The sequence below is a fragment of the Aulonocara stuartgranti genome, assembly GCF_965226115.1.
Source record: "Aulonocara stuartgranti genome assembly, chromosome: 8".
Taxonomy (NCBI): Eukaryota; Metazoa; Chordata; class Actinopteri; order Cichliformes; family Cichlidae; genus Aulonocara; species Aulonocara stuartgranti.
Window position 1 is genome coordinate 31,390,682 of NC_138959.1, and position 230,684 is coordinate 31,621,365.

General features: G+C 42.9%; 2 protein-coding genes and 2 long non-coding RNA genes across 9 annotated transcripts; 3 read left to right on the forward strand and 1 right to left on the reverse strand.

Moving 5' to 3' along the window:
* The first annotated feature begins 3,558 nt into the window (after positions 1-3,558).
* rbfox3a (RNA binding fox-1 homolog 3a) lies at positions 3,559-187,873 on the forward strand. Of its 6 annotated transcripts, none has more exons than XM_082545386.1 (12): positions 3,559-3,996; positions 74,255-74,503; positions 103,820-103,966; positions 131,326-131,379; positions 136,677-136,769; positions 138,200-138,260; positions 141,728-141,781; positions 152,898-153,030; positions 154,573-154,612; positions 154,800-154,864; positions 161,489-161,567; positions 183,135-187,873. In XM_082545386.1, exons 1-12 carry the CDS (start codon positions 3,871-3,873, stop codon positions 183,135-183,137), a joined length of 1,104 nt encoding a protein of 367 aa, XP_082401512.1. In that variant the 5' UTR covers positions 3,559-3,870; the 3' UTR covers positions 183,138-187,873. The 6 variants fall into 6 exon arrangements, with proteins under 6 accessions (XP_082401512.1, XP_082401513.1, XP_082401511.1 ...); XM_082545387.1 differs by lacking the exons at positions 136,677-136,769; positions 183,135-187,873 and adding exons at positions 131,479-131,526; positions 169,961-173,487; XM_082545385.1 differs by lacking the exon at positions 183,135-187,873 and adding an exon at positions 169,961-173,487.
* LOC309713627 lies at positions 26,685-129,608 on the reverse strand. Its single transcript, XR_014278626.1, has 2 exons — positions 129,173-129,608; positions 26,685-26,761 (listed from the first exon to the last, which is right to left on the reverse strand). It is a non-coding gene; the product is annotated as an uncharacterized lncRNA (long non-coding RNA).
* On the forward strand, positions 95,586-96,929 carry LOC309713622. The gene is made up of 2 exons (XR_014278619.1): positions 95,586-95,971; positions 96,050-96,929. It is a non-coding gene; the product is annotated as an uncharacterized lncRNA (long non-coding RNA).
* A 26,487-nt stretch (positions 187,874-214,360) lies between the features above and the next one.
* On the forward strand, positions 214,361-229,808 carry LOC309712931 (casein kinase I). The gene is made up of 10 exons (XM_082544145.1): positions 214,361-215,006; positions 222,329-222,439; positions 223,838-223,986; positions 224,277-224,505; positions 224,631-224,801; positions 224,896-225,044; positions 226,190-226,355; positions 227,062-227,201; positions 228,138-228,208; positions 228,351-229,808. The coding sequence occupies exons 1-9, from the start codon at positions 214,931-214,933 to the stop codon at positions 228,168-228,170; spliced, it is 1,224 nt and encodes a 407-aa protein (XP_082400271.1). The 5' UTR covers positions 214,361-214,930; the 3' UTR covers positions 228,171-228,208; positions 228,351-229,808.
* The last annotated feature ends 876 nt before the right edge of the window (positions 229,809-230,684 follow it).

Consider the following 230,684-nt stretch of genomic DNA (forward strand, 5'->3'; position numbering starts at 1 on the left):
ATATATATGCCACCTGGCTGTAGCTCAGGTGGCAGAGCAGGTCAGCCACTAATCAGAAGGTCGGTGGTTCGATCCCAGGCTGCCTCCTGGCTGCATGCCAAATATCCTTGGGCAAGATACTAGCCCCGTGTTTGCCTACTGGTGGTGGTCAGAGGGCCCAGTGGCGCCAGTGTCCGGCAGCCTCGCCTCTGTCAGTGCGCCCCAGGGCAGCTGTGGCTACAACGTAGCTTGCCATCGCCAGTGTGTGAATGTGTGTGTGAATGGGTGAATGACTGAATGTAGTGTGAAGCGCTTTGGGGTCCTTAGGGACTAGAAAAGCGCTATTGCATACACATTGTAGCTCTCAATGGTTAACTGGTAAAATGATGGGAGGAGGGCGACTGGCTTTATTCAGTTTCCTAAGTGAAGATGTTGTTGGGCTTTCTTCATGGTGGTGGTGGTGTTCAGGTTCCAGGAGAGGTTAGCTGATATGTGCACACCCAGGAACTTCACACTGTTGACCATCTCAGCAGCAGATCCGTTGATGTGCAGTGGGCTGTGGGTCGTTGAGCTCTACCTGACGTTAACAACCATCTCTCTAGAGACAGGTTGTTGTTCTCACTCCAGTCCACCAGGAGTTCACCTCCTCTCTGTATTGATCATTGTTGGTGATGAGACCAACAACCACTGTTGTGTCATCTGCAAACTTGATGATGTGATTTGAGCTGTACTGTGCAGTACGTCATGTGTTAGCAGGGTGAACAGCAGTGGACAGCATCACTCCTGTTTTTTCTCTCTGCCATTCCTCCGAGCGGATTAGATCTAAAATTATGACTTACCTTCACTTTTTTTATTTAACTTAATAACTTTGTTATTTGGTGAGTTTTGTAGTGGATGAAAAATAAATATAGCAGCAAAATATGAAGAAACTGCTGTTTGCTGTCCCTCTCTGAGGGCCCATAAATTAGGAAGATAGAGAGGGAACAGAGTGGGGCATATACATATTTTAGTGTTGCTCATTATTCATCCATTAGCTCTTTTTTTTCAGGGAAAGACTGCGTTTAAACCAAATATCCTCCTCACAGCTGAGCTATAAATTACATGCAGTCAGCTCTATGACTCGTATACGGGTGTTAACGACATGCTTGTTTTCATCTGTAACTGAAGGATTATTCCACCGTACACTGATGTCTTCTTTTCATCCAACCCATTAAACTGTTAGATATATGTGGGTACAAGACAATGTTTTCTCAGCCCATAGTTTGTTACAGCAGTTTAAACCACGATGAAATACTAATAACAGCATGCTGCATATGAACATTATACTAACAACACTAGTACTAATAGTAATACATAAAATAATAATAGTGAGACTAAAAATCTACTTTCTAATACACATAATAGTGTTAATACTAAATAATGCCAGATCAGGACAGATCAGCCTTGTAGAGCTGTGGGTGACCCAGACCTGTACTGAAAGCCCGCAGCACAGCGGTGGCTGTAGCTCAGCAGGTAGAGCAGCTCATCTACTGATCAGAACGCTGGTGGTTTGATCCCACATTGTTATCCTTAGAGAGATGCTAAGTTGCTCTACAATGCATCCATTGGAGCATTCAACTTCATTTATACAGCATTAAAGGCGCTTTATGATTTAAGGTAGACCCTTCAATAAAACATATGAATGCTGGAATGAGTATCATTGTCGTGTTTTAAGCTTCTTACAGTGTCAAAACAGGCTCCTTACTTTAACAGTATCATTTATAGCTTTTATACTGAGGGGTTAAAGTGGGCCAGGATGTAAGTTTGCATCTAACCTGTGAGAAACGAGCATGAAGGGAGTTAGATTTTTAATTTCAAATGCAGCGTTTCTATCAGCTCAACAACCATCAACAGTCACACAAACTGTTTGTGTGCAGTTTGTCTCACAGTGTGTTGCAGAGCTAACTTCACTCAGAGAAAGATGAGAAAGACAGGAGAGCAAGAAGAGAGCTTCGATTTAAAGGGAAGGATGCTCACTTTCATCAAGTGCAGACTTAAAGATTACATGCAGTACAATCATCTTTGACTTATGATTATTTTCCCAACAGCTGAAACACTCTGGTAGTATTCATGTTTACCTTTCTATCTAAGCTTCAGTGACCAGGAAGTAACTCAAGTCCTTCATTGGGCCATAGTGTAAATGACTGCATAGACCTGTGTTGTATTGTTTGTTGTGGTATGTGTGGTAGTAATTGCTGTGCTGGTTTTTAGTTACCTGGCTGCTGCTCTGGTTTGAGTAAGAGGAGGCTGAGGGTGGAGCTGCTGTGACCACACAGGAGGGAATGCAGTTCATCCTTTATTACACTGAGCTGTTGTCTCTATGGTTTTCCCCTTTAAAGTATACGATGGTTCATTCCCTTACTTTATAAGTCGAGCTGGCTCTCCTTTGGTCAGTTTGCAGAGTTATTTTCTTAAGTGATTGTTTGAGTAGAACTTTGTTGAGGAGGCCTCCTGTATGTTCTCGGCTGCCCTGACTGGACTCATTTTCCTGTTTAGGTGTGGAGGCAAAGCCACGATACCTCTGTACTTTAACTTTTACAGGAGTATTTTTTAACAAAAGTATTTGTACTTGTACTAAAGAAAGTCTGTACTTTGCCACCTCTGACCGTGACAGACAGACCACTGCAGCATGTTTGTCAGGCAGTAATCCGTCAGCAGTGACATTTCCTGAAGACTCTCAGTAGAAACAGCCAGACTTCAGTAAGTAAAGACGCTGATCCTCACTGGGCAGCCATGTCTGTAATATACAGACGACTGCATCGTCCTCTGTCAGATTCAGTCTGTACGCAGTCTCAGAAGGAGATGTTTCATCAATGCTGTTAGGTGGACTCTCTGGTATGTTTGAGGACAGCTGGCCAGTAGTTGTTCAGCTCAGCTGGTACGGAGGTGCTGAGGCTGTGTGGTGAAGGAGGCAGCAGGAGGCCTCTGAACTAAACCTGTTGGAGACACTGTTCAGCAGCTTCACAGCCTCATCAGTCCTAACAGCTCTGTTTGTACTTTGGTGTTAGCACCACTCACAGTACGGTTTGTTCTGCCAGCGTGTGGGCAGAACATGCAGATCCACTGTTCATGCATGCAGGAGGCGCAGTGCTGCATTGAGTGGTCTTACTGCTGAGATACTGTGTTGTTCAATGAGATACTGATGGTAGAGGTGTGTGAGTGTGTGTGTGTGTCTGTGTGTGAGGAGAGCAGATCTGCGTTAACGCAGAGCTGGTCATGGCAGAGCTGTCTATAGTAAGTGTTAATGACGTGGACCAGCTTCTGTTGTTATGTGTGTGTGAGTGTGCACACACAGAGAGATGCACAGTCTCTTATCCTCGCGCGTTTGATGTCAGGATACTCCAGAGCCTCCTCTCTCCTCCTCCCCATCCTCTCCTTCCTTGTTCTTTTCCAGCCGCTCCTCTTCCATCCAATCCGTCCCTCCTAGTCCCTCTTTTTTTCCTCCAATCACTCCCTTCCTTTCCTTAAGGACCTCCCAGATCTTTTTAGTCCTGCCTTGCCGCCACCTCCTTCTCTACTCTCCTTTCTCTCTCCCTCCTGCATCCCTCCTCTCTCCCTCCCTCTGTAGCTGCTCGTGTGCCTTGGTTTCTGCACCTCGTTCTCAAAGTAAACAGAGAAGAAGAGAAGCAGAGGCTTCACGTTCCTACACACACACACGGGATTTTCTTGAGCTTCAGCTGCTGAGAGTGTGTGCTGGCATCCTCAGTGGTGTGTGTGCATCAGCTGTATTAACTCTGACTGCTCATCGCTGCCACTGAAAGAAGTAAAGAAGCAAGAAGGGAGGGGACAGGAAGTGAAGGCAGAGAGCGAGGATAGTGAGAGTGAAGTAAACAGAAGTGTGAGTGACTCTCCATGAGTAAGCTGTCCCGCCTCCACATGCTGTGCTCTATGGCGAACTCTGGCTGTGTACTGCTGTCCGGGTCGGGGATGTTGGCCCACTCTCTGCAGTGCCCGCCTGCTTTTCTCTATCTGCCCCAGGTAAGACATTACACAACACCAGCAAACAAGCTTCTCTTCATTCTCCTCCTCTTCTTCTTTATTATTCTGCATCTGTTGTTTCTATTATTACTTCAGTGGCACTGTGACCCAGCTCTGTGTGTCTTATTGATACAAACATGTTCACAGGTTGGCACTTTGGAAAAACTTTAATGATCCGTGCACACTTCACTACTTCCATGTCTTCTGCTCTGGTATGCATGCACTCATGAACATGGACTCAAAACTGTTAGCTAAGCTGTGTGCCTATGTGCGCGCCCGTGTGTGCGCCCGTGTGTGCGCCCGTGTGTGTTCAGCGGGCAGCAGCACAGAGACAGATGTCAGCTCAGACCTGAATTTGAGAGCAGCAGTGAGTAAGTGCTGGCTCACTCCTTGACGTGGCTCCATGCCTGTCCCTCCGATGGCTGTGTTTCTGTTAATCGTGCTGTTTTGCTTCAGTTATTACTCTGCACCTCACTCTGTTTGTTTACTGTAAAAGTACTCAGCAGATCGGTCAGCTGCCGTGTTACGTGCCAGCACATTGCATGGCTCTGCGCGAGCATGCGCCTGCCTGGTTTTACTGCTGGCACCATGTGCGGTGGCAGGCGGTCCCTTTTTCTCTAGACAGTCTGTTATTGCGGCCGTATAAAATATGATAAGACTGGAGAGAGCTGCCACATAAAATACGAGCATGCTGCAGTGAGCTAACCTGCCACGTCCTGACTCCAAATAGTCAGCACACATCACCTTTACAGGGCAGCCCAGACCACCTGGCTGCTGTCCGCACACACAAACATGCAGACACACGCATGCACAGAGAGAACGCAGCAGCTGGGATTGACAAACACACACACTTTGTTTCATGTGGCTACACAAACGCCACGACTCCTCGGGGAAGCAGTCTGTTAGAAGCTAATGGTGTGTGTGTGTGTGTGTGTGTGTGTGTCTGTGTGTGTGTGTTCATTGCCTCTGGTACACATGGGCAGATCTTGTCGCATCATTTTGCTGTTTTTCCTGCGCAGACTTTTTTCATCTGTGGAAAACACAAATGTTGGTCATAAAAAGTGAAACTATTGTTGCTGAAGTGCAGCGATGAGCTTCAACCCTCCTGGTGTTTTCTTTGGCATGTGAATCTTCTGCTCAACAGACTTTTTAGTTTTCACGTCTTTATGTCATCAGGTTCAAACTTTTTGTCACAGTACAAACCTCCACATCCTTCACCGAGCGCAGCAGATTCCACAACTGCTGTTTATGCAAAGCTTTGTACCAATTCCTGCCAGGAAATAGACACGTACGCAGTGAGCAGCTCGTCATTGTAACACAGCAATATTTAAAAAAGCAAAAAATACAGCATTACAGTATCAGTACTGTACTTCATCTGTTTTGATGTTCTGTGGGCCAAAGTATTTTATCCAGTGTGTGTTGGACATACCCGAGCACACATGCAAACTGATGCTCGGTGTGTGCTGATGTGGATCAGGTACATTGGACGTGTTCTGATGATTGCCTTAGAAACTGAGAGAAAGAAACGTGTAACTCAGTATCTGAACAGCTGGCAGTGGTCAAGCCTCTGTGTGCTGTGTTGAAACCCTCTGTAGGATCCATCCGTCTGCCCGTCCTCTGTTTATCCATATGAACAGACAGCGGTGACTGCAGCTAAGCATACCCCCCATATATTTCTCTCTTCCATCATTGTATATTGGATTTCCTTTCCCTTGCTCCTCTTCAATCCTCCTTTGTCTCTCTCTCCCTTTTTTCTGAGGCATTGCCTTGGAAAATGCAGTCCTCTTAAGTCAATAGCATGTGCTAAATTTGCTTGTGCAAGCTCCTTTGCACTCCCCAGGGTGGAAGGGTTGGACTGAGGAGGTATGAATCTTTACCAAACCACACGGATACTTAAACACTTCCTGTCTATTGCACCTACCGTTGGAATTACACTGAGGAGTGTGGAGAAATAAACCGTTCATGTTCCTTTCACTCTCTGCTTGTCTTTACAACGGTAATAGTGAAACATTGTGTGGATAGTACAGCTGAGAGTACTACATGAGCTTTACTGTGGAGCAAAAACAGTGTTATGCAAACACGTGTGATTTATCTCTGCTTAAGCAACAACAACTGATTTAATAATTACACACATTCTGAGTTTTGTGCATGTCTGTTATCTCAGGGCCATGATCTCACTGTGATCCACGGCCAATTGTCTTTCCACATAAAATTAATTAATGGCTGTTTATTATATAACCTACAGTCTCCATGTGAGTGTGTTTGAAGCACCTGATGACATCTCAAACACAATATACATGCTTAAACACGCAGACGGCCCAGGCTGGGAGGCTGAGTTTGTTGATCACCTGTTCAGGCTGGCCTGCCTCAGGACAGCTGAGACAGCTGCTGAGGTGTTAAGAAGATGAGTGAATGTATTTACAGCACGATCCCAAACAGTCTGTGGCTTTGGAAACCCTCGTTTGTGTGTCCTCTTGTTCTCTGTGCTTGATGTGTAAGAATAAAGTGAAGTGGTTGTTACTGCTGGAGGAAACTCTTTCTATCTGAGCTTCAAAGGTCTCAGTACACAGAACCATCAGCATCCTGTACCACAGCAGTTTTACTGCCTTCATGAGTTTCTCGGCATGCACAAGCACACAAACACACACACACGCACAGAGCACCACCACCACACTCCTTTCAAATGTAGTTTGTTTGAACCATCGCGTTGTTGCTGATGCTACAAAACACAGACATGTTCAGTTCAGCTCAGAGAAAAGAGAAAGGCAGGAACAAAGAGCTGAAAATAAAAAAAATAAAATAAAAATGGAGACAATATTTAGAAAAAGGCAAATACACTGTAAAAAAAAAACTGTCAAATTTACGGTAAAATACCGGCAGCTGTGGTTGCCAGGAACATACCGTGTAAAAAATGTGGAATCTGTAAAAGACAATACGGTATATTGGTTTTGTAACCCTAATTTTTAAGGTAGACAACGTATTATTTTACCAAAATCATGATAGAAAAAAAAACAAATATATTTGTCAATTATACAGCAATTTAATGTAAAAAATGCAACTTTCCATAGCTTTTTACGGATATTTGCAGTAAAGAAAAAGTTATAATATAATAATATTTACAGTAATTTGTTGTTAACTTAACAGTAATAGGATAGACCCTATTATTGTAAATAACTGTAAAAATAACAGAAATATGTTAAACCTTATTAAAACCTTTGACAGTAAAAAACAGTGAAATTGTATAACAAATTACAGCATTTTATTTTGACCAGATACATTTTACGGTAAATTCCTGGCAACCACAGCTGCCGGTATTTTACCGCTAAAAATACAGTACAATATGAGGAACATAAATGGTTTACCGTACATTTTACATTTGCAACCGCTAAATATAGAAAAATCTAAAGATGCTCATATACAACCAAGGTAGAGAATATTACTGATAAACAATGAGAAAATTTGACATACCATTTGAAAACAGACTAAACATATCATTTTCTCTATTCCTACAAAACAGCATAGATCTTGAGAATACAGCATGTGTCCATATATATGGCTGGTAATCCATGGAGGAATGAATAAACATGAAACAAAATATTACCTGCCCCTGACCTATCAACAGTAATGAGTCACTGGGTCCTGCCTTGGTGAAGGAAAGAACTCAGTGGAGTTTCTAATGCGCATGGTGTCGAAGATACAAGCTCTGCAGGAGTACTTCAATGTCCATCAGGAGTTCACTTTGGACTGGCAGGATCCCCTCTGCAGCAAAAAAAAATGGACAAAGTTTGATCAGTGCTTGAGCAAAATGCACAGAAATGAACAAAACGTGCTGCCAAAAACAGATCTAATGATAAATTATTTCTTAAGTGTAAAATATACAGTTCTTAAAGGATAACTATTGCCAAAACGCAACATGGGCTGTTTTTTTTTTTTTGTTTTTTGTTTTTTTTACTGTAAACAAGACAAACATATATCTAAAAGCATAATTACGACAAACGAGCCGTTTTTGAGATTGACCGTGATTTTGTTTTGTGGTCAATAGCCAGGCATAAATTTGAGCGCATCAAAATCGATACAGTAAAAAAAAAAAAAAAAAAAACAGCCCAGGTTGCGTTTTGGCAATAGTTATCCTTTAAATCTACTTATGTAAAAGTGATACATAGACAACGCAGCCCTAATCACAATCATAATTTGTTGGAAAACGTATTTAAGTTTCCTATTGATTTATCATAGAACTTGAAGTTAATAGCTGAATGCATGGTGATGAGACCTATCATTCAATCGACATTTTATAGCGTGTGAAATTGCTCACCTGGACATGAACCTGAGCTCGGCTGATTAAGATTAGTGTCTCTTGTCCATCTTTCTTTAGCAAAACTTGAATAATACCACTGCTTACCTCTTATTGAATCTTTGGGTGCAGACTTAATTGAAGAGCCTCGTATAAACAGGCAGGGTGTGATGTGTAGGGAAACCAAAGAATACAGCCGCCATCATTTCTGCCAGAATAGAATAGAATAGAATAGAATAGAATAGAATAGAATAGCCTTTATTGTCATTGTACAGAGTACAACGAAATTGGAGTGCCACTCCCTTGGTGCAAGTTTCAGTAATAAATATAAATGTAAAATATAAAAAGTACAAAAAAACAATCGTAAGTACTCAAACAATATCAAATCAAATCAAATCAAATCACTTTTATTGTCACATCACATGTGCAGGTACATTGGTACAGCACATGTGAGTGAAATTCTTGTGTGCGAGCTTCACAAGCAACAGAGTTGTGCAAAATACAATAATGTAACAAGCAAAATACAAGAATGGCTACATCTGAAACTAATAAATATATGTACAATATATAATAGTATATGCATTTCTGGATATATACAGGATAGCAGCACGGATATAATGAAAGTATGAATAGCAGCATAATATAATGACAGTATGAATAGCAGCATAATATAATGACAGTGACGGTATGGAATAGGTTCAATTGTTTTTGTGCTTATTTACTACGGTGATAGCTCTGGGAAAGAAGCTATCCCTGAATCTGTTTGTCCTGGTTTTATGTGGCCTGTACCGTCGGCCTGACGGTAATAGTTCAAACAGTTGGTTGCTGGGGTGAGAGTGGTCCTTGATGATATTGCCAGCCCTGCTGAGGTACCGAGAGTTTGCAGTGACCTCCAGGCTGGGCAGAGAGCAGCCAGTGATCTTCTGGGCTGTGTTGATGACCCTCTGCAGTGCTTTCCTGTCTGCAGCTGAGCACCCTGCATACCATGTTGTTATGCCGTACGTTAGGATGCTCTCTATGGTGGCTCTGTAAAATGTCACCAGCAGCCTCTCCTCCAGGTTGTTCCTCCTGAGCACTCTCAGAAAGTGGAGACGCTGCTGGGCCTTTTTAACCACCACTGTAGTATTTGCAGTCCAGGAGAGGTCATCAGATATCTCACGCCCAGAAACCTCATGGAGTGTACCCTCTCCACACAGCTCCCGTGTATGTAAAGTGGGGCCGGGTCTGCTCTGCCCTTCCTGAAGTCCAAGATAAGTTCTTTAGTTTTCGTGGTGTTCAGTTGGAGGTTGTTAACTGAACACCACTCAGTCAGTCTGTTGACCTCATCTCTATAGTCCGACTCATCCCCCCTTGAGATGAGTCCAACCACTGTGGTGTCATCCGCGAACTTTATGACTTTATGGGTCTAAACTCCGCTGCAGGTCCATATATCAAACGATCACTGTGGCATTACTGAGAGTTGAAAAACTGTCTAAAGTCTTTCATCTTTAATAAAATGATCAGCGTTCTGCTCTACCAGGTGTAACAATTGAGTTTAACATCCAGGCATCCATGAAAACGGAATTTATGACATTTAACAGAGTTAGAAGTTAGAAGCTAGCGAGCTAACTCCCTGCTATCTAAATACCATATAGCATGTCCTGACTGCGGGGTTTTGGAAACAAATTAAAATGTACAGCTCTGCTATCACTTCCAACATAAATGAAGACAGAAAACTAAACAGCAGTGACGTTTGTAGGGTTACTGAAGTTGGGCTAGCTGGTATATAATGATGTGCTACGTGACCGCTAGCTAACACAGCTATGTTAGCATAATATAAACAAGCTAACTTTTTTTCCACTGGATAAAAGTTAACGTGAGTGTTCTCGGTGGTCAGGAACAAATGTAATCGCATGGCAGGATGCTGTAAAAGGACCAAACTTCAGCCAGGAGAACAACTGAGATAATCCATCCACAATACGAGGTTAGTCATTCATATACTGCTGCATGGGCTGGGCTGTAGTTACATCCTAAGGTTTTAAAAACTGAGCTTAAATAAATGATTAGCGGTAATAAAAGCCGAGGGAGGTCAACAGTGATCACTGACTGTTTTAGGAGCTTTTTGAGATCAAATAGAAGAAAATACAAAACATTAAACATGTTAACAACACAAAAGCCATATTAAACGCAGACTACTTTAGACCCGGAAGTAGGATTCGTCGCGTCATCACTGAACAACCGGATACTTACTGGTTTGTTTCTCAGATGTCTCCACTCCTAATGATTGTAGTGCCTCCAGTACAATTTCAAGGATTGAGGCAGACAGGTCCGGCAGCACCTTAGTAATGGAACTCCTTATGCTGTCCCCCATTTCCAAGATGTCTGATAAAAGAATGTGAATAATGGTCAATTTACACCAAGTGGTACCTTTGGTCTTAAAATATGAAGCTGATCTTGCTTGATACTACACTTTTATACAGTGTTTCGTAAGTACCAAACTAACAGCACCATTATTGTGACAGCACACTGTGTTTTAATGGAACCATTTGGTACCCATACTTCATGTAAGATGTTAATGGATAGAAATCAATTAAGTCAATGATGTTCACACACTGCATCTTTTCTTTTTCCTTTCTCACTGAGTGCAGATGATACTGAGAATGGTATTCTGTCACGTGCACCGACACCAGAAAATAAACACTGTCATTCTTAATCAAAATGAGAACTACTTCACCAAACTCAACAGAGTCAGAGCCCCCTGTGACAAGGAAGTGTCCTTTCTTGTACTGTGTTCCCTTGTACATCATTTCTACTGTGACCTTTGTATTGGTTTCAGTAAAGTCAAACATTTGAACTGCTTCTTGAATGGCTTTACTGTACAGCACTGAGTAAAATGGAGAACCATCTTTGACTTTCAAGACAGATTGACACAATGACCCTGCTGCAAGTTAGGCTTGAAACATCTGATGTCTTTCAGAGAGTGTATGGCAGAGGTTTTTGAAATTTTTCAGATTTATGGCACACCTCTTGAAATAACTGTGCTTACTTTCAAAGTGCATTGTCCATAATCTTATCAGTGGGCCAAATTTCAGAATCAGTGCTGGGTAATGGCGTAGAAAATGGTGTTTTGGTCTCAGGTTGCATTCTGGGAACAGAGCTTTTCTTGACTCTAAATATTCTTGAATAAGAATATCAAGATATGCTACCTGAGCCACTGAAATTTTCTGAGCACACACCATGTCTACAATATCTTTCAGCTGCAGAGTTAAGTTCCACACATCATCTGTGGGGTCTGTCACTATGTCACCAACTATGAGAGGCAGCAGTCGGAGGAAGTTCCAGTTCTGTATAGCCTGTCCTGAGAGTTTAGCTGCTTGAGGACTGACCTCAGATGGCTTTGTAGAAGCATCAGAGGCATGGTAACTAAACTGTTTGATGCGTCGGTTCAGAGTTGAGTAAGTGAACCATGCTTTTTTCTTTATGAAGTATTTCAGATACAGTGCCACATCATAAGCCAAAACTCCCTCAAAGATATCATGACCTAGACATGGTGGCAAGCCTGGCATACAAACGTTGAAGTATTTCAGTGAATTGAACACTGACCTGAACTTCACTCCTTCGACGTCTGGTGTATTGTCAATCTGGAGGCGATCAACAGCAGAGTTGTAGTTCTCTTTGGTACGTTCTGGTCCACACAGATTTGGGTCAGCACCCTGAAATTCAGATTTCGTTATCAGGTAGTACCTGCAGAAGTACGTTGAAGAACTAAAGTTTTCAGTGAAGCCACCAATACAGTGAGAACCCAGATTATCACCAGCAATGCAATACAAAGTTCCTTTGACTCTAGTTTCATCTGATGCAACAATCCCACTGTCCTCCAATTCTTTCAAGTCTGCCAGTAATTCAGAGAACCCATTAGCATGAACAAACTCTTTAAAATCTTTCTCCCTGCACAGTAAGACAATCAGAATCAGAATCAGAATACTTTATTCATCCCGAGGGAAATTAGGGTTACAGCAGGCAGCACGCTAATGGCGCATGCGCACTTACAAAGGAACCTTCTGACCAACTTTACACAAACATCACATTGGGCAGACATGTCAGAAAGGTAGGCTGATAGGAAAAAACAACGAAAATACACTACATTAGGTAAGAGGAGGAGAAAAAAAACTCCACTCAGACTGAGCTCCTAGTGGGAGAACAGTTTGATAACAGAAAAAACACCTCAGCACAAAAGCACATGACTATCAATGCACCATAGAAACACAAGACAAGCAACAGGGGCGGGTAAAGGGTAAGAGAGAGCCGGTGTAGACAGCGCATCCGGTCCTGCAGCATCTGTGCTGGTCCAGTTGACTGCTATCTTCCCCAGTAGGGCACAAGCATCGAAGGCGTTGGAAAGGGAGGGGGGATGAGTGAGTGCTTATCAGTGTAAGTGTGTGTGTGTGCGTGTCCATAGTTTAGCTGAGACAGTGTCCTTCGGCCTATCAGCCTAAGTAAACAGTCCTCCAGCCAATCCAGGTGTCCTTGCATGGGACGGGAAGAATAGCCGTAACACAATCGTTATCAGGGAGTGATTGTTCGGCTCCAGCCTTGGGCCTGCAGCTGGCGCCGTGATGGGGATCCGCAATGTTTATGTTGGTTTTGTTAATTTCCATGCGAGCAGCCCAGGAGAACTTTTCAGGCTGCTCTTTAACACTCCGACACTGGCCTCTCGATCTCCCGTTGGAGAGTCGCGAGCCTCCCCATGATGGTATCAAACTTCTGTTCCATGGTGTTATCGTTCTTTTGATTCTGAGACCTCACAACTGCAGTGATCCGTTCCGCGATGTTTTCCAACTGTCGCTCAAGGGTCTCATTTTGAGCAGGCCTCTCTCTGATGTTTCCCCTCATACGCTCAATGGTGTTGTTTTGAGCCTTCACAGCAGCTGCAAGCGTCTCCAAGGTGTTGACCATATTACGTTCGTTGTGATAGGTTGCGCCTCGTTCCATTTCGATTCCAGCGGGCAGCCTTGGGGGGGTTTGAACAGCCGGTTCCGCTCTCTTATTTCTCCGATAAACCAGGGCTAAGCCAACTCCGATCAGCATGAACCCTGTTATCATGGTTCCGAATAGATAGATATCTTCAGCGTCCTCGATCGACAGTCCCGCCAGGCACATGATCCTCCAGTTCTGCCACCCGTCCATCGTGTATCCGGCTGGGAAAGTCCCTCCAGGGCACTCAGGCTCTCCCGAGCCCAGATTTCTCGTTGAGAAAAGGGTGTCAATAGCATTCAGAGACCATCCATCCATCCATCCATTCGCTTCCGCTTATCCTTTTCAGGGTCGTGGGGGGCGCTGGAGCCTATCCCAGCTGTCATAGGGCGAGAGCATTCAGAGACCAGTTGATCAAATCCATAATTCTCTTTTAGGTTTTAGAGAACGACAGTGTGAGTCTATTCCAGGGAAAGTAATGCACACAAGACAAGACAAGGACATAGAGGCTAAGCAGGGAAGATAAGGGTGAGGAGGAGAGGAGAAAAGTGTGACCGCCTTCGCTGAGAGCTAAAGAAGACAAAAAAAAAAAAAGAGACATGTGATCTGTGTCTGAGCGTACATGAAGTGGCAAGTTTGCCACTGATGCATATACAGCTAATACCTTGTGTTTTGTCCTTGCAGAGCCTAAAGGGTTAACGACTTCAAAGGCATCCTGGTAGAGTACTAGCTTGAGACATGATGGGTTTTGACCAAAAAAATCATTTTATTTAAAACAGCTTACTATCAGTTATGTCACACAGAACATCAGCAGGAGGCTCAGTAGAGGGCTCTTCTGATTTCTGCCACAGATCAGACTCTAGCAGACATCTCAAAGTCTCTCTTAAAGGCACATAATAGGCAAACCTATCTTTTCTGTTTTCATCTCTCCCTAAAAATATTTTCTTTGGTTCCACATAGTTGAAGGCTTTTTTAAAGATCTGAGCTCTGGAGTGCACTGTCCTCAATGGCCCGGTATGACATGCAGAAAAAAGATCATAGCTTTTGACAGACTCGCAGACTTTGTTGATGTCCTCCTCTGATAATGATGTGTCATCTTTTAACAGTGATGCAAGTTTACCCAAACTGTATGTCTGTCCCAACTCATGCATGTTCTGCATTGCCTCCACAATGTTCTCTATGGTTGAAGGAGGCAGTAGAAACTGACCCTGCAATTTTAAGTAGAATAGTGAAACGTTTCTCAGAAAAAGATCACAGAATTGAGGGGGCATTTCCATGTTATCTTCATCTGTAATAGACTGTGCAGCAGGCTCGGAAATCAAGGGTACAAAGTCATCTGATGTGGTTGGAACAGATGATGATTGACATGTAGACTCTCTATATAAATCACCAATGCTGCTGTCTGAAAACTCTGTGTTTACGTGACATGTGAGCAGTAAAAGATGATTTAACTCTAAAGGTATTTGTGCATCCTCTTACTGGACAAGTGACCACGTGTCCTTCCACAATATGGCTCTTCAGATGCGCTATTAACTCTTTAGAGTTCTGACACTGACGTTCACACATCGCCATTGCACATGTAAACGAAGAAACCACCGCCACACCAGTGACATGGGTGGGGGCAGAGTGTCTTCGGTAAAAATGAGCCTTAAACGCGCCATACCTGGTGTATGTCTGCTTGCAGCCTGCTTCAATACACCGAAAGAAACAACGTGGCTCATTCCGATGCAGTTTACAATGAAGCACGTAGCCCCTTGATGACTGAACTACCTTACCACAGAAATTACAGGTTAACATAACTCCATGTACTTTGGTAATTCCTCCCTAGCGAATTAAGCACGCCAAATACAGAAACTAATCCAGAGCAATGCTTCCCTCGCGACAGTAATGCTAACTCAACTCACAAATGCTAACTAAATTCACAACCTCACTCATAAAAAACGAACTGCTAAAATTATCTATAAACGCTGGGCTGGTGGATTTTTATAACAGAGATAACTTGAAGTTGCATGTACTCACCTCACCTCGAACTAATTGTAAGCTGCCAGGATGTCTACAAATTCCGAAGATGCTGTGGTCCAAGCAGCAATAAATGGCGCTAATATACGAGTTCAAAACTGTGTCCGTTAGCGAAGCCAACTTGAGTGTCCTGCATGAAAAAAAGAGCGGTTGGCACACAGCTCAGCAGCGCGCCACGCTATTGGTCATTTTCAGGTGACGTCATCCCGCAATGTAACGTCGCTCTTTGTTTCTTTAGGAGGTTCGAATTTGATCAGAAGTCACGTCTGCAGACCGCTGCAGCCATGTCTTGCCTTGCTCCCCCTTTTTTTGGTGAAATGGTTCGCTCATACTGCACAATGTTGCTACCAGATTTTTTTTTCTCTGCAATTCGAACGTAAAACGTCTGTACACAGTTTACCAGCAGTTTAGCTACCAATCAACAGCGATCACACAAATTCAAAATTTAAGGCCGACCCACTTAAGGTGGTCTGATAATATGGCGTGAAACACAACAACATAAAGTTGTTTTAAAATAATAATTAAAAAAGATTATTGAAATCAATTTTATTCACAACCATAAACTTTATTTTTAACATCTTCTTTTGCTGTTGATTTTTTTTATCAGAAGGTTAACAATGATATACTGCAGGCCTAACTTTTAATCTGTATATCAGTATCTGAATTTTAAAATAAAATAAAAATACTATCAGTTTTATTGTCTTTCACTGCTGATATTTGCTTTTTTTTTAATGGTATGTACTGGTTGTATTATTACGGTGGACCCTATTTTTTAACATCTTGTTTCTGTAAAAATGAATGTTTTTGTTTGCTTAAAAATCTACAGCTTTATACTGTGAATTCCAATGTGCACAACCCCAAAAGATGTAGTTTTACTCAAATAATACCGTAAAATCTAAGTTTTTCAGACATTTTCAACATTACAATATGTAATTATAAAATGTATGCATATTTATTTGTTTTCACAGAAAATATTTATAATTTCAACATTTTATTACAGTAAAAAACAAAGTTTTATCCAGTCTCACAATTAACGGTTATTCAATCTATTTAATACAGTAAAAGGAAGTTTTTGGTTTTACGCTCCATTACCGTTGGAATTTGACAGTGTTTTGCTGTATATTTTACTGACTTTTTTTTTTACAGTGTATTAAAGAATGATAAGGAGCATTTCCTGGAATAAAAAGACCAAACAGTGAGCTGGGGTTAGGGCTGTTCAGATGGCTTAGTCCTGAGTTAACTGTGCAAAAAACACAACAAATTCAAAATAGTTTTTCTCTTAGATTTTAGGAGCCGACACACCCACTGTCACAGTGAAATCGTCTGTTACAAGTTCAAGCTCAAGTTCAAATTTTATTCGCCACATGCAGTGGCAGGTTGCCCTGCAGTGGAATGAACTCGCCCCCTGACCTTACACACACACAACACAGACATCACATGGGGATACAGTCAGAGAACGGTTGCATTACAGAAAAAACACTGAAATGTACACTACAATGGGAAAGTACAAGAGGAAAAAAAGAAACTTAGAAACAGCATGAGAACAGGAAACAAAAAAACTCCTCTGCACATAAATGTCCACAGTACAACATTATAGAGCACGTGACCAGCAACAGGGTTGGGTAGGGGGTGAGGAGTAATCCCAGGCAACACAGCAGCCATCCTGCCACTGCGCCGACTCTCCAGCGCGGGCCCAGACCCGCCTCGTGTTCCCAGGAGGCAACAAGCATCGAAGGCATTGGAAGGGGACGGGGGATGTATGAGTGCTTATCAGTGTATGTGTGTGAGTGTCCAGAGTTCAGCTGAGACAGTGTCCTTCGCCCTGCAAGGCTAAGTAGTCTAACTGTCATGAATCGCTGTGCGGCAGGCAGGAGTTGGACCCAAAATGCAGGACTCACAGACTCGGGGAGGTGAACTCAAAACACAGCTTTATTTGCTGGTAGAACAACCATACAAACTAGACTAAACTGGGAAACCATAAACTAAGAACTCACAGGGAGACACAGGGAGATCCACACACAGCATGAGGGACGACGTCACGCCGAACAGAGGGAGACGCAGACAGAAATACACAGAGGGTTAACGAGGAAAGTGGGAACACACGGGGAACACAGGTGACACTGATAATCATAACGAGACAGGGCGGGGTGAACTGAACATGACATGTACGGGCGTGAGAGTCACAAAGTAAACAGGAAGTGCACAGAGGTTCAGACAGGAGGAGAGAGAGCACGGGGAAAACACAGACATAACGGGCTGGGGAAACATGAAACAACCACAAAGGGAGACGAGGGCTCATAAATACACAGGGCACACGGGGGGGGGGGGGGGGGAGAGAGCACGGGGAGAACTTGGACATAATGGGCAGGGGAAAGATGGAATAAAACATAAGGAGAGACGAGGGCTCACAGATACACAGAGGGGCACACAGGGGGTAAAAGCCATGAAGGGAAAACACTTAGGGAACAACACAACAGGGCAACTCAGAAAACATGGCCTAAATAAGGAACAAAATACAAACATACAAGAAAACTAAGAACACTGGGCCAACATGGCCCAGGACCATGACAGTACCCCCCCCCCCCCCCCCCCCCTCAAGGGCTGGCTCCCGACAGCCCAAACCCGAAAAAACAAAAACAGAAAACAACCCACCCAGGGCGGGAGGCGGGGGACCAGGACGGAGGGACCAGAACGGGAAACAAAAACAAACAACAGAAAACACAGGAGCACATGACTATAGTCCAAATAAGGTTCAGGGGGCCGACCCAGAGCCCACAGGCACAAGAGTTCACGGGTCACACGGTCGGGGGGCCGACCAGGTGGGTGGCACAGGTGACAGAGCTGGTCCGGAGGCCGACCGTGCGGAAGGCAGCGGCGATGGCGAAGGGGGGGACGACGACGGAGCAGTTCAGGGGGCCGACCGCGCGGAAGGGAGCGGCGGCGGCGAAGGAGACGACGGAGCAGTTCAGGGGGCTGACCGCGCGGAAGGCAGCGGCGGCCCTCCAGTCTCAGGCATGCTGGCCATGGCCTGGTGGGCACAGGACCAGTCGAGGCAGGACCAGACGAGGCAAGACCAGACGAGGCAGGACCAGACGAGGCAGGACCAGACGAGGCAGGACCAGACGGTGGCGATGCGGGGGCCGGACCAGACGAGGTTGCAGAGGCTGAGGCCGGACCAGGCGGAGCTGCAGAGGCTGAGGCCGGACCAGGCGGAGCTGCAGAGGCTGAGGCCGGACCAGGCGGAACTGCAGAGGCTGAGGCTGGACCAGGCGGAGCTGCAGAGGCTGAGGCTGGACCAGGGGGAGCACAGGCTGAAGCCGAAGCTGGGCCAGAAGCAGAGGCTGAGACCGGACCAGGCGTAGCAGAAGCAGAGGCTGAGACCGGACCAGGCGTAGCAGAAGCACAGGCAGAGGCTGGCCCAGGCGTAGCAGAAGCACAGGCAGAGGCTGGCCCAGGCGTAACAGAAGCACAGGCAGAGGCTGGACCAGGCGTAGCAGAAGCACAGGCGGATGCAGCCGGACCAGGCGACGACGAGGCGGTCGCAGGTGGCGGCTGGACAGGCTCCTCGGGCCCTCCAGCTGAGACAGGAGGCTGAACGGGCCCCTCGGACCCTCCAGCGGAGACAGGAGGCTGAACGGGCCCCTCGGACCCTCCAGCTGACGAGGCGTGAGGCTGGACGGGCCCCTCGGACCCTCCAGCGGAGACAGGAGGCTGAACGGGCCCCTCGGACCCTCCAGCGGAGACAGGTGGCTGAACGGGCCCCTCGGACCCTCCAGCGGAGACAGGAGGCGCTGGCTGGGCTCACTGGAACCCCCAGCGGACGAGGTAAATGGCGACACGGGAGCCGCGGAGTGCTGGATGAGCTCATCCAAGCTTCCAGCAGGAGCCGATGTAGAGCCAGAGAGAATTGGGACCCCGGGCTCAACGTTAAGCTGGCTAGAAAACTGCACTGCTACGGGGAACTGGGCCAAAGGTTCAGGTGCGAGCTGAGCTGCTGGACACACGGGGACCTGAGCTGCTGGACACACGGGGACCTGAGCTGCTGGACACACGGGGACCTGAGCTGCTGGACACACGGGGACCTGAGCTGCTAACGGTGGAGAAGTAAATGACTGCACAGGGGACTGAACTGATGTCTGTAGTAACGGTGGTGGTGAGAGTGGAGTAGGTGGTGGAGTTAACGACTTCACAGGGGAATGAACTAGAGGTAGTGACGGTTGTGGTGCTGGTGGTTGAGTGGGTGACTGTGCTAAAGGAGGCTGCACTGGGGACACTGGAGACTGCACTGGGGAAAGCAGGGCTGCAGGAGGCTGCACTGGGGACACTGGAGACTGCACTGGGGACACTGGAGACTGCACTGGGGACACTGGAGACTGCACTGGGGACTGCAGTGATGGTTGTAGTGGAGGTGTGACGGGTGGAGGAGTGGCTGAAGTGGCTGCAGGTCGGGCGGCTAGTGGCTCAGCTACAGAGCATATTAACGGCAGGGCTATGGGTTGAATGTCTGACTGAGTAGCAGCCTGAATGGCTGGGTGTAGTGATGGTGGTGGTGGAAGGGAAACAGGTGGTAGTGTGGATGACGGAACTAAGGGCGACTGAGTGGCAGACCGAACCGATGACTGAAGCGATGGTAGAGGTGAAAATGGAGCGTGTGGTGGAGTTAATGGCTGTGCTAGCGGGGACACAGGAGACGCAGCTTGTAGCTGGGCAGCTAAGAGAGCTTCAGGAGGCTGGACAGCTAAGAGAGCTTCAGGAGGCTGGGCAGCTAAGAAAGCTTCAGGAGGCTGGGCAGCTAAGAGAGCTTCAGGAGGCTGGGCAGCTAAGAGAGCTTCAGGAGGCTGGGCAGCTAATAAACTGTTCACATAACCATCCGTAGCACAAAACACAACCCCTGAACGAATAGTCCCACGGTTCGACACAGAAAAAGAGTCCTTATTCACCACAGCCGGCGATGTAAAAGTCCGAACGTCCGGCTGTGGGGTGGCGCGCCCGCGGCGTGATCGACGCTTCTTCCCCGCAGATGGCTCCAAAGGGCCGGGCAAAACCACATCCGGCCGGTGAAACTGATGCGGCTGCTCCAGGGTGGCTGTTGTCTGTTGCTGCTGGGCCAAGTCTGATATTTCCCAAGTTCGCGCCGCCTCCCGGGCTTCATTCAAATTGGCCAATAAGTCCAAACATCCTCTGACCTGGCGGAGATGAGAATTTCCTTTGAGGATTGCTTCGATAGCATTTATCCCCACAATCTTTGCCCTTGTATTGGAAGTGTGGGTTATCCACTCGACTAGGCGTTGGACACGTGTCAGATCGCTCTCCCTGGGTAAGTCTGCTGGGTCCATGTTGTGGTGACGTCGTACTGTCATGAATCACTGTGCGGCAGGTAGGAGTTGGACCCAAAATGCAGGACTCACAGACTCGGGGAGGTGAACTCAAAACACAGCTTTATTTGCTGGTAGAACAAACATACAAACTAGACTAAACTGGGAAACCATAAACTAAGAACTCACAGGGAGACACAGGGAGATCCACACACAGCATGAGGGACGACGTCACGCCGAACAGAGGGAGACGCAGACAGAAATACACAGAGGGTTAACGAGGAAAGTGGGAACACACGGGGAACACAGGTGACACTGATAATCATAACGAGACAGGGCGGGGTGAACTGAACATGACATGTACGGGCGTGAGAGTCACAAAGTAAACAGGAAGTGCACAGAGGTTCAGACAGGAGGAGAGAGAGCACGGGGAAAACACAGACATAACGGGCTGGGGAAACATGAAACAACCACAAAGGGAGACGAGGGCTCATAAATACACAGGGCACACAGGGGGGGGAGAGAGAGCACGGGGAGAACTTGGACATAATGGGCAGGGGAAAGATGGAATAAAACATAAGGAGAGACGAGGGCTCACAGATACACAGAGGGGCACACAGGGGGTAAAAGCCATGAAGGGAAAACACTTAGGGAACAACACAACAGGGCAACTCAGAAAACATGGCCTAAATAAGGAACAAAATACAAACATACAAGAAAACTAAGAACACTGGGCCAACATGGCCCAGGACCATGACACTAACAGTCTTCCAGCCAACCCAGGTGGCCTTGCATGGAGTGGGAGGAACAGTCTAAAAACAGTCGTTATCAGGGTGTTGTTGTTCGGCGCCAGCCTTGAGCCCACAGCTGGGGCCGAAGGGATAGCCGCATTATGATGGTGGTTTTTCTTTAGTGCAAACAGCTCATGAGAATTTCAAAGCTGTTCTAACAGTCCAACACTGGTCTCTCAATCTCCCGTTGGTGAGCCGTGAGCTTCTCCATGATGTTATCAAACTTGCGCTCAGAGATGTTATTCTGAGTATTCACGGCAGCCGTAAGCTTCTCCAAGATCTTATCCATGCTGCACTCAATGTGCCCTTTCTGAGAAGTCACACCTTGTCCCATCGTTTGAATCCCAGCGGGCAGCCTTGTGGGGTTTTGAACAGCCGATTCCGCTTTCTTAATTCTCCGATAAGCCAGGGCCAAGCCAGCTCCAATCAGCAAGAACCCTGTTATCATGGTTCCGAACAGGTAGATATCTTCAGCGTCCTCAATCGACAGTCCGCCAGGCACACGACCCTCCATTTCTGCCACCCGTCCATCGTGTATCCGGCAGGGAAAGTACCACCCGGACACTCAGGCTCACCCGAGCCCAGACTTCTCGTTGAGAAAAGGGTGTCAATAGCATTGACCCGTTGATCAAATCCATAATTCTCTTTTAGGTTTTAGAGAACAGACTGTGAGAGACTGTTCCAGGGAAAAGTAACACAAAAAAACACGAGACTAGACAAGGACACAAGAGGCTAAGCAGGGAAGCTAAGGGAGAGGAGGAGAGGAGAAAAGTGCGACCGCCTTCGCCGAGAGCCAAACGAGAAATCAGAGCAGGACAAAGTTTTCCTTAAAGTTTCAAATTCAAATTCAAATTTTATTTGTCACGTACACAGTCATACACAGTACGATATGTAGTGAAATGCTTGGACAACTGCTCGTGACCTAAAGAAAACAAAAAAGGAAAGGCTATGAATAAGATAGGAAATAAATATGAAAAATTAAAAAGGGTAAATTTAACTAGGAAGGAATAAAATATAAATTAAGGTTAAAAATGAAATAACTGTACAACACAAATTAGAATGAAGGGTAAAAAGTGAGAACATGCTTGTTAAAGTCAGAGCCGGCCTGTGCAGCAGGGTCAGGCTGGATGTTACCACACAGTCTCCAAACATCAGTGACCTGCTCCTTCATGACTTAAATCACTGCTGTATTACTTTTGAACTTCAGGCTTTCATTCCCTCATTTTAAATAATATTAATTACTGTGTTCAGAAATAGATTGTTCCTTTGACATTTTTATAGAAAGTGTAAAGAAACTGATCATATTCAAAACATGAGCAAGTTAGTGGCTCATGTTCGAGTGAAAGTTTCCACAGTATGTGCTGATGTGGTTTCTCTGCTCCACCTTCTCCACCTGTAACATCCTCCCTGAGCCTGGATAAGTCCAGCTGCTCTGAGCATGTTTTACATCCCATGAATTCAGTGGATACATGGGATGTAATGTTGTTAAGCACACGCACACACACACACACACACACACACCTCTGGGTCAGCCAGTCTGTTCTATTCTCTTATTAGCTTGTCTCACGAATGTCCCAATTTATAAAACACGAACAGTGGACAGCAGGGACGTGCTTCTTTCTTTCACGCTTCACTTTCATTTTATTTTCCTTCATGTATTCAGACAGTGTTGAATAAGAACATGCATCACCTTCTTCTTCTTCTGGTCAATGTCTTGCATGTGTAAGGTCATCAAACAGTAAATTGTTTTTTGCAGTTTTTAAGTTGTTTTTGAGACAGGACTATGATCAGACCACCCTGAACTTTTATTTGTTGTTCTGGTGGACGTGCTGGTGTATTCTGGATCATTTTCCTGATCAAGCTAAGTGTGCCTGAGCCTCAGCACGTGGACTTTCTGGATTTTAGAAGAAATTAAAATGAGTTTGATGATCTGAAACTTGCAAATATGCAAACACAGCTTCTTTCACTATTTAACAATGAGACAATATAAACCGATCAGGTTAAAATGTAATTATTTATGCAGCTTTGTGAAATCTGCATGGACATCTTCACCTCTCTGCTCTCCGTCTTGGCTGAAGACTTGTAAAATCCAGTGATTTCTATTTAAATCAAAATTTACTGTAATTACAAAAAACATTTACATATTATTTATTAATCATCAGGGGTTTTTTTATAAACCTACAGTGACAAGAATTTGTTAACATAAAACATTCATTGAACATAAAACAATATTTTTGGAAAATTGTATAGTTATTAAAAGTAAAAATATATAAATACTCTGCAGAAAAATGTTCCTCACGAGTGTTAAATGGATTCATTTTACTGCTGCATATCTTAAAGACCGAGCTCATTTTAAATACTTTATATTCTGCTTGATGTCCACCATCTGCGTGTTTCTAACAAACAAAGCAAAAAAAAGAAAGCTAAAGAGTTGTTCATGAGTGTGACTGATGGTTAACTGTCAATATTTACAGGTGGGATTAAAATATTGATTTTAAATTAAGCTTTAGTGTTGGCAAAAACAGCTGGTTACAATGATATTCCAGCAAATTTGGGAATCTCTGCACCTGATCCCACCTGGTCACCTGTTTGATTAGATCAGACGTGGTCAGAGCTGCCGTCTCCTCCATTGTCTCTACATCACACATGTTGGTCAAAGTTAACCAAAGGAAACTGATCTGTTATGATGACAAATCACTGAAGTTAATTTACTTGCCAACACGAGCTGTGTTTTCACACAAAGCACAGATCATGTGAGCTGCTGGCCTCTCAGCTCGCCCAGCTGAAGCCTGTATAACAGAGAGAGCTACAGTTTCTTATGAGCATGAAACAAGTTCCAGCGACAATAGCTGACTGTGACCACAAGATGGCAGTAATATAAAGGATGGTGGCAAACGTGAGGAACCTTATGACAGTGCCGTCAGAGAGAAGGGGGGACATCATCACTTTTTAGATTTGACAAGGCATGCACTGTTTTTATCATTTGTAGTTGCAGTGCTTGCAGTTTGTTTTCACCACCCTGTGGAAGGTGTATTCCACAGCTGCCTTCAATTTTTAGTGATGGTATTATTATGTATCTGTAATGGTTAATACATCACTGTGGGGAAGCTCAAAATGTAATTTTAATGCTCTCCATAAATTTAAGTTCCAGCCCAAATCTGGGTATAAAACAATGATATGTTATTTTCCTAATATATATATATATATTAGGGGTGCAACGATATTCGTATCGATATTGAACCGTTCGATACAGTGCTTTCGGTTCGGTACGCATATGTATCGAGCAATACAATTTTTTTCAATTTTTTTTTTTTCAATTTTTTTTTTTTTTTTTTTTTTGTTTTTGTGTCCCGTTTGGATCTATAGCCATCAGAATTGTTGTCTTGAGGCCAAGAAAGATGCCAAGAGGATTTATTTTAAGTGGATCATCATATTGGTCCATTTGATTGACCTTTATTATAATTATGAATTTATTTTATTTTCAGTTGCAAACGGGACAGACATGACTGTGGGATAGGACAGGGGGAAAGAATGAAAGAAAGAGGGGGAGAGAAAGAAAGAAAACCAAAGGGGAGAAAAAAAAAAGAACAATACAAAATTTGTAATTTATTTTATCAACTTTCCTTCTGACGATGCTGTCTGTGTTGAGCGCTCAGTGAATCTGCATTTGACTACTCCGCCTAGGCTCGAGAGTGCAGCCTAGGCGGAGTAGTCGAACGCAGATTCACTGAGCACTCAACACAGACAGGATGGTCAGAAGGAAGAGCGCAGGGCAAGCTAGCGAGACAGAAGTGGACCTCCCCACCCTCATTCAGATCTGGCGTTTGGAATTATTTTGGTTTTCATGTGACGTATGACCCTGAAGGTAAGCGAGTCATGGACTAAAGTAAAACAGTATGTTGGATGTGCCATGCAATGCTCAATTACATGGGTGGGAGCTAGTGTGTTAGCGCAGTTAGCTCGTTAACGTGTTGGCCGTCTAGCCCCTCTGTATAGGGTAGCTCGTTAACGGAGATTTGCCGTGTTGTGGCGTTAAGGTTATTTCAACGAGATTAACCTGAAAGCACTAGTGGGAACACAACGAATATGACTGCACATTTACACCGACATCATCCTAGTGCAAAGACAAAAACAACAAGCATGCATGCTACAAACTTTAGCCGAGTCATTTAGACAGCTGTTGGCACAGGATTCTCCTTATGGAGACCTGATATGTTTAATATGCTGCTGAGAATATAGCCCAGAAGAAGCGGATAGTATAGCTTTTATTTTGGAAAGAGACATTTCTCTGTAATAAACTCTCTTTTCCAAAGATGAGTGATTCCTCAATCAGATACAGGGCTCACAATATCGCTAGCCCGACGTCCCGGGGCTATCTCTCCCCTGCCTGTCGGGCTATTGTAGGAAGGAAAAATATATGTCAATGCTTTTGCATTCTTTCAGAAATGTAGCTGGGTAATTATGTCATTGGGTGAGCCACTGTCAATATGTGACATATTGAAATCGTGTTTGAATTTGCGCTTGTTTTTTTGCTTTCACTTTGCAATCGCGCGAACTGTGTATAGAGAGCGACAGCACTGATCTGTGAGTGATGATAATTTGTGCACCAATTCCTCTGACATCGTCTTATTAATTGTTAGCTTACTATGCAAACATGACAAGTGAAATCTCCCGCAGCTTAAACATGTGAGAGGTTGATCGCGCAGAGAATCGCTGAGCTTATGTGAGTGCGGCAGGATATATATTTCACTACGATGACCTGGATGATTGAGAACCTTCACAGACAGATATATATTTTAGTTCTGCTGAGCCAAATAAGACAGGTCAGGGTGAAGAAGTGACAGCCAAAGAAAAGCTTACCACAAAACGGAGAAGTTATGACAAATCAGACTATAAGGCAAAAAGAAAGTGCAGCTTTATGGTTTCATGGACAAAAGAATTTCTGTGGCTGCAATATGGCGAGCTAAAAAACAACACGCACAAGGGTTAGGGTTAAATTTAAAAACTGTACTTTTGTGTTAAAATATATATTTATAATTTTAATAAATGACAAATTAAAAAGGCATGAACATTTTTTTTTTGTATCGAAAAAATATCGAACCGTGACACCAAAGTATCGAACCGAACCGAACCGTGAATTTTGTGTATCGTTGCACCCCTAATATATATATATATAGTGGGGCCAAAAAGTATTTAGTCAGCCACCGATTGTGCAAGTTCCCCCACTTCAAATGATGACAGAGGTCAGTAATTTGCACCAGAGGTACACTTCAACTGTGAGAGACAGAATGTGAAAAAAAAATCCATGAATCCACATGGTAGGATTTGTAAAGAATTTATTCGTAAATCAGGGTGGAAAATAAGTATTTGGTCAGTAACAAAAATACAACTCAATACTTTGTAACATAACCTTTGTTGGCAATAACAGAGGTCAAACGTTTACTATAGGTCTTTACCAGGTTTGCACACACAGTAGCTGGTATTTTGGCCCATTCCTCCATGCAGATCTTCTCGAGAGCAGTGATGTTTTGGGGCTGTCGCCGAGCAACACGGACTTTCAACTCCCGCCACAGATTTTCTATGGGGTTGAGGTCTGGAGACTGGCTAGGCCACTCCAGGACTTTCAAATGCTTCTTACGGAGCCACTCCTTTGTTGCCCGGGCGGTGTGTTTTGGATCATTGTCATGTTGGAAGACCCAGCCTCATTTCATCTTCAAAGTTCTCACTGATGGAAGGAGGTTTTGGCTCAAAATCTCACGATACATGGCCCCATTCATTCTGTCCTTAACACGGATCAGTCGTCCTGTCCCCTTGGCAGAAAAACAGCCCCATAGCATGATGTTTCCACCCCCATGCTTCACAGTAGGTATGGTGTTCTTGGGATGCAACTCAGTATTCTTCTTCCTCCAAACACGACGAGTTGAGTTTATACCAAAAAGTTCTACTTTGGTTTCATCTGACCACATGACATTCTCCCAATCCTCTGCTGTATCATCCATGTGCTCTCTGGCAAACTTCAGACGGGCCTGGACATGCACTGGCTTCAGCAGCGGAACACGTCTGGCACTGCGGGATTTGATTCCCTGCCGTTGTAGTGTGTTACTGATGGTGACCTTTGTTACTTTGGTCCCAGCTCTCTGCAGGTCATTCACCAGGTCCCCCCGTGTGGTTCTGGGATCTTTGCTCACCGTTCTCATGATCATTTTGACCCCACGGGATGAGATCTTGCGTGGAGCCCCAGATCGAGGGAGATTATCAGTGGTCTTGTATGTCTTCCATTTTCTGATGATTGCTCCCACAGTTGATTTTTTCACACCAAGCTGCTTGCCTATTGTAGATTCACTCTTCCCAGTCTGGTGCAGGTCTACAATACTTTTCCTGGTGTCCTTCGAAAGCTCTTTGGTCTTGGCCATGGCGGAGTTTGGAGTCTGACTGTTTGAGGCTGTGGACAGGTGTCTTTTATACAGATGATGAGTTCAAACAGGTGCCATTCATACAGGTAACGAGTGGGGGACAGAAAAGCTTCTTACAGAAGACGTTACAGGTCTGTGAGAGCCAGAGATTTTCCTTGTTTGAGGTGACCAAATACTTATTTTCCACCCTGATTTACGAATAAATTCTTTACAAATCCTACCATGTGGATTCATGGATTTTTTTTTCACATTCTGTCTCTCACAGTTGAAGTGTACCTCTGGTGCAAATTACTGACCTCTGTCATCATTTTAGGTGGGGGAACTTGCACAATCGGTGGCTGACTAAATACTTTTTTGCCCCACTGTATATATACATATATATATATATATATATATATATATGTGTGTGTGTGTGTGTGTGTGTGTGTGTGTGTGTTAGGGGTGCAACGATACACAAAATTCACAGTTTTAGATATATACATATTTATTTATATAATTGTAATGATAAATCGTAAAAAATACTGTGACTGAAAAGCTAAACTGCTAAAGCTCAACTTGAAATCTTTTTCATCTACCTTGTATCGATTGGTTATAACACTTGTAATTACTCAAGGCAAGAATATATTTATATTAGGGCTGGAGCCGAACCTGAATATGGTATTCGGATAGGCACGAATAGTGTTTTTTACGAATGCTTATTTTGAACAAATACTTTAAAAAATATTTGTATTCGAGAACAAGAAAAACTTTTTATCAAAAAGCTGAGTTTCCTTATGACCGGATGAGTGAGTAACACAGACTGCTCCAAACAGCAACAGAGAGGCTCGGCTGAGCAATAAAAGGCTGAACTGCATCACTATTTTTTGTACCTTAACTGGGTACAGGCAGTTTATAACTTTTGCAAAGATCGGGAGATTAATCAATTACACTGCATTATTGACATCTGCAGTCGGGTGCTCTCATAATCGCTCTGTTTACGTAGCTCTGTTAGCTCGGTAATTAAGACCAGCGGTCCCCAACCCCCGGGCCATGGACCGGTAGTGGTCCATAAGTCGTTTCAGGGTTTTTATTGGTATTCTGCCCCTTTGTTGTTGCTTCATTGGGTTTCTTTGGCTGGTGCATTTCTCATTTTTCCCACTAGAGGGCATTATTATCCCCTGAGTTTTGTGGCTTCTTCTTTAGTTATTTTGCCCCCTTTCGTGATGTGTTGTAAGCAGCAGGAAAAGTTCACACAGGCAGTGTGAGAAAATGCCTGGAGGAGAAAACAAGCTGCACAACTTTAAGCCCAGTTTACATCATTGGGGAGTTTGTTGAGCCATAATCTACGGTGGCCCTGAGAGGCCAAACGGACTGCAACTTCAGAAAACACTTGCAAAAAGAAAAATGCTGCAAAAAGAAAAACACTTGCAAAAAGAAAAATGCTCCAAAAAGAAAAACGCTGCAAAAGCACACACAACACAACGGAAATAGGAAAAAAGACAACGGAAATGTTTCTGGGGAGACAATAACCGGACAGACCAGTTGCACGACCCAAAACATGCTAACAAGTGCACTGGGACTGGGAGACACTTCAAAGAAGTGGAGCGGCCAAAGAGTAAACTTTCAAAAGTAAGTTCTGAATATTATGTCACTTATTTATGTGCAAATGTTTAATAATGAGGAACATTAAAACATTGCTGTTGGCCAAATGCCGGCAAAGTTATGTGACATTAGCGATGTTTGTACTTTCTTTGTTTTAAAGCCTTTACTTTATACGCCGTTGGATAGTCGACCATAATCTTACAGAGAATCTGATGATTTCATGGATAATTAAAGTCAGTCATATATCCACAAACACAACAGGCTGAAAGTCAGTGATGCTGCTCGGTTTGCAGTCCTGAATATCACAGCACAAGCAGGAGCCACTGCACTGTTAATGTTAGCTATGTTATATTGCTGCCTCTGTTCGGTGGTGTCGAGCCAAACGGACTTTAATGTGTGTTTGAACGAGCTGACGGTTCACTCGTTAAGCTGAAAGAAAGATGCTTTAATCACAGCAGTCACACGTGTCCACTGCACCATCTGGGACTCTTCTTGTTTACACTCGTAATAACACAAACACTAAATCCTGCTTCTCTGTGCTGTTGTGTAGCAGTGTGTACACCTGAGACTGTCACCTGTCTGTCTGTCCTGCACTCTCTCTCTGTTTCTTTCGCTCTGATTGTGGAATAAAAGTATGAACATGTGTTTATAAGTTACACTTGTGTTAGAATCCTGTAGCTTATCACACATTTGATTTCCATGTGTGACAACTGCAAGTGTCCAGAGTGAGGACAGACTGAGGGACCCACTGCTGCACATCATCTGTGAGGCTTTGCACCCCTGATGAGCCACCAGGACAAACTCAGCAGTGTGTGAGGAAGAGGAGGAGGAAGGAAGAGCCAGCAGCAGCTGACAGATGGAGAGAATAGACAGACTGTTCCCTGTTTGTGAAGGACTGCTAGGAAAGTTTAACATAACTGTCTGTGCTGAATCAGTCTTATTAGGTAATGTTCAAATAATTTGATCATCCCAGTGTTTTCAGTGTGGGAGAAAGTACTCAGGGCCTTCAAGTTACACACTATGAAAGGCAGCAACAAGTTTAATGTTCAGAAACCTAAAGTCTGTATCAGCAGCAGAATGGAGCTAAAATAAACGTTTGTTTCAGTTCTATGAAGCTTTGAGTATTTTGGATCAGTAGCTGCTGTGTGTGTTGCATCATATTGCTGTAACTGTTTATATGCTTTATATATTCTGAGCTAAGTTGATCTATAGTGTTACATCATATTCTATAAGGATGTTATGTGTTTGTAGACTTCCTGCCCAGTTTGACCCATTTAGCAGACGTCAGCCTGTTTAAGGCTCTGATGTCTATTCTGTGTGACTTACAGCAGTTATGACATGGTCTGATTTTCTTACCCAATAAAGGAATATTTCATATATCAGTCTACTCTTCATTCTATCAGAAACAGTAATCACAGCTCGTACATTTTCTTTTTACACATATATGTAAGCATTGAGCCAAATTTAGTAATGACAACATAATGAAGGAACAACATTTGTCTCTTATATATAATACATCTATAGATACACTGTCAAAGATACTTGAGTGTCTTTGAGTGAAGATTTAAGGTGATAGGACATATAAATAGCTGCAACTTGAATCTTTACTGAAGCTCAGTGTTTGGCACAGAGTTCATGAGGCTGCGTACTTTAAAGCTGCAGACCCTGAATTGGGATACAGCCTATCCAATTCAGGGGCTGTGTCCCAATTTAGGGTCTGCACGCTTGAAGTACGCGCACTACGCATACTACGTACGGTGTGTACTATAAGTACAAGAAGTGCGGAAGTGAGAGGCTTGTGAAATGGGACGGTATACGCTTCGTCGCGCTGTTCAGGTTGCCTAGCAACCATGATACTAACCGCTGGAAACGTGTCATACAACTTTGTTTGACAGAAATGAAGGAGAAAAATGTTTTGTTGGTCATTCATTTTTGTCATGACATCACTTTGATTGAGTATCTGAGGCTGAGACCACAGGACTGTAAAACATGATTGTTGGGCTTCATTTCTGTGCTGAACAGTCATTTAAGATTAGCTAGTAAATAACAATTAGTTAATGTTGTTCATGAGACTAAAGTCATCCCACCGTGGTAATGTAAATATAATATGGCCAATATTATAGTATGTACTTTTACTGTATGTTTACAGTCTTACAAATTAAAGAGAAAAAAAGGTCTTCAGTTAAAGACACAAAGACAAAGCGTGGTGTCCTGTCGTTCCTGGAACCATCTCCTCTTATGTTAAGCTCTCTGCATAGGGTGAATAGGGTTAGGGTTACATTCACCTGAGGGCAGCAGAATTGTTTTTTATCGTTAATATGTATTGTTTTTTATCGTTACCTCAGTTTCCCTGTGTCTTTTCCCGTGTGTTATGAATACATTTTATTTGGTACCAGTACTGGTTTTATTTTGTTGTATTTATCCGCAACACCTTAAAGGCCGGTCCGTAAAAATATTGTCGGATATAAATTGGATCATGGCGCAAAAAAGGTTGGGGACTGGATTTTGATAATAGGCTGCTGACAGAGTAACGTTAAAGTTCGGTTAAAAGGGATAAAACAATGCTTGTGTAGTTGTGTCGAATTGTATGCACTTGTGGGAGTTATATGTACGTTTAAATTACTCTGTCTTTTGCAGACAGCAAGATGTAGGCTATAGGGTAGTTAACCTTAGCAGAGCTTCCCGTTGTCCCTCATAAACTCATTAACTTAGCTGAAACTCCCCACATGGTCAACCAAATGGAAAAGTTGTGTGAAACTCGCAACACAGATGGGGCCATGGCTTTATTGGGAATTAAAATGTATTTTATATTAATTTTATTAATATATTATTTTTAATGACTATATGTTCTTTATAATTTAACATTTTGATGCAGCAGAATGTAATTACAATTAATTAAATGTAATTACAATCTCAACTCAATCAATGTGATTATAGATCACTTACAAGATATTTCTTTACTTAAGTATCTAAGTGTAGACTACTTATACTGCACTTATTTTATTCAACTTTGTTCATTAAAATATTTATGGACATGTAAGAAGCATCACATAAATATCTTTGTAAAACCACTAACATGGACAAGAGCACCAGGAAGCGAGCCTGCTACGGGCAAAGGGAAGAACATCAACCTTTTGGGATTTACTTACCTGGATGATTGAGCACGCATTGAGACATCTACCTTATATCTTCAAAAATAGATAAAACAAACAAGAATATCAGTCCTAAAGGCATCTTCCACAAAATGCAAATGAAACTCAAATATGAAAAAAAAGAAACAAATAATTTTCTTTTAAAACAAAATGGTATTTATTAGCTTTCAAATAACCAAAACTTGCAAGATAAGAAATTGAGGTAAACTGCTGTGGTCCAAAGCATCACAGAGTGTGTCTGTGGACATGTAGTACCAAACATACACTTACATTATCTAACTTTCACAGTAGCTTTTTGGACAAAGGTAAATGTGTGAATTAGTTTCCTGGGGTGCTTTAAATGCAGAGCAAACAATTATGCAAATGCATCAGCAAATCTGGGAATATCACCAAGTCACCTTCCACCACAACAGCCATGCGCAGGACTGGTCTGGACAGGTCTGCCAGTAACCACTGGGAGAAGGGCAACTGGAGCAGCGGTCCCCAACCCCCGGGCCTCGGACCGGTACCGGTCCGTGAGTCGTTTGGTACCGGGCCGTGAGAGTTGAGGCTCAGGTGTGAAATGTATGATTTTCAGGGTTTTTATTGGTTTTCAGCGTTATTTTGTTATCGTTTTTATCGTTAACTCGGTTTTCCTGGGTCTTTTCACGTGTGTTATGAATAAATCTTCTTTTTTTTTGGTACCGGTACTTTATTTTGTTGTATTTATCCGCGACACCTTAAAGGCCGGTCTGTGAAAATATTGTCGGGCATAAACCGGTCCGTGGTACAAAAAAGGTTGGGGACCGCTGAACTGGAGTGTCAGTCATGTTTGTCTCATCCCACTTGGAATAGACACAGTATCAATAAGTAACATGGCCTTGAGGTAATTTGACAGTGTAGCAAAATATTCAGCAACAAAGTATTTACTCGATGGTCAGTAGGGTCGGATGCATTTTTTCCTAAAAGGGAAGAGAAAAGAAGAAGAGTTGATTCAGTGTATCAAGTTTACAGGTGTCATCATGACCTTTCTGTCACTCCCATACAAAAGAGCCTGTTTCTTAGTCACGTGACAAAAATCAGCTCAAGTTATTTACAACACTGTGGTTTGGATCAAAGCTTTGATCTGGATAGAAACCGATGTTCTCAGCATTAAAGACACAAGTCTTAAACAAAGAAACGTGAGTGATCAGTGAAACTTAGTGGTAACAAATGTATCTTTATCTTTATTCACCTGATGATCACAAACATTCAGGATATTCTGGACTGCCTCTGATGTCTTACCGCTGCCTTCTGTCTGTGTCGGGTCGTGGTGTGTGTCTGTGTCCAGCGCATGTTTGTGACTCGGTGAAACTCAGCACAAACCTACAAACACCAGGAACACAGAACATCAAACATGAAGACAAGTAACTGACTTAGCTGTCAAATCCAACCTTCAAAGAGGAATTTCACAGTTTGTGTGCAGCCTATTTTTAGATGTTGTCCTAATTTCATTTTTAAGAATGGGCACTGAACCTCTTTGTATCACAAAGCTATTTTTCAGCCTTGTGAGAAAATGAATAGAGTACATTAGACTGCTTCTTTTGTAAATCAAGAAAACATATATTTATCTTTTCAACATGATTCAGTTTGATTAAAAAAACAATATATTTATTGGGCTCACAGACCTTGAGTCTGGGTATTCGTTTTAATCACTGTGGACAGAAGCTGCTGCTGTTGCTACCTAAGTCATCAGAAAAGTTGTTAAATTTTAAGATGAAAAACACATGTGACTGTGAGGCTGCTGTAAAAAAAGCAGTCACACTTTTCTCAGGTGTGTCGTTGACACATTATGTACACAATCAGTTAAAACTGAAAAATCGACGATGTGTGTTCAGAAACGAGCGCGAACATCAGCTGACTGACCTTCATGTGCGCTGTCTCACAGCACATTCAAACGCACATTTTCTTTGCTGCCACACAATATCCACATTTACAACAAGCTAAAACATCACATGGCGGCCATATTGAACAGATTTTCTGTCAGCGTCATTCAGGGTAGAGCGGAAATGTTGACGTGTGTATACGGAGCTCAGAAAAAACATTTACTCAAACATAGGCTACGTCCACAGTGGCCCTGATAGATTTGAAAACGCCGTTTTCGTCTGAAAACGCTCCGCATCCACACTAGTGTTTTCAGTTGTTTTCACAGAGTTGTGCGTCCACACTGAAATGTCCGAAAACGCTTACGTTCCAGTCCTGCGCATGCGTGAAATGCAAGAAGACCCGACCTGCCTCAGTTCTGTCTGCTGCTTATTTACTTTCCGGCTCTTTGAAACGTCGTGGCAAAATGTCGAGGAAAAGAGTTTGTTAAATGGACTAACAATGGGGTGGATTGGTTGCTGTGAGTAACACAAAAGTACAAAGTTGCAAACGCGAGTGAGAATTAAAGAATTTGAAGAAAAGCTCTCTGGAGCGCGTACAGACTGATATTAACCTTTAACAGGGCTGTCAAACAGAATAACTGCTGTGTAATGCCCTCCACTATCTTTGGTCACATGACTGCATCACATGACTAACATGCGTCATCGTTTTAGAAAGTCTCTGTTCTCACTGTCCACACTGCGACGCGAAAGCACCGTCTTTAAATGAAATGTATTCGTTTTCGAGAGCGTTTTCAAAACGCTGCGTTTTCCATGAGTAAAATGCCATCTCAGTGTGGACGGGAGGCCAAAACGGAGAGAAAACGATGCATTTTCAAACAAATTAGTGTGGACGTAGCCTTAATAATGAAGAAGGCAGTGTTTAGTCTGTTCCTGTATATAAGCTCTAAGGTGTTTAAACACTGTGAGAGATTTAGATGGATATCCCCACAGTCGTTATCAGTCAGGTCACCTGTCGGGGTTTACAGTGGATACCAACAGTGAGAGTGAACAATCAGAGCGTGTCTCTTCCTCTGAGTCAAATCTGGTGAGCCCACCGTTCACTACCGGCAGGATTTTAGGAGGTACAAGAAAAAGTCATAAAAATCTCCCTTACATCCTTGACTGTGGAAAGCTGCACAGACCACCTCTTTGCAAGCACATTACGCTCGCATACTGACTTCAGTGTCAGCGTTATTTAAAAGATCACGTACTGTCTGTGGCACCAACACAGAAACAAAGTCAGTCCCTTTTATAAATTACTCAGTGTTGGTCATAGCAGCTTTGATGTCGCTGCTGGACAGAAGCACTGGGCACTACATGGGGACTTACATTCACTATAAATCATCACTTTGTGTAGGTGTCCAGTGGGGAGTGAGATAATGCTGCCAGGCTTCCACACCATATCCTGCGTTGGCTGACCACGCAGCGTGCAGCATGCAGCACACAGCGTGCAGCATGCATGTGTGCGACAGCAGCTGGTGGTGGAGTCCTATATGTAGCAAAGCCCCCTTTATCATAGAAAAATCATAAATGTGACAAAGACCCCTCGGGTGAAAAGTTCACCAACACAGACTCGCTCACACAGCTAACTTGCACATTATGCAGTGGAAATGCTGTTCTCCAGTGTGAACGAGGCCACTCTGAGCCATTTTCATTAATTCCACACCATTAATGAGCGAGAAAACGAAATGGAGAAAGAAAATATGGCCATCAATCGCTGGTGTTGTTGGCAGGTGTATAATGAAGTATCAGAGTCCAATTGAATTGGCCCTAATTATACCAGCCTCCAGATATTTCTTCATCTTTACCACTTCTGTTAATGTGTGAGCGTGTCTGTGATTGTGCGCAAGCCTTACACACACGTGGATTAACACAAACACACACACAGTTAGGCTGAGTGTGTTTGCATTGCTGCCGTACAGACTCACACACGCTGTGATGCTTTGTTAACCAGTGGGAGGTCTGCTCTCCATACTTAATTAGAGAAGCAGCACTTAAGAGAAATGACATTATATATTAATTGAATTCATCTGATAATATTACGCAGCAGCTTTGCTGGTGGTCTGTCCCACAACTGCAGTCAGACCACAGAGCTCTGCGACAGATGTGCCCCCATCCACAGCCAGCAGTGTTCGATCTGCACAGTCACCTTTTCTTCTCTTCAAATGACGCAGACGGACAGACGGATCGATGTTCATGCCTAAAATGCAGTGCGTGCTGATGTGTCTGTGGCACACTTCAAACACATGACTGTGGGATCGGAGCCGGACTTTTACATTTGGAAATCGTCTTTGTTTCGTTTTGTGCTTTGGTATTTTCACTAGCTGGGCCCACGTCCTCATTTTAGGTTTGACAGTGTCTTAGTAGATAAAGGTGAACGCTTGGACATGAATTAAGCTGTGGTTTGGGGAAAGACTTGAAGGGACTGGCGGCGGCTCCCGGGCAGATCAACATGAATAGAAGTGAAGAAGTTAAAGAATTGAAAAGGGGAGGGAGGGGCACGTAAACGAGAACTAACAGCTAACTGGGGGAACATATATGGATAAGAACCGGAAGCAGCGTGTTTGGAGGCGTCGTCCCGCTCCAGAAACTCTGATACTTTATCTCCAATTATTTTATTTGCGGTCACTGTTTGACTCCTTTGTTAGGTTTTGGGATAGTTTAGTTTAGTTTAGTAGTTTAGTTCCATTACCAATCATATTGTGAGGTTGTTGAGTATTTGTTGATGTTCAGAATCTGTGCTATAATTACTGTAGTGACATCACTATGAGACAGAAATGTTTAATAATGGACAAGCCTTTAAAGAAAAAAATATGTTTCCTCAATGTCATCAAAAAAAGTGGATTTCACATTAAATTCAAGTTTCTAAACCCGGTACTGCAGCAGGATGAGCCAGCCAGAGTACACCCTGACAGGAACCAGCACTCCACAGGACTACAACACAGGGATGGACAGTCACACACTGTCGCATCCATGGATTTATTTAGAACTAGCATTCGTGTTTTCAGCCTATAAGGCAGCAGGAGCAGCTGGAGGAAGCCCACACAGGCACAGGAACATCCAGGCCAACCCAGACACTGGTCAGGCTTTCGGGCTGACCACTGCACCACAGAGTTGTTAGTGCTAGTTCACAACAGTCAAGGCGATACAGGAGAAGGAACCCCAACAATCCCAGAGGTACTTGGTCAGGAAGACGGAGCAAAGAAGAAACAACATTCAACATTCAGATCTTTGGAGCAGTAACCACAGAGCAGCAGAACTGCATGCAGACAAAGCACAGAGAGAAGACACAAGGTTAATGTAAAAGCACAGAGAGTGAAACAGAGGAGAATAAAGGCAACTCGCCCAACTCACCACAGGAGCTCCCCCAGCAGCCTGTGTGCGTAGCAGCACAACAGTGTGATGGTTCAAGGTCACATTAAGCTAAACTGTAAGCTGTAACAACAAAGACAGTTTAGGCTGCTAAAGTTCACCGTGTCCCAAACTGGTAGCTTGTTACTCTGTAGTGAGGAAAATCTGACACAGAAATAATAATCAAGTATTTGTAATGCCAACAAATATAAACAAATGCAATGCTGTAAATGTTTTAAGTTTACAGTAAAAAGCCCATTCATCCCTTATACGTGAAAATATTACAGAAGTCAATTCATTTTATTTATTTGCATTTTTAAAAGCATGTTTTCATCCTTATTTCTGCCTCAGAGTGTATTTCACTCATAAATGGAGGAGCTGTGTGGAGGTGTGGAGCACACACATAGCGTGTGTACTTTAAACAGGGTGGTGTACTTCAGTCGTACACACAGGAAGTTCATGTGTGTGGCAGATAAAGCAGAGCATGCATAGAATAACTGCACAGGAGGTGAATATGAGTTGGAATTTATAAACATTTTGACTCATTAACAAGATGAAAAGAAGGACTTTGTGATTTTCAGCTTGTTTAATTCAATTTACTGGGTGCTGAGTCTGTTTTGTGTAAGAAATAACAGGTTCATAACAACACACACTTTAACAGTCACACTGCAGGACTCTGAAACACGTCCCATACACACAGGCATGGTCAGGTACTTCCTGTATTCAAAATAAAAGCACGAGCTCTTTTCAACAGTTTGGTTCTCACATCTGCTCTTGACATTTTCCAGCACCAATTACCTACCTCACACACACACACACACACACACACACACATAGCTTCTCATGCAGCAACTATTTTTTTCAGGCGTCATGGCATGGCATGCAGAAAATTAATTTGATTGGGCAGAGTGCTTGCCTTTCAATATTTTCATCCTGGGAGCAGAGTTGTGGGTAACTCTCTAGGCAAGTCCCGGGCCTCCATCCAAGCTTCCACCCTCTCCTCCCACTCTGCAGTGTCAACATTAACCATGGCATTATTCGATCTGGTGGGAAACATACAGCTCAGGACAATGCTCCATCCAGTATTTCCACTTCTAGACCTAAGATCCAAACTATTTGGACGTATTTGCTGTTTTTCTTTGAATAAACAAAATGCATTTTTCCATATGGTCACATTTCTATAAGACCCAAAATATTATGTTTCTATTTAAATTTGAGCAGTTTTAGTCACATGATTAATCTCTGTGGCGCAAATTGGATAGAATGTGGGTTCAGTGGTGTCTGACATTTTTGGGCGAATTTGATAAAAACTGAAATTAATGTAAACCACCACTGCACCACTGCAAACTGGAATTCACTGTAAGGGCATTGCTGTACTACAGGAAGAAGAGCATTAAATGTATAACACCTAAAATGTTAGCTACAAGGTGGTTGCATTTTCAACTGCTTCACTGAGACTGACTGTAAATCAACTCCAAAACAAACCAATCAGCAACCAGCAGCATGTCAAGAATGGTAACACTGGTGAAACTGGTGAATAAGGTCTTGTTGTCAAAGGAATGGGATGCCCTGCACGGCTGCCAACACGGTTCAGCCTGGACAGACAAACATGGCGGTTACTCTTCTGTAGGACATCAAATCTGGTTTCATTTCAGGAAGTGTTTCCTCTGTAGATCCAGCAGCAACAAAAAGAAGAGCTGGATCCTGTGTGGGTCCGAGCTGGACAGGAAGGGTATATTTCATGTTGACTCATTTTTACTTACAAAGCAAGTAAAAATGCTTTGTAAGTATTTTTACTTGCCAACAACAATTACTTATAAATACGTCTGAAGCTCAGGTCCTCTGCCTGGTAGTTTCAAGTTTCTGCCGTATTCCTAAGAGCACACTCAGATGCTGTGCCTGGAATCTGCTGGAATAACAGCTCCCAATGCTCCTGCTACCACTGGAACCACTTTGGATTTTTACCTCCCACATCTGCACAAGTTGTTCCTTCAGCCTTCAGGTACTTTTCTGTTTTCTCATACTCCTTCGTGATGTCGATGTCCACTGGGATCTCTGACATCTATCACAATTGCGGTCTCCTGTTCCTTGTCTACCTCCACTATGTCTGGGTGGTTGACCAGCAGTTGCTTGTCTGTCTGGATCTTAAAGTCTCACAGGACCAAGTCCCGTTGTTGCAACCTCTTTTTGGTGCAGAGCTTCCTCTTCCCCGAATCACTGTTGGTCCTCCAGTTCAGTGTGTCATTCAGGTGAACACCCAAGTAACTGTGCACTGTTTCCACCTCCTCCTTCATAATGTTGATGGCTTTCTTCTTCCAGAGGTCAACCACCATCTGTTTTGTCTTACTGGCATTCATGGTAAACGGACTGGTTCTTCTATGGCACGTTTCCACACTCCTGGAGCACTTAAAGCACTTTTTACAACATGCCTCACTCACCCATTTACACCAGCACTTCTTTCTGTGTAAGTGCTTTCTATCTAACATTCACACATCACAGGGATTGAACTACCAACCTTCAGATTAGTAGATGCCCTGCTCTAACTCCTGACAGAGACGTTCCCTCACCAGCTCCCTGTACTCTGACTCCTGCACCTTTAGCACACCCAACCACTGCAGTGTCCTCAGAGAACTTCTGCATTTGACGTTTTGCTGTTGTACTGCAAACCACCGCATCACCCAGGGTGGCCCCCAGCCGTACGTAACCGTGTTCAAAGTGAAACGGGGTATAATATATAGCAGAGGAAAAGACTCCTTGAAAAACCGTTTTAAAAATATCTCATAAACAGATGTAGGGAACGAGAGAAAGACGGAGGTGCACGGCACAGGAAAAGTGAGGCTGATGGGAGCGGGCAGAGAGTGCTGAGCTGTGAGAGACAGGAAAAGGGAGAAGAAAGGCAAAGAAACAAACGAGTGATAGAGCTGAAGATGAATGAGGTGAGACAGAGTGCTGATTTTAGGGGAATGGTACATACAGCCCCTCCTCCCTCCTGGTGTTAGTGGTTCCTCCCCACGGACCGGTGGTGACATGCTATTTAATTGACTCCCTGCTGTGAAACAAAGTGCCTCAATTAATTCCTCTGACTGGGCCCTGGCCCTTCATGAACTCTCACACCCTCGGGTGTGTGTGAGCGTGTATTTTTGCACTCCTGGTAGTTGTAAAGCTGAACGTGCTACCTGTTCCAGAATGATCTACTCCTTTTCATGATGTCATTCATTTCCATGTCAGTGCTTATATTCCCTCAGCAGCATTACTTGTGATCATTTTCCACAACCTTCCTCTGCCAACTGATATACAGGCTCAGTGTGGCACGTTGGTATCAGGCAGGAACAACACACATGAAGAGTACAGAGTGAAGTTGAGCAAACGGGTTCTGAAAATCAAATGGAAGTGATGTGTTTAACCTCCTAGGACCTGCGTCCACATATGTGGACATCACATTTTGGGTTATTTAGACCAAAATACTGAATTTTGCTCTACAAGGGCCTGATATCTACTCACGAGATATCTGTTCTATTGATATTTTAAACGAATATCCTCATATGTGGCTCTCATTTTTCTTATAAACAAAAATCAAGGGCCCTGCGACAGCATGGCGACCTGTCCAGGGTACACCCCGCCTTTCGCCCTATGACAGCTGGGATAGGCTCCAGCGCCCCCCGCGACCCTGAAAAGGATAAGTGGAAGCGAATGGATGGATGGACAAAAATCAAGTAAAAAATAAAAATCTGGTAATTCTTTGTTTTTACATTGATCGGGCCCCAATGTGACCAAATATCAAAGAGAAATTAAAAATGCTCCTGTGGAAGAGTTCGGGTCTTAGGAGGTTAAGGAGAAAGATGTTTGTTATTCAGTGTTTTCAGGTGCAGGTGTGTGTGTGTGTGTGCTTCTCCTCTGTCGCTTTGTCCATAGCTGAAGTCCAGCTAAAGCTCCAGGAAACGGATCTGCAGGTACAGGTTGTGCTTTCACAATAATCTCGGTCTTGTTATCAGTGCTTACTGTATATTACTCCCACCTCTAAGCCCCATCCTCTGCTGCGCCTCATATACAGTATGGCAGTGTTTGCTGAACTATATACTCATGAGAACTGAATTTGGGTCACACACATCCACTGTGGTGTGGAACTTCTACATGAGACGTGGCTAACAGACTATTAAAGGTGTGTGACGTTCGGTGACTTCAAACAACAGACAGTGACACGGGGGCAAGTGGGCAAGCTCGACTTGCGTGAAGTGTTTCCAACTGCGCGTCATGTAGCTGGAGTCGAGTGTTTTAACAGATGTATGAAACGATACATTTTTAGACATAAGTTGTAACGGACGCTGTTTTCTTTGTGAGAATTTATTAGACGGCGTGCTGCTGGGGAAAAGCCTGTTCTAACGTTTGAGTCTAAGGTTTATTTTTTAGCACCTGGCGGCTCTTTTTTACTTCTCATCTGTAAATAATCTGCATCTTTCATGTGATTCAGTTTATTTTGCAGTCTCAACAGATCTTGAGCTTTATTGGTTTATGTGGAACAAGCGGACACGCAAAGCTGTTACAGTCATTGTTGCTAACGACAACGCACAAAAACAGGCGCTTGTCCGTCTGTAGTGTGGTTATATTAAATATAAAAGAAAGAGAGAACTTTAACAAATTAATATGACCACTACAGTGACCATCAAAATAATGAAAAAATATTGCCGTAAACAGTTTATTTTGCGACACCACAAAACAAACGATAACATAAAATGAAACAATAGACATTTTTATATCGTCATCAGATATATATCGTTATATCGAGCAGCCCTACCGGGCTGAGAGTTGAGGCTCAGGTGTGAAATTTATGGTTTTCAGGGTTCCTCTCGTTATTTTTTTAATCGTTTTTATCGTTAGGTTTCCCTGGGACTTTTCCTGTGTGTTATGAATAAATCGTTTTCCTGGTACCAGTACTGATTTTATTTTGTTGTATTTATCTGCGACACATTAAAGGCCTTTCCATGAAAATATTGTCGGACATAAATCGGTCTGTGGCACAAAAAAGGTTGTGGACCGCTGCATTAGAAGGCAACGAAGCTTACACAGCTGGGGGGTAGAGCAGGTCATCTACTGATCAGAGGGTTGGTGGTTCAATCCCTGGCTCCGTCTAGTCTGCATGCCAAATATCCTTGGGCAACATCCTAATCCTAAACTGCTCTCCGATGCATCGATGTGAATGTTAGTGAGCACTTAAATCATAGAAGAAAGTAACTGTTGTTTAAACATGGACAAATCAAGTGTGTGAGCATGTATAAGTTGTATAGTTTTAATGTTTTATTTGGGAACAGAATGTATGTGTAAGTTTGGTGATGGAGTTTTTATTATGAATGAATGATGAATTTTTATGAATTATGTCTATTTTTTTATGTTTAAGGACAACAGATGGAAATTAGCCTTTGGCTATAATCTGGTATGTTTACATTCATGTAATTTTTTTTTTACATTTATGTTCATTAACATGCACTGTCCTAAATAAATAAATAAATAAATAAAGTGCTTTGAAGTCTGTATAAGAGTCAGACCTTTTATCGAGGCTTCTGTTTCTCAGGCTCCATCATCATTTGTCTTTATTTATTTTCATAGCCACATTTTCACTTTCTACTGAACATTTACTGGCTTCTTTTTTCTTTCATCTGTGCTGTGTTTGTGGTGCTGTCACTCTGTGAGCCTTACAGAAGTGCAATCCTTTGATTGGTTAGTTAAATGTTCACACATTTACACTCAGGGTAAAAATCTCACAGTTATTTTATAAAGAGAACGCGTCAAAAATACATCACTTCCCAAATGCCAGTGAACTAGAACCTGGCGTTATATCATCACTCTGACAGTTTAACTACACCTATAGCTACGTCTCCACATATTCCCTCAGTGTGGTTGATGTGTGGACTGCTGTAGCTGTAAATCAGGCAGGTCCAGTTGGGCTGACTGGCTGTATTTCTCTCACTCTCACCATGCCGTGATGGCTTCATTAAGGGGAAACTGCCTGACAGTGTTAGCCTCTGGCGCTTAGTGCTAATCAAGCAGCTGACCTTGGGATCCTGGACAGTGAACTACTTTCCACTGGTGTGTGTGGATGTGTGTGTGAGGGAGACAGGGGTTGCTTAGGGGCGAGAGGCTGGCTTACTGAAGAAACTTGGCTGCACATATGTTGGTAAATGAATGTGGCTGTGATGGCTGTGAGCACCAGACAGCAGTCATGTGTCGCGGTTAGATCTTACCATCAACCACACAGATGATGTCAGGATGAGATACATTATTTTTCTGAAAATGGTATTTATTCAGTAATGTATGAAAAGATCACATCTTCTGACATTAATGCAGCTGCAGAAGAGCTGAGAACCACATGAGCAGCTAAGATGAAGAGGTCAGTCACCCAACAACAGACGAGCAGGATGGATGGTCTGTTTAATGTGAGCCAGCTGCTTTGACAATCTTCCAAAACCAGCGACCGCTTTAATAAGGTTTTCTTCTCATCCATCATCTTTAAAAAATCTATTAATCACACTCAGAACAAACCATCTGTAAGCAAACAGTTATACTTTCACTGCACAAATTGTGTACATTTGTGTGCATTACCAAGTTTATTTATGAATAATTTCTACAAATGACAACCTTGATTGGAAGAAGGTTTTTCCATCGCTCTGACAAAAGCAGCTTTGTGCTGTGGTGCTTGCAAACATCAGTGTTCTGATAAATGATGTTTGTATGATGGATACGAGCTTGGAGCAGGCAGAGACTGAAGTTAGAGAAACGTGATGTTGGTTTCATGACAGCAGTGAAACCAGATGTCACATATCAGTGATGTCTTCAGAAGGTCCTGCAGTGATCGGGCTGGCTGTGGCTGTTGAAATGGAGCTTTCCAATAATGAGGTTAATCACAGTTAATTCATGAATTAACATTATTTCATTTTTCACACCTGAGCTGGTAGGTTTGGATAGTTTTTTCCCTAATAATGAAGTCCTAATTTAAAAACGGCATTTTTGAATATACTCCTGTTACCTTTGATTAATATTGAATCAGCTGTTGGTCAGTGCAAGTGGAACTGATAAACAGAATCGATCGGCAAGCAGACAATTCCAAGTAGCTGAACTATGGTAAATGGTAAATGGTAAATGGCCTGTATTTATATAGCGCTTTACTAGTCCCTAAGGACCCCAAAGCGCTTTACATATCCAGTCATCCACCCATTCACGCATACATTCACACACTGGTGATGGCAAGCTACATTGTAGCCACAGCCACCCTGGGGCGCACTGACAGAGGCGAGGCTGCCGGACACTGGCGCCACCGGGCCCTCTGACCACCACCAGTAGGCAACGGGTGAAGTGTCTTGCCCAAGGACACAACGACCGAGACTGTCCAAGTCGGGGCTCGAACCGGCAACCTTCCGATTACAGTACTAGTGGGAACTGGTTGTCTATCCGGTCTTTAAGTGATGACATAATGAATCCTGCTTCCAGGTCCAAACTACTCTGTGTTTATTAAGGCTTTTGTGTTTTCAAATTCAAATTCAAATTCAAATTTTATTTGTCACGTACACAGTCATACACAGTACGATATGCAGTGAAATGCTTGGACAACTGCTCGTGACCTAAAGAAAACAAAAAAGGAAAAGGCTATGAATAAGATAGGAAATAAATATGAAAAATTAAAAAGGGTAAATTTAACTAGGAAGGAATAAAATATAAATTAAGGTTAAAAATGAAATAACTGTACAACACAAATTAGAATGAAGTGTAAATTTAACTGGGAAAGAATAAGATAAAATATATAAATTAAAGTTGAAAATAAAATAACTGTACAACAAAATACACAATATAGAACTATATAAGAATGTATGAATAAATATAAATAAATATATACACAATAACAGCAGCTGTACAAGTATTAACTGGAAATGAAGAATATAGTGACCAGTGTTGTGCAAAACCAAAGTCCAGAAAGTCCAGTGTGTGTGTAAGAACCATATGTGTGGGTCAGTACTGTGTGGTGGTGTGATTGAGAGACCGTATCGCCTGCGGGAAGAAGCTCCTCCTCAGTCTCTCTGTGTTGGTCTTCAGGGAGCGGAATCGCTTTCCTGACCTCAGCAGAGAGAACAGTCCGTTGTTGGGATGGCTGAGGTCCTTCACCATCTTCCTGGCCTTGGTCCGGCACCGCCTGCTGTAGATTGAGTGCAGGTCAGGGAGCTCGGAGCGGATGGTGCGCTCAGCTGACCGCACAACCCTCTGTAGAGCTCGTCTGTCCTGCATGGTGCTGTTCCCGAACCAGGTTAAGATGTTTCCCGCCAGGATGCTCTCTATGGTGCAGGAGTAAAAGTTCCTGAGCACCTTGGAGCACCGCCTGCTGTAGATTGAGTGCAACATGTTTTTTAACATGTTTTAATGTTTTGTATCTTGTTCTATTTAATTCAAACAAGCCCCTAAAAACAGTCAGTGATCACTGTCTGCTTTTCTAGGTTTTTATTACCACTGTTAATTTGCTTTTAAAACCTTCCGCTGTAACTGCAGCCCGGCCCATGCAGCAGTATATGAATGACTAACCTGGTATTGTGGATGGATTATCTCAATTGTTCTCATGACTGAAGTTTGATTGCATTTGTCCCTAACAATCAGGAACCCTCACGTTAACTTTTATCGAGTGGAAAAAAGTTAGCGTTCATCCTCCAGCTTCACTGTTTATGCTAGCATAGCTGTGTTGCTAGCCACCACATTTGCACATCATTATATACCAGCTAGCCCAACTTCAGTAACCCTACAAACGTCACTGTTGTTTAGTTTTCTGTCTTCATTTACGTTGGAAGTGATAGCAGAGCTGTCGTTTGAAGTTCTGGGCCAGCACAGGGCCAGTAGTGTGTCTGCAACTGGCCTTGTACTGGCCCATGTGTGGGCCACCTCTGGCAAACCTGATCTGGCCACCAAAGGGCCGTTATTCTTTGTGGAATTTGGGCCATGTGTAAGCACATTGTGTGGTCCAGATCCAGGCCATACCAATTTTGCTATGTGGGAGACTGTTTATCTTAATACCAGATTGTCAGAAATGAGCAGTATACCTTGAGGAAGCTGACTGGGATTATTCTTATGTCAGTCTATTAATGATCTTCTATTAATATTCAATGAATGCTCAGATTGCCATGTTTGCTGATGATCAGTATATGCAGCTGACTCATTCATTGATATGTCTCATTGAGAGAAATCCTTAATAAACAGCTGCAGATTCAGTGTTAATAATAGTGAACAACTGTTGGGTACAATGATCACAAACATTATCTGCACATAATATCGACTCCAGGTGAGTCAGATGTGTCACAATGAATGACAGCAGATGTTATAAAGCTAATTGTAAATGCATTTGCTTCCTCACAGCATGATTATTGTTGTGTAATCTGGTCCAGTGCATCAACAAAATACATGAATAAAAGTTACAAGTAGCTCAAATAAAGCTGCGCACTGTGCAGTGCAGTTCAACCAGAAGCCGTGGGTGGATAAAACCATCCGCGACGCTCTGAGATCCCGCACCGCTGCCTACAACACGGGACTCATGACGGGGGACATGGACCCGTACAAAGCCGCGTCATATAACGTGCGGAGGGCGGTGAAAGAGGCGAAGCAGTGCTACGGGAGGAAACTAGAGTCACAACTCCAACAGAGTGACTCTAGGAGCCTGTGGCGGGGACTAAGGACAATAACGGACTATAAAGCACCAACAACCGGTATGACGAACGCGGCCGTGACTCTGGCAGACGAGCTGAACACTTTCTATGCTCGCTTCGAGGCTGCAGCTAAGGACTCCAACAATGCTAGTGTTAGCGGCGCTAACGGCTGCAGACAGGAAGATACTGCCAGCACCGGAAACGTGCTCGTCATCTCCGAGCATGAAGTAAGGAGAGCCTTCAAGAGAGTGAACACCAGGAAAGCAGCAGGACCAGACGGCATCCCAGGTCGTATCCTAAGAGACTGCGCATACCAGCTAGCTCCTGTGTTCACTGAGATATTCAACATCTCTTTATCTCAGTCGGTGATCCCCACATGCTTCAAAGAGTCCATCATTGTTCCTGTCCCGAAGAAACCCCACCCTGCTTCTCTCAATGACTATCGCCCTGTAGCCCTCACCTCAGTAGTGATGAAGTGCTTTGAACGCCTGGTCAGAGACTTCATCATTTCTTCACTACCAGACACACTGGACCCACTACAGTTCGCTTACCGTCCAAATCGTTCCACAGACGATGCCATCTCTCATCTCCTCCACACATCACTCACTCACTTGGACACTAGAAGGGGGAATTATGTTAAAATGCTCTTCATAGACTACAGCTCTGCATTTAACACCATAATTCCCTCCACACTCACCACCAAGCTGGAGCATCTGGGACTCAGCTCATCTATGTGTCAGTGGATCTCCAACTTCCTAACTGGCAGACCACAGGCAGTAAGGATGGGCGGACATGTCTCAGCCTCCACCACTCTCAGCACTGGAGCCCCCCAGGGGTGTGTTCTGAGCCCCCTGCTGTACTCTTTGTACACATATGACTGTGTGGCCACTACCAGCTCCACCACCATCATCAAGTTTGCTGACGACACCGTCGTGGTGGGCCTGATCTCTGATAACAACGAGACGGCCTACCTGAAGGAGATTAGGAATCTGGAGAACTGGTGCCAGAGGAACAACCTCCTTCTAAACGTCAGTAAGACAAAGGAGCTGATAGTGGACTTCAGCACTAAGCAGGAGAGGAACTACCAGACCCCCGTCATCAACGAGTGCCCAGTGGAGAGAGTGGACAGCTTCAAATACCTCGGAGTTCACATCACGCAGGACCTGTCATGGTCCTGTCACATCAACACCGTGGTGAAAAAGGCCCGTCAGCGTCTCTACCACCTCAGACGCTTGAGAGACTTCCAACTGCCCTCCAAGGTGCTCAGGAACTTTTACTCGTGCACCATAGAGAGCATCCTGACGGGAAACATCTTAACCTGGTTCGGGAACAGCACCATGCAGGACAGACGAGCTCTACAGAGGGTTGTGCGGTCAGCTGAGCGCACCATCCGCTCTGAGCTCCCTGACCTGCACTCAATCTACAGCAGGCGGTGCTGGACCAAGGCCAGGAAGATGGTGAAGGACCTCAGCCATCCCAACAACGGACTGTTCTCTCTGCTGAGGTCAGGAAAGCGATTCCGCTCCCTGAAGACCAACACAGAGAGACTGAGGAGGAGCTTCTTCCCGCAGGCGATACGGTCTCTCAATCACACCACCACACAGTACTGACCCACACATACAGTTCTTACACACACACTGGACTTTCTGAACATTGTTTCACTTCATTACTTAAATCACGCTGCTGTTATTGTGTATATATTTATTTAGATTTCTTCATACATTCTTATATAGTTCTATATTGTGTATTTTGTTGTACAGTTATTTTATTTTCAACTTTAATTTATATATTTTATCTTATTCTTCCCAGTTAAATTTACCCTTCATTCTAATTTGTGTTGTACAGTTATTTCATTTTTAACCTTAATTTATATTTTATTCCTTCCTAGTTAAATTTACCCTTTTTAATTTTTCATATTTATTTCCTATCTTATTCATAGCCTTTTCCTTTTTTGTTTTCTTTAGGTCACAAGCAGTTGTCCAAGCATTTCACTACATATCGTACTGTGTATGACTGTGTACGTGACAAATAAAATTTGAATTTGAATTTGAATTCATTCAGAACTAATGTAATTTCGATGTACGGTCGCCTGGGCAGAGATCGGTCTGTGCTCTGCTAAGTTTAATCCAAAATGTACCAGGGACAAAATTACAAAATGTTTTATATGGAAGGCTGTTTTCTCAGTTCTGTCAAGATAATTATCAAAAACGATGTGATTTGCAGCAGAACACTCAGAGCAGTGAGTTTAAATACCTGCTGTGAACCATCCAGAGTAATGAGCAGTACAGCGCAAGAGAGGTGAAGAAGAGAGAGTGCAGAAAGGGTGGAGTGGGTGGAGAGGTGATTTGTGACAGAAGGATAGCAGCGAGAGTGAAAGGGCTTGTGAGAGCTGCTGTGATGTATGGTTTGGAGTCGGTGACACTGACAGAAAGACGGCTGGGTAGCTGGAGGTTCACAAAGATGTTTTCATTGAGAGTTAGCAGGATTAGAAATGAGAATCTGAGGCTATGATAGTTTGGACATGCAGAGTACGGACAGTAAATAGTGGTTTATTGTAGGGTCTTTACTAGAGCTGGGCGATAGAACGATAACGATATGTATCGCGATATAACTTTTTCTCGATAGAAAAATTAAACTATCGCGATAGACCTCGCCGCTCTTGTCCTCTTAAAAAAAAAAGAGCAGCCAATCCAAATTACGTACCGCAGAGCCAAACCAATCACAGCCGCAGCGTCACATCACGTGACTTGTTACGTACAGCACAAGTGCCAAGCCGCACATGTGTATTTGTTTGGGAAGCAGCCATAGAAGTTCCGTAGTGTGAAGGTATTTCGGCTATTTCAAGTCTGACTAAAAACAGAGTAGCATCCACTGTAAATTGTGCCGAAAGCAAGTCTGGAAATACAATAAACTGGTGCATGCTCAGGCTACGTCCACACGTACCCGGGTATTTTTGAAAACGCAGATTTTTCTATGCGTTTGCACCTTTCGTCCACACGTAAACGGCGTTTTTGGTCACTGAAAATGAAGATTTTTGAAAACTCCGTTTTTGGATTTACGTGTGGACTAGAAAAACGGAGAAAACGCAGCGTCAAAGGTGTGCGCATTTTTTGACGTCACACTGTGCGCCACGTTATTGTTTCGGTGAAATGAATTTCTACAATACTGTTACTGTTAATTCTACTCTCTGCAGTGTTTAAATGCTCACATATACACACAGTTACTGTCCGTCCACACATACGACTCGGTTCTGCTTCTATGCCCCAGCTTTGTTTACTTTTTCCCACCGAGGCTTCTAGACTTCTGATTGGCCAACATTTCTGCACGGTTAGGAATCTAGCTCCACCTGCTGCTTTGGCATGTTCATAGCAGCGTTTTCCTTCATTTCTGCCTTTATGTGTGGACGGGATTATTTTTTAAAACGACAACGGAAAATCTCCGTTTTCAAAAATACCCGTGTACGTGTGGACGTAGCCTCAGTCTCTGACTGGAAGCGCTAATTCGTCATTCGGCTTTTGTCAAACTAAAGTAACTGTTAAAACTGTTTGAAAAGCTCAGCTATACAACAAGGAGAGATTGAGAATTTCCTTTTAGTTCTCAGTTTATTTGATATTGACAAAAGTTAGTCAATTTTGTCTGTTCTTCTGTAAAACAAACTAAGATTTATTTTTAGAATTAATATTTTGTTTCTAAGTGGAATTGACAATTTAGTCTGTTTCGTTTGTTCTATTTTGAAACTTAAACGCTTTAGCGGCTGCCTTTTGTGTAGTTTGCAATATTTGCCTTTATCTATCTGAAAAAGTCTCATGTTCCTTAAGTACATCTACTAGTGATGGGATTTCCGGCTCTTTTTAGAGATCCGGCTCTTTCGGTTCGGCTCACTAAAAAGAGCCGGCTCTTTCGGCTCCGAACCGGCTCTTCAGGTTGTTTTGTTGCTTTAATTAATTTATTAATAACAATAATATAAAATTATGCACAAAAGGAATTACTAACGTAAAAAAAAAAGTGGTTTTATTTATATGTTTATATATAAATATATGTGGTGGGCCCTAGAGACAAAACACGTACAAATTCCAAAACACATTTCTAGCATGAACTGAACTTCCAAAGCAGAGCTACTAGATCACTTAAATTACACAATTGAAAGCATGTGTGTATTGTTTGTGTATTTATACACAGGCACTCATATACACTCAACAAAAATATAAACGCAACACCTTTGTTACTGCTCCCATTCCCCATGGGATGGACGTAGAGACCTAAAATTCATTCCAGATACACAATATAACCATCCCTCCCAAACAGTGGTCACAAATCAGTCCAAATGTGTGGTAGTGGGCACATCTGCCATATTGAGATAATCCATCCCACCTCACAGGTGTGCCACATCAGGATGCTGATCTGACATCATGAGTAGTGCACAGGTGTACCTCAGACTGCCCACAACAAAAGGCCACCCTGGAATGTGCAGTTTTTTGCGCTATTGGGGGTCTGGGGACCCAGAACCGGTCAGTATCTGGTGTGACCACCATTTGCCTCATGCAGTGCAACACATCGTCACATGGAGTCTATCAGATTGTCAATTGTGGCCTGTGGAATGTTGGTCCACTCCACTTCAATGGCTGTGCGAGGTTGTTGGATATTCGTGGGAACTGGTACACGCTGTCGTATACGCCGGTGAAGCACATCCCGAACATGCTCAATGGGTGACATGTCCGGTGAGTATGCTGGCCATGCAAGAACTGGGACATTCTCAGCTGCCATCTGCCCTGAACAATGTGAACCATGATTCATCCGTGAAGCGCACACCTCTCCAACGTGCCAGACGCCATCGAATGTGAGCATTTGCCCACACAAGTCTGTTACGGCGACGAGCTGGAGTCAGGTCAAGACCCCGATGAGGACGACGGGCATGCAGTTGAGCGTCCCTGAGACGGTTTCTGACAGTTTGTGCAGAAATTGTTTGGTTGTGCAAACCAATTGTTCCAGCAGCTGTCTGGGTGGCTGGTCTCAGACGATCTTGGAGGTGAACCTGCTGGATGTGGAGGTCCTGGGCTGGTGTGGTTACACGAGCTCTGCGGTTGTGAGGCCGGTTGGATGTGCTGCCATATTCTCTGAAACGCCTGTGGAGACGGCTTATGGTTGAGAAATGAACATTCAATGCACGGGCGACAGATCTGGTTGACATTCCTGCTGTCAGCATGCCAATTGCACGCTCCCTCATTGCTTGTGGCATCTGTGGCATTTTGCTGTGAGACAAAACTGCACATTCCAGGGTGGCCTTTTGTTGTGGGCAGTCTGAGGTACACCTGTGCACTACTCATGATGTCAGATCAGCATCCTGATGTGGCACACCTGTGAGGTGGGATGGATTATCTCAATATGGCAGATGTGCCCACTACCACACATTTGGACTGATTTGTGACCACTGTTTGGGAGGGATGGTTATATTGTGTATCTGGAATGAATTTTAGGTCTCTACGTCCATCCAATGGGGAATGGGAGCAGTAACAAAGGTGTTGCGTTTATATTTTTGTTCAGTGTATATTCAAATCATTAAAAAAAAAAAAGTTCATTTACCTGTTACTACCACTGTTATCTTGTGGCTTGTGTAGCCACAAGATAACAAAAGCTCAACACTGCGCCCAGCATCCTGGAGCACTTCTGTTGTCTTTTGTACGTGTTTTGAGTTTTTATGTGCTTCTGAGTTTTTACGTGCTTCGGAGTTTGTACGTGTTTGTACGTGTTTGTACGTGTTTGTACGTGTTTTTACGTGTTTTGGAGTTTTTACGTGTTTTGGAGTTTGTATGTGCTTTGTCTCTAGGGGCCACCGTAAATATACTTTTATTTATTCACTCCACATAAAATGTAATAAATAAATAAATCATATAATACAAAAATCAACTATTCACATTTCAACTTTTAACTATTTAAATTTTCAGCTTTTTCCTTTTACAAATTTAAAGTGAAAACAACACAAAACACTGCAATCCACAATACAATTAAATATAAATTATAATATGAAAACAAAAAGAACATGCATATTCTCTGTCATATGGGCCTGCGTGAATAAACTTTCTGAATCCTTTATCATCTGCAACTGAAAATAGTTGTGGATGATTACTATACCTTTCTAATGTGACGTTGTTGTCCCTGGCTCTCTTTCTCTTTCTCTCTCTCTGGCTCTGTTCGTGTGCTACTGAGTGTAACTACCGCCCCTCCCCCCTCTGCCCAGCGTAAAGCACAAGGCTTGCGTGCAGAGTGAAGTGGAAAAAAAGAAAAAAGTGCGAGAGAGGGTGAGAGAAAGAAAAAAAAAACACGTGACGGCTCGCGATAAGGAGCCGGCTCGCGTCGTTCACGTCAAAGAGTCGGCTCTAAGAGCCATTTCGTTCGCGAACGACCCATCACTAACATCTACCCTGTTGAACTTATTATGGGAAATAAATATTTCAATAAAAACAAGCTGCTGATTATTTCACATTTTACTTGTGAGCAACGGCACATTTAAATCTTACAAATATAGTTATTTGGCTTATATCGTGATAGATATCGTTATCGCCTGAAATGAAAAAAACATATCGTGATATGAAAAAATCTTATATCGCCCAGCTCTAGTCTTTACTAGTGCTGGGCGATATGACGATATATATCAATAGAAAAGTGTCAATCGTGACATTTGTCTTCTATCGTTTCTATTGTTTCTAACCCAAATTTTATAAATTATTACATAAAATATATAATTAACCCTTTACAACCGGTCAGAGCAGGCACACTCCGTTTTACCTAACTATTTTTAAATCCCTGTAGAACTACAACCACATAAGGTAGCGCAATAATTTATTTTGCATGTGAAACCAGAGGAGTTGTATTTATATCTAATGACATTAGCTTGCCCTAGGTCATGGTTTCCTTCCACATATAGCTTTTGCAAAAATTCCATAAGAAGCACTTGCAGCAACAAAAACATAATATTCCAGAAACACGCTTTGCCGATGTTCATAACACTTCCTACATTGGTATATACCTCAGCGTGAACTATCGCATGTCTGCCATTTCCTGCTCGAAACTGGAAGTGACGTCATTTTCGCGAAAGCCTATGTTGGTGTTTTTAAAAGTCATGTTTGACTTTATGCTTTTCTGTATCGTTTCTGGGATGCTTAGAACTCAAATTACACTCTTGGAATTAGTTTATTTTGATGAATTATAATATTTATTTTCATTTTTCCTGTAGTATATAAAAATTAGTGTATCTCAAAAATAAAACTATGAAGACACTCAAAATAAATTTCTTGTGGTTGGAAACTATTTTGTGCAACTTTTTTGTATTTACAGTTTTGAGGGATAAGCCTCTTAAATTTCTCTAACTAGAAATATATGTTAAAAAAAAAATTTTCAATTTTTTTGGAGTTTACTGCACTACAATTTTTTGCAATTTATGTAGTTACTATGGACTTAATGCATACATATTATTAAAATTTGGCCTATAACGGCTGTATTGATATATGGAAACTTGAAATGCTCCCACAAATGGCACTACAGCGTGTAAAAACATAAAGATAAGCTCTGGCGGACTTGGTTCTATGGTAGGTCTTGTCTCGTCTCTCCCTCCAGACATTCAGAGCCCTGGCACCCCACGCAGAGGCAGCTCCGACCCCAGTTCCTCCATTTTCAGCCACGACGTTCGAGATCTAAACCCCAGCATCGCAGAACTCATCAGCGTCTCCCAAGAAGCGATTATAAATAGCCTTGCAGCAAGCACATTGTCCTCCTATTGGGCCGCTTGGAACACATTCCGTTCATTCCATCATAACTTCAACCTGCCCTTCCTGTCATTCAACATCGTAACAGTTTCCAGCTTCATATCTCGTGCCTTCCGGTTCCTGAGCTGAGCATCTGCCTCTGCAAAGGAATCCCCGACCACTTAAGCTCCTGGGTCGATGGTCATCACAAGCCTACCTGTTATACATTCACAAAAATCACCAAGACCTCCGTAATGCCCAATCTTCGCTCCTGTAGGGGATGCCTTCTTCGGGGTTCTGCCCGACCCGAGAGTCGTTGCCAGTCCCCTTCAAGGCCTTCCCCAAACCGCAGCACTATTCACACTCCTCATCCCTCATCGCCCATCATTACCAAGGATGTGGTCCCTGCTAGTGAAGTGGAGATATCATCTGAATTTCAGGAGCGGGACCACTCCTCCTTCACGCCCCTCCAGCCTCGGGCTATAAAAAAACCCCTTCCCCAATTCCTGATGCCCCCCCCCCTTTTCTTTCCTCTCTTCTCCTCTCCTCTCTTCCTTTCCTCCATTTATTTCTCGTTAGTACATGGGGTTTTGCCCGGCCCGAGAGCCGTCGCCAGTCCCCTTCAAGGCCTTCCCCAAACCGCAGCACCATTCACACTCCTCATCCCTCATCACCCATCGTTACCAAGGATGTGGTCCCTGCTAGTGAAAGCAGTGTTAAAGACACTGTGGTACCATACCCTCGTGAGCTTCAGTTGAACAGTATCGTACTGCAGAAAGTAGTGTGTTGGTACAGAAATGGTGAGAAAAGGCAATTAACAATGGAAGAGATGCACTGCCTGTGGGAATGTTCAGAAAAAGGTTTTTGAAAGAAGTTTCAGATGTACTGTAATTGTACATGTTACAAGAGTTAAGCTGAATCCCTGTCCTAAACTATGTATCCTGGGGATTTACTAACTGAAAGACAGCCCGGCAAAGTTCTCCAAAAAAACACAATTTACTGCTTGTTACAGGTGAAATACAGCATAACCAAGTTATGGAAATTAGACCACATGTGAAAAGCTGGCTGTCTGGGTTGGCAGCACAGCAAGAAGGTCCTGAGTTCAATTCCACCATCAGGCCGGGGTCTTTCTGTGTGGAGTTTGCATGTTCTCCCCGTGTTTGCGTGGGTTCTCTCTGGGTACTCCGGCTTCCTCCCACCGTCCAAAGACATGCAGCTTGTGGGGATAGGTTAACTGGATAATCCAAATTGTCACTAGGTGTGAATGTGCGAGTGAATGTGAGTGCGAATGGTTGTCTGTCCCTATGTGTTGGCCCTGCGACAGACTGGCGACCTGTCCAGGGTGTACCCTGCCTCTCGCCCTATGACAGCTGGGATAGGCTCCAGCGCCCCCCGTGACCCTGAAAAGGATAAGCGGAAGCGAATGGATGGATGGATGATGAGCAAATATAACTGTACTTGTCTGGTTCGTAAGGCAGATATACTTTGTCATTTTTAAAGAACTGTTCAATAAAGGGTAAGAAATGGCGATGTGCATGTTAAACACCCTAAAACAGAAGAGGGCACAGCTCATTACTACTGTCATATAATCTGATGCTGCTCTAACTGACTTCTACTTGGAATCTTTGGACTACACTCCAGCCTGCAGCCCTGGTGTAATGAACTTAAACTTACAAGATTCCTTGGTCATTGACCCAGCTTTTTCAATTCATGTGCTGTTCAAGTTCAGGCAGGTTTCTGAAAATGAAATGAAACATTATTGAAACTCCAAAGCCTGACAGAGTCCGCCTGACTGCGTAGGTATGCACCAGACGCTGCTTAGAGGGCTGAGACGCATTTCCCAAATGAAACTCTGGTCCTTTATCTGAACAATGGACAGAGAAAGAAATGCACTCAAGAAACGCACTTGAGATGGATTTTGCAGATAGACAGAGATAAAAATTAAATCTGATCATTTTATCTGGTATTTAATGAGACAGATTCTCAGATTTCTCAGCATTTTCATAATTGGATCAATCGAGTGACTAAGAAGTAAGCACAACATGTAGAAAGTAGGACTCTTGGGTGATGTCAGTGACTGACTTCATATTTCATGTGTAATTAAACAAACAGCTGTACGGGCTGTAGGTGTGTAAGAAGAGCATTGGTGGGCTGAGATGTTTGTGTGAGGTGGATGTTACACACATGCACTTATTTGCATTTTCCTTTCTCATGAATGAGCACACTGTCGTGATTGACTGGGCAATGTAGGACGGCAGGTACACACCATGGAAACCACTGTGTTCAGAAATAATCAATCACTGCCTTTCAGTGTGATTCAATTTCATTCACAAAGAGCTGGGGAGCAATTTCAAATTGGAAATGCCACTTGACTTCAAGTAGGGGAGAAAGAGGGTGAAGGAAGAGATGGAGGACTGAACTGATTCATTTCAGGCTTTGTTAAGGTAGATATTTTTTTCCAACACAGTGTGGTTAAACTGAGGTCTATGGAGCTTCAGTAATCATGTCTGTGTGTGTGTGTGTGTGTGTGTGTGTGTGTGTGTGTGAGGGTGCGTGGATGGTGGGTATCGCAGGGTCATGCATTTAGGTTGTTAGTTTTGAATTATAAGACATTTAGCAGAGATATAAGTTTGGCTGGCAGCATCTGTGCCTCTGTTTTGTCTCATTGTCATTGTTATGTAAAGTTTGAATGCGAGTCTGTGAACATTCAAACTTTAATGTAAATGTATTTTATTTACTGAATTCTGAATCTCACACTTTTACATCCATGTGAATGTGGCACACATGTTTTATACAAGGTCTTAAATAATCAGGCCCCATCTTATCTTAATGACCTTGTAGTACCATATCACCCTATTAGAGCACTTCGCTCTCGCTCTGCAGGCCTACTTGTTGTTCCTAGAGTATTTAAAAGTAGAATGGGAGGCAGAGCCTTCAGTTTTCAGGCCCCTCTTCTGTGGAACCAGCTTCCAGTTTGGATTCAGGAGACAGACACTATCTCTACTTTCAAGATTAGGCTTCAAACTTTCCTTTTTGCTAAAGCATATAGTTAGGGCTGGACCAGGTGACCCTGAATCCTCCCTTAGTTATGCTGCAATAGATGTAGGCTGCCGGAGATTCCCATGATGCACTGGGTGTTTCCTCTTCACTAAATACGTGATTATACACCACTCTGCATTGAATCATTAGTCATTATTAATCTGTCTCTCTTCCACAGCGTGTCTTTGGCCTGTCTTCCTCCCCTCACCCCTACCACTCGTGTAGATGAGCTTCATTTTGCTGGAGGCTTCTTCCTATTTAAAGGGGGGGTTTCCTTCCCACTGTCTCCAAAGGTTTTGCTCAAAGGGGGTTTTGTTTTTTTTATTATGGTCGGGTCTTTATCTTACAATATGAAGCGACTTGAGGCAACAGTTGTTTTGATTTGGCACTAAATAAATAAAATTGGATTCAATTAAAGCTTTTTGCAGCTGGACTAAAGCTGCTGTGCTGATCAGGTTTAAATAGAAAAAACAGAAAAACATCTGAAATCTATCTGAAAATTGGGGGTGTGTGGGGAGGCAAATTTCTCATGACACACACAGTATATACACAGAGTGTGAATGACAATGAAACACGCTCCTTTGCATCGAGCCCACATCAGCATTCCTGAGCCCGGAGTCCTATTAGTCCCACTGTGATAGACAGCTGCCCCTCCTAATCCCCCATCACTCTCACACACACTCACTAGCACTGCACACACTGCAACATGCTCACTCAATTAAAGTCTGGCCTTCCACCCTTTCTGGAAACTGTCAGAGGGTGTTGCACCACCATATCTGCGTGAGCACGCGTCTGTCTGTGTGCGTCGTGTGGTGTGTCAGTAAGTGACAGTGACACACGATGAAAATGTATGTGTGCGTACCAGGAAGCACCGTCAGCTAAAAGAAAAACCCGAGGACACATTAAAATACCGAAATCTGTTCCACACTTGAGCATTTCCTAAAACTAGTTTCAAACAACTAAATCCAGAGTTATGGTAAAAAATATGTATTAGTGCTGTCAATAAATTGAAAAATTAAGTAATTAATCTCACAATTTTCTGTAATCAATTGCGAGGAAGTTAAGCTTGTAACTGACATTTATGCAATATAATGAAGTAAATGTAGAATAAACACAAAGAATGTGTTTTGTACGTGCTTTGTCTCTAGGGGCCACCGTAAATATACTTTTATTTATTCACATAAAATGTAATAAATAAATTATAAAATACAAAAACCAACTATTCACATTTCAACTTTTAACTATTTAAATTTTCAGCTTTTTCCTTTTAAACAAATTTAAAGTGAAACAACACAAAACACTGCAAACCACAACACAATTAAATATAAATTAAGACATGCAAAAGAAAAAGAAGATGCATATTCTCTGTCATATGGACCTGGGATGATTTTTTTGGGAGAGTGTTTTCCTGCTTGGAATTGCATAGATAGGATTCACTGCATGAATAAACTTTCTGAATCCTTTATCGTCCACAACTGAAAATAATTGTGGATGATTACTATAATAATAATAATGATAATAACTATACCTTTCTGATGTGACGATGTTGTCTGTTGTTGTTGTCCCTGGCTCTCTTTCTCTCTCTCTCCCTCCCGCTCAGTTCCTGTGCTACTGTGAGTGTAACTACTCCCCACCCCCCACCCCACCCCGCTCAGTGCAAGCACACAGCTCACGTGCGGCGTGAAGTGAAAAAAAGGGCGTAAAGACATGTAGTTGTAAAAAGAGAGAGGGTGAGAGAAAAAACAAACAAAAAAAACCGGCTCGTGTCGTTCACTTCAAAGAGTCGGTTCTAAGAGCCGTTGGAGCAGCCTTTCAACGCCTCTCTCTGTCTCTCGCTAGCAAAGTTGACCCAGACAACAAAGTAAAGCTAGTTTTCAGCTACGAGCCCGACACGAACCCGACGTATCAGCCAGAGGTCCCTTTACTACGGTTCGGAGCCGCGGACCTGTTTTATATACGCGAGGAATAGTTTTCTATACGAGATCGCTGCAAAAAGTGCAGCCTTACCTAATGTCCACCTGCTGTTACTCATTTATATTAAAATTTAAACATCTGGTTGGTGTTGGTGTGGAGAGTAACCTTCAGTAATAGTAATAAATCACACAGCAATAGGACATTCATGAAGTTGTAAAATTCATGATAATATATTAAGTAATCCAAAGTATTCAGAATACGTTACTCTCATTGAGTAACGTAACAGAATATGTTACAAAATACATTTCGGGTAATGTAATCTGTAATCTGTAGTGGAATACATTTTAACAGTAACCTTCCCAACACTGTGCACACTCAGTTGTCATATTCAGCAGAATATTTCACTGAATTTCACACATATGTAACAAAGTAAATACAATCTGAAATTTTGTTAAAATTGCGTACTTGAAGTATGTGCAACAGAATAATTAGCAACAAACTCTGTAAAGGAAAAGGATTGTGATGTTATTTCTCATCAAAGTCTGTGCTTCCATAAACTGGACACCTTTGGGAACAATCAGGGATTTTCATAAAAGTCTGTGTTTTCCTTCTTCTTTGTACGACTGGATCCAGTCCATCCACCGCTGCTTCCACAACACCTGATCAGCCTGAGCAGATAAAGTGCTTTCTACTAGTCCTGTTCACTCAGTCACACACCTTCATTTATTCATGCATCTCTTTGAGTCGTTCTCCAGCTGTCCTTCGTGCTTCTCTGTAGAGCCTGAGTGAGGCAGAAGCTGGGTTCAGTGTTTTGACTGTGCTACAAAGGCCCTTGTTTTCAGTACTGTTGTATGGACACAGGTCAGCCATGCATTGTTTGCTATCCCACTCTGAGCTGGGAGGTAGCTTTGTTAAACTACATATGTCCAGTTTTGGTTGGTTTCCACCTTTTATTGTTTCTTTTTCAGAGTAAAGTCAATCCATTCAATAAGACGCTCTTATCTGTGATTGATGGCACAGAGAGCCGAGGAAAGTCTGTGTGTGAAAAGTCAGCGCTGCTGTGTTCTTGATCGGTTACAGAGGTGGTCTGTTTTTTAACACATGTAAATGTTGTTGAAGATCTCCGTGCATCTTCCCGTGTCGGGGTTGAACTGAGACTGCCTTGATCCAAACCAGCCCAGCTCAGCCGTGTGTGACATGCGCAGTGATGAAGGAGACCAAATTCAAACACTGATAAAGTGAAATTCTAGGTTCCCTGGTGGCACTTTGACCCATATAGTCTAATATGTATGCTAAGCCCCTCACTCCTTACACCCTGATTGGAATTTGATTAGCAGCACATCCAGAGGAAGCCTGTGGGCCGGTCTCATCGAGCAGCACTTTGACTGGTGGAAACCACTGGGTGGAATCCAGATGTGGGCCGGTGGATCCAATCATCAAAGTCCCACCAGGTGAAGGAGACAAGATCCTTTTACCTGTGCTGGCAGGATGTTGCACTAGCTAGCAAGTTAGTGTTCAGGGTCAGCTGAGTATAATGCTGGACTGTCACATGTATGCACTTCCAGCTCACTGACCACTTCAAAGCTTTTCAGTCGTCAGTGAACATAGTTTGTTAACTGCTATGTTTTCCATCTGTGATGGTGAGAAGCCAATCAATGTGCTTTGATCTTCAATGGAAATTTGTGGACTGGATACACTGAAAAAAAGGGATTGGCCAACTCTTGGATTTACGTAAGCATCTTGCGTGTATTTAACATAAGTGCCTCATGCTTTAAAGTTAAGTGTAACTATATAGTGTAGAAACTACATGATATGCAGAGAGGCTAGATTAAATTGTTCATATCATGTTCGAGTGAAGTAAGTCAATAACTTTCAGTCCCGTATGCTTTGGATCGTGGTTTTAGAAAGGCATCCATCTCAGTCAAATCGAGTTGCCTCCACTACTTTTTTTGGTATACTGAAAAAAGTAAATTGGGTGTTTGTTACCTTAAAAAAGTCTAACTTGTAATTTAAACACAATAATTTCATGCTTCTATGAACGTAATTAAATCATGAAGGATCTGTACGAAATTCAACAACTTAATTTGTCCTTGTTGAGATGACATGATACAATCTAGTAAGAGTGGTTAGTTGCTAAACGCATGAAATTCACAAGATTGCACGAGATGTCAAACTTTAGGAAAATCACAAAACGTACAAAAAAATTCTGCATCAAGCCTTGAAATCATAGCTTTCCTTTGTTAAGTCTGGATTGGTGGCATGGTGGTTGGTGCTGTTGCGTCACAGTAGAAGATCCTGGGTTCAAATCCACAATCTGGCTAGTTTGCACTGGTTTCTCTCTGGGTATTCTGGTTTCTTCCCACAGTTAAAAGTCGTGCAGTTGTTAGAGTTAGGTTAATTGATGATTCTAAATTACCTCTCAATGTAAGTGCAAATGGTTGTTTGTGACAGACTTGTGAGTTGTCTAGGGTGTACCCTGCCTAACAATTCAGGGTTATTTCCCAGCCCCCCTGCAACCGCTTCAATCGTGTTTTATGAACACAAAATGCACATGTTTATTGAATATGAAAAAGTTGTGTTGATTGAACACAATTGTTTAAGTTTCTGCCAAAGCAAAACATTTGTGTGCAACCAATGTCCACTATTGAATCAAGTAAATCCAACATGGCCTTTTTTTCAGTGTACAAAGATAAGAAACAAAGTCCTTTTGGAGCATCAGTGATGCTGATGTGTTCTGATTTGTACGTCAGAGGGGAACGTGGACTGTGACAGAGGTCCTCTGTAATTCTGTAGTGTTGCCGTCAGTCTGCTCTGGTCCTTTAAATGATCTTAAAACAGAAAACTTGTAAAGACAAAGGCTCCTAAAGGCACCAAAGTTTCTCTTTAAATGGTTTGTGGAAAAAGCAGCAGTCACAAAATTCAGGTTTTATTTCTCTGTTACAAACAAACTTAATTATTTATCACCACCATTGAATGAGTCTGGTCTATAATAACTTTAACCACTATTTAAATCACAGAAACCTCATGTTCACAAGTGTAAACTACATATTTGAACAGTTTTAACAACAGGAAGCAGATCTACATAGTAAAATTAGGGACTACATTTATCATCCTTTTATGAATCAGTGTTTCACTGAAATATTTGGTGAATGGTTTCAGCTCCTTTAAATGAGATACCAAAAAGTAGAGTGATGCTACTGGTTCATGTTAGATGTTACATCTCCAGGTGTGTGAGCCGTTAATGACTGCACGGTGACTAAATACACGTGTTTAACAAGTGTCAGAACTATTATCACCCAGTTTGTCTCCCAGTTTCCCATATGGAAAAGAAATAGTAAAAACTTATATGTGATTACTCATGAAAGTGGCCACTTTCTCATTACTTTCATACATTGTTTTAGTAAGTTTCCAAAACATACAAGTTTCATTATATAATTTTTCAAGGGATCTTATATCTGTTTTCACTCTTATATGCTTTTCATACAAGTTTCACACAAGTTTGAAACACTGTAGAAATAGTCAACTGGTGAAGAGCTCAAATCTGCTACAACTCAAATTCAAGAAAGTTGGAAAAGAGTAACAGTGCTGTAGAAAATGTAAATAAAACCAAAATGACTTGTAACAGTTGTCACATAAAGAATATTAATTAAATCTTACAAAGAGAAAACTCAGTTTTTTAAAAAGTTTATTGACCCTTCCGATGAAATAACACAAAGAAATATTCATTTGCATATATTCATTTTCATTTGCTACATCTAGAATTTTTGGGGGGTAACTTATTTCCTAAAAATATATTATGTAATTTATTTAGAGAAATGCAGACGTATTGTTTTGTTTGTTGATGTTTTAATGGACTGAAGCAAACTCTGACATTCCCCACATAGCAGACAGGTCTGGCCCGGATCTGGCATCAAGCCGGCACTGCTGACTGACTGGTGTCATGGTTTATGTCAACCAGATGTGGGCCAGGTCTGGCAATGATGCACTATTTATGTTCCTGTTTTCCCATTTTAGTTAGAAGACCCAAATGCCATGTTGCAATACTATACTGCTATGGTAGCCAACGTTTCAAATTCAGGTTTGAACAGAGTTTCTCGTTATGAGCACTGAGTACACCTGTGCAATCAGCAGCTGGTCCATCCAGATCCCATCCATGCAGAAACGTACATACATGTTTCACAGCGACAGAGGTTTGATGTGTGTGAATGACTAAATGTAGTGTTTGGGGTCCTTAGGGACTAAGTAAAGCGCTATTCAAATACAGGCCATCTCAGGCTCGCCTCCACAGTGTCCCGTTCTCCCGTCTTCCTCCCCTCGTTGACAGCCAGTCGCAGCAGATGGCCCCGCCCCTCCCTGAGCCTGGTCCTGCCGGAGGTTTCTTCCTGTTTAAAGGGAGTTTTTCCTTCCCACCCTGACCAAGTGTTAGCTCATAGCGGCTCATCTGATTGTTGAGGTACTCTCTGTATTATTTTAGGGTTACAATATAGATATAAATACTAGTCACCTTGAAGATTTTAATTTTAAATAAATCTAAAAACTGAACGTGGGGTTTGGTGTGTGTCCCTTATTACGGTTATTTCAACAATTCAACAATTTATTCAACAACATGTAAAGTCACAGTGCTGACTGGTAACTAAAACAGGATCTGCCAGTTACAGGAAATGACATCGTGTCATTTTATTGTAATTATTTTATTTATAAGATCTTGAAACATTACATCTGTTTTTTGTTTTTTTTGTTTCCACAAAATACCTGGTGCTGAGGCCAAACGATATATAATTCAGTGTCTATCAGATATATTTTAATTTGCATAGAGTTATTATAAAAATTGCACAAAAAGTCTATAAAATATAAAAGATTTCTCTTTTATAGACTTTTTTGCCTCCAAGCAGCAGTGCTGACATCTTTGCAGCTTTAGCCAAAGTAACAATAAGACAGAGGAAAGTTTTCTTATCATTTAGGAAAATATTTCTGTTGAAGAATGAACTCACATGTCTCAATGCACATTTTACATTGGCATGAATAAGGCTACGTTCACACTGCAGGTGAAAGCGCATCAAATCCGACTTCTTTGACCCTCTGCGACACATATCCGATCATGGTGACAGTGTGAACGGCACAAATCCGATATTTTCAAATCCGATCTGGGTCACTTTCGTATGTGGTCCTGAATCAGATACATATCTGATGTTTTAGAAAGCGACTGCTGTTTGATGGTCACGTCGCATTAAATCCGTCTTTTACGTCACTGACACAAGACAGACGCCAACTATCAGCGCCCGATAAGACATTGTGAACGCTTCCTGGCCCTCCAGTGAAACTGTTGGGAAGACAACGTTTCACTGGTGAACATTTTATTTGTTCTGTATAATCTGCAGATTCTGACAGAAATCTGCAGCTATCCTTTGAAGCACCGCTCCTCTAAAACAGCAACAAGGATCATTATTAGGTTATCTACATTATTATGTCAATAACAAAATAACTTAAAGCAAAAAATTGGGAAACGTAAAGTCCGAAGTCTTTATATTAACGTCCATCAGTCAAACATACTGTTGCTCTGGGTCTAAACAGAGCGCGTTGTGTGTGACGTCTTCTTTTGCGCATGCGGCCGCTTTGAGCGTTCACACTAGAGCGCGTTTGCTGTCACATTTTATTTGTAGTGTGAACGAGCAGACAAAAACATCGGATTTGATCAAAAAATCGGAATTGAGCATTAAGACCTGCAGTGTGAACGTAGCCTAAGACAATGAAAGAAGGAAATATGACCTACACTGGCACTTCTCATTGCACCTTTAACCAACACAAATGAATTACAGTTTGTACCTGGATGCTTGTGGGAGACCTCTGAATCTGCTAATGCTAGTTCTTCCAGTTTGGGGTCACAGCCTTTAACACTTATACTGTTTAACCTGCTTCCCATGGCTCCATCAGACCTCGGTACCTGTAGATCTCCTACATATGTGTTTCTGGCTTTTAAATAACTTTGTCTTCAGTCCTGATTGAAGGCGCATCATACATGTGGTATTTGTTCAAAGTGGCATGGGGATGTTCCTGGTAGGGACGCTGCAGGTCACTGATGCATGTTCACTGGAACACTTGGTGCACTGTAGATGGCTTTGAAGTTGACTTGTGATGTTTTTCCCACCAACACTGGATTCAAGCACTCCTGCAGCCATGTGTGTGCCACTGTGTCACTGACTTGGAGCTTGGCTGCTGTGAGTGGGCTGTAGCTCAGCAGGTGGAGGTGATCCAGTCCTGGCTGCTCCGGTCTGGGTATCCTTGAGCAAGAACCCCAAGCTGCTCTGTGATGCAGAAGGACCGACACGGCTCTGAATGCTCACTTTCAGCTTTTTTACTTATTCACACAGCCGTGCTGTCAGCTCTCGCTGCTCCAGCTCTCTGCCGCTCAGACCTCCTCTCGCATCCAGCCGCTACTGAAGCAGGGAAGGCACGATTAGATGATGTTTGCCCTCCCTGACACCACACCCCGAACCCGCTGCTTCGAGCCACCAACCACACCCCCCAACAGTGAATATTACATGGAAGCTCCTGGGTGTATAAAGAAGTGCGAGGCCACACAACTCCTATAAAGGATGAAAATGGTAAAATTGTGCTTTAACTTAGATTGCATTTAAATGTCAAATATATAAGTAGACTTTTTGTGTATTAGCAATATTAATTTGAAATATCTTCTACAAGACAGAACCAAGACTTGTTTATACACACAAAGCCTCCCTGTGTGTGTGTCTGCACTGAGCTTGTCATAGTCAGCCGGGTGTACCTGCAGTGTCACAAGCTTTGTGTAGGGTCTGATTGAATTGGGCACAAAGGCAGATTTACATATGTTTGCAACTGTTACAGGGGTTAGTGAATATCATGTAGCAGATCTACGGGGAGCTGGCAGCCAGTGGACTTGCATCACACTCTGAATCCTAAACAGTCTCCTCTCTGCACTGGACTCACTGCTCTATTCTCCTCTGAATGAACACGGCTTCTGTCTTGCTTGCTCTGCCTGTGCCTCTCTCCTGCCGACGTTTTTGTTCTGTAACTATCGTCGCACACACACTCATTGACACACATACGGCTCGGGTCGTGGAGTATCCCCGCACGGCCGGTGAGGGACTGGGAGTGTCGGGCAATCTCTGCTCAGCCGAGTGTTAAATTAGATTCTGTTGCTTCTGTGTGTGTGTGTGTGTGTGTGTGTGTGTGTGTGTGTGTGTGTGTGTGTGTGTGTGTGTGAGACACACTCGTTCATAACTCACTTACAGGGACTGGGTCACTGTCACACACACTGGTACTCACATCAGGAAAATGATCAGTAGTGTAAAGTCGTGCAGCTTTCCTCACGATGATGCTGATGCAGAGTCGTCCTGATCTCTTCTTCTTTCTTTAAACCCGTCTTGTCATCAGACAGAGGTGTTTCCTGACGATGTCACTGAGCCTACTTTATTCGACATAACAGATAAGAAGATATTTCCATGTAACGCTGATACTAAATAATTATGTTATTGGCTCCCTTGATCATAGCTTACTGTTACATGTGTGACTTGATGTGTGTCACTGACGCTTCACGTGTTTTTGTTATATTTCTGCAGCACATTTTTAAAACAGACTCATAAGGTGTTAAACAAAAAAGCAACATTTAAAAAAAAGCTCCAACAGAATTCAAATATTATTTAAAAAATTCAATGAAAACACAATTTTGTCTTAACTAGCAAAAAACAGCCAAACAATGCAAACAGGTTTGAAAAAAGATTTAACACAGGAGCCTTCAAAGGGCCATTTTGACTATAAATACTGTAAATCTGTTGAAAATACCCTCAGCTCATATTTTATGACCTAAAAAACTGAAGAAGGAGTTTGTTCATAAACAAGCAGCATGACTGCACGCTGGTTAGCACAGTGAAGCCATCCGGGGTTGGACTCCTCCACCTGTCTGGAGTTTGTGTTTCTTCCACATGAGCTTCCTCCCTGCAGCTGCTCGGGGTAACTGCTGTTTTAAATCATGTGAAGGGCTCTCTGTCTCTCTATGCTCGTCCGGGCGACCTGTCCAGGGTGTAGCTGACTTCTCACCCCACCACAGCTCGCTGGCTGACCTGAGCAGCCCTGACTGTGAAGAATAATCTAAGAAAATAAAGAGTGAAATGTGCAGACTGAAGAGGAGGCGTGTGGATAGCTCTGATGAAGAAGAGTCAGGTTTAGTTTCAAAATTTTATTATTGTAAAATCTATCGTACAATATAAAGCACCTTGAGGCAACTGTTGTTGTGACTTGGTGTAAATAAAACTGAAACAAACTGAAAATTCTCTGGACTCTACATGTCCTCACTTCTTACAGACAGGAACAAGTTTATGTATAAATCTTGACCAGAGAACCTTAAAATTGGATTTTTTAATTAATTGCATCTTTAATCATTTCCAACAGCTATAGAAACTGTCACGAGATTTATTCTAAAAGAAACTTCTTCAGCTGAGAGTCAGAGAGTAGAAACACACATGCTGCAGTTTTTACTTGCAAGGGCGCTCACACCAGAGTGGCCGCCCTGTGACGTGCGCGCTATGTTCTTGCACTTGTCTTTATTTATACACAAGAAGAGTAATACAACAATGAATACATTTGTTTAGTGGAATGTTGATACGTGAGCATGTGCATATGTGGTTGTGTATGTGTGTGCGTGTGCGGTTTGTAGGGGGTGAAACTGCTCGTTCAGCTCTTACTATCGCTGTGGGAAGAAACTGATCTGAAAAGAACAGAACAAGTTTCGTGGTGAACAACAACCTAAGTCATCAAAAGGTTATTATGCAGTATTCTATCAAACTTATATCATTAAAAAGCTTATACTGACTACTAAATACAATTTTATATTGACAGGAATGCTTACAATCATCATATTTCCAATTTTCCACCTGTGTTTGAATGAAACATTTGTACTTTGTACAGGGTGGGCCATTTATATGGATACACGTAATAACAGGGGAATGGTTGGTGATATGAGGGTGGCTGTAGCTCAGGTGGCAGAGCAGGTCAGCCACTAATCAGAAGGTCGGTGGTTCGATCCCAGGCTCCCCCCTGGCTGCATGCCAAATATCCTTGGTCAAGATACTAACCCCATGTTTGCCTACTGGTGATGGTCAGAGGGCCCGGTGGCGCCAGTGTCCGGCAGCCTCGCCTCTGTCAGTGCGCCCCAGGGCAGCTGTGGCTAAATCACCAACCATTCCCCTGTTATTACGTGTATGTAGCTGCCATCACCAGTGTGTGAATGGGTGACTGACTGAATGTAGTGTGAAGCGCTTTGGGGTCCTTAGGGACTAGAATAGCGCTTTACAAATGCAGGCCATTTACCATTAAAGTCCTGTTTGTGGCACATTAGTATATGTGAGGGGGCAAACTCCTCAAGATGGGTGGTGACCATGGTGGCCATTTAGAAGTCAGCCATCTTGGACACAACTGTTTTTTCAATAGGAAGAGGGCCATGTGACACATCAGACTTATTGGTAATGTCACAAGAAAAACAATGGTGTGCTTGGTTTCAGGGTAACTTTAAATAAATAAATAAATAAATGGTTTTTTTTGGTTTGTTTGTTTGTTTTTTGTTTCTTGCTCACAAAATTGTAAAAACAAGAACAAAAAAGAAGACTTTGCATTCATCAGATCCTGTACAACGTTTAAAAAATAATTAGCACCAATTTCACTTATTTACACAGATTTTTAGTCATATACTGTAACATAGATTGTAAACTTTGACACCGATGCACTCTGTAGTGCATCGGTGTCAAACTCTGGCCCATGGGCCAAATTTGCCCCGCAGCCTAATTACATTTGGCCCGCTAAGCCATACCAAATTCCTATTAGAGCTGGCCTACTGGTATTATACAGCTAATATATATATTGTTTAGTATTAAGCTTTGTTTATTCAGTTTTTCAGCAAAACATGTCCATAAGAAAAGATTCATTCTTATATCTGAAGGAATAAATATATTTCAATAAATATTAACGTTAGCCCGCGACTTTGTTCCAGTTTTGAATTTTGGCCCACTGTGTATTTGAGTTTGACACCCCTGCTGTAGTGCATAAAATTTAGGTGGATTCTTCAAACAAATCAATAATAAATATTTTAATAAAAGTAAATAATTTTGTAATTCTTTATGCCACAGTCGACGCAGCTATTACCAAAATCAAAGACAACAATCATGATACAGTGTTGATGCAGGGACAGTAAATGAAACACACACACACACACTCTGAGCCATTTCTAAACTGTTATTTTAACATTAATGTTTGTAAACCCTTCATGCATTTAAAATCATGTTTATTTAAATTTGCTGTAAAATGTAACCAGACAGTGAGAGAGGGAGAAATATGTGAATGATGCAGAGACAGATGAATGGATGAAGGAAAAGAGCGACGGATGTATGATTGCACTGATAAGAGGAATCATTTACCAGGGCAATTTGTCGACAAGGATCTGGGGATGTGTCAGTGCGTCAGCGCCTCGGTCGCTTTGATGGATGATGGAAGCTCACTGACTCAAGCAGCCTTTCTCTCTCCCTTTGCCTCACCCTTTGCTTCTCCCTCAGACTACGTCCCTACTCCTCCATTATTACAGCAGCACAGCAAAGTGTGTGTGTGTGTGTGTGTGTGTGTGTGTGTGTGTGTGTGTGTGTGTGTGTGTGTGTGTGTGTGTGTGCATCACTCGTGTTGTGAGCTACTGTCAAATAGGCCCCACCTCTTTATTAAAAACTGTATTTTGTGTGGCACAATGTGTGGAACAAGGGAAGATACTTTGACACAGTATACTGACCTTAAATTAAAGCTGCTGTTACTGGTTTAGGGATCGATGGTAACAGTACGGTTAAGGTTTAGACAAGTAGACATTACAGTTGTTTAGGGTTAAAAGTAAAACACATAACCAACAATATCCAAGGTCTTTCTTTCATTACTATATAACTGCAGGCTAAAATTTAAAGGTGAAAAGAAGTGTGTGTGCAGATTTAACCTCAACATAAGAAAAGGGAGGAAAAAAATCGCATGTCTCCAAATAGAAGAAGCAAACTCAAATCTATTGTAATGGTAACCTGATGCCTTTGCAGCAGTTTTTATCTTCATCTGTGTATGAAAAGAATCAAAGGAAACTCTGAAACCAAACACAGGCATCTTCCAGAATGATGCCTGTGTCTGGTTTTGCCGCTGCCACCTGCAGTTTGTCCTGCAGTGTCATAGTCCTGTTTTCACTCTGTGTAAATAACGTTTTGACTGCCTTGGTTTATGATCACCTGACACTCTTATCTGTCCGATTTTGATGGGTCAGCGTTTTCTACCCTGTATTGCTGGTGCTCCTCGTCTCCTCGGGCGTCCTCAGCTGTGTCCTCCTGGGTGTGCACAGACCAGGGAGCAGAAGAAGGAGAAGAGCAGGTGTCAGGTGAAGCTCAGCTTGTTGTGGAAGTGGGGTCTCGCTGGTAAGCCATGCTGAGTGTTTCTGATTCCCTGTGCTCAGACAGCTTCCATGGAGGGGATGTTTTCTGCCAAACCCCTTCTTGGACATGCGAGGCCTGATTCTCTGAGACCGTGCTACCTCACGAGGGTCCATCCAGTTTCCCAGTGTTTGGCCCTCCACCAGGATTTAGGTCCTGAAGCTGGAGGATCTTCCCCCTCGCTTAGCATGGTGGTGTTTTATCTAAGGCTAATAAATTATTATTGCTGAACGATTTTATACTTTCCAAATATTAATTTTTTATTTCTTACTGAAATCTGAGCTGTGAGGCAGACTATTCATCCCTCATTGAACTTTTCCCGGATGGTTATTCCTTCATCACATGTGTGGTCATGGAGGAGGCCTCGCTGTGGTGTTTCGGGGCCAGGTCTCCTTTTTTTACCTTTGAACAGTGAACTACAATTCACTAGTCAACACAAGGGTTCCCAGAAGGATTTAGCAGAATTGAGCAGTTGGTGTTTGTCTCCTCCTTTGTTTAATGTCTAAATAGATTTTTCTTATCAAAGCTATTTTTTGATTGTGTAACAGGATGTATATGGTGATACCATAGTGAACCATCTGATGTATGCAGATGATTTAGTGATCTTCTCTCCATACAGTGCCGGCCTTAAACAGTTACTGAGGGTCTGCTCTCGATATGTTTTAGAGTTTGAAGAGTAATATTTTGATTGCCAGAAGTAGGGAAGACTTGTGTCTGTGTGGTACGGTTCTTAAAGTTATGAAATCTTAGGACATTATATATCTGATGATCTGTCTAATGATATGGACTCTTATAGACAATGCCACTTACTGTATGCACAGAGTAACATGCTGAGTCGTAAATGTGGTATGAGCCCCGCTCCACATGCAGACTGGGCTACACTGAATATCTGTGGAGAAGGCAGCATGTGGAGAGCCTTCATGTATATTTGTGATATTTTGGATTTTATTTCATTTGTTTTTCCCCTTCGTCTCTTGCTTTATTGAAGACATCTTTAATGCAGCTTTAATAAAGTGAACTAACTAAATGGTAAATTGACTGGTTCTTATATAGCGCTTTTCTATCCAGAGCAATCAAAGCACTTTACACAACTTGCATTATTCACCCATTACATGATTTTCAATCATATATCTCTTTTAACCCCCAATATGCTTCTCAGCTTCCTGAATAGGTGACTGGACTCATTAAAATTTGGATCGCTGACAGCTTTCTCTGAATGAAGATTAAACAGAAGTACATCTGTGTGCCTCGGACAGATTTGTGTAGTGAGAGTCCCCTCAGGTTGTTTGTTGAGTCGTCTGTCAGGAATCTCGGGGTAACTCTCAACTCTCACTATGGATCAAATCTCTGGTTCACTGTTGTCTTATCATCTAAGTTAACTACCATTGTGTCGTGCTCTGAACTGAACATGCTCTGAATCATTATTCATGCACTTCTTTCATCACATCATTGTTTACTCGTGTAACCAAAACTGCTGAGAACATCTGTAGGTTGACCACACCGCTGCTGCGAGGCTTCTGACCAAATCAGTGGTCAAATGTCAGTGTTGAAGAAAATACACTACTGTTCAAAGGTTTTAGAACAGCCCAGTTTTTCCAGTTATTTATCGCAATTCAAGTCGTTCAAGTGATGAACAGCTTGAAATGGTACAAAGGTAAGTGGTGAACTGCCAGAGGTTAAAAAAGAAGTAAGTTTGCCCAAAACTGAAACATAATGTACATTTCAGAATTACACAAAAAGGCCTTTTTCAGGGACAACATGGGTTAACAATTTAATCTGTTCTGCAGCAATGGAGGTTGCTCAAGCCTTGAAAGCTGGTGCTACTAATTCCTACAGGTGTTCCAACTTTTCTGGATTAATTGCAGCCCCGTCTGTCTGCATAAAGCAGTGTTGAACACACTGTGGTACCAGACCCTCGTCAGCATCAGCTGAACAGTATCGTACTGCAGAAAGTAGTGTTGTTGCAGAAATGGTGAGAAAAAGGCAATTAACAATGGAAGAGAGACCGACCATCATAACACTTATAAATGTGGGTCTGTCCTACAGAGAGACTGCAAAGAAAGTCAAGGTGTCAGTGAGGCCAGTTTCCTTCTGCACTCAGAAACAAACTGTGACAGGAAGAGGTCTGCAAGCCTGAAACTGAATCAGAGGACAAGTTTCTGAGAGTTAACAGCTTGTGTGATGGCGGCTCACAGGACAACAGCTTCAAGCAGCTCAGTCGTGGTCGTAGTGAGAAAGTCTCAGTTTCAGCTGTGAAGAGAAGACTTCAAGCTGCAGGTTTGACAGTATGAGCTGCAGCAAGAAAGCTCGATGTCAGAATAAGACGAAGAGGCTTGGCCCTAGTCGTGGCACATACCAGACCAACTGACATGGATTGCCTGAGTTTAAGAATTTGATTGGACAGTTTAACATCACACATCGTCACAACACTAATAAACTGAAAATAAACTGGCATTTCTACAGCGCTTTTCTAATCTTAGTCAAAGTGCTTTAGATAACCTGTACATTCATCGAGCACATCGTCCTCTGGACTTGAGGACACTTCAAGGCTCCTGTACAAATCTTTTGACCATTGTTGACACTTTGGATACCTTTCAATGACGCCACCATGACTCAAAAATGAGTATGTTAAAAAACATCCACTCTTAATAATGTCTTTTCTGCCCTTATCCACACAGGGTAACCAAGAGGCCCCGGCTCCCCCTGAAGCTATGGCTCAACCTTTCCCACAAGCCCAGTATCCACCTCCTTCACAGAACGGGATTCCTGCTGAGTATGCTACACCCCACACCCACCCACCGGCTGACTACACGGGAACAAGCACAGTGGGCGAGCATACCCTAACACTATACACGGCGACACACACACAGAGTGAGCAGCCAGGAAACGACAGCAGCACTCCAGCTCTTACTACTAACACAGTATCGGTGAGTCTGTATTCACACATTCCTGTGCATTAGTTATCTTTTCTATCACAATGAGCTTCAGCTCGCGTATAAGACTTCATTCATTTCTGGTTAACATAACACTTGAAGCGTGGATTGTTCTTCTGCCTCGTAATCCATCATCACAGAGGTGCTCTTAGAGGCAGGACTTCAACACACAACACTGTAAAAACCTACAGTTATGAACAATGTTCCCTTTAAGCTACGCAGGTGCGCAATTGCGCACTGCTGGCACGGTCTCTGCACACAGAAAATCTGTGTTGCGCACACAAAAAAAAATCTAACCTGAAATTAAAATTAAAACTTTAACGATCCTGTTTTGCAGTGTGAGTCAGTGACTGGCTGCTCCTGTATGGGATTAGAACGAGGCCACCTTATCCCACAGTCCAGCCAATTATGCGATTCACATTCGTATATACGCAGCTAATCAACGTCGTTGTCTGGCTATGACAGCGTCCTTATGTGCCGACATCGATGTTTTAGCGAGCAAAGCGGAACAACTGACGGACAAAGTGTGGACTTTATACCAGTTTTTAAATTGTTGATCGGCCGCGTAAAACCAGAGTTATGATAAAATATCTGCAATGTTTGTTTTTCTTCCTGAATACTGTCGTTGTTTATATTTACTGCAGGAAGAAACGGTAAAAACGAAAGCCTGTGAGCAAAAACAAACTCGGCGGTGCTTTGAGATGTGAGAGATTTGCGACGTTTAGCACAAATCTTGTGTAGTTAGTTCTCTGTTGTTCTCCTTCATCTCATAGTGGACAGAAATTATTCTTTGGAGTGAAACAAATAATTTGTGTGGCATCAGATTTGATGCAGAACAGCTGATTGTTCTGTAAATAGTTTAAAAAAAACGCTGCTGGTTGCATTTTAAAAAAATAGCTGCAAAAAACTTTGTTTGCATAACTCAGTTACTTTTTTGAAGAAGTAACTATATAATTAATTGCCCAACATTGGTCATTATATCCTGTATTTTGCAGACAAAGTTACAGACTCTCTCCCAGACCACAGACTCATAATACAAGTCAGAGCTTTATAAAAAAAGAAAAAATAAAGTTGTGTTTTCAAAATTGGAGTTCAAGTTATTTTTACTTCGAACAATGTTAACGTGCTACACAGGCCAATGACTAGATTTTTTTTTCACTGCAAGTGGGATAAAGCAGTTAATTAAAAGCAGTCTAACATAAATGCTGTAATTTGATTATTTTAATAAACCGTAACTTGGATGGATTTGATGCTGGCGTGACCACAGTGCACACGTCTGATGTTGCTCACAGTGGTCCAAGGGACGCTCAGGGAGTTTGTGTGTGAAAAATTAGAGGGAACATTGGTTATGAACTCTAGGCAGAGTGATCGTTTGTATATAAAAGTGAATGACAGTCTCATCTCCTGAACAGGAAATAAAGAATTTCATTAGTTAAGAAGCAATGCTTTTGTCCATGGAGTCAACCTGAAGGCAAAGCCAGCTAGCCAATGATGTAACCATTAACAGTCAACACAACCAAGTGAAGCTGATAACCAAGGTACATGAGAATGGACGTAAGGTTTAGACATCTGTAGTACGCTGTCTGGTATACACCCCATGGTTCAATGGCTTGTAACTGTAATAAATGTTTAGATCTCACATTGTTGTGGAGGTATTTGGTCCACGCTCCTTAATATCACTGAATTCAAACAGGAGGATTTCTGGACTTGGCCATTGCAACCCTTTGTTTCTTTTCTTTATCATTGTGAAGAGCTGCTGCTGTTCTTTAGATCATTGTCTTGTTGCATGATCGAATTTGGAAAAAGTTTTAGCTGTCAGCTTCACATTTGGCTCTAGAATACTTTGGTATACAGTTGAATTCATGGCCAGGATCATAAGCCCCAAGGCTCTGATACTGTAATTGGTTGGAACGACCTGTTATAATCATTAAAAAGATTCATCTTTATAAATGAAAAATCTAAAGTATCGAGCAGCACGGTGGCACGGTGGTTAGCACTGTTGCCTCACAGCAAGAAGGTCCTGAGTTCAATTCCACCATCAGGCCGGGGTCTTTCTGTGTGGAGTTTGCATGTTCTCCCCGTGTTTGCGTGGGTTCTCTCCGGGTACTCCAGCTTCCTCCCACCGTCCAAAGACATGCAGCTCATGGGGATAGGTTAATTGGATAATCCAAATTGCCACTAGGTGTGAATGTGCGAGTGAGTGTGAATGGTTGTCTGTCCCTGTGTGTTAGCCCTGCGACAGACTGGCGACCTGTCCAGGGTGTACCCTTCCTCTCGCCCTATGACAGCTGGGATAGGCTCCAGCGCCCCCCGCGACCCTGAAAAGGATAAGCGGAAGCGAATTGATGGATGGATAAAGTATTGATTTCCACAACCGGGTCTTTAGATGCAAGTTTGATATTTATTTAAGCAGAGCCAAAGCATGTGCTAAAGAAGATATTAAAAACGTCTTGACACTGCACTTTTCTCTCCACTACATAATACGGACTGGCATAGCTAGACAAACATATCTTTTTAGATGATAAATCCCAGAGTGCTTATGTACTTATTTATGCTAGGTGTATTTCCCTAAATGTATCACCACTTATCTCAGAGCAGTGAAAGCAAAGCCAGTGGCAACTTGTCTAGCATACTAGTTTCCCATCACAGACCAAACACTCACATTGATGCAAACAGCCAGAAAAGGCTGCTGAGAGCTTTTGTTAGTGGAACAAACATCCACATGAAATGTGCTCTATCCTACAAATTCTGGTGGAATAAAGAGGAGAGTCGAGCACACTGCTAGAGGCACCAGCCAACTGAGACCACAAGATGGTAGTAATTCAAGAATACGGTAAACGAGCAGCGAGAGAAGCTACTGGACAATATGTCGTTTGAGATGGAATGAGAGAGATGACTGTCACTTTGGATTTAACCGATATCTGTTTTTAGATCTCACTGAACTAGCACTGCTTGCCATTAAACCCTGATGTGAAAAAAAGTCAACATAAAACGTAAAGATGACTTCAATTTTGCTGTTTTCACAACATATGTAAATATATGTAATGTAAAAGTAAATGCATGCAAAACAATAGCTAGTCACACATAAACACACACACAGATAGACTGGTGTCTCTATAAGCCATGTGCTGCATTTCAGCACAGACCTCCAAACATACACACATTCATGCAGTACTAAGGAAGTCCACACTATAGTTATGCACCACCACTTCCCACTGGTTACACAAGCAAATATTCAGGCCACTAAGCCTGGAGCATGGTGAGAAATGGTGTTAATATAAGGACAGTGCTGGCAGGATTGGGAAGAAATACACTCAAGGTTAGACATAGAAATACCAACCTTATACCAAAACTTTGCTACCTTTATTGTCAAAGATGTATTACAATGACTTACATTTTTGAAAAATGTAATGAAATGTTTTTGTTAAACCCGTTAAACAAAAGGTGGAAGTCTGCTCTCTATTGATTGTTTTACTTTTGCGAAAGAACATTGGACGAGGTGTTTAGGTATTGGTGTGTGTTTGGATGAATGAGGCTTGTAGTTAAAAGCACTTTGACTGCTCAGAGTAGAAAAACCATATATAAATATTAACTGAAACATAACAGATAATGTACACACTTGATATTTTTGAATTGGCATATTCCAGGTGACAAGGTTCTGAAAGACTCAGGCATCCTCTCATTCTCCAAGATTGTGTTAAACAATCTGGTCAAAAAGTCCACTGCCTCTCTCCTAGACATCTCCATAACTCCACAGGTATGTCATCTGGACCGACTACCTTTCCACACTTCCTGATTCACTCCATTCATTCTCCTCTCCATCTCGTTTTACTCATTCATCATCTCCTCAAAGGATGTGTTCTGTCTTCTCAACTCACTCTTGTCATTTTTTCACTATCTAGTGTCTTTAGTAGGGATGGGTATCGTTTAGGTTTTATCCGATACCGGTGCCAAACCGGTACTTTTGAAACGGTGCCGGTGCTTAAACGGTGCTCAAACCGGTGCTTAAAGAATGGAGAACACAAAATTGGTCCAAAAACCTCTCATGTTCAGCTGTTTTTTTGTAAAAAGATAACAATGTTAGCCTTTTCTGCAGCTATGGGGCATATATGGTATCACTCTTGGCTGGAAGCAGTGCTTAATCAATGGAAAAAACACTAACTTTGTCCAAACACCTCTCATGTTTAGCTGTTTCCCTCTTTTTCTTTGGCCATTTTAGCCTTTTTGGCCAGGGTGAAGGGAACATCTGTTCTATTGGTGGGTGAAGGGAACATGTTCTTGTTCTATTGTTTATGGTTACGTTACTTTTAACTGTTATCTTGAATGTTGTGTTTACGCCGTGGTGCAGCGTCACTGACAGTTGTTGTTTTGTAGAGAGAGTGCTGTACCATGAGTGACTTCTGTTGTGCTGTTGTTGAACCTTGAGGCATATTGTAGCACGGCAAGTGTTTTAATAAGGAGCTCCCCCTACCAGCTTGGGGTTAAATAACAAGCTCAATCTCTCTCTGTGAGCTTTTTTGATAAGATTTCTCTGCATGCCACAATGTAAAACATTGCAATTATATATTTTGAAAAAGAAATGTAGAGGTAGGAATTGCAATTAATATAAATAACATGACGCTAAGCATCGGCCAATGAATGTGAACTAACAACAAGGTCACGGGTAATGCTGCGACCGTAGGAAAAAACCCCTAATATGAAGGTATTTTACTGTGCATTTTACAGTAATGTTCTGTTCGTCTAGAATATCATTAAAGTTACATAAATAGACTTTGGCTTCACATTTTGAATGTAAATTAACGTTAAATCACTGTAATGTAATACAACATAATTGTCATGATTACTAAATGTATCTGTCTGTACATATGCATATTTAGATTGTTAAAATACATTCACAAATGTATCATGATCTCACAAATATCTGTCCGTTATTTGAAAGATCGAATTCAAATGTAATGCTATGGAAAAGTATATAACATGATCCCTATAAGCTTGTGTTACATCACATAAGTATTATTATCGCTGCTAGTTAGGCCGTTCGTGGCTCAAGAGTTGGCAGTTCGCCTTGTGATCAGAAGACTGCCGGTTCAAGCCCCGGCTCGGACACTCTCCGTCGTTGTGTCCGTGGTCAGGACTCTTCACCTACCGACTACTAGTGATGGCCAAAGGGGCCGATGGTGTGATATGGCAGCCTCGCCTCTGTCAGTCTGTCTCAGGGCATGCAATCAATTATTATTCAAACCAACTGTTAACTGTATATTTCTGTACATTTACGTATTATGATTCATATTTCCACATTCATTGACCTTGTTTATAGGTAATTTCATTGTTTGATCGCGTAAAAATGTTCCTAATTTAATGTCTAAAAGCACTTGGAAAAGGCACAATCCCATGTCAAATTAGCACAACAAACTCTATTTTCATTACTGAAAATAACCGTATTTTTATGGGACAGTTATTTTCTGTTATTTCACGGTCGTATTTTGGCGCCCCAGCTGCCAGAAGATTGCCATTGTTTTACGATGTTTTTTGTAACAGTGTAATTCACCTTACATACATTAATGTAATAACGTGGTTAGCCTACTCAACGTAAATTACTCAAGAACAACATTAAGCTACTCACGCAGAGAAGAACGGCTGCTGCTGCATCATCATCCGTCATCATGTCTGCTAGACTGGCAGGGCTAGGGGCCAGGACTCTCCTCTTCGGGTTTTTGGGGGATGTTGCTAACTCCGGGTCCGATAACAGGCACCACACACTATCAAATACGGCGCATTTCTCGGCTTTAAAAAAAAAAACGCTATGCGTCGCCAGGTGTTTCATCGGATTTGAGGTGTTACCTCCTTTGACAGTATCACAGTATCAGCTTAAAGCACTTGTTGCTGCTGAGTTTGCATCTTTTGCTGTGAAGTACAGCCAGACTTTGACCGCTTCGCCTTGGGCATTTTTAATCTGTAGCTCTGCTCTAAAAGAACATAGGTACCTGGGCCCGCCTACTACGCTTGCAAAGGTATAATGATTGGCTAGATCCAAAGTGTATGACATCTCAGGAAAAAAAAGCACCGAAATAAAGCACCGAAATGTGCGCTGCTTTTCAGTCTGGTTACTACCGTTTATGATAGAACTGGTGCCATCATGGTACCCATCCCTAGTCTTTAGCATTTCTTCCTTAACCACCCTGACCTTCACATCCCCTACAGCTTGGTCTTTCTGTCAAGCCAATCATTAAAAGCCTTTTTGTCCTTCCTTTTGTGAGTGTGGGCGCTTCCTCTCTTTGCTCTTTAAATGCTTTGCTTCTTTTATTGATTTTTATAGATTTTTATTCTGATTTTTTTCCCTTTTTTCCGTATGAGCTTACCTGCGATAGCTTCTGGACACTTATAGATCATTAGGACTAAAGTGTTCTTAACAGAAACAGCAACATTTTTATAGTTACCTTATCCTCAGCGCTCCGTGTGTCTGTGACCTACACAAAGCTGAAGCCTGATTATAGCATCTGGGCACCGAGCTAACCGCTAGGCTAACTAGCAACAAGACCCCCCCCCTCCACTGATGACTACCACAGCCTCCTGCAGAAGATTGCAGTACTGGAGACAAAAATTCATCACTTAGAAGTAAACGTGGAGGTAAATGGACTGTGTGGAAATGAAACAACCTTGCCTTTGACTCAAAACAATGGCGATGAGCAAGCTAGTACACAGCTAAGGAGCACAGATAACATGACCAAGAAAGTAGACTCTGTGCATTATTATAAATCCTCAAGCGATAATCCCCCCTTGGACTGTCTTGGTGCAAAACCAAGACATAAATCATGTCTCCTGGAAGGGGGAGGACGTATCACAGGCAGGGCACAGCGAGCTGAAATCTCTGAAACCGACTGGCCTTCACTTCCTACGAGACAGAGAAGCTCTTCTAGAGGAAACAGGACTGGACAACCGTGAATAGGAAGGTTAACAACAAACCTCCAAATCAACTGAATGTGAAACTGCAGAACAGATTTGCTCCACTATCAAAGGACAATGGATCTATATCGGACAACCATCCATCTAAAAGCAGCGAAGTAAGGTCTGAAAATCTGTTGAAAAGTAAAAGGCCACAGGGAACGCTAAAGGCTAGGCCTGAAACTCTGATTGTGGGTGACTCTGCCGTAAAGGATGCAAACGATGTGTCCGAACAACAGTCGGAGGTTCTGAAACGGGACTTTACTGGATTACTAAATACTGTAAACTCTCTGAATGCAGCTGTATTCATCAGTGGGCCTGTACCGCCCATCAGAGGAGGAGACGAGAGATTCAGCAGGTTGTTTACACTGAATAAATGGCTCATATCAGCATGTGCTGACCACTCAGTGCATTTTATCAGCAACTTTAATATTTTTTGGGAATGCAGGCAGCTGGGGAATCAGGGCGGCTGGGTCACGGTGAGGAGGAAGCATAGTCCTAAACAGAAGCCCCAGGTACACCACCAACCCGTTCATGTGTCTAACCGTTTTTCCCCACTCGGCGACACACCCGCCGGGGGTCAAACTCTGGTAATTGGCGATTCTGTTCTCAGACATGTGAAGCTAGAGACACCGGCAACCATAGTCAATTGTCTTCCAGGGGCCAGAGCAGGCGACATTGAAGGAAATTTAAAACTGCTGGCTAAGGGTAAACGTAAATTCAGTAAAATCATAATTCACGTCGGCAGTAATGACACCCGGTTACGCCAATCGGAGGTCACTAAAATCAATATTGAATCGGTGTGCAACTTTGCCAAAACAATGTCGGACTCTGTAGTTTTCTCTGGTCCCCTCCCCAATCAGACCAGGAGTGACATGTTTAGCCGCATGTTCTCCTTAAATTGCTGGCTGTCTGAGTGGTGTCCCAGAAACGATGTGGGCTTCATAGATAATTGGCAAACCTTCTGGAGGAAACCTGGTCTTGTTAGGAGAGACGGCATCCATCCCACTTTGGATGGAGCAGCTCTCATTTCTAGAAATATGGACAAATTTATTAAACCCCCCAAAATATGACTATCCAGAGTTGGGACCAGGAAGCAGAGTTGCAGTCTTACACGCTTCTCTGCAGCTTCTCTCCTCCTGCTACCCCCCCAAAAACCCATCTCCATAGAGACTGTGTCAGCTTCCAAAAAGACAAAAAACAAACTAAAAACCAGCAACAAACAACTTAAACATAAACAATCACAAAGAAAGAACAATACAGTATCCACATCTGAACCAAAGAGTAAAACAGTGAAATGTGGATTATTAAATATTAGGTCTCTCTCCTCCAAGTCTCTGTTAGTACATGACTTAATAATTGATCAACAAATTGATTTACTCTGCCTTACAGAAACCTGGTTGCAGCAGGATGATTATGTTAGTTTAAATGAATCAACACCCTCGAGTCATTCTAACTACCAGAAATCTCGAAGCACAGGCCGAGGGGGCGGTGTGGCAGCAATTTTTCACACCAGCCTATTAATTAATGAAAGACCAAGACAGACTTTTAATTCATTTGAAAGCCTGATGCTTAACATTGTCCACCCCAGCTGTGAAACTCAGAAACCAGTCTTACTTGTTATCATCTATCGTCCACCTGGGCCTTACACAGAGTTTCTGTCTGATTTCTCAGAGTTTTTATCTGATTTAGTTCTGAGCTCAGATAAAATAATTATTGTGGGTGATTTTAACATCCATGTAGATGCTAAAAATGACAGCCTCAACATGGCATTTAATCTGTTATTAGACTCAATTGGTTTCTCTCAAAATGTAAAAGAACCCACCCACCACTTTAATCACACTCTAGATCTTGTTTTAACATATGGCATCGAACCTGAACATTTAACAGTGTTTCCTGAAAACCCTCTCCTGTCTGATCATTTCCTGATAACATTTACTTTTACAATAATTGATTACACAGCGGTGAAGAGTAGACTTTATCAAAGTAGATGTCTTTCTGAAAGCACTGTAACTAAGTTTAAGAATATAATCCACCCACTGTTATCATCTCCAATGCCCTGTACCAACACAGAGCAAAGCAGCTATCTGAACGCTACCCCAACAGAGGTCGATTATCTTGTTAATAATTTCACCTCCTCACTACGTACGACTCTGGATACTGTAGCTCCTGTGAAAACTAAGGCCTCAAATCAGAAGTACCTGACTCCGTGGTATAATTCTGAAACACGTACCCTAAAGCAGATGACTCGTAATCTAGAGAGGAAATGGCGTGTCACAAATCTAGAGGATCATCATTTAGCCTGGAGAAATAGTTTGCTGCTTTATAAGAAAGCCCTCCGCAAAGCCAGAACATCTTACTATTCATCACTGATTGAAGAAAATAAGAACAACCCCAGGTTTCTCTTCAGCACTGTAGCCAGGCTGACAAAAAGTCAGAGCTCTTTTGAGCCAACCATCCCTTTAACGTTAACTAGTAATGACTTCATGAACTTCTTCACAAATAAAATTTTTATCATTAGAGAAAAAATTACCAATAATCATCCCACAGATGTAATATTATCTACAGCTACTCTTAGTACCATTGATATTAAGTTAGACTCTTTTTCTCCAATTGATCTTTCTGAGTTAACTTCAATAATTACTTCCTCCAAACCATCAACGTGTCTTTTAGACCCCATTCCTACAAAACTGCTCAAAGAAGTCCTGCCATTAATTAATTCTTCGATCTTAAATATGATCAACCTATCTCTAATAATCGGCTATGTACCACAGGCCTTCAAGCTGGCTGTAGTTAAACCTTTACTCAAAAAGCCATCTCTAGACCCAGCAGTCTTAGCTAATTATAGGCCAATCTCCAACCTTCCTTTCATATCAAAAATCCTTGAAAGAGTAGTTGTCAAACAGCTAACAGATCATCTGCAGAGGAATGGTTTATTTGAAGAGTTTCAGTCAGGTTTCAGAGCTCAGCACAGCACAGAAACAGCTTTAGTGAAGGTTACAAATGATCTTCTTATGGCCTCTGACAGTGGACTCATCTCTGTGCTTGTCCTGCTAGACCTCAGTGCAGCGTTCGATACTGTTGATCATAATATCCTATTAGAGCGATTAGAACATGCTGTAGGTATTACAAGTACTGCGCTGCAGTGGTTTGTATCATATCTATCTAATAGACTCCAATTCGTGCATGTAAATGGAGAGTCCTCTTCACACACTGAGGTTAATTATGGAGTTCCACAGGGTTCAGTGCTAGGACCAATTCTGTTTACATTATACATGCTTCCCTTAGGCAGTATCATTAGAAGACATAGCATACATTTTCACTGCTATGCAGATGACACCCAGCTCTATCTGTCCATGAAGCCAGATAACACACACCAATTAGTTAAACTGCAGGAATGTCTTAAAGACATAAAGACCTGGATGGCCGCTAACTTTCTGCTTCTTAATTCAGATAAAACTGAGGTTATTGTACTCGGCCCTGAAAATCTTAGAAATATGGTATCTAATCAGATTCTTACTCTGGATGGCATTACCTTGGCCTCCAGTAACGCGGTGAGGAACCTTGGAGTCATTTTTGACCAGGATATGTCCTTCAACGCACATATTAAACAAATATGTAAGACTGCTTTCTTCCATTTGCGCAACATCTCTAAAATTAGAAATATCCTGTCTCAGAGTGACGCTGAAAAACTAGTTCATGCATTTATTACTTCCAGGCTGGACTACTGTAATTCATTATTATCAGGATGTCCAAAAAACTCACTGAAAAGCCTTCAGCTGATCCAAAATGCTGCAGCAAGAGTCCTGACAGGGACTAGAAAGAGAGAGCATATTTCTCCTGTTTTGGCTTCCCTTCATTGGCTTCCTGTTAAATCCAGAATTGAATTCAAAATCCTGCTCCTCACATACAAGGTCTTAAATAATCAGGCCCCATCTTATCTTAATGACCTTGTAGTACCATATCACCCTATTAGAGCGCTCCGCTCTCGCTCTGCAGGCCTACTTGTTGTTCCTAGAGTATTTAAAAGTAGAATGGGAGGGAGAGCCTTCAGTTTTCAGGCCCCTCTTCTGTGGAACCAGCTTCCAGTTTGGATTCGGGAAACAGACACTATCTCTACTTTTAAGATTAGGCTTAAAACTTTCCTTTTTTCTAAAGCATATAGTTAGGGCTGGACCAGGTGACCCTGAATCCTCCCTTAGTTATGCTGCAATAGATGTAGGCTGCCGGGGGATTCCCATGATGCATTGAGTTTTTCCTTTCCAGTCACCTTTCTCACTCACTATGTATTAATAGACCTCTCTGCATTGAATCATATCTGTTATTAACCTCTGTCTCTCTTCCACAGCATGTCTTTATCCTGTCTTCCTTCTCTCACCCCAACCGGTCGCAGCAGATGGCCGCCCCTCCCTGAGCCTGGTTCTGCCGGAGGTTTCTTCCTGTTAAAAGGGAGTTTTTCCTTCCCACTGTCGCCAAAGTGCTTGCTCATAGGGGGTCATATGATTGTTGGGTTTTTCTCTGTATCTATGAAGCGCCTTGAGGCGACTTTTGTTGTGATTTGGCGCTATATAAATAAAATTGAATTGAATTGAATTGAATTGTTTAAAGCAAATGGATTTAATTTTAACAAGTCAGGGGTGAAACTGTTCACCTCCAACTTGTTTTATTCCATACGTCATCCATCTGTGCTTGGTGCCAAGGCTGAGATAAACGAGGAGTTATCTCATAAGGAGGAACAAACAGTACTCCAAGAACAGACAAAGCCCAGCAGAAACCTTGAGGAGGAGCTCCATCTGCCCCCACAGAAAGGAGAGACATCTGAGGCAAGAAGATGGGTCCCTATTTGCCTCCAACTCTCTCAACAACACCAACGACCAGCACCAGGGACCACGACCTTCCCCAGTCCCCCAAACCCCTGAGAGGCCATCAGGCAGAAGCTGAAACAGGAAGCTCCAACCCGGAGGGCGGTGCACTGTTGGACGGACCAATCGGAGTCTGCGCTGCGGGACTGTTTTGATCACGCGGAATGGGAAATGTTTCACGTGGCTGCTAGGGACATTGATGAATACACAGACTCAGTCTGCGGATTTATCAGGAAATGCGTGGAAGATGTCGTCCCATCCAGAACAGTTAAATCCTTCCCAAATCAAAAACCCTGGATTAACGGAGATGTTCGCGCGGCACTGGCAGCACGGAGCACCGCCTTTGCCTCCGCGAACACATTGGACTACAGACACGCACATTACCAACTCCGGAAGACGATCAAAGCAGCCAAACGTGAGTACAGGGACAGGGTGGAGCAACAGTTTGACAACCCTCGGAGTATGTGGCAGGGACTAAACACGATCACAGACTTTAGAGGGAAAACCAGCACACCGCAGACCACGGCCTCTCTGTGTGAGGATCTAAACGTATTCTACGCTAGATTCGACACAGCGAACACCATGAGACCGGACAGTGTGTGCACCGCGGATGACGTCAGTGCGCACACTGTGTCTGAGGAGGATGTGCGGAAGTGCTTCAGGAAGGTGAACGCACGCAAAGCTACTGGTCCGGACGGGATTCCCGGCCGCGTCCTCAAGTCATGCGCGGCTCAGCTGGCTGGAGTGTTCACGCACATCTTCAACCTTTCCCTCTCTCTGTCTGTAGTCCCAGCCTGCTTCAAAATGGCCACCATCATCCCTGTACCCAAATCCTCCACCATCTCCTCATTGAACGACTGACGACCTGTAGCCCTGACCCCCATCGTAAGCAAATGCTTCGAGAAGCTGGTCAGGGACTTCATCTGCTCTGCACTACCCGACTCACTGGACCCTCTACAGTTCGCATACCGCCACAACAGGTCCACTGATGATGCCATAGCCCTGACACTACACACTGCCCTGTCACACCTGGAGAAGAGAGACACGTATGTGAGAATGCTGTTTGTAGATTACAGCTCAGCATTCAATACCATCGTTCCCTCGAAGCTGGACAGGAAACTGCAGGATCTAGGACTGAGCAGCTCCCTCTGCAGCTGGATCCTTAGCTTCCTGTCTGACAGACGCCAGGTGGTCAGACTGGGCAGCATCACCTCATCCCCCATCACACTGAACACTGGTGCTCCACAGGGGTGTGTACTGAGCCCTCTCCTGTACTCACTCTATACCTACGACTGCACAGCCACTAACAACTCCAACATCATTGTGAAGTTTGCGGACGACACTACAGTGGTGGGTCTTATCACCAACAGTGATGAGACGGCTTACAGGGAGGAGGTCAGCGCCCTGACCCACTGGTGTCAAGACAACCATCTCACCCTCAACGTCGCAAAGACAAAGGAGTTGATAGTGGACTTCCGGAGGTGCAGAGAAGTACACACCCCCATCACCATCAACGGCGCTGCTGTGGAGAGAGTGAGCAGCTTCCGGTTCCTTGGTGTACATCTGGCTGAGGATCTTACGTGGTCAGTACACACAAACAAAACAGTGAAGAAGGCGCAGCAGCGCCTCTTCCTTCTCAGGAGACTGAAAAGATTCGGCATGAGCCCCCGCATCCTCAGGACCTTCTATCGCTGTGCCATTGAGAGCATCCTCACTGGATGCATCACCACCTGGTATGGCAACAGCACCACCTACAACTGCAAAGCTCTCCAGCGAGTAGTGCGGTGCTCTGAACGGATAATTGGAGGTGAGCTTCCCTCCCTCCAAGACATCTACAGGAAGCGGTGCCTGAGGAAAGCGGGGAGGATCATCAAGGACTCCAGTCACCCCAGCCATAAACTGTTCAGACTGCTTCCATCAGGAAGGAGGTTCTGCAGCATCCGGTCCCGTACCAGCAGACTGAGAGACAGCTTCTTCCACCAGGCCATCAGACTGCTGAACACTTCATAGACACCTCAGCTTCACTACTGGAACTTTAACATTATGCACTCCATACTGTACAGTAATGCCACTGTTTTGCACATGTCTCACTCTGTATATTTTATTTTATTTATTTTATATATTCTATTCATTGTTTACTCTATTTAATTTGTAAAATATGTGTACACACACACACACACACACACACACACGTAGAAAAATATTTAGTATACACATCCAGAAATGCATATACTATTATATATTGTACATATATTTATTAGTTTCAGATGTAGCCATTCTTGTATTTTGCTTGTTTACATTATTGTATTTTGCACAACTCTGTTGCTTGTGAAGCTCGCACACAAGAATTTCACTCACATGTGCTGTACCAATGTACCTGCACATGTGATGTGACAATAAAAGTGATTTGATTTGATTTGATTTGATTTGACCCTCCTCCCCCTCCCTTTCTCCCTCCTCCCCACACCTGAAATTCACTGAGGAGATGATGGAGCGGGTCAGTGCTGGGCTCAGATCTACCCCCTGGCCCAATCCCTTTTTGTCCCCCATAAACCCCCCCACCAGAGCGGCCAAAGGTTCGCCATCAAGCCCCACCCTCAACAGAGCAATCGAAGTCACATTGCCCAGCCTCGCCCCCCTTAGTTCCTCTTCATGCCCTGTCTCCGCAGTCTGATGTGTGATGTGTGAAGGGTCCGGGCTGCGAGGATTATGGCAGTGGTGACTTTTCCCAGGAGAAGCTGGGACCCTGTTTACTAGAAGGTTTTAAAATTTCTGTACTTTTAGGTGACAGGAGACATGTGGCCTGGTCAAAACACAGAGAGCTGCACTCTAAAAGATCTTTAAACATAGTAAACATACCTTGTGTGCCACAGACTGCTCCCAAACAAGAGGGGGCAAATAATACCTCTAAAACACTTAAGTTGGCTTTATTAAATGTTAGATCTCTAGCTGGGAAAACATTTTTAATTAATGATTTAATCACTGAGCACAGCCTTGATTTTATGTTTTTAACTGAAACTTGGTTGGACCAAAGTAACAGTGGAGCTGTTCTCATCGAGACGACCCCTCCTAACTACAGTTTTATCAGTGAGGTCAGGGCGAGCAGGAGAGGAGGAGGGGTTGCTGTCTTATTTAATGAATCATTTCAATGTAAGCAGCTATCTCCTGGAAGTTTTCAGGCTTTTGAATATGTGGCTTTACAGCTGAAGGCCCCATCCAAAGTTGTGTTTCTTAATGTTTACAGGCCTCCCAAATAATGCACAGACTTTTTTAATGACCTCAGTGAACTGCTGTCTGTGATCTGTGTTGATTTCGACTGTGTAATTATTGTTGGGGATTTTAACATCCATGTGGACAACCCTCAGGACAAAGGGACTAAAGACCTGAGTAACACTCTGGGCAACTTTGGGCTGACTCAGCATGTAACAGAGGCCACACATAATAGAGGACACACTCTTGACCTACTGATCTCCAAAGGCCTGAGCATTTCAAAGGTTACTGTGTCTGATGTGGGCCTGTCTGATCATTACTGTGTTTTCTTTGAAAGTAAAATCTCAGCCCACACAAATATATCAACAGCAGTGATCACAAAACGGTGTATAACTGAAGACAGTAGTGAGATCTTTAACCAGGTCTTCCCATTAACACCTGACCTGCCCAGAGGGTCAGTCAATGAGCTCGTCAATAGCTTCAATGCTAACATGTTAAATGTAATGGACACTATTGCTCCCATTAAGGTGAAGGTTATCTCTGGAAGGAAAAAGTCTCCATGGAGAAACTCCACACTGGTGAAAAATGAAAAAAGAGAGTGTAGGAAAGCTGAGCGCAGATGGAGAAAAACAAACCTCCAGGTTCATTATGACATCTATAAAGAGAAACTTCACAATTATAATTTACAGCTGAGGAGTGCAAGGAGGTCCTACTTCTCTGACATCATCACTAAAAACAGCCATAATGCTCGGGTCTTATTTTCTACAGTTGACAGGCTAACAAACCCTCCTGTGTCAGTGGCAGCTGAACTTCATTCAACCATGGCCTGCAATGACTTTGCCAAATTCTTCACAGACAAAATCCAGAAGATTAGACAAGCAATTGGTACATCAACAGCAGATCCAGGATATGTACTGTGTCCACCAAAAAACTGTTTAAACACCATGAAACAGTTTCAACCTATTAACAGCAAAGACCTGGAGGACATCTTAGGTCAACTGAACTCCTCCTCTTGCTGTTTAGATGTCCTGCCAACAAGTTTTTTCAAAAAGGTCTCAAAGACTTTAGAGTCAGACCTGTTACAGATCGTCAACTTTTCTTTATTATCAGGTGTGTTTCCAGAACCACTAAAAACTGCTGTAATAAAACCTGTACTGAAAAAGGACAATCTTGACAAGACACAAATGAACAACTACAGGCCGATCTCAAATCTCCCATTTTTAAGTAAGATCATTGAAAAAGCAGTTTCTCAACAGCTCAGTTACTTCTTAAAACAGAATAACTGCTATGATGCCTTCCAGTCAGGTTTTAGACAGAACCACAGCACTGAAACTGCTCTGACAAAAGTGTTTAATGACATATGTCTGAATACAGACAGTGGAAAAATGTCAGTCTTAGTTTTACTGGATCTCAGTGCAGCATTTGATAATGTTGACCACAACATATTACTCAAACGACTGGAGAACTGGGCAGGTCTTTCAGGAACTGTACTAAACTGGTTCAAATCATACTTAGAAAACAGGAAATACTTTGTATCAATAGGTAACTTCACATCTGAGCAGACAAGTATCACATGTGGAGTTCCCCAAGGTTCCATCTTGGGACCCCTTCTGTTTAACATTTACATGCTCCCACTAGCACAGATTATAAAGAACAACATAAACTATCGCAGCTATGCAGATGACACACAAATATATATCACAATGTCACCAGGAGACCGAGGCCCTGGTGACATTGACTGTCACAAACTAGCTGTGTGGAGGTGGATGAGGACCCAAACACAAAACTCACGGAGACAGGAGCTGAACTCAAAATAACTGCTTTATTTCAGGCTTCACAAAGAAACAGAACTAAACTGGCAAAACTAAACTAAGGACCGAGGGAACACAGAAAGGCACACAGGTTCGGGGAGGAGACATTGACAGGGCAACACTGAACTGAGGGAGACATGCACATAAATACCAAAACAAACCAAACAAAACACAAGGAGCAAGAGTCCAAAACTGAGCCCAGAAATACACAAAAACAGTGAAAAACAAAAACAGCTCGAATGCAGGGAAGCAGTGTCCATAGAGAACAGAAGGTCGGCACCACAAAAGTTCAGTTCAGCTGTTCCGGGTGCTGGCCACGTGAAAAGTGGCAGTGGCGGCAGAGCGGGTCCGGAGGCCAGCCGCGTGGAAGATGGCGGCGGCTCTCAAGCGTCGGGTGTACTGGTCGAGGCTTGGTGGGCACAGAACCAGGAAAGGCAGGACCAAGCGAGGCAGGACCAGATGGAGGCAGGACCAGATGGAGGCAGGACCAGGCTTACACCCTCCAGCAGAGACGAGGAGGTGCTGGCCGGGCTGACCCGAGCCGCCAGCAGAGACGAGGAGGTGCTGGCGCGGTTCTCTTGAACCCCCAGCAGAGACGAGGAGCGGCTGGAGCGGTTCTCCTGAACCCCCAGAGGAGACGAGGAGCGGCTGGAGAGGTTCTCCTGAACCCCCAGAGGAGACGAGGAGCGGCTGGAGCGGTTCTCCTGAACCCCGAGCAGAGACGTGGAGCGGCTGGAGCAGTTCTCCTGAACCCCCAGAGGAGACGTGGAGCGGCTGGAGAGGTTCTCCTGAACCCCCAGCGAGAACAGATGCAGAGCAAGCAGGTGCGGAGACCTCTGGCTCAGCGGACGCTAACTGTAGCTGCACAGGGCACGCAGCTGGCTTGAGACGCAACTGTTGGGGTTGTGCAGTGCAAACAGTCTGTCCAAGCTTTATCAGCACAACGCTGTCCTCAACTGGCTGAGGCTGGGTGTCCATCAACCCCACCCGAGGAGCAGGTACGGGTGCCGGGATGAACGGAGCCTCTGCCAGGCTGGGGACAGAAGCAGGGACCAGCTGGACCTCAGCCACCCTCACCCGAGGAACTGATACGGGTGCAAGGGAAAGCTGGGCCCGTGCTGCCCTGGGAACAGGTACTGGAGTTGGAGAGCTGAGCTCAGGAGCAGTAACGGACACTGGGAAAACCAAGTTAGTGGAGCCAAACACAGTTTTAGCAAACAAAGACTTTTGGCGGACTGGTTTTAGCAACTCTGCTGTACTTAAGTTGCTCAAGTTAGAATTAGCAGTTTTTAAAACAGTGATTGTACAGATGGATCCAGGCATAGCAAACTCGGAGTCTGTAATTCTTGGCTCAGAAGGAGCGGTTACAGAGATAGGAGCATTTTCATAGACTGTTTCTAAATATGCAGGCTGGTGAGCAACACAGTCCAGGAGTGAAGAAACACCATCCACAGTCTCATACTCAGCAGGTACAGGGGTAGGGGAGTTAACACAGGTGGTGTCTGGAGTAACTGGGTGCAAAACTAACTCTGGAATATTCAATCTGAGCTCCCCTATCAGTTTACTCATGACGGACGGTAACTTGTTTCCCTTAACAACCGTGATTGAATGCACAGTCTTAGTGTTTTCAAAACCGCGGCCCAATCGAGTCCCATAAAAGGCAGACTCGCGCTCCCGGGCATGCCGAGCCTCCTGCCTTCTCTTCTCGTTAGGAAAGGTGGAGTCTGCACCCTGCCGATTCCATAGGGAGTTTGCTGGGTCCATGACTTTTTGCGTCGTACTGTCACTAACTAGCTGTGTGGAGGCAGATGAGGACCCAAACGCAAAACTCACAGCGACAGGAGCTGAACTCAAAATAACTGCTTTATTGCAGGCTTTACAAAGAAACAGAACTAAACTGGCAAAACTAAACTAAGGCCGGAGGGAACACAGAAAGGCACACAGGTTCGGGGAGGAGACATTGACAGGGCAACACTGAACTGAGGGAGACATGCACATAAATACACAGAGGGTTAACGAGAGAAGTGGGAGCACACAGGAAACACAGCTGACACAGATAATCATAACGAGACACGGCAGGAGTAACGCAACACTGACAGGAGACTGTCAAAGTAAAACAGGAAGTACACAGAGGTCCAAAGTAACAGTGGAGCTGTTCTCATCGAGACAGGAGAGCACTGGCATAGCGGGCTGGGGAAACATGGAATAAACCACATCAGTCCAGCTCTGAGGTCTTTACACTGGCTGCCTGTCCGTCAGAGGATAGACTTTAAAGTTCTGATGCTGGTCTATAAAGCTCTGAATGGTTTAGTGACCCAGTATGAACCTTTCAGATCCCTCAGGTCATCTGGATCTGGTTTTTTATCAGTTCTCAGAGCCAGAACCAGACATGGAGAAGCTGCATTCAGCTTTTATGCTCCTTATATCTGGCACAAACTCCCAGAAAGCCTCAGATCAGCTGAAACACTCAGTTTATTTAAATCCAGGTTGAAGACTCACCTGTTCTCAGCTGCATTTGAATAAAACACCAAATCTGCACTGTTTTACTTTTAAGCTAAATTTCAAAACTTACATTTTAACTACTGATTTTATCTACTGTTCCTTTTTTTCCATTTTAAATCATCCATCCATCCATCCATCATCAATTCGCTACCGCTTATCCTTTTCAGGGTCGCGGGGGGTGCTGGAGCCAATCCCAGCTGTCATAGGGCGAGAGGCGGGGTACACCCTGGAGAGGTCGCCAGTCTGTCGCAGGGCTAACACACAAGGACAGACAACCATTCACACTCACATTCACTTGTTACATCCTTTGCAGGAGGTCTCTGCTCTCCAGGAGTTCACTATGCAGGTGGGGGAGAAATCTAGCAGAGGTGGGTGTCTATTGTCTTATGTAGTATGGAGTTGACTGAATGCTGGTGTGGTTGTAGTTTCCTCTGCGGTGGGGTCGGGTGGGCCACCCCGGGCTCTGTGGGGCTTGGCGGTGCTGCTACTGTGGGCCCCGGTCCGGATGGGCCCAGGCCCTCTGCCCTTGATGGATTCCAGGGAATTGGGGTGCCTACTGGAGTCAGCGGGGGAGCTGGCCCCAGGGAGCGGGCACTTTGCCCCCACCCCCCCCCCTCGGTGATCACAGTGGCGGACACAGGAAAAAAGGTTCCGCTGGTCCCTGAGAGCCTTTTGAAAAGGCGAAAGGCCTGGGTGACCAGGGCTGAGAAGTACCACAACGAAAACAGGCAGATGTACAGGCGTGAGATATGAATGGGCCATATGGCTCGCAAAGTGGGAATCTTCTATGTGCCAGCTGAGCCCAAACTGGCCTTTGTCATCAGAGGCATCAATGGCGTGAGCCCCAAGTTCTGTACCAGATCTAAAATGGTGTCTTTGTCAAGCTGAACAAGGCTTCAATCAACATGCTCAGAATTGCAGAGCCTCACATTGCTTGGGGAAGTCTGTGCGCGAGCTCGTCCACAAACGTGGCTACAGCAAGATCAGGAAACAGCACATTGCCCTCACAGACAACGCTGTCTGTCTTGTCTGTGAGGGCTGCTACTGGAGGACCAGGGTTTGGTGTTCCTTCCCTCCCCATCCCCAACTGCCTCCCTCTTCCTGCTCCATCACACCCCCACACATGCAGGACCTTGAGGTACAGGTTTGTCACTGAGGTGCAGGGTTGGCATTCCTCCTCTGTCCCCTTCTGGCCACCTGTGCCTCAACTTAGCCATCCCCATTACTCAAACTCTCAAGACACATACATATAGGGCCTTGGGGTTGGGCACACTAAACAGCGTCCAGAGGACAATCTGTGTATTTAACCTCACCTCTGGACCCACTTTTAAATGCATGTAGACATTGAGGGTTTTCGGGAGGCGCTGTGCTGACACCTGCTGCTCTTTAGCAGAAAGCACCATGCCCTCCAGCACGCAGCAGCACCACCACATCTGAACGGGCAGAGGAAAGGATGGGGTCTTCCCACCTCCATTCTCTGTTTGCCATTGGGGGGAGGGGGCCAGGATGAGGAGTTGGCCGTCTGGTTGGGGATGCGGGCCCTCCCTGCTGCTGCAGGACCAGGGTCGGTCTGCTTGTCTCCAACCCAAGGGAAAAGGGCAGCATCTCCTGGGTCTGGGGGTTGATCCCCCCCCCCCCCCCCCCGGGCGCGAGGGTACCTGGACCCCGGGTATAGAGTATGTTTGGGGAGTGTGAGTGTGTGTACAGTGTCCATTTCTGTGTGTCTCCATGATGGGCGAGTAGGGATGGGTATCGAAAACCGGTTCTTGTTGAGAACCGGTTCCCACTGTTTCAATTCCTTGGAATTGTTTGCCATTTTTGCAAACGATTCCCTTATCGATTCCAGTCGCCCCGAATGACGTCACCACGTTGCGGAGCGTCATTTACCTGGCAGGAAACACGGCGCCTAAGCGGCTCAAACGCTCAAAAGTTTGATTATACTTTATGAGAACCGATGACAACAGGGCAACTTGCAAAGTAGATATTTCATTTAAGGGAGGAAACACTACGAATATGCAAAAGCATTTGCTCACAAAACACGCGATGACACGCGTTTTTAATTCCGCTCCGGACTCGTGACTCTCAACCCAGCAGCAGCGCTAACGTTTGCACGTCCTCTCCCGTTAATGCGGCAGGTAAATAATCAACTAACAGTGCATATTATGTTAGCGCAATCTGCCTTATTACAAGACCTGCCATTACTGTACATGTAGGTGACCATGATGAGAGAGACAGACAGAGTCTGGCTCAGATGCTGGCAGTTCTCACTGCAGTCTACCGGTAGCGTCTCCTTTCAGGCCAGGATAGACTAATGTCACCGAGCAGTGTCTAAGTTTGTGGTCAAAGGCTTGCACCCATTTGCCACAGCAGATGCCCCCGATTTTTGGTAAGTGAATGTGTTTAATTGTGGGCAGGGACATTACTGGATATTCTTGTGTAATTGCCACAGAACAATTTATGTTATACTTTGTTATTGCTACAGAAGAATGTTGCAGCTTTAAGGCAGGGATGACTCCTGGAGTTGCTTTCTCACTGCATATGCTTTATTTCACAATCAGATCGATTCGATAACAAAAACATACAGCAGCTCCTCTCCTACTCCTAGCCCTTCGCTGCGGTGGAAAAAAGAACGACTTCAATCCCCTTCAAGGAACATACGTACAAAATAGTTTTCCTGATACACCAATGGGGCGTTCAATGCCATCTTGTAAATATGAGTACTCTGGCAGAGTAACAGTTCAAATGAAAAATACACAAGAACAAACAAGCAAACAAAAAAAGAAGTGTGGGGTACCTTTGAACCAATGAACAAAGTATAACAATTTATACTTTTTAACATAACCCGACCCCGTCAATATGTGATATGTCTCACAAGAATATTTATTTTATTATTTTACATTTACAATTTTTTTTCCTGGGGACCCTGTGACACCCCATTGAAGAGCCGTAGGCTGGATCTCTCAAGATCTCACTGTTGGGTTTGTAAGGCCATGTTACTCCTAAATTTCTATCTTGTTCAAAGAGAAGATATAAAACAAAGCTCTGAGCTAATCGACCTTAGTGTTCTCCTTTTTTAAAAAAAAAAAAAAAGAATCGATAAGAGAATCGATAAAGAATCGAATCGTTAAACAGAATCGAAAATGGAATCGGAATCGTTAAAATCTTATCAATACCCATCCCTATGGGCGAGTGCTGGATATTTGTATATGTGTGCATGAGGTGGGAATGCATGTCTGTGTCTGTGTATCAGGTCAGTCTTAGACTGCATCTCTTTGGGAACATCTCAGGCACCCCCCCCCCCCCCAGGTGTGGGGGCCTATCTCCCCCCACCACACTCCCTGCCAGTGGCTGATGCCTTCAACTGTCGGTGCGTTGGTGGCTCTCGGTGTCCGGGGCTGGGCGCTCAGGTGCTCACTCCTGGTGGCTGCCTGGTGGGGCTTGGCTTGGCACCCCCCCTTGAACCTCAGGCTTCTGGGTCTGGAGCTCGTTCCACTCTGGCCCAGCTGGCTGCCAGCAGAGCCTGCGGGCACGTCACCGCCTGTGGGCACGTTGCTGCAGCCGCCTGCACTTTTGCACTTCTGCACTGTGGCTGCTGGGTGATCCCGATCTGGGGCTCTCCTTAACTCTTTTCTAGGTGGGTGGTGTGGCTGCCCCTTCGGTGGTCCTCCGTGGGCTCTCGGGCCTGGATCTCCTGCATGCCTGCTTCATTTCTTGGGAGGCAGGGCTATGGCTCCCCACAAAGCAGGCTCATGTTCCAAATAGATGTTGAAGAGGTTGTTAAGACTCTGTGACCCATCATCCATGTTTGCTGAAGCTGTTCAAATTTAGCTGCATTACTGGGTGTAGTTTAGTCAAAAGTGAGGTGTAATTGAAGATATTTAACAGGATATTTTTCAATGAGCCAACGTAAGTGTTTAATTTCTATGACAAATGGATTAGTGTTTGTGTTTACCATGTTTCACTCTTAACAGTACAGACTTGAAATTCACTTGCTGAATTTCAGGGGAAAAAAAATCCATATATTTGACATATTTCATTGTTATCCCAGAATTATCTTGTTGTAATATCAGGATCTTTGTCAGTCATTAACTGCTCCCATAAACAGTTGTGCTGTTAACAGCCATCACTTGACCCGGCTGTGTTACCTAATTATATGTAGCGAGTAAAAGCCACCGAGTAGCCACTAAGGGCCTCTATACTACTTGTGCAAACTTTCAGGCCCAAAGCTCTTACAGGAACGAGCCCAGAATAAACGGGACAAGAGGGTCAATATCAGTCAGATACGTTAAAATTTATTATTTTAAAATAACACAAAGCGTTTGCAAAAGGCCTAAAACATCAAAATGGGAAAGGTCACTAACGACCACAAGATAGTCTTATTGGTGCAACCTGCAAGCAATGCAGCCATCACCTGTGGGCTTGCTCTACCCCGGTGGTCCCAGATGCTCGTTGCTTTAAAAGAAACAAATCCACCCCAAATAAATACGAGCCCAACAGAACACTTATTGCATGCACTAAGTGTTTTCGTTCAGGCAATAATCGATGGCACTAAAATCACTCTTAATAAAACTTATTCACCGCAAATCCACACGGAGCACCTCTAAAAAGACCTACTTCCCCTAAGGTAAGAGCCCAGCTCTGGGATTGCACATTTCCCGACTAATATTGCACCAGCCCAGTAGAAATAAAAACAAACCCGGCATAAAAAACTGTTTTAAAAGGTGACCCTACTAAAACCAAAAACGCAACAAAAAGGAGGAGGAAAAAACAGTGACAAATTCACATGTGCAGCCTGCCCTCCAGCAGACAACTGTGTTTGCTGCACACCTGTCTTATCTTGGCTTATCTTCTAAAATCACTACTCGAACCTCTGCTGTAGAGGTTTAAAACAACTGTTTGTGTAGAAGACAATTAAAACTTCTCAGGCTCTTCACCTACTCACACAACCATTGTTTATAGCCGCTTGTCAGTGCAAATGAAGAGCACCTGCTGCTACTTCCTCTTTTATACCCTCCATTGGGTCCCCTGGGTCCTAAAGCCTTCCCATTACATATAGACCACCTTCAGAGTTTTTCCTTCTCTCCCCCCTTTTCGCTTATCATGTCTGTACATCACTCTGTATTTAATTATTAGTTACTTTTCATCTCTGGCTCTCTTGCAGAGTAAGTCCTTTGTCCTGTCTCCCTCCCCTGATCCCCAACTGGTCACAGCCTTCCTGAGGTCTGCTCAAAGTTTTTTCCTGTTAAAGGAAGTTTTTCCCACAAATGTTGCCAAGAGCTTGTTCATATAGAGTAGCCTGCTTGTTGGTGTTTTCTCTGTATTAGTGTAGGGCTTTTACCTTAACATTTAAAGTGCTTTGAGGCGACTGTTGTTATGATTTGGCACTATGTAAATAAAACTGATTTGAACTGAACTGAAATGAACAATAAATACAAACCTGGCAAAAAAGCATTTCTTTAATACACTTTGTATAAAATATTAGCCCGTTTCTTTGATCTGTTTCATATAGATAAACAAAACATTATCACCAAAGGGTGCTCTACATATCCAACACTCTAAGCTAAGCTAAGCTCCTCTTTATTGATGATCATCTGTAAAATTGAGAGTTTGACCACAGTGTCCAATGTGGTCAAAAGAACAATACTGCCATAAACTTGCCAAGTTATTGCTACCACTGTGAGCCCAGGACACACACACAAAAGAGATTCTTAATGTTCTGCCCTCACTTCACTCAGCACTTGGCCTTCATGCATCTTTAAACTCCACCCCGCACACACACACACACACACACACACCCTCTCTCCTTTTCTCTCTGCTACCTTCAGCACTTCTCTTTCATTGTTTCATTGATCGCTCAGGTTTAGCTGACATCATTGTTCCATCTCTTTCTTTTTATTTCTTTCATTGTGCATCAAATCATTATATTCTTGTTTGTGTTTTGCCCACCAAAAGAATTTGAAAGGAAATTATAATCCAGCACAACAAAACACGAGAGGAGAAGTCTAACTGCAGGATGCTTCCAGTTACCAGAACCATTTCCAATGTAACCTAATAAAAATATGAGTAACAGATGCATCTATAAACTGGACAGAGAGGGCGTCTTTGGAGTGTCACACGTTAACCAGCTGCTGCTTGCAAAAGAAACAAAAAAAAGAACATCTATGTATTTTTTCTGTTTTTCACCAATAAAATGATTGAAATAATTATTTTGCCACCCTGACCACCCGATGCCTTGTTTACCTCTTGACCACTTGCAGCAGGGACACTCTTAGATTGCTCCTTTTGGTCCCACGGTCCTTCTTGTGGACTCAGTGTCTTCAATGTCAAACTGACACAACTTTAAGAATTATGGTATTATGAGAAATACCAGTTTTCACTGAAAGAGTCAGTGTCAACACTTTGACAGAGCTATGCTAGGCAGCCTAGACCTCATGAGGACATCAGAGGGTGAGATGGAGCTGGAGGACTATGCATCTACTGCCTAATCTCCAAAGGTGTGCATGATGTCATCACACATAAGAAGCTAACCATCTACCCAAACCAGAAACCCTGGCTGAGGTCAGCTCTCTGCTGAAAGATAGGGAAGCTTCATTCGGGTGATGCACTGGCCTCGGCCAACTGGAATGCAATCTGCATTGGAGATTTTGTTGCATCTTTGTGAGCTGCATGGATACTCAGAGAGTACATGAGTTACTATATGCACCATGTGTCAGCAGCAGTGTTGGGTAATGCGTTACTGTAATTAAATTACTTTTCCACTGAAAAAGTAGAGTAACTAATTACTGTTCATTTTTAGGTATTTTAATTACAGTTACTTACATTACATTGTAAAATAATTAAACTCGCTGAATATCATTATTTAATTTCATTAATTTGTCTTCTAAACGTAGAAGTAAACTCTGCTGCTTTAACATCGTTGCAGTGCAGGTGCGCGTCATTTCTGAAACAAGCAGACAAGAATATTAAAGTAATATGTAAGCTATGTCCTGGGGAGAAAAAACTATTGCTATTAATAGCACGAGTAATCTACTGAAGCGCCTGACACAGAGCATAGACGAACACTTCTGAGCGATCCTTGTTCATCATCCATGGATAACACCGCGGCAACTCCCGCTAAGCAGCAAAACCTGGTTTTACTTCAGCAGCACAGAAAGCGTCTGAAGGTGAGCTTAAAAAATGACTGCAGGCTACATTGTGGAAGAGATGCTACCGCTGCGTACTGAGTCTCTGTCTTTTAAAAAAATTATTTATTATTTAAAGAGTTTAATTTCTATTGTTCGCCCACTCAAGGTTTATAGGAATTTGAAGTATTTAGTTAAATTACTTATTTAGTAATTAAGTTACTTTTCTGACACAGTAATTAGATAAGTATTTTAAATACAATATTGAGTAAGTAATATGTAATTAGGAATTAATTACTTTTTTAAAGTAACTTACCCAACACTGGTCAGCAGTTTGAGAGACATCTTCACTGTTGTGTAAGATTGGGTGATTTCTGTTTTTTATTTATGTTTGTATCTTTTTTTCTAAATTTCTAATCTACACATAACACTACAAGTTTTGAACTTCGTATATTATCAGTTTGGAGACGCCAAAGCTTAAGTTTATAATTACTTATGGAAATGTCATCCATGTCCACATTCTTCATATGAAAAAATACATCATGGGGAAAAAAGAAAAGACGGTTCAAATGAGGATAATGTTATTTTGTCATGGTCCTGGGCCATGTGGGCCCAGTATTCTTAGTTTCTTGTATTTTTGTATTTCGTTCCTTATTTAGGCCATGTTTCCTAAGTTGTCCTGTTGTGGTGTTCCTTATTTGACTTCCCCTTGTGACTTTTATCCCCTGTGTGCCCCTCTATGTATCTGTGAGCCCTCATCTCCCCTCCTTGTTTCATTCCATGTTTCCCCAGCCCACTATGCCCGTGCTCTCTCTCTCCTCCTGTTTGCACCTGTGTACTTCCTGTTTTACTTTGACAGTCTCCCGTCAGTGTTGTTTACTCCTGCCATGTCTTGTTATGTTTATCTGTGTCAGCTGTGTTCCCATGTGTGGCCACTTCCCCTGATCATCCCTCTTGTGTATTTAGTCTCTGTGCTTCATGTAGTCTGTGTCGCGTCGTCTGTGTTACCACCCCCTGTGTTCCGTATCTCCAGCCATAGCTTTTTCTTAGTTTATGTCCAGTTTAGGTTTTCTGTTTGAACTATTACCCTTATACTGCCCTCGCTCTGGTTTGTTCTGTTATCAGCCATAATAAAAGGCTCGCTTTTGTTTAATCCACTCCTGCATCTTCGCTTGTGTTCGCGTCTGGGTCCAACACACACATTCCCACACGGTCTATCTCCACGGACCGTGACATATTTAGGATGAAGCTTATGTGTATGCATGTAAAACATGTAGTCACTGTCTGTTTCCCAAGTGTCTGTTGGCTAATCAAAACTTGCTTCCACTTTCCCATGCTCGCTGTGACATGACTGGTCTAGTCCGGTCATCTTCTTCTCTTCTCCATGTGCTCGTCTAACATTCTCCATCACAGATGCTTTTGTGCCTCCTCCCCATCTCCGCCATGTTACTCAGGGCTCCTGCTGTTGTTAGAAAGAATGTTTAATTCCTTCTAATGATCTCTCCTTATTGAACTGATAACAGCTCTTTACATTAAGTTGAATATAAATTTCCAAATTAATGTTAATCTGTCTAATGCTTGTGATACAGTTTAATGTAGTTTCGTTTTTAGCAGCATCCTCTTGTTCAGTGTGGTGCAGGCACTCGGGATTTTTTGTGTGTGACTTTTTTGCCCTGCTGACCTGCAGAAATGCACCTTGTTAGTGGTCTGGAGCTTTTGTTTTACAAATATAACACTGCATTTTCCTGTCTGTTCCTCTCCAAAACTAACACACACTGACAGAGAGCTGGTGTTGTCTCACCCTCCGTGTAACTAGATAATATGGAACTTGTCCTCTGTAGTGGAAATGCAGTCTGAGTGCTCAGTGACAGCAGATAAATACTACATAATCCCATTCAGTTATTTACATAGTGCCAAATCACAACAACAGTTGCATCAAGGTGCTTTATACTTTATACGCTTGAGTTCATTGTGAAACCTGGCCCCACCTTATCATGCGAATTCCTGCGGTCAGATGGCCCAGGATGTGAGTGGGCGTTAAGGCGTCTGGGAAGGGATCTCAAAACTGGATTATAGATGGCAGAGAGTTGGTGTCGTAAACCCCGCCTCTGTTCAAAGATGGTCGCTCACAGTGGACGTAGATGCTTCTTTCACTCCTCTTTCAAACCATCTGTCCTCTCTGTCCAAAATGTGAACATTGGCATCCTCGAAAGAGTGTCCTTTATCCTTAAGATGCAGATGGACTGCTGAGTCTTGTCCTGTGGAGGTGGCTCTTCTGTGTTGTGCCATGCGCTTGTGAAGTGGCTGTTTAGTCTCTCCAATGTAGAGGTCTGGGCATTCCTCGCTGCACTGTACAGCATACACCACATTGTTAAGTCTGTGTTTTGGCGTTTTGTCTTTCGGGTGAACCAGTTTTTGTCTGAGCGTGTTGCTGGGTCTGAAATGCACTAGGATGTCGTGCTTGGGACTCTCCACCATTTGACCTTAGAACTGAAGAAGCTTCTCGGATGAGAGGTGAAACGTCTTCAAGTAACTTAAAGAAGTCCAGACGCTTTTCTTTGCAAGCTCCTTTGACTACGATGACCTGGATGACTGAGAACCTTCACAGACATCCTTTGAAATTCTTTTTAAAAGTCATTTTAAAGACCTTCCTTCAACGTCCCAGAGCATCTCAAGCTGTCACTGCATATTAGAAAGGATCTGTTTGTTTTAATGCAGATTGTTGAGTCTACAAAGGTTTAGCAGTCTTACCTCTAACATCAGTCCTATTTTTTAATTTAATTACATTTTGTTTATATAGCAGTATATTTACTGGCAAACAAATGTGGCTAATTTGTGGAATGTTGTGTGTTTTCTTTGCAGCATCCAGAGGACGTGGCACAGACCGAGGGTTCGCAGCAGCTCCACCTGCAGCCCAGCGATTCATTAGAGAAGCAGCAACCCAAGAGGTTACACGTCTCTAACATCCCTTTCCGCTTCCGGGACCCTGACCTCCGGCAAATGTTTGGGGTGAGATGAGACACAATGACACGCAATAATTTATGTGCCACTGTGCACTTAAAAGCAGTCACTGCTTTTAAAGAACATCAGCAAATACAGTCAGGAAAAGATAAATCTATGTGTCTGTTTATGTATAGCTATAATTAAAAAACAGAAGTTAACCGTAGTCTACAGACTGAATTTTAATAGAAATTTACAATGCATTATTTACATTGGGTAAACATGAACATTTTCATGTGGCTTGTTGAATAATTTAAACACCCAGCTGCCTACCTCTGAATATTTGGTACGAGAGCGTTGCATCTATTTCCATTCCAAAGGCCACTGACAACAGAATAGGTACACTATAACCATCAGCATGGTCTTACACTGGAAACACACAAAGAAAACAATGTGCTTGCATTAGCATTAGCATCACACACACCTTAGAATAGAATAGCATAGAATAGCTTTTTTATTGTCACTGTTACTAGAACAATGAAAGGCAGTTTTGGCATTTCTCCATGTGTGTGAAGTACACAATAGCACAAGTATTTACACATCTTAGTATTTCATATCAAGCAAAGAACTGGTTTCTATGAACGTTTAGAACACTGAGGACATCAGCATAAGCACACAGTCATACAAAAAACTAATCAAAGGCAACAGGTCATTAAAAACAGTCAGTGGCACGCTAACGCTTCATTGTGTTGTGTGTATTCAGTTACTACAGTCATGGAGTGTGTCCCTGCTGTGTTCCTGGCAAAGATGTTGTGAGTGGGCTACGATCATTTGTACTGCAGGTTTTTCCATCAGTTAAGCAAATTCTGATGATCCACTTTTTTGTTCGTAGATCTACTATAAAGTCCACCAGGGGGCGCCCTACTGTAAGGTCTTGGTTGAAGTGCACTCTCTGTATTGAGCTTTCCTTCCTGCTGTCTTCCCTCAGTTCACATGACACGTTTAGAAAATATCGCTCACTATTATCAATTATTAATATTTGTTCTCCTTGGATAAACTCCTGTGTGTGGCATCACGCTGACTGCCTCATCAAAGGCTGTGCCTTTTTCAAATAAAAAAGCGACGTCATGAGAAGTGAAACATGCGGTGTTCTAACATTGTAGCACGCAGCAGTAACAATGGTTGTGCATTGGGTATGTCTTTGGTGTTCTGGGTTTAACAATAAAAATTAATATTCTCTTATGTCCTCTGGTGCCAAATACAAAGTTCTCTCAAGCAATGGAATTACAACTGAGGTTTTACTAAGAGTCAAGTCAATTCACAGACTATAGATTTACTGATATAAATCCACCATTACCATTAAATATCGTATGATTTCCCCTCTCTGACACATCTACTAACTTCCACATTTCTCTGGTGGAGTTCAATATCTGCTCAAAGTCGGTACAGCCCACAGGCCTCGTCATGTACAAGGCTTTTGTGGGCTGATGAAGAGTTGATGAAAGGGTCCATCAGTTGATATAAATAATGGGATTCCTCAACTAGGGAATTTATCCTCATTAGGTGTATAAAGTGTGACATCTTCATTTTGTGTGCGTCTAAAAGAGTGTAATCTTGAAAAGAAGTGGCACTGTGAACTTTCTCCCACTCACTTAGTGAGGTCTCCAAGGCACTAAACACTTCAACATAATTAAGTAGTGACAGCATCTGATAGAGGCAAAGAAGGAATTGTGAGAAAGAAAGAAACACGAATGTGGAAGCCGAAGAGGGGGATTAGAAGAGACAGACAATTTGTTAGTTCCCACTACAATCAGTGATGCTCAGAGGTCATCCAGCCTCGTTAAGAGCAGGACAGGAAGCACAGCAACAACTGTTTCCAAGTGCCTCCTTCTTCTTCTGGAAGTAGGTTTCGCTGAAAAATTCTCTTCTACAAAATATAATGCAAAGTGTATGACATACAATTTTATACAAGTACTGGGAAGGTACATATTAAAAAGAAATAAATTCAAGCAGGTACATACATCTTATGGGGCGGGGACGGGGAGGGGGACTACAAAGTAATGTCTCTGCATACGTTTGATGTATTTGTTTTGTTTTTTTAGGTCATGACAGAAATTTTTTATAGCTGTATAGTTGGTTAAAATGATGTACAGCAGGAAAGTGTGATGCACCTTCTGGTACTAATGTAACCGTATATCTTAACAGCTATGTGAACTAAATTACAGATGATTCACAAATTGACGAGTCAGACTTTGCTGAGATCATTTCAGCTAATTTTACTCCTTTTTTGTCTTTGTGAAATGGAAACATTGTCAGTAATGCAGAAATACAATTTCCAAATAACTTGTTTTGCTACTTCAGAATGTCTGTTTTGATGAATGATGTTTTCTGCATTAAGGATGTAACGAGTTGTCAGGGAACCATCCCAGCACTGACAACAGACTCTCTTACACATGGTCACACCATTTCTTTATTTTTAGTGTCAATGTTTTAGCTTCAGGGGTTGTTGGTTATAAAGCAGTGTCACTGCAGTAGGAGTAACTCAGGTTTCACTTCAGTGGGTTCCTCCATTCACTTTAATGGAAATCACAAACAACTGGTTCAGTCTTTCATTACGGTCTTCTAGTCTAACACCAAAATGCAAACAAATACGATAGTTGGAGCATTACACCAAATGAAATTGCATCTGTGTAAAACCCGTTAGAGGAAAGTCATACGAGAACATTACACAGAGGCTTATAAACGAGTTCAAACAGAGGTGAGACAGACACAAGCTGAATCTCTGCATATGTGAATAACACAATACTAAAGAACAACACGCCTTCCTCTGGTTGTTGTGTATAGTTTCAGCAATATAGTCAGAGTCAAGGAGAAAAAACTTTGGTTTTAGAAAAGGACAAACTGGGTTCATTACCCTGGCTTATTTGAGTTGAATTCATAATTAGAAAAACACATTGAAGGGAAATTACCAGGCTGGGTTTTTTTAATGGTAGAATGATAATTGGCATTCACAGCGCCACTTTTTTTTTCAGTTCTCTCATTCTCAAGATGTGAGTGAAATCTGTATTCCAGGACTGCACCTCTATTGATTTCCTGCACTCAAAACTTACAACAAACATTTACCTACGCAGCTATTAGAAGGAAGCCGTCCTGTATTTACCACATGTCAGTATCTGTTGTTATTGGGCATCCAAGAATTTGTCATAATTTCAGATGCATGGAACCAAAAAGCATGCAGGCTGTGCAGCACTTGCAGGAGGATACTGTTCATTTACCCACATGTAGAATGAAACTTGACAAGCTGATGCAGCATTGCTGTTACCCCCTGAGCCTCAGCTGTGTTTAATTAATAAGCAGGCACTTAGTGAGCCAGCCGCAAGAGGGTCCTTACTGTCACGTTTCCCAGGGGTAGGGGTCCTAAATGAGTCATTAGATACTCAGCAGACACACACAGGCTTTTTATACACACAAACACTTATGATCTGCATTACCAGTGTGTGTCTGCGGTTGCAGTGAGCACTGGGGGCTGGGTTTTGTGCTAATGGAGTTTTAATGACATCTACTCCTGTCTAATCACCTGTTCTGAAGGCTTTCAACATCCAGGTAGCACAGAGCCCCCGGCAAGGGAATTCTTTTTAATGCCTCTTGTTCATGGCTACAGTCTCATTTGCCTATCCAATTATTCCATAAAGCTCCTCTCAAACCGGCTCTGCCTCTGAGGAAACGTGGTGTGATTATAATCTGCAAATCTGCTAATTCCCATCAACATATCAGTGTAGCAGTGGAGTCATTTGATCTGAGTGGGTAGTTAGAAAGCCTGGGCTTTACTATTGCTGGGCCTAACAGTGGAGAGAGTGTGTTTATGTTGATTAAGACAATTAGAGTGATTAGAAAGAAGGGGGCACTGATATACACCATTTCATTTACTACAGAGACTTGACTCATCAGATATGTTACATTTTTGGTGCCATACGCAGGATGTTCTTAGCATTTTTTTTCGGGGCTAAAGAGCTTACAGATAAAAGGTTTTCTAAATTAGTTTCCACTGATGCTGTTCACAATATTTCAGAGTTAAGAATAATGCCAAGAATAATGTTGGGTGTAATGCGTTACTAAGTAACGTGTTACTGTAGTTAAATTACTTTTCCACTGAAAAAGTAGAGTAACTAATTACTGTTCATTTTTAGGTATTTTAATTACAGTTACTTACAATGTACTTGCGTTACATTTTAAAATAATAAACTCGCTGAATATCATTATTTAATTTCAATAATTTATCTTCTAAATCAGGGGTCGGCAACCCTAGGCACGCGAAGCGTTAACTGATGGCACGACCATAGCTGGACTGGCCATCGGGCATTTGCTCGGTGGGCCGATGATTTTTTATTTATTTTTTGTAACGGTATAAACAATCAAAGGTGGTGGATTGGCCAGATGCTGGCCAGTGTATAAAAATAACTCAGTTGTTTGGTGGTGGCTGTGGCGGAGCTTCCACAGATTCAGTAACATTAGCAAGTGGTGGAGGCCAGTGGGTGGATGAGAGAAAGAGGAGGCAAGAGGGGAGGCAAGAGGAGAGACCCGAGGCAGCTACCGGTCCGAGTGTCAGGTGAACTGAACTTCAGGTAAGAAGTTATGACCTGCAGTCTATCTGGGCCAGATATAAAGTTTAGGTGTAGTTTTATTTTTGTTGTGCTGACTATTTACAGTCAGTTACAATAACTCGTACTGCGTGCTAGCTAGCATGAACTTTATTTTATTCATAAGTTAGTAGAGTTGCCAACCGTCCCCTAAAAAACGGAATGGTCTCGTATTCAGAGAAAATATTACGCGTTTCGTATTGAGGTGAAAAGGAACAGTTTGTCCCAGACTTCAGCTACAACGAAAAAGACACAAAGCTGGATTTATTCTGTGTTTGCTGCACAGCTGTTCTTCTCCTCTCATTCTCTCCTGTTTCTCCTTCAATCATGAAACTGATCAATGATCAGCTGATCGGCTCTCTTGTTTGTTTATCGCCCACTTTGCGCCAGAAAGAGGAAACCAGCGGATGTCGCGCTAAACAACAGCAGCACGTTTAAGCTTGATCAGCTGTTGTTAGACTTTATTTAATATTAGTTTCTAGTATCAGCTGATGTTTGCTGGAGCCACAGCTGTAAAGCTGCTGGTCATGATGTCGGTTTGGATATGTGGTGAGAGGGAAACATGAAGATGAAACCAGGAGATGTTCTTACTGAATCATCAGAGCTGAACAGGTGATGGAGAAACAGGTTTACCTTTTAGGTGACATGGATGAGTTGAAGTTATGAACTGTTTCTGAGAGACAAATAACACCAGGATCCTTTTCTAAGCAGCTGACAGCTGGTAACTGTGCAGGGGCGGATCTAGCAAAGTTTTGCTAGGGGGGCAGGTAGGGCATTAAAAGGGAGAGGGGGGCACAAAGAAATACTTTCTTATTCTCATTTAAAATGTCTCGCTGTTATTAAATAATTATCTGAATCTTACAACCAAAGTTTTTATCTGATGTAAAATGTATAGATATCATACATATATACCAACAAGACAGTGTACATCCCTGTCACCACAGCGTTTTCATTCAAAGGCTTTGTGGCTTTAATACCTGGTGGGCCGGTCTCTAGTCAAAATGAGAAGGTGCATTAAAAAATAAATGGCCGGGCCAGCGGTGCACATCGCAAATTAGCTCGCATAGACACATTAGTTGTGCCACTTCTTAATGATGGTATCTTAGCTAACAACCCCAACTACCAGATTCAACTTGTAATTGGCTAAAAATAACTTCACCTACTGGTGAGAGGGACGTTGCTAGCTGGCAGTTTTTTCAAGCGATGTTGAAATTTCCACATTCAGACACTTCAAATGCTTCAGGAGCTGTCCGCTCAGCACAGCATCAGTACCGCATTTCATTCAAAAACTTGAGATAGAATTCACAATGTGTTTTCAGGACTTTCAGGTGTTTGAACCAATGTTTTCTTTTCTGATCGCTGATAGCTGCCAACATCTGCGAACAAATATAATTCTATAAAGTTCTTCTATATAGTGTGTAACTGTTAATATAGAGCGTTATTAAATTTATTGCTAATGCAGTCATATGGCACACTGACTTCTGAGGAAATTTTAGATGGCACTCGTCATCAGAAAGGTTGCCGACACCTGCTCTAAATGTAGAAGTAAACTCTACCGCTTTAACATCGCTGTAGTGCAGATGCGCGTCATTTCGCGCCAGTTTGCTGCATAGTCGTATTCTAAAGCGGAAGATGTCGGACTCGCCTGGTGCATGTGGCTGTTTTATGAAATGGACATATTCCCGTCTCTTCACTTTTCTGAAACAAGCAGACAAGAATATTAAAGTAATATCTAAGATATGTCCTGGGGAGAAAAAACTAACTGCTGTTAATAGCACGAGTAATCTACTGAAGCGCCTGACACAGAGCATAGACGAACACTTCTGAGTGATCCTTGTTCATCATCCATCCAAGTAAGATGGCGCGGCCACATCCAGACACCTTCCTGACCGCTCCGCTCCGACTATCCACTTTTCTTGTTTTTTACTTATTTTTTGCTCTGGTTTACATTCCAAAATCCTCTAGTCTTATAGTCTACGACCGCAGATCACTTGTAAACATCGTTGACAAGGTTGCACATCTAATCTTGGACACTTTTAAACCTGACCCTTCCTGGCCACCAGAGATTCTACGCGGCGCGGAGAACAACAAAGGACGGGCCGCTCATCCGAGGCGTAGAACAAAGAAGCGCCTGGGGAAACGCACTGGCATTAGGAACAGACTAAGACAGCAGGCGCATCGCGCACCACTTCCCAGTATCCTACTGGCCAACATACAATCCATGGAGAACAAGCTCGATGACCTAAGAGCAAGAGTCACCTTCCAACGTGACATGAGGGACTGCAACATTCTGTGCTTCACGGAGACATGGCTGACCCCCACCGTGCCGGACCAGGCCGTAACTCTGTCAGATTCATTTTTTGTACTCCGCACGGACAGAACGGCAGAGTCAAAACCAAAGGTGGAGGAGTGTGTTTCATGGTAAACAGAAAGTGCTGTGATGCCAGGAGCATTTCTGCTCTCTGCAGCGGCTGCTCGCCACATCTTGAGTTCCTGAGCATTAAGTGCCGCCCTTTCTATCTGCCCCATGAGTTCACCTCGGTCATCGCCACGGCGGTCTACATCCCACCCCAAGCGGACACAGGTATGGCTTTGTCCGAACTACATGATGTCCTGAGTTCGTTTCAAAACAAGGACCCAGGCGCAGCCCTCATTGTAGCAGGAGACTTTAATAAAGCGAACCTCGGACAAGTCATGCCAAAATTTTACCAGCATGTCTCGTGTCCGCTGAGGGGGGATCGAATTTTGGACCACTGCTACACGCCATACAAGCAGGGCTACAAAGCTGTCTCACACCCGGCTTTTGGGAAGTCTGACCACAACGCCATCTTCCTCATTCCCCAGTATAAACAAAACATATGGAGGGAAGAAGTAACCACGAGGGACGTGAAACGGTGGACTGCCCAATCAGAAGCTACCTTACAGGACGCACTCAACGACGTCGACTGGGACATGTTCAGAGCATGTGCAGTCAACATCAACGAGTTTACGGAAGTAGCAGTATGCTTCGTCAATATGCTAGCGGAGGAGATTATCCCCACTGCGAGAGTCACCACATTCCCAAACCAGAAACAGTGGATGGACAGATCGATCCGCACTGCAGTGAACGCCAGGACCCCCACCTACAACGCGGGTCTCTCCACTGGCGATATGAGGACCTACAAAGCGGCCTCATACGGCGTGCGACACGCGGTGAGAGATGCCAAACGTCTGTACCGGGAGCGTGTGGAGTCCCGCTTCCACCAGGGCAACACAGGGAGTATGTGGCACGGACTACGCACCATTACGGACTACAAAGCCAGGGACACTGCGCCGATCAACGCCGACTCTGCATTCACCAACGAGCTGAATCAGTTGAGAGATGAGATAGCCTTTATTTGTCAGTTGCAGGTCTTTTGCCCACAACCGAGATGACAGACCTTGCCGACCGTGCATACAATACAAACATCACATTGGGGAGACAGGTCAGGCTAGGTAGCAAGGAAAAAAACATCGAAATGTGCAACACAAAAGGATAATACAGGAATGCACAGGTATCAACACACCATAACACAATAAACACAGACAAGCAACATGGGAAAGTGTTCCAGTGTGTACATCTGATCTGGGACCGCTGCAATCTTTCGACTGCGCCTCCAGCTGACCCGATGTCCACATCAGAGGGGAGGTGGAGGGCCCAGACTTCTCGTTAAGGGGTGACAAGCAGCCACCAGGAGTGAGCCGGTGTGTACTCGGGCGCCCACCCCCGGACACAAAGAACCACCAACGCACCGATGTCTGAGGGCGTCTGACACTGGCAGGGGGAGTGGTGGGGGAGATAGGCCTCCATACCTTGGAGGACCTGAGATGTCCCCAGAGAGGTGGCGTCTGATACCCAACCTGACATATAGACACAGACATATAGGCACACACAGATACAAACATCCATTCCCACCCTCATACTCTCATATGCACTTACTCAACACTCACCCAACGTGGAGACAGACATAAAGAGACATTGTACACACAATCACACTCCCCAAGTGTACTCTAAGCCCCGGGACAAAGGGCTGGTCCGGACGGGCCTAATCTGAGAAACATTTTGTAGAAGACGTTTTGTACCTTCGTAGCAGACGGAAGGGCCAGCCGGACCATCACTGGGTTCAGGACCTCCTGGATGGCGAAGGGGCCAAGAGACCGAGGGGTCAGTTTCTTTGGGAATGTGTCTGCTGGAGAGCAACACCTGCTGGCCGACCTGATAGTCCAGGGCAGGAGTGCGACGGCGATCTGCCAATGCCTTGTTCCGCTCAGCTGTTCTCAGGAGCGCCGCTCGGGCAGCCCGCCAGACCCAACGACAGCATCTCAGATGGCGCTGGAGAGAGGGGACAGCCAGCTCTCCCTCAGAGATGGAGAGGAGGGGGGGTTGGTTCCCCCGGCAGGCGCGACAACGCATCGGGCTTAGTATTCCTAGAACCGGGCCTGTAAGTAATGGAGAAGTGGAAACGAGTAAAAAATAAGGCTCACCTGGCTTGTCGTACGTTGAAGCGCTTGGCCGCCCAGAGATACGCCAGGTTTTTATGGTCCGTCCACACCACGAAAGGCTGCTCAGTGCCCTCCAGCCAATGCCGCCATTCCTTGAGAGACAACTTGATGGCGAGCAACTCCCGGTCACCCACATCATAATTTCTCTCAGCTGGCGACAACCTACGGGAGAAGAAGGCACAGGGATGTAGCTTGCCTTCGACCTGTTGGGTGAGAACCGCCCCCATGCCTGAATCGGACGCGTCCACCTGCACGATGAATGGCCGACTGAGGTCCGCCTGGACGAGGACCAGAGCCGAGGAAAACAGGTGCTTGAGTCGATCAAATGCTTGCTGGGCTGCGGAGGACCACTGGAAGGACAACTTAGGAGAAGTGAGGTTGGTTAGAAGAAGGGCTACCTTGCTGAAATCCCCGATAAAGTGGCAGTAGAACTTGGCGAAGCCCAAGAACCTCTGCAACTGCCCATGAACCTCTGCAACTCCCTGCGGGTCTTGGGAATGGGCCATTCCACGACAGCTTTGACCTTGGCCGGGTCAGCCCGTAAGCGCCCCTGTTCCACAATGAAACACAGCAAAACAGTGTGATTATTTACAGTGAAATAGACAGATAAGCCCGACAATCCACTCCAAAGTGCAATTTTCCAATAGTGCCCGTCCTTTGCTCCCAGTGTGTTCAGTGCGGTAACTCCGTTAGTGTGTGCTCCCCAACTCGCTTCTCCGCTCGACTCTCCTAGAGGAAGAAGGAAACATCCACAATTAGCCACATGCTAGCCGAATGCCACAATCACACGTCTCGCACAGACTATACCAGTTAGGAGTAATAATCCCAAGTCGACTGTCGCTGCGAGCCCTGGTTAAATACCTCTGTCTGGCCAGGTTGACGATTACCGACAGCTGGTCAGGTAATCAGCTGCAGGTGGGCCGGCAACAGCGAGGAGGGACTCCTGATGACGACAGTCGCCAGATCACGCCTTTCCCATGGCGCGCACTTCCGTAAACAGCCCCGAGAACCGGGGGGAGAGAGAGAGAAGCAAGACAGAAACACGCAAAAATAAAAACAAGCAAGGTCGTCCGGAAAGGACCGTCCAACCGTGACAGATCCTTACATTTGACCATTTTTCCTGCATCTATGCATCAAAAATTTTACCTTATCCCTGTATATATCCCACCCACTAAGGTGCCATGATGAAGACATAAACAGTGTTATTCATTTCAACTGTCAGTGTTTATAATGTTATGTTGGCTTCTTTCACTACAGTTCATCATTTCATTTTATTTATATAGCACCAAATTGCAACAATTTTATATTTTAAGGTAAATGTAAAGATCCTAAAGGCAGTACCCCAGTAATCAAATGATTCTCTGGCGAGCCTTTTGTGACAGTGAAAAGAACAAACTCCCTTTTGTTAGGAAAAAACCTCTGGCAGATCCATGGTCCAGTTCCATGGTCAAGGAGGGGCAGCCATGCCGTGATCAGCTGGGGATAACCAGTGTACTTCTGGTTATCCCTATACATTTTGAACTAATAAATAACATATTTTATGTGCTTACCATCTCATTCACTATGCCAATTTTAATAGTTTATCACTTCACATTGCATTACTACTTAACTTGGTCTCATGACCTCTGGTTGTTGCATGGAATTTATTGCATCTCATGTGAAGTATTTATTTTGTATCAAAGACCACAGGTCAGACAGTTCAGTGCACTTATTTACATTCCAAACACATTTCAAATACAAGACTAACACTTGTGAAGATCCTGGGCTTCCACACGACAGGTAGTCCACAAACCCACACAAAAAACAGCTGACCACTCTTCGGTCTGGGTTTCATCAATCAGCTAACAAGGAACCAACAGGAAAGTTTTTCATGTGACAGCAAGAAGCAAAACAGAAGGAAGCAGAAGGTGGGAACCAGAGGAAGGCCCCATGCACACACATACACACAATACAATAGAAGAGAAAGAGACTGCTAAGAGGAGTGAGACAGACAGAAAATAGTGAGCCACCACAGTGACAACAGAGGGACCATGTTATTGGAAAAGATTCTGCATCTATAAGTAAATTTAAAAAATGTTCAAAATTAGAATTCTTTACCATCTTGCCATGTTTTATTTCTGAGCAACACAAACCTCAAGAAAGGGTTACTTTAGAGATGAAAATGGTTAAAGGGTGATTTATTGAATGCACAAAAGGAAATCTTCCTAAAGGAAATCCAAAAATACTGCACAACAAGCTAAAGATACCACAAAATAGGACAATTTTTCACTCAGCTTACTTTAATAATTAACCAAAACAATAATATATCTAAAAAAAAACTTTGTATCATCTTAAAGATAAAGTAAGAAACATTTTATTGTTTAGTTTTAATAACATAATTACAGTCAGCTTTCTCAAATAGTATTTATATAAGAAGGCTTCATTCACACGATCATTTACAAGCTTCCTGGGTTTAACACATCTGCCTTCCCTCCAAAACAACTCTAATTTGAACTAATGGAGACTGCTTTTTTAGCTGAGCAAAGTAATGCAGTTATTCGCTTTAATTCTTGATGATTTCATCTGAAGGATCGTATTGAAAAAATCCCTACACACAGGAAAACACAAATATATGCAAGCATGTACACACATAGGACATACGATTGATTGTATGTAAGTATAGATGTAGTTTCAAAAGTGACGCCTAATGGCTTAAAACTTCATTCTTCTAGTTTCAAAAACTAGAATTGAATAGACTTAACTCAACATTTTTTCACTCTCTGTGTTTATACAGCATTTAACCATTAGTTATCTCCCTGGTATAACTCTGCTAAAGAAGAAACGGCATCTCACTAATTTGGAAGATCAACATTTAGCCTGGAAAAAAACAGCCATTTTACTATTCATCACTGATTGAAGAAAATAAGAACAACCCCAGGTTTCTCTTCAGCACTGTAGCCAGGCTGACAAACAGTCAGAGCTCTGATCAACCTATCTCTAATAATCAGTTATGTACCACAGGCCTTCAAGCTGGCTGTAGTCAAAAAGCATCTCTAGACCCAGCAGTCTTAGCTAATTATAGGCCAATCTCCAACCTTCCTTTCATATCAAACATCCTTGAAAGAGTAGTTGTCAAACAGCTAACAGATCATCTGCAGAGGCTTATTTGAAGAGTTTCAGTCAGGTTTCAGAGCTCATCACAGCACAGACTACATCTGTTTCTGTGTGGACAATGTAACAACTTGGAAACGATTCCGTGTGTTCCCTAATAATCCACCCTGGATGACACACGGAGTTCAACAACTTATTCGAACAAGGAACAACGCTTTCAAATCCGGGGACCAGGAGGCATACAGTGCTGCCAGGGCCAACCTGAGAAGAGGCATCAAGACTGCCAAGCAGCAGCACAGGAGGCGTATCGAGGCCAGGTTTGAGAACAACACAAACCCAAGGCAGGTCTGGGAGGGCATCAGGGCTATCACGGACTACAAAAGAAGAACACCATCACCCTCAGCCGACAGTTCTACTCTGGCTGAGGATCTAAATCTCTTTTATGCCCGTTTTGATAGGGAGAACACCGACCCTGTCCTGTCCCCTCTCCCCTCAACTGACCCTGCTCCGGTCCTGAGCACTCATGAGCTGAGGCGTGTGTTCCGGAGCATTAACACCAGGAAGGCGGCCGGGCCGGATGGAGTGCTGGGCCGGGTGCTAAAAGACTGTGCTGCGGACCTGGCGGACGTCTTCACCTCTATATATAACACCTCGTTGTCCTGTTCACTGGTACCATCCTGTTTCAAAGCAGCAACCATCGTTCCCATCCCAAAACAGTCAAATGTCACATGTCTGAACGATTTCAGACCTGTGGCACTCACCCCCATTCCCGCCAAATGCCTGGAGAGACTGGTCATTAAACACATCAGAGCTGCTTTTCCACCATCCCTGGACTCGCACCAGTTTGCATACAGGGAGAACCGGTCAACCGAGGATGCGATCGCCACAGTGCTGCACACATTACTGAAGCACTTGGAACACAGGAACACCTATGCACGGCTCCTCTTTGTAGACTACAGCTCGGCTTTTAATACCATCCGGCCATACAAACTCCGTCCCAAACTCCACCAACTGGGACTTAACTCCTCTCTGTGCAACTGGATTGTGGACTTCCTCACTAACCGTAGACAGAGTGTCAGAGTGGGTAAGAACACCTCTTCCACCCTTGTGGTCAACACCGGTGCCCCTCAGGGGTGTGTTCTGAGCCCTCTGCTATACACTCTCTTCACCCATGACTGTATTTCCTCCTGCGCGTCCAATCTCATTGTTAAGTTTGCAGATGACACTACAGTGCTCGGACTTATATCCAACAATGATGAGACAAACTATAGGACAGAGGTGCAACAACTAGAGTCATGGTGCCACGACAATAACTTGGTCTTAAACACCAAAAAGACCAAGGAGATCATTGTAGATTTCCGGAAGAGGGGTCATAACAACCATCTGCCTCTCTTCATTGGCAGTGAGGCGGTGGAGAGGGTGAGCAGTTTTAAATTCTTGGGGGTAACTGTGACCGAGGACCTGTCCTGGGGCAACCATATCACCTCAGTTGTACGGAAGGCCCAACAGCGCCTCTACTACCTGAGGAGACTGCGGAGCGCACACATTCCCAGATCTCTGATGTTGAACTTCTACAACTGTGCCATCAGCAGCGTTCTGACGTATGGATTTCTAGTGTGGTTCCCCAGCTGCACCAAGGCCGATCAGCAAGCACTCCAGCGGGTGGTGAAAGAAGCTGGCAGAATTATTGGAACAAGTCTGCCAGAGATCAGTAATATCTTCCCCACTCGCTGTCTGAGGAGGGTGCACAGTATCCTGCGGGACCAACATCACCCTGCGCGCCACCTTTTCCATCTGCTGCCCTCAGGGAGAAGGTACAGGTCTATACAGGCCAGAACATCCAGACTGGCCAACAGCCTGTATCCACAGGCTGTGAGGCTCCTGAACTCTCTGCCCCCCTCTCACGGACAATAACCATATCCAACTTCTTAATAGCAATGAACTGGTCTGCATTGGTGCATCATATCTTTATTCTCTTCCCCCTCCTGCCCCCCCCCTCTTTCTTAAATAGATAACTATCATATCTGATATCATATCTCACAGTACAATAATATTGAATGGGTTGCATTGTTGTATTTTGTCATGTTTCTCAGGTCTTTGTCTGAATTTCTACGAACATTATTGCTAAGGATTGTCTTATTGCATTGGAGTCACACTGGGTTAAATATGTACACTTGGGTTTTAAGGGGTATTTATTATTTTCTTCTTTTTTTTTGGGTTGTATGGAAGCCCCAAACGCAATTTCATTGTTCTTGACAATGACAATAAATAAATAAATACTAAATACTAAACAGCTTTAGTGAAAGTTACAAATGATCTTCTTATGGCCTCTGACAGTGGACTCATCTCTGTGCTTGTCCTGCTAGACCTCAGTGCAGCGTTCGATACTGTTGACCATAATATCCTATTAGAGCGATTAGAACATGCTGTAGGTATTACAGGTACTGTGCTGCAGTGGTTTGTATCATATCTATCTAACAGACTCCAGTTTGTGCATGTAAATGGAGAGTCCTCTTCACACACTGAGGTTAATTATGGAGTTCCACAGGGTTCAGTGCTAGGACCAATTCTGTTTACATTATACATGCTTCCCTTAGGCAGCATCATTAGAAGACATAGCATACATTTACACTGCTATGCAGATGACACCCAGCTCTATCTGTCCATGAAGCCAGATAACACACACCAACGAGTTAAACTGCAGGAATGTCTTAAAGACATAAAGACCTGGATGTCAAGACAGTAAGAAGTTACTTGTTGTTTTTGTAGAAAAGGACATGAATGTTTAAACATAGTGGGGTTAAGGTGGAACAGGTGAACCTATTTAGGTAAATTCATCACATTCCAAATTTTTATACAATATGCACATCCCAAAAAAAAGCCCTGTAGCACATAATTAAAACTGCACAGAGTAAGTTTTGATACAAAAAATAAGGTTAACACTAAGACTGTACATGTATATACAAACATAAAAGAAAGAAAGAAGCAGTTAATTATTCTATTAATTCATAAGTCAGAACAAAGTCAAAGCTTTATGTCTTGTACTGGAAAAATAATAGCAATATTTTATAAATATTTTTTTCCTTTTTAATTTGCTCAATATGCTCATCTAAACCAAAAAATAAAATTTTAATATGTATTCAAATTGTGTATGACCTGACATGGATTTTGCTGGTGAACTTCTTTCATCTTCAGGGCTGGTGCTGTAGCCTTGCCTTTGCTATGCTGTCTTTTATGTTTATTTATTTATTGAAATAACTACTTGATTCAAGGTCTAGTTATGGAGAGTAGAAGGCTAAAGATTACCATATTGCCTGAAAAAAGTTAGTGCTGCCTTAGTTCACAAAGCCATGAGTTCATCCCAGCTGCTCCTAAAGCAAAGAGCGCCATCTCTGAATATGTTTTATGTTAAATTGATTTATACCAACATCTAGTATCTGAGTAATGCTGAAAATAAAAAGTGAAGTGTTGGCCAGTAGGCGCCCCAGGGCAGCTGTGGCTACAACCGTAGCTGCCTCCACCAGTGTGTGAATGTGAGAGTGACTGAATAGTGGAATTGTAAAGCGCTTTGAGGGCCTCGAGAAGCACTATATAGATGCAATCCATTATTATTATTATTGCTTGGCCTCCTGAGGGTGCTGGATTTGGGATGGAATCCTCCAAGCATGATAAGGAGCTTTCTTGTCTTGTCAGTGGCTTCTATCTCCTTTGTTGACCAGCTTATTATCCCAGCAGGGTATCTAATGGCGTAGGGCATCTATGGGCGTGATCTTGTTCTTCCAATTTAGCTGACTCCGCAGGACTTGGCTCACCCTCTGACTTTGAAGTTTGGCTTTTGGCAATTGGCTTGAAGTTGTCCTCTAGTGTTGCTCATCACATCCCCATTGAATCCCCGATAAGAGATCTTAAGGTCCTGAAAATATTCTCCTTAATTCCATTGCATACTAAATATTCATTGGAGTGCATGTCTTAGTGTGACTGCTTCCATCCACATATTCCCAGGAATTTCCAGGAATGCTCACTCTTTGTTAAAGTTTTGCCCCAGTTTTTTTTTTCTTCATCTGTTTATGTTAATTCACAGCTCTCTTAAGGTCCTGCTGCAACATTTCAATCAGGTTGAGATCTGCATTTGACTGGGCCATAGTAGCATTGATTCTTCTCTCTTTTTTAACCATTCTGTAGTAGATTTGCTGCTGTGATTTGGCTAATTTTCCTGTTTCATGAGCCAATCTGGGCCAAGCTTTAGCTGTTGGAAAGATAGTCTCACATTTGACTCTAGAATACTTCAGTATACAGAAAGACCACATTTGACTCAGTGACTTCAAAGTGCTGAGGTCCTGTGGCTAAAATCAAGCTCAGATCATCACCCTTCCACCACTGTGCTCAATCGTTGGTATGAAGTGTTTGTGCTAATATCCTCTGTTCAGTTTGCTCCAAAGGTGGCACTTTTCAGCTTTGCAAACCTAAGCAATTCCACCATTACCTTCTTTATAGTGAAGTCTTGTCTTTATAACCTTTCCAAACAATATGTCGAACATTAAATTTTTATTTTTTAAGCCTATCAAAACTGAGAGCTATTGCAATGAGAATCATGATTTGAATGCACTGCTAACTCAAAAATATTCACGTTTATAATATAGATTATACATTTAATTAACTGTTATTGCACAGTGTGAACCTGGAGAAAATTGCGTGTGACCTAACTGAATGCTCCAGACTTCTGTTGTTATAGAGGTGCTCACACTTGCTGAGGATCAGTTAATGAAGTGTATTTGATTAGCGGGACTTGGTTGCTACTTACCTCCTCACCTTAAGTCTTACATGTACTACAACAAAGTGCAATTGATTGGGAATAACAATGGGGATTGGCAACTTAAAATCACATAGCCGGGTCAGCAAATGCTGAGGTGTGTGCAATGGGAAAGTTGGCAGAGGTCACAGACCTCCAAACTGAGGTTAGATTAGCTCAGAAACAGAGCACAGAGAGCTTCATGGAATGGGCTTCCATCAGGGAGCAGCTGCATCCAAGTCTTGCATCACCGAGTGCAAAGAAAAGTGTCTAATGCAGTGTAAAGCACCCCTCCACTGGAGTAGAGAAATCTGGAGTAGCAAATTACGTTTCTCCATCTGGGTTTGGCATTGCCAGGAGAACTGTCTGATTTGTCTGCCAAGTGCACATTTTGGTGGAGGGGGGTTATGGTGTGGGGCTGTTGTACAGGAATTGAGCTCAGCTCCTAGTTCTGGTGGAAGGAACTCCTAATTCTTCTGCATACCACAACAAGAGACTGTGGAGACTGTGAGCCAAGCCTTCCTAGAAGAGTTGAAGCATTTATAGCTGCAAAGGGTGGTCTAACGTCACATTAAACCCTATAGAATGGGATGTAACTCAAGTTCCGGTTCAGAGCAAGGATGCGCGCTGGACGGACCAATCAGTGGCCGCGTTACAGGATGCACTCGATGACGCAGACTGGGACATGTTCAGAAGCAGCTCCGATGATGACGTCAATGTGTTTACGGAAGCGGTTGTGGGATTCATCGGGAACCTAGCGGATGATACCGCGGAGAAAAAGACTATCAGAACCACACCCAGTTTCACACCTTGGCTCAGGCGATTAGAGGATCATCAGGGGGTCTGTCCCTCTGTGAGGGGATACTCCCACTAGGTTTAAATCTGGGACTCCCCACCATTTGACCTTAGAACTGAAGAAGCTTCTCGGATGAGAGGTGAAACGTCTTCAAGCAACTTAAAGAAGTCCAGACGCTTTTCTTTGAAAGCTCCTTTGACTATCAGAACGTTTCCCAACCAGAAGCCGTGGGTGGATAAAACCATCCGCGATGCTCTGAGATCCCTCACCGCTGCCTACAACACCGGACTCGCGACGGGGGACATGGACCCGTACAAAGCCGCGTCATATGACGTGCGGAAGGCATGAAAGAGGTGAAGCAGCAGTACGGGAAGAAACTAGAGTCACAACTCCAACAGAGTGACTCTAGGAGCCTGTGGCGGGGACTAAAGACAATAACGGATTATATAGGGAGTGCAGAATTATTAGGCAAGTTGTATTTTTGAGGAATAATTTTATTATTGAACAACAACCATGTTCTCAATGAACCCAAAAAACTCATTAATATCAAAGCTGAATGTTTTTGGAAGTAGTTTTTAGTTTGTTTTTAGTTTTAGCTATTTTAGGGGGATATCTGTGTGTGCAGGTGACTATTACTGTGCATAATTATTAGGCAACTTAACAAAAAACAAATATATACCCATTTCAATTATTTATTTTTACCAGTGAAACCAATATAACATCTCCACATTCACAAATATACATTTCTGACATTCAAAAACAAAACAAAAACAAATCAGCGACCAATATAGCCACCTTTCTTTGCAAGGACACTCAAAAGCCTGCCATCCATGGATTCTGTCAGTGTTTTGATCTGTTCACCATCAACATTGCGTGCAGCAGCAACCACAGCCTCCCAGACACTGTTCAGAGAGGTGTACTGTTTTCCCTCCTTGTAAATCTCACATTTGATGATGGACCACAGGTTCTCAATGGGGTTCAGATCAGGTGAACAAGGTGGCCATGTCATTAGTTTTTCTTCTTTTATACACTTTCTTGCCAGCCACGCTGTGGAGTACTTGGACGCGTGTGATGGAGCATTGTCCTGCATGAAAATCATGTTTTGCTTGAAGGATGCAGACTTCTTCCTGTACCACTGCTTGAAGAAGGTGTCTTCCAGAAACTGGCAGTAGGACTGGGAGTTGAGCTTGACTCCATCCTCAACCCGAAAAGGCCCCACAAGCTCATCTTTGATGATACCAGCCCAAACCAGTACTCCACCTCCACCTTGCTGGCGTCTGAGTGGGACTGGAGCTCTCTGCCCTTTACCAATCCAGCCACGGGCCCATCCATCTGGCCCATCAAGACTCACTCTCATTTCATCAGTCCATAAAACCTTAGAAAAACCAGTCTTGAGACATTTCTTGGCCCAGTCTTGACGTTTCAGCTTGTGTGTCTTGTTCAGTGGTGGTCGTCTTTCAGCCTTTCTTACCTTGGCCATGTCTCTGAGTATTGCACACCTTGTGCTTTTGGGCACTCCAGTGATGTTGCAGCTCTGAAATATGGCCAAACTGGTGGCAAGTGGCATCTTGGCAGCTGCACGCTTGACTTTTCTCAGTTCATGGGCAGTTATTTTGCGCCTTGGTTTTTCCACACGCTTCTTGCGACCCTGTTGACTATTTTGAATGAAACGCTTGATTGTTCGATGATCACACTTCAGAAGCTTTGCAATTTTGAGACTGCTGCATCCCTCTGCAAGATATCTCACTATTTTTGACTTTTCTGAGCCTGTCAAGTCCTTCTTTTGACCCATTTTGCCAAAGGAAAGGACGTTGCCTAATAATTATGCACACCTGATATAGGGTGTTGATGTCATTAGACCACACCCCTTCTCATTACAGAGATGCACATCACGTAATATGCTTAATTGGTAGTAGGCTTTCGAGCCTATACAGCTTGGAGTAAGACAACATGCATGAAGAGGATGAAGTGGACAAAATACTCATTTGCCTAATAGTTCTGCACTCCCTGTATAGCACCAACGAACGCGGCCGCGCGGAAGGCAACGGCGGCCACTCAGGCGAAGAGGGTCCGGGGGCCGGCCGTGCGGAAGGCAACGGCGGCCACTCAGGCGATGGCGGTCCGGGGGCCGGCCGCGCGGAAGGCAACGGCGGCCACTCAGGCGATGGTGGCCGGCCAGTAGCCTAGCCAGCGGTCTAGAAAACGGCCGCTTAGCTCCAGACCCAAACGAGGCCGGGCCAGGCGAGGCTGAGGCCACAGCAGGCGGAGATGATGAAGCCGGGCCAGGCGGAGATGATGAAGCCGGGCCAGGCGAGGACGAAGCTGAAGCCGGGCCAGGCGAGGACGAAGCTGAAGCCGAACCAGGCAAGGACGAAGCTGAAGCTGAACCAGGCGAGGATGAAATTGGACCAGTCGAAGCTGGAGCTGAAGCTGAAGCTAGACCAGGCGAGGATGAAACTGGACCAGGCGAGGCTGGAGCTGAAGCTGAAGCTAGACCAGGTGAGGATGAAACTGGACCAGGCGAGGCTGGAGCTGAAGCTGAAGCTGGACCAAGCGAAGCACAGGCAGAAGCTGGACCAGGCGAAGCACAGGCAGAAGCTGGGCCAGGCGAAGCACAGGCAGAAGCTGGGCCAGGCGAAGCACAGGCAGAAGCTGGACCAGGCGAGGATGAAGACTCTGATGAAGCTGGACCAGGCGAGGATGAAGACTCGGATGAAGCTGGACCAGGCGAGGATGAAGGCTCTGAGGCTGGACCAGACGAGGCTGAAGGCTCTGAGGCTGGACCAGACGAGGCTGATGATGAAGCTGCAGCCGGCGAGGAGGATGATGAAGCTGCAGCAGGTGGCTGGACGGGCTCCTCGGGCCCCCCAGCTGATGAGGTAGGAAGCTGGACGGGCTCCTCGGGCCCTCCAGCGGAGACATGAGACGAAAACCGGAGCGGTCCTTCGGACCCTCCGGCGGAGACAGGAGACGAAGGCCGGAGCGGTCCCTCGGACCCTCCAGCGGAGACTAGAGACAAAGGCCGGAGCGGTCCCTCGGACCCTCCAGCGGAGACTAGAGACAAAGGCCGGAGCGGTCCCTCGGACCCTCCAGCAGAAGTCAACACTAAGCCAGCAGTCATGGAGTCTTCTGGCAAACACAAAGGCAACTGGCAATGCACTGAGCACTGGCTCTGCCCAGGCAACGCTGACATGGTGCAGTTCTCAGGTGGCTGCATAGACTTCAGGGGTCCAGAATCAGCTGGGGACTGAGACCTAGCCTCTGGGGAAGCCCTGGAGCGGCAAACTGTGCCAATGGCGGCTGAACCGCGAAAAGCCCCTTGAGGTGATATTAGACTTTCTCCCTGCATGGAGTGAATGAGTGAAACCGGGGATACTGGAGCCGGAGCTACTGGGGCCTGCGCTACAGGCGGCACTGGAGCTACTGGGGCCTGCGCTACAGGCGGCACTGGAGCTACTGGGGCCTGCGCTACAGGCGGCACTGGAAGGGACACGGGTGGCTCTGGGGCCTGCGCTACAGGCGGCACTGGAAGGGACACGGGTGGCTCTGGGGCCTGCGCTACAGGTGGCACTGGAAGGGACACGGGTGGCTCTGGGGCCTGAACTGGAAGGGACACGGGTGGCTCTGGGGCCTGAACTGAAAGGGACACGGGTGGCTCTGGAGCCTGAACTGAAAGGGACACGGGAGCCTGAACTGAAAGGGACACGGGAGACTGAACTGAAAGGGACACGGGAGACTGAGCTGAGGGGGACACGGGAGACTGAGCTGAGGGGGACACGGGAGACTGAGCTGAGGGGGACACGGGAAACTGAGCTGAGGGGGACACTGGAAACTGAGCTGAGGGTGGCTGCGAGGGAGCTAACTGAGCTGAGGGTGGCTGCGAGGGAGCTAACTGAGCTGAGGGTGGCTGCGAGGGAGCTAACTGAACTGAGGGTGGCTGCGAGGGAGCTAACTGAACTGAGGGTGGCTGCGAGGGAGCTAACTGAACTGAGGGTAGCTGCGGGGGAGCTAACTGAACTGAGGGTAGCTGCGGGGGAGCTAACTGAACTGAGGGTGGCTGCGAGGGAGCTAACTGAACTGAGGGTAGCTGCGGGGGAGCTAACTGAGCTGGGAGTAGCTGCACAGGCGATACGCAGCTCGCGTTGACATCCGCCACACAAAACACAGCCCCTGAATGAACAGTCACGTTGTCTGGAAAAGACACAGAGTCCTCACTCACCACAGCCGGTAAATTAGAAGTCCGAACGTCCGGCTGTGGGGTGGCGCGTCGGCGGCGCGATCGGCGTTTCCTCCCCGCAGACGGCTCCGACGGGCCGGGCAAGATCACATCCGGCGAGTCGGGCAGCGAGGCAGGAGTGGCTGAGAGAAGGTGAGGTGTGTGCTGGAGAAAAGCCTGCATGGTCGGAGGAAGCGATTTTAGAAGCCATGGCAGGCCGGAAAAGAGCCGTTGTAGCCGGCTTTCGACGGTGCGGCGAAGCTCCTCTGGAGGGTTTTCAAGCCACAGCCCGAGGAGAATCTCCACGTTATATGTAACGTCGTCCTGGAGCTCCTCGGACGGATTTACTGCTGCTGGGTCCATGGTGGCTGGTTCGTACTGTCACGGATTGCCGAGGCAAGCCGTGTGGAATGTAGGAAGGACCCAAAAGGCAGCAGCTCTGGTGCAGGTGAGTGTTTATTAACAGGGGTGGGTAAGTACAAACAGCGGTGGCGACAAAACATGAAACTGGAAACCTAAACTGGGTAAACTAATAAGACAAACCAGAACGAGGATGCAGGGAGGTCCGGAGAAATACATATGGGAAGACGCAGGGAGACCAAGGGGAAACAACACAGACGAACCAGCAATTACTAAGACAGAAAATACAACTTAAATACACTCAGAGAACACAGGGAGATTACACACAGGTGGGAAACACAGCTGGGAGTGATTAACATAACGAGACTAGGGAGGCAAACTGAAAACACTCACATAAGACGCAGACCTTCACAATAAAACAGGAACACACGGGCAGAACAGAGTGAACACTAAACAAAGGAAGAACAGAACCAAAATCGAAGAGAAAACAAAAAATGCTGGGTCAAAAGGACCCAGGATCATGACAAAGACTGTGTATTCAGGTCCAGTGGTGTCTGTGTCAATCCTCTATTTGACCTGGCTCCTACTGTTAAACCCACAGTAACTCACATTTGTGACTGTGATTTTATACTAGATAAGCAGATACATTCTGTAATTAAGTAAGCGTCTCTTTGCGTCTGGAATACTGGAATGCACTTCATGTTGGCCTTAGCAACTATTTCCTTGCTCGCATGCAATTGGTCCAAAATACTACTGCTGGCCTTTTAAATGGTACTTGCAAACATGAGCACATTGCCTCTCCTAGCCTCCTCCTTCTTTCAGGATCCCTTTTAAGATTTTATTATTTATTTTAAAATCTCTTAATGGATGAGTACCACGCTATATATCTTCCTGACTCCATACGATCCACGGACCAGCTGTTCCTGGCAGTCCCAAAACCTTAACTAAAAAGCAGAGACAGTTGATCTTTTTTAGCTATAGCCCCTAAACGTTGGAGTTACCTTCCTCCCCATGTTAAGACAGCCCCCTTGTGGCCTATTTTTAAATCTTAGGAACGAGTGGTGTGATCTTACCTTGTGTCTGTGAAGGTTCTCAGTCATCCAGGTCATCGTAGTCAAAGGAGCTTGCAAAGAAAAGCGTCTTGACTTCTTTAAGTTGCTTGAAGACGTTTCACCTCTCATCCGAGAAGCTTCTTCAGTTCTAAGGTCAAATGGTGGAGAGTCCCAGATATAAACCTAGTGGGAGAAGCCATCTATGTCCACTGTGAGCGACCATCTTTGAACAGAGGCGGGGGTTTACGACGCCAACTCTCTGCCATCTATAATCCAGTTTTGAGATCCCTTCCCAGACGCCTTAACGCCCACTCACATCCTGGGCCATCTGACCTCAGGAATTCGCATGATAAGGTGGGGCCAGGTTTCACAATGAACACACCCGAAACTCTGGCTGATTGGGACCCACGCCCAGTTTCACACCTTGGCTCAGGCGATTAGAGGATCATCAGGGGGTCCTTTGGTCCCTCTGTGGGGGGTTACTCCCACTAGGTTTACAGTGGGCCAAAAAAGTATTTAGTCAGCCACCGATTGTGCAAGTTCCCCCACTTAAAATGATGACAGAGGTCAGTAATTTGCACCAGAGGTACACTTCAACTGTGAGAGACAGAATGTGAAAAAAAAATCCATGAATTCACATGTTAGGATTTGTAAAGAATTTATTCGTAAATTAGGGTGGAAAATAAGTATTTGGTCACCTCAAACAAGGAAAATCTCTGGCTCTCACAGACCTGTAACGTCTTCTGTAAGAAGCTTTTCTGTCCCCCACTCGTTACCTGTATGAATGGCACCTGTTTGAACTCATCATCTGTATAAAAGACACCTGTCCACAGCCTCAAACAGTCAGACTCCAAACTCCGCCATGGCCAAGACCAAAGAGCTTCGAAGGACACCAGGAAAAGTATTGTAGACCTGCACCAGACTGGGAAGAGTGAATCTACAATAGGCAAGCAGCTTGGTGTGAAAAAATCAACTGTGGGAGCAATCATCAGAAAATGGAAGACATACAAGACCACTGATAATCTCCCTCGATCTGGGGCTCCACGCAAGATCTCATCCCGTGGGGTCAAAATGATCATGAGAACGGTGAGCAAAGATCCCAGAACCACACGGGGGGACCTGGTGAATGACCTGCAGAGAGCTGGGACCAAAGTAACAAAGGTCACCATCAGTAACACACTACAACGGCAGGGAATCAAATCCCGCAGTGCCAGACGTGTTCCGCTGCTGAAGCCAGTGCATGTCCAGGCCCGTCTGAAGTTTGCCAGAGAGCACATGGATGATACAGCAGAGGATTGGGAGAATGTCATGTGTCAGATGAAACCAAAGTAGAACTTTTTGGTATAAACTCAACTCGTCGTGTTTGGAGGAAGAAGAATACTGAGTTGCATCCCAAGAACACCATACCTACTGTGAAGCATGGAGGTGGAAACATCATGCTATGGGGCTGTTTTTCTGCCAAGGGGACAGGACGACTGATCCGTGTTAAGGACAGAATGAATGGGGCCATGTATCGTGAGATTTTGAGCCGAAAACTCCTTCCATCAGTGAGAACTTTGAAGATGAAACGAGGCTGGGTCTTCCAACATGACAATGATCCAAAACACACCGCCCGGGCAACAAAGGAGTGGCTCCGTAAGAAGCATTTGAAAGTCCTGGAGTGGCCTAGCCAGTCTCCAGACCTCAACCCCATAGAAAATCTGTGGCGGGAGTTGAAAGTCCGTGTTGCTCGGCGACAGCCCCAAAACATCACTGCTCTCGAGAAGATCTGCATGGAGGAATGGGCCAAAATACCAGCTACTGTGTGTGCAAACCTGGTAAAGACCTATAGTAAACGTTTGACCTCTGTTATTGCCAACAAAGGTTATGTTACAAAGTATTGAGTTGTATTTTTGTTATTGACCAAATACTTATTTTCCACCCTGATTTACGAATAAATTCTTTACAAATCCTACCATGTGGATTCATGGATTTTTTTTTTTCACATTCTGTCTCTCACAGTTGAAGTGTACCTCTGGTGCAAATTACTGACCTCTGTCATCATTTTAGGTGGGGAACTTGCACAATCGGTGGCTGACTAAATACTTTTTTGCCCCACTGTATATCTGGGACTCTCCACCATTTGACCTTAGAACTGAAGAAGCTTCTCGGATGAGAGGTGAAACGTCTTCAAGCAACTTAAAGAAGTCCAGACGCTTTTCTTTGCAAGCTCCTTTGACGATCTTACCTTGTATTTATTATTGTTTGTGTTGCTTTGTCTTGTGTTCTTTTGGTGATTTGTACAGTATTTTGTCCACTGTTGTTTTTAAAAAGTTCTTTAGAATTCTATTGTATTGGATGGGTCCATAAATCAGCCCCAAATACTTTACAGTTCAAATTAATTGCATGTTTTCCTAACTCGCTTTTGTATAACCTAGCCAAGAATAGCTCAAATTACAGTTGTTCCTGCTGCAGATACTGGTGTGTTTACATGTTTAGTGTATTTATATTTTTGACAGTCTCACACTCACCACAGACATCAGTCTGTCGGAGTGTGTAGCACTCAGTTCACAGCAATTAGCCAAATAAAATGAAACATGGAGCTAATTAAAACTATTACTTAGATCTAAAGATAGCCCACATAGCAGACAGGTCTGACCCGAACCTGGTGTCAAGCCTGCACTGCTGGCTGACTTCTGGCATGGGTAAGTGATATGTCATCCAGATATGGGCCAGGCCTGGCGTAGATGACACTGTTTATGTGATGGCATGCCACATCTGGCCTGATTGTGGTTGGTTGATGTGGCCCAGGCTCATAGCATTCTGACTGACTGGTGTCATGGCAGGGTGTATGTCACCCAGATGTGGGCCAGGTCTGGCAATGATGGCACTATTTATGTTCCTATTTTCCTATTTTAGTAAGAAGACCCAAATGCCATGTTGCAATACTATACTGCTATGGTAGCCAACGTTTCAAATGCAGGTTTATCAGGTTTGTGAGTGTACACTTTATCCAAAACCTAGCGAGGGTTTACTCATGTTTACTACTGGGTAGCTGTAGCTCAGGAGGTAGAGCAGGTCACCGACTGATTGGATGGTTAGTGGTTCGATCCCTGGCTCCTCCAGTCTGCATGTCAAGAGTATGAATGTGTATGAATGTAGTCGTGAAGCACTCAGTTTAGAAAAAGTGTGTGTTTGGGTGAATGTGGCATGTTGTATAGAGCACTTTGAGTAATCTGTGAGAGTAGAAAAGCGCTATATAAGAATCAGTCCATTCACTGTCTGAACAGAGTTTTGTCATGTTGCTTTTGCACTATTATGTTCTGGCACATGTTGTTATTACATGGCTTGATTAAGGTACACATTAGGCTGACATCTGGGGCCAGAGCTGAAACTGTTCTGAGCCAGCACAGGGCTAGCAGTGTGTCTGCACCTGGCCTTGTGCTGGCCCATGTGTGGGTCACCACTGGCCACCAGATGTGGGCCACCAAAGGGCCATCATTCTTTGCGATATTTGGGCCATGTGTAAGCACATTGTGTGGGCCAGATCCATTTTGCTATGTGGGAAGCTGTAGAAGCCAAATGCATGATTAGGTGAGATCTGGCAGGCAGTTGCAGTGGTGGTATGCATACTAAGAAAACAAATAGCCATGATGGGGTGTTGCTACTCAACTGCCTACTACCTTCCCACGGTGCTCATTTTTCTCGAGTGCAGACATATTCACTCAAACCTCTTTATTACTATGATCAGCCAAACACATGATTAAACAGCACTAAGAGTGAATGGATAATTTCCTAATGCTACTATTGGTACAGACTACTTGTCTTTTTTTAAAGATGGTTTTAAAATACTTCATTTTCCAGCTGGAGAAAGCAGTAGGGGATTTTCCTAAACATAAATAAAGTATTTCTTGTGTTATAGTCTAATTATTTTCTCCGTCTTTCTTTCTCTGTCTTTATGCCCCACCCACCTTCTTCCCTTCTTCAGCAATTTGGAAAGATTTTAGACGTGGAGATTATTTTTAATGAACGAGGCTCCAAGGTAAGTGCAATGTAATAAAACGTTCACGAACACACCTCAAACAAACATAAAATGTTCCTGCTGATTGTATTTGTCCCGTTTCCTGTGTTTCTCTTGCAGTCCTTCACTTCTCTCATTGTCATCACAGCTCATTCCTGCTGCCTAACAGTAATTACTGTCCTATCAGTGACATGTTCCTCCGGGCGGCTTCGGCACTTTACTTACCTGCTGTACATTTGGACAAACAATGAATCTTTGCTATTTTTTAAGATGACAGTAGGATTCTAGTATTCTTCGTGTCATGGCAGAACTGGACTGGTAATCTTGTATACTGCGCATTTGCCCAGTATGCTGACGCATTTGTTAGCCGATGGGTTAATATGATTTTTTATTCTTTTCTCGATTTAATTGTACAGACTACAGACCAGTCACTGCACACTGAAAGCAGCCTATTAGTCCATATGTATTCCTAACACTGGATTGTCCAACCCAACCTCCTCCCATACTTCCCCTGTGTGCTCGTGCACCTTGTTGAACAGAATTTAATGTACCAGCACCAGTTGTGGAGAAGTGCAGGATCGTCCCAATAAGCAAGTGAGGAAGAGACCACTTGAAGCAATTTTTATTCTTAACCTGTTTGGTTTGCTGCTAATCACAAACAAGCACAAGCATGTGTTTTGGACTTTTAACTGTATTTTCAAGTTTTACAGCTTTTCCTACTGATAAAAACCTCCCATGACCATTCATACTACACACAGTAATTAGGCAATAAACAATTAACTTGTTGGAACCCAATGCCACCGATAGCGAGGCGAAAGCGAGAACATGTGGTTTAACAGGATGAACCATCAGATCTGTTATTCCAATATAGAAGTGTGATATCCACAGAAGCATCAGAATCTCAGCTAAAAGCCCACAAAACCATGTCAACAACCACCAAACAGCTAAAACAGCAAATGATTAAAGAGCAGGTACAGATTCCGCAAGAAGATGTAAACACAAAGCGCGGCAAAACACATATGGACATGCAGTCAGGTGCTGACATTTTACTGATTCTGAAACTGCAGGTTTCACTGAACCAGCAGCAAAGAAGATCAAAACTACACTTCATCTTTGAGTAACATTGTAATGAATTCATTCTTACTTTTGCTTTCTTCCTTTCCCCTCAATAAATTCCTGCACAGCTCTATCTCTCAGTTTAATTCCCGCCAAAAATCTTTATTTTCTGCATTATTTGCTTGCTTAATACACCCCAATCCACTGCTGTGTGCAGTGTTGTCAGTCGCTCTTTTTGTCCCCCAGAAATTACATCTGACAAGAAAGACTCATTTCTGCTATTAAACACCAAAGAAATTTCAACTTTTGCAAATTATGCCAAATTAAAAAACACTTAGCTCTGTCTCTAATAAAAACTCTGTAACTTTGTGCAAAAACAGAAAAGTTTCTGTTGAAATGTCTCTTTTTTTTTACAACTACAAAAAAAATAAAAATAAAAACAAAAAACTGTATAGTTCCGCGTAATGAGCTACCAAAACTTTTTCTGTAATTTTACACATTTATTTTGTTAAAGTTCAAAGAGTTCTTTGTCATAGCAAATTTTCCTTCATCATGTAGAAAAACTGTTAAATATGTATCTTTTTTGCACTGACAGAAAGAGATCAAAGGGGCTAAATGTGACTCGCAATGTAAAATGAGTTTGACACCCCTGGTCTAAACCTAAAGGTGGAGCTACAGGTTCACTTCGGTTTTATTTATGTTGCACTTTTTGACAACAAAAGTTTTCTCAAGGTGCTTTTGATTGCAAGAGAAAGATCCTACACTATTGGAGAGAGAATCTCAATTATCATTGGAACACCTATGAGCAAGTACAATTTCAAGTACCATTGATCGGTTTGTCTTGTAGCCAGACTGACACAAAAATCGGGGCTCTGTTGAGCCAAGCATTCCTTTAATGTGGTGGTATGGTACAAGGTGTTCGCAGGCCCGCCGAGAGATATAATCTCTCCGGCATGTCCTGGGTCTGCCCCGGGGCCTCCCCCCAGTGAGACTTGCCCTGAACACCTTACACGAGAGGTGCCCAGGAGGCATCCCTGTCACATGAGAGATTCACTTTTACACTCAGCTCTCTCTACAACACGACGGACATCACTGCAGCCACAGCACCAATCTGTCTATCAATCTCCTGTTCTCCTGTTACTTGTGAACAAGACCCCAAGATCCTTAAACTCCTCCACTTGGAGCAGGAACTTGTCCCTGACCTGAAGTGGGCACTCCACCCTTTTCCAGCTGAGGACCATGGCCTCAGAGTTGGAGGTGCTGATTCTCATTCCTACTGCTTCGCAGTCGGCTGTGAATGGCCATCGCCTGATGAAGCCAACAGAATCATATCGTCTGCAAAAAGCAGAGATGAGATTCTGAAACCACCCAAGTGGAAGCCTTTCTTGGCTACACCTAGAAATTCTGTCCATAAAAGTTATGAACACAAATACAACAAAATAAAACTAGTACCGGTACCGAAAAAAAGAAGATTTATTCATAACACACGTGAAAAGACCCAGGAAAACCGAGTTAACGATAAAAACGATAACAAAATAATGCTGAAAACTGATAAAAAACCCTGAAAACTATACATTTCACACCTGAGCCTCAACTCTCGCGGCCCGGTACCAAACGACTCACGGACCGGTACCGGTCCGAAGCCCGGGGGTTGGGGACCGCTGGCCTAGAGTGTCCTGTTGCCACATGTAACCCTCATGCTCAAACATGGTGTTTGTGATGGACAAACTGTGGTTTGTGCAGAAGTAACAAAACACCGCTCAGGTTCAGATCTGGCAGGCCGATTGTCCCAGTCATGTCCCTCCAGGACTCACTGTTATTGCCCACATGAGCTTTGAACTCTCACAGTGGGATAACAGACTCCTCATGTTCAGCCTCCAGCACCCTGCCGAGGGACTCCAAGAAGGACGGGTACTCTGAACCATCATTCGCTGATAAGCACAGACGACCGTCATAACCCGTTCCCCAACCCAAAGGCGCAGAGAAATAACCCTCTCTTCTACCAGGAAGATTTGAATTGCTCTTTTCTTCTTCACAAACAAAATTTAAATGTTTCTGAGTTAACTTCACTAATTAGTTCCACTAATCCATCAACATGTCTTTTAGACCCCAATCCTGCCAGATTGCTCAAAGAAGTCCTGCCGTTACTGGCAGTATTGAAACCTTTACTCAAAAAGCATCTCTAGACCCAGCAGTCTTAGCTAATTATAGGCCAATCTCCAACCTTCCTTTCATATCAAACATCCTTGAAAGAGTAGTTGTCAAACAGCTAACAGATCATCTGCAGAGGTTTATTTGAAGAGTTTCAGTCAGGTTTCAGAGCTCATCACAGCACAGAAACAGCTTTAGTGAAGGTTACAAATGATCTTCTTATGGCCTCTGACAGTGGACTCATCTCTGTGCTTGTCCTGCTAGACCTCAGTGCAGCGTTCGATACTGTTGTCTATATTTTATTTCTGCAATTATAGCACGCTGTAGGTATTACAGGTACTGTGTCGTGGTGGTTTGAATCATATCTGTCTAATAGACATCAGTTGATCCAAAATGTTACAGAAAGAATACTGACAGCATATTTCTCCTATACTGACGTATCTTCATTGGCTCACTTATAAATCCAGAATTGAATTTGAAATTCTTCTCATCGCATTGACCTCATAATAACATATCACCCGAACAGAGCACTTCGCTTCAGACTGTGGTCTTATTTGTGGTTCCAGGAGTGTTTAAAAGTAGAACGGGAGGCAGAGCCTTCAGTTTTCAGTGTCACAGTACTGTGTCTGTGACCCAGTGTTGTGTTTTTTGATTAATTTATATTCTTTGATTTAGATTTAGATTTGATTCATGGGTTTGGTTCTTATTGTTCTTCGTGTATGTTAGCTTCTAGTCTTTAGCTTTCTGTTACTATGCCTTTCCATGTTGCACGTTTTATGTCCCGTCACGCTTGTCTCCATGTGTCCCCAGTCTGTCATGTCTCCATGTCTCAATGTCACGTCTGCGTCTTTATGCTTTCTCATGTTTCCTGGTTTACTTTGACAGTCTGGCTCCATACTCACTGTTTTCACTTTTGCTTCCCCTCCTTCTCGTTATGTGTGATTACCAGCTGTGCTCTTCACCTGTGTCTCATTCCCTCATTACTCCCTTGTGTATTTAAGCCCTGTGTTTTCCTCTGCCCGTTGTCGCATCATTACCTCACAGTGCTCCTGTTTTCCATTGTTGTTTCTCGTCAACTCCTAATCTCTAGTTTCTTTGTTTCTAGTTTCCTGGGTTCTTGGTTTCCTAGTTTCTAGGTGTTATGCTTTGTTTCTTGTATTTAGTATTTGAGTTTTTCACAGCGCCATAAAGCTGCCTCCTTTAGTTCATCCCCACGTGTCTCGAGTCCTGCATTTGGGTCCTACATCCTGCCTGCCACAAGACTAAGCATGACACTGAGACCCCTGTTCTGTGATAGCAGCTCGCACTTTGGACATCTTCTCCACTTTTACGATTGGGTTTAAACCTTTCATTTTTGATAAAACTTTAGGTTAGGCCTTGATTAGGTGACCTTGAGCTCTCCTTTAGTTACACTGCATTAGGCCTATGCTGTTAGGGGCATCCTATGATGCACTGTTTCTTTTTAATTCATCATTTTACTCACTGTGTGCTTACACATCACTCTGAATGTAATCATTAGTTATTATTAATCTCTGGCTCTTTTCCACACCATGTTTTGGTTCTGTCTTTCTCCCCTCACAACCAAGCAGTCGTGCCAGATGGCCGCCCCTCCCTGACTCTGGTTCTGCTGGAGGTTTCTTCCTGTGCAAAGGGAGTTTTTCCTTCTCACTGCCGCCAAAGCTCTTGCTCATGGGGGGTCGTATGATTGTTGGGGTTTTCTCTGTTTTATCTCTATTTGTGGACACCTCAAGGCAATGGTTGTGGTGATTTAACACTATATAAATAAAACTGAAATGAAGTGAACAGAACTATGCGCACGTACGCGTGTACACACAAACACACACACACAACAACACACGTATATATAATGACATGAACATCTAAGTCCTGTGTTTCCACCTTTCTTCAGTGTGACTCCAGCTGTTTCCCATATTTGTGTGATCAGTGTGACATCTCTCTGGCTTTTCTGCATGATTCAGACCTGAAGCTCTCTCATCTGTCCTTTATGTCTTTTTCTTCTCTCTATCTTCCCCTGTTTGTTTCATCATCTTACTTCTGGACGTCCTTCTTTTGTTGCTTGATTTTTCAACCCCACCTCCTGGCCACTGCAGGGTTTTGGGTTTGTAACATTTGAAACCAGTGCAGATGCTGACCATGCACGGGAGAAACTAAATGGTACAATCGTAGAGGGACGAAAAATAGAGGTGCTTCCTGTCTCCCTTTACTCCTTTCCCCCTCTTCTGCTGTTCCCCTTCTCCTCCCCTTGAATCTCTTTCCCTTTTTCGCTTGCCTAATATTTCCTGACATACTCCCCACTTTCCTCACTTACTCCACCCCTTTCTTCTTTTCTTTCATCATTTCCTCCACCTCTCTCCCTGCCTGCTGCACCTTGAACGCTGCATGCTGAACCTGATCCGTAAGTGTGCGTGTGTGAGAAAGACACCGATTCAGCACTGTGGTAGTGTTTTTGATACATTTTGCCTCCTCTCACGTATACTTGTGCCTGTGCCATGTGCATGAGATTTGTTTTCTTTTTTTCTTTGTGTTATGTGTTTGTGTTTTATTTAAGTTAGAAATATGTATTTTACAGTATTTTCCCACTGCTAGTCCTTTGCTCCTTGTTAAAACTATTCTCCGGTAGTTCCTTATCCTTGGCACCTCAAGTTTAAGTTTCGCAGTCTTTTCACGCTTCATAATTTTCAGTTTTAAAATATTTAAGACTAATGTCTAAACGCGAAGTTCTTCTACTTTGAAAATACTGACTTGGAAAATCTATCAATTTACATCCAGTTTGTCGCAAATACTTGTAACTGATATTCGGGCAGTTGCATGAAGGGTGTACGAGGGTGAGTTCAACTTGTTATGCTCTTAGATAGAAATGGGACCAGGTAAAAATAAATCACAGGTGATATTCAGGCTTTAATCTTGTTACCCGTCATTACAGTTTTTTCTGAACTAGAAGATACATAATGAAACAGCTAACAACCACAGATTAGTGTAATGTGTATAATGCCAGCCCTGAGTCATAAACATCCGTTTTCCTCTTCAGAATCAGTTTTCAGGGCTGAACTTGTCCAGAATTACAGGTTTTGTTGTGTGGAGCAGCCTAATACTGTTGAGACAGTCAGATGCATGTGATCAGTTGACAGGTTAGTGGGGATAGAACAGGGGACTAATTTCCGTATTCATAAGTGCGCTCTTCATTAACGCGAGTTATATCCTTCTGAAGGAATATAAGTCAGATGTTGTTTAGTATTACAAAGCAGTGGAATTAGCAGCATGCATATCAGAGAAACAGGAACACTAACATTATTATGGAAACTGCATTTTGAAACATAAATAACCCCAAAATATTTTAAAATATGACATTGAAACAACAATTTGTTTTATAAATTTTTCTCCCTGTTGTATTTTTTCTTTTTCTTTATCTGATGTTGAATGTTATGATTGATTCTTTCAATTAGACTGAGTGCATGTACCCTCACTTGTTGAATTGACAAAATACCAGCATTGCATGGAGAGTGGTTTTATTAGCAGTTATTAATTGCAAGCTCAGTTTTTGCTTTTTTGTGTATGTTTAATTTTGTATATCTTACACTGTCTTGTTATACACCTTTTTTTTGTCTGCTGACAGGTGAACAATGCCACCGCCAGAGTAATGACGAACAAAAAGATGGCTAACCCTTACACAAACGGTAAAGTTTCCATTCATGTTTTTACCACTCTCATGTCTTCTTCTCCTGAGTTCTCTGCATTTTCTTCACTGTTTTTAACAAGAACCTTTTTGAGCTGTTTAAGAGGAGAAGTAAACAATTAGCCTTTCATAGACTAAGCTTGAGTGGAATGAAGGTTAAAATATACAAATATGCACCAGATTGTGCCTTAATGCCAAACCAATTAACATTTGATTAATGAAACCAATATTTGTCAAGAGGCATTACATTTTGCATTAAACCAAACACAAATAGCAAACTGAAATCTAAAGCACGTATGGACGGTAAAAAGGTAAAAGAAAAGAGCAGCAAAGAGAAAGGGCCATCAGAGCTGAGAGGAGCGATTTCAAGTAGATGGAGAATGTGGTACACAGCATGATGCTGTGATAGATGACACAGTGAATGGATAAAGGAATAGAGCCAATAAAAAGAGCCAGGACTCATTCATAAACAGAGAGAGAAGGGCCTTTAGAGTACATGCTTCTCTCCTCCATCCCTTACACACACTTTTGTGATGATGGAAGGAGAAAGCACTGAAAAGAAAGCAGATAATGGGGGGGAGTGGTCAGACGTGTTAGTACCTCTACAGATACACCACACCTCTGTCCTATTTGTGCAGAGCCATAGTGAGCCCTGACATCACACATCTTTATTGGTAGTCTCTTCAGTCTGTCACCTCAAAGTCTTTTACTATCAAGCCCACTTCACATTTACCATCAATATGTGTGGCTTTGGATCACCGTGTGTCGCAGAACACCTCCAGCATGTATGCTGGGGCGGCGGTGAGGGAGGTGGGGTTTGCACAGTGTTTGTCTAGATCACAGGCGTCAAACTCCAGTGCTCGAGGGCCGGGGTCCTGAAACTTCTCCATGTGTCCCTGCAGCAGTACATCTAATTAAATTAGTAGGTCATTTACAAGACTGTATAGACTCTGCATGCTGAGGTGACAGTTCAGCCATTTGATCCATGTTACAGCAGCTCATGACTGAATGAACATGGTGCAATAAAAGTACTTTTAGAAGTACATTTTCCAAACACTTAACATTTACTTAAATGTATTTAAATTTACTTGAGTAGGGTTAGGGGTTGCTACTGCAGCATGCATGACCTACTAATATTGATCGAAGATTGGAGTTTGACACCTTTGCTCTAGAGGACCATCCACTGTTTGTAAAGTCTACAGTTCACTCAGATGCATCAGAGGGGTTACTATCTTATTCAAGGATATTTGGCATGCAGGCTGGGGGCAGCCAGGGTTTGAACCAGCAACCTCATCTACTTCCTGCGCTACAGTCAGTCACCCTCAATGTCTTTTTTTTAGCAAATTAACTTTGTGTACAATAATTACTTTTTCTTTTTTCATTCAGAACATGAAAGAAAGATGACATTTGTGATAAAGAAAAATAAAGAAGAGAAAAATTTACCAAGAGTTAGGATTACCGAGTTAACTGATTGTTTATTACCTTAAACCATATAAAGAATGCTTAAAATGCTTCCATCTGGAGGCAGAGTGATAATGTTTATGACAGTCCAGATAAGAAAGTTCACTATACAATCCATCCATCCATTTTCTACTCCATGTTTGGATCACAGGGACAGCAAACAGGGAAGTCCATCTCCCTCTCACCAACTACCTCCTCCAGCTCAAACGGGAAGCTGCTGATTCCGAAGCCAGCGAGAGTTATGGTAGTCCCACTAGGACATGGCACTTAGGAGGTGCCGAGGAAGATTGTCTGGTCAGATCCCCAAACAGCTGTACTGTTTAAGTCCCTCCAAAATGACTGACTCATCACACTCTTGCTAAGAAAGAGCTCAGCCACTCTTCAGAGAAAATTAATTTTCTCCACTTTAATCTGAAATCTAATTTTTTCGGCCACTTTCCAAAGCTGTCATGGTCTGTGGATCACTGACTCAGATTTTTGAGTTTTTGGGATGTTTTAGGGTTTTTCTCATTTTTGGTTGTTTTTGTAGTGCTCCTGTTCTATTGGTTCGTTTTATGTTTGAGCTCCACAGTCTTCGGTTCATGGTCTTTATTAATGGTGCCTCTCAGTTGTATTATCCATTTACCTGCTGTGTATACAGCATGTTGTCTGAGTCTTCCTTTGCTCTCCCTCTTGTATCCCTGTGTCCTCCAAGTTTTCCCTCAGAGTTTCCACCTTTTTCTAGTTCCAGGTTCCGAGTTTCTTCCTTTTCTGAGTATTGTATTTTGTATTTCTTTTAGAGTTTCTAAATAACAATAAAGCTGTCTCTCTAAGTTAGTCTGTTGTCTCGGAGTCCTGCAATTGGGTCCTACAGTGCCTGCCACGCAGCTGAACAGCTTGTAGTCATTGTTGGCAGTTGGAATGTAGCTTGACCAGTAAATCAGCAGCTTCACTTTCATGCTCAGCTTTCTCTTCTCCACTACAGACCAATGCAGTGGCTTCAGGTGTGGCACAATCAGTCTGTCATTCTCCCGCTCCCCTTTTCCCTCCCTCATGAAAGAAATGCAAAATACTTAAACTCCACTTGGGGTATTGGCTCCTCTCTGGCCTGGAGTGATGCCTCCGCTCAGACACTCAGCTATGAAGCACTCAGGTGTGAGAGCAGAGAGGCCTCCACCTGGAGAAGGCAACAGAACCTCAGTCCTGGCAGAGTGTTCGCAGAAAGGATTTAACTTATTGCTTGCAATCCGAACGAAGCTTTCACTGTGATTGGAAAAAGACTGAATAGTTCATATCAACGGAGCAAAAAATGGTAAATAGACTGCTTCTTAAATAGTGCTTTTCTAGTCTGCATTAGCACTCAAAGCACTTTATACAACTTGCCTCATTCACCGAAGCACTTTTTATTTCTATGGAGGTGCATTCTAGCTAAAAGTCACACTCCAGTGGATACAAAGAACACCGTGAGGTTAGTACCAGGGATTGAACCACCAACTTTCCACCTAACAGGCAACCTGCTCTACCCCCTGTGCTACAGCCAGGTTCCTTCTATGCAGTACTGCTGTTCACATGTTTGACCTCATCACCATCCCAGGACTGCCCCGCCAGACATTCTTATTTGTCTTTGGTAAACAAAAGGCTAGGACACACACATAAACATTCGCATCACCACCACACAAGACGAGTGCAATATTTCAGAGCAACACATTTGTATAAACGTTGCACATCTGCATAGTTGGTTTGTTTAGATTTGTTTTTATTGTCAGCAATTATTTGTTTTTTATTGTTTTTTATTCTAAATGCTGCGACCAGAGAGTTGCTTCTAATTTTGTTGAACATCCGATGTTTAATGACAATTAAAGGGTTGTGATTCTGTTTCTAATTAATGATGCATTTGCAAAAGATAAGAGCAAAGTGATTCAAAGGAAAAGGTTTGTTATATAGCCGCAGAGAGGTGCAGCTTCATGCAGCAATGCTAACGTTTATCCTGTGTGTGCGGTTTTGCTTGCATGTGTGTCTCCTGTGCAGGCTGGAAGCTGAATCCAATGGTTGGAGCCGTATATGGTCCTGAATTTTATGCAGGTAAAAGAAAAAAAATCACACAGAGATCAAGCATATATAGCACCAGCCACCCTTTTTTAATGTACTTCCTTATGTGTTTTTTTAATGAATAGCATATGTGACCATCTACCTTGTCCGCTAAATCCAATCTAAAGAGAATACAAAGTTTTGTGTCCATATATGCATGCCTAGCTGCACTTAGTGTTGGTTTGGGTGTGTTTTGTATCTTGCATGTGCAATCTGGTGTGTGTGTGTGTGCACCTGTGTTTCACTCTTCCTTTAAGTTTTGGCTAACATATATATAAACCAGGGTTGGCTAGCAGCGTGCTGTTTTTGATTCAGATACACAACCGGTCAAATGTTTTAGAACACCCCAGTTTTTCCATTTATGGTATAAAGGTAGTGATGTGGTTTCTGCAAAGAAAGTCAAAGTGTCAGTGAGTACAGTTCCCTTCACCATCGAGCGCACTGAGGTCTGCAGACCCAAAGACACGACTGAATCAGAGGACAAGTTTCTGAGAGTTAACAGCTTGTGTGATGGCGGCTCACGGGACAACAGCTTCAAGCACAGCTTAATAGTGGTCGTAGTGAGCAAGTCTCAGTTTCAGCTGTGAAGAGAAAACTTCAGGTTTGACAGGACGAGCTGCACCAAGAAAGCCATCTCTAAGACGTCAAAATAAGACAAAGAGGCTTGTCTGGGCCATGAAACACCACCAATGGACTACTGAAGACTGGAAGAAGGTTTTATGGATCTCCAAAAGTTGCTTCTGTTCATCTGGACGTTCGTCATCATCCAGGTGACGTCTTCAGTCTCAGCTGACTGCAGGTTCCAATCTTATAAACAGGACATGTGCATAATGACTGAAACCAGCCCACTGATGGAACAATGGGCTGGGAGGTCAGTTCCTTAATCATAATTATGCAAATTCTCATGACCACTGATCAACAACCACTGATCAATGTCCATGAGTCCCATTCACAGAGAGCTGGGGAATGGCTGCAATCACAGCATTGTAAGATGGTGACAGATGTACCCTTAGGCCCTCCTCAGCTGAGACTGAAGACGTCACCTGGATGATGACGAAACGTTTCTCCCACAAAACGCTACGTCCAGATGAAAAGAATCAACTTTTGGAGATTTGTTTTCCTGGATGATTGAGAATGCATCAAGAAGGTTTTATGGACTGATGAATCAAAATTTGAAATCTTTGGTACATCACACAGGATCTTTGTACGCCATCGTGTAGGTGAAAGGATGGTTCCACAGTGTGTGTCTGAATTTTGGCATCAATTCTTCAAAACAATTTCAGATATATGAGGTATAAATTTAACTCCGACTCCACATATTGCTATTTTTGGCAAACCACCAAATAACCTTCGTATCACAGCTATCCAAAATAACCTTATTGCCTTTGCTTCTCTTGTTGCCCTTAAAGAATTTGTTGTGTAAATCATCTCAGCCATCATTAATCAAAGTCTGGTTACATGACATCCTAGGACTTCAAAAACTGGAGAAGATAAAATTCTCCCTCAGATGACATCGCCCTGCTGGGCTCGATTCAGGAAGACCTCCAAAAGTTGACCGCGGCCCTGCAGAGGGAGGCAACGAAAGTTGGATTAAGAATCAGCGCCAAAAAAACCAAGGTACTCCGAGTTGACTATGCACATGCCCGCATTCCTGTCATGATCAACCAACAACGTGCTGAAGAGGTGGAGAATTTTACATATCTTGGCAGCATCATCTCGAATGACGGGGTCTCTGATCGGGATGTCGACGCCAGAATAGGGAAGGCAGTTGGTGTCCTGCGACGTCTCCAACCTATTTGGAACTCGACCTCCCTGAATGTAAGGGTCAAGATCAGACTACTGAACTCTATCGTCTTCCCTACTGCACTTTACGCTAGTGAAACCTGGCGCTCAACAAGTGCAATTATTCAACACCTGAACGTGCTTCAACAACATGGCTTGCGGCGAATCCTGAGAATTTCCTACCGGGACCGAATAACAAATGAGGAGGTCCTACGAAGAGCAGGCACCCGCCCATTAGCCGATGTTGTTGCAGAAAGGCGCTTTCGCTTTGCGGGACATATTTTACGCCTACCCCCTCATTGCCCAGCTAAGATTGCCATGACATGGCGTCCACGCACTGGCAAGCGAAAGCAAGGCCGACCAAAGACCACATGGCGTCGAACATTTATGGACGATCTGAGAACTGTCGACATTGCCTGGGACGAAGCTGAAGCAGTCGCTGCTGACCAACATCGATGGAGATCACTAGCTGCCCGATGCGCCGCTCGGCGTAGGAGGAACTAAGTCTAAGTCTAAGTCAGAGGCTCGTCAGATAGATTTTTTACTTACTGGAAACCGTTACTTAAATACTTAGAAAAGTTACCAGCGCGAGAAATCTCTTTGTAGTCCACCATATGACCGTGCACAAATTCTCCTGCTATTGCCAGCAGGGGCTGCTCCACCTCATAAGACTTTGTTTAAGATACTCCAGCATTATTAATTTACTTCAACCGAGGAGCAAGTAGTCATTAATAGCAATATTAACTAATGTTGATTAATGTTAATATTAATCTACAAGGATGAGCGCTAGCACTTTATTGTTGATTTTTTTTTTGGTTTTTTCTTTGGTTTTTGTTTGTTTTGGGGGGTTTTTGGTTTTTTTCTCTTTTTTTGTATGGGTTAATCCAAGCCTATTCAAATGGCGGCCCGCGGGCCAAATGCGGCCCAGAAGCAACCTGCGAGGGGCCCTGCCTGTGGTCCTGGCAGAAACACAGAGAAAACGCAAAAAATGAATTCATTAATTAATTTTAAAAAAATTAAAAATTCCTACAGCGTAGTGTAGACTGTGAATGCAACACTCCTAGTAGCCTAGCAATATTTAACCCACAATGCACCGTGATGTAAACATATTAAACAATCATCGTAATATATGATGCGACAACAGCATGTCTTTCTCACTTCAAAAGCGCAAAATTGACAATGAAAACTGTCGGTTTAACCCTGCCTGGACTGACAAATACTTATTCATTTTACCGAGTTTAATAATCTTACAACCGGAGTTGTACTACCATGGTGAGGGTCCTGTACAGCCCAAGAGAGAGCTGCAGCATCTTCCCTTCGTGTTTGCTTCTTGGCGAAGAAGAAAAGGCCTTTCACAGATTCTGAAACAATGAAATACTGCATGCTGGCCGTGGTGGATACGGTGAAAAGTGAGTGTGACATCTGCTATTAAAAACGTACCCCTGTAGGACAGTTCAAATATTCGTAGAGTTGAAGTTCTGGCGTCAGACGAGTTTGAAATGCTGTTAGATGACCTGAAGAAAACTGATGTAATGTCTATAGCAGGAGATCACAGACAGAACTGATAATGCACAGTTGTGCGTATATGTCCGTTTTTTGGATGGGAAATTGCTCGGTTTACTACCGTTAGAGGGACACACAGCTGGCGAAATAATGTTTGAGAAGATTTCAGCTCTTTTTGAGGAAAATGGTCTGGATATGAAGCGTGTCTGTATACTTGTGAACGATGGGGCTCCATCCATGGCAGGAAAAGTGAGTGGTCAGCGAAATATTTATTTTAATTTGAAAGGGAATTATCAAAATGTTTTTTTGTTATTATTATTATTATTATTTCAAATGTGCAAAAAATAGTTTAGTTATAGCTCCCTTTTTTTTAAATGGACCTTTTGGTGTGCATTTGTGAGAGGTCACCACCAGATTTATAGGGGGAAAGGAATAAAAAAAAAAACTTGTTTTTCAGTACAGTTGTGTGGGTTTGAAATTGATCATGATCTGCTGCTTACTGGCTTCAAAAAAAATATCTGGCCCAGATAAATTCCTCGGTTTGAAAATCTGGCCCAACTAACTTCGTAGTTGAATAGGCATGGGTTAATCCATCTTTCTGTAACATATTTACCTTCAAATTATTGGGAGGGAGTGGGGGGGTATTCATGCCATCTATGTTATTTATGTTTATTGAATGTTATAAAAACGAAAAAGAAGAGACTATCATTTCTACCTGTACCTATGTGCTTTATGACTGTCTGGCATTTGATAAATTTAAAAAAAGAAATTCTAAAGTGATAAAAGAGTAGAATAGAATAGTTTTATTATTATCCATGTACAGCAAAATTGGAGGTGATCCTCACTGTGTGTTTCCTAGGGCTGCAACTATCGATACATTTAGTAACTATTGAGTGTTCTATTAATTTTTCGATTGAGAAATCAGATGACAAATTATTATTAATGAGAATAATAAATATTCAAAACAGGAAAAAAATGCAGGTCTTTACAGTAGATCGCAGCAGATGGCCCCGCCCCTCCCTGAGCCTGGTTCTGCTGGAGGTTTCTTCCTGTTAAAAGGGAATTTTTCCTTCCCACTGTCGCCAAAGTGCTTGTTCATAGGGGGTCACATGATTGTTGGGTTTTTCTCTGTATTATTGTAGGGTCTACTGTACAATATAAAGTGCCTTGAGGCGACTGTTGTTGTGATTTGGTGCTGTATAAATAAAAATTGAATAGAAATACGTTTTCTTTCACTTTACATGATGTGATCATCGCGGTAACAGCTCCACCTCTTTTCTTTGAAAAAACTTGTGGCCACATGAGCTTAATGCTTTTTATTCATAGTTGTGTTTCTATTGCAAGTCTGTTGTCAGTTGCAAATGTGAGAGAAATTCTCGAATTTACGTGGTGAACACTCGGCACTACAGAGCCGTGTGTAAAAAGGAAGCATCACAGCAAAAAAATGTGGGATTTTTTATAATCGAGTTTTTCAGGATACATGATGAATCGTTGCAGCCCTAGTGTTTATGCAGAGATTGCTCTGCAGATCTGCACTCGTTTTTTAAGTCTAAATTGATCTTTGTGTAAAATGCATTCATCAACAGAACACATTTGCATTTTGTTCTGCTAAATAAATTTAGAGAAAGGCCACCTCCCACCTCTGTCTGTTTAGAGGCAATGGGACAACGATGGGCAGGAGTGGGGAGTTTAAATGCTGCCGGTCAGGAAGCAAAGAGAATGGTCACTGAAAAGGTTCATGGATGTAGTGAAGGAGGGCGTGCATGCTTGCACTAGAGTGAGGTAGAGATGAAGGCAGATGATGCTGCTACCACAGCCCCTAGTTGAAGCAGCTATAAGCAGAAGAAGGACAAAAAGATCAGATCTCCTCTAATAACAATTACAGGATATTTTTTATATATTTGTTTTTTTCAGTGAGAATTTCCAGGACTGAAAAATCTAACCATCAAGGAAATGTCCAAATTTGCAGTTCATCTACCTGGTAAAGACCTATAGACTAAATGCACAAGTGATAAAAATAACAACCTGGTAAAACAACAACAATAATAATAAAAATAATAAACATTTTGAGTTAACAGCTGTCTAACAGGTATGTTAGGTAGGTTTTAGTTCTGAAGTGGATCCAGGCTGAATTCAGAATGGGAGAACGCAGCACATGTGTAGAGAATCGAAACTATCACTGGGGGAAGCAAAATTCAAAGCAAGACACAAGAGACGACTGTCAAAGTAAAACAGGAAATGACTCAGAAGATACCTACGAACTGCAGAGACCACAAAGTCACAAAAAATGTCAAAAAGGGAAGTCTGGGAAAAGAAAGAATAACCTCAAGAGAAAAACAAAAACACTGGGAAATACAAAACTAGCAGTCTGTGCTCGAATAATCATGACATAGAGAGAGGAGCCCAAAACTCAACGAAACCAGAGTGAAGCTTAATTCTAGTCTACTGCAAACATGGACACAGATCCAACACCTTCTGTCCTCTTAAACTTCTTTGAAGTCTCCCTCCTGGGTGCATAGTTGGTGAAGTGAAATTTAAATCTTCTGTTGACAAATCTACAAATCTAATAACACACAGGCAGGTACTCAAACATCCATCTGGAACCAAACATTCAATGCAACTCAGGTCAATTTTATTTATATAAAACTGATTTGAATCAAATGACAACAACAGTCACCTCGAGGTGCTTTATATCATAAGATAAAGAAACTACAACAACAGAGAGAAAACCCCAACAATCGAACGACCTCCTGTGAGCAAGCATGGGAAGAACCTCCAGCAGAACCAGGCTCGAGGAGGTGCAGCCATCTGCTGTGACTAGTTGGGGGTGATGGAAATTCAAACTAGTAATAATTATAAAGCTTAAGGGCAACACTGAAGCAGAAAGCACTTAATAATAAACATGGACCAACATTATGAAGCAACGCCTGAGACCAGGAGGATGCTTTTACAACTCATATATTTATTTACTATATAGGCTTAAAATAAAGGGCTGCAGACAGGTGTCCGCACATTTGACTAGAACAGGTGTGTCAAACACAAGGCCTGGGGCCCAGAATCGGCCCGGCAGAGACATTTTAAGTGAATTTTACAACATTTCCTGTTGATAAAGACCTCCACCATTGCATGTATTACATATCACATCATTAAATAAAAACTAAACAACAGCAATGGTCTAACATAGTGTAAAAATGGAAACATTCCTATCTGCCACAGAAGCTTCTAGTTTGTTTTACCGTTATAGGGGGTGAAGGACTTTTAATGGGGAGTGAACTACCAGAACGTTTTCTGTAATTTTATATTTATTTATTTGTGTTGACAGATTTCCTGCATTTACTACAGCAGCATATTTTCCTTAAACTGAATTAAATCTTTACACTAAAGTGGGCTGTATGTGGCCCACAATGTAAACGACTTTGACATCACTGCTCTATAATACTTTGGCATACAGAAGAGCAGACAAACATGTGTACCAATCGTGTTTGTATACCCTGTGTATGTTAGTAAGTCGAGATAATTCACAGCCAACAATCGTTTTGAAGCTCCATATAATCTGCATATTACACCACCCTTTTCTCTATATAAGGAAACATGTTTTCCTCCAGGTGAAGCACAGAGAGTGTTGACTATGTTGCACCTTTAAGACAAGAAATAAGGAGAAAGTCTGACTAGAGAATTAAATAATAGTCTGCAGTCCAAAGAAGAGGCTGAAATAATGGAAATGCTAAATATGATGTCCCAGAGACACTGACTGTGTCTCTGGGACAGTAACATAGATGCAAACACTCTTAGTGACGACATCCAGCAATGACAGAACGTTTAAATTGATAAAATTAGGTCAGTGGACACAGAGCACCAGTCTGTCATGGTGAAGAGAGAACTGAGCCTAACAGCAAGGTTTTTGGTGTCTCTCAGATAAGCTGGAGGATGTTACTGCAGCCGAAGAGAAGTGGTTAAAAGAGAAGCTTTTCAAAAACTGCTCCCAGAGAGCTCTGACACCAAATCTAAAAGCAGGCCAGTTTCTAAAAGGAGCTGTACTTCAGTTTCTTGAAGACTAACTGAAACCGACCTCACGGCCCTTTGTTAGTCAGTGGTGCCAGTTTCAGTCATGATGCAAAGGTACTGTTTTTATAAGGTTGTGTTAGGCCTTTTCCAACATGACTGCACACAAAACATCCATAGAGACATGGATGATCAAGTTTAGTATGGAAGAACTTGACTGACCCGGACAACCTAATAGACCTTTGGCATGAAGGTTGCCAGGCCGTCGTCTCCACCGTCACTGTCTGACCTCAGAAATGCGCTTCTGGAAAAATGATTAGAAATTCCCATAAACACAGTCTCGACTCTTTTCATAGAAGAGTTGAAGCTGTCATAGCTCCAGAGGGTGGTCCACATCATAGCAAACCCTGTGGCTTATGAATGGGATCTCACTTGAGTTCATATGTGTGTGAGGGATACAACATGAATGCCTAGAAGAAATGAAACCACAGAACACAGAAGAATTACAGAAAGCATTAACCCTGTTTAAAAGCAAAGCGGTCCCTCCTACGGATGCACACCACGAGGTTTGAATTCAGCTTTACTGCACACCACCTTACCTGGTTCAAGACTATATTTGTCTACCTGTTGGGTAACATTTGTGACTAAGTTAAGATAATTGCATTAATGTTATGTACAGTAAATTACCAGATTACTTTGAGAAAAAGTTTATGGCTCTCCATATAAATTCAGTTTAGAGAGAGAAACTCTAAGTACTCTTGTCTCAGCCGTGAATTGTTCCGCCTTTGGCCCAAAAGGTTAGACAAGACTCTCCAACTTTATGTATCTATTTATGCTTATGTCAGTTAGATATATCATGGACTAGCACTGTATGAAGGGTTGTCATAGTGGCAGCCATAAATGCATCCCGTGTGTTTGCACTGACATCTTGTGGTCTCACAGATAAATGATGGAGTATGCTGAAGGGCCTGTGTGTGCTTAACTCTGCTGGACTACACACACTGCTTCTTTTATTTATTAATTTTAATAACATTTGTCCCACATGTCCAATCCTTTACCTTTTTATAAAAAAAACAATCACTTTGTGCTTTAGTTGATGGATTCTGCAGATGTTTTTGTAATACATTAAAAATAAAACAAAAGGCAAAAGGGGAACTAATATTAAAGGGAAAGTGGGAAACACAAAGATCCACTGGCTTACAGAATTGTCACTTCCTCGGCCCTTTCCCTTTCCTAACACATATTTTAGCACTTTGTAAAAGAGAATCCCCAAAACAGGCATCCTCTCAATCTTGAACTCCTTCACATTTGTAATCTAAGGATCTTGGAAAGAAAAGCATCAGGAGAGTCTTCTCCAAGCACAACATCTCAGTGCACTTCAGACCTAGCTACACCCTCAGATAAAAAGACAAAACTCTCAAACACAAACTTAGCAACAAAGTGCATGTGGTGCAGTGCACTGACGAGTGCTTACACCTCCACATTGGAGAAACCAAACAGCCACTCCATAAACACATGGCACAACATCGAAGAGCCACCTCATCAGGACAAGACTTGGCTGTACATCTGCATCTAAAGGTGGTTTGAAAATGGAGTGAAAGAAGCATCTATATACACTGTGAACGACCATCTTTGTACTGAGGCGGGGCTTACGACATCAAATATACCACCTAAAATGCAGTTTTTAAAAGCCCTTCAACCTCCACTCACATCTTGCATCATCTGCTGCAACCTGTTGGGGTGGGAGAAGGAAGACAGGATAAAGACATGCTGTGGAAGAGAGACAGAGATTAATAACAGATATGATTCAATGCAGAGAGGTCTGTTAACACATAGTGAGTGAGAAAGGTGACTGGAAAGGAAAAACTCAATGCATCATGGGAATCCCCGGCAGCCTACGTCTATTGCAGAATAACTAAGGGAGGATTCAGGGTCACCTGGTCCAGCCCTAACTATATGCTTTAGCAAAAAGGAAAGTTTGAAGCCTAATCTTGAAAGTAGAGATAGTGTCTGTCTCCTGAATCCAAACTGGAAGCTGGTTCCACAGAAGAGGGGCCTGAAAACTGAAGGCTCTGCCTCCCATTCTACTTTTAAATACTCTAGGAACAACAAGTAGGCCTGCAGAGCGAGAGCCAAGTGCTCTAATAGGGTGATATGGTACTACAAGGTCATTAAGATAAGATGGGGCCTGATTATTTAAGACCTTGTATGTGAGGAGCAGGATTTTGAGTTCTGGATTTAACAGGAAGCCAAAACAGGAGAAATCTGCTCTCTTTCTAGTCCCTGTCAGGACTCTTGCTGCAGCATTTTGGATCAGCTGAAGGCTTTTCAGGGAGTTTTTAGGACATCCTGATAATAATGAATTACAGTCGTCCAGCCTGGAAGTAATAAATGCATGAACTAGCGTCACTCTGAGACAGGATATTTCTGACTTTAGAGATGTTGCGCACATGGAAGAAAGCAGTCTTACATATTTGTTTAATATGTGCGTTGAAGGACATGTCCTGGTCAAAAATGACTCCAAGGTTCCTCACAGTGTTACTGGAGACCAAGGTAATGCCATCCAGAGGAAGAGTCTGGTTAAAAACTGCATTTCTAGTATTTTTAGAGCCGAGTACAATAACCTTAGTTTTAAGTAACGCTTTATCTTCTGCCACCTTAAAGGCCTGTGGTATGTAGGCAATTAATAGGGACTGAATGTTTAAGATTGAAGCAGATCTCTTCGTAGGAATGGGGTCTAAAAGTCACGTTGATGGTTTGGAGGAAGTAATTGGTGAAGTTAACTCAGAAAGATCAATTGGAGAAAAAGAGTTAAATAAATAAAGTGGTAGTGAAGCAGCTGTAGAAAATGTTACATCTCTCCTTTTCTCCTTGCAGTGTGAGCGCTCCTCACAAACACACATCTGCAGATGATCAGCCAGCTGTTTTACATCTACTCTAACCAGAGAATTTTCCAGCTAAAAGGAAGGTTGGCTTGTTGTGCATAGTCCACTAGCAGATATAGAGTAAAGCATTAACAAATCGTAGGACTTCTCGGAACAGTGTCTGAGAAATAAGGTCTGATGGACACAGAGAGGGTCAAAGTAAATGTCAAAAGTACTAAAACTAGCTTTATGTAATGATACATCTTTGAGATTCTTATAAGTAAAGTTTTCTTTAATGGTTAAAACTTCATTTTTTAAGTAGTTCAGAAAGTCTTTACTACTTAAGGTTAAAGGAATACTTGGTTAAACCGACCTCTAAGTCTTTGTTCTTATTTTCTCCAGTTAAGGCTGAATAGTAAGATGTGTTAGCTTTATGAAAAGCTTTTTATAGAACAGCAAACTCTTTCTCTAGGCTAAATAAACATCTTTTAAATTAGTGAGATTCAATTTCCTCTTTAAGTTCTGTGTTTGTGAGTTTTACCGGGGACACAAGCATTTCTGATTTCTTGCTTTCTTCTGCAGAGGAGCCAAAGTCCAGGGCCGTACACAGTGAGGAAGCAAAACTATTATAGAGATATTCAACCTTTCTGGAAGTAGATTAGTAGCTGCTCTGTACTGTGTTGGCACGTGGCCTTGAAGAAGTTAACAGCAGAGGAATTACACTCTTAAAATCCGTTACAGCACTTTTCCAAAAGACATCTTCAGTAATGACATTTATTCCTCACTGTGTACCCCTTTATGCTAAATTTAAATGTTATTGATCCGACAAAAGGTTTTCAGGGAATACTGTAAGATGTTCAAATTGTATGCCATATTTCAGATCAAGATCCAGGATGTAATAAAGTGGTTGTGTGTTCAGTGAAGCCGACTGAGTCTATGATTTTATGTATCTTTGTCAGTGGCAGGTTTTCCATACCCCAGTGCAGGAGCAGCTGTTGCCTATAGAGGGGCTCATTTGAGAGGCAGGGGCCGTGCCATCTACAACACGTTCCGTGCTGCACCTCCACCTCCACCTATCCCCACCTATGGAACGTGAGTTTTTGCTAACATACAAAGACATTGATGTGATAACAGGGAGTGGAAAACAAAAACACCTTCTAATAGAGCAGGAAATTGCTAGACTGTTTTTGTGTGTGTTTCAGGACATGAAGGCACTGAAGAAGAAAAATAATAAATTAATAGTGTAAAATAAAGGAGTCATAAGAAGAAATAAAGGTCAAGAAGGCAGCAGGAGAGGAATGGTGCAGGCTGGTCATATCCACTGAATAAATAATTTAACCTGTGTGGTACATGCACTGCTCCAAAAATTGTAGTTTTAATCAGAGTCAGTTCTGCCAGTGTGGGTTGTTAATCCCCAAACAGGAGTGGTTTTACAGGTGCAGGCCCTCGATATTTGTTCCTTTCTCATCGTTTCTGTTTTTTACTAGTTTGTATTTGGCTCGGTCAGTGTCGATACTGGGAGCATAAGGCGATACCTGGACCATGTAGAGGTTCTACAGGTAATCCACTCCTTCAGGATGACACATGGTGTCCATGGTGGCCAGAAGGTTTGCTGTGTGTGGCCCGGTTTGCTATCCTTGGCATCTCTGTGGGGGGTGGTATGCTATGTTGGGGTGGGACCTATGTTGTTTGCTATGTTGAGATAAGGGGACTCTTCTTCATGTGTTGATCTAGAGAGATCCTGCCAGTTCTTTCCAAGTTGGCTCTCTGGCTCCTTCTCTTTTCCTTCTTTTCTCTTTTCCATGCATCGTGCTGGCTGCTGCGGTCCTGGGGTGTCCTCCCTGCCTTCAGGTTGGCACCTTTTGCGGCTGGTCCTCTTGCGCCTTAGGGGGTGGGCCAAGGTGCCTGGTTTGTGCTGCGTTCTGGGCCCTTCTCTCTGGGTGCCCTTTCTACATCTGTGGGGCCAGGATGTGTTGCTTGTGCTGCACTGCACAATGTCTTAAAGACATAAAGACCAGGATGGTCTTTATGTAAGACTGCTTTCTTCCATTTGTGCAACATCTCTTAACTTAGAAATATCCTGCCTCTGAGTGACGCTGAAAAACTAGTTCATGCATTTATTACTTCAGCCTTCAGTTAATCCAAACCCTGTGATTGTTGTTGATGATGTGCATACATCTCTTCATCAAAGTTTAATCACAACAATGCATATTTGACAAGTTCAATGGACTTCATTGGCTTCCATCCTATTTGAATCCAGTAATCAACTTTGGGATGTACTGTAATGTGATTTTCAGAGGATGAATATCTGCACAAGTTATGTGAAGCAATCAGAAAGTGGAATCTCAAAAGAAGGCTCTTTGTAAGCCCATGCCACCAAAATGAGGCTGTTTAGAGCCCAACAGGCGGTCGTGTCCTGTACGGTCATCCTAATGAAGTCCTTGCAGGTATTGTTTGCTCGAGGAGAATATCAGGAAATCTAATTACCTTTAATGTCAGTTTACCAGATGTTGTCAGATCATCTATGATGTCATTTAGTTAGGACATTTTTCAGTATGAAAACCCGTCACCCTGTCAGTTCTGTATATTTCAATGTTAAATATATGCTTAATATTTGATATTCTATGTCAACAGTGTGGTCTACCAGGATGGATTTTATGGGGCAGAAATATATGTAAGTCAAAGCCCAATGATATGCATTTATATTTCATTTCTGTGTAGTTGCAAGATTGATTTTTAAGCATTTCTTCTAATAATGACCAACTGGCCAAGACAGTAGTCTGGATTTGATGTTGAATTTTGAAGATAATCTCTTCTAATCTGTAATGAGAGCGATTTGAAATTGTTCTGTTTCTCTTCAGGGAGGATATGCAGCCTACAGATATGCACAGCCAGCTGGTACTGCTGCAGCTGCTTATAGTGACAGGTACGATATTTTCTCTTCCATGTCTGAAGCCTTCTTGAAAAAACGTTCTCACAGAACAAAACTGGTCGCATCATCTTATCCTGTTTCTTACTTTATCTGGTATGCTTTCATACCATCATCTGTATGCTCATATGAAAAAGAACATTTTCATACAATTCAAATCAAATCAAATCACTTTTATTGTCACATCACATGTGCAGGTACATTGGTACAGTACATGTGAGTGAAATTCTTGTGTGCGAGCTTCACAAGCAACAGAGTTGTGCAAAATACAATAACGTAAACAGGCAAATATACGAATGGCTACATCTGAAACTAATAAATATATGTACAATATATAATAGTATATGCAAAAAAAAAATTTCTGGATGTGTATACTAAATATTTTTCTGTGTGTGTGTGTGTGTGTGTGTGTGTGTGTGTGTGTGTGTATGTGTGTGTGTGTGTGTGTGTGTGTGTGTGTGTGTGTGTGTGTACACATATTTTACAGATTAAATAGAGTAAACAATAAATAAAATATATAACATATACAGAGTTGAGACATGTGCAAAACAGTGGCATTACTGTACAGTATGGAGTGCATAATGTTGAAGTTCCAGTAGTGAAGCTGAGGTGTCTATGACGTGTTCAGCAGTCTGATGGCCTGGTGGAAGAAGCTGTCTCTCAGTCTGCTGGTACGGGACCGGATGCTGCAGAACCTCCTTCCTGATGGAAGTAGTCTGAACAGTTTATGGCTGGGGTGACTGGAGTCCTTGATGATCCTCCCCGCTTTCCTCAGGCACCGCTTCCTGTAGATGTCTTGGAGGGAGGGAAGCTCACCTCCAATTATCCGTTCAGAGCACCGCACTACTCGCTGGAGAGCTTTGCGGTTGTAGGCGGTGCTGTTGCCATACCAGGTGGTGATGCATCCAGTGAGGATGCTCTCAATGGCACAGCGATAGAAGGTCCTGAGGATGCGGGGGCTCATGCCGAATCTTTTCAGTCTCCTGAGAAAGAAGAGGCGCTGCTGCGCCTTCTTCACTGTTTTGTTTGTGTGTACTGACCACGTAAGATCCTCAGCCAGGTGTACGCCAAGGAACCGGAAGCTGCTCACTCTCTCCACAGCAGCGCCGTTGATGGTGATGGGGGTGTGTACTTCTCTGCACCTCCGGAAGTCCACTATCAACTCCTTTGTCTTTGCGACGTTGAGGGTGAGATGGTTGTCTTGACACCAGTGGGTCAATTCTATGGAGCCCTGTGAAAAACTAAGCATAGACCATGTTTCTTCTTCTATGGTTATGGTTTTCTGGATGCCTTTATCTCTCTTTTACAACATTGCTTGCGAGCACAGATCTCTTAAGGTCCTGCCAGAGACAACACCAAATGGTCCAAGGTCTGGACTTGGACTGGCTTTTGGCTCACAATTTTCAAGACTTTCTGAAATCTCATATACCGTGCTTATTTGTTTATTATTGTGGGATCTTTACCTACAACATAAAGTGTGTCTCGGGAACTGTTGTTGTGATTTGGCACTGTATAAATAAAACTGAACTGAACTGAAAATTAGATTACTCCTAATGTCTTAGAGTTCAGGATCCTGTGTTTTTCCTCAGGTTTGATGATTCCTGTAGAACGTGACTAGTGTTGTTTAATAATGAGGGTTTCCATACCTGTTCGACGTGAATAGTGCACTGTGCATGCAGTGGGAATGTCTATCACAGGACCGGGTTCCCACCCCTGGAGTCGAGCTGCTTGCACGTAATGTCACCACTGTCATACACAGTAAAAGCTTATAAGCAATCATAAACCCAGCGTTTTTACTAAACATCAAACATGATGTCAGAAGTTGTGGTTTGGTCATGTGCTAAAAAGCTGCCAACAAAGCGGTAAGCTAAACGTTTTCTCAGCCCTTTAAAGACATAGCAAGCAAGCAGCTAACGTTGTTCAGCTATCGTAGCAAAGGCTATTAAACATCAATGACCATGTGGAAGGATTCTGTAGACCAGAATCATTGATGTTTAATGGAAACATTGCCAAGAAGTCGCCCGTGTACGAGCAAGAATACGATATATTCATGGCAGCATGAGAAAGCAACTACTGCATGACAGTGACTTAACCTTAAGCAAAGCAATTGAAATGAGCTAAATATTCGAATAGCAGCCCCAAACGACAGCAAAGGTGGATAGTTTCATCACAAAATAAGTGCGACACGATCAGAACAGAGTCCTGCACATGCAATAACTAACTGCAACAACTGTGGAGGTGGCGTTGAGATGCAAGCGCCCAGCAGTGATGAAGAAATGTTCTTTGTGAATGGGGTCAATATAGACACTGGGAATCCCTGTTTTCTGCATAGGAATGACGTATTCACCACTGTGCATATCAATGAAAAACCAATAGAGCTGCCGTCAAATGTAATGTCATGCCCGCCGACTGAAACAAAACAGAAGACTCAGAAAACCAAACTGGTGGCATATGGAGGTGAGGAAATTCAAACAGCTGGCACAGCTACACTTTGACCCACTCTGCAGGCAAGGAATACCCGCTGTAATTCTTTGTAGTGAAATGGGTCAACGACATAATCATTGGTGGAAGAGATATGAAAGCATGAACAGTATCTCAGAAAGGAACTCGAGCATGTGAGGGAAGTCCAACTGAGACTGAACGCCCTGAAGTCCAAATTCCAACTTGAGGAAGTCTGTTATGTTGGCCATGTATTCACAAGCAAGGGCCTCAAGCCTGATCCAGCTAAGACCAAAGCAATTAATGAGATTTTCATACCAGAAAATGTCACAGCCCTCCGGTGCTTCTTGGGGATGATCAACTTTTTAGGAAAGTTCTTTCCCAGAGTGACCTCTCAGCCCCATTTCATGAGCTAACACACAAAGACATTCAGTGGTGCTGGCTAAAGCAGCATCAAGATGCATTCAATGCTTTAACAAAGAGCCAGTCCAGCCACTCTCAGCTACTATGATGTGCAGAAACCCATCACACTTACTGTACGTGTGACGCCTCACAGTACCGGCTTGGAGCTTTATGAAGCGCCTTGAGGCGACTTTTGTTGTGATTTGGCGCTATATAAATAAAATTGAATTGAATTGAATTGTGTGCCTTCAGGTGCTCCGACCGCCTGCTCCTCTTGTACACAGACTGAGATCCATGGATCAAGAAAGAGCTTCTTCCTGTTGTCTTTGCATGTTCCAAATTCAATGATTATATCTGTGGAAAGCAGATCTAAATCAAAACTTATCACCAACCATTAGTCACAATCCCACATATTCTAAATGAAACGATGGTTTCTACAGCCGACCTTTACATGGAGGAAATGGAAACTAAAGCTCTTGGCTTTGTCCAAAGGATAACACGCAGCCACTGGTACAGATATATGGATGCCACCTTAGTCTGAATCAAAACCTTTCACCAAACATGTTAGCTCAGTGGATAGAAACATACAGTTCACCAAGGAAGATACAAAAGATAAAAGTTTGCTGTTTCTGGACTGTGCTGTGCGCACTGAGGATGGAAACCTCAGCATTGAAGTTTACTGGAAACCCACACACAGACCAGTACCTGTTGTTTGACTCCCACCACCATCTGGAACACAGATGTGGGGTGATCAAGGCCCTTGTTGTGGAAATTTTAACACTAACCTGCAACATACCCATCTTGGGGGGGTTTACCTTCAGCCCCATCCTTAAAACCTTCTCCCTCACAGAGAGAATTATGACCTTCAACTTCTGGCTCTTGGCGAAGGCGGTCACACTTTTCTCCTCTCCCTTTCCTTATCTTCCCTGCTTAGCTTCTTGTGTTCTTGTCTAGTCTAGTCTATTTTTTACTTTTCCCTGGAACACTCTCTCACAGTCTGTTCTCTAAAACCTAAAAGAGGAATTATGGATTTGATCAACTGGTCCCTGAATGCAATTGACACCAGCTTCTCAACGAGAAGCCGGGGATCGGGGGAGCCTGACTGTCCTGGAGGGACTTTCCCTGCCGGATACACGATGGACGGGTGGACGAACTGGAGGGTCGTGTGCCTGGCGGGACTGTCAACAACAACAACAACAATCTTTATTTATAGAGCACATTTAAAAGCCTTGGGCATACCAAAGTGCTTTACATAAAACAATAAAAAATGTCGATCAAGGACATTGAAGATATCTACCTGTTCGGAACCATGATAACAGGGTTCTTGCTGATCGGAGCTGGCTTGGCCCTGGCTTATCAAAGATTAAAGAAAGCGGAATCGGCTGTTCCTACCCCCACAAGGCTGCCCGCTGGGATTGAAACGATAGGACGAGGCGTGAGTTCTCAGAATGGGCTCATTGAACGCAGCACGGATAAGATCTTGGAGAAGCTCGAGGCTGCCGTGAACACTCAGAATAAGACCGCTGAGTGAAAATTGGATAACATCGTGGAGAAGCTCGCGGCTCTCCAACGGCAGATTGAGAGACCAGTGTCGAACAACAGCTTTGAAATTCACATGAGTTGTTCGCACTAAAGTAAAAACCATCATCACTTCATGCAGCTACCACTTCAGCGCCAGCTGTGGTCTCAAGGCTGGAGCTGAACAACAACACCCTGATAACGACTGTGCTTAGACTGTTCCTCCCCCATGCAAGGCCACCTGGGTTGGCTGGAAGACTGTTTACTTAGCCCGGCAGGGTGAAGGACACTGTCTCAGCTGAACTGAACACATACACTGATACACACTCATCCCCCTCCCTTTCCAAACGCCTTCTATGCCTGTCCCCTCCCGCGGCAGATGGCGGTCGACTGGACCAGCGCAGACATGCTGCAGGACCGGATGCCTTGTCTACACCGGCTCTCTCTCACCTTTACCCGCCCCTGTTGCTTGTCTTGTGTTTCTGTGGTGTATTGACAGTCATGTGCTTTTTGTGCTGGGGTGTTTTTTCTGTTCTCCCAGTACGAGCTCAGTCTGAGTGGAGTTTTTTTCTCCTCCTCTCACCTCATGTTATGTATTTTCGTTGTTTTTTCCTATCAGCCTACCTTCTCTGACTTGTCTTTCCAATGTGATATTTGTGTAAAGTTTGGTCAGAAGGTTCCTTTGAAAGTGTGCTTGCGCCGTAGCGTGCTGCCTGCTGTAACCCATAATTTTCTTCAGGATTAATAAAGTATTCTGATTCTGATTCTGATTCTGATTGGTTTCTGCTTGGCCGTCACCTAAAGATTTGCATCCCTGATGTAAAAGAAACACCAACCAGGGAGAAATGACAAACTGAACAACATCATCATTCCTTGTGTAACTGCTTTGTCAGAGAAACTCAGGAGAATTTGAGCATCCCAGTGCACCTCAGACTAAGCCACACCCTCAACCAAAACCGCCAAAATCATCTAAGCCACACAGTGTTTGCTGTGCAGTGCATCAAGAAGTGCTCAGAAAAATCAAAGGTCAAAAGTCACTCTTTCAGAGATGAAGGATGCAAGAAGGTTTGAAAGAGGAGTAAAAGATCCATGTCTGCTATGAACGCCCATCTTTGAACAGAAGGGGTGGCCTACAGCACCATCTATCAGCCACGTGTGGTGCAGTGTCAACACAGTCTAAAGATCCCTTCTCAGGCATTTGGCGCCTACAACCAGACCTCAGTTCACATGATTGGGTGGGGCAAGGTTTCACAATGGTTTCAACTGTAACTCTCAGTAATGGTAATATACCCACACCTTCTTTTCATTGGCTCATGTGATGACTTACCTGACTTAACCTTCACCTGGGGTTACATACCTGGTTTTTAGAAATGAAGAAGCCTCTTGGATGAGAGGTGAAAGAAATCCAGTTGGTATGTTCAAGCTCTGTAGATTAGATGACCTTGATGACTGAGAACCCACACAGACATGTTTCTGTAGCCTTTCTTCCCGTTCATGCTGGAGATCAAACAAATCCAATGCTGCCCTCCTGTTTAAAACATCAGTTTTGAGAGAAGCATAATTTTCATTACATGGCCTGCCAGCCTTTAGTGTGATTGATTAGTGAAAATGATTATAGATCTCAGTTAAAATAAGTGGCTCCAAGATATGATAATATATTATTAATTACTCTTTGACAGTTGAAGCTGAGAATGCTAACAATATTTCTGACTGAATTCCCAATCAGAAAAGACTGGTACACAATATAACACCAGTGAGAGTTGGAACTCCAGGTTTCACCTGGCCCGGCGAGTCGATTCAGCACTGCCTTAATGCAGCTAAGTGAAAGCTGCAACCCATTCCTTATTATTGCCATTGTAAATAGACGGGTATTTATAAGGTCTAGCATTTTTCTTTGAGTACTTTAATCAGCACACACATGCAGTGCTTCAGTCTATGACTGTCGTGCACGCCGTTCTATACTGAGGCTTGTGTCTTTGAGCTCAGATACTTTTCCTGTCACATTTTAACAAACCAAGTGCATCAGAGCAACACTTTGACAGATGAGGGAGAATAACAAGCAAACAAAGCACGTCCCAGGTGGTGGCGGGCATGAGAGATAGGATAGAGTCCCAGCTAATACTGTTAATATCAAACTTTCATTTTTCACCTTCCATCTTTCAAATATGTTTATAGTCTTTGTTTTGCAGCAGTTGCTTAAGCAACTGTACATTTATACTGCATTTTAATAAAAGCTGATTCTTCCTACTTCCTTTTATGTAGTTACGGCAGAGTCTATGCAACCGCAGACCCCTATCACCACACCATTGGTCCTGCAGCCACATACAGTGTGGGCACTATGGTAAGTCTGCTCCCTGTTTCCTCACTGCTGATTACTGCACCATACTAGAATATTACAGTAGACTGATACAACATTCACACACTGTCTTTGAAATACACTGTATGACACCATACATATTATTGGAGATCGTTAAAAATGTGAATATTTATATGAACAAATAAACCAGTACATCAATAGCTCACATGAAGGTTTAAGAGTTTCAGAAGCTCTCCAACAAAAGCTTTTGTTTGTACTGAGTTCTGATTCTCTTGGAGGCTCACATTTCAGAAAACCAGAACCAGCTTTGTTTGTTTTGGAGAAATCAGTTGTTTTATTTGAACGCCACTTTCTTAGGTGAGAAAGTCTCTTTGTCTTTAGTCAGCTTCTCTCAAACTTCAAAGAGGCGGAGAAAACCAGACTTTCTTTGTTTTGTGTCAGTCAGTATGAACTACGCAGCACAGGCTTCAACAAGAGAGGGAAAAGGAGGAGAACACGAAGCTGAATGTGAGCTTCTGTTAGCTGCAGGTGTTTCTGCTGCTGCTCATAGATCAGACACTGAGTGCAGACAAAATCTAATACAGCAAACAAGATAATATATCTAACATAGGAAATATTATATTCTAATGAATCCACTCATTATGTGGTGGTTTCCACATAAAGAGGATCATATTAAACAATGAGATCATTTTGACGAGCAAGTTTTTTTCTATTCTTTTAGAAAATTTTAATTTTTGTGGGCAGGACTGGATTAGTACCTCTGTGTGTGGTTTACCAGAGTCATGACATTTCATTCAAATCCAGCAAATGTTCAATTTAAATAACAGACATGGCACAAGCAGTGAACTGGAAATGTCAGCAGGTCTTTTAGTTAGCTAGACAAATCAAGTGTTTTACCTTTCTTTATTTACCATACTAATAATAATAATAATAATAACGTATGTGTCACAGATTTTATATGTCAGTCTGAAACTGGTGAAGGAGCGAGGATACTCTCTCTCCTCAGATGAAACTGTGTGAAGTCTGACAAACAAGCTCCATCTAGAATAACACAGATCTCAAATACTGTCAGAAAAATAGAAACATGAGCTTCATCTGTGTTTCTGCTTCATCAGCTAAAGCCGAGTTTATCAATGCTGTCATGCAGTAAGCTGTTGTAACCATACTGCTTTCTATCCACAAATATAGAATAAAATGATCTCTTGGACAAATCATGGGTACACCACAGTGACAGCATTGAGATTTGTAGCATTGGCCGACATCAGGTTCAGTTTTCTTTAGTCTTTATTCAGCTTTCTGCAGGTGACTGACCTCCAGCTTGTTAATGATGGTGTGAATCTCTTCATGACATGAATTCTTCACGTTGATATGTTTCTGCTCTTTTTCAAACTTTTGACTGTTTATTTGGGTTGTTTTTGTTTGTTTGTTTGTTTAACTGCATTGTAAGCACATCACATCGATCTTAATGAATGAAAAAACTCACAGATGTGATGAAAGTGGTTTTGAGCAGCATCACCTGTCAGGTTGTTACCGTTTTGTATCTAACACTGAAGACGAGCCTCTGTGTTTGTTTGTTTGTTTGTTTGTTTGTTTGTTTGTTTGTTTGTTTGTTTGTTTGTTTGTTTGTTTGTCTACTAGTTGGATGATGTTTTATAAATGGTTGTGAGCACTCTGTGTTTGCATTTCATGTTTGCCTTCATTAGTCATTAACTATAAATATTCTTCAGTGCTCATCTTTTTGAAGGCTACTCTGCACTGCAGAAGGACGATGCTTCTTTGTGACGTTTGTGTCCTGCATCAGCATATTTTAAACCTCTGATTAGGCCAACAGTAGATTTAAACTGATAAGATGGTCAAAAAAAGCAGCTAAATACATTTTTATACAAATGAGCTTTTGATAAATTTTTTCACTGTTTTATATTATTTTATGTGTGTTGGTATTTCTGGTTTTATTGTGAGGCACTTTGTGATTTTTATCTGTGAAATGTGCTATATAAATAAATGTTCCTTACTTACTCAAAAAGTAACATTGGAATCAATATTTTACAGTAAGGTAACATCAGTTTTGATTTATACATTGTTTCCTAACTCTATAAGACAAATTATGACAAATAATCCAAATAAATGTGTCAAATTTATTAAAAAATAGAAACAAGTGGGTCAAAGATCAACTGGGAAAGTGCTAATGAGGGCACATTTATGACCCATTCACAATATTTGACAGCTGTGTCCTTGCTGTTAAATTACAATAAAATTATAAATGAGTTTAAAGAAATAAATCTCTCACACTGAGCTCCCCCTCTGTGGCGTTATTTTTGTGCCACTATTCTGAGCGCACGTAAAAAAAAAAATTGCAGGTGCAAGTGTTGCATTTTGAGGAGAAATTTATTTTGAGTAAAGAAAAGCTCAATTTGAATGAACAAAATGCATTGCTACGTGCAAGAAATGTATTTCTGTCTTTGCTATTATCCACACACACAAAAAAAAATCTGATTGGCTGTTTTGGTCTCCAATCAGCTCGAAATGACGAAATGCAATATCGCAGAATGCATTTCGTCCAAAACTCAAACGAGGCAGTGGCGGAGTAACACAGAGTGGCAGAGTTTGAAATATTACTCTTTCTGGGGATATTTGAAGTTGACACAGAAACATTCTCGCATGAAAATATCTTAAAAGTTTATTTTGTGACACAGACAGAGTAATATTTCAAACTCCGCCCCTCTGTGTATATAACGGTGTAGAGAAAGAGTTGAGCGTGCACGGGCAGAAATGTTGAGAGCGCGAGCAACACATGCGAGCGAGCGCAAATGCAAAAACTGAGCGAGAGGGGCTGCTGTTGTGTGTGTGTGTGTGTGTGTGTGTGGATAATAGCAAACACTGAAATACAGTTTTTGCACGCAGCAATGAATTTTTTTCACTCAAATTCAGCTTTTCTTCACTCAAAATAAATTTCTCCTCAAAATGCAACACTTGCATATGCAAATGTTTTTACGTGCGCTCAGAATAGTGGCACAAAAATAACGCCATACCCCTCTAACTAAATCTACAGTGTTGTCAGTTTGAATGAATAGATCTGATCCAAACTATTGGAGGCTACTGAACAAATGTCCTGCAGTAATAGTTTTTTGTGATATCATAGTTCAGTATTTTTGACATATACGCTGTAAGTACTTTTTCCACAGGAATCCAGGGCCCATTACACAAACCTCAGAGCCTACGACAAATGTTTACAGTTTTTCTCAGTCGCTTTGGTGCTGTTCTCACATCACTATTAACATTTGTACAGCAGTTAGTGTATTTCTCAAAACAATTGGTGCAAACTGCAAAACCTAGTGGATAACCTGCAAAAGCAGGTCACTTGCTCAAAATCGATAATCCATTCCTGAAAAGCAAGTATTCATGTCAATGAAGCTGCCAGTGTCACCAAAATGTGAAGTCGTGACACCATCTTGATGAACAACATGACAAATAGCTTTGTCATGTTGTCATTATGAGTGTTCAGTATTCTCTCAGTGTTTTCCAAGAAAAGGTCAGAACTCGGTGACACTACCTGAAAATGCTCAAGACAGCACTATATACTTTTTGTACTGACATCCCTGTAGTTAGGGAAGTAAGTGAGTACAAGACACTGAATACGCGTGTTTCACATTTTTATTGTGCCAAAGAAAACTCTACAGTCACTTATTTAGAATAAACATGAGAAACATCGTTTTGGTCGAGCTGTGCACAAATGTGAACAATACAACGGTGCACATTGTAACTGAACACACATGAATCACTCTGGCACATCCAGATGTTCCTGTCTGTCTGGCCACATATTTTCATCTACATCACAACAGATATAATTCCTTGCAATGCAGCGAGGAAAGTATCTCCTGGAGTGGCGACTCCACCCTCTGCATGACTCTGCTGTGATGTCGTCACATGCATCCATGGCTGCTAGCAGGGCCATTTGCACATGTGAATGCTGGTCATAAACCTCCCACCTCCAGGCACAGAAAAACTTCTCTATCTGATTAAGGAGTGGGGAGTAGGGAGGCAGATATTCAACCAGCGTTCTGTCATCTCAAACCACTGTGTGACCATGTGTGAGTGTTGAAAAGTGACATTATTCCAAACAACAACATACTTGTTGAGTTGGCCTCCACCCCACTCATTCTCAGGGACTATGTCCCAGTGAAGAGTGTCTAAAAGAGTCAGGAGATGTTGTGTATTGTATGGAGGGGAATATGGGTGAGGATGCCATTGTCTGAGATGGCTGCACACATTGTAACATTCACTCCGTGGGACATCAGTGGTTGCTCTCTGTCCAGTGTGATTTCTTCCACGCCATCTGCCTTTGGCCAGACTGAACCCGCCTCATCAACGTACGAATGTGTGCAGTGGTTCTCTGGCTTCCAGCTCCACGCTTTAGAGAGAGAAATGTAACAACATTTCCTGTGTAACATAATGCATTTTGTATGTTCTGTGAGTATATACACAGAATTGCTTTTCTACTGCATGAAACTACACAGAGTAAAACAGTTTACAGTGCTGAACATTAGAGTATACATACAAGACGTGTTTTACCCGTACATCTCCTTCAGTCTTTCACTGTTGGGTTCAAATGCACTTTGTACAATTGTTTCGTGCACATTTCTTTTCTCTTGAGCACTCTGTGAATTGTTGTAATTGACACAGATCCAATATTGCCAAACACATCGTTATCCTCTATGACAGCGCTTTGAATTTCTTTCAACTGTCTTGCATTGTTTGCAGTCATCGTTACACAAATGGCTTCCTCTTGCTGCAGGGTAAAAAGGGCCCCTCTTCCACCTCTGCGAGGTTGTCTTTCAGTCCTTCGTGGTGCAGATTACAGCAAAATTACAGTAATATACACTAAACATGAGATATTATGTCCAGTACTATACATACCTGTTCTCCCTACGAAATGTTTGAACGATTGAGTTCACAGTGGTTCTTCCAACATTTGGTCGCACCCTCCGACCAGCCTCATCCATTGTGAGGCCGTGATTGACAACATGGACAACAAGTGTTGCCCTACTTTCATTAGGGATCTGCGTATGTGTTTGGCGTCTTCTCCCTCTTCCCCGGGTCAGCATCGTGGAAGAGGGGTGAGGATGCAGGGGGGACAAACTCCCTGCATCCTCACCCCTCTTCCACGATGCTGACCTTCCATTTCTGTGTCACAGAATTGTAGAAATGGTACACACCATGTCCTGCTCGGTTCATATATGCTTGCCAATTGAGGGTTCATGGGATTGATCCATGAGTAACTGTGAACAAGTGGCCTGTCATTGGTTACAACTAATACTTCCCACATCCCCTCGTCAGTGAAAGCTGAAGTTCACCTGAGAGAAATTGGTGAATTTCAGGGACTTTCCAGGAGAAAATAATAACAAAAGGTATCAAATTTGAAAATTAATTCAACAATTTTGTAAGTAAGAGACTCAAGCAATGAAATGAAGACTATTAGTTTTATTGGGAACGACTATTCAGCATCCAAGAGTAGAGTTCATTTGTTGTCGACAGCAGAGAACTGTATGAAAGCAACTGATACATGTCCAAGAGCATTTGCAGTTTGTTCAGAGGAAGGAGACACTATGATGTGCACAAATGACTAAATGTTGTGGAGGTTGCACTAAAGGTTTTGAGAATTTTCATTCTGAGCTGAGAAAAGCACCAAAGCGACTGAGAAAACCTGTAATGTTTCATGGACTGTCTCAGCGTTTGCTTGGCACTTTGATATTTTTGAGTTTACACAGCAAATCATGTTACAAACAGCAATAAATATATGAAGTATGACCATACAGTAATCATGCCGTAACCCCAGCCGGTCACAGCAGAACAGGAAGAAATCTCTGACCCCTCTAAACCTGCTTCCTGTTACAGTTTTTCTCAGTCGCTTTGGTGCGTTTCTCAGATCAGAATTGAAATTCTCATAACTATTAGTTCAACCTCCACAACACTCAGTCATTTGTGCACATCATAGTAGCAATTTCTCCTCTCTCTGAACAAACTGCAAATGATTTTGGACATGAATCAGTTGCTTCCATACATTTCCCTGCTGCTTTCTGACATTTCCATTTGCTTATGTCATGTCAGTCAAAAGTAATCATACCTATGGATGCTGAATAGTCGTTCCCAATAAAACTAATAGTCATACATCCATTGCTTGAGTCATCACACACAAAATTGTTGAACTAGTTATCACATGCCAAATATTGGCCATCTGTCAAGCAAATCCTATACCTTTCTGTATCATTGTTCCTGGAAATGTCTCCGAAATTGAACAATTGATCTCGGGTGAATTACAGCTGTCACTCATGAGGAGGCGTGTGAAAGTTTAGTTGTAACCAATGACAAACAACTTGTTCACTGTCAATTATGGATGAATCCTGTGAATCCCCAATTGGCAAGCATATATAAACTGCGCAGGGGCTAGTGTGTACCATTTCTACACTTCTGTTACACAAAATGGAAGATCAGCACCGTGGAAGAGGGGTGAGGATGTGGGGAGGAAGGGGAAGAGGGAGAAGAGGCAGATATAGGCGGATTCCTAATGAAATAAGGGCTACAATTGTGGACCATGTTGTCAATCACGGCCTCACCATGGAGGAGGCTGGTCGAAGGGTGCAACCCAATATTGGAAGAACTACTGTCAGTTCAATCATTCAAACATTCCGTAGGGAAAACAGGTATGCAAACAGTAATACACTGTACTGTACTGTGCCATCTCAGACACATCACATGTTACTGTACTGTATTTGCAATTTCACAAAAAGTTCACTCTGCACCACATAGGATTGTAAGACAACCTCGCGGAGGCGGAAGAGGGCCCCTTTTTACCCCACAGCAAGAAGAAGCCATTTGTGCACTGGTCATTGCAAACAATGCAATAAAGCTGAGAGACATACAAAGCGCTGTCATAGAGAATTACACGGTATTTGGCAATATTGAATCTGTTTCAATTTCAACAATTGACAGAGTACTCAAGAAAAATGAAATCCACATGAGCAAATGGCCCTGCTAGCAGCCATGGATGCAGCATGTGACGACATCACAGCAGGGTCCTGCAGAGGATGGATTCGCCACTCCAGGAGATACTTTCCTCGCTGCATTGCGAGGGATAACATCTGTTGTGATGTAGATGAAAATATGTGGCCAGACAGACAGGAACGTCTGGATGTACCAGAATGATTTACTGTACTGTTACATGTGCTGTTTATTGTTCACATTAGTGCACAGCTCTACCAAATGGGTGATTTTATGTTTACATGTATTCTACAGTGCACAAGTGACTGTAGCATATTTTTCTTTTGCACAATTCTGTAGGATTACAAACATTTCTACACAATGGAAATGTGAAACGTACGTATTCAGTGTCTCAGTTACTCCCAAGACTCCCATAACATCTACAGTGACTTTACTGCACATTTCAGATGGCTGTACAGGTAGGCCATAGTGCTGTCGTCAGCATTTTCAGGTGTCACCAATTGTTTTTGCAATGGGAAACACTGAAATTATAAACTGTCATAGTGGAAACATGACAATGCCATTTGACTATCTTGTTCATAAAGATGGTGTCAAGACTTTTCATTTTGATGGCACTGACAGTTTCATTGACATGGATACTTGCTTTTGAGGTGTGGATAATCAATTCTGTGCATGTGACGTGCTTTTGCAGGCTATCCACTAGGTTTTGCAGTTTGCACTAATTGTTTTGGGAAATGCACTAACTGCTGTGCAAATGTTAATGGTGTTCTGAGAAACGCACCAAAGCGACTGAGAAAAACTGTAAAAGGGAGTTTTTTCTTCCCACTGTTGCCAAAGCGGTTGCTCATAGAGGATTGTTGGAGTTTTCTCTGTTTTCTTTGTATTATTGTAGGGTTTTTACCTTACATTATACCATAACTTTAGGAAACTGCTGTTGTGATTCAGAGCTATGAAAATAAAATTGAATCGAATGTGTAATCTGTGTATCTGTCAGCTTAATGCAGAAAATTATCAATTATCACAATCCAAACAATAAATATAATTTTTCACATAATATACCTTTTAAAGTTACAGTGTATATAAATGTTTTTCACAAATTTACTATGGACAAAACAGGGAAACAAGACAAATGGACAGACAGATGATAGATAGATAGATAGACAGACAGACAGACAGACAGATAGATAGATAGATAGATAGATAGATAGATAGATAGATAGATAGATAGATAGATAGATAGATAGATAGATAGATAGATAGATAGATAGATAGATAGACAGACAGACAGACAGATAGATAGATAGATAGATAGATAGATAGATAGATAGATAGATAGATAGATAGATAGATAGATAGATAGATAGATAGATAATGATTCTTTACTGAATACTGATTGGAGCTTTTCATCTTTGATGTTGCAGGCTAGCCTTTACAGAGGAGGGTGCAGTCGCTTCACTCCCTACTAGAAAAGAGGGAGACAGGCCCCCCTTTCCTTTGCCGCAGACATAAAAAGCAAAAACTCAAATCAGCTAAAAACAGCTTTCACCCCCTTCGTGAAAAACTCACAGCAAGATGCTTCCAGGTGGCAGATGTAACTCTGACATGCAAGAATTCTCTTAAAACTGCTTCCCTGTTTACGGACTGTAAACATTTACTGATGTCATTTATTGATGTACTGTACTTATTGTTGTAAATAACAATGTGTTGATTTGAATGTTTGGATTGAAAAAGTTGAACAAAGACAGTTTTAGCCGATGTGGACCGAGCCGACCAAAAACTAGACTTTAATGAAATTCAAAGAAACTTTTGTTTTGCCCTGTGACTCGGCTCCTTTGAAGTGGCCTTTGGTGCCAGTTTAAATCTGTTTACCTAGACTCCTATATACTCCTATATCCATATGTTCATTGCTGTGCAAAAGTCTTGAGCCATCCCTCTTTTCTTTCTGTTGTGCTTCCAAGGAGCCAGCCTTTTTTTTTTTGGTTTTTAAAGTGGTCCTGAGCTAATTCTCCAGGCGTTCTCAAGACCTTTCAAAGTTTTTCTTTGAGCTGCTTTTTCACATATTTTCAGTCCAGTTCTTGTACCTTGACCATTTTCAGAGAAATTGTTTGTTTAAAGTCTCAGTACTCAGGGTTAGGGTTAGGCTGCTGAGTGATTGTGTGTTTTTGCTGTCAGTGACTGATTGTAAACAGAAGTTGAGCCTGCAGACTCCACCTGTAGGTAACCACTGTTGGACATGAGGCACGTATAAAGGTTACTGGATGGGAAGCGTCTTGTCTCACTGCAGCTCAGACTGACTGTAATCTTTCTCAAACAGACTGGCAAAGATAAATTCAGAGGAAAACTCTTGTAAATTCAGACAGATGCACATGTTGTAACTAGCCTCAGCCAGTCTGCTTTAGTGGGCTCAAATACTGAAACAAGCAACGTTTTTTGGCAAACAGTTTACTGTAAATTGCATTAAATGTAACCCAGGAAAGCTTGTCTCCTTTTGCACCCGCTGTGTGTGTGTGTGTGATAATATTTATGTATTTAGAGTGAGGGGGGTGGCTTCGGGTGGGTGGCTGAAGGCTGTGACCACAGTGCCCAAACTTTGGCTCTGTCTATTTATTTAAAGCATTTAGTGCCAAGCCTGACTTACACTGCATACTCAGTGCAGAGCTGAACTGGACTAAACAGAGGATCTTAATAGAAAGGTGTAAGATTAAATGTAATATTTAATGTCTAAATGTATAATATGTTAGGATTAGTTAAATTAATATGTGCAGTATTCACAGTCTCGTGCTTTTATCTTCAGACACTCTCAGTCAAATACAAAGATACAAACAGTTTAATATGCCAGAATTAAATTTCCCATCCATTTAGCACTATGTGACCAGCTGGGCCACTTAACTTTAATATTTACTGTGAAAAATGCTGACAGTTTCAAGAAAGACAGAAAAAATATGACACTACAGTAGATTCCTAAGGAACAGCAGCACAACGATGCAAGTGGCAACAGATTTTCAATGTATTACAGTAAATTGCTGCAGTATCACAATGTTTGCTTGAACCAGTTCAACTGAAAACTGATAGCAAACTGATATCATCTTATTGTCACTGCTTTCCTGTTCATGGCCATCTCGATGCACTCAGACCTGGTCCCTGCCATTAAACCAACCATGTCAAAGGTTGGGATTTTGTTAGTTGATTACTCACTTTTACAATAATTTTGGTCACACAGCAGTCTCCAACCACCGTTCATTTAAGTCACTCAAACATAACACAGTTTGACAGGCGCAAAACTGTATTTTTGTGCCAACCAGGTGATTTCCAAGAGCTATTAGCTGAAATCTTAGCATATGTTGACATGGTGTGTCGAAATATTTGAGGAAACTGGACAAATAGAGGACAAAAAAAGACATGGCAGACCTAAAAAAAATGTTATAATAGATGAACAGTGTCATGTCCTTCAGAAATAGCAACGCAAAAGCAAAGGCTTGACACAGGACCTGAGAAATGATCAGCTGATCCATGTACTATTCTCTGAAGGCTCGTCAGAATTAGGGTGGGTGCTTTTCAGTGGCAGCCATTTTTAAGAAAGGAACCAGCGAGAAAAGGCTGAGATATACCAAATTATACAGGAACTAGACTGAAAATCAGCAGCAGCAGGAATGATTAACCCAGACAACCTCAACAATGTTTCAGCAGTCTGGGACAATCTTGACAGAGAATGGAACAAAAGGCAGCAAACACCTACTGAAGAGCTTTGAATGTCCTGTAAGAGGCCTGGAGAACTTAAAGAAGTTACAATGTTACTGTGTGTATGTTGAATGTAACAACAACATTTTCCCAGGACTCCTGTGAAAAACCAAATACACCCCATGATTCAACAGCCTGTAGAATCTCCTTTAGCAGCAAGAGCTGGTTATTTTGTTTCTGTATGTCTTTACAAGTAAATCACTTTGTTGTGGAGGAATTTTGACCCACTGTTCTTCATGATGTTGCTTCAGTTCATTGAGGTTTGTGGGCATTCATTAACGGACAGCTCTCTTAAAGTCCAGCAATAGTATTTTAAGTTCTGTCGAGGTCTGGGGATTGCAACAGTTTTTTTTTTTCATTTCATTAACTCTTTGCAACTGTTGCACAACCCACTTTAAGTATTAGCTGTTGCAGAGATGCCTTAGCTTTGACCCTAGAATGCTGATACACTTCATCACTTTGTTTCAGAAGTCTTGTAGTTTGTTCAGATGAAACTCTGCACACCCAAACCACACTGTTGTTTTTAGAGAGAAGAGACTTTCTTCTGCTAACTAGGACAAACAACCAATACAGGGAGTGCAGAATTATTAGGCAAATGAGTATTTTGTCCACTTCATCCTCTTCATGCATGTTGTCTTACTCCAAGCTGTATAGGCTCGAAAGCCTACTACCAATTAAGCATATTAGGTGATGTGCATCTCTGTGATGAGAAGGGGTGTGGTCTAATGACATCAACACCCTATATCAGGTGTGCATAATTATTAGGCAACGTCCTTTCCTTTGGCAAAATGGGTCAAAAGAAGGACTTGACAGGCTCAGAAAAGTCAAAAATAGTGAGATATCTTACAGAGGGATGCAGCCGTCTCAAAATTGCAAAGCTTCTGAAGCGTGATCATCGAACAATCAAGCGTTTCATTCAAAATAGTCAACAGGGTCGCAAGAAGCGTGTGGAAAAACCAAGGCGCAAAATAACTGCCCATGAACTGAGAAAAGTCAAGCGTGCAGCTGCCAAGATGCCACTTGCCACCAGTTTGGCCATATTTCAGAGCTGCAACATCACTGGAGTGCCCAAAAGCACAAGGTGTGCAATACTCAGAGACATGGCCAAGGTAAGAAAGGCTGAAAGACGACCACCACTGAACAAGACACACAAGCTGAAACGTCAAGACTGGGCCAAGAAATATCTCAAGACTGGTTTTTCTAAGGTTTTATGGCCTGATGAAATGAGAGTGAGTCTTGATGGGCTAGATGGATGGGCCCGTGGCTGGATTGGTAAAGGGCAGAGAGCTCCAGTCCCACTCAGACGCCAGCAAGGTGGAGGTGGAGTACTGGTTTGGGCTGGTATCATCAAAGATGAGCTTGTGGGGCCTTTTCGGGTTGAGGATGGAGTCAAGCTCAACTCCCAGTCCTACTGCCAGTTTCTGGAAGACACCTTCTTCAAGCAGTGGTACAGGAAGAAGTCTGCATCCTTCAAGAAAAACATGATTTTCATGCAGGACAATGCTCCATCACACGCGTCCAAGTACTCCACAGCGTGGCTGCCAAGAAAGGGTATAAAAGAAGAAGAACTAATGACATGGCCTCCTTGTTCACCTGATCTGAACCCCATTGAGAACCTGTGGTCCATCATCAAATGTGAGATTTACAAGGAGGGAAACAGTACACCTCTCTGAACAGTGTCTGGGAGGCTGTGGTTGCTGCTGCACGCAATGTTGATGGTGAACAGATCAAAACACTGACAGAATCCATGGATGGCAGGCTTTTGAGTGTCCTTGCAAAGAAAGGTGGCTATATTGGTCGCTGATTTGTTTTTGTTTTTGAATGTCAGAAATGTATATTTGTGAATGTGGAGATGTTATATTGGTTTCACTGGTAAAAATAAATAATTGAAATGGGTATATATTTGTTTTTTGTTAAGTTGCCTAATAATTCTGCACAGTAATAGTCACCTGCACACACAGATATCCCCCTAAAATAGCTCAAACTAAAAACAAACTAAAAACTACTTCCAAAAACATTCAGCTTTGATATTAATGAGTTTTTTGGGTTCATTGAGAACATGGTTGTTGTTCAATAATAAAATTATTCCTCAAAAATACAACTTGCCTAATAATTCTGCACTCCCTGTACTTGGTCTTTTTCTAATCTTGAACTTTACAGGCCTCAGTTACCACGTTACATGTTAGAGTTTGAGAAGTGGGTTTTATGCAGTTTCTCTCAGCACTCTGAACTTGGGGTGAATTTGCTGAGACACCCACTGCCTGAAAGACTGTGGCATTACGTTAACACACCTGAAAGCTCCAAACCAGCAAACTGCTAAAACTTTTATATATGTTCACATTTGCTGAGGTCTTGTCTAGTTCCCATCCATGAACAGGAGTTTAGTTTCATATTGACTTAGATGGACTCAAACCTGACCCTCGCTTGTCCCTGCCCCTCAAGGAGCTGAAACTGCATCAGAAATGCTAAAAGAAAGTGTTGCATTATGAAACCTGAAAGGTGAGTGGAAGAGTGGGATATTTTTTTATCTAAACTCAGCATGAATTGATTTTCTAACACAGTATGGAGGAAGAGCTGTGTCAACCATTGCAAAATGAGAACCGTTCAGTCTACTGATCATTGCCACGGTGCCCAGGAGGTCGGAGGTATCCCATTGCTGCTGAATGTCTCTAATAGACAAGTGTATAACAAAAAGCTTATATACCAATACTTCATGTTTCATGACTCCTCGTGTTCTGTGGAGGCAATAATTACACGTATGCACATGTAGGAACAACAGAGGATGTTTCTCACAATGGTGTTATGAAACTGTGGTTTTCTTTCTGCCCCCTGCTTTAATATGTATATGGTCATGATTTATGATGTTCACCATAATGATGATAAACGAATACATCAATATTACTACTAATGACAATAAACAAACAATTAAATAATAATAAAACATTTAAAAGTGCAGCTGATCATGGCACAGTCTAGTCTTCGTATCTTGTTGCTTCTCACTCTTAAAGGACACATTTTAGTTACCTGATATTTCAGTACTCTCAGTCAAATAACAAAAAGATAGTTCCATCCACACGGTTTGGTCAAACTATTTAACACCTGCACGAATATCTGTTGAATAATAATGCTGAGAGATTGCTACAGAGATGGATGTGTGATGGCTTTAGAAACATCTTTGAGAGCTGAATAAGCACCGAGCTTTTCACCACCACCAACAGTACTGTAAGTCTCACGACCCCTAAGACACACTGAGAGAGGACGGGAACTGAATATATCTGCTCAAGTAGTTTAATAATCGCTAATGTAAATTTGTACTTTGTTTAGGTTTTCCATTTTTGCTGCTTTCTGCTTCTACTCTGCAATATTTCAGATGCAGTTATTGTACTTACTTTAGTTACTTAACTTTTAAGCTACTTATTAATAGTATAATAATGTTTTTGATGTTTGAGTTAAGAAGTCTAAATACATTTTCCCTAAATCCAAAACAATAGGCAGCTCCTTTATGCCACAACGTGAGCAAACGTGCAAACTCTTCTGATAACACAGGGATGTTACTGTGGCTTATAAATCATCTGCTCATTTTTATTTGTTCTCTAAATCCTGTCACACATGTTGCTAATGTAGTCTAGCTCACTAGATCATTAGCTCATTGTAACCTTCTGAGACATTAGCCCTGTGGCATGTGTGTTAGTGCCAGCCAAGGCGCTGACGTGCTTTTTTATTTTAGCTAAAAATCTCTGTTCGTATTCGGGTCAAACCAGCACAGCTCCAGATCCAAGTGACAGCAGGTCAGACATGCGTTACCTATCAATGGCCAGCAGCAGGCTTTGTGCACTTTGAATATGACTATAAACTGATATGGATCCGTTTATTGTGGGTTCTGTTATCGACATCATTTATTCTCCAGTCTTGGACCTGAGGTGATGCTCACAGTAAAGGCTTGTATGAGTTCACTGTATGAACTTTAATGTAAAGTAACTCTCGTAGCAGTTTGTATAGAGTGATTTTATAGAGTTTTAGTTGATGCAATTTTATTTGCTTGATTGATTTGGTGGACTGCGACTGAAACAAGGCAGTGCGTGTTTCTGCTGTTTATCTGCTTTACTACAAATTGTTCTTAACATACTTTAGACAGTTGTGGCCCAGATGTTTGAGCCTCTGCCCAAGAATCGATAAATAAAGCGTCCACCATATCCCACCTATAGGTCATGCTAAATTTAAATTCTTTAATTCTGTTTTAGAAATTTAAGCAAACAATGATTAACAACATAAATAATAAACGAATAAAATGCTATTATTTAAATTATAATAAGTCCATTCCATGAGCAGTCTGTGTGTGTAAGATGTTGGAAGCTCAGTTATTTAATTCCTGGCTCGGTCCATGTCGACGTGTCACTGGGCATGACTCCCTCCACTGTGTCCACTTAGCATGTATTGGATCAAAAGCATATAAATTATTTCAGTAATGGTTAAAAAAACATAGGTGCTAGCACCTTTAATGTAAAGCATTATTTAGAGGCCCTGTGCTATAACATCAGCACTGTAATAAATACAGTGCTGAATTATGTTCATACTGTTTTTCACTACAGTCTTTTCGAGTCTCACTGATATATTTTTATATCCAAACGTCCCCATTTTAACATGTTCCTGGTAGGAGAGGTATGATGCTTTTTTTCTTCCTCATTTTAGTCAATGCCTGTCTTCTTTTCACTGGGTTTTTAAACCATTTACATTTAAAGGCACTATTCTCAAGCTGCACTGCAACTCCATCACCATCTCCTCTGTACAATCTCTGAGGCATTGTTATGGTCAAAGAGCACAGTCTTCTCTCTGTAGTATATTCCACAGTGGCCTTGGTGGTGCCCCATTTGTAGGTTTCCGGGTTAGCGACTTTGCGTCCTTTGTATTTGAAGGTCAAAGTCACCTGGCCTGCTGAGTTCAGATCCAAATTGGTCTTGTACGAACTTTAGAGTTGAGTCGCCTTCCTTCCCCTCTGGCAAAGATGCAGAGATTATTTCTTCTTGACTCCAAATAATTAACCTTTCTGTAAGCTCTATTGACATTGGAGTTAATGAGAGCAGTTTGCCTCTATTGCCCAGTTTTCAAGCTTCTCCAGCCACACCTCCACTTCACTTATCGTCCCACTGTACAGCTGCTGTTTGGCAGAAAGTCTGGCAAACTTCTGGTTAATTTCTTGTTTAAAATCATCCAGGTTTTTCTTTACATCACTTCTCAGACTCTTCAAATGAGCAGAGAGCTGCTTTGTTCTTAATTTTCAACTCTCCTGTCTCTTGGTTAATGTTTGTTAGGCCAACGTGCCTCTCATTTTAATTCACCTCATATATATGTAGTGCTAAATCACAGATGCCTCATGGTGCTTTATATTGTAAGGTAAGGTAAAGATTTGAATGACACGGTTAGCACCCAGTTAGCTCCTAGCATTTCTCGACAGCTCTGCCTCTTTTTCGACTGCCCGGGACATTTAAAAAATGGATTCATTCTGTTCTCCCCAACAGAGAGCGTCCCCCGATTGAACAACAGCGAAAATAAGAAGAATGGCGCCGAATTACAGAGTTAATAATACAGACTTAGTAATATGTCACGTAAAGATTCATCAGCCAGATGAAGTGTTTACTGACAACTGACAGCGGACATCATCATCATTATTCCAACAATCCTCTCCGCACGGACGAGCATAAACACACTCGACTATCAATAACTCAAATTTAACACATACACACACGATTTGTAATGACAATACTTCAGTTTACAATAGGGTTCATTCGCTCGGTCAGCAGGAGGCAGTATCCTCGTACACTGGGGAGTAAACTGCCATTAAATGAAACAGAAGAAGAAGAAAACATTGCACATGCGCGGTACGGATCGGGGAGTCCTGATCTGTAACTATCTTTTTTTTTGTGTGTGTGTGTACATTATATTAAAATGTTTCATTACTGCAAACATTGTAAGAGATGCTTATTATTGTTAACATCTTAACAGATACTCTGACTCGTAACTATCATCAAATGCTTCGATTGGAAGTAGTGGCCTTTCACACATGTGTGGTACTGATCAGGTTTCCGGTACAGATCGGGTAGTGACAGTGAGAAAGGTGTCTGAAGAAGAAACACCCAGTGCATCATGGGAATCCCCCGGTAGCCTACACCTATTGCAGCATAACTAATGGAGGATTCAGGGTCCCCTGGTCCAGCCCTAACTATATGCTTTAGCAAAAAGGAAAGTTTGAAGCCTAATCTTAAAGTAGAGATAGTGTCTATTTTTAAATACTCCAGGAACCAAGTCCTCAAGTGAGGTGATCTTGTTTGTACTGTTCCTTAGCCACCATCATCTTCTCTTTTGTGGTCCACCCAAGTGTTTTCTAAATTTACCCTGCAGCATGTATTTATCATGATCAGCTTTCACTGTTCTGGCTTAAGGTATGCAAGTTTTGAGGTACTTGTACGCTTGGCTGTCAGAAGCTCTTAAACCCAGCAGCTTATCTACCCGTGATGCACACCTAAAAACAACAAAAGTTGTCCAAAGTTTTGTATAGCCAAAAGAATTTAATCACATAAAATAATTAAACCAATTTGTCAGATTATTTAGAAATTGCTTTCTAAATGATCACATTTCACTGAAAAACTTGCCTGTATAACAGAAAGTAGTAGAGATCTGCAGAAATATCTCTACTACTCCACGTATAAAAATGTGCTTTCAGTGGTGATGGGACATCTCCTTCTTATAACCACCATGTAAATAATAAATAATACAACACATGTGTTTAACTATCTGTGCTCTTCCAGTCACACACACGAATGTTTGCTTTGATCGTCGAAAGAAATGTAGAAAGAAATGTAACAGAGTATTATTACCAACTCTGTGTGTGTGTGTGTTCCTCTTCAGGAATCCAAAAGAGGCTGGAAATGATTAGGAGTGATGTGTGTTTTAAACCTGTGACATCAGTCCTCTTCACAGCTGTTCGGTGTCCTGTTTACAGATGCCCAACGCTTAAGCCAGGAATTTTAAAAAAGCAAAAGATTTATTTACAAATTAATATTGACTGTAAAGAAAATCATCATCATCATTGTGCATTTCATCATTTGAATTTGGTGACAGAGGCGGACAGTTTGCTTTGTTATTGTGTTCAAATGTATCTGTGATCATCGTATCAAAGCAGATCTAATGACTTTTGAAAATATAACAAAAGATCAAATAAATCCAGCGGTTTCCTTTTTCATATTGCTGCTTTTCTTAGTGTTAAAACTTTACAGAAATGAACTCAATGTGTTTCTATGTGTATGTGCTGTGCTTGGTTAAACTGCAGCATGTTTGAATGGACTTCTGCCCACAGTGCAAAGACTTAGTGGAGTTAGTCTAAGTCGTCCTTTGGCTCTGTGTTTTCACCCTACAACAGCCTGGAGATTTATCCGGGCTCCAGCCCGTCTCTGGATGGATGGATTGATGCATTTCACGAATTCTTTTTTTATTATGATGTTCGGGAAGATTTAATAGGGTCATAAAAGTCACAAAGCAAACACAAAACTTTGTGAAGACACATGACTTAACGTTATGTTGACATCTGTTGTCTTGACAATTTGACTAAACTTACATGGACTCAAGTTATTGACACGTTTTGATTTATTTTTGTTACCCATTCAGTCAGTTCACACTTCAGCTGACACATTTACAACACATGTACAACACATATCTCTCTACAACACAAACACCGGAGGCTGTGACTGTGGCAGCAACACAACACATTTAAAGGCCTCGTTTGTTTGGATAAAGCCACAGAGGGAGACGTCTGTTTGACTGTCACTGATGTTTATGTCACTTTGTCAGGTTTTAAATTGTGCTGATCTTGTGTTGTAATGTCACAAGTTATTGTCAGTAGATTTTCAGACATAAATATTTTGGTAGTTGAAATGTGTGTCAGCGTTTGTTTGTTTGTTTGTTTGTTTGTTTGTTTGTTTGTTTGTTTGTTTGTTTGTTTGTTCTGTATGATGTATTCTTGGTCTGCTGTGGTTTATTCTAAACTTTTATATTTGATTGCCTTTTTTCCCTCATAAGATATTTTTGTGATACATACAAGCAGTAATCAATAAACATCCCCCTGAAATTACAGAGGTTCTGTTAACATCACAACATATTCCAGTAAAACTCAAATCACTATTTCTTCCAAGCTTAAAGGTTTCATTTTACTCCTAAATGAAATATTACAACATAAGGTTCATTTTATTTAAATATTATTTATATTCTGTCATTTATGTTCATTGTGACCAGTCAAAAGCTTCAAGTGTTACAGATGAACACAAACAAAACAGAAAACTAGATTCTGTGATCTGTTCCAACCAAATAAAATAAATATTTACAAACAGTGAAATCTCCAGAGAATATACTGAATCATTTCTTTTGTATGAAACAGAAACCTTCTGTATATATCCTCAGTACAAATTTCAAAGACCAAAACAAGACTGACGCTCCAAGGCAATCAATCATTATCTTTACAAAGTGCTCTCCTGTTTCAGGGAGAGATCGTAACACGAGTCTTTAATCAGACATTTCCGACTGTGCATACTTTGTCTTTACGACAAACTAGGCTGTCGCATTTGTGGCATCACTCTGTCTCAGAGACAGTGTCTGACATTTTGCAGCAAATCACAAGAACAGTCGCCTCAAGGTGCTTTAGAGAGAAAACCACCAAATTAAATGGCATAAAGAACACAAAAGTATGAATCCATCCTGCCTTTAGTCAGTGGTTCCAGCAGGTGGTAGCGTTTAATGATGTGGAGAATATTCTAAGCTAGCCAAGAACGCAGAGTGATGAGGAAGTGCTGACCCAGCACCGTGATAACCTGAGCTGCTGCTGAACAGCAGTCAGGCTGCAGCTTCCACTTCTACCTGTTCATGTTGCTACAGTAGAATCACCGTGACAACCATTATGAAGTCTCTTTGTGCTGGTTTTCATCTTTGCTTTGTGCTCATACACGCTCAGAGAAAGATCACGTGTGAGGTCATCAGGATGGATTGTGTTGGTGTGTGTGACTGTAGCCTTCAGGTTTATATTGTTCAGTGGTAACTATGTGACAGTGTTCAGATCATCTTACAGAGTAACTGGGATTATGGCACGACGGGACCACAGAGACATCTTTATTTTTACATTGGTCACACCACCACAGCAACCCTGTCAACCCTGCTTCCCCGTGATTTAACCCCGCGGGCGTGATCTGCAGATGCCGCGCAGGTGCAGCCACACGGCACCACAGACCACGCCCCACCACACATCCCCATCGCCCGACTGAGGTCGGGGAGCCATCCGGCCGAACCTACTCCCCCCCCGGCCTCCAACCTGATGACAGGGCAGTGTCTCTTGCGTAGGCCGCCCAAGTCTCCAGCGGTGATGGCAACGCTGGTCCGGAGGCCGGGCATGCCCGGTACCTGGCAAACCGGCACGACCGTGTAGGCACAGCCGTGAGCACTCGTCTGCCGCCTCCGGCTGCTGAAGTGCCTCACTCGGCTCCTCCACCACCGTCGTGACACCCCTGTAGGGGTGGCGCCCAGGCCCAGAGCAGCGCCGCCAGATGCCCAATCCTTTTCAGGTGGCGCTCGGTCTGGTCCCGCAGCTCTTCCTGCTGGCGACGCACCTCCGCCACCTGCTCCCACTGGATAGCCGCCGTGTCAGCCATGATCTGGGACAGCTCCTCCCTTCTCTGGCTCTGTTGTGGGCCCGTCGTGCCGCATCCTAGGGTTCGGCACCAGTGTGGTGGAATTATGGCACGACGGGACCACAGATCCGTGTTTTGAGCCATCTTTATTTTTACACTGGTCACACCACCACAACAACCCTGCTTCCCCGTGATTTAACACCGCGGGCGTGATCTGCAGACGCCGTGCAGGTGCGTCCGCACGGCACCGCCTACCACGCTCCACCACAGTAACATGAAAGTAACGAATGTCTTTATCCTGGGGAATTACTTTTAAGACAAGTGTTCTGTGTAATATGTGCATTCACTTTTTTAACATCACCAATCACAACAAAGCGGGGAACACCTCCAACATGCACGAATGTTCGATCACACTGCATGTAGTTAATGTGCATGGATGTAATGTCTTTGATATGCTGCTGAGAGGTGATGGTGACCCTCAAACTGGAGCCAATGAGAATTGATAAGTGATATTGATAATGAATAATCACTAAACTCTTATCAGTTCCCATCCGTGTTCATTGTTGCTCTGCTTCTCTAAAAGGAGCTGCAGCCTGCAGAATTCCTTGGACCCTTCTTTCCAACACAACCTCGTGTCATGTTCAGTAACGCTGTCATTCAAGTTCTTCTTAACATTTTCTGTTTTTATTTATCTCACTAACACTGATAACTTTGTGAACCCTGGACAACCTCTGCAACTTTCTCCTGGAAAGCCAGGACACTGTGTAAAAACATGGTGAATATAAGAAATAACCACGTTCTTAGTAAGCTGTGGACTTACCAACTGTTCTAAGGAACAGCCAGTAACATTACTCTACACTTCATTACAGTAAAGCAGCTTCAGGTGACAGTTATAAATCACAGAGAATAATTTAATTCTCAACAAAAAGCACAAAATAAAAAACATGAGCCGTACAAAAGCTGTTAGTGACTGTTGAAAGTTCAAATATTAGGTTGAACTGCTGCTGCTGTTGTAACTGTGCTTTTATAAGCTTGCAGGAAAGAAATCCTCCAGCATATTTTCTTCTCAGTGGCTGGATACTACAGTAGATTATGCTCATGATGCGTACAGTAGAGTGTAAAAGCCAGTGAAGATGTGCAGCTTATTTACACTGACTTGCTTATTTTCTGTGCTCTTGCCCTCTTCTTTTAGTAAATAAACGAAACAGTGAGTACAGATGGACACCTGCTAAAAAAAAAAGAGAGAAGATCACCGTGGACACAGAAGGACACTAACAGAGATCAACTAAAAGAAAAAAATGGCCTTCTGTCAAGAATTAAGGGGATGGACAAAGGGCCTGCTTTGTAAGGCCGGACCTGGACCGCTGAGTCTGTAGCCTGGGAGCAGAGAGGAGCCGACCAGCTCCAACTCCTGAAAAACAAGCCTTGCTGAGTGTTAGAGACCAAATAGGAAGGTCACGATAAAACATTTTTATTTTTGTAAACTTTTTTAAGTTTATGGTTTCAGAAAAGATCAAACATCACTCTGTGTATATACATATTATATACCATATGTGTGTATTATATAAGTATGTTTAAAAAAAGAAACTGTGTGCAGTTCAAAGAGGAGATGAGGAGACGCCAGCTCCCTGTGACTTTTGAAGGTCAGCCACCATGCCCCACATGCCTTCTGCTGGGTGTGTGTGTGTGTGTGTTAAGGTGTGTGGGGCAACTGGTCCAGCAGGCCTGTCACTACATAATGAGATTACAGCTTTTTGAGCCTGTCTTCCACTAATAACGTCTGTATTGGTCAGAAAATCTGCCTTTTAAATCCAAAAATACACACAGATAAGAAAAAGGGTTAGGGTTTCCTCTACAAGCTCGACTCAAGTTCCAGCGAGGTGGGACATTAATGACAGGCTGCCTGATGTCACCACAGTCTGGTGGTTTTACTGTGCCGTGGAGTAAAAACTGCTCTTGTGCATTGTGTTGGCACAGGCAGGGTAGGGCTGGGAACAGAGAGTGGGTAAAAAATGAAAAGTGGAAATGATGATGTGCTTCAACACAGCCTTCAGCTTCCACCACTCAAAAGGACTAAGAGAGGGGTTAAAGTGAAAAGTCACACAGTGACAGCAAGTCTGTGTAAACTCTTCTGTTTCTATGGATTCCTGCTGACATCCTTCTGTATTTACGCATTGTACTAAAAACACAGCCATGGTGCAGAGTCAGCTGTTGTCATCTACTATTGTTGTAGTCATTGTACTGGCAGTAAGAAGACAGTATTTATATATAAATATAGTCATTTGTGATCTCCACCTCCTGGACATACGTTTGATTTTTCAGCTTTGACGCAGGACGTGGTGTAAGTGTGATGATGTGTCGTTCTTTCATGTTTCTCTTTTGTTCAGCTACTGAATGTAACTTAAACTTTTTAGGCAGATGGTGTTTTTTATGTGCTTCAAAAGAACAAACAGTATTCTGTATATTTATTACACGTGTAAATGATATAGTAACATGTTTCTGATAATATGCTGGACCTCCTCCTCACGATCACGTCATGTCCCAAAGGTGAACAGACATGTCCTGCTGAAGCGTGAAGTACTACAGAGAGTTTTAGTTGTTTGGTTTGTCTTTGTGTAGCTGAGTCGTAGTGTCATCGTGGTGCTGAGGGTAATGCTGTGGTGAGGAACAGGACAACAAAGAAACACGAGACCAGTCTGAGGTGGGGAAACTTTTAGCAGTGCGTCCTGTTGGAAATGGAGACGCTCTGCTGCAGGACGCTCACATGCACTTGTTTGATTTGTGGGTCGTAGCATGTTTTACCACATTTATGGATATGACGACACTGAAACCTTTACATCTTTATTTTAATTCAGAGGAGGATTTGAGTCTCACTGCACTCTTACTTTAATGCATAGCACTTGGTAATGTAGGTAACATGGTCTATAAGACTAAGTGATCCCATGGACAGTACTCATTTACATCAGTTAATAAAGTGATGGAGGTGGAAACAACTGAAAGGCCACAGTAATCTAACTCGGTGTGACAGAACGAAGGCAACCCAAGCTCATGCTGAGTGTGAACGATTGGCTCTTTGTCTTTTGTCCTTTTTGGACCAATTCTGTCTTTTTAAGCTGATCACTCGCTGGCCTTGGAGTGCCTTTAGTGCTGTGACTCCGTTCTTATGACCGTGGTGATATCATGTCTCCATCATGTTGATGACTGTCCCGGAGACCCAGATTTTACTTCCTCTCCTGTTTTTCTGGTGTTTCAGTGAGGCAGATGTTTGTGTGACAGGATGCACTGTTACACTGTTAGTGCTGCATTTCTTTCTCCTTCACGCAGTGAAAGACTGGTTGTCCGTACTGTTCTCTACATGAATGTCTAAAAACTCTTTCAAAGACTAAATGAGCATCTGTGAATGTGTCTACAGACAGATTTTTTAACGATGCCTCTACCACACCCTCAGCGTGCCACTGCTGAGTTGTTCATCTGGGAAAAAGCTTCTGCAGTGGGATCAGGCAGCTGGACATGAACTGGGACTTAACAAAAAATATTCTAACGATGTCAATCTTAGCAGAGATCAGGTTTCCTCCGATCGCTGCTGTGTTATTCTAATTGTAATTTATTTTTGTTCTTTTTTTCCTTGTTGTTCTTTCTCTTGGCTTGTTTACATGTACTGTATATGATGTTCATCTGTTGCTGGTTGGAGAGATTATCTAAAGGTCTGAAGTAGCTTTTAACTCTAGCTGTGGTATTCCCCTGTGGCATGGCCTTTTACCCTGGTCCTTCCCTTCCCCAATCAGAAAATGTGATGTTTGCATTAAGTACACGTACTCAGCAACGAGATATAAAAATCCTCGGGCTTCCTACCAAAACTACTCCCATTTGTTTCTATTGTGTATACCTCAGATACGAGCCCTAAAGCAGCTATTACTCTTAAAGCTCCTGGCAACCAGACCTCATTTACCTCCTCTCCCCCTCTTCCACACTTGAGCCCAACATCCACCCATAAGCCAAAACCACACCTACCTCCCCCGTTAACCCACTGACCTCCACCCTAAAGTCACAGAATACTTGCTGCAAAGACACGTTCTGACAGGTTTAAACTGAAGGACACTACATAAGTCCCGATCCTGCATACAGTTGGTCTGTGGGTGTTTCACCAGTACTGGGATTTGACAACATTTTATTTAAATATCTCATTTTTATCTCCCTACAAGGAGTTATCAAATCTTATAGACAGATAGAACTTTATCAATCCCCCGGGTAGGTTCCTCCGGGAAATTCAGTCATCATCATTATTATTATTATGAATATTATTATTGAGAGTTGTCTTTTAAATACCTCAGTGAGGTTAAGTTATATTGTGATTCATCTCTGTCCTTAATTACTTTAACGCCCACATTATCCAAATAATAATAAAAGATGTCTCTTATTTGTTTCACACAACATCAGGCTCAGTGAGCACAAATCCAAGAACTATGCACAAAACAAAAGCTGGAAGATATTTTAGAGTACGTACATGTATATAACTTAACCCATGCAAGTGAAAACGTGAAGTCCTTACTGGAGTCCTTTGAGCAGCCCACTAACTTAGCCTGGAGTGTTGTTGTAAATGTATAGAAATTATACTGTGATCTGCAATATTTACTCTTTACATAACCTTTACAGTATTTCCAACAAGTGTTCTTTCTTGAGTAGGCTACCAAACTGTTTCCAATTCAGAAAACACATGAACAACAATTTAAAGTTGTCATTAGCAGCAGAACCAACTGTTAATTGGAATAACAATGTTATTGCTATAGAAGATCGATATTATTGGCATTTAGATTTGTTACCCATATGCCTCACTTTAACTATGCACTTCTTTCTAAATCTGTTTATGAAATAATTTGGGACAATGGAAGCCAGATCTAGGGCACCTGCTAAAATGGCACAGGAGATAACGGTAGATTCTCAGCCTCGAGTCTCTGCTGTCACTGTCTTCTCTACACCATTTCTTCCATTTTATAAAAAAAACAACATCAAATAAAACATAATAAAGAATTTCTAACTGCTCTCGAGTGGATAAGCTCGTGATTTTTCCCCAGTGTTCTCCTCTGCTCCGCCAAACACACAAACCCCTCATAATTGTTACATGTGTGCATGAAACAATACTCAAACTAATCATTTCAAAAATGTTGCTGATTTCACCTGTCAGTAAAAAAAGGGGTGTTTTACAGTACGGCAGAAAACTGAAAACGATTTGGCCTTGACGGTTGGTTTTCAGTCAGGATAAATGCAGACGCTAGTTCATTTCTAGTATGTCTGAAGTTTTATTCAAAATAATATAAATTTCAAACGTATGCACACACGTCAGAAATGCAAACAAAAGACTGTCCTGAATGAATTTGTATCCGGTGATATGATGTTTCTCTTCAGCAGTTTTGACTTAAATGATCTGGTTGCCTTTGAACGTTTTTCACTCCTGAATGCCAACAGCCTCCCGGTCCTATGCAGATCCCAAAGCACAAAGGTTTGACTGGTGACTATGGAGTAAAATTTGAAGAAAAAAAGACCTAACTTACATGTTTGCATTTTTTTAGTCTGCTTTTATTTATGTGTTTGAGGCTCCAGTGTTTTCTTCTACTCTTTATGTATCAGTTATTCTTTATGTCAAGAGCAAAAACCTGTATTAATGTGTACAAAGAGACATCTAATGTGAGACTGAACCTGTGCAAGTGACACTGTAGAAGTACACGTGTGTCTGTGTACTTCTACAGTGTGTGTGTGTGCGTGTGTGTGTGTGTGTGTGTTGGATGGTATTTCTTTAACTGGTTGATTTATGTGTGCTTTTAATGTGCTTCAAAGAAACAATACTATTTATTACAATATTCGTACATTATTATCACAGTTATTATTACAGTTATTACTAACATGATTATTAATAAACATTTCTTTCCCCTGAAACTCTTCCATTGATTGACTTGGTTTGGGTCAGCAGCATTAGTTGTGTTACAGCAAGCCTGCAGTTGGTGACTGAATATTATGAGTTCAGTTCAGCTACCTAACATACATAGGTCAAATTAAATGGTAAAATAAATATGAATATGTACTCACAAGCCACTTAGACATACCTGTTCAACTGATCATTAACAAAATATCTAATCAGCCGATCACATGGAAGCGACTCAGTGCATTTAGGCATGCTGACACGGTTGTAAGAACCTGCCTACCTCGTAATTAAACTTAAGAATATGGAGGAAATGGGATTTAAGTGGTGCAACAGTTTCTAGAGGTCAGAGGAGAATGGTGAGATGGCTTCAAGCTGCTAGGAAAGCAACAGTAACTCAAATAACACTCATTACAACCAAAGTATGCAGAAGAGCATCTCCACAGGCACAACATGTCACACCATGAAGCAGATGGGATACAGCAGCAGAAGAGCACGTCAGGTGCCAATCAGAAGAATGGGAAACTGAAGCAACAGTTTCTCTTTGGGTGCCCAAAACTGTACAATAGAAGAAACAGGTTACAAATTTGGCACAAAGAACACAAAAGCACAAAGTGAGCATTGTTTGACCGCCACAGTCTGCTTGACCCTGTCCATCCTTTTCACTTCACTTTGATTTCCCTGTCAGGACTCTTGCTGCAGCATTTTGGATCAGCTGAAGGCTTTTCAGGGAGTTTTTAGGACTTCCTGATAATAATGAATTACAGTCGTCCAGCCTGGAAGTAATAAATGCATGAACTAGTTTTTCAGCATCACTCTGAGACAGGATATTTCTAACTTTAGAGATGTTGCACAAATGGAAGAACGCAGTCTTACATATTTGTTTAATATGTGCGTTGAAGGACATGTCCTGGTCAAAAATGACTCCAAGATTCCTCACAGTGTTACTGGAGACCAAGGTAATGCCATCCAGAGTAAGAATCTGGTTAGATACCATATTTCTAAGCTTTTCAGGGCCGAGTACAATAACCTCAGTTTGATCTGAATTAAGAAGCAGAAAGTTAGCGGGCATCCAGGTCTTTATGTCTTTAAGACATTCCTGCCGTTTTCTATACCACTGCAGTGCAGTAGTATAGGAAAGACCAAGAAGCTGAGAATACCAGTGTGCTGTGTGAGAAACATGCAACCTGAGACAATAAGGAGACAGTAATTTAAATTTATATAGTTATACTCGTACTATGTTAGTGTATTATGATTGAGAAACATGGAGTTATGAAAGGAAAAGTATTCCTTTGTAACTGAGTTTAAAAGAGATGCTGTTGAAAGCGTCATGATGTCCATGTGAGGTTGAGCTGATGAAACATTCTGTTAATGTACAATAGCAAACAAACTGAATAAGAGATGAGGGAAAGTATATATTTATATAAGACTGAATACTCATATGTGATTAATGTAAGAAATCATATTAGCATACAACACAGGAAAGAAGAAAATGTAATGATATTATTCTTTTTATTAATATTATCATACGTTTTAAATTTGTTTTAAATCATGTTGACGTCACAGAGAGAGCAAGGATGTGAACATTGGCTGATTGGATGTCAGCAATGATGATGATTGGATATCCCAATGAATGACCGCAGTCCAGAAAGAGACGGGAGTGAAAGAACGACAAGGTAAAAAGTTTTGTGCAAAAGAGATAAGTTGATCTTCAGAAGATTGGATCTAAGAAGTTAACGTTCAAAATATTTCAGCAGACGCCAGAGGCAGGGCTCTAGACTCACCTTTTGCCACAGTTGCACTGGTGCACCAGCACCAGTTAGGCACACACAATTTTTTCAACCTCAGTGAGTTTTGGTTGGAGAGAGATAAAACCTGCAGCATCAGAATCAAGCGCAAAAAAGACATAAACACAAAGCGCGGACCCGACGCATCAGAGTCAGCGAGCTGTCAGTGAGCTGTCAGCTTTCAGCCCTGACGGCGTGTCCGTGTACACTGTAAAATCTAATTAGTTAGTTCATAGAACTCAAAAAAAAAAGTAAAGCTTACTTAAGATGACTGTTAGGACAACTTATTCATTGCAAGTCTGCAGTATTAAGAATAACTGGATATTTCTGACTGTACAATACTAATTGTTTACCTACTGACAAACATTTCAAGTTCAACTAAATGAAAAAACAATGTGTGGTAACCTGAATATGATTAAAAATAATTAACAACACTTTTTGTAATGATGTTAAAATGAGCCCAACTTTTATTTTCAAACACAACAAAGTATAACAGCCAACATACTGGACACTGTTCTGCTGAACAACAAACAATTATATTTCCATCACTGTTATAATCTCACAATGAAACAAAGTCTCAGATGTAATTATTTGTTTAATTATTATTATTTAATTATTAATTTTTACCTGTTTTTTACACTACATCAATTCGGTTTCAGTGGAAACTTTATAAACAGAATTAAGTTACCTTATAACAATCCCTGCCCTGCAGTTCTCACAAACGGGGTGCGGTCCTCCAACGTCCGGATACTGAAGGGAACCAGACAAGGCTGCCTCCTCTCCCCTTTGCTCTTTGCCCTAGCCATAGAACCATTGGCAGAGGCAGTACGAGTTCAGGCGGACATACATGGTCTATCTGTAGGACAAAGACAGCATAAGATTATTCTGTATGCTGATGATGTACTTGTTGTGTTGACTCAGCCGGAGACATCAATCCCCTCTCTGGTTGAAACTATTAATAAGTTTAGTGAAATCTCAGGCTATAAAATTAATTTCAATAACTCAGAAGCAATGCTATTGAGCAGTCTGAAACAAAAACCACGGGCCCCTTCTCCATTTCCCTTCACTTGGTCCCCACAGGGCTTTACGTATCTGGGGATTAGGGTCACTCCAGCCTTTGAACAGATGTATAAAAGTAACTTTACCCCCCTATTTGAGCAGGTCAAATTAGATCTAGAGAGATGGAAGTCCTTACCGTTATCCTGGCTCGGTCGTATCGCTCTTCTGAAAATGAACATTCTACCCAGGCTACTTTACCCAATACAGATGGTTCCGACCCTTTTTCCACATAAAGCTATCCAAACGCTAAATGGCTGGTTCAGCTCCTTTGTTTGGGCAGGGAGGAAACCTCGTCTTAAAATATCCACGTTATGTCTTCCATCCTCAAAAGGGGGCCTTGATTTCCCAGATATAAGGAAGTATCAGCTAAGCCCCCATATGCGTATAGCTGCCGATTGGGTACAACAGCCTTCTCCTGTCTGGTTGGATATTGAGAGCTCTGTCTAACTTCCCTTTGAAAAGTTTGCTTTTTTTTTTTTTTTTGAAAAAAAAGGGGAAAAATATGGTTTGTTTTTTTTCCCCTTTTTTTTCCCCCTTTCCCCCCTTCCCTTCCCCTCCCCTCTTTTTCCCCTTCCCTTCCTTCCTCTCCCCATCCTTTTTACATAAAATATAATTATCATTATATAAACAATCATATCTATGTCTATACATACACATTTATTATCCTAAATAAGTATATTCAAAGGAGGGAGAGAGGGAAAAAAAAAAAGTAAAGAAAAGTTTGCTTTTTGTGGGGAAACTTAAGACCTTAACGATGCTCTGTAGCAACCCACTCACATTATCTACTGTTAAAGCTTGGCAAATGGTTCAAAAACTAGAAGGAAGGTCTCACTTAACATCTCTTTTCACTCCCTTCTCTGATTATCCTCTTTTTCTGCCCGGGACCACTGACCCCGGCTTTCGGAACTGGGCTGTGAATGGTATTTCTACCTTTTCTGACTTAATGGACGGGTCTAACCTCATGTCCTTTGACCAGCTAATCTATAAATACAACATTCATAGGCATTACTTCTTTAGATATTTACAAGTGAGGGACCATATACAGAGGGCTACAGCAATACTCACCAATCAAACTGTCTCCAAATGTGAAAAGCAGATATTTCAGCCAAACCTTAGAACTTCTATAAAAATTTGTTATGGCCTGTGTTAAGAGATATATTCTAAAACACTTCTTCAGTAGAGACTCAGAGAAGAGAAACACACAGAATTTCTTGCTAGCAAGGGCAGCCTCCAGAACTGACACTCCAAGAGTGAGGCTCAGAGACTCGCACTGAGGACTGCCCTGGTCTTTATTTATATGCTTCAGTGAGTGTTTGTTCCTTACATTGGAATGTGGAGGTGTACGTGTGTGTGTGTGTGTGTGTGTGTGTCCATAAACGACTTCCCTTAACCTGCTGGTCTGGAAAATCCAACAGTTCATCTATATGTAAAAAAGCACTTAAACTAAAACTGACATAGCTACGTTAATCCTACCGTAAAACAATAAGACAAGGTACAACCTCTCCCATGCTCCTAGGATGTGGGGGTGAACGCCAGAACACCCTAGAATGTTACAGACCTCCTAGGATGAGACATTCTTTCAATATGCCACCAACTATATACTTCTAAACACAAATGATTACATGCAGTATTCTACCATATGCAAACTTATATCATTAAAAGATTATACTGACTACTAAGTACAATTTTCCATTGACATTCCCTCCTGTTGTCAGTATAACTTTAAGTGAGATATCAGTATGTAACATCTTGTTGTACATTTTCTGTCACACCGTCATTAATCACACAAAGTCTTCATGTTTCAACAGGTCGGGGTCATTATCATCATCACTTGTCATGGCTATGTATGCAGCAACAGTGGAAAATTATATGCGGTTTATCATGAGTTTTAGACATGGCAGTATACATGTTACAAAGACACAACTCCGATGAGTAGTCTTTTTAGCACCTGTAACCAGGAGCCAGTGTAAAGCCAAGAAAACCAGTCACTTGTATCACTTACATAGTCCTGATTTTGGGCCTGCTGGATCTCACACGTCCTCACACACGTTCGTACCGCGGGGAGGTCACAGGTCCGGGAAGATAAGCTGGAACAGGGAAAGGGAGACATCAATCACAAATCACGAAGGCATAAAGGTGTAAGACCACGGGAGCTGGAAAGGTAGACTAACGTCAGTAGCACAATCATCCCGCAATGAGAGGATCTGTGACCCAGCCTCAAATAGAAGACGGATAATCAGCTGATCGCCAACAGCTGTGAGAGCCAAGGGCGGGAGCCAGCTGTGAGCTCCGCCCAGGCAGAGAGATAGGGGGAGAAAGAGAAAAAAAACACAAGTGTAGCCTTGTGAGGCCGGCTGGGCAGGCACGGGGACCATGACATTAATCACACAAATCACTGTAAAAATCATAAAAAACATAGAAAACATTGTGTTTCATGTTAATCCTGGACCCCTCCTCTTGACGCATGGACACTCCCATGAGTCAACTCATCAAACCTAGATTCCTGTCTTAAAGAAAAAGGTTAGCTAGATCACGTCCCAGGCAACATCAGGGTGTCTCCTCCGGAGTAGCTCCGTAATCCTGCAATAAAAGATGTTAGTGTGTTTTGCATATTAAGTTTGCTTAACAGGAGCTCCGCCAGGAGCCTGCATACACACCATCATGGCCTGGAAAACAAGATCTGGAAGTGAAATCAAACTTCACACTTGTAAACAATTGTATCATAAGAGTAATAAAGCATTCAACATCAGCAAGACAAGTATCATGTGCAGGTTTTCTCAAATCAGTAATCAGAATCAGAATCAGAATCAGAATACTTTATTGATCCCTGGGGGAAATTATTTTTTGTTACAGTGCTCCATTTTAAACCAACATTAAGACAAGACAGACAATACGCTAACTAAGAATAGTACAATATATACATATATATACATACATACATACATAAGTCACTTATAAATAAATAGTTGGAAAAGAAACATGTGTAGCTGTAGCTGTCATGGTCCTGGGTCTTTTGACCCAGCGTTTTAAGTTTGAGTTTATTTTGTTCATTAGGTTATCTAAGTTCATTTGGTTATTAGACTCCTTGTGTTTTCTTCCCCTGTATTTAAGCTTCCCCTCACCCTTCGTGTTTCATGCTGCGTGTCTTATGTTATCAAGTTTGTATTATCATGCCTAAGTGTTTCTAGTTCTTATTATTTCTCCCTCGTGTTTCCAACCATGTTAAATCTCCCCTGCTCTTCATGCGTTTCATGTCTGTGTCTTACATTGTCAAATTCTGGTTGTCGTGTCTAAATCTGCATGTTTCCTGTTTTATTTTGAAAAGGGGTCTTGTGTTCTGTGCTCATGCGGTTAGTTTTACTCTTGCCTGTGCATCATTATGTTTATCCTAGTCAGCTGTTTCCTCATGTGTCTCCACTTCCCCTAATCACCTGCTGTGTATTTAAGTCCTCTGTTTTCAGTGTGTGATTGTCAGGTTGTCCATGCCATGCTTCCAAGTTTCTTGTCTAGGTTTTTCTTATTGTTTGTTTAGATTCCCCAGTTTAGGTTTGTGTTAATTTTGCTTCAGTTTGCCTTGCCCTTTGTTTGTACCTTTTTTTCCAGCCATATTAAACGGCTCGCTTTTTGTTAACATTCAAGTTTTGTTCCCTGTTCCTTGGAGTCTGCATTTTGGGTCCTTTTTCAATTCATACAGTCTGCCCTCGCCAGACTGTGACAGTAGCTGTAAACTACAACTGTTACCATAATTTGCCTCAGACATGGGTCATCCCATGTACTCAGTCAACATTAATGTAATCGGTGACTTCCCTTAAGCAAAGTCACTCCACTCATCAATCACTATGAGCTCAAAAGTGGCCAGCTAATGAGCCCCATATTAAACTATTCCATAAACACTGCATCTCTTACTTGTTTTTCTCATGTCACTTGTCCGCTTCTGCTGAATCCTCTACATGTACTCTTAGAAAAACAAACATTAGCAATACACATTGACCATTGGTGGTCAGGCGCAGGTCGACAGGTTCCAGAGGTGCCATAAAAAGACCATAAAGCCATCCATAGCTGTGGAAAGAATGTTATTCACATCATCAAAGTAACCTTCACATTTTCCCAACAAGACAGTGTAAAAGCATCACCAACTCATAACCTGTAAACACAGTTTCTACCCAGAAATCCTGTAGTAGAAAAACATTAACCAATTGTCCTGTTATAAATCACATGATCAAACACATGAAGAACTGTAATGCTGTAGAAAAGAAAACGCAAATGTTAGCGCTGCGCAGGCGTATGCATACTTTGTCACAGTTATCTCTGTGCGCAGCACAAGATAGTGAATAACACCCCTAGTAGATGCACAGACACAGAAAGTGGCATTTAAAAGGTTAAATCGTCACGCAACCTCGAATGTTGCTGTCATCTTTCTGCTCCTGTAAAAAGAAACACATAAACTCATCCACCCTTTTGTCCTGTCTAGGTGGATGTTAACCTTGAGTCGTGGTCAAGTCTTGTCAGCTTTTACCAGTCAGTCAGTTTGTTTTTATTTCCTTCCTTCCTTCCTTCCTTCCTTCCTTTGCTAATAGTGGAAACCATCGTCGCATTTAGTTTCCACCCTCAGCAAAATGACGTCATTTCAAAAAGAAGAACTTTAGATCGGATTAACTGATGTGCTATGAATCCACTGATCTTTGCATCACTTCTCATCACACTAAGTGACTTGGACAAGATGATAAACAGACTCACATGCTTAAGATGTTGTCTAATCTTCATAAGCTCTCTTGTGTTTGGAAGTGTTAGTAGGGTTAATGCATGTTCTGCTTGTGTGTGTGATTTTGTATGCTTCATTTCGCAGTGTTTCAGACTCCTTCACAATTTTCCCACTTAAACAGTCAGTTTTGTTTTTCCCAGGTTTGCTAACCCAAATTTTGATTTCCCAGATTAAATAACAGCACTCCTCTGTGTTCTCACTTACTCTCACTGTTGTCCTCTCCCACTTCAACAGTCCAACAGCCGGCAGTTCTCCTTCAGCTTTGTCCTGTGTTCCACTGTCTCTTCTTGCCATTTTCTCCAAAGGTGGCAAATTTCAAACTCCAACAGTCCCCTCAGTTCTCCTCAAACATTCTTTTCACATGCACAGTGAAGTTGCAGCTTGTTGGAAACACAGTGCCATTCATCCAATCAGGCAGGATGATGGGTTTCCTCTTCTTCTCTGATGCTGTTTGTCCACACTGCTGCTGCTTGCTGGGTCTCTTTGCTCAGGACTTTGCTGCTGTCTCTTTATCTGCCATGTTATTGCTCTTTGGTGCTGCATTCCTTGTCTTCAGGGAGGAGTGAGAGCTCGCTTGTGAGTTTGAGAGACACATGGTGCTGTAAATAAGTCAGCCAGAAACTTGGCCTGCATGTTTCCAATGATGTTAAACTATAACTTTCTTCCGACCGCTGCATGTGGAAAATTGATTCAGGTCTGCTTTTCACTTGAAAGTGACAAACTAAGACATGTTCATTATTATCATCACTGCTTAATCAACACACACATCTCTCTCTGTGTTTTTGTGAACAGCCCTTTCATAAAAGCAGAAAATGAGATTGTAGTTGTTCTTGGCTGATCAACACAAAACCTTTTTCCTCAACGCCTGGGGACGCCGTTTGCTGTCCGCCAATTTGGCATTTGGCGTACAGCACTCCCGCACATCGCCCTGTCACTACCCCAAACTGACATTACCTGCTGATCCGTCTGCCACTGACTGATGTTCCCTTGGTCCCAGCTCCTATATTTGTTCCACTTTTAACAGTAATACACGAAACTCTGGACTAGGACCTCTCTCTCCCACAGTCAACACAATACCCGTCATAATCACAAACAGAGAGCAACAGAATTATCATAAATCCAGTAACTCCAAAAACATTAATAACCTCCGGCCTCTTCAAAAATATCAACATCCATCCAACTCTATTGTCAAAAATCCACCAGTCTCAATCAGTATGGCACTTTTAAATGTACGCTCTCTGTGGAACAAGTCTTTTATTATTAATGATTTAATTTTAGATAATAAACTTGACTGTTTATTTTTAACTGAAACATGGCTGGGTTCGGATGCACCAGTTGTTCTCACTGAGGCCTCCCCACCAAATTTTAGTTTCTCTTTTTCTATTAGAAGTGGTAAGAGAGGTGGTCGGACTGCATCTCTGGCCAACAATACACTCACCACCAAACAAATTTTATTTGATCATTTTACCACTTTTGAATTTCATGCTATTGTTTTTAGCAGCCCTCCAGTTTTATCTGTCACAGTTTATAGACCACCTAAAGACAGCGCTGCTTTTATCAAGGAATTCACAGAATTTTTAACAAACATACATTCAAACTATAATATGATAATTTTAACCGGTGATTTTAACCTGCACATAGATAATCCTTCTGACCCTGCAGCAAAAGAATTCTTAAACATTCTTCACTGTTTGGATTTTACCTAGCACGTCACGCAGCCGACTCACAACAGAGGACACACTCTGGACCTGGTCATCACCCATGGGCTGTCCACCAGCGTGTCCTCTGTTGTTGACTTGGCTGTCTCTGACCACTACTGTGTGTTTTTTAACATCACCGGTTTTATTCAGCAGTGCGAATTGTGAGGAGGCGCTATCTAACCTCTGAAGTGGCTGCAAATCTTACCAGGGTTTTAGACGAATGCCCCCCTGTGATTCTACCTGCACCCTGCGATCTGATTTTTAATCATTTCAACAGCAAACTGAAGAAAAGCCTTGACTCCGTTGCTCCACTCACCACCAAAAAGATTAACGTAAAACATGCATCACCCTGGAGAAACGAAGAAGTCAAAAAACTCAAAAGAAATTGCAGGGCAGCAGAAAGGAGATGGAGGAAAAATAAAAATAATATCAACCATCAAATATTTTGCGAGCAACTTAAAATGTACAATAATACATTAAGGAAGTCAAGAAATTCATACTTCGCCAAAATAATCAGTATTAACAAAAATAATCCCAAGGTCCTCTTTTCCACCATAGATCATTTATTTAACCCTGATTTTAACAGCTCCCAAAGAACCCCCACAGACTCGCTCTGTGAGCAGTTTGCAGACCACTTCAGGGGAAAGATCAGCGCCATCAGATCTGATATTTTATCTAATCGTGATATGATTTTAAATACATCTGAGGGCTCGATTGTACCTGAGGAGACACTGGACAGCTTTGTCCTGGTTAATGCTGAGAACTTTCAGAAGGTTTTCTCCACAGTGAGACCCACCACATGTCCTTTAGATCCAATCCCTTCTTCACTCTTTAAAACACTTTATGGATTTTTTGAGGCTGAGCTTTTATACGTGATGAATTGCTCTCTTCAGTTGGGTGTCTTCCCTGCTGCCTTTAAAACGGCGGTGGTGAGGCCCCTTCTGAAGAAGAGCAATTTGGATTGTAATGATTTTAATAACTACAGACCTGTATCCAACTCACCATTTTTAAGTAAAATCTTAGAAAAACTTGTTTTTACTCAGATTACTGATTTTCTCAATGATAGACAGATCCTGGAGATATTCCAGTCTGGATTTAGGGTGAACCACAGCACAGAGACGGCTCTCCTAAAGGTTTTAAATGATCTTAGATGTAACTGGAACGCCCAAAAGCTCTCAGTCCTGGTGCTACTGGATCTAAGCGCAGCCTTTGATACAGTAGACCACGCTATTCTTTTAAACAGACTAAAACACATGGTGGGCCTCTCTGGTGCTGTACACAACTGGTTCACTTCCTGTCTCTCAGACAGAACTTTTATGGTGAGCATGGATACATGCTCCTCTAAGATCCATAAAATGACATGTGGTGTGCCTCAAGGGTCGGTTCTAGGCCCTGTACTTTTTAATTTGTATATGCAGTGTCATCAGGAGGCATGGAGTGAACTTCCACAGTTACGCTGATGACACGCAGCTGTACATCTCCGTGTCTCCTGATGACACCAGACCAATGGATGCCCTTTTTAACTGTATCTTAGATATACGATCTTGGATGGCAGAAAACTTTTTACAGCTTAACCAGGACAAAACTGAAGTTTTAATCGTCGGTCCTGAGGCTCAGAGAGAGAAACTCTTGTCTAAATTAGAGGCATTTTCACTATGTCCTTCGCTACAAGTGAAAAACCTGGGTGTTATTTTTGACTCTGAGCTTGGTTTTATCCCACATGTTAAACATGTAACCAAAATTGGATTTTATCATCTAAAAAATATAGCCAGAGTCGCCCTATTCTCTCTCGGGCCAACACGGAGATGCTGATGCATGCTTTTATTACCAGTCGCATTGATTACTGCCCTGCTCTCTGGTCTTCCTAAGAAGAATATTTCACCTTTACAACTTTTACAAAACTCTGCAGCTCGTGTGCTGACGGAGACCAGAGGGCGGGCCCACATTACACCGGTTTTAGAATCGCTGCACTGGCTCCCCCTGTGTTTCAGGATCGATTTTAAAGTTCTTTTATTGGTTTTTAAATGTCTTAATGGTCTTGGGCCTTCTTATCTCTCAGATCTGCTTTTACCATACGAACCCTCGCGGACCCTGAGGTCCTCTGGTGCTGGCCTTTTGATTGTCCCTAAAGTCAGGACACATACTCACGGAGAGGCAGCTTTTCAGTGGTATGGTCCTCGTCTGTGGAACAGCCTGCCGGAGGAGCTCAGGGCCGCAGAGAACGTACATGTTTTTAAGAACAGGCTCAAGACCCACCTTTTTAATTTAGCTTTTACTTAGCGTTTATTTATTTTTTATGCTTATTTATTCTATCCTGTTATTCTATTATTAATTTAGGATTTACCTAATATTTATTGATTTTATTCTTATTCATTTTTTAACCTTCTTACTCTATTTATATTTATATTTATATTGTATCCTGTTCTTATTTATTTTATCATTTTACCCTGTATATATCCTATTGTGTCATATCTCCAGTGTTTCCTCAGAGGGCGCTCTCTGCACCGGGGCTGTGATCGACTGTGGCTGCTGGGTCTCTGGGGGTCCTCTCAGCCTGGCTGGGGGGCTCCTTTGCCTCCCTCCTGCTGTGTGCCCAGCCTGGAGGCTGCGGTCTGTGACCGGCTCCCGGTGCAGACGGCTCCCTGTTATAGTGTTTCCTCACTTGGCTCATGCGAGCCCAGCCCAATTTTTACTCTTTAAGTGTGTGTATGTGTGGGTGCGTGTGTGTAAGTAAAACTTTATTTATATAGCACCTTTCAAGAAAAAAATCACAAAGTGCTTCACAGAAGCTAAAACCTAAAAATAAAAATCAACTAAAAGCAAGTTTAAAAAGATGGGTTTTTAGCTGTTTTTTAAAAGTGACCACTGAGTCCACAGATCTCAGGCTCAAAGGGAGAGAGTTCCACAGTCTGGGGGCCACAGTTCCAAAAGCTTTGTCGCCTTTTGTTTTCAGCCTCGTGTGCTGGACAGCAAGCAAGCCCTGATCACATGACCTCAGGTACCTGCTGGGAATGTATGGATGCAAAAGTTCACTTATATATGTTGGTGCTTGTCCATGCAGGGCCCTGAAAGTCAAGGTCAAAACCTTAAACTGGATCCTGAATTTAACGGGGAGCCAGTGCAGCTGAATCAGCAGGGGTGTGACATGGGAAAACTTGGAGGACTTGGTCAGAAGCTTTGCAGCAGCATTCTGAACAACTTGCAGACGATCCAAAGAGGCTTTACATAAACAAGTAAACAAAGAATTACAGTAGTCCAGACGAGATGAAACAAATGCATGAATGACAATTTCTAATTCGGAGCGCGATACAATGGGACTCAGCTTAGCAATGTTTCTCAAATGATAAAAACAGGAGCGAACCAAAGATTTTACATGGGCATCCAATGTCAGAGCTGAGTCAATACTAAGTGTGTGTGTGTGGGGGGGGGATATGTGTGTATTCACATCATTTATGTTAATGAGAGTGCGGGGAGTGAGTTGGAGGGTGGGGTGGGCTGCTTTTAACTATGTAAAGCACTTTGTGCTACATTTTTTTTTTGTATGAAAAGTGCTTTATAAATAAAGATTGATTGATTGATTGATTGATTATTTTTCATCCACAATGTAAATTTTGTCTCTTTTTCACTCTTTTTTTCCCCTTTACAATAGCTGGTGACCTGCAGAATCACTGCTCTCACAATCAGAGGCAATTACTTTTACACAGTGCACAAAAGCACTGTGACGTCAGACACATTCACACTCACTTTGTCATCTGCGTAAATAAATTACATGGCTGATGATATGTGCCATGGTGATCCATATGTATGATCACAAGTTTATTTAATTATTTTTCAACCCACCAAAACAAATAAACAGAAACAGAAATGCTGATGTTATGAACACTCTACACACATGAGTCAAGATACAGAAAAACTGCTGCGCATCTGAAAGAAGAAGCTGAACTCACGGAAACTCTGCACACTCCAGTTATCACAGTTATCATAGTTCCGTTTCCCTCTCTTTGAGGAGTTCTCAGCCAGCTCTCGATCTGATAATGTGTAGCTTGCTCATCAGCTCAGAAGAGACCGCAACGCAACCTCACACAGTGGTTGCGTGCTTTGCCCCACACAGTTTCAAAGTCTTGCACTTTCATATTCAATTCAGCTTCTCCATCATGTAATTTTCAGCTGTTTCATACAGGGTTCAGCATATTAGTCGTTTTCATAGGTGTGCTCTATATCTGAACCAAGACAACAGTCTTTCAAACAGGTCAAGTGCCTCTATGCACGTCATTAGTTTAAATATTTGCCCATATCTTTACAAAGTTTTGCTTCATTTTGTGTGAGTATTTCCACAAACTTTGAAGTTTAGGGTCCCTTTTTTTCATCACATGTGCTCTACAAGTAACACCTGGCTTATTGGATTACCTGGAGCCTGGAATTAATTTAGTCTTCTAAGAATTTAAATTGGTGATCAAGAAACATGACAACTAAGAGGCTAACAGAAGATATTGAAGAAGTTAAGAAGTCTCTTAACTTCATGTCAGAGGAATTGAGTAAGGTGGTGAAACAGCAAGCAGGACTACTGGACTTAATTGAAGAAGTAAGACAACTGAAGATTGTGATTAAGGAAAAAGACAAGAAGATTGAAGAGCTGGAAAAAAGAGTTGAAGATTTGGAGCAGTATACAAGAATGGAAGATGTGATGACTTCTGGACTGAAGACAAATCACTACACCTATGCACGGAGTACAGCAGGTGACAAGGATGGGGAAGATGCACCAAGAGCTGAAAAGGATTTGCTTGAGCAGCAAGTTATTCAGTTTTTCAAAGACAAAGACATTCTTTTGGATAGCAAAAACATAGCTGCATGTCATACTATTCCACAAAAACATACCAAGATGCCAACTATCATACTACGATTTGTGAACAGGAAATATAAAGTTGAACTGTTAAAGATGGGAAAGAAGTTAAAGGGAACCGGCGTATATGTGAATGAGCATCTCACCAAGAGAAATGCTGAAATTGCACGACAGGCAAGACTATTGAAGAAGGAAAGGCACATCCAAGATACCTGGACCAGGAACTGTAAGGTATTCATAAGACTTAATGGGACACCAGAACAACCTAAAGTAATTGTTGTCAGAGACATTGCAGATCTTGAGACATTTAAACAAAAGAAATAGAGTTCAATGTAGAAAAGAATTGTGTTGCTGACTGTGATATGAACAATATCTGATAAGTGTGAGAAAAATAACTGCATGTGAATGTGTGAACAAAAAAAGGCAAAAAAACTGGAATATTTTGGATCTCATGATTATAAATATTATGAGTTGGACAATAGTATTGATCCAGATATCCACCTCTATCAGAATGTTGATATGACATGTGAATATTATAATGGGGAAGAGTTGGATCCCAAGATAAAAGGTTTTTCATTAATCCACTTTAACAGTTGGAGTCTTTACAGTAATTTTTCTAAAATCAAAGCGTATCTTGATCAATTCCAAAATAAGTTTGCAGTGGTAGCAATTTCAGAAACATGGTTGAATGACGACAAAGAATTGCAAGATGGACTAGAGGGCTATGAAATGTTTTGGCAAAATAGGAAGAATAGAAGAGGAGGAGGTGTTGCTATGTTTGTTTTTTTACATCTTAAATGTAAAGTTGTTAACAATATGACTGCTGTGATTGATAACTTGATGGAATGTTTAACCACTGAAATTCAGGTTGAAAGCTCGAAAAACATATTAGTTAGCTCCATTTATCGTACACCTGCATCCTGTATAGACCAGTTTACTAAAGAAATTTCTGTAATATTGGAAAAACACAAGGTCAAGGTCAAGGGTCAAGGTCAAATTTATTTATATAGCACATTTCCAACAGCCGATGCTGCACAAAGTGCTTAACAATAACAATAAAATTAAAAACTACAGTGTAATACAATAATAACAATAGAAACAATAAAATAGAACACAAGGAGAAGGTGACCTTTTTTTGTGGTGATTTTAACATCGATCTATTGAAGGCAAACAACCATAATAAGATTTCAGAATTTATTGATACAATGTTTAGTTTTGGATTCCATCCGTTGATTCTAAAGCCGAGCAGAATAACGATGGATAGTGCCACTTTGATCGACAATATTTTTGTCAATAAGATAAACGGCAAGATACATAGTGGACTGTTAGTCACAGATGTAAGTGATCACTTGCCTGTCTTTTCAGTGTTTGAAATGAACAATCAACTTCATTTTCAAGAGGAAAAGCAAATGGATTACAGTGGTAGAATAAAAACACCAGAACAAATTGCGGCTTTTAAAACAGACTTAGAAAATTATGACTGGCAAAAGGTTTATGTGGAAGACACTAATGATGCATACAATGCGTTTTTGGATATATTTTTGTCAATCTATGACAGCCATTGTCCAATTAAAAAGTTTTCTAAAAATTATAAAAAGAAAAAACCATGGTTTACACAAGGTCTGGAAAGAGCCTGTAAAAAGAAAAATAGGTTATACAGGATTTTTTTGACACATAGAACAAAGGAAAATGAAGACAAATATAAGAAATATCGAAATAAATTAACATCTATTATGCGATACGAAAAGAAAAGATATTATGAACAGCTGCTTCAAAAACATAAAAGTAATATTAAGGCTACCTGGAGTGTATTAAATAGGATAATAAAAAATCAACATAATACATGTTCTCCAACACGTATTGTAACAAGAGGTAATGTAGTGATTGAGAATACTGAGAGCATACTTAATGAATTTAATGATTACTTTGTTAATGTAGGTCCCAACTTGGCAAAAGAGATTTCTGTACCAGGAGGAAATGATGAAGTAGATTCTACTTCTTGTAAATGTAACTCAATGTTTCTTGGTGGAGTCTGTGAGAGTGACATTGTAGAAGTGGTGAGTAAATTCAAGAGTAAAAAATCCACGGATTGTGATGAACTTGACATGTCACTAATTAAAGAAGTTCTTCATAGTGTCCTTCAGCCGTTAACATATATTTGTAACAAATCATTTCAAACTGGAATTTTTCCAGATAAAATGAAAATTGCCAAAGTGATCCCACTATATAAAACTGGTGATAAACAGATTGTGTCAAACTATAGACCGGTATCTTTGCTGCCTCAGTTTTCAAAGATTCTTGAAAAACTATTTGCAAACAAACTAGATTCTTTTATTGATAAATATGATTTATTGAATGATCATCAGTATGGGTTCAGAAGAAATCGCTCAACATCTCTAGCTGTGATGGAATTTATTGAAAATATTGCAACGGCTGTGGATGAAAAACAGTTTGGAATAGGTGTGTTCATTGATTTACGTAAAGCCTTTGATACGATAGATCATTCTTTACTTTTACAGAAGTGTGAAAGGTATGGTTTAAGAGGTGTTGTACAATTTTGGTTAAATAGTTACTTGAATAATAGGTTCCAATATGTGAGTATTAATAACATGAAATCTAAACTTAGAAAAGTAACTTGTGGAGTTCCGCAAGGATCTGTTTTGGGACCGAAGTTATTTTTACTTTATATAAATGATATTTGTACAGCCAGTGATACTTTAAAATATGTGATGTTTGCTGATGATACAAACTTATTTTGCTCTGGAAAAGACATAAAGAAATTACTGGAAAGCAGAACTCATGAAGTTAAATAGATGGTTTGTATTTAATAAACTATCATTGAATGAAAGTAAAACAAAATTTATGTTATTTGGAGGTAGTAAAAGTAATATTAAAGTAAAATTGAATTTAAATAATGTTGAAATTGAAAGAGTATATGAGACAAAATTTTTAGGAGTAATTATTGATGATAAACTTTGTTGGAAGCCCCACATAGAACATATGAAACGAAAATTATCCAAGTCTATTTCTATTCTTTATAAAACAAGAGATTCTTTGAATAAGAACTGCCTTTATTTATTGTATACTTCCCTTTGTTTGCCTTATATGACCTACTGTGCAGAAATTTGGGGGAACACATACAAAACATATTTGGATTCAGTATTTAAATTGCAAAAAAGAGCTATTAGAATAATAAATAAAGTTGGATATAGGGAGTCCACCAACCAGTTTTTTGTAGGATCATCTATGTTAAAATTCATGGACATTATATATTCTAAAACTTTAGAAATGATATATCGTGTGATGAAAAAGAATGTTCCAATGTGTATTTTAAGGATGTTTCAACTAAGAGATGGAAAATATGATTTAAGGGGGTCTTATAAGTTTGAAATGCCTAAAGTGAGAACCAATGTTAAGTATAGATGTGTGTCAGTTTTGGGAGTGAAATTATGGAACGGACTTAATGATGAACTGAAGATGTGTTTTTCTTTGTCATTCTTCAGGAAGCTTGTAAAAATTAGTATTATACAAGGTTATAGAAATTTGGTTTGTTAACATTTTTTTGTGTTGATTTAATTTCTTGATTTATCATTGATTTCTTTTCAAACTGTTATACAACTTATTTATCAATGTTATTTATCTTCTTGGTTAAGGATTTGATTATTTCTATAGGGGTAAGGGATCGGATAAGTATAAGCCATAAGGCTTCAGCCTATTCCTTTTTCGGTTTCTGTTTGAGTACTTTTATGTAAAATTATAATCTGTTGTTGTTGACTGAAATAAATTTCAATTCATTCATTCATTCATTCATTCATCACTTCATCTGTCATTGTACTGAATTTGAGCAACCCTGAACTTAATGCAGATTACTATTAACAACTGGTTAAATTAATGGTCTGGAGCACCGGCTGTTGTTGATCAGGGCAATCTAAAGAATCTGCGGGGGGGTTTGGGGGTTTTTTTGTTTTTTGTTTTTTTTGTTGTTTTTTTTTTTTTGCTTTTTGTGGATTTCTCCACCTATTTGCACTGATTTTACCTGCTCCGGCTTGTTGTTTTTCTAACCATTTCTCATCAGGTGTTAATTTTACTTGTTTATTCTCCATTTTCAAAGATTTTGCTGGGCCGTCGCTGGCACGCTTAACTTCAGAGTGGTTTACTGATACGGCCTTCAACTTCACCCTAACGGTGAAGCGGTATCAGTTTTATGAGATGAAACTCAACCGTTCTCCTTTGTCACCAGTACCTGAGCCTCAGCAAAGAAAACAAAAATAGAAGTAGTTCAGCAGCGTATTGTGCTGTAAAATCAACTTACTTCCAGACACATACACACACATAGACATTTACGCACTAATTTGTCACGAAGTAATTTCGGCTACCTCTAAAACCTAAGTCTAATTCAGTTCCTTTTGGTGAACCCAACCTATTTTAATTTCTCTGTCTCAACGTGTTTTCATTTGCCTAAACGTATTTTGGGGTGGCTGTAGCTCAGGTGGCAGAGCAGGTCAGCCACTAATCAGAAGGTCGGTGGTTCGATCCCAGGCTGCATCCTGGCTGCATGCCAAATATCCTTGGGCAAGATACTAACCCCGTGTTTGCCTACTGGTGGTGGTCAGAGGGCCCGGTGGCGCCTGTGTCCGGCAGCCTCGCCTCTGTCAGTGCGCCCCAGGGCAGCTGTGGCTACAATGTAGCTTGCTATCGCCAGTGTGTGAATGGGTGGATGACTGAATGTAGTGTAAAGCGCTTTGGGGTCCTATGGACTAGAAAAGCGCTATACAAATGCAGGCCATTTACCATTTTAATTTGTCACGAAGTAATTTCAGCTACCTCTAAAACTTAAGTCTAATTCAGCTCCTTTCAGCGAACCCAACCTAATTTATCACGTTACTTTAAACCTTTGCGGCCGTTTTATATACCAAAATATTGTTTCTCACCCTCCGACATTTCACTGGTGGTTCGGATCATCAGACTGAATCCCAGCGCCGTGGACCAGGCCATCAGCCCAGGCCATCGGCCCAGACCCGAATTCACGTCCTGGGGCTCTCTCCTCGTCCAAGAGGGCTGTGCACAGGCTTCGGTGCTGGCTCCCCACGGCGTCAGGAATCAGTGCTGGATCCTGGAACAGAGTCACAGATAACAGTTCTGATATTGTCTGCTCGGGCTCGAAGGACCAAATAATGTTAAGAGATATATTCTAAAACACTTCTTCAGTAGAGACTCAGAGAAGAGAAACACACAGAATTTCTTGCTAGCAAGGGCAGCCTCCAGAACTGACACTCCAAGAGTGAGGCTCAGAGACTCGCACTGAGGACTGCCCTGGTCTTTATTTATATGCTTCAGTGAGTGTTTGTTCCTTACATTGGAATGTGGAGGTGTACGTGTGTGTGTGTGTGTGTGTGTGTGTGTGTGTGTGTGTGTGTGTGTGTGTGCGTGTGTGTGTGTCCATAAACGACTTCCCTTAACCTGCTGGTCTGGAAAATCCAACAGTTCATCTATATGTAAAAAAGCACTTAAACTAAAACTGACATAGCTACGTTAATCCTACCGTAAAACAATAAGACAAGGTACAACCTCTCCCATGCTCCTAGGATGTGGGGGTAAACGCCAGAACACCCTGGAATGTTACAGACCTCCTAGGATGAGACATTCTTTCAATATGCCACCAACTATATACTTCTAAACACAAATGATTACATGCAGTATTCTACCATATGCAAACTTATATCATTAAAAGATTATACTGACTACTAAGTACAATTTTCCATTGACAGCCTGTTAACAGAATTTGGGGTCACAACTTATTTGAAGAGGACTTAGGAAAAGGAATTAAATATAGAGATCAGTGACGAGGTATGGGACAAAGTTTGGGAGAATGCTAAATCTCTGAGCGTCTGTAATAAAGTTAAGGCAATCCAAATTAAAATCCTACACAGCGCTCACATATCACTTTCTCAATGCCATAAATACAATTCAGACCTTTCTCCGCTGTGCCCTAAATGTAAAATAGAGGTGGGCAACCTCACGCACTGTCTATGGTCCTGCCGGAAAACACAACAATTCTGGTTCCTCATAAAGTGTGAACTGGATAAGATCTTCACCACTGACACTGAATGCAATCCACTGTGTATGCTACTTGGAGTGGCAAACGACAAAATTAGGGGGAAGTTTGGAAAGCAGCACTATGCACTGTTAACATTCTGTGCAAGGAAATGTGTCCTCTTGAACTGGATCACGGACACGGCCCCATCTAAGATTCAATGGCACCGGACAGTATTGGAATATGTGTCACTAGATTTCCTAACATGCAAGCTACATAGTCAGGACAAAAAGTTTCATAAAATATGGGACCCAATTATGACGTATGTCGGTTTGGATATTTCTGCTATTTTCTCACGGGCCCTGGTATAATGCAAGAAGATCAATGCTATTCTACATATATGTATTGTTAATCGTATCATAATCAAAATGTCTGGATTTTCCACTTATTTCTTTGTATTCATGAGCCGGGTTGTCTGTTTGTTTGTTTTGTTTTGTCTGTTTTGTTTCGTTCTGCTATGTTGTTGTTGGGTTTTTTGGGGGGGGTTTTGTCTTTTTTTTGTTTGTTTGTTTAATTTTGGTGTCAGTGTAAAGTTTAAAACTCAATAAACGCACAGTTATAAAATTATTCTGAAAAGTTTAGGCCTACCACATGTTTGTTTTGTACTTACTTATATAATCAAAATAAAATATTTGTTGTTCTGTCACAAGTGCAGTCTCTGATTTAAACAACACATTTGTTTTTCATTCCAACACAGGAGCTGGAATGTTGTAATATTTTAAGGATGCTTGTTTCCAGTCCAGGCATTACTGCCTGAATGACTGTCATGGATCGAGGTGATCCAAATGTAGGTGCAGAAGAAAGTCTTTAACTTCCCTTAAGTACAGTGGCAGTGGATGTGGGTTGCAGATGCAATGAGGTTGAACCTGCAGGCGACCATCTTCACTGACCACACCATCTGTGACGGAGGACTCATCTCTCCTGGTGTCCTGCAAGCAAACAATCATATTTTTTGGAACATGAACTTAATTGCTTTCTTAAAACATTTTTTTCTGCATTTGGTATGAAACAGACTCCAATTTACACAATCTCAGGCCCCCTCCCCTCCGGAGAGGTGACATTCAATGTCCCACTGTCAGTCTGGATAGCTGTGACCACCACCCAACACACAATAATGTCATGAAAGCATCATTTTAAAAAGATCTATGCAAACATGGCCAATAACTTTCATTCTAATGATGTGCAAAATGATTTGGGCACAAAACAAATGCTGCTGTTAGAAAACTTTCAGACTTCACTATATACAGTGTAGACCCTCTAAACTAAGTTTGGGGATGTGATCTTTCAAGAAAGACCAAACTGTTGTTGTTTGTTTACTTACACAGCATGTCTTGTAGAATTAACTGGAGTCACCAGCAACAGCATCGTGCAGTCATATCTCAAGTCTAATAACAGAAGACAGGAAAAGATCAGTACAGAAACAACTTCCCCAAACCAAAGCACAAATAAAACAATAAGTAAAACAGGCTGATCTAAAGTATGATTAAAGTTCAGCCTAATTAATATAAATGTCACTGACAGTTACTAATATATTGGAAAACCAAAATACTTACTGATGTCTTTCTGTCCAGCAGCAGGACCCGAGTGCTGGACCCGAGCCTCAAAGACAGTAAGAAGCAAGCAGAGGGAGAAAAAAACAGAACATTTTTCAGAAACTGATTTGATCCTTAATGGCTGTGCAATCATAATAACTTACAACACAGAGGGTCAATGTAGACGCCATACAACCAAATTAGACTAACACATATAGTATTAAAAACACCATCTACTACTGTGTCTGAATGTGTGGTATTGGTACTGTCAGTTTAGGCCTAAAGAGACATGCGTTTAAAAAAAGACCACCTAATTTAAATATAATCATTACATGCTTGTTAAAAGTTAACTTCCAATATATAAAGTTTCTTATAAGCAAAATGACCAGATCTAACATATGGCAGGGTTTGTAAGTAACATAATGTTTCTTATGATTCAACTGTGGAATTTAACTTAATTCTTTAGAAGAACAAACTGTATTACTTTATTCTCAAGTATAAAGCCAACCTAGACGTTAACCATTTAACAGGCCACTAATCTGGACTATAGCTGTCACAACAAAACTTGTTTTTAAACACATTTTTAACAAAACAAATACTATTGTTATTATTATTATTATTATTATTATTATTATTTAAAATGTAATAAAACAGAAAAGTCGTTAAATAGAAAAGCAGTTTGCTTATGCTGTTAAATAAAGGCTAGATTTGACATTAATAGATGCCACAGATGTTCAAAAGTTGCCACAAAGCATTAAAAAAAAATAGACGTCTCCGAAAACGTCGGAGCATTTCTGCAAATATGTGATGTCTTGATAAATTGAGCAGATATTTGAACTTTACACAGCTACATTCTTGCCTGAAAATATCTTAAAAGTTTATGTTGTGACGTTTTTGTACATTTTCTCCCCAACAAACACAACACTGTTGACGAAATGTTGTGCACCATCAGAGTCACCTGTGGTAGCACCTAAAGGCAGAGGAAGATGCTAACCATCGCACGAAAAGTTGGACTTCTGGACACGCTAAAGGAAGGTAGAAGTTACCATATTTTTGAGATTATAAGGCGCATTAAGCGAAACAAAACAGATAAGTCAAACTTTACTCAACTCATTCTTCTTGCTTCCTCTGCTTCTGTACCATTGATTCATTAATGATTCATTAATGCTGAATCCTCTGGCAGCTGCTCTGGACCTGAGAACACGGTTTGATCTTTGGTTTCATCCTGTAATACTGGACTTATTTGTCTACGAAGATTTGAACTTTGAGAGTTTAAACAAGAGAGAAACATGTGAAAATGTTCATGCCTGTCTGAGAAAAGTGTAGAAAGTGAACGTATCCATATGCTTCTGTGTTGAGCTCTGGGAGTAGAGCCAAGCCAAACACTGGTCAGTCAAAGTATTTGGACTTTTTTTTGTAATAAAAACTCCTCAAAGTCCACTAATTCAAACATAACTGAACACTAATTTCTAAATGAACTGCATGTGGGTTTAATCTGAGCCTATGCAATAAATAAATAATAATAAGTTACAGATGGCTCAGAGCTGACGGAGTTCCTACATTACTTCATGTTCAAATGCATCCAGCAGGTGTCAGCATTAGCCTAAACAGAAATGGGTGAAGCCCACATCCTGCGTCCAACCCCAACACTGAAGATGATTTATAATTGTAACTTTATTTGCTGGTTACAGAACACAAATACACATTTAAATGAATACATAAGTAAACATTATTAAGTCGACAATTAAATCAGTTGATTTTGTGGTGTGTATTGTTTGTTATTATAATACTCTAGGCTCTTTGCAGGCACTTCATCTCACTGATATCATTGATACTGACGGTTGCTTTTCTGTCCAGCTCTAATTACCCACTGGAAAGCCTGCTGGTCTGATACTTACCAGTTTCTTCTGTTTCTTTAAGAAGGTCTATTATGAGAGACATATAGAGATGATATAGAGAGACAGCTGTAATTCAGTTAAATTCAATTAAATGTTATTTATATAGCACCAAACCACAACAGCAGTCACCTCAAGGTGCTTTATATTGTAAGTCAAAGATCCTTCAATAATAACAGGAGGACAGGACGAAAATCAGATTGTGGAAGATAGCCAGAGAGTAACAGAAACTGATTAAATCCAGTGTGTAGTATGAACACAACACCATGTCCACCTGCTCTGTGCCCCCTCAGAAAGCCAGGCGTGGATCCTGACGATGTCACGGCCCCTCAGTCCTCACCTTGCTGGCTCATCATTTTCTGTGTGGCCCTCTCCTCTAAGCAGTCACGTGTGTGTGTGCATGGGTTGGTTATGGTAAGAAATGGGGTCTGCTGAACAGGTGTGTGTAATCACACACCTCGTCCTGATATCCTCATTTGTGGCCACTACTTGAGGCGGTGGCAGCCCTTCAGTCTCTGCTGGATCGTTGGGTAGTAATGGCGTATGGCACCTTTGCCACTGTGATTGTGTGTCTTGCCTTTTGTGTGAAAAACTGGAACCTGCAGTTTCCTTGTATGGCGGTGCTGTTGCAGAGACCTTTGCAAAAGAGTATTGAGCTGTTTTATTTTCTTAGGAATGAAGGAAATCCACCTGTGTGGAAGTCCGGGACCTTGTCATTGCCGTGGACTCTGGGCACATCCTCCTGGATCTTTCTGCAGCCTTCGACCCTGTTTCTCATATTTCTCTCATGTATAAGCAGCCATCTTGGCCTCACTGTTACTCTCCTGATTCTTCAACAGAACTTGAGCTTCTGTGCTTGGACCTCTTCTCTTCACCATCTATATGCTCCCCCTTGGTGACATCATCTGCTTCCATTCCTATGCTGAACTTTATCTCAGTACCAAAGTCTTCACCCAGCTCCTCCTACAATCACTACAACCTCTACTGAAGCTCAACGATCCTAATCTGGAAGATCAGCGATCCACTCGTTGACTCAGAGGGCTGCTTCATCTCATCCTTCCCTGAAGATGATATTCTGGGGGGTGTTGTAAGCTCTGGATAGGCTCCAATACAGCAGGTAAAATCAGTATTGAACATGTCACCAATTTCTAAGTAAATGTATTTATGCTGTTAGCATGACGCCTGTGACAACCCATCCAATCCAAACGTGCAAAGAATTCAAATTGTAGACACCCATAAATTAAGTTTATAATGAAAGATTACACAGAGAAAAAGTATTGAACACATTTACTGAAATGTAATTAATATTTTGTACAAAACCTTTGCTCCATACTTTGTTCAATATTTATTTTACCTGCTTTATGGCCAGGACTAAGCTCTGGGAACATGACACCCTTCTTGTAACATACTTTTTATATCGTACATATGGCAGAAATGTTGTAATAAATACATATATTAATACATATATTTATGACTCATTTTTTGCAAGCTGCAAATTAATTGCATAAGACCAAGTCATAATTTAACAGCACTATTAGCATCACTGTTTATGAACATGTGTACAGATATCCAGTGACCCCGAAGTTTAACCGCACTAACAACTGTTTGGCACAGTGTGAGGAGTTTGGAAAGGAAAGCGACTGGATGTTTCGTGAAGTTTCACCTCTCTTTAAAGAAGCTTCTTCAGCTCTCAGACCAAACGGTGGAGAGTCCCAGGACATTTCAGCCCTACTGGGAGTCCTCGCTTAAGCTCTTTGACTCACTACTGATCATGTGCATCTTTGGGTGAAGGAAAGAGACAAAAGACACCCTGTGGGAGCCAGAGTTTAAGAATTGATCATAATTACATTCAATAGTGGTGTATAAAACTATGTGATTAAAGATCGTTAGTCCAATGTCCTACACACCCACTGAGCTGAGGTGTTCAGCCCTGTAAAGCTGCCTGTGTGAGCCCTGCAACAATACACTGAGAACAACATGAAAGATCCTGATTTTACACCAGGATCTATATCTAAATGTCCCACACAGCCAGTAGCAGTGTTTTGGTTATGAGAGAGTATTTGTCACCTTTGTGTAATTAAAATGCATTACTTTACCTTACTAAATATTATAAAGTTAAAAGACTTTTTAAACAGAAACAAAAGTATGCCAATAAACTGTATTTGTTTGGCCCTATGATCACCTGTACATTCTGTCCTTGAGTGAGTTATTGTCACAGTTTGAAAGAGAGTAAAAACAAAGTTAGCATTTTGTTCCTGGGTGATTCCTCGGAGCATCCACGGGATGTTGGCTCGCTAAGCAAGTCACAGAGCAGCAGACATTCTCCCTCAAATCTGCACTGACTGTAAGATCTATTTTATAGCTGTCAGCCATGGAAAATACATTTTAAAATATATATATAATTTGTCATTATATGATTATTATTACGTTGCCATGGTGTTATAACTCAGCCATAACTTTGATGCATTTCTTGGCTAATTTTTGCATTTCTTGTGTGGTCAACAATCATTTGTTTGTTTGTTTTCTTCTTTTACATGGACCCTTCACGTGGAGGGAGTATTTTCACCCAAAATGTATTTTATATTTAAAGCTCATCCTGTGAACTGTGAGGCGGGATGAAGCCATAAAAACACACATTCTGACAGGACTTGAATGCAGCATGCAGACAGCGCATTGGCGTACACGTGAGGGCGGGTTACCTAACTTTAAAAACACACTCCTGCCACGTGAGAAGCTTCCTAACAGCCAATGAAAAAAAAACCTGTGGTCGGTCCACATTGAGCCAATCAGAAAATAGCAACAGACTTGTGGGCATGGTCCGAAAACATTCACCACAGTAACGCTGGACTCTGTTCGACCCAAAGAAGCAACATGAACTGTGATTAGAGCGAGCGGCTTCACGCGCTCTGCTTCCGTATAGTCACCGAGCCAGCGCTTTATTGTACTCCAAAGTGTGTTTAGGTTTCCCGTGTCTGTATGAGGACATGTAAGTGTCGAGAGTTCACTTTGACATGTTTTTTCCACATCTGCCTGTAGTTGCTAGGGGAAGTGACGTCAGCAGCGAGTGACAGCTTTCACAGACTGGGAGACGCTGCGTACCCGTTCAGCTGTCTGGAGTTGGATCAGAGTAATCGGAGTCCATCGTTAAGTTTGGGATCACAGTGGCCCCCAAACTACGGAGAGCATAGACTACGCGTTTCACGGTACCGGGCCATACCGATATTACAGACTTTCGGTGGTCAGAAAGAGAAAAAGGGGATGGTGAAACCTGCGCTGTTACAGGAAGAGATCGAAAGGGACCGGGCTGTGTACACCGACGGACTCAAAGCTCTAATATTCCTTCATACTGCAGGAGAAGTGCTTCATAACTAAGATAAGGAGACTGTGTCAAAGAGCACCGCGGACATGGAGCTCAGAGTGGGCAACCGCTACCGGCTGGGCAGGAAGATCGGGAGTGGGTCCTTCGGGGACATCTACTTAGGTGAGTGGAAGCTGTCACCTGAAACGTGCCGTTCAAAACACTGCTGCGCTTCAGAAAGTGAAGATTTGGTCACCGCTGCAGGACTTCCGGGTCTACGTGATATTTACTGTTTGTTATCCCGTGTGTGTGGTGTTTAACCCGAGGCAGGTCATCCACCCTGCAGCCCTCACCCACGACAGTGCAGTTAGTGTAACGGCAGAAACACAAGGTGGGTTACACGGGGGGGGGATGATACAATAGCCTGAAAGTACGGAAACAACAAGGAACAAAACGAGGAAGAGTGTGTACTGTTACTGTGTGTACTGCGCAGGTCCTTTTCTTTTCTTTCTTTGCCTGTCCTGTTTGGTTCTTTTGCATCAGAATTCTTGTCTAAAGGCAAACAAAGATGCCCAACGGATTTACTTTACCAAATGGACCATCCCAGCCTTGCCTTAATGGTCTATTTGATTCACCTTTTATTGTTTATTTTATTTTCACTTGCTACACACGGGACAGACTTGACTGGGAGAAAGAAAAAGAGCGGGGAAGAGGGACGGAGATAAAGGGCAAAAACCAACAAAACAAACAGACAAAAAACACATCTATCAATCACCTGGATCACCTGCTGAGAAAGAAAAAAGAGAAAAAAAGCAAAGAAAGAGCAACATAATAAACAACATCATGATGATCTATGGGAATATGACAGTAAATACTAAATATTAAACATTATTGTGCAGCACGTACGATCGACAGCGCACAGTGTGCTTTAAGGTAGGAGCCAAAAAGGGTGTAGTTTGTGTGTGTGTGAGCACCCGTGTGTACACCTGTGAGCATGGACGTGCTTGTTTTTAAAAGGTTCCTTCATGTAATGATCTGATAGAGGGGGGGGGGCACAGCCCCGTCCTCCAGGGCATGAAGCAGGTATGGAGGAGATCAAAACTCCAGACATCCAGAGGCCCCCAGAACACAAGAGACCATGGAAGACCAACAGAGGGGCAGCCGCGCCACTGTCCCAGTAAGAGCTGAGGAGAGTCCCAGATGAGGGCTCACTCAGCAGCCGCGGAGCAGAAGCCAGGGGGGGTTGCAGTGACGCGCCGGTGAGCTCCGCCGGCAGCCAGCCGTGCCTGAGTGACCGAGCCCCAGGCCGGGAGGCCGAGGGCACCCCACCCCCGAAGGAGCCCGAGTGAGCCCCAGGCTCCAGGCCCCGATAAGCAGCCGCCAAGGAGTGAGCCGGTGTGTACCTGGACGCCCATCCCCGGACACAAAGAACCACCAACGCACCGATGTCTGAGGGAGTCCGCCACTGGCAGGGGAAGTGGTGGTGGGTGGAGATAGGCCTCCAAACCTTGGAGGGCCTGAGATGTCCCCAGAGAGGTGGCGCCTGACACCCAACCTGACATATAGACACAGACATACAGGCACACACAGATACAAACATCCATTCCCGCCCTCACGCTCTCATATGCACTCACTCCACACAGACGATCACACTCCCCAAGCGTACTCTACGAACCGGGTCTAGGTACCCTCGCCCCTGGAGGGGGAACTGCACCCAGACCCAGGTGGTGTTACCCTTTTCCCTGCGGTGGGGAGAAGCAGACCGCCCCGACTCCGCAGCAGCAGGGAGGCCCCACACTCCAGACCCCAGTCGGACGGCCAACTCCTCCTCCTAGCCCCCCCGCTCCAGCAGGCCGCAGAGAATGGGGGTGAGAGAAGACTCCGAACCTCCCTCCACCCGCTCATTGTAGTGTTGATGCATGTGTGTTCTAAGGTGCAATTAAAACCCAGGAGGGCATGGAGCTACCTGCCAGAGAGCAGCAGGTAAGCGCATGGTCCCTCCTGCTAGCCCTCAATGTCTACGTGTATTTAAAATTGAGAGGTGGGCAACGACGCCAGGGGTGAGGTGTACACCCTGATGGTCTTTTGGAGTCCATGTAGCGTGCCCACCCCCAAGATCCTATATGTATGTGTAATGAGGGTGTGAGTAATGTGAATGTCTAAGTTGTGGGATAAAATTGAGGCAGAGGCAGCCAGAAGGGGACGGGGGGGGGTAGTCTCCTCTGCACCCTGGTGACATACCCCTACTCCAAGGCCCTGCATGTGTGGGTGATTGTGGTGGAGCGGGAAGAGGGAGGCAGCTGGAGATGGGGAGGGAAGGAAGGGAGGGGCAAATGGCCCCTCCCTGGAGCCAGCTCCCCCGCTGACCGCAGTAGGCACCCCCATACTCTGCAACCCACCAGGGAAAGGGGGCCCAGGCCCATTGGGACCGGGGCCTAGTTCAGCAGCGCCGCCTGGCCCCACAGAGCCCGGGACAGCTCACCTGGCCCCACCACAGAGAAAACTGCGCCCACCCCGTCATCCACTCATCTTCCAGATTACACAAGACAATAGACGCCCAGGCTGAGATCTTCCTCCACTTCCCATATATCTCTCCCCACCTGCAGAGTGAGTTCCTGGAGAGAGGAGAACTCCTGCAAGATGTGACAATCTCCCCCACCAGTTGAAGAGCCCCCCAGGTGGCTCGATGCACCGGCGGCACCTTGCGCCAGGGCTGTGGCCCCCCCACCCCCACTAGGTGATGGAGCTGATCAAAGGAGCCCAGAGCAATTGATCTGATGTGGTGGCAGAGGCTGTATCAAGACTAATGTAATCTAATAGATAATTTCTATATTGGTTAGAATTAAGATTATTTTTATTTTTCCAGTTCATGAGGACTGTTTTCTTGGCTATGCATAGGGCAGTGAAAACCATATGAGCTATATTCTTATCTGTAGTGACATTATCTAAGCTGCCCAACAAACACACTAAAGGGGAAGTTGGAATGTTACATTTCAGACACTTCGATAAGTCTTCACATATCTCGCGCCAAAACTTCTGAACTGGTGGACAGAACCAAAGAGCGTGGATATAATTGTCCGGTGAGTTGGTTTGACAGTGTGAGGAGTTGTTGGTAGACGTTAAGCCCATCTACTGCACAGGAACATATCTGTTAGCCTTTGTGTTACACATGTATGTAACCGTACAGCCACACTGTCCACTCCGTGTGGGAATTTCTTCAGTCTATGCTGTTCAAAGGGTCGCCCACTGTGACCCCAGTCCATAACATCAATGGTTCAGGGAGTGGCACCAGTGTGAGCCAGGACACACTGACTATATCTAATATCTAATATGCCAGTCAGCCACTAATATGAACAAAGACTGTATAAAAAGATGGTTGTGGCTTGAATTTTAACATCTGGGCTGCTGCCATCTTGAATTTATTTTAGGGAGGCGGGGTTCAGACAGAAGTTACCACCTACAATGAAACAGACAGCACTCATGTATGGGTCAGCAAGCAGTACCGTTTCAGCCACAAAGTTACTGATGTCTGCATCACAGCAAGCTCACAAATGCTGACGTGGTGGTCGAGGCCCAGCAGCTTCCAGCATTAGATGCTACCTGATATGATAGAAGCTTAGTCTTCACTTGCGTGCTGAGCTAGAAGTGTGACTTTGTCTCGTCCAGCATGCTGTGTTTTGCTAATCGTGTGTATCACTCACTGTGAGGTACATACGAGACATCCTTACATCAGTTACCACAGTAAATATTTTAAATGTAACCTTTTTGACTGGATTGCATTATGTAAAAGTCTAAACCCTCTGTGCTAGTGTGAGGACGGAGAGTGTGCTTCAAACAAAGGTCACCCTGACCCTGTTCAGAAGGCGCCTGGTTTTGTCCGTCCTCGGGGGGCCTGCAGGGGTTGGCCTGTTACTGCTGCTGGTGACCCCTGTGGCTGGATTTGTGTCTCTGCTAGCTACTGACATTAAGAGGTGTCATTGTGCCAGAGCTAAAGATAATATTCACACTTATCTTAATTCCTTGAAATTCAGTCGTCACTTTAAAATGAGTGGTTGGAGCTCATAGTGGGGTCATATGAACACACCTGATGGGGGAGCAGTTGTTGTCCCAGTGAAAATGATAACGTGTGGACGCAGGTTTCCACGTGTTTCTCTCCATAGTCGAGAGAGTCGGCTGAAGATGAGCCAGTCTGGTTTTCTGTAAGACTGAACTCACCTGTTAGAAAAGTCTGAGGCTCCGGTGGAGCTCAGGATTTATCCACAGGAGATAATGTGGAACGTGTGGAACACCAAACATTATGTACCATCCTGATCTGTTCGTGTGTTAATGAAAATACTGTGTGTAAATGTGTCTCTTTGTTTTTTCCACGGCTGTGATGCTGCTGGCACTTATTGAAGTTACAGGGTGTGAAATCTCACCACTAGATGGCAGCAGTGTTAGTGTTACTGCTGTGTTTGCAGCTGTTAGCTGTCAGTGCTAACATCGGTGGACGCTCACACATGCATGAGCATGTATTCAGACTGTTCTGCTGGGTTCTCACCACATACGTAAAACACGATTCGGTGACACAGCATGTCCATCCTTGCCTCTGTACTCAAGATGGCGAGGTAATATGGCAGCTTCCACAGCACAGCTATGAGAAGGATTGACGTTACTGGGAAATGTAGTTAATCATTGCATGAGTACAGCATCGGTTTTTTGTCTCAGTTAACCCTTTAAAGCCAGTCAGAGCAGCACGCTCCGCTTTGCGTAACTATTTTTAAATCCCTGTAGCACTGCAACCACGTAAGCTAGCGCAATATTTTTCTTTTTTTGCATATGAAACCGGAGGAGTTGTACTTACATCTGATGCCATCAGCTTGTCCTAGGTCACGGTTTCCTTCCACATATAGTTTTGCAAAAATTCTATAAAAAGCGCTTGCAGCAACGAAGACATAATATTCCAGAAATACGCTTTGCTGATCCATCAGCTGTTCGTAACACTTCCTACACTGAAAAAGACGTCAGCGCGAACGATCGCATGTCCGCCATTACCTGCCCGAAACCAGAAGTGACGTCGTTTTCGCGGAAAATGTGGGTTGTTTTTTGTTGTTTTTTTACTTATAGGCCTTATAAACCTATACTGGTGTTTTCATAAGTCATGTTTGACTTGATGCTTTTCTGAATAGTTTCTGGGATGCTTAGAACTTGAATTCCACAGCTGGAAATAGTTTATTTTGATGCACCTGCTGTTTTCTTTGCAAATTTGCATCATAGGATTGTTTTTCATTTTTTTTCTGCAGTATATAAAAATTGCTGTATCTCAAAAATAAAACTATGAAGACACTCAAAATAAATTTCCTGTTGTTGTAAAATATCTTTTGCAACTTTTTTGTATTTAAAGTTTTGAGGGATGAACCTCTTAAATTTCTCCAAGTAGAAATATATGTAAAAACCAAAAATGACTTTCAATTTTTTTGTAGTTTATTGCACTTTTTTGCAATTAATGTAGCACTATGGACTTAATGCATACATATTATTAAAATTTGGGCTATAACAGTTGTATTGCTGTATAGCAACTTGAAATACTCCCAAAATTGGCACTACAGCATGTACAAATATAAGATGCGCTCTGGCGGACTTGGTTCTATGGTCGGTCTTAAAGGGTTAAATAACATGGGAGTTGTTAGTGTCAGCCTTGAAGTCACATTCACAGGCAGACGATAGCTCTGTTTGTGCGCCGCTGACATGTTTTAACGGTGCCGATGTCGGCGCGGCACGTCTGGGCATGCTGAATGTGCAGGTTTGAACCCACAAATGTCTTCCAGGTAAACGGCAGTGTGAACCACTGCACCACCCAAATACTGTACGAGGACCACTACACCGACACTGTGACTAGTGTTGACTGTGTTTAGCAAACTGATGATAGTAAGTTTAATAATAAAAATCCTGTTTGGCTGGTGCACCGAGGGCCTGAGGCTGGCAGGTCCGGAGTTTTCCTTTAAAGAAGCAGGTAAGGTGCTGCAGCAGGAGCAGAGTCTGCACATGTGCTGTGTCACAAAAGCATTTGGAAGGGTGGCGTGAATATTGCAGAACATGCTGCTCCCTGTTTGTGCTCCACTCACAGCATCCACCTCCCTCTTCGAGCACCTGTCTGCTGCCTGACCCTGGTCTGCCTGCTCCTCCTCCATGTCCTGGAGCTCGGCCTCACCTGGGTTCCTGTTTGTGCTGTAGCTGACAAAGATGCAGCTTCTTGAGGATTTGTTGTGGTTTCCTGTTTCTCTGCTGTGTTGTGAGTCCAGCTAAGTCACGATTTATGAAATTTGTTTGTATTTAGTTTATTTTGAAGGTTCAAGGTTCTTTATTTGTCACATGCATAGTTAAACAAGTATAACACATAGTGAAATGTAGCCTGACACGCTCCTCGACATGTGCAAAAATTGGGGGGGGTGTAGAGGAAGAACATTATATATATCTACATATAGTATATACACTGGGTGAATGTGCAGTAGTAGCAGCAAGCAGGTGAATTCTGTACATTAATATGAATAGACATCTGATTATTTTACAGGATAGACAATATAAACATATTTAAAATTAAAGGAATTGAAATGTACATTGTGCCTTGGTTTAGTGTCTGGAAGAGTCCTGACTCAGTCAATTATAGATGATGTGAGAGGGCGGGTGTGTGTGTTTAGGGCACGGATGGCTTGGGGATAGAAGCTCCTCTTGAGTCTCTCTGTCCTTGCCCGGAAGATGCGGAACCTTCTACCAGATTGCAGAAGTTGGAACAGTTTGTTGCCAGGATGGGACGGGTCCTTCAGTATCTGCTCTAGTCCGGCATCTCCTGGTGTAGGTGTCCTGAAGCGGGGGGAGAGCAATCCTGCAGCAGCGTTCTGCTGTACGGATCACTCTCTGGAGAGCTTTTTGGTCCTTCACACAGCTGTTCCCAAACCACGATGTCATGTTCTGTGTGAGGATGCTCTCCACAGCGCCTGTATAGAAAATCCTGAGGATCTTTGGAGAGACCCTGAACTTCCTCAGTTGTCGTAGGTGATACAGGCGCTGCCTAGCCTTTTTGGTCTGGACCTGAATGTGGGCATTCATGTCAGGTCTGAGGAGATGTGGACACCAAGATACTTGAAGGACTGCACCCTCTCCACTGGAGCTCCATTGATGATAATGGGCTTGTAGTCTCTGTGCTGACTCCTTCTGAAGTCCACCACCAGCTCCTTGGTCTTGCTGACGTTCAGCTGGAGGTGGTTGTCCTGGCACCATGATGCCAGATTCTTCACTTCATCCATGTAGGCCGCCTCATGAAGGAGACACACTGACGTTTACACAGCAGTGTGTAGGTGTTGTTGTCCTTCTGTGTGCTGCTGGAAACAGGAACATGTTGGAGACCAGAGGACTCATCATCAGGAACATCTCCATGAATATTGCTGTTGTTGATGTTGTGGCTTCCATTATATCTGTGTGTGTGTCACTGTGTGTATTAATGTGTATCCCTGTTGGTCTTTTTCCAGGCACAGACATCTCAGTGGGAGAAGAAGTTGCGATCAAGTTAGAATGTGTGAAGACGAAACATCCGCAGCTCCACATCGAGAGCAAGATCTACAAGATGATGCAAGGAGGAGGTGACCACAGTCTGTCTGTGTCTTCGTTCTCATGCAGTCTGTCACGGTTAGCTGCAGGACTCGTTAGCTGCAGGACACGTTAGATGGTAAATGGTAAATGGCCTGTATTTATATAGCGCTTTACTAGTCCCTAAGGACCCCAAAGCGCTTTACATACCCATTCACACACACATTCACACACACATTCACACACTGGTGATGGCAGCTACATTGCAGCCACAGCCACCCTGGGGCGCACTGACAGAGGCGAGGCTGCCGGACACTGGCGCCACCGGGCCCTCTGACCACCACCAGTAGGCAATGGGGGTGAAGTGTCTTGCCCAAGGACACAACGACTGAGACTTTCCAAGCCGGGGCTCGAACCGGCAACCTTCCGATTACAAGGCGAACTCCCAACTCTTGAGCCACGATCGCCCGTTAGCTGCAGGACTCGTTTCCTGCCCCTACTCTCTGCTCTCTTTATTCCTCCACGTGTAATGTGATGGACACTTGCCTGTCGTTGCAGTGATCCCATTAGTCACCAAACAAACACAAGGTCATGTTGAATGACCTCAGTGAGCCGTGGACCACCGCTGTGCTGCGGTTTAGCACAGAAGGTTCTGTGTCCACGCCTCGACTGTCCCGTGGGTTGGATGTAGCAGCCTCAGCTCGGTGCACGGCTCACAGCAGTGATGATCAGAGTTTAACACAAAGTTCGTTTCAGTTCAGGATTATCACTGAGAAAGTCAGACACTGTGAATCTGCGGCGCTCCACACTGCTGAGCTCTTCCTTCATGTCCGTGTCAGTGCTGGGAGCACCGGACAGCACCAGGTAGTCCAGCTCTTCCAGGTCTCCCACTGCAGTCTCAGGACTGTGAGACAGGTCCACAGAAGGACAGGACAGACCTTCATGTGGCTGGTGTAGGTGATGGATGCACCAACAGCACTCATTGGCCCTCATGTTCCTGAGTCTAAATCACACCCTGTGGGATGTGATGTAAGCCTGTGACGTAACATCCTTGATCCAGGTCTGAGAGGAGACCCCAGCACAGCTCAGCCAGTGTCAGGATTGCCTGCAGGCACATGTGGGCTTTACACATTGCAGAGATGCTGCAGAGTTTCCTTTAGAGCGTGGAAATGACTGCCCAAACCAATACACAAGTAGGACGCCAGTTTTCATTTTGTCAGCGCCACATTTAAAGGAGGGAGTGAAGTAGGACAGAATCACACTTTGTTACGTGGGTGTGAGTGAAGGTTTCAGTATCAGAGCAGGAGCACTTTGTTACCCCCGAGGACACGCCCTTCATCACTGTGTGCTTATTCTGAGCAGCGCAGGAGGCGGTGATAGTGGAGACGCTGCCAGCAGGAGAAACCCATCAGACAGTGACTGCAGACGCATTTGTTTCTGTGTGGTTGCAGTGGGCATCCCAACAATAAAGTGGTGTGGAGCTGAAGGCGACTACAATGTGATGGTGATGGAGCTGCTGGGACCCAGCCTGGAGGATCTCTTCAACTTTTGTTCCCGCAAGTTCAGCCTGAAGACGGTCCTGCTGCTCGCTGACCAGATGGTGAGCTGCTCTCACACGAACGTGCACACAAACGTGCACACACACACATGAACGTGCACACACACCTGCTGCTCACACACACACACGAAAGTGCACACACACACATGAACGTGCACACACACATGAACGTGCACACACACCTGCTGCTCACACACACACACGAAAGTGCACACACACACATGAACGTGCACACACGAACGTGCACACACGTGAATGCATGAATGAAGCCGGGCGCAGATACGAGCTGCACTGGACCTAATCTGTCTGTCTTTGTTTGTGGTCCACTGCAGATCAGTCGCATCGAGTACATTCACTCCAAGAACTTCATTCACAGAGACGTGAAGCCGGATAACTTCCTGATGGGACTCGGCAAAAAGGGCAACTTGGTGTACATTATTGACTTTGGTCTGGCTAAAAAGTACCGAGATGCTCGCACGCACCAGCACATCCCGTACCGCGAGAACAAGAACCTGACTGGCACCGCTCGCTACGCCTCAATCAACACTCATCTTGGGATCGGTAACAAGCCTGTTTGTCATCCGCCACGCACTCCTGCTCCTCTTTATCCCACCTGAGATACTCTGCTGCTGTAGTGAAACCCGTTTCCTCTTCATCATCTTTATTTCCGCTCGTTGTCTCCACAGAGCAGTCGAGGCGCGATGACCTTGAGTCGTTGGGATACGTCCTCATGTATTTCAATCTGGGCTCGCTGCCTTGGCAGGGGCTGAAGGCCGCTACCAAGAGGCAGAAGTACGAACGCATCAGTGAGAAGAAAATGTCCACGCCAATCGAGGTGCTGTGCAAAGGCTACCCCTGTGAGTTTGCCGTCTTCAGAGCTTTCCTTTATTTGAAGCCGCGTGATCCCAGCTGCACGTCGGCTCAAACATGTTTGTTTCCACTCTGTCACAGCTGAGTTCGCCACCTATCTGAACTTCTGTCGCTCCCTGCGCTTCGATGACAAGCCCGATTACTCGTACTTACGGCAGCTCTTCAGAAACCTGTTCCACAGACAGGGCTTCTCCTACGACTACGTGTTCGACTGGAACATGCTGAAGTTTGTGAGTATCAGCTGTCAGAGAAGCAGGAGAACATTAAACAGGTTGAACAGGTGTGACTCCATCCTGTGGTCTGAGATGTTGGAGCTGCAATATCACTCAGTTTTTTTTCTTTAGTGCTGAAACACAACAAGGATGACCTCGAGGCCCTTTTTACTGTAAGGGCAACACTGAAAGTAGCTGTACATAATGTTTTGTCTGTGAGATGGTCACGAGTCTTTTTTTCTGTAATGGATGAAAGTTAATTTGTAATTCATGAAATCTTTATTAGTTAACGTTAAAGAAACAGACGTCAGCCTGAAGCAAACTGTGTTTCCTGACACAGCAGGTCCTCTCTGCTGCGTCTGTTTACACAGGACGGTGAGATGTTTAGTGACCTGCTAGGATGCATCACACACGGGGACCAGACTGACAAACAGGGCTCGTCTCCTCCTCGTTTGTTAGCTGCTGGTTTGTTATTGTGTGTTAAACATTTAGAAATGATCTGCAATGGTTGTTTGAGTCCTGCTGACAGCTGCTCAGTACCAACACAGCTGCCGGGTCCAGCTCAGTGAGGGCTAACAAGTCATCATCCACCTGTCACTCAAAGCAGCCACGCCTCTAATTATGGCCGACTGTTCACATGTAAAGAGATATTAAAACTGTGCATAGACATGAACACGGGGTTAAAGAGCAGCTCTGCAGTTTGTAACAGGGCACACTGTGAGTTTGGATCATGTCATAGTTTTAGTCGATACTTCATGACCCTGTTTTTCTGTGGCTCAGGTTCAGATGTCTCGGCGTGGACTGTGAAGGTCGTTACTTTGCTTTAGACCAAAGCTGGTGGAAGTCCCACCCTGTCAGTCGTCCATGTTGGCGACAAACCAGGATGGCAAGCCTGTCACATTAGTAAGATGTGTGTGTGGAGGCTGGTACGTGGTCCTGTGATGGCGTCTTTGTAACAGAGAGAGGAATTCATGAAGGGGAATAGAGCTCCTGCACGAGTGCACGCATTAGTGCAAAAAGTACAGAAGCCTGCTGAGCATAAACGAATCTGTGCCGGGCCAAAGTGCGCGCGATGGTTACAGTACAGGGTTAGCATGCGTGCAGAGGCTAATAAACCCGCAGAGTCTCAGTCGGTCCATAATCTGTTCTGTGACCTGCTAAAGGGAGCCAACCGTGCAGCAGAGGAAGCAGAAAGGGAGCGTCGGGATCGGGACGACCGGTTGAGGCACAGCAGGAACCCCGGGGCGAGAGTCCCTGCTGCGCCCGGGCGCCCCCGAGGGACCCAGGAGGGAACAGTGCCCACCCCGCTAACACCCACCTCACAGACAGGTCAGTTCACTCCAGCTGCGTTAGCATCGTTAGATCACATGTAAGTGTCCCAAATACGCAAAAAATGTAGGAAACAACCTCGGTAGAGGACGGTGTTCTCCGTTAAAGAAAAGGAGATCGTTGGTACATGTATCTGTGCACTTTCATATTTCTGTGTTCCAGATGCTCTATGTTGGTTTTTCTTACAGGTGCAGTGTTGTGCATTTCTATTTGTACTCCATCCTTTTATTAGATTTTGTTCTATTTTCTCCCTCCTTCCTTTTATTCCTTTCTCCTGCCTGTCAGCTCAGATGCTGTCAGCTGTAACTGAAATAACACCAAAGAATAAATAAAAGAAACACAATGTAGAGAACTTATAGAGCTGATCCTGGTGCATTCAGATCACAACTCTGTAGGAATCTGGTGTCCAGACGTGTTTATATGCAGTGCGCACGTCCTGTAGACGAAGAGGAGCTGCTCCTGTAGTGTTGCTGTGGCCTCAGTGGCCTCAGCGTGTCAGCTGATGATCTGTCTGCTGTTGTGCGGCTGGCTCCTTGATGGAGGTGATGGTGCTCTCACATCATTTGTCTTTCCTTTAACGGTTCAGGTGATGTTACTGTGACACGGTGCAAGCATGTACAGGTTAACATGAACTCCAGCCCTTTGCAGTCAGTCTTTGAAACATGGACTTATTCATCTCACAGTACGATGTGTTTATGGTCTCCAGCTAACACGTCTCCTCGACAAGTGTCCGGGATGGAGCGTGAGCGAAAGGTTAGCATGAGGCTGCACCGCGGCGCTCCGATCAACGTGTCATCCTCCGATCTGACTGGGCGACAGGACACCTCCCGCATGTCCACCTCACAGGTACAACACTCCCTCTGCTCCTAGTCTGTGTGAACCAACAGCACGAGACTCACTGAATATTTCATGTGAGCTGAGCACGCAGAAAAGCCCGCGCACAAGTACGGACGACAAAGCTGGGCTTGTTTGGGTTTTCAGCAGTAGTGCAGCAGTAGTACAGCAGTATTGCAGCAGTAGTGCAGCAGTAGTACAGCAGTATTACAGCAGTAGTGCAGCAGTAGTGCAGCAGTATTACAGCAGTAGTGCAGCAGTATTACAGCAGTAGTGCAGCAGTATTACAGCAGTATTACAGCAGTATTACAGCAGTAGTGCAGCAGTAGTGCAGCAGTATTGCAGCAGTATTACAGCAGTATTGCAGCAGTAGTGCAGCAGTATTGCAGTATTGCAGCAGTATTACAGCAGTATTGCAGTATTACAGCAGTATTGCAGCAGTATTACAGCAGTATTGCAGTATTACAGCAGTATTGCAGCAGTATTACAGCAGTATTGCAGTATTACAGCAGTATTGCAGCAGTATTACAGCAGTATTGCAGTATTACAGCAGTATTGCAGTATTACAGCAGTATTGCAGCAGTATTACAGCAGTATTGCAGTATTACAGCAGTATTGCAGCAGTAGTACAGCAGTATTGCAGTAGTATTGCAGCAGTAGTGCAGCAGTATTGCAGCAGTATTGCAGCAGTATTGCAGTAGTAGTACAGCAGTATTGCAGCAGTATTGCAGCAGTATTGCAGTAGTATTGCAGCAGTATTGCAGTAGTAGTGCAGCAGTATTGCAGTAGTAGTACAGCAGTATTGCAGCAGTATCACAGCAGTAATTTTTCTGTAAGCTGGTACTTGTTGTCCTGTAATCTGATGCCTGTGTGATGATGTCGTGTTGCTGAGTTGTGTGTTTGGATTCTGACATATTGACTCTGTTCTCTCTCTTCCCTCAACCTCAGAATAGCATTCCCTACGAGCATCACACCAAGTAGACGCTCGCCATGTCCTCGTGTGACAGCGGCAGCGCGGGGTAAGTCCCTCCCAGTGTTCTCGCCGTGTTTGGTGCAGCTCTTCAGCCTGCTGTCTCGGTCGGACGCCGGCTGTGGGGACAGCTGTGTTTTGGAGCGTCATGGTCTGTTCTGACACTGGCTGCTGCTCTGTGTCTCCGTCAGGTGGTGTCTGAGGTACCATCCTCTGGTCTCCAGCTACGAGCTCCTCAACGAGCACCAACAATACAAGCAGTCCGAGCCCTGATCTCCACCATAACGTCTACGGCTCCAGCTCCAGTCACAGACTGACCCTCTGATGCTTTTCCATTTACCTTTGTGATCTGAATCCAGACTGTTGGTTTTCAGGGCTCTTTACTTTTGGGGCCACTTGAACTAGTTTATCAGGGCTGACCCGGCACCGCAGCAGGCTGATCCAAACCATGAGGACCTCACGGACCGCTGCATCAGCCTTCCTCACTGGACGGTTTGTCAGTGAGAACTCTGAATAGGAGCGTCTCGGTCTGAGGGCGGGCGCACTGTTCACACGTTCAGTTTTCATTTCGTCTCATTTGTTAGTGTTGTCGCCGACAGCCATCCCCACACGCTCCTGATTGATTCAGCTGTTTGTGTTAGCGAGTAACTCTAAACCAGGCATCCTGCTGCTCGTGTATGTGAGCTAGCATCAGCCCAGAGACAGCAGCTGAGAGGCCAGCTTACAGCATGACATCACATTTACAGCTGCATGCTGTTTTCCATCTTTTTTTACCGTTGGCTAAAAATCACTCATGTACTGTTTTTAGTTTATTCAAGCTGGCAGGTAAATCTTTTTGCTTCGGTGAAAAACTCAGCACTAGTTTTTTGTTGTTGTTTTTAAACAGGATTTTTAAAGTGCTAAAGTTAGCAGGCTAGCTGCAACATAGCTATGCTGCTATGGTGGCGACGCTAACATCTTTATCTTATTGCAAGTTAGTAAATGAGCTGCAGGTGTGTAGATGAGCTGATGTCCTTGTTTCTCCTGCAGCGTGGAGCCGGTTGTTTGGGCAGAACCCGAGCATAAATGTTAGACGCACCCGGGAGAGCAGAAGGTTGTCTTGATTTGGTGTAGGGATGGACTTTGGCAATAAAAAGCTAAATGTAACATAAAAGATTGCACAGAGCACGTTTCGATGCATCGCAGGCGTCCGGATACAAGCCTGAGTGTGAGTTAAACTTAAGAAGACACCTTTGCAGGGGGTTGGGTTTCCCCCGAGCGTCCCAGGTTTCTCTGCTCTATCACAAAGAAGCACTGTGTTGGGCAAACACATCATTGGGTATATTTCACCAAAAGTTCTTTCACTGTATATATAATATTCTTACTTTTGAGTTCGTATTGTTTCTGCACTGTGAAACATTTATAATATTAAAGTGTGTTTGGGTTTTTGTGACGTACCAGTGGACAAGAGTCTGAACATGATTCAGGAGTCGCTGCGCCTCCTTGAGGGCAGCAAATGAGAAGCTGAAGGACTCTGTCATCCTGGTGCTGTGACAGCACCGTCTGCACCAACCAGAGTGCGTGCCTCTTTTTCAGAAGTAGTGCATTGGGTTTTTATATGAATGCGTCTTACAGTCGACTGTAATAAAGCTCCATCTCTGCTGTGAAAAGGCTCTGCTGTTGTGTTTTTGATGTGAACCTGTGCGCTCTGCTACGCTCCTTCATCACATCTCTGCTGTGTACACATGAGCCAGGAAAACAGACGGAGCTGCAGCAGTGTGCGCGCTCTGATGTTGGTCTGAGAGAGTCACGCACAGAGCAGCTCTGTAACAGCATCAGGCAGGAGCGAACGCAAGAAGGAGCTGAAACGACATAAAGATCAAAGTTTGTAGTGCAGCAAAAATCAGGGTATTGCTCCAAACACATGTAGGAGGGGGAATAACTGGGCAGCTTGAGCTATTATATAATATACTACATGTATTATAGGTAAGTTGTTCACTTTGTCTTCACAGTACTGATGTAAGGATCCTTGGGAGGGAGGTAGAAATGTCAAAGTGAGGTCAGAGGTGACGTGTTTAAAATCTTTCTACAGTATTTTCTGTAAATGGACAAACAGCACATGACAGTTTGTAGGTTCTAAAGCTTTTTGTCAAGTTTCCACCAATAAATCATCAAGTTGACTTTGAAGACTTATCATTGATTTATATTTGTCTCTGATAACGGGCAGCACAGTGGTTACACTGTCCTGACAGTTAGCACTGTCCTGAGTTCAGTTCCAGGTTAGGGTATCGAACTCAGGACCCTAACCCCATCAGGCCGGGGTCTGTGTGGAGTCTGTTCTCTCCGGCTTCCTCCCACAAAGACATGCAGTTAGTGGGGATCAGTGTGAATGGTTGTCTGTGTGTTAGCCCTGCCACGGGCTGGCGACCTGTCCAGGGTGGACCCCGCCTCTCGTCGTATGACAGCTGTGATAGGCTCCAGCCCCCCAACGACCCTGATAGGTGGAAGACGGTGGACGGACTTTGATGACCTCAGTGGGTGTCAGG

Excerpts from the sequence above, each read along its gene's own strand:
- rbfox3a (XM_082545385.1), top strand. The coding sequence starts at position 3,871 with ATGAGTAAGCTGTCCCGCCTCCACATGCTGTGCTCTATGGCGAACTCT. Across the intron at positions 136,770-138,199 it reads TAGAGGGACGAAAAATAGAG|GTGAACAATGCCACCGCCAG; the intron begins GTGCTTCCTGTC and ends GTCTGCTGACAG. Across the intron at positions 154,865-161,488 it reads GCAGCTGCTTATAGTGACAG|TTACGGCAGAGTCTATGCAA; the intron begins GTACGATATTTT and ends CCTTTTATGTAG.
- LOC309712931 (XM_082544145.1), top strand. The coding sequence starts at position 214,931 with ATGGAGCTCAGAGTGGGCAACCGCTACCGGCTGGGCAGGAAGATCGGG. Across the intron at positions 215,007-222,328 it reads CTTCGGGGACATCTACTTAG|GCACAGACATCTCAGTGGGA; the intron begins GTGAGTGGAAGC and ends GTCTTTTTCCAG. Across the intron at positions 223,987-224,276 it reads TGCTGCTCGCTGACCAGATG|ATCAGTCGCATCGAGTACAT; the intron begins GTGAGCTGCTCT and ends GGTCCACTGCAG.